Source organism: Prionailurus bengalensis, chromosome C1, assembly GCF_016509475.1.
Source record: "Prionailurus bengalensis isolate Pbe53 chromosome C1, Fcat_Pben_1.1_paternal_pri, whole genome shotgun sequence".
Taxonomy (NCBI): Eukaryota; Metazoa; Chordata; class Mammalia; order Carnivora; family Felidae; genus Prionailurus; species Prionailurus bengalensis.
Window position 1 is genome coordinate 96,412,581 of NC_057345.1, and position 286,427 is coordinate 96,699,007.

At 43.0% G+C, this 286,427-nt stretch overlaps 9 protein-coding genes across 18 annotated transcripts; 4 read left to right on the forward strand and 5 right to left on the reverse strand.

Annotated features, from left to right (window-relative positions):
* The first annotated feature begins 16,259 nt into the window (after positions 1-16,259).
* WNT2B (Wnt family member 2B) lies at positions 16,260-33,400 on the forward strand. The gene is made up of 5 exons (XM_043575861.1): positions 16,260-17,681; positions 23,407-23,627; positions 24,673-24,950; positions 25,613-25,877; positions 29,088-33,400. Exons 1-5 carry the CDS (start codon positions 17,494-17,496, stop codon positions 29,315-29,317), a joined length of 1,182 nt encoding a protein of 393 aa, XP_043431796.1. The 5' UTR covers positions 16,260-17,493; the 3' UTR covers positions 29,318-33,400.
* Positions 26,082-108,203, reverse strand: ST7L (suppression of tumorigenicity 7 like). 3 transcript variants are annotated; one of them, XM_043575858.1, is made up of 15 exons: positions 107,568-107,804; positions 105,311-105,393; positions 101,312-101,474; positions 99,203-99,257; positions 95,740-95,855; positions 89,693-89,771; positions 80,327-80,481; positions 78,726-78,823; positions 78,341-78,455; positions 75,629-75,701; positions 74,321-74,423; positions 58,530-58,680; positions 54,331-54,423; positions 48,508-48,647; positions 26,082-26,986 (listed from the first exon to the last, which is right to left on the reverse strand). In XM_043575858.1, exons 1-15 carry the CDS (start codon positions 107,773-107,775, stop codon positions 26,924-26,926), a joined length of 1,695 nt encoding a protein of 564 aa, XP_043431793.1. In that variant the 5' UTR covers positions 107,776-107,804; the 3' UTR covers positions 26,082-26,923. The 3 variants fall into 3 exon arrangements, with proteins under 3 accessions (XP_043431793.1, XP_043431792.1, XP_043431791.1); XM_043575857.1 differs by lacking the exons at positions 26,082-26,986; positions 107,568-107,804 and adding an exon at positions 108,089-108,203 and having other exon boundaries at positions 48,347-48,647; XM_043575856.1 differs by lacking the exon at positions 26,082-26,986 and having other exon boundaries at positions 48,347-48,647.
* A 230-nt stretch (positions 108,204-108,433) lies between these two features.
* Positions 108,434-158,166, forward strand: CAPZA1 (capping actin protein of muscle Z-line subunit alpha 1). 2 transcript variants are annotated; one of them, XM_043575862.1, is made up of 10 exons: positions 108,434-108,531; positions 131,211-131,274; positions 133,785-133,836; positions 137,343-137,406; positions 143,043-143,249; positions 145,888-145,967; positions 146,585-146,663; positions 153,773-153,844; positions 156,087-156,149; positions 156,540-158,166. In XM_043575862.1, exons 1-10 carry the CDS (start codon positions 108,493-108,495, stop codon positions 156,678-156,680), a joined length of 861 nt encoding a protein of 286 aa, XP_043431797.1. In that variant the 5' UTR covers positions 108,434-108,492; the 3' UTR covers positions 156,681-158,166. The 2 variants fall into 2 exon arrangements, with proteins under 2 accessions (XP_043431797.1, XP_043431798.1); XM_043575863.1 differs by lacking the exon at positions 108,434-108,531 and adding an exon at positions 109,015-109,249.
* A 3,918-nt stretch (positions 158,167-162,084) lies between these two features.
* MOV10 (Mov10 RISC complex RNA helicase) lies at positions 162,085-186,346 on the forward strand. 3 transcript variants are annotated; one of them, XM_043575852.1, is made up of 21 exons: positions 162,085-162,138; positions 162,241-162,464; positions 175,938-176,141; positions 176,416-176,651; positions 176,821-177,079; positions 178,688-178,822; positions 179,488-179,656; positions 180,350-180,504; positions 180,752-180,928; positions 181,042-181,189; positions 181,605-181,763; positions 182,022-182,125; positions 182,290-182,387; positions 182,482-182,698; positions 183,527-183,644; positions 183,842-184,033; positions 184,275-184,349; positions 185,239-185,364; positions 185,446-185,534; positions 185,811-185,932; positions 186,007-186,346. In XM_043575852.1, exons 2-21 carry the CDS (start codon positions 162,328-162,330, stop codon positions 186,096-186,098), a joined length of 3,012 nt encoding a protein of 1,003 aa, XP_043431787.1. In that variant the 5' UTR covers positions 162,085-162,138; positions 162,241-162,327; the 3' UTR covers positions 186,099-186,346. The 3 variants fall into 3 exon arrangements, with proteins under 3 accessions (XP_043431787.1, XP_043431790.1, XP_043431789.1); XM_043575855.1 differs by lacking the exon at positions 162,085-162,138 and adding an exon at positions 174,012-174,152 and having other exon boundaries at positions 162,352-162,464; positions 175,308-176,141; XM_043575854.1 differs by lacking the exons at positions 162,085-162,138; positions 162,241-162,464 and adding an exon at positions 173,212-174,152 and having other exon boundaries at positions 175,308-176,141.
* Positions 186,347-186,763: 417 nt separating this feature from the next.
* RHOC (ras homolog family member C) lies at positions 186,764-192,810 on the reverse strand. 4 transcript variants are annotated; one of them, XM_043575864.1, is made up of 5 exons: positions 192,707-192,810; positions 189,300-189,463; positions 188,646-188,766; positions 188,180-188,310; positions 186,764-187,420 (listed from the first exon to the last, which is right to left on the reverse strand). In XM_043575864.1, exons 2-5 carry the CDS (start codon positions 189,453-189,455, stop codon positions 187,247-187,249), a joined length of 582 nt encoding a protein of 193 aa, XP_043431799.1. In that variant the 5' UTR covers positions 189,456-189,463; positions 192,707-192,810; the 3' UTR covers positions 186,764-187,246. The 4 variants fall into 4 exon arrangements, with proteins under 4 accessions (XP_043431799.1, XP_043431803.1, XP_043431801.1 ...); XM_043575868.1 differs by lacking the exon at positions 192,707-192,810 and adding an exon at positions 192,088-192,182; XM_043575866.1 differs by lacking the exon at positions 192,707-192,810 and adding an exon at positions 190,740-190,791.
* Positions 192,811-195,312: 2,502 nt separating this feature from the next.
* PPM1J (protein phosphatase, Mg2+/Mn2+ dependent 1J) lies at positions 195,313-200,656 on the reverse strand. Of its 2 annotated transcripts, XM_043575860.1 has the most exons (11): positions 200,281-200,656; positions 198,827-198,941; positions 198,184-198,294; positions 198,007-198,084; positions 197,609-197,721; positions 197,239-197,323; positions 196,572-196,690; positions 196,304-196,367; positions 196,044-196,151; positions 195,776-195,927; positions 195,313-195,631 (listed from the first exon to the last, which is right to left on the reverse strand). In XM_043575860.1, exons 1-11 carry the CDS (start codon positions 200,604-200,606, stop codon positions 195,484-195,486), a joined length of 1,419 nt encoding a protein of 472 aa, XP_043431795.1. In that variant the 5' UTR covers positions 200,607-200,656; the 3' UTR covers positions 195,313-195,483. The 2 variants fall into 2 exon arrangements, with proteins under 2 accessions (XP_043431795.1, XP_043431794.1); XM_043575859.1 differs by having other exon boundaries at positions 198,007-198,294.
* A 3,822-nt stretch (positions 200,657-204,478) lies between these two features.
* LOC122480949 lies at positions 204,479-207,778 on the reverse strand. Its single transcript, XM_043575869.1, has 2 exons — positions 206,388-207,778; positions 204,479-205,326 (listed from the first exon to the last, which is right to left on the reverse strand). Exons 1-2 carry the CDS (start codon positions 206,716-206,718, stop codon positions 204,833-204,835), a joined length of 825 nt encoding a protein of 274 aa, XP_043431804.1. The 5' UTR covers positions 206,719-207,778; the 3' UTR covers positions 204,479-204,832.
* TAFA3 (TAFA chemokine like family member 3) lies at positions 205,047-214,350 on the forward strand. Its single transcript, XM_043575870.1, is given in 8 exon segments — positions 205,047-205,148; positions 206,396-206,453; positions 207,774-207,889; positions 208,574-208,723; positions 209,534-209,589; positions 209,592-209,731; positions 210,837-210,856; positions 210,859-214,350. Coding segments are annotated over 6 exon segments (639 nt in total). The 5' UTR covers positions 205,047-205,148; positions 206,396-206,453; position 207,774; the 3' UTR covers positions 211,017-214,350.
* Positions 214,351-270,165: 55,815 nt separating this feature from the next.
* On the reverse strand, positions 270,166-279,138 carry LOC122480951 (monocarboxylate transporter 1-like). The gene is made up of 4 exons (XM_043575871.1): positions 278,899-279,138; positions 277,710-277,853; positions 273,931-274,797; positions 270,166-270,893 (listed from the first exon to the last, which is right to left on the reverse strand). The coding sequence occupies exons 1-4, from the start codon at positions 279,113-279,115 to the stop codon at positions 270,688-270,690; spliced, it is 1,434 nt and encodes a 477-aa protein (XP_043431806.1). The 5' UTR covers positions 279,116-279,138; the 3' UTR covers positions 270,166-270,687.
* Positions 279,139-286,427: the final 7,289 nt, after the last annotated feature.

Genomic DNA, 286,427 nt, shown 5'->3' on the forward strand with positions numbered 1-286,427 from the left:
CTGCCTTACACACAAAGGGTATTCAAAAACTGTCTGTAGAGTAAGTGTAAATAGTAGTTAAAATGTCAGACAGCAAATTATATAAGTGATAAATCAATGAGCCAAATAACCAATGTGACAGAATTTCAGAAGAGGCCAAAACATTTTGAGCAGATCAAGAAAGGCTACATGGAGGGGCACCTGGGTGGCTCAGTCGGTTAGGTGTTCAACTTCAGCTCAGGTCATGGTCTCACGGTTTGTGAGTTTGAGCCCCGTGTCGCAGGCTCTGTGCTGACAGCTCAGAGCCCGGAGCCTGCTTCAGATTCTGTGCCTCCCTCTCTCTGACCCTCCCCTGCTTGTACTCTGTCTCTCTGTCTCTCTGTCTCTCTCTCTGTCTCTGTCTCTCTCAAAAACAAATAAGCATTTTAAAAAATCTTCAAAAAAAAAGATAAAGGAAATGCTACATGGAGCAGGGCCTTGAAAGATGAATACAATTCTGCTAACTAGGTAAACACAGGAAGAGTATTCCAGGCTAAGGGAAAAGTGTAAGCAAGGGTGAAGAGTTAGGAAGATATAGGAAGATATTTAAGTTAGACTCCTAACTCACATAGCATACCAAAAATAAATTCCATATTATTAGAGATTTAAGTGAAAGAACATAAGAGTATTGGGAAAAAAATTAGGAGATTAGTTTCATAATTATAGGAGTAGACAATACCTTCCTGTGTAAGATAGTAACCTTGAAGTCACAACATAGTTTTATGACAAGTCACCATGAACAAAATTGAGATGAAAAAAAGAAAAGAGTAGGGGAGAAATTTGTAACATATATGACAAAGATTTGTATTCCATAACATGTAAAGAAACTTTTATAAATCAATATGAAAAGAAACTCAAGACTTCTGGTTTCTGGTCTGGCATGTAAGAAGCTTGGAAGCTGTCGCTTGGTCCTAACAAGTAAAAAGTTGAACATATGGAAAAATCCACAAATCTTAAATCCATCAGAAAAGTGAGGTCACAGGGCAGACCAGTGCCCATGAAATTGGAGAGGCAGGTGAATACAGATAATCAGATAATACAGATAATACAGATAATCAGACCTCCACAGGAAACAGTGCCAGGGAAACCTAAATAGGTAAGCTTAGACTGTAATTGACAAATTGCTAGAGGTTGTCAGTATGACAAGTCTGAGACTTAAAAACTCCAGGAGAATCCAGTGATAGGGGAACCCTCCCCCACCCCCCACACTGTTGTGAGTTTTACCTTCAGGAGCTTGACCTGATTCTCAGAGTGAATATTAGAGAAAGATTCCCTCCAGTTTCCAGCAGGGAGAATGAGAAAGTAATCACTTTGAAATACACCAGAGCGTTTTGTTCTTAAGGAAGCCTTCCCTAAGGAGAAACTATTTTACCAGAGCCTAAACTGCTGGTGTTTTCAGACCCTAACCAAACTGGGGAAAAGAAACTGAGGAAATGAAAAATTCTAGCCCACTCTACTTTTCCATGTGGAAGAAGGGAAATACCCCATTCCAACCCACTCTATCCATTCTTTCCCACCTAAGCAGAGGAAGAAAACTATGAGAAACACTTGTAAAGTTCACAGTCTAGAGGAAAAGGCTCATTAAAAGACTGCAACCTGATCAGAGGACTCTCAAATGTTTCTCCATATCCCACAACTCACCACAACCTTACTGAAGGCTTATTTACAGAAGTTCCTTTTACCTCATGTCCAGCTATTAAGAAAAAAATTACAACATAATAAAAGGGTAAGAAATACATTTTGAAGAGACAGAGATTCAAAGATTCATCCAAAACAGACTCAGGCATGGCAGAGATGTTGGCAGGGAATTTAAAACAACTAGGATTAATATGCCATGGGCTGAGGGGCACCTGAGTTCGTGAAGCGTCCAACTCTTGACTCCGGCTCAGGTCATGATCTCACAGTTCTGAGATGGAGCTCCACATCTGGCTCCGTGCTAGGCATGGAGCCTGCTTAACATTCTCTTTCTCTCCCCTCTGGCCCTCTTCCACCCTCAAAAAATATACTAAAGGCTCTAATGGATAAACAGTAGGCAATAATAGATGGGCAATGTAATTACCTAGGTATGTAATCTTCCAACTGCATAAAATCAACCAACCATACAGAAAACATCTTGAGAGAAGTCAGAGGAAGAAACCACCTTACCGATTGAGGAGCAAAGATAAAAATTACATCTGACTTTTTTTCAGAAACTATTCAAGCAAGAAGAGAACACAGTGAAATATTTAAAATGTTGAAAGTAAAAAAACCCACCAACATAAAATTCTCTACCCTGTGAAATTATCCTTCAAAAATGAAGGAGAAATGAAGACTGTCTCACATAAACAAAAATTGAGAGAATTTGTTGCCAGTATACTTGCCTTGTAAAAGAAGTTCTTCTTAAGCCACCTGGGTGGCTCAGTTGGTTAAGCGTCCAACTTTGGCTCAGGTCATGATCTCATGATTCGTGGATTCAAGCCCCACATCGGGCTCTGTGCTGACAGCTCAGAGCCCACTTCAGATCCTCTGTCCACCCTCTTTCTGGCCCTCCCTGCTCTCTCTCTCTCTAAAAAATAAAATAAACTTTTAAAACTTTAAAAATAAATAAAAGAAGTTCTAAAAGAACTTCTTCAGAAAAGGGAAATGATATGAGTCAGAAACTCAGATCTACATAAAGAAGAGTATCAGAAAAGAAAATAGGTGAAAGTCAAAAATTTTTATTTTTCTTATACTTAATTGATCTAACAAAAGTTTGTTCAAAATAATAGCATTAATGTATTTGAGTATGTCTGCTTAAATACATACATATGCTTATGTACGCTTAAATATAAGTGAAATGAATGACACAATGATGCAAAGGACAGGAGGGAAGAATGAGGATGATTGTGTTATTAAAAGATACTCATATTACCTGTGCAGCCAAATTGTGTTATTTGCAAGTGGACCTGGATTAGTTATAAGTGTATATTGCAAACTCTAGGGTAACCATAAAAAAAAGTATAATTGTTATGCTAAGAAAGGACAGAGAATGGAATCATATAAAATGTTCAATTAAAACCACAAAAAGGTAAGGGGTGCCTGGGTGGCTCAGTCAGTTAAGCGTCCAACTCTTGATTTCAGCTCAGGTCGTGATCTAATGTTTCGTGAGCTTGAACCCCACATCAGGCTCCACAGTGACAGCACGAGCCTCTCTGGGATTCTCTCTCTCCCTCTCTCTCTGCCCCTCCTCTGCTCTCTCTGTATCTCAAAATAAATAAACTTAAAAAAAATATTTTTAAATAAATAAAAATAAAACCACAAAAGGCATAAAAAGAGCAGAAGACAAAAATAAGAACAAAGAACAAGGCAACAAATAGAATACAGAAACAAATATCCAATTATATCAATAGTCACTTTAAATGTCAGTGGTCTAAATATACCAATTAAAAGACAAAGATTGCCAGAGTGGATAAAAAAAGAAGACCATCTGTATGTTGTCTACATGAAATCCATTTTAATTATAAAGACACAGATGAAAAGTAAATGGATAAAGGGGGTACCTGGGTGGCTCAGTCAGTTAAGCATCCGCCCTTGGCCCAGGTCATGATCTCACGGTTCATGGGTTCCCGCATCAGGCTATGTGCTGACAGCTTGGAGCCTGGAGCCTGCTTCGGATTCTGTGTGTGTGTCTCTCTCTCTGCCCCTCATCTGCTCGTGCTCTGTCTCTCTCTATCCTAAAAACAAATAAACATTAAAAAAAAAAAGTAAATGGATAAAGAAAGCTATATCACGCTGACACTAATTTTAAAAACCAGAAGTTGCTACATTGATTTCAAACAGAGCAGACATCAAAGTAAGAAAAATTACCAGGGATAAAGAGAGGTATTACATAATAATAAAGGGGCCAACTTTCCAAGAAGACTTAGAAATCCTTAATATGTGTGTGCCTAACAACACAGCATCAAACACAGCATCAAACTACATCAGAAAAAATTGATAGAACTGCAAAGAAAAATAGATTTCAAATCACAGTTGGACATTTCAACACCAGACTATCAGAAATAGACAGATACAGCAAGCAGAAAATCAGTACGGACATAGTTTAATTCAACAGCAATATCAATCAATTGGTTATAATTTACATCTATTGACCACTTCATCTAACAACAGCAGAATGTACATTCTTCTCAAGTTCACATGGAACATTCACCAAGATAGACTACATTCTTGGGCCATAAAACACACATCAAAAAAAATTTTTAGGGGCGCCTGGGTGGCTCAGTCGGTTAAGCGGCCGACTTCGGCTCAGGTCATGATCTCGCGGTCCGTGAGTTCGAGCCCTGCGTCGGGCTCTGTGCCGACTGCTCAGAGCCTGGAGCCTGTTTCCGATTCTGTGTCTCCCTCTCTCTCTGACCCTCCCCCGTTCATTCTCTGTCTCTCTCTGTCTCAAAAATAAATAAACGTTAAAAAAAAAAAATTTTTTTTTTTTAAATAAAAATAAATAAATAAATAAATAATTTTTAGGGGCACCTGGGTGGCTCAGTCGGTTAAGAATCCAACTCTTGATCTTGGCTCAGGTCATGATCTTACGGTTCGTGAAATCGAACTGCACATGGGCTCTACACTGACAGTGTAGAGCCTGCTTGGGATTCTCTCTCTCCTCTCTCTCTCTGCCCCTCACCAATCCCTCTCTTTCTCTCAAAATAAATAAATAAACTTTAAAAAAATTTATTTATTTTTGAGAGAGAGAGAGAGAGACAGAGCGTGGGCAAAGAAGGGGCAGAGAGAGAGTGAGACACAGAATCTGAAGCAGGCTCCAGGCTCTGCACTGTCAGCACAGAGCCCAACATGGGGCTTGAACTCATGACTGCAAGATTGTGACATGAGCTAGGTTGGACACTTAACCAACTGAGCCACCCAGGTGCCCAAAATAAATTTTTTTAATATAAATCATGCCCGAAGCAGTTTTTTTTTCTAGATATGTCTCCTGAGGCAAGGGAAACAAAATCAAAAATAAACTATTTGGACTACATCAAAATAAAAAGCTGCATAGTAAAGGAAACAATCAACAAAACTAAAAGGCAACCTACTTAATGGGAGAAGATATTTGCAAATGATATATCCAATAAAGGCTTAGTATCCAAAATACATAAAGAACTTATAAAACTCAGTTCCTAAAAAATGAATGATCCAATTAAAAATGGACAGAAGATATAAATAGACATTTCTCCAAATAAGACATCCAGATGGCCGATAGACATATAAAAAGATGTTCATCATCACTTATCATCAGGGAAATGTAAGTTGAAGCCAAAATATCATCTCACACCTGTTAGAATGGCTCTTATCAAAAAGACAAGAGATAGCAAGTGTTGGCAAGGACTCGGAGAAATAGGAACCCTCGTGCACTGTTGGTGGGAATGCAAACAGGTGCAACCACTGTAGAAAACAGTGGCGGTTCCTCAAAAAGTTAAAAATAGGACTACTCTATGACCCAGCAATCACACTACAGGGTATTTACCCAAAGAATACAAAAACACTAATTCAAAGAGATACCTGCACCCCTATGTTTATAAGCAATTTTATTTACAATGGCCAAGATACGGAAGCAGCCCAAATGTCCAGTGATTGATGAATGGATAAAGAAGATGTGGTATATATACAATGGAATATTATTCAGCCATAAAAAGGAATGAAATCTTGCCATTTGCAATGATGTGGAAAGAACTAGAGAGTATAAGGCTAGCCAAATCTGTCAGTCAGAGAAAGACAAATACCATATGATTTCAATCATATGTAGAATTTAGGAAACAAAACAAATTAACATAGGGAAAGAAAGAAAGAAAGAAAGAAAGAAAGAAAGAAAGAAAGAAAGAAAGAAAGATAAAAGAGGCAAACCAAGAAACAGACTCTTAACTATACAGAACAAACTATGGTTACTGGCAGGGACATGGTGGGGGATGTGTTAAATAGATAATGGATATTAAGGAGGGCACTAGTGATGAGCACTGGGTGTTGTATGTAAGTGATGAATCACTAAATGCTACACCTGAAACTAATATTATACTGTATATTAACAGACTGGAATTTAAATAAAAACTTGAAAAAAATTTTAAAAATAAACCCAAGTGTAGATGCAAAACAAAAACGAAAACAAAAACAAACAACAGAAAAAGCACAACCCTATGCCCACAAATCGGATAGCCTGGATGAAATGGACCAACTCCTTAAAAGATACAATCTGCCAAATTTTACATTCAAAAAATAGATGTTCTGAATGGCCTATATCTATTAAAGAAATTTAGTCAATGATTAATAACCATCCAACATAGTAAATACCAGGCTCTGATGGGTTCACTGGTGAATTATACCAAACACTTCAGGACAAAATTATATCAGCTCTCTATAATCTCTTCCAGAAGAAAGAAACAGAGGGAATACTTCCTAAATCATTCTATGAGGCCAGTATTACCCTAATACCAAAACCAGAGAAAGACAGTACAAGAAAACTACAGACCATTATCTATCACGAACATGGATGCAAAAAACCGTAATGAAACTTTATCAAATCAACAATGTAGAAAAAGAATTACACACCATGACCAAGTGGGATTTATCCCAAGTATGTAAGGTTGGTTTAACATTGATAAATCAATGAGTATAATATATCACATCAACAAGCTAAAGAAGAAAGATCACATGATCATATTGATAGATGCAGAAAAAACACTTGTCAAAATCTAATACCCATTCATGATAAACAAGACTCTCAGAAAATGAAGACTTCACCAAGACATATTACATAAAATGGTCAAAAACCAAAGACAATGAAAAACTTTTAAAAGAAGCAAGAAAAAAAACAACTTGACTCATACAAGTGTACCCCAATAAGGCTATCAGTGGATTTCTCAGCAGAAATCTTGCAGACTAAAAAAGAGTGGGATGATATGTTCAAAGTACTAAAAGAAAAAAAAAAACTGCCAACCAAGAGTACTCTACCCAGCAAAGCTGTCCTTCAGAAATGAAGGAGATAAGACTTTCCTAGACAAACAAAATCCGGGGGAATTTATCACCTCTAGACTTGCCTTATAAGAAATGATAATAGAAGCTTTTAAGCTGAAATGAAAGAATGCTAATTAGTAACATGAAAACCATTGAAGTGTAAAACTCCCTGGCAGGGGCACCTGGGTGGCTCAGTCAGTTAAGTGTCTGACTCTTGATTTGTGCTCACATCATGATCTCATGGGTTCATGAGTTTGAGCCCTGCTTTGAACACAGAGCCTGCTTAAGATTCTCTGTCTCCCTCTATCTCTGCCCCTACCCCACATATGTGCGTGCACTCTCTCTCTCTCTCTCTCTCTCTCTCAAAATAAATAAATAGACATTAAAAAACCCTCACTGGTAAAAGTAAGTACAGAGTCAAGTTCACAATACTCTATTGTCTATTTAATGGTGGTATGTAAAGCAATTAACTCTTGTATAAAGGTTAAAAGGCATATTATTAATAGCTGTAGCTAAAATAATTTTTTAATGGATACATGTAAATTGTGACATCAAAAACATAAAATGAGGGGCACCTGGGTGGCTCAGTCAGTTGGGCGTCTGACTTTGGCTCAGGTCATGATCTCTTAGTTCATGAGTTTGAGCCCCATGTCTGTGCTGACAGCTCAGAGCCTGGAGCCTGCTTCAGATTCTTTGCCTCCCTCTCTTATGCCCCTCCCCCAATCGCATTCTCTATCTCTCTCTGTCTCTCTCTCTCTGTCTCAAAAATAAATAACTATTAGAAGAAAAAAGCATAAAATAAGGGGGCTATGAAAGGGTAGAATTTTTCTCTGTGATCAAAGTTATCAGTTTAAAATAGACTGTTAAAACTATAAGATGTTTCATGTAATCCCAGTAATAATGAAGCAAAACCTACAGCAGATACATAGAAGATCAAGATACAGAAAACAAAGCATACCAGTATAACTATAATATCACAGAGGAAGACATCAAGAGAGGATAAAATAAAGGAATGACAAATAGCCAGAAAACAATGAACAAGAAGTCAATAATAAGCCCTTACCTATCAATAATTACTTCAAGTGTAGGGGCGCCTGGGTGGCTCAGCTGGTTAAGCATCTGACTTCGGCTCAGGTCATGATCTCATAGTCTATGAGTTCGAGCCCCACATCAGGCCCTGTGCTGGCAGCTCAGAGCCTGGAGCCTGCTTCAGATTCTGTCTCCCTCTCTCTCTGCCCCTCCCCTGCTCACTCGGTGTCTGTCTGTCTCTCTCAAAAATAAATATACATTAAAAAAAATTTTTAAATTACTTTAAATGTAAATGGACAAATACTCAAATCAAAAGACAGAGTGGCTGAATGGATTTTTAAAAAACAAAAAAGACCCAACTATATGCTGCCTTCAAAAGATTTCAGCTTTAAATCTTTATATTGGCAGCAAGTAAAGGGATAGAATAAGATATTTTTGCAACTGGAAACCAAGAGAGAGTAAAGGTGGTTATACTTTTATCAGACAAGATAGACATTAAGTAAAAAACTAACAAGGCACAAAGAAGGTCATTATATAATGATAAAGGGATCGACTCATCAAGAGGCTATAACAACTATAAATATATATGCACCCAACATCAAAGTGCATAAGTATATTAAACAAATATCAACAGATCTGAAAGCAGAAATAGACAGCAATGCAAGAATGGAAGGTGATTTCAATGCTCCACTTATGTTAGTGGATATATCATCCAGACAAAAAATTGATAAGGAAATATAAGACTTGAAGTACGGTTTAGACCAAATGGATCTAACAGACATATATATAACATTCCATCCAACAGCAGCAGAACGCTCATTCCTCTCAAGTGCACGTAGAACATTCTCCAAGATAAATCATGTGTCAGGTCACAAAACAAGTCTTAACAAACTTAAAGTTGAAATCTTAACAAGGAACTTTGATCACAGTGGTATAGCACAAGAAGAAAACTGAAAAAGTCACAGATATGTCGAAATTAAATAATATGCTCCTGATCAGTCAATGGATCAAAGAAGAAATCAACAGGGAAATCAAAAAATATTAAGAGACAAAAGAACATTGAAACACAATATACCAATATGGGATGCAGCAAAAGCAGTTCTGAGAGGAAAGTTTGTCACAATAAATGCCTACATTAAGAAAAAAAGAAAGACCTGAAATAAACAACCTGACTTGACACCTGAAGAAATCAGAGGAAGAAGAGGGAGAAGAAGGAGGATGAGGACGAGGAGGAGGGGGAGGGAGGGGAGGAGGAGAAGAAGAGGAAAAGAACTAAGCCTCAGGTTAGCAGAAATAAATGAAAGAGAGATTACAAACACAATAGAAAAGGTCAGCAAAACTAAAAGTTTTTCTTTAAGATAAACAAAGTTGACAAATCTTTAGCTAGACTAATGGAAAAAGGAGAAAAGATTCAAACAAATAAAACTAGAAACAAAAGAGGAGACATTACAGGGGATACCATAGAAACACAAAGGATCAGAAGGGACAACTGTGAACAATTATATACCAAGAAATTGGATAACCTATAAATAATGGATAAATGCTTAGAGACATACAATCTACCAAGACTGAATCATGAAGAAACAGGAAATATGAATAGATCTATAACTAATAAGGAAGTTGAATCAGGAATCAAAAATCTCCCAACAAAGAAAAGTCCAGGACCAGATGGCTTTACTGGTGAATTGAACGAAACATTTAAAGAACTAAGGCCTTCTCAACTCTTCCAAAAAACTGATGAGGAAGAAACACTTCCAAATTCATTTTACAAGGTTATGATTACCCTGATACTAAAGCCAGACAAGGACACTGCATGGAAATTACAGGCCAATATTCCTGATGAACATAAATGCAAAAATCATCAACAAAATATCAGCAATCTGCATTCAAACAGCACAATACAAGGATCATATCTCATGGTCAAGTGGGATGTATCCCTTTGTGGCAAGAATGGTTCAACAGGTGTGAATCAGTGTGAATCTCATGATTACACTGGGATTAAGGGGAGGGAAATCACAGAGGAGTAGTGTCATTCTCATCCCATCATATCCAGGGTACATATTATCAACAGGACTTTTCGCTGTTGATGTTGACTGTGATCACCCAACTGAGGTTTGTCAGCTTTCTGCACTGTGAAGTTACTCCCCACCACCCCTGCCCTTTTCTGTTCTGTACTCTTGGAGGGAGGTCACAACCTGGAGCCCACACTGGAGGAGTAGCTACATAGATTATTTGGAATTCTTCTGCATGCGGTATTTGTCTCTCCTCCCCTTGTATTTATTTATTCATTTATTTATATCAGTAGGGATCCGTGCATGTTTATTTATACTTTAGGTTATAATCCAAAACGATTTTGTTGCTCCAATTGTCCAGCTTTGGCCACTGGGAGCACTCTCTGATGGCTCCTGTGTTCCTTGTCATTTTTCACAGGGATGGCTATAACCTCCATAAATAAAAGGTCTGTGGGGTCCTTAATAATTTTTGAACGTAAAAGGGATCTGAGAACAAAGTTTGAGAACTGGAGCTCTAAAGGACCCTCCACTTGACCCCAACACCACGTGTGGGCGTGGCTCTGCAGGAGCAGAGGCCACACTCGCGCACCCACGGGGACACCGACTTCCCCGTGCCACGCACTCCGTCCAAAGGTTTTCTCCCAGTCTGCAAACGCACGAGCGCCCACTCTGACAAAGCTCATCCTGCCGTGCCTTTCTAGAAAAGGCCACTGCGGGGCGCGCGGCCCACAGTGAGTCACGCACCAGCAAGTCGGGAAGGGACAGGCATGTTGGCGGACTCAGCGCTTTCCTCCGCAGAGCCGGGGCCCTGGCCCGGCCGGCCCATCGGTCTCACTCCCCTCCAGGCTCAGCCGGTTTGCCCTCCCGGGCCACCTAAGGCGTGCAGGTGTGACGGCCGCGGACAAGAGCGCTCCTGCGGCAGTGGCGGGGCGCGTGAGAAGAAGCCGCCGGGTTCCTCGTCCTCCCAAGGGCTCCCCAGTGCCCTCCACCTGCCGGTCCCTGCTGAAAGCGGCCGGACAGCTCCCGGGCCGGCCCCGCTTCTGCCCTTATCCTCTGGGGCCCGGCTGGCTGGGCCCGGCCGACCCTTTCTCCAGCGAGCGCCAGGCAGACAGAGATAACCGGCTGCAGCTGGAGACCCGGCTAATTGATACAATAAGTTCTGTAATTGCCTCGAAAATAAGGTAATGATTTGGCAGAGGGAATGCTTTGATCTTATCAGCCAAGAAAGACCTCTCCAAATGAAACTTCAGAGGGACTGGAGGCCTCCAACTCCGAGTGTGAAACCCAGGGACCGTCTACTCCCCACCCCCAACCCGCCCTTGCCCCTATGTCCCCTGTGCCCTGCCTTACACTCCAGGCTTTCCAGGCTTTTCAAGAAGGGATGGAAGAAGCAGACTTTTCCTAGACTAAAATATAACATTCGCACATATGCCAGGGGTTATGTATGGAGAAGGAAGGGGTGGCTTCCAGCCCTTGGGATGCTGTAAAAAGGATTGGGTGGGTGGGGCAGACTGGGATTATGAGAACCCTGATTTGGCTCAAGCCTGATGAGGTTTCTTATAGAGTGAGGGCTGCTGATTTTGAGGTTTTCAGGCAGGAGGGGGTACCCAGAGGGAGAAGAACCTTAGTCTTGCTTTCTCCAAGAATCTGCACACACACACACACACACACACACACACACACACACACACACACCCTTGCTCTGCACTGTGGGTGTCCCTGTCTGGCAGGGGCCCCAGCACAAAGAGGATTAGAGAGATGAGCTAATCTGGTTTGTGTGCCAGACATGGCCCCAGAAAGGGCCCTTGTCTACCCTGATGTTTGAGGGGGTGAAGGAGTGAGGAGTCCTCCTCCTTTTGGGGCCTGCTGGCTGACAGTATCAAAGACTCCTTCCCACTGGGGGTCCAAAGGATGCTGGAGTCCTAACTTCAGGGTCAAATCTAGGGAGCAAAGAAGCAGAGGCCTTGGAGAACAGGATGGGCTGTCCTACAAGAAACAAGAGAGAAAGAGAGAGACAGAAATTGGCCCCCATGGAGGGAACTAGATGTCCACCCCACTTGTCTTGCCAGTGAGGAAACTGAGGCCAGGAGTGCAAAAGTGACCTTCGGAATCATGGAAATCAAGAAAGCTCAGGAAAAGCGTCTCAGGGCTCCTTGTGCAAGCAGCAGGCTCGGAATCACGCATGGCTGGGTTGAGGGAAAACGGTTTTTCTGATTTCTTTCAGTCCACTGTGCTTTGCACCGTGTTGCAGGGCCTATGGAGGAAGGTGTGAGAAAGAGACGAACAGAGACAAAGAGAAACAAAGGTACACACAGAAAAATACAGAGGGGGACACAGACACACAGAGGGAGTCAGAAAAGACATGGAGAGTGAAAGACAAGAGAGAGACATAAAGAGAAAGAGATTCATAAAGAGAAAGATGGAGAGAAGTTCAGACAGAGGGCAAAAGGCCAGCAGACACAGACACACAGAAAAGACAAACGAAGACAGAGAGACAAACATAGAAAGACAGGAATGGACACAGCATGATAGAAATAGGAGCCAGACGGAGACAGACCTAGAGAGACACAGAGAGGACATGGGGAGAGAAAGAAGCAGAGCAAAGTGAGGAAGGCAGAGTGGGAGGGAGGAAGATAGTGGGCTCTGCAGATTTGTGTCCGCTGGAAGCAAACCTCGCTTCCAGATCATTCTAGGACCCAGAACAGGTGGTGGGGAGAGAAAGAGAGCTCAGTGTTATTTGATACAGGCAGATTGGGAGAGGGTGGCTGGGGGCAAAGTGGGAACCATTCTCCCTTGGGGTTAGGCTGGTCAGTGACCACCCAGAATCCCAGCAGCACACCCACTGGCCTCACACAGAACCTGGGCCACCAGCCCAGGATGGCTGTGAGCCCGCCTACCGCCTGGCTCCAGTCTGATTACAGCCAAAACACTAAAAGGCTCCAGACCCCCTTGCCCCGCCCCCATGGTCCCGCCTCCCCAAGCCTCTGCCCTTCCTTCCCCTTCTCCCCTAGCTCACTGTTTCTCCCAGTCCCCTTGGGAGAGGAATCTACTCTCCTGTTTGGCCACTGGCTGGGAGGAAGAGGGTCCCTGTCTCTGGCCTGCCCCACCGAGCCCCCTTCACTGGTTTGGGCTGGATGCTCCTTCCCTCCAAAGCCCTCTTGGCCTGGCCTCTTTGAGACACGTTCCATGCCTCGCCTGGGAGCTCATAAATACCAAGGAGAGGCCAGTCAGGCGGTGTGCAAAGTGTAGATTCCCCCACTCCACCCCCCTTAAAAGCCCCTGTGTTCTTCCCAAGCTCCCTCCTCTTCCCTAGACACCTGCATGGGGTGGCTGGGGAGGGAGAGACAAGGTGGGGGCACGGAGGCCTGTGTGAACCTGGCCCCATTTCAAATAAGACTTGCCTCGGTCTGCAAAGAAAGCTCAGGAAAAGCGTCTCAGGGCTCCTTGTGCAAGCAGCAGGCTCAGGAATTCCTTGACTCCCATCCAAACCTCCCCCCAGCCCCTTCTTGGCCTTTCTCTCTGCTCATTACCATCCACATCACCTCCCACCCACCAGGAAAGAGAGAAGGTCATCACCAAAGGGGTCCAGGGAAGGGGGAATCTCCTCCTCGGGGGGTCAACCAGGGTAGAGTAAGAGCTGTTTACCCACACCACCCGAACTCCCCTTAGCTCATCTCCACTCCCATCCAAGGGCCAGTAAAAACTCAAAATCATTCAGCCTCACGCAGCTGAGAAGAGAGTGAAGGAAGTCCCCATGGAGGAGCAGAGCATGAGGTTAGATATCAAGGGTGAGGGGGGAGACCCTTCTCCTTTGGGCAGCCACTTTTGAGAAGGCAGGGGGCTACGGTGCCACCTGGAGGAAGAAGGGTGACTGGCTCTGCTGGTTGCCCCAGGGAATCCAGGATTCTCGGGGAGCCGGGATTCTTCCCCAAGGCCTCTGTTGACACTGCCCACTAAATCTGCGGTATGCAGCCTCGAACAGCAAAGCCTAGTGAACCACTTCTCGGGTGGCTTTATTGTATTTGCAAGAAAACACCTTGGAATAAGACCCTTTGTCTCCTTCTGTGTCATTTAGGATGCTCTGGCCAGTGCTGGGCATACAGCAGGTGTTCAATAAGTGCCAACCTGACTCTATGCAGTGCCCTCCAGACGAGAACTTGACTCCCAAATTAGTGACTCCTCCCCTGCCTCCCATTAGGGTGGAGTGAGGGTAGGGGTGGGAGGGAGGAGCAGGTCAGGCACTAGCCTGAGCCTCTGGCCTTGACCCTCGGCCTGGAAGCCCCACAACAGGCCCTCGCGTGAGGAGCTGAGCTCTCCAGTAGCGTCTAGGACCTTGAGACTGAAAGTTTATTTTGAGATATGAAGTCCAAAGTGGCAGATCCCAGAAAACCTCTTCTCTGGCTCCGTATTTGTTCTCTAGTTAAGTGGTTGAGTGCAGCTCTTGCAGGCAGCTGGCTCCTGCAGCCTGGGGTTCCTCCTGGGGAGCCAGGGGGCTCGGAGGGGAGGGGAGGAAGACGAGGAAGGAGCAGAGCCTCATCTTGGGTTGTCCACTCTACAGCAAAGGTATCCTGTAAGCACTGGGGAGAAGTCTTGTCCCCTTATCCGCTGCCCTCCCTCTTCGAGCTGCTGATATTTCTGGGGGCCTCCTTAGCTCAGCAACATGCTTTAATAGTTGAGCATCTATGTTGTGCCAAGACACGGTCCCACTTGACTGTGAAGACAGCTGAAGCCAAAGAAGGGGCCTCAGAAGTGAGTCTGGGGCCCAAGTGGGTGAGTCTGCACGGTTAGGGCTGATGTGATCATCTCCAGCCCACCCCACAACCTCGGGCCCATATGTAGAAACAAACACAGGGCCAGAGTCACACCCAGGCCTAAGCACACAGGGGAGTCTGGGAGAGGCTGCCCCAGCTTGCAGACCTTATAGACTGCTGCCCAGCATCAGGGTGGGGCTGGGCTGGGAGGAGGTGAAAGAGTGGTCCAAGGAGAGGGGCCCGGCCAGGAAGGAGCCTGGGCCCACTCCTTTCTCACCTGTCCCTCTCAGGGAAGCTCGACAGAGAGTCTGCTTTTTGAGAGTCTTTTTGATGAAACACAAGGGCTGCTGGATACTTTCAGACTCAGGGAAAGGAGAGAAGGGGAGGGAAGGGTCAGCTGGTTGGTAGGGAGGGATGTGGCTGCATGCTGGCCCTGCTTGGTCTCGGCAGTCAACCCTCTCCCACTCCTATGCAACTCCAGTCCAGCCCCCAATTTCAACCCTTATGCCCCACCCCATAGGACTTGGGCCACCCTGGCTACCTAGCTGAACTCCTCTCCTTCCCCCAGCTCCTTGCTGCCGCCATGCCACCCTTTGCACACCAGCGCATACCCACCATAGTGTCTCTGTGTTGGCTGTACCCTCTGCTGCGAATGCTCTCCACCAAAAATCTGCCCGGCTTGTTCCCTGGCCTCCTCAAGTCTTTGCTTGAATGTTGCCTTAGTGAGCCTACCTTCATCATCCTAGTTACAACTCTGTCCTTCCCACTGCTCTTACTCCTTTCTAACATACTATATGTTTTACTTATGATGTATACTGTGTATTGTCCATGTTATCCCCGTAGAAGGTAAACTCCATGAGGGCAGAAAGTGTTTTGTTTTGCCTTGTTCACTAGCAGACTGTTCTAGCACAGTCTGGCACTGGTAAGGAGTAGATAAATATTTGTTGAATTAATGAAGGCACTTTGGCCCCTGCCACAGAAAGTAAGGTAGAGAGGTAGGGAGAGGGGATAAAGGTCCTTCTGAGCCCTTCCCCCCCCCCCCCCATATCTGCCCCTGGGATGTCTGCAGCTGCGCGGTGTCCACTCACACTCAGGCGGCTCTAACACCCCACCCCCATCGCCACCCCACCGGCAGGCCCCCAACCAAGAACTGACAGTGAGTTTGGGGTTGAGGAGGATGGGCAGTTTCCAGAGCATTGTTTACACCAGGGCTTTACAGTTTAGATAAATCATGGGGAGAGGCATAAAGACACTTGGGAATGAGGGGTTAGACAGGAGAAACTGAGGCTGGAGAAGAGGTCAGGCCACTTCCCAACTCTCCAAGTTGGAAGGCCGGGGCCACTCTGATCCCAAAGGTTCTACCAGCCTGCCTGGTAAGTGCGGGGAGAGAAGAGGGGTGTCACCGTCAGCAGTCAGCCCCTCCCCACCCCTTCCTGATTTACCACGCCCCGGGGCGGTGTGCAGGGGTGGGATGGGTGACGGAGGGGGTGAGGGAGCAGCAGGGAGGAGGAAAGGCGAGGGAGAGAAATGGCTCCGGGTCTTCCACTCTCAGCAGGACCCCCACCCTGGCCTCTGGTTCGGGAAAGCCGCCCAGCTGTTTCTGATTCTTTCCTGCTTGCAGCCCCGCCCGAGGGGGTGGGGGACCGCAGCACTGGGGTAGCCGGGAGAGACTAAGTTCTGCTCAGCCGGGGCGGTAAAGGGCGGGGAGTCCTTGTCCGGTCCGCAGGTGTGTCCCCTCTGCTTCTACCATCGATTCCCGGTCCACAGGCCAGAGGGGAGCATCGGGGCCGAAAGGCGGGCGTGAACCAGGTCTAAACATTGTTTGCGTGCAGGGGGTGCGGTGGGCAGTGGGTCGGAGGAACGAGGAGCAACAAGCCCTAGATGAGAGAAGCCCCTACCTGAAGCCGACTGCCCAAAGAGCCCCAGTTGGCAACGTTGAACGGGAGTTAAGATCCTCCCGCAACTCCCCGTGACAGAGGTTCTACCCATTTCACAGAAGCGCAAGAACCGAGAGAGGACCGAGGAAATGAGTGCATGCTCAGTGGCTCAGCTCCGGTGTCACTGTAGGTTAGAGAACAGAGGGGAAGTGTCTGCGGTCTCCTCACTCTGCGCTCCTGGCCATCACCCACAGAAGTTAAGGGTTGCCAATTGAAGGGCGCTAGGACCCGGTGGCGCTGCGTCGGCCAGGATTGGGCGCTACGGGTTCTGAAGGGCTCCCCCGCACCCCGTCGCGGCCCGCCGAAGCAGGTGAGGGCGCGGCGCGGTGCTCCGCGGAGAGCCGAGGGGCGGAGGGGGCCGCCACACCTAGGGCGCTGCGAAGCGCCCGGGGCTGGCGCGGGCGGAGCCGCCCAGAGGGCCGCGCGTGTCCCCGGCCTCGGCCCCGCCCCGCGCCGTCCAATGAGAGCCCGCGGCCGAGGGGCTGTCCGCACACACTCTGCCCGCAGCCCTACTCCGCGCCACCGACCCCCTGACACCGCGCCCAGCGCCGGGTTAGCGCGTCCCAGACCCGGGGCTCCGCGCGCCGCCGTCGGCTTCCGGAACCCGTTCCCTGAGCCCCTCTCCGGGACCCTGCGCCCCGGCTCCCGGACTCCAGGTGCTCCTGGGTGCCCCGCCGCCGGGCCCTATGGCCCCCCAAGGGGGTGAGGTAGGAGCAGCCTGAGTACCCCGAGCCGGTGCCCCGTCCACGCCCCTCCGGGTCGCGCGGCGGGAGTCATCGGGGAGCTATGCTGAAGCCGGGTGGTGCGGAGGAAGCCGCACAGCTCCTCCCTCGGCGCGCCCGCGCCCCTGTCCCCGCGCTCCCGCCAGGACCCGCGGCCCCCGACGGCTCTCGGGCTTCGGCCCGCCTCGGTCTTGCCTGCCTGCTGTTGCTGCTGCTGCTGACGCTGCCGGCCCGCGTAGACACGTCCTGGTGGTGAGCATGGCTCTCGGGGTGGGGAGGGTGAGGCGCGGGGTCAGAGGCCGAAGGCGCCCAGAAGAATTACGCAGCTCCTGGCACCGGCTGCACAGGAGACCAGGCTTTTGCTTCGACGGAGTTAGAGACGATCCGAGCCGGACTGTCACTTAAGTCTCGGAGTAGGGGTGGGGGTGGATAGGTGTGCTGCTCACCCAGTGAGGTGGGCCCTGGGTGTTTGGAGCAAGGACGCCTGGTGGTCGAGGCTTTCCAGATTCCCTTGTGCTGTGCCCCATTTCAGCTCTGACTTAGGGAGAATGCTACCTTCCAAGTTTTTCTCAGGGTGGATTCAAGAAACCAATCGTCCATCTGGGGCCTTCAGTGGCCCTCCAAAAGAGCCCCCTGATCGCCTAACGTCGACCTCCCCCCCACCGCCCCCCCCCCCCCGACCCCGAGGTGGAGAAAAGGGCATTTGGCGAGGGCGGACGAGGCTGTCGCTAGTCTACCCCACCGGGTAGGCAGTAAGACTTTGGTGTTCACGCTATAGCACCCAGCGCAAGGTTTAGAAATGGAATCAAAGCAAAAATACTCCATTAACTCTCACAATTAAAACAATTTTGCATAATTGCATAATTTAGGCGTTTGTCTTCAACTTCAGCTTTGAAGATGTCACTTCGAACCCTGACATCCCTCTCTTCTTCCTTTTTCTTCCCAGATGACCCTGTGTCTCCCATCTCTTTCCCGTCCAAGAACTAGAGGCTTCTGGAGGCGCAAAGCATTGAGACCCTCCCCTCAGGTTTCTTGCAGGCCTTAGACTCCAGACACCTCACAAGAGGGCAGATGAGGCAAAAGGCATTAAAAACCCACTGAATATCTGCTCTTTTCTGAATCCCCCCCTGCACCACCCCCAAGCCCTCCATGGCATTCATCCTTTTCTCTCAGGAGAAAGCTGCTCTCCCTCCTCCCCCACCCTCTGGGGGGCAAAGGGGGGAACTGAACTGAGAAAAGACAGTCTTCTCATCTTTCCTCTTCACTGCCCCCCCCCATCAAACTGGCTTCAGACTGCACTCTTGCCCCTCCCTACCCAAGCAGTGCCCCCTTCCTTTCCTTACTTTGCTCCTTCCTCCCTCCCCCTTCCCACCACACAGAGTGGTCTCTCCTCCCCTTGCACCCTGTGGCTTTTCTCCTCTAGACTTGGAATCTTGGCTAGGAAGGGTGAGGGGTAGCTGGCTGAGGGGCCAGCAAGCTTGGGCTGCAGATTCCTATCATTTCAAGATGCATTGCTCTCCATCCCCAATCCCCCCCCCCCCCCCCCCATTTTCCTGTTTCAGAAAAATCTCTCTTTTGGATCTTTTTAATCTCTGCAGTGTTGGGGAAGGCAAGGGGGGGTGGTTTGTTCTGGATGGGGGAGAAGGGAGGCCCGTATCTCACATCTGGCTTGAAACATTCTTTTAGAAAGGGAAAGAGAAGAGGGGACAGAGGAGAAAAGCCTTTCAAAGTTCAGAGGGAGATCAAAGTCATCAGGGACTCAGTTTGGCTGGGGACTTGTGTGTTCAGTGGCCGGATGGAGAGACGATGAAGTGACCACAGTGCATCTTTACCCACCCCAGATAGCAATTTACTTTTAGGGACTCTTGGTTGCTTCTTACCAGTTTGGGAGGTAGTTTTGGGGACCACTTGGTGTTTAGGTGAGGAAGTGTCACTCTGATAATTGCAGCATCCTGGTAGTGCTTCCTAAAGACCCAACTAGGGTGTTTTCTGGTCCCCAATTTGTCCCTTGGCTACTCCCTCTTCTTTTCCTTTCTCCCTTCTACTGCTCTCACCCCCATGTGGTTCACATTTTGGAAAAACTCTGGGTAGAAGAGCCAGAGAGGGGGCATGCCAGTGATACAGTGATAGGGAGGGACTTGGCAGTCGCTGTGAAAGGCGGCAGTGGAGCCAGGATGGGGAGTGGGTGCAGAGGTTAGTTCAATCTCCTTGCCTCACACCTGTCACAGCTGTAGGCCCCAGATGCCTGCCTCAGTGGTCATCACTTCTGAGGTACCGTGGAAAGCTGCTTTCTAAAGGCAGGTCAAGCCCCCAAGGTATCTCTCTTTCCTTTAGGGAAAAAACCCAGCAAGATTGATACTCTGTCCAAACCCTGGAAGAGATGCCTGTTGACCCTGTGTGTGTCCGTGTTCCACTCTGGAGCAGAAGGTCATCACTATCACCAGCTAACAGTCTGATCGTCCCCCCAGCCCTTCCCTTACTCTCCAGTCACTCCTTCCCTCTCCCCACTTCTAACTGGAGGAGGAAACAGATGGTCTCTTCTTAATCTGTGACAAACAGAGCAAGAAATAGGGGGCTCCTCGCATGTGCTTCCCTGTTCCATTTTGCATTCTGCAGGGGGCTGGATGTAGGGAATCCCGTGAGCAGGACATCGTGCATAGATTCACGAAGGGAGAGGAACAGAGTTGATATCATAATAAGAGCATTATTGTCACCACCACCAACTGCCATTCAATGAATCTTTACTAAGCTTTGGACACTATAACTAAGTACTTTATGAGCATCATCTTCTTCAATGCCCAAAGTAATCTGGTGAGGTAGATACTATTATTTTCTCCATTTCACACATGAAGAAAGTGAGGGCTGGGAGGGGAGTGGTATGAAACTTGCCCAAGTTCACACCAATTTTGGAGCTAGATTGCTCTATTCCTGGTTAAGCATTGTATGCCTGTCTTGTTCTCGGAGTGAAAATGAGCTTGGACTTTGGAGTCAGATATCCTTGGTTCGCCCTGGCTCTCCTCTGCCTAGTCCTGATGGACAGAGTGGGTATTACCACTTAATCTCCCTGAACCTCAGTCTCTTCATCTGTAAGATGGAGACCTGTCTCATAGGATTTTTGTTTAGAAAAATGTTTCGTGAACTGTAGAGTACCATATAAATGATGTTGTATTAAGAGATTCAGGGAAGGTAAATAGTTTTATTCCTGTATTCCTGTGTTCAAAGCCCTGTGTGGGCTGGGCTGAATTGTGTACACTTGGGACTGCAAGGGGGGAAATGAAAAGAGCATCCCTGGCCTCATTAAAAAGACACAAATATAAACATCTGCAAATAGGCTGGCAATGTCAGCAGGAGTAAAGCTGTAATTGAAATGAAGTTTATGGCTGGCTAGGGGGAAAAGAGAGTTGGCGGTAAATCAGAGCGGTTAGGTGTTTATTCAACAAACAGTTATTAAGTATCTACTATGTGGCAGACACTGTTCTAGGTTCTGGGGGTAACCAAGTGAACAAAACAGACAAAAATCTCTGCCTTCATGCAACAGGGTGTCTGAATCACCTCGTGATGTTGGTGAAAATGCAGAATCTGATTCAGTACGCCTGGGGTGGGGCCCAAGGCTCTGCATTTCTAACAGATCCCTAGATGATGCCCATATGGCTGTTCTGGGGACCACACTTTGAGGAGCAAAGGGCTAGAGTAAGGTATGGGTCACTTTGTCAAAGGAAGGGACGTGAATTGGTCAAAAGCAGGTGAAGGGAGCATTCTGGGGCAGGAGGCTGGAAAGGAAAGGAAAACTTCCGAAAGGGAAAACAGAGCTGGAGTCAGGGGCATCTCTCCCCCTCTTACCAGCCAATGAGATGCAAGGTGCCTTAAACATCTCTGTGCCCTAACAGCTGAGCTCAGTGCTTGGCACATGTAGGCATTTTGCAGGCGTGTGTTGAATTGAGAGGGGGCTAAGGCTCAGTTGTATTGGAGCCCGCCTCCCCCACCAACTACAAGGGGCTGACCACTAGCCAGCAGGCAAGTGCCCTGCTCTTCAGAATCACACCAGTTGGGGCACTTAGTGCAGCTACTTAATGGGGTCTGGGTGGTAGTAGAGGAACGTAATTATCTTCCTGTCTTAGGTACTAAATGTTCCCACGCTCAGTGAGGATGTAACAAGAAGGACCAATGTGGGCTGCAGCAGAATGGATTTAAGTCATACCACAGGAAGGACTTATTGCCAGAGTTTGGCCTGCCTCACTCCAGACTGTCTCATGAGGGCTGGATTACTGGTCTCCCATTCCCATCCAACCCCCCTCTTTCCAAGCCCCAGTAAAAAAAACAAACACCCATTGCTTAGAGTAGTACTTGGGCCGAACTGGGGAAGCAAAACGGTGGTGAGACAGGGACGAGCTCCAACTGCAATGGTCTTGATTCTCCAAACAAAGCACCGCGGCAGTGGGTGTAACTCCAGGCTGTGCGTCAGGCGGCCTTTTCCGGCCTGGCCCAGCCCGGGGTGTTTATTTTGTTTGTTCCTGGAAGCTATTGCCCTGATGGACGGTGCTGCTGGGGACGCTGATTCCATGGGATTTGTCAGTGGTGGGCCAGCCCTCTCACCCCTCCCCCGGGGACAGATGGGCCCCATCAGCCCCGCTGAGCTCCAAAAGAGGCAAGCATCAGCCCTCCTTGAGTCTGTCTGACTTGGTGTCACCAGCGGTGATCTAGTTTGTGGGTGAGGGCCAGGCACAAGGATGTGGGCAGGGCACGGTGAGGGGACATAGAGCCCAGGGCGGTCCAGCTTTTCCTCTCTCCCCACTGGCTGCCTTCTGTCCCCTCACCCACTTCTAGGCCCATTTTGGGATCTCTCCCAAACCACAGGCTCATTCACAGCCCAAACCAAATCTTTTCAGCCCGTAGCAGCAACTGCCCCCTTTGACCCCCACCTGTTCAGAGAAAGAGAGAGAGGTATCCATTTGATGTGTTAGGATAGGAGAACAGAGAACTCCCAGAGGGCCAAGGAAGGTGCTAGGTGTTGGAGAGACAGCAAGGGAGTGCAAAGTGGATGAATGGGTCAGATCTCATTTAGTGACCTCATGGAGAGAAGAAGCTAAGAATGTTCGAGTGAAGAGAAAATAGTGAGAAATTTGAGAGTGACTCTAGCAACCCACCTAACTTTTAGTAGCCCACCCCAAATGATCTTCTTAAAATTGTTTGAATTGGGCAGAGTGGGGACTGGAATATGGGGAGTGTCACCCCCCTCGCTTTATCTTGGCTTTGGCTTCCCACTGCTAACAGCCCTCTGCCCAAGCAGGTTCATCCAGGACATCATGCCTCCAAGACTCATTTGTTAAGAAAGGCTGTGGAGCCCGGAAATGAAGGGTATAGGGAGGAGATTTGGGGGTGGGGTCTTCCTCCCCAAGACCTCAGGTTTGGGAGTGAGGAATTTTAGCTACATGGGTCTGACTAGAGCTGTAAACATGACTCAAAATTGCCCACTGAGTCTCTTCCCACTGGTCCCTCCCTGTCTCCATCCTTCCTCCCCCAAACTATGTCTTCATGGACCAGCTACGAAGGACGTGCCTCTTACATGTGGGTGTAAGAGTGTTGTCTCAGACTCTTGTTTTGTTAGTTTATTTTTCTCTGAGGCTCTTAATGTTTATTAAATAAACAGGGAATGGGTTTGTGTGACATGCCCAGGGCTTCTACGTATGTGACACATGCCTGGCCCGTGTTCTGGGAGTGTGTGTCACTTGGACCTTTGGCTGGGGAGCGGGTGATGGTGAGAGACCACTCAATTACTCTCTGCAACTGTGTAACCATTTCTCCAGGCTTGTGGGGAAAGCTGTACCCGTTGGCCTCAGGGAATGTGGGTTGGAGGAGGGGAAGGAACCTCTTCAAATTCTGAATGCCAAATCTCTCCCCTCCCCCTCCCTCTCCTTCTCCCCCTCCTGAGGCAGGAAAAGGGCCAGGATGCTCTGACAGGGCCATCTCCACCTTGCAGGTACATCGGGGCACTGGGGGCCCGAGTGATCTGTGACAATATCCCTGGTCTGGTGAGCCGGCAGCGGCAGTTGTGCCAGCGTTACCCAGACATCATGCGCTCGGTGGGCGAGGGTGCCCGAGAATGGATCCGAGAGTGTCAGCACCAGTTCCGCCACCACCGCTGGAACTGCACCACGCTGGACCGGGACCACACTGTCTTTGGCCGTGTCATGCTCAGAAGTAGGGAGCTCTTCCACCCTGCTCCAACTACTTCCCTGTCTGTGCCTGGGGTGGCAAGTGGGTAGGGTAGGCATGATCCTCCTCCCCTCTCGGACACACTGCCTCATAATCAGATAGACGGTTGAGGGCAGTGCCCAGGATACAGTTGGGAACAGACCCTCAGTACCTGAGATATGTAGTCAGGGACCCCTCTAAATGCCAGTGTTGCTGGGATGATACACAAAGGTACAGTGTCCCCTGCTACCTCCATGTCTTGTCTTCCCTCCCCCTTTCCTCCCCAACCCCAGTGTGAGGGTTTCCACGCACTGTAAGGCTGAGGACTAGAACGGCTGCTCTGTACTCACTGCCACCATCACTACCCTCACCCCAACACTCCCAACATCACAGTAATGGCAGCAAGGGATAAACAGAAAGGTGATATGTAAATATTTGGAGAGTTGGTGGCTTGGCCCCAGCTCAGCAAAAAAGCTAAGCAGAAGTGAGACAATAAACTAGGAGAAAGGGAAGGAGATGGGAATCGGGAGGTGTCTGGGGGACAGGGGTGATGAGTCATCAATCCCTGAGAGCAGGGTAAGAAGGAAGCAGGCCCTGGAAAGTAGCAGGTCTCCCCAAACAGGCTAACCCCTGGGCTGGGGTCTCTATTGTAGGGGAACTGTCCAGCAGAGTAGGTCTGAAAAGGCCTGGAATGTGGACTGAGGCAGGCTTAGCTGAGCTAGGATTGGCACTCGGTGGGAGGGGATGACTCACTGTGAAACTTTTCAATGGATGGATCCAGGGAGTTTGGAAGGAAGCAAGAGTACAGGTCAGCCCAAGAGGTCAGATGTACAAAGAAGCGGATAGAGAGTACTGAGGGCCGAGGGGAAGAGGTCAGATACTCTGGGGAATGCTTTTGGAAGGGAAGGCCACCTTGAAAAAAGCAGGTGCAGGAGTTGCTCTGGGAAAGACAAGAAGAGAGGAGGTTTCAGAGTGGGGGGTTGTGTGGGCAGAAGACAGGGACAGACATAGGCCTCTTTGCAGAAATGTACTTCTACCTTTCTCTCTCCAGGCAGCCGGGAGGCAGCATTTGTATATGCCATCTCGTCTGCAGGGGTGGTCCATGCTATCACTCGTGCCTGCAGCCAGGGAGAACTGAGTGTGTGCAGCTGTGACCCCTACACCCGTGGCCGACACCATGACCAACGTGGGGATTTTGACTGGGGTGGCTGCAGTGACAACATCCATTATGGTGTTCGCTTTGCCAAGGCCTTTGTGGATGCCAAGGAAAAGAGGCTTAAGGATGCCCGGGCCCTCATGAACTTACATAACAACCGCTGTGGTCGCACGGTCAGTACTCATGTCTGTGCATGTACGTCCATATCTGCTGGGGGTGACCAGTACGTGTGATCACGGAGTGAATGTGAAGGTGGAAGTGCTGAAGGCTCCTGGATCACTTCCAGCGGCCCCAACCCCCACGGGATAGGAGTAGTGAATGCAAGGGAGCTTGGGAATGCCTAGATTCAACCAGGCGCATAAAGTGTCTTCACAGATGTGGACAGTAGGGAAAGGTAGAGAAAAGAAGGGAAGTTAACTTTTTAAGAAGGGGAAGGACCACTTCCATAAAGACTGAGGAGGATAAGAACTTGCTCTGGGCAGTTCACTGGTTTCTGAGCACTGCCAATGTGCCTAGTACTGTGCCGGGAAATGACATGCTAGAGAAGCAGAAGGCACGGCACCTTAAACTCTAAGAACATGTAAAAGTAGGGCATGTGATGGCAAACTGTAATCATGAACAGGATCCTGTGGCTCTGTGTTTGAACACACTATCGTGGGAAGAAAGCACTGGTGGTCTAGGGAGGATTCATGGAGGAAGAGGTTCTTGAATGGGTGGGTTCTGATGGGGAGAGAACCCACTGTCCAGCCTAGGCCAGATGTCAGAGCACTCATGATTGTAGCCCTAAGGATGACTGAAAAGTGCCCTGACCGGCTGCCTCTCCCTCACCTCCCAGGCTGTGCGGCGGTTTCTGAAGCTCGAGTGTAAGTGCCATGGCGTTAGTGGCTCCTGTACTCTGCGCACCTGCTGGCGTGCACTCTCAGACTTCCGCCGCACAGGTGATTACCTGCGGCGGCGCTACGATGGGGCTGTGCAGGTGACAGCAACCCAGGATGGCGCCAACTTCACAGCAGCCCGCCAAGGTTATCGCCGTGCCACCCGGACTGACCTTGTCTACTTTGACAACTCCCCAGACTACTGTGTCTTAGACAAGGCTGCAGGTGAGTAAGGAAAGCAGGTAAGGACAAGGAGCCCCAGTTCTTGGTGCAGGCACCCCTGGTCAATCATAGTCTGCTCAGCCACAGGAGTTAGGGAAGTGGTACTTTGCGAGGCATCAGTCTCCTCTCGACATGAACGTCTTATAATAAGATTGATAATGAATGCCTCAAGCCACCAGTCCCAGTGCTACCCAAGCAGAGGAGAGGTCATTTCTCACTCTTTTATATCCCCAGCATCTGGGGTACAGTAGGTATTATTCAGGGATTATTTAAATGAGTCACCCGTTTTCAATACCAAGCAATGTATGGGCTGTACACAAGCATGAGGTGGAGGAACCCCACGTCTCTGTTTATGATCTGGCTAAAGAAATAAGATGTAATCAATCGGTGGACATATGCAATTGCAGAAGACACAAAGCTGGAGAAACCAAGAATTCCAATAAGAAAAGCTTATTGGAAAATGTGGAATTTAAGCAATTTCTCGAGGTGTAGGGATCACCTGGACAACCTGGAGAGAAGAGAAGGGCAATAAGCAGAGTGGTAGGTGGGAAAGTACATGATTATTCTAGGAACCGAGAGGTATGATGAATCTGAGTGAAGGTTTGGGATGAGGAGACTAGAGGTAGAAAGAAAGGTGAGGATCAGACCATGAGTGGCCTTGAAAGACTATATCCAGTGTGCTGCCACTGAAGATTCTACAGTGGAGTTGGGGAAGCAAGGAAAGAGATCTCAGTAGGGCTAACCACTAGCAGAAAGCAGCAAATTGTTTTTCAATCTGGTCCAGATATTTGTGGTGGAATTCTTGGGGATGCTGGGAAGTGATATGTTATTGCCCCCAAAGAGTAGAAGTCACCATCTTGGCTTGGCTCATATTTCAGGTTCAGACAGGTTAGACTAGGAACAACCTTTAGTGCAAAAGAACTGCTCTTCCTCAGGTTACTATCATGGGCTTGCAGGCTCTTCTCTGCAGACTCAGCACTCAGGACTTGGGTGAGATAGAGCCAGGAACCACAGCTGTCTTTGGTTCTGTTTGTTTTCAGCCATCACTGTCATTCCTGGAGAGTCAAGTGGCTCGGAGCAAATCTGGGCATAGAAACAGGGTGGGGCTCCACCTAAGTAACACAGAAAGTAGTTTGTGCCCTTTGGAGGGTGCTAGGAGAAAAGGAGTTAAAAGAGCCCTTTCTGATTCTCTCAGTGATTTCCTGCCACTAGGTATGTTTTCTTCCCACGTGGTATAATTCAGAGGACTACTCTCTGAATGTCTTGAAATAATTCCATAGCAGCCGCGGTATAAGCCTATGCTGTTATACCTAAAATGCACCTTTGGGGAAGGATCTTTGGAGTCAGAAGGAAGGGTGAGTCAGATGTGTTGGTTTTTCTTGGAGGCATAAAATTAAGTCTCATAAAACCCAAAGTGGGGCCTGGAATTCAAAGGGTGTAAGTCATCTCAGAATCAAGTATGGAGCCACAAATTTCCACCAAAGCAGTCCTGTCCGGTGGAGCTCTCTGTGATGACAGAACTGTTCTACATCTGTGTTTTCCAATAGATAGCCACTTAGCCACATGGGATTACTGAGCATTTGAAATATAGGTATTGTGCCTGAGAAATTAAGTTTTAAATTTTAGTTAATTTATAACTAAATGACCACGTGTGGCTGGTGGCTATAACCTGGACAGCTCAGCTCTAGAGTATAGAAGAGGCTTTTGGTGCACAAAAGGACTTAAGATCCAGCCCTTGGAGTTAGAGGAGAGTAACACAGATAGTAGAACTAGTTAGCCCACACTCTGGAAGAGTGGCCTCTAACAATTTTGGATTGTGTACTCTTTCATTAAAAAATTATTTGAGCATGTACCTCTAATATATGGATATTTACTTTAAAAAGATACCTATGTTCCACTGTATTGATATGTACTTTATAAAACATACAAAGTAGGGATTTTAAATTTATGAGATAAAAAACAAATGTAGAAGTTCTAAGATCTAGCATTTTCTTTTTTTTTTAAATTTTTTTTTTAATGTTTATTTTTGAGAGAGAGAGAGAGAGGCAGAACGTGAATGGGGGAAGGGCAGAGAAAGAGGGAGACACAGAATCTGAAGCAGGCCCCAGGCTCTGAGCTGTCAGCACAGAGCCCCAATGCAGGGCTCGAACCCACTAACCATGAGATCATGACGTGAGCTGAAGTCAGTCTCTTAACCGACTGAACCATCCAGGTGCCCCTAGCATTTTCTTTCCATATCGCAGTAGGGTGTACAGACTACTGCAAGAGAATCAGTCAATCTGTTCCCCTTCCTCAACCTCCAGGTCAGTCCCTGTCCCATCTCTGGAGAAGGGTTAGAATAGACAGATACTTTCTAGGGCCCATCCCATCCCAAATTCTGTGTTTTTATATCTGTCGGCAGGATCTCTCTTGCTAAAGTTGGTCAGAATGAAGTCCTAAGCACTCTCTGTGCAGGGGGATAATATCATTCCTACCCTTCAAGAGTTCCTACTGTAAAGGGTAAGGCAAGGGATATTCTGTAGCAATTCCACAGGGATATGCCTCTGGGCAGTCACACTAACCAGTTCACCTCCTCATCTGAACAATCCACTGAGTTACATGCTATTATTATGCCTATTTTCATATGAGAAGATTAAAGCCTAGAGAGATTAACTACCTTGTGAAATCACATAGCTAAGATGTGGCAGGCCTGGAACTGAAACTTGAACAATATGACAATAAGGCCCATGCTTTTAATGGCCATCCTATATTACTTCCCTGTATGGTACAACTTAAAATGTAAACTAAGGACCAAAATACTAACAAATGGTAGCTGGATCAGAGTTGTGGCATGACTTCTTGGAAAAGATAAATTATAGGCTAAGTTGTTTTTTTGTTTTTTTTAACTGTTTAGTATGGAAAACTTCTAACACAGAGAGCCCTTACCCAGCTTTAACAGCTAGGAGCATTTTAAGGCTAGGTTTTGAAGGAGACGCAGAGATGTGTATTGGCAGGGACGGCATAGTAGGTGAAGTCAATGGTCTTTGGGGAGCCTTTATGGTGGGAAGAAGCCAGAGTGGTGCAAAGGGAAGTAAGGAGATGGTCATTTTGGCCAGTTGGGCATATTTTCAGGAAAAGGGATTCTTTATGGTTTCCTCATGAGGATGTGGGTAAGGGAACCCAGAGCAGCTGAAGTAAGAGGTAACTTGGTTCTCATTCTCTTCCCCAACCCAGGTTCCCTAGGCACTGCGGGCCGTGTCTGTAGCAAGACATCCAAAGGGACGGATGGTTGCGAAATCATGTGCTGTGGCCGAGGGTACGACACAACTCGAGTCACCCGTGTCACCCAGTGTGAGTGCAAATTCCACTGGTGCTGTGCAGTGCGGTGCAAGGAGTGCAGAAACACTGTGGACGTCCACACTTGCAAGGCCCCCAAGAAGGCAGAGTGGCTGGACCAGACCTGAATGTAGAAATACCTCACTCATCCCTCTACTTCAAAACTCCTGGCTCAAAAGCACAAGATCTTTGCATGCACGCCTTCCTCTACCCTCAGCTCTGGGCTGCTACAGTTTCTATTTAAGGACTTGGAAAGCAATCCAGAAGGACTCTGGTGTCCTGACTGGTTCCTTAGCCCTGGGAAGGAGTTGACAGGGGATGTAAGAAACTGAACAGCTCCCTGACTGCCCCCTCTGGAGGTCAGAAGGGAGAGGGGAAGAGGTGGGGGTCTTCAGAGTGATATAAGTTGCACTAAAGCACATGGTCAAGGCTCATTTTTCCTTTCCTTTGCACTGGCTTCCTGACATTTCTTGTGTGTGCAAGAGGAAGGGTACCTGGAGAGAGCTTCTTTGTGTTCCTACCTGACTAAGGGTAGATGGGACAGAGATGGAACCACATCTCTTCCCTGGGTCAGTTTGAGCAGACTGCCTGGTACCCCAAAAGAAACTCTCAGGCTACAACCTTCTTCCATTATCCCAGAGCCTGGGATTCCTAGGTAAGAGTTAGCCGTAGTGGACAAGGTTCCATTCACATGCTCATAGGTTTATAAACTGCTGTATTTTGTAGGGGAAAAAATTATATAACTATACAAACATACATTCTCTTCCAACCTCCCTCTTCTTTTCAACCTATATCAGATAGCACTGCCCCTTGCTCACTTGCTGCCTGTTCAAACCAAGTGGCATGTAGTGGTTCTTATGCCTAATAGATCACTAGAATACCCTGGAACACTCCTGAGAAAGAATAATTTAGTAAGCCTGCCTAGGCCTTTGGGGTTTTATTTTATTTTTTTAAAGTTTCTATGCATTCTTCTGGAGGTCAACTAGTTTTGGGAAACACTTAGTAAAAGATATGTGACTCATGGAGGGTAGGAAAGGGTAGCAGGCCTGATCTCAAGGGCCCCACATGAGGCATCAGGGTATACTAGTCAGGTAGGGATCTCTGGCTTTGGCAATTTTTAGGAGAGAATCCTAGTCTTTTGAAGTTGGGCATGGAAGCCAGTGGCTACAGAGGAAAAGAGAGCTGGGGCTTTGGGGCCAAAGTGGTAAACAACATAAAAAACAGCCTTTCCCCATTTATTGAACAAATTTTTATTTAGTGGCTCTCTAAGTTCTGGGGATTATTACTGTTCACTCCATGTTTGGCTTAAACAGGGGAGTTCCTTCTATGCTACTACCTGCTGCCTAACTAAGCTTGCAGTAGTGGAGTCTCCAGAGATAGCAGGCTTTGTAAGCTACAAGCTAGGATATGGAGTCCCAAAAACTGTGATGTCCTATTTTTATGTGACTTAGACCATGGCTATCTTTTGATAATTTAAGAGAGCAGAGTGGTATAGAAATTTGCAGTTATGACACACCTGTGTTGAAATCACAGTTGTGCCATTTACAGTTTTTGATATTTGAACAAGATACCCAAATTCTACAAGCCTCTATCATCTCGTCTGTAAAATGAGGTTATAAACCTATCTCAGATACTGAGTTTTAATTGTGCCCCCCAATTCCAGCCAACAGACACTCTTACCAAAGTTCCTAACTGGTCTAGCCCATCATGACTTCTCTTGAAACCTTCCGTTTACAATTGCAAAGTATTGACAGCAGGCTGTTGATTAAAGGGCCTACACAAGGAATTCTGAACATAGGCGCCCACCCCCTCTCCAAGTTCCTCTCCAACATCCCTTGGGGTCCTCACGTGTTTGTAGAACAGCTTCACTCTGCACAGGCAGCAGAGGATAGGGGAGCCAGAGCTCTGGGCCATGGGGGCAGATTTATTTGGATGATAGGACTAATATTTGTGTAACCTGCTGAGACCTGTGTGGGAGAGTTTAGGGTGGTTTTTCTTTTGGTGAGGGGTTTGCTCCGGTTTCACATCCATTAACACAAAACATGAGCTAGTCAGGGCCCTTGTGGTCTGCGGTGAGGGGATTCCTGTGGAGAAATGGGACTGAGTGAGTCAGGCCAGGGGAATGTCTTCCTTGCAGAGTGGAGTCAACTGGATAACTGATGAGCCAATGGTGGGATTAGGGAGGGGGAAATGGGAGGGAAAGAGAAGAGCTTCTGACATCTTGAGCTGGGATTAGGAGGAGGAAAGCCTTAGCATAGTGGGAAGGTAAGGGGGTCAAAGTCAGTCTGAATCAAGAATACAGCTGAAGGAATTTACATCAGGGTGTTTGGGTAGAGCCTCAGGTCCCAGTCAGCCCCTGCTCTCACAAGAATGCCCAGGTAACCACATAAATGACAGCTAGGCCTTCCTGGGACTTCAACCCAAATTCAATCTGCCTGTGCTGTCACCTATTCCTTTTCAGTTCTTACCCTATGAAGGAAGTTGAGCCTCTTCTGGCATCTCGTACTGCTCTGGGCTTCCCCTGGGCTCCAAATTCTAGTTCATAAAGACCCAAGTTTTGTAATTTACTATAAATGGTTAAGAGAAAAGCAAGCTGTCCAGAGAGTGAAAAGTTTGAATAGTGGGGTGGATAGCGAAAGAAAAGAGGTCCATGTGAGCCCCACTACAGAGGCAACGTGGTCCCAAGAAGGGATGGATGATGGCCAAGCAATTAATTTTTCCTCGTATTTCTTAGCTTGCCTCTGCATTGTGACTGGCTTTAGACAACTGGCGTCTATTCTGCAATAAAACAAACAGAAACTAATTTATTTGGAACAAGCAGCAAAAGGAGAACTTTATTTGGTGCAGTCAGGGCTCCATTTAGTCCTGCTGCCACCCACTCACAGCGTCTAACCCCTCTCCAGACCCTCCTCTAGTCAGGAGAGTTCTGTGCCTCCAGCAGCCGTCTCTTAGCCCCTCTCTGACACTCCTTCCTGTCAGTCCTCATTTCTTCTAACTTTTAACATTTAGGTAGAATGCGTTGCAGAAAGTGCTATTTGGGTACAAAGTTAACTTCAAATACACAATATCTATCCTTTAAAGATCTTAGACTGTTTTAGAGAAGGCAGGTGACTGAAGTACCTCAGCTGCACAGCCCGTGGCCAGTTTTTCTCATGTAGAAGTAAGAATGCCAGCCTTAATCTAGTCCTGCAGATAAGAGCCAACTGCTATTATTGCTAGCCTTGAATAGTAGTGCTCGCCCTTATGCTTTCTTAGAATGATGCTGGAAAATGAAATCAGGGACTTCAGATTATTTTTAAAAAAATTAAACACTGCCTGGCCCTGAACGTCTGTTTGCAAAAAGTCTTGTAGGTCTGACTCATGACCACTTACGGCCTCATTTCTTTTCCTCCCTGTTGTAGAGGGTAATCTCTTCTCCTTTTTCTCACCTCCCTTAGCAAGAACACCAACCACTAAGTCTTCTGCCAAATTCTCAGACCCACTCAGGACACTGGTTTCTACACAGTTTAATATATGAGAGTTAATCGGGATTTTTTTTCCCCCTCAGCCTGAGGTTTTTAAACACCCTCAGTGGTCACAGGGCAGAAACCCAAGGGAGGACGCCAGGGAGAGTATGTTTCTCATCCCTGGGAGGTCGTCAGCCTAGCTCCTGCAGCCAAATTACAGCACCAGAGAATAATGTGATGCATTCCTGGGCAGGTCGGTGGGACCCTGGGCGCCTGGGCCTTGTGGAGAGAGGTGCCAGACACAGAGCTCTCCGTAAGCAATCCTGCAGAGCCGCCCCCTGGGTGCAGAAATGAAATACGGGAGAGCTTCACATTACACGGAGACCTGTAGCTCACACCTGGTTATTGATGGCCTTGGTGGAAGCCTCTGCCCCCTCCCTCCACTTGGGAACTGCCTGCTACTACGGGGGTTGGGCACCTTTGAAGCAATGTTGGAAAACAAGAAAGAGATGCTTCCTTTCCACTCCTTGCTCTCCCTGCGAGCCTGCGCACAGCCATGAGGATACGCGTGCGTGCACGCGTGATATGTGTTTGCGTGGACACGCACGCAAGCTTCTCTCAGGCTGCAGCAGAGTTCTAGTCGTCCCTGGTCCCTAACAATAAAACAAACAACTGGATTTCAATCACATCCTTCAAAATTCCTGCCATTATCAGGGGTTCAGCCGTAACCAACTAACATTAAACATGCCCATTCTCAATATGCAAGCAGCTGTGTGGTTTGGTGACTGGTATTCCCCCACGAGGTGGCAGGGAAAGGATGCAGAGAGTGCATGGAGAGGGGAGATACTACCACCCAAGCCCAATGGCTAAGACCATGCTGGAGATAGTGCAATTTGTGCCCTGTGTGCTACGGATATGGCACACAGCCTCCAGGACTGCAAGCCTGCGGCCCACGACCTGTCGTTCTTAATTTCTATTAAGTTAGAAAACAGGATAGCTTTGGGTTCCAGGGATAATCTCCACAAGAGAGAGGCACTGGAGAGGAGCAAGCAGTGACTTTACTAAGGTAAATATGTCACAGTTGCTACAGTGAACTGAGCTTTCCCAGAAGCTGCTCTTCTCGTTGGGTGACTGGCAGGTTTCAGGTAATAGTCAGTGGGGTATCAGTAAATGCCTTCCCCTGACCCCAAAGGTCAAAGGGATTGAAGAGAGGGGGAGTTTACAAGTACATTTTTCCACTTCCCATTCATGTTTTAAATTATCCCTGAGCATCTTAGTGGCTCTTCCACTTACTTAAGACGTATCAGTCATCCTGGCATAGAGACAGCAAGGAAAGCATTCTCCCCTTGGCCCCCTGACTCTGAACTACCCTTTGCTCACTTCCATTCTGCCTATGAGTCTATGCATGGAGCAGCTGGACATGGAAGTTCTCTTTCTTTGACCAAAAGGAGCTGAAATCTGGTGACTTTACTTCACTACTACCAGCCCCTCTAAGCAGGCCTGAGCAAACAGAAACGTTAAGCTGAGTGAAGAAAATGGGAAGACCGTTTAATCCACAGCTGTCCTTTTTGACAACTCAAGGTAGGGCTTCCCTGAGAATAATTATGATGTCATAAGAAGCTTTTTCAGGTACAAAATGCTTTAACGCAGACTAATTTTCACACCAATTTTCCCTGTGAGGCAGGAGACACTCTCACTGCACAGGTGCTATTCAGAAAGGCTCAGTGATTTGTCCCAGGTCATGTGATACTGAGTGGTTCAGACAGAACTCAAATCCAGGGCTTCTCACTTCAAACCCTGTGTGCTCTCCTCAAAGACTGACAATACACAAGGCTGCAGAGGCCAGAGTCCCAGCCCCTTTAGGACAGAAATTGATACAAAATATTCTAGGAGAGTATATCTGAGCAGAATTTTCAAAAGGAAAAGCCTAGGCCTTCCCTAACTACATCAGCACATCCCCTTTTGGTCATTTCTGCCGCTATTTCCACCACCACAAAATGATCACTATGCCAAGTAGTCCACCTTCAATCAACTCTGCCTCCTAGAGCTTTCTATGCCTTTTTTTCTTCATCAGATTAACACTTTTAACATTTGCTTTAATTTTATCTATTTCTTTTAAAGTGATGCTAAGTGCACGGAATACAAGTAATCCTGAGAATCCATGAGAAGAAATTATTAAGGCTTTGGGCTTCTAATGTATGTATTAGAATTTCCTTTGAGATTTCACTCTGTTTTTAAATGGCTGTCAACCCCTGGGCTAGGAAAGTAAGAACAGGGAATGAGAGTGCTAAAAAAAAAAAAATGTCTTACCCCAGGCCAGATGCCTACTCATGGCCTGGTAAAAGTCCTGGGACCTCCAGCTGAGACAGGTAATTTATCTACACCAAGGCAAGGAGAATCCACCCTGCAGAGAAACCCCTACAAGATGAGGCAGACAACAGATTTTTACTTGATCAAAAACTTTTGCTCCTTTCAACCCCTCCTCCCACCCTCATTCAAAATCTGGACTTCTGTGTGGGTCCAAGACAGTGAGACAAAGCAGCTCTAAGAGAGGATGTGTGCAAGGGGAACCCTTCCCTGTTCAACCGTGGAATGCATTCCTTCAGAAACAGCATAAGCCTGCACATACCCTACCTATCCCACTCCCGCACCCCAACTGTGAAGGCAGAAGGGAAAACTGCAGGAACACAGTGTTCATCCATCATAGACCCGGGCCCCCACTTGAATTAGGGGAAGGACACCTCATGAAAAAGCCTACCTATAGTCAGGATCTGTCCCAGAGCAAACCTTACTTTTTGGTCCATCGATCTTGGCTCTCACTGCTCTCCCTGCTCCCTACCCCCACTGCCTCCGCATGTGGGCTCAGAAGTCATCATCTAAAGAATTCCACTGCTCACCTCCTGCATAGCAGCACAGCCCCATGAGGCCGCACACCAGATGGAGGGGATAAAAGTACGAGGTCATGGCTTCTAGCAAGAGGCTTTTTCTTAAACTAACCCTGACTTCTGGAAAAGAGGCAGAGCAGGAGAGTGTCGGGTGAGCTGCTGACGACAGCAGCTTCATGGGTCTTATGTAAAAAGGAAGGAAAAATCATTCATTAAAAATTTCCCTACTCCCATCCTCAGACCTATTTCTGATCCCACATCTACTTCGTGAAGGCGTCTGAGTAGAATGCAGAGACGTTGAAACCAAAGGGTTAGATCCTTCCTATTTGTAGGGACCTATTCAGCAGGCTGCCACACACATGCTGAGGTGGAGGCCAAGTCCTGAATGTGTCCTGTTTCTCCAGGAATTTAGCTCTGATGTCAAGGGAAAAGGTATGGAAGGTGGACTAGAACTCAGGGAAAACTGAGCAGGCTGTTAGCAGGCCTTCAAAATGTTTGTGTGTATTAAACAAAGACAAGAGGACAGAGGAAAATTGTCATTCCTAGTATCATCATGCTCGTTGGGTGACAATGTACACAAGAAACAATCACAAAGGGAAACCAGTCTGAGGAATGGGCCGAGAAACAGAAGTCTCCGAATAAAGCAATCAGGTGGAAGAGATTACTCAGACTTTCTCCAGGACTCACTTTTGAGTTGGAGTCTTAAAAGATAAGGTATGGACTGGTGGAGGGCAGTCAGAGAATGCGTTCTAAAGCAAAGGCCTTGGTATGTGCTGAAACTTAGAAGCAAGAATGTGCAAGCAATATATAAGGAATTTCAAGCAAGTACATATTATATACACTGGGGACTACAGAGAAATCAGAACGCTGAGATAAGGGCTTAAATAATGTGAGCTAGCGGCATATGCCTAGACTGTCAGATGGTGCAGAGCCCCTTAGGGCCACACAGCATCTTGCTCTAGGTCAGTAAACACGGGGGTACCTATGGGAAAGCACAAGGATGAGGCCGTTTGTTACACATACAGGGACGAAAAGAGAGCTCCACTGTAAAGCCTCACAAATGCTAAGTGTTAACTACAACTCACTACCATTTGAGATTCTAGGCTAAATAAGAGACATGAAGTATTCTATCCAGAACTGTGATGCATTCATGTAGGCTTCCAAGCCCAGAATCTGACATAAATCAAGCCAAATGCTTAAGAAATTAAAATTTAAAAAAGAAATAATATGAAATTAAAAATATGTGTTTCTTTCCCTCATTCCCAACCTTAGAGCTTGACTGGCCCCTATGTCCCGTTTGACATACTGGACTTTTTGTGGCTAGCGGATTCATCACCTCCAAGGCCACAGCGAATAGGAGGAGAGCGAAGAAAGAACTTTAGGAACTACAAAACCAGCTAACTGATAAGTGAGAAGATAGTTCTTGTGTGCTACAAGCTGCCAGATAAAGAGGCTGCCAGACAAGAGACAAATTCCAATTTCCTGACTTTCAGTTAGGTCTCTGGCTTCTTGCATTTGTGAAGGTAAAAACAGAGCTATTTACCAAGCTCCTGTCATACTTCCTAACTGAGCTTTCTCAACTTCTGGGGACAAAAATCACAAGGGCAACCTGTCCTTCCACAGCATTTTCCTTGTGTTTTTTTTTCAGAAAAAGAATAAGCTGACCCTTGAACAACACTGGTTTGAATTGCATGGGTGCAGTTATATGCAGATTTTTAAAATAAATACAGTCCAGTACTGTAAATGTATTTTTTTCTACCTTATGATTTTCTTAATTATAAGAATACAGAATATATATACAATATATGTGTTAACTGTTACTTTTTAATATATATATATTTTAAATGTTTATTTATTTTTGAGAGAGAGAGCACAAGAGGGGGAGGGGCAGAGAGAGAGGGGGGACAGAGGAGCCAAAGTGGGCTCCGTGCTGACAGCAGAGAGTCTGATATGGGGCTCAAACTCACGAACCGTGAGATCACAACCTGAGCCAAAGTCGGATCCTCAACCAACTGAGCCACCCAAGCCACCCCCATTTATGTTATTGATGTGGGTTCTGGTAAACAGTAAGTTTTTGGAGAATCAAAAGATGGATTTTCGACTGCACAGCAGGTCAGTGCCCATAACTCCTGTGTTGTTCAAGGGTCAGCTGCATTAGAATACACACGCACATGTATGTACACATACACATACACATACACATACACTGAATAAGCCCACAGGTGAGCAGTATCCTATGTTTTTGCTTTACTTAACTGGCACAATTTGGTGCTGGGAGGCAGCCACTTAACAGTGACGGCATTTTTTGGTATCATCTTAGTTTTTTCCTCCTACCCTAGGCAATTTATAAAAAGTGATTTCTGAAACCCTTCACGACAGAAAAAAGCTCAAGGGTTTCATTCAACTGTGACACCACTATGAGTTCATTAAGAAGTGTGTTTCAGGTTGCACTATAATTTCCCTATGTAACATAAACCCACGGATTCTGCCATAAGCTGATTGCTCATGCTGCTTATTTTATTTACATTTCTGAATGGAAGGGATTTCAGTACTCATAAAATATCTAACTGACTTATTATTTTTCATCTGCTCTCTCAGGGCAGCTATTATAAAATAGACATAGAGATAGAAGTCTTAACTTGTACGACCAGTTAAGCAACCAAAGAAAAAGTTATTGCTCAAAAGCAATTAAAAAAATAATAATTCAAGGCACTTGGGTGGCTCAGTCAGTTAAGAGTCCAACTTCAGCTCAGGTCATGATCTCATGGTCTGTGAGTTTGAGCCCTGTTTCGGGCTCTGTGCTGACAGCTCGGAGCCTGGAGCCTCCTTTGGATTCTGTATCTCCCTCTCTCTCTGCCCCTCCCCACTCCCACTCTGTCTCTCTTTCTCTCTCAAAAATAAAAATAAACGTTAAAAAAAATAATTCAACAGGGAGCTTGACACCAAACAAAAGATACGGTTACTCTCAATGCCATCTGAAAGATCAAAGTTAAAAAATTTTTTTAAGTAACTGTATTCATTATCTTTGTCCAAGTCCTAAGGGAATTGGTGGCGGTAGGAACTCAGGGGGCCTGGAGTCGACTTAACTCTTTCTCTAGAGACCTAGCATTAGCAGACACGGTCTAGGATAAACGAGAACACAGGTGAATGGATGAGAGTGGGCTCCTTACAACCCAGAAATATGAATGTGACTCCTTATTAGCATGTTACAAATCAGACTTCTGAACTGGAAGATCCTGTCATGCATCTAACTCACTATCCAGAGATACATTTTCTGTTAACCTACCCAAACACTAATAATTTCTACTTATTCCATCAGATAGAGCAAGCTCAGATGGACTCTTAGAGAACAGTCACCAGTAAATTCTGAAGCCTGATCTGCAGTCTTCTGCCTCTAAGTCATTGTTCAAATCATCCCACTTCCTTTCTTCTGCTGTCACACTGAGTTAAATCAGTATATTCTTTGACCCCTAGTACAACCTTAGGCCTACTCTTCCACTCCATATGCTTCCATCATATTATCATATTTATTGATTACACGCCTAATTAGTATAAGCTCCCCAAGGCACAGCTCCCCTGTGCCTATTCTGAAATATGTATTCCAAGGTCATCCCTAATGACCTAGCCAGCACATATATTTGATTGAGCCCAAAGAAGATTGGAAATATTTTTTAGTTACTTGGAAAATCTTGGTGGCTCTCCTTATAAAAAGATAGAATTGTCAGGATGCAGAATTGATTGGCAAAATTCAGCTTGGGGAATTCTGGAACCTTATTTCAGTGCCTACCCCAATAACCTTTTATGATTTTTTAAAATTAACATGTGCCTATGTTCAGAATCAGTCACTGCAGGATGCAGCTTTAACATTAACGGTAGGCTCTGGGAAATTTGGAGTGGCTCTTTCCCATCTTTCCCACATGGCCACAGACCCAACTAATTTTAGTCCTAACTCTTGTTCTCCCATTCTGCTTCACAATGACATCATACTGTTTCATATTCTAAACCAGAATGGCCTTTAACCCTTATCAGTCTGTCATTATTAGCAATGAGAGGTTATAAAAGAGGACGATGGAAGTGTAAGTGTGAGAGAGGCCTCTGTCTTATGCTACTGTGGCGACTACTATGTGACTCTTGAGGCAAGACCTTTCTTATTTCAATTTTGAATTGTGGAGCACTTCACTTTTTGATGAAGTTTAAACTATTCAGATAGACATAATGAGTACCACAGTTTATAAAGACATGAACTTCATCAGTTAGGTGTAAAGATGAAAGTCCTATGTGTCTCCTGTTTGAAAGAGAATAAAATAGAGACTCCCTTATCTGCCTTGTTTGACTGAAAGGACCCCTGACTAAACAAAGCCTAGATCTAAAGGGAAAACTCCTCTCTGAGTCTCAAATGACTTTTTAGGTCACTACATCTTATGTGAGGCACGTGAAAATAATTCCTCAGCTACTTCCAGTCAGATGAATAAACATGCAAGGGTGAGCTAATCTATCGCCGTGGCAGCAGCCTCTGTCTTACACGAATGCATCCCTTGCCGGTCTCAAACCCCCTACGGTTAGACTACAAGTTACTTGTGAACAAGTTGTGTTTTATATTTCATAAAGGTACCTGATAACACATTTGTTCACTGAATGAAGGAAGAAACAAGTTCATTAGTAGTAACATCTTAAAATAATGAAGTTGAATATGGAAAACTTGGGAGTACAGTACAGAATAATCACTACCATACTATAGCATGTTATAGGACAACAGTTAGCATGTTTTTAAATGCTGAGGCTCTTTAAAAACTAAACTTTGAAAACAAACTAAGATGAGCCCTATTGGAGTCCTTCCAGTCAATAAGCCAATACTGAAAGAAGAATCTTCTCAGAGTATCCAGGACTCTGAACTGCATGTTCTTAGTACAGCTGTTGTTGCTGTTGTTGTTAAAGGCGGTCTTAACAATAGCTAAAATACAGCAAGAGCAAATTAATAAGAAAAGTCTACACAGCTAGGACTTAGCTGAGTTACAATCCCTAGGCTCCCATAAAGGGCTAAATCCAAAGGGATCAGAGTCAAGTAAATAAAAAATCCAGCTGAATTTTATCAGAGGGCAAAGTTTCAACTCTGAGTACCTCAGCAACCAAAGATGAATTATGCATAAGATTAGTAAAGTGCCTTCATCTACACCCCAGCCAGAGAACATTTTTCTATCTCATTGTGACTGAAGGAAAAACAGCAATGTCTTTGCTTGCCAAGAATAGTCGTCGCTATAGTCTAGATAAGAGTCTAACAAACACTAAGGGATTAAAATTTAATTGTAAAGCTCCTGCTACCTGGGCATAAAAGCTTGAACTCTGGCTTCAGAAAGAAACTGGGACTCTGGCGTATTGAACACATGAAAACAAGAGCTGGCGTGTTCCTACCAAAGGGTGTGAGAATATGCTCCCTTTTAAATTCTTCCCCAAACTGCTTCTCTCTCTGTATATCCTATTGGTGATATACAAGTACTCAATAAGAATATAGCCTTTTCGACACTTTGAATAACACATATACATTTCATTTTCAGAATGCCTGAAATTACAGGATGAGATTGAGAGGGTAATTATGTGGTCTGAACTCTCTGAATATCAGTTCTCTTAATTTTGTTGAGCATCACCTAAAGCCAAAATAATTTCTTTTCTTGAGGCTGGCTTCAATCTAATGCCACTATAGAACTAAGGCAGATAATTTTATTTTTTCCTCTAATTTGGAAAGAGCACCATTAACACCCAATCTTGTATTGAGGCCTTATCAGCATTAAAGAACACACCCAAGTTCCCTATTTATTTTTATATGTTTTTTTTAATCTTTATTTATTCTTGAGAGAGAGAGAGACATACAGACAGAGTGCAAGCAGGGGAGAAACAGAGACAGAGGGAGGCACAGAATCCGAGGCAGGCTCCAGGCTCTGAGCTGTCTGCACATAGTTTCTGAGCCATAGTTTCATGCTTAACCAACTGAGCCACCCAGACACCTCCCAAGTTCCCTACCTATTGATAACAGCTCCTAGAAGTACCTTTACTATCTAAAATCCCCATGTTAGCCAAAAAATACCCACAAGTTAAATTTTAGACCAAAAGTTTATTCTGCTCAGTTAAACTTCCCTCCCTAATTCTTCACAAACTTACCCTTTGATTTTGAAAGAAGAGTGATATTGAAACATAGCGTATACATTTGCACTTTGTATTAAAACTTTTTTTTTTACCATTTCAGAGAGTCAAATTCCCTCTGAATCATTACAAACCAGCATCTACTGTTTCTTTAGTATTACTGCACATTTCCAAAAGTTAGAAAGACTTAAGTTCTTTATACAGTTGTCTGAGTATGTGATGTAAATAACCAAACAGTGTTCTTCTTTCTTAAGTGACTTACTAGCAAGAAAAGGAATGAAATGAAAATGAACCAGTTTGAAGACAGAAAAGCAAATGGGCATTCTTTATTTTAAAGCATCAGAGTTCATCAAATAAACTAATACTGTGAAGAGTGAAGAGTTCCCCAGGCAGTTTGTATATTTATATTTTTATTTTTGCAGGAAGCATTTTTGCAACCTAAGTGTCCTTTCTATTTTCTGAAAATCAGTATCAGCCTTTTCATTTAAAACTCTGTTTCATTATATGCTAATTTGGATGTAAATTTTAAAAAATAAAAAATAAAATTTAAAAAAATGCTGCAATAAAAAAAAAAACCTCCAAATTCATCTCCTATAGTAAGACTTCTCTAGCAAAACCACGTTACTATCACCATTCTATCATTCTATATCCCGTTACCATTACTATATTTAGTTTGAAATTTATTCTTTTGTATTTGCTTTGGTGTGAGTCGTGAACTGACATATTATTGAAACCAAGCATATATATCATGACTAAAGGGCTATCTACTGTATGATTTCAAGCAAATTGCTTAACTTGAATGACTCGAACTTCCCCATCTGTAAAGCTGGAAAACCACAGTCTGTCTTGCAATGGCTCAGGTAAGAATAAGTGAGAATATATGTACACACTATTGAGAGAAGAGATAATAACTAACAGAAATCTAAATTACTCCTGGTTTAAAATCATAATATATTAAGTAGTAGTACAAATTTATTTCCTTTGAGTATTAGTAATTTGATTGGTGGGAGAAGGAGCAAAGTTCGACTCAAGAAACAAGCCAATAAAAACTATTCCCCAAGATTATAATTTTATTCTGCATTCCCATTATTCTCTCCATTTAGAGGACTATGCTGGGTCTGCAAAAAACAAAGATGTTTTCTGAAAGAAAAATCAGTAGGTTTCCTAACATGAATTTTAATATCACTCATGTAATGGGTTTGGAGTGAGCAATTTACATCAATATCTAAGCGCAGCTCTTCCAAAAACTGTTATGCAGTCCACTTTGCCCCAAGTGCTAATGATTAAGCAATCAATAGATCAGCAGCAGTTAGTGACAGGATGTTCTAAACTTTGGCATTGAGATGTTCACTTTGAGGGGGAAAGGATGATTAAATATACTGCCAATAAATTCAGGGTGAGCTTTTGTGAACTTCATACTTGACAGGCACATGTTAATTGGGAAAGAGAGTGCTTTCCATAAACTTCAAAACTGAATTAAACCCTGGAGAAGGAATACAGACATGCATTAAAAAGTACATTGCCAGGGCACCTGGGTAGCTCAGTTGGTTGGGCATCCAACTTTGGCTCAGGTAATGATCTTGCGGTTTGTGAGTTCAAGCCCCGCGTTGGGCTCTGTGATGACAGCTCAGAGCCTGGAGCCTGCTTCAGATTCTGTGTCTCCCTCTCTGTCCCTCCCCCACTCACGCTCTGTCTCTCTCTCTCTCAAAAATAAATAAGCATTTAAAAAAAAAAGTACATTAACTTTTATTCTTTTTTTTCCTGCCTTTGAAAAGAAGAATTTAGTACTCAGAAAATATGGATAAAGAAGAACATCAGCAATTTCACAAACTTCTCAGTCTGGTTCTTTTTGAAGGGGAACAATGAGAATGAAGCATGAGAAATGCCCTTAGTGGAAGTAGAGAACATCTTTTCTCTTGCTAGAAATACCCCTATTTATTAAGAAAATCATAATTGGAACATGCTAGATTGCCCAAATAAAGACTTCAGTGGCACTAGCAAAGAAACAAAAATATAAACATTTAACATTTTTTGACCTGTCACACAATGGGCTCCTTTATTATCAGTATAATCTCTGGGAAATACCTCAGATATATTACTGTAGAAATAGCATGGTTACAGAACAATATTTTATGCGAATATAAGCTTGGTTACAATTCAAAAATGTTTTAAAAGCTATGTCAGTTCTTAGGAACCAAAGAAGTCTCAAAGCTTTGAAAAATAATCCATTTTCAAACAAAGTAAAGAGACTTATTTTCCTTGTCGGCTGAATTTCTGAATGTGACCCTATTTAAGAAAGAGGGATGTAACTATCATAGGTTTTCATTATGAATGAAGTCAGATGGAGAATATAAAAAATTACTTTCACCTATGAACAGATTTCATGTCCCTTGTTATGACAATGGAAAATTAGGAACCTTTAAAAATAATATATTTTTTTCTACCAGTATGTTTCTCAATATAAAGTTATAATTATCTACCAACTTCCCTAGTTACGAGGATGATCTTTGCCCTGGAAAAAATCATGAGAATAGTGTACAAACCTCAAAAGTTTTGATCACTTTTCAGTAAAACACACTTGGCCATTTATTTCTGCTTATTATTCTTAAAAATGTAATTTGGGGAGAAAAATATTAATTATTTTTGGGAAGGGGCTGAAGAAATCCCAGTGAGACATTCTGTAGAAAGGTCTTTTGTTAGTATAGCATCTGACCTTCTATATCTTTGGAAATCATGCAACTTGGCTAATGTAGTCCTTAAAGAATTAATCAAGCAGATTGTTAGGCCCTAGTTACAGTGGAGCCAGCCAATTATGAGTTGCTCAGAAATTCATCACTGGCATGTCCAACCACATTTTCCCACATAAAGATTAGTAAAAATATGTGGAAACAGGGCCCATTCCCACCTCAGCACAGCTACAATATGTGTTCAGTGAAACAGATTTCAACAGAGGTTTGCTTTAGTGAAACAAACAATTTATTTGGGAATCTTTTTTATTCCTGTCTTTACCCACTAACACCTTTTTCTGCCAAGTTGCAAAGGCTATCCTATTTAGTTAAAACCCAACTAAGGATTTTTATATTCAAACACACTTCTGAATTCAAAGTACTAAAGTCACATGCCACAAGCCTGAATTCATCAGCAAGTTAGTGAAATCCCCAAAGACCATCTTTAGTCTTCACTGCTGTGATAACGCCCTCCCAAGGCTTACTAAGAAGAAAGCTTTTCTTGCAAGAGAGAAATGAAAGGGGCCAGAGTAGATGAAGATTGGTTCTCTAAGGAGAGGGCAGTGCTGCTCTTAAATAAAGAAGCTCCTTTCAGATAAGCAGAATCAGATTCCAGTTCATTTGGTTTGCTGGCTACCCTTACTTTGAACTCTCATATTTAACCCAGCAGGCTTCAAAGCAGGTGAGAAAATGACCTACCACTTAAAAGCAATTTTTCCTTTTTCAGGAATTCTGGCCTTGGAGAATATCGGCTCTGATATCAGCACATTCCACATCTCCAGGGACTTATGCATTTTTTTTATTATTATTGCTCTATGTCGAATGTCAGGCTTGGTTTTCATCTCAGCCAGGAAAAAAAAAACAAGAAAAAAGTCCTAACTTGCTGACACTGAAGTCTTATTCCATATAGCTTTATACCATGCAAAACAAAAAACAAAAAACAAAAAACAAAACAACAACAACCAGGCACTAAAACCACTAACCATTCTAGTTCATTCCCTTCCATTTATCTCAATCTGATGTACAGTGGGGTTATTAAAAATCATTAATCCGTAGTGCCTTGCTTCACAAAAAAAGCAATTTTTGTAACAAATGTATTTTAACAAATTCAAAGTAAATTACTCTAGCATGTGAGCTAAAACAAAAATATATATTAGATGAGGAGGGGACCATGACAACAATGGAAGAAATTTAGGAAATTTTCTTAAATTGTTTTGCCTTCCTAAATAGATTGAGTTCCACTATATTTGGCTATCAAATATATGACTTAATTGAAAACCCTAACATAGGCAGTTTGCAATTTACCAATAGTTTCTGTTCTACGAGGCAGTTTGCCAGCTCCTAGAATCTGAAACATTTCTCCCCTTTTGGTGGTACAAATACACATAGTGTACCAGCAGTATGGTACTGACAGTCTTGTTTAAATGACACGTAACCACCATTTATACTACAATTTCTGTGGGAAACACATTTTGAATGTACTATTGGGACATGGCTCCTGCAGCGTGAAGGGGGTAGTATTCTTCACTACAGCTGCACTTTGGTGATAATGATGACCATGACGGGTGACAACAACAGTAACACTCCCCTAGTTTCTACTATGGACAGACGTGAGTCTAAACACCTGACATATTTTAAACTCATTTAACCCTCACAAAAACCCATGAGGTAGTACCACTCTCATTTCACGATGAGGGGGAGAAATGGTTAAGTAACTTATCTGAAGTTGCACAGACAGTAAATGTCAGGGCTGGAACTCAAAGCAAAGCAGTTTGGCTCCAGAACCTATACTCATCACCATTCTGCAATGCTGCCCCTTCTCTACCTCAAAAAAGTGGCACTATCCAGGCAATCTACGTTCCTCCTATGGGGGTAGAGGAGAGCAGGGCTTCTTAGATTTTAAATGTGCATATAGGATCACCTGGGGGTCATGTTAAAAAGCAGATTCAGGAGGTGTGGAGTGGTGCCTGAGGCTATGTCTTTCTAACAAGCTCCTGGGTGATGGTGATGTTCCTACCACATAGACCATGCTGGGTGATGGTGACGTTCCTACTCTATAGACCACACTATATTAAGAGGTGAAGAAGTAGAATTTGAGCCTCCAGCTCCGTTGCGGGCTGGTTGGCTGTTAGGCATTTATACGTTGTGTTCATAAGATGGGGATGGCCCTTATGTAATAATTTTCCATAAAGTCTTCAATGAAACCTGACTTTGATACTGCAGCATACCAAATATTGATGTCCAGGTACTTTCAGTAAATAGTTAGCTTTTAGGAACTTAAAATGTGCATGTAAAGGCCAGAGGATAAAATGTGGCTATAAAAATTTGCTGTGAGGCACATTTTTCACTATATACCACCAACCATACAAATATCAAAAGATAGTAAATAAATGCCTGTTTATTGTTCACTAACTAGAATCACAGTAAATTAATAACTTTTGGTCTAAAAAAAAGTGTCCACTTTAAAATATATAATTATTCATTCTCAGACTCCTCTAGAAGAGTGCTAAGGAGCTTGTGCTATGTAATCTTAAAGGCTCTTCCGGTGCCATCAGCAATGTCTCAGGTAAAGACAGACACTATATACTAACATGAATGGACAGAACAGATAGTGAGTACACTCCGCATTATTTTTAGCTGGAAGTATACTACTAACAATTGCTACGTATCGATTCCAGATTCTAGATCTTGCTCCTCACTCAATTTTATCTTTTCCCCACTGCCCTGAGAGAAACCCAAGGAGTTTTCCACTGCTCGCCTGTGATCTCAAATACACAGCTGCATATATTTTTCCAGTTGTTAAATGGACAGGATTCCTTTTCTAGTCAACTTTTTCCATGCCAGATTACACAGTAAGGTCATTTCAGTTTGAGATGCACTCACTCCCTAGGCAGCACCACTGCGAGTAACAGTTATGGTATGATCACTACACTTCCCTTTTACACTAAAAGGAAATAGTCCGTTTCCAACCCAAATATCTATACTCCCTGAACAACAGTGGGAAGTCATTCCCCTTGAAGACTGACCCAGAATCAAGTGCAGTCACAGACTCCTAGGCCTACAGCCAGTGGCAAGTTAACACATTATACAGTTGACCTTCAGGGAAAAAGGGAAACCAGTGCTTTTACTACTGGTGCCAAAAGAAAACCAACTGATCTTTAAGGCACAAAATAAACTGTTCTTAAGGCAGAAAAAGAAATTGTGAGGAAACAGAGAGTCAAAATGGAGGCATATAGAGAAAAATATAGAAATTACATTACCGAGTAAGGGCCAGTGTTTCTACAGTTCTCAATGCTTTTTGATCTGGGACTAGAATGAATTAGCATTTTCCTTTTGGGTTTGAACTATTATTACCTGGTAAAAATGCCAAGATGTACAAGAAAGACACATTTTTTTAAAGGCTCGGAGACTTAAAGGGACTTATCTTTGGTAATTTTACTTTAAGCCAGTGACACTAATTACTAACTTTATGTAGAAGAGTAAATAATCATGGGATACTCTCTCTAATATCAAGTACTTTCTGGACCTGGGTCAGGAAATGGGGAAGTAGTTCAAAATTGAAGGACAAAAAAGACACTAAAGGTCTATACATGGTTTTACACCCAAGATTGGGGAAAGTCAATAAGAACATGAAGATACAACAGGGAGAAGCTTTGAGTAAAGAAGCGTATTCTGTACTCAGGGCAAATGTCGCATCTGTACCATCTTACCTACTTATTCTCCATCAGCAAACCTTACAACCGATGATTTCATTTAAATGGAAAAATCAAAATTTGTTTACAAAATAGGGAATTTTTTTAAATGCCAAAAAGAAAGCATTTAAAAGAGTTGGATTATTCCTCAGCTAGTAACAAGTGCTGTGTTTACCACCAAAAGTGATCTACAAAGACCAACTGTATAATGTTACACCATTGTAGTCTTTAAATTTTTAAGCAACAAAAATATAGCTCAAGTCACCAAGAAACTTATGTTTGACATATTTATGGCAGCAACTTTACAAATCAGTTCCTGTAATTTACTATAACAAACATCTTCCACTGACCAACTGGCTTAGCACAAACAGATCAGAGATGGTTTCTTGTGTGTTTTACAAATACTCTACACAAGTCCTTGAGATCATACTTACAGCTTTAGCAAAAACACCCATGATTTCAGGAAACTGGTGTGTGAGAAGAGCTATCATTGCTGTAGAAGAACACAGTCCTGCTGTGAAATGGATGAAAAAAGGAAGCTCCTTCTTTGGGTAAACAGAAACATGATGAAAGGCTGCAAGGGAGAAAAGGTTGAAATGGATTTTATTTAAGAATACAGTGTAAGCCAGTTTTAATATTTTCAAACAAAGTTTATTTTTTAAAACTAAAAAGGAAAATCTTTTTTTTTTTTTTAAAAAAAGAACAAGGCATCTCGGGATAGCAAGATAGAAGAGAGTTATTCATTATTTATTCCAGCATCAACAGCCTATCTACGGAGCCAGATGACTGTGCTGGGGACTAAGAATAGGATGGCATCGTGGGAAAGAACATTAATTGTAAAGTCATGCTGAGGTGCTTTTGAAAAAGAGCTTTGTCACTTATTAGCTGTGTGATCTTGAATAAGTTGCTAAACCCTCTCATAGTTGCTATGGAGTTGTTATGATGAACACTGTAAGTCCTTACTAAATGTGAGTTGTTATAATTCTTGTTCTTTAGGAGCTCAGAGACAAGTACAGAATCGAGAGACAGATGTGTGGTTGCAGATTTCCCAGAACCACAATTTTACCCAGTTATTAATAAATGTTCTATCTGTAGCATTTCATAGAGCACTGTAAAACCTGAACTAGAACACCAAAGCCCTAGGATTCTGATCATAAACCAAGTACCCTGTCTTCTTTTACCACATTCACACATTAAATCAGGGATTATTTTTCTAAAGACTGGATATTCCATTACTAACAGTATTCAAGCATTTATATCTTATTTGAAATTTGATTGAAAATACCTGCATACCAATGCTGATGAGCGTATTACCATGCTTGGCACATAGTAGGTGCTCAATAAACGTCTGTTAAACTGAGAGCTATTCTGGGACTTCATTAGTCCAGTAAGTTGACTGCTCAGGGCTGGACACAAACCCAGGAATTCCTGATGTAATATCCTACATAAGTAAGGGATGACTAATTCAGTGCTGAATCAAGGTCAGCTATAAATTTCACTTTTTTAAACACAATGATTCACAGAGAAGATTACACCTAAGTTTCCTTTGGTAGCCATATTTTTTATGTCTTATACTATACTCTGAAAGAATATGCCAAAAACCAAACTCATTAAAAATCCAGAAAATTTCCAGAGGCTTGAATCACTTTTAAAGTAGAAACACACCAAATCTGAACTTTTTAAAAACGTTAGAAACATTAGAAGCTACGGACAACATTGAACTTTCAGCACCCAAAAAACCAGCAGTCCCTTTTGCCCTGTCCCTCAGCCATGAGAAGACAACTTCTTCCAGCAAACCAAGAGAGGCAAACCATCGTACTTGCAAAGACAGGGAACACTTAAATATACCAATGGTCACTAATACTCTTATTATGTGACAGATGGCAACATTAATAAAGTTAATCAAACTGTATGGCATTTTATGGCTCACAAAGTGCTTTAATTTACATTAGTTTGATTTTTTCCCAATTTCCCTAAGAGATAGATATTATTTCCACTTTATAAGGCAGAAAACTATATAGCTTTAGTAAGATAATCTCCTAAAATATGAAATTTTTATACTATAGGAGAGACTTAAGTTTTTCTTTTTGGATTGCTTTCTGTAGATTCACTTGTCAGTCAATGTTTGGCTAATACATCAATATAATGGATGACTAGTACAGAAACACTCCCTTGGAAGTAAAGTTCAAATTTCATCACTGGCTTGTAGAGAAAAATTTATCAGGAGGCATAAAAGACAACTAAATAGCTATGTGAACTAAGGGAATAGTTCAAGTCTGAGCTTATGAGGTTCATAAGCAAATTCCAGAATGTTGTAAGTCATATCAAGGTTGAAGGAGAATTGAAAACAAAAAAACATTAAGCACTCCTGGGTATTAGAACTCCACATTATTAAAAATTTGTTCATTCTACCACAGTCAGACACAGACAAATATTCTCAGAACAAACAATATAATCAAACAAAGACCCCAGCATATCCCTCTTCTCCTACCTCCTGGAATTTGCAAATGTCTAAGTACCCTAGAAATAATAAAGGCCTGCCAAAAAGCAAACTCTCTGTTCTTATAAGCTGGGACTCTGGCAATACGTGCGAAAAACCCTGACTTTATTCATATTACTATGTAAAATTGGCCTTATATCAGGCAACCTTTATAATTTTGGGGAGGGGTATTTTAGGCTAAATGTATTAACCTAATATAATATACTCTTGCATATTGATGTTCCATAATCAAAGATTTATTCTTTTGCCTTATTTCTGTTAAAATGGAAAACAACAAGAGCAACTACTACCAGCACCATCCTAGGAAAGAAAATAAAATTTCTCTCACTAATGACATTCTGACTGCTGAAGTCAATGGATTCTTCTCAGTAATCACCTTCCTTGGTATCAGATACTCCTCCTCACTTGGATTTTTTCCCCTCTTTTTAGTTCCTAGCCTATCTAGTTCTGGTTCTTGTCCTGTCCCTGACCACTACTTCACTGAATCTTCCAGACTCCTTATCAGCCACCCATTCCTTCAACATTTTTGTGCTCCCATGGTTCTGCTCTTAGCTTACTTCTCACTCTACAGTTTCCCTTAGTGATCTCATTCATAGCTAGGAAATGATGACTACCAAGTTGGTTTGGTGAGGTAGAGAGATGTCAAGAGAAAGAGGTATCAGAACCCCTGGCAATTTTGTTTACACAACCTGACCCTGTCCCTAGCCCACAGCTAAATGAACCAGGAATGGACACATGGATTCTGATCCTGTCAGCATCTGATTCTGTCTCCCAGAAGTTTTACAAGCAGGATTGAGTTATTATTCATACTGTACTATTTGCCTGAACTGATGACATGTAAACTAGAGCGATGTAGGGGCATCAAGTTTGGCTACATGAGTGTCTAAGAAGGGAAAGCCAAACTACAACGAGAAAGATATAAAAATGAAGCAGACACACTGAGAGAAGCAGAAAGGAGAGCTCATACAAAAAGGAGATGGCACTGGGGAAGGAAAAAAAAGAAAAGCGAGAATAGGAGAGCCTGAAAAAAGCAGCCTGAGATAAAGATATACAGATAACTGACTCCTGGAAATCTTTATATCCTTCTAGTTTCTGGTTCTAGTCCCTTCTGAGGTCCAACTGTAATTGCTGCCTTGGGATTCTTTGATATAATCCAGTCTTCTAACAAATTCCCTTTAAGTTTAAAACAGCTCTGTATTACTTTTATCTAAAGAATACTTACAACATTTACTATTTATATAATATATATATATATTTACTATATGTATATTTCTTATAAACATATCTTAGAACCATATATTATTTAGAAATATAAAAATATGTATATATATAATGGGTGTGTGAAACAGATTATGTAATAAGATATTTAAGCATGCATACACATATGCACACACACGTGTGTGTGGGTATGGGTGAAAGGTTACACATACAACATATTCAAAGCCTGAATTTATTTACTTTCCCGACTCCTGTTCCCAAACTTGCTCCTTGTGCTGTATGTTGGATTTACCATTCTTCAAGTCATTCAAGTCAGATTTAGGAATCATCCCTGACCTTAGAGAGATAGGCACTCCCCATTCCAGCTTCCTTAAAATCTATTCCATACACACAGCACTTAACACATTGTTTATCAGTCTTTGTATTAACTCGTAAGCAGTTCAGGAGTTTGGAGTAGGATAAAGAGGAAAAGGTGCTAATATTTAATATTTTTGTTGAGTGCTTACAATATACTTAGCATGTTTATAAGAATGCATTAACAAATTTGACTAATTAAAATATTTACACAATTTTCACGATGAACATTATAGAAATACCCAAAGAGATGATAAAGAGAATCCTGGCCTTCAAGTTTACAATCTAGAAGGGGGAGGTTAAGAAGTTCACAAAATACTTTGAGAGTTCAAAGAAAAGATAGGTAAATTATCTCAGAGGACGGAAGAAAATAAAAGACCCTGGGAGAAAAATATCAGCATACTCAACTTCCATAATCTCTCCTAAATTTTCATCTATTTGTTTGAACTTTTCAGTTCCCTAAATTTGGCGTTTGCAAAACTGCAACTTTCCTCGTTAGACTTGAGCTCTAACAGCCCCAGATCTGTAAAAACTATGGCACAGGTTTATATCACATAAGGAAACATGGTGCTAGTGTTTACACCCTTCAGCATGCTTATTTATTGGTTAAATCATAAAAAGAAAAGTTAAACAGAAATTTACCAGTTCACAGAAAAAAAGTGCAACTCGGACAAATGAATATAGACCATTCTTTTGAGAAGTTTGGCTTCCTGAAAGCAGGGACTCAGTGGGACTTTCAGCAATCATAACCGTACATATTTCTGGTTCTCTTCCTAAGTCTATGACTGCTCTTCTTAAAACTGCAAAGTGTAGTCTCTCCAATTTCATTCTTTGTAAAGACTGTTTTGACAATTCTGAGTCTTTTACCTTCCCATATAAATTTTGGGATCAGCTTGTCAATTTCTGCAAAAATCTCTCCTGGAATTTTGATAGGGATTGTATTGGATCTATAGATCAATTTGGAGAGAACTGTCATATAAATAATATCGAGTCTTCCAATCAATAAACATGGAACGCCTCTCCATTTACTTAGATTTGTCTGTAATTTCTCTCAGCAAATTATGTAGGTTTTTTTTTAGTATACAAGCTTTGCACTTCTTTCATCAAATTATTCCTAAATTGTTTCTTCTTTTTGATGCCACTATGATTAGAAACGTTTTCTAAATTTCATTTCTGGATTGCTTATTCACTGCCAGTATTTAAATATGCAACTGAGTTTTATATTCTGATATCATATCCTGCAACTTTGCTGAACTTATTAGTTCTAATAGTACTTTTATGAATTTCTTAGGATTTCCTACATAGACGATGATGTCATCTATGAATAAAGGTTGTTTTTCTTCTTCCTTTCCAATATGAATGCCTTTTATTTATTTTTCTTGCTTGATTGCACTGACTAGGACCCCTAGTACAATGCTGAAGAGAAGTGGGAGGGGCAGACATCCTTGCCTTATTCCTAACTTAGGGAGAAAGCATTCAGTCTTTCACCACTTAAGTATGATGTCAGTTGTGGGGTTTTTGTAGATGCTCTTTATCAGGTTGAGGAAATTCTCTTTTATTCCTAATTTTTTCAAAATTTTTATCATGAATGGGCGTTGGATTTTTATCAGACCACTTTCTCTGTATCCACTGTCATTTATTCTAATAACATGATGCATTGCCTTTTCAAATGTTAAACCACTTGCATTTGTGAGGTAAATCCCACTTGGTCATGGAGTATAATCCTTTTTATATGTGGCTGGATTCAGTTTGCTAATATTTGTTGAACATGTTTGTATCTGTATTCATGAGGGATATTGTTCTATAGTTTTCTTTTCTTGTAATGTCTTTGGTTTTGGTATCAGGGTCATACTGGTCTCGCAGAATAAGCTGAGCAGTGTTCCCTCCTCCTTTATTTTCTGAAAAGAGTTTGTGAATGAATGGTATTATTTCTTCTTTAAATGCTTATTAGTTGACTGTTCTTTTAAATATCTTCAATTTTTGTGTTCTTTATCACATCTAACACAGAATTTTACCCCCAAAATGCATGGGAATGAACTGAATTTTGCAACTACATCTAAGTAATGGCTAAAATAGTATTTTAAACAGTATCCTGAATTTCAACCAAAGGCACTTTTAACATGAGAAAATACTAAACAATCTCACAACTACTTTTAAGTTTAGGAAAACTAGAATATTTACTTACTAGGTAATAGCTCTCTATCAGCAGTCTCTGTGCAGCTGGGATAAGGGTAAAATAGATGGCCTTTCTCTAAAGGGTATGGAATCATTCTAAAAGCTGAGGAAAAAAAATATATAGTTTGACATTTAATTCAGACTCACTTTCATCCCATACTACAAATCAAAGCTACTGTGGAGACATATTTTTACAAAATTTTCATACAGCATTTATTAATTCCTTTAGAGATATCTTTTAGATGAAAGACACAAAGGAAGCAAAAGAAGGAATAAGGGGAAGAATAAGATGTATTCAGAGCATGAAGGGAGTAGTGGATAACAAGGTTGCTGAGTCCTTCTTGCCTCTGTCTCCTCACTACAAACACAACAGACTTAACTCTGTGGGTATAACTTCCTTTTCTTCCAGGAACCTTCATAAAATTGCAACATGTATCACTGTTGTTACCATGACTGTTGGCAACCCAGAAAGAGTTCCCAATGGGTACTAACTTCATGTGTTAGATGTCACCAAAGTTTTCTACAAGCAGAATTTAATTTAGTTCTGAGGTCACCAAAGTATGGCCCTTTGGCCAGATCTGGACCACTATTTATGTTTGCAAATAAAATTTTGTTAGAATACAGATGTTAAAACTGCTTGTTCATTTATATATTATGTTAGGCTGCTTTCATGCTACAAGAGTTGGGTAGCTGTAACAGAGACTATGGCTCACAAAGACTAAAGATTTACCATCTGCCTTTTTACAGAAAAAAATTTACCTATCCCTGATCTAGATTATCACCAACTCTTGAAGACTTCTTAAAGGGGGAATCTTTGTTTACCTACTTAACTAGCTAAGTATTCATCAAAACTGTGATTAAGTTTTGTTTTTCCTTTAGTGCTTAGCTCTATAAACTTTTGTCAAGGGGTGCATAGGTGGCTCAGCTGGTTAAGTGTCCGACTCTTAATTTCAGCTGTGGTCACGATCTCACAGTTCGTGAGATACCAGGATCAAACCCGGTATCGGACTCTGTGCTGACAGCATGGAGCCTGCTTGGCATTCTCTCTCCCTCTCTCGCTGCCCCTCCCCTGCTCACACTCTGTCTCTCTCTCTCAAAATAAATAAATAAACATTTAAAAAAACTTTTGTCAAAATATGAATTTTGTTCTCCACAATAAAAAGTGGGGATTTGTCCAAAGTCACAAAGCAAATCAGTGGTAACACTAGAAAAATCATTCATAAAGAAGACTATTTATGAAATTCAGTGTAAGTCACATCCTTATTGAAAACCTCTTATGTGCCAGGCAGACCATTAGGCACTGAAGACACATACAGGATCAATGAGATAGAGTACCAGGCTTTGAGGAGCTTCTAGACTACTAGAGAGACAGCAAAAAGAAGCCTAATGACACAAAGTCATTCTGCTCCTCAGTTTTATTAGTCCCAATTTCATTAATCTGCATATTGTCAGAGGTAAGCATAGTGTCTGACTCTTAGCAAGTAGTTAATGCATAGATTCCCAAATTCTCTTTGTCTCAAGGATACATGGTGCCCTTCATGTCTCAGTAATTTTTTATGATGCCCCTAGGCTGAAAGAAATATAACAATTCCACTTAAGTAGTGGATCCAAACAACTTTAAAGGTTTGTGTGCTAACAACTTAGCAGTGAATTTAAAAAAAAAAAAAAAAAAAAAACTTAAAGGAAAAAATAATTATTTCATTTTTTAAAAATATTTTAATTTTTTAAAGTAATCTCTACCCCCATGTGGGGCTTGAAACTACAATCCCAAGATCAAGAGTCACATGCTCTACTCACTGGGCCAGCCAGGTGCCCCCAATTATTTCATTTTTAAACAACCATCTTTTCTTACTAGTGGGATGTATGTACCTGTTGGGCGCTGCATATCTTTTCAAACCTTGGAGTCAGATTGGACACTGCCATCGTCATTTCCTGTTCCACACTGATTTGTGTGTGTGTGTGTGTGTGTGTGTGTGTGTGTGTGGTACTTCTTTTAATCACAGCAGCTAATAAAAAACCGAGCTTTGCAAAGCTTTGACAACATCAAAAGAAAGAGACAATGGAGAGCCACCTAATGGTGAAACCTTGAACTACATGGAACTAACAATGATACCTGACACATATTGAATATTACTGTTGTTTCCACTGAAATTTTTAAATATGCCATGGCACTCTTATGAATTTGCTGCAATGCCCCAAGGTGCCTCAGTGCAAAGTTTGGGAACTGAGGGGGATCAACCAACTCCAGTTAATGAGTATTGAATTTATTTTTGAATTTTTAATGGTAGCAGAAATGCACTTTCCAAGACAATTATTATAAAAATTCAACTGATGAAACATTTTGATCAAGCTTTTTCATTTTCTAAATGATTTTAAGAAGTTACAAATAAGAGATCTGGTAGTTAATTGAAAAACAACCTAGTTCTCCAAAGAAGATATACAAATGGCCAATTAGCACATTAAAAAAAGTTCAACAGCACTAATTATAAGGAAAATACAAATCAAAACCACAATGATATACCACTTCACACCCATCAGTGTGGCTATTAAAAAAAAAAAGGCAAGTGTTGACAAGGATATAGGGAAAGTGAAAACCTGTGCATTGCTGGTGGAATGTAAATGGGTGCAGATGCCATAGAAAATAGTATGACAGTTCCTCAAAACATTGAACATAGAATTATATAATCTACCAGTTCCACTTCTAGGTATATACCCAAAAAAACTGAAAGTAGGAACTTAAACAGATATTCGTATACCCATGTTCATAGCAGCATTATTCATAATAGCCAAAAGGTGGAAACAACCCAAATATCCACTGACAGATGACTATATAAACAAAGTATGGTGTATATACACAATGGAAGATTACTCAGCCCTAAGAAGTAATGATTTTTTGACACATGCTACAACATTATACTCAGTGAGGTAAGCCTGATTTAATGAGACAAAGATTGTACAATTTCACTACAGAAGATACCTAGACTAGTCAAACTTATAGAGACAGAAAGCAGAATAGTTACCAAGGGCTGGAGAGGAAGGAAGAATGGGGAGTCATTATCTAATGGGTATAGAATTTCAGTCTGGGATGATGAAAATGCTCTGGGAATAGAAGATGGTAATGGTTGCACAACAATGTGAATGTATATAATGTCACTGAACTATACATTTTAAAATGGCTAAAATGGGGGCACCTGGCTGGTTCAGTGGGTGGAGCATGTGATTCTTGATTTCGGGGTTGTATGTTTGAGCCCCATGCTGGGTGTAGAGATTAATTAAGAAAAATCTTGCGGGGGGGCGCCTGGGTGGCTCAGTCGGTTGAGCGTCCGACTTCAGCTCAGGTCATGATCTCACAGTCCATGAGTTCGAGCCCTGCATCAGGCTCTGTGCTGACAGCCTGGAACCTGCTTCGGATTCTGTGTCTCCCTCTCTCTGACCCTACCCCGTTCGTGCTCTGTCTCTGTCTCAAAAATAAATAAACATTAAAAAAAAAAAAAAAAAAGAACAAAATCTTGGGGCATCTGGGTGGCTCAGTCGGTTAAGCATCTGACTCTTGATTTTGGTTCAGGTCATGATCTCACGGTTTGTGAATTCGAGCCCCACGTCAGGCTCTGCACTGACAGTGAGGAGCCTGCTTGGAATTCTCTCTCCTCTCTCTGTCCCTATCCCACTCACTCTCTCTCTCTCAAAATAAATAAATGAGCTTAAAAATAAAATAAAATCTTTAAAAATTTTTTTAAATTAAAAAAATAAAATGGTTAAAACAGTAACTTCTATGTTATGTGTACTTTACCACAATGAAAAGAATAGATTGAAAAAAAAGAATAGATTTGATATTAGTTGTGAGGAAAATAGTTCCATGACTTATACATCTGAAAATAAAAGTCTAACTTAAAAAATATTAGAACAATAACTCAACCACATTAAAAAGCTTATAAACCAAGGGATGTAAGTTTTCATTTTCTTTCCTTACAAATATGTAATTTAAGTGAACATATGACAGAATACCATAACGGCTTCTCATTCTGCTTTTCCTAAATATGGCATCGGTATAAGTACATTATGCATTTCTCCTACAAATAAACCAAATAAACACCTCTGAGTTCACTTTGAAACCAATCCTTACAGAAACTCAGAAATCTCATTTAAAAGGGCTGCCTGTGGATGCAATGAATAGTTGAGAGATTAGTGGGACATTTGGAGAATACTTACTGCCTTCCCACGTACACTGTAACAGATTCAGAGCACCTTCTATTCTCTTCCAATGCTGAAGATGGAAGAAAGCATAGGCAATTGCTTCACTATCACCTCGTTTCAGAATGTGTTCTGGAGGTAAAATTAGACTCTTCATCTCTAGTAAATACTAGAAAAATGACACACAGAGAAACACACCACAGAAAAGAGAAAAATTAAATTATGTTACATTCAAACAAAAAATGTAGACTCAAATTTTATAAAGTCCATTTGATTAAAAAAAACACACACACATTAAGCTAGTTGAGATGACAAGAGGGTCATACTGATAGTATGTGTATAAAAAATGCTTGTATATGCAAATTCCAAAAATCAGAATATCCCTAAAGGCAGAAATAAGGAGATAAATGGCTTATGTATGACCTTGCTAAATACAAAATAGAAACTCAAGCTGAGGAAATAATGTGAAAGCAAATATCTATTTTTCCAAAAGAAAATTAAGTATAAAAATGATAAAATACAATTTTGGAAACATTTTGTGGTGACATTGAATTCTTTTTTCTCTTATTCCCATTTTACAAGTGAGGAACTTAATTGTGAATAAGTTCAATTAAATTAATATTTACTGAGTGCAAGTACTATATCTATTAGGAAACACTATATTCTCTGGAACTTCCTAATGTAATGAGAAAGACAGATTTTTTTAAGTTAATAATTATAACAAGACTATGCTTTATTAGAGATATAAACAGTGTATACAGGAATTTGGATTGAAGGTATTCATGTTTTTTAGTTTTTCTTTAACAGCTTTATTGAGACATAATTTACATACTTTACACTTCACCCATTTAAAGTGTACAACTCAATGGTTTTTAGTATATTCACAGATATATATAACCATTACCACAATTTTAGAACATTTTCATCACTTCAAAAAGAATCCACATCCTCTTATTACCCTCTAATCAAGCAACCATTAATCTGCTTTGAATCTCTATACATTTGCCTGTTCTGGTTATTTCATACAAAAAGAATTGCATAATATATGGTCTATTGTAATTGGTTTATTTCACTTAGTATAATGTTTTCATGGTACATCCATGTCGTATCATATACCAGTACCTCATTCCTTTTTGCAGCTGAATAATATTCCATTATATGGATATACCACACTTGTTTATCATTCATTATTTGATGGACATTTGGTTGTTTTCACCTTTTGGCTATTATGAATAATGCTGCAGTAAACATTCACATACAAGGTTTTATGTGAACAGAAGTTTTCACCTCTCTTGGGTATATACCTAGCAGTGAAAGTGCTGGATCATACGATAACTCTATGTTTAGGAGGTATTGGTTATGATTTAGGTGGTGAAAATAAACCACTTGATGGCATTTGGGATTTGAGCTTATAGATAAAGACGGGTAAAATATGGATGAACAGATTGGGCAGTGGGGTGGGAAAACACAGGGGTTGGAGTACAGGCCAACCTGAACAAGGCCAAGAAAGTACAGTGCAAGACACATTTAAGGAATTAGTGGATGTGCCTATTAAAGAAGTTATGACCTATCAGTTCTTATTCACACATGAAAATTAAATGCTACCTTAAATTGTTAAAGAAAATACTTGCCTTAATATTGCAATCCACAACAAAAGCAGTATAATCAAATGTACTAATTACATAAAGGTGCAAACTTAACCATCTGTTTATCATCTTTACTATTAAAGTGGTCAACTTAAAACAAAACCTTCAAAAATATTTAGTTAGCTAAATACTTCCTCCAAAGACTAAGACCAGAGTATACTTCCCCTACTAAAACAGTTCGAAACAACCTCTTTGGTTCTATATAATTTGATAGCAAATTATGTGTCATAATGTCTAAACCACATTATTTTCTGTTATAAAAAGAGAAACACTCCTGAGATGTGTCATAAATGATACATTCTCACACTTGGGCTGTTATACAAACTAAGGAGATGAACAACACAAAGAGCTGAATTTGTGAAACATGTTTCAAAACTGCTACAAGCAGGAAGAAACAAAAAGGTGTAGTGACTTCAAAATTTAAGCCTTAGGCTATTAATCAACCTATATGTATACATTGTATCAATATATCTAAAATAATTTTTTTTTGTTTATGAAATGTGCCTTTCCAATACTAAGTTTAATGCCCATCTTTAATTACTCTTACTCCTATACCTCAATAAAGCTGGGGGGAAAAAAAGCTCCTCTTAATCTTGATGTCTCTGGCTCTCTCCTAAAAGTATAAGAATGCAGTCTGCTCATCAATTTATTTTAGCAGATGTCACAAGCTATGAGATTATTTACTAATCCAGTTTGGGGACTTAACATTTCCCATTCAGTTTCTTAAAGGAATGCAGCAGAGGTTGTGTCTTGGTCAAGCAAAGCCCATTTGCTGCCTGGTTGGGTTCTCTCCCCTTAGTGCCTTGGGCCTATATTCAGGAGGGTAATATTCTTTCTAATCCCCTCTAATCCTTGCCCATTTTTTTAAAACACAGTAAAAGATCACTCGCACCAGGCGGCTGTGGGAAAATGGACTCAAATAGCTGACCTCTGACATGACTCCTTATGTTCTTAGCAAGTGCGCTAAGAGCTTCTTCAGTAGGAAGCAAAAAAAATGCAACAATCACAGTGGAATCTCCATCATAAAAAGAGTATCTCATTTTCAGAAGAAAACTGTTTTAATAAATAAACCAAGCCCTTTCTATTAAAACTCTGCTTCATTTCACAGGTAGAGGAGATAAAATATCCCAAATTATTTTCAATGAGTTTTAGAACCCTGAAGTTTTAAAGCTTTACACTAAACCCTATCTTGGTAGTCACATAGCAAGTGGTAAGCAAAAGATATTCAGTTAACAATTATCCAGGAGATATCAATTTAAAACGTTAAGAAAATACTTGAACAGCAACTGTATATCTGTATTTTCACTGTTTAATAATCTAAGTGACAATTCTGATAGTAATCAAACACATATGGCACATATATTAGGAAATGATACTTAAGTTTATATTTTAAAATCTTTGCTATTTAATCATGAAAAAAAATCTCTTTTGCTATCTTATTTTTCATTATCATGTCTTACCTACCACCAAAGGTCCTTTCCAATTTGACTTTAAGGCAGAGCAATTTTTATTTTTTCAGTTTCTAATAAACTACTGAATTAAAACTGCACCCTCAAAATATAAGGGAAAATTTTCAGTTTAAGGAAATATATATTTAAAATATGTTAAAGGATTATTACTTATTTTATATCCTTCACAAACTGCTACTCAGGAATTCCTGCCCCCCAGTATAAGCTGTAAGTTACTACACAATGGAAATTATATCTTTCGTATTCTACTATAGCACCTAGCACACTACACTAATCAAAGTAGGCATTTAAACACTAACTGACTGACTTGATCTCATATATATAGTTAAAATGTCTTCAAACTCATACTTATATTTCAGTTTTTACTTAAAGATATTGTTTAACTCTCTAGGCAAACTAAAAACAAAACAAAACAAACTTCTACCTAGACTTTACTTTTCCATGAATAAAAATAGGAGAGGTTGAAAACTGAAGAGTGGTTGGTTTGGTTTGGTGTTGGTCTTTTTTTATGCTTCTGAAAGTACATGCTTAGTGTTCTAAAGTTCAAACATTGCAGAGTTACATAGGAGAAATAATATATTAATAAATTGGAGGATAAAAGAGTAAAGAAAAAAGGTAATCCAAGTTATATTTGTCTGGATTTCTTTAAGCATAACATCCTTAAAAACAGGATCAAACTTTTATATAACTCACTTTTTACTTCACAATACATCTTTACATCTCATCCTGTCTCTAACAGATCTCATTATTTTTAATTGTTGTATAGTATTCCATTAAAAACTGAGTTATTTTATAAGTTAAGAAATAAGGTCATGCTGAAATTGTACTACCATTCTTAAAAGGTCAAAAATAATAACATTAAGCAAAGCTTATAAAAATATTAAGTAAAATGGCTTTAAAATTCCAAAAAATGATGGGATCTAAAATTTCACTTTCTTTAACTTAGACAGGTCTTTATAGCAATGTAGGTCTAAAACACAGACATGTCTACTTACCAAACATTTACTGCATGTCCGTTATGTTCTAAGCAGCATTTCAGACATAAAATGGTAAGTAAAACAAGAATTCTGCTTTTTAAAAAGCTCATAGGGAACTAAGGAAGAGACATACAAATAGACCAAAAAACAAGCAAAACAAAACCCAAGACATGATTAAAGCATTGAAGGAACAGAGAAAAGAGAGTCATTATCTCTGCTTAGGAAAAATGATAAAAGATACTTCTATACAGGAGGCAACAGATGAGCAGAATCCTGAAGAATGAGTAGAAAGTTGCCATGTAGAGGAGAGACTGAGCATATATACAAAGGTAGGGAGACATGATGAGACATGACCAATCTCAGGAATAACAAGATAAGGAGCAAAGCAGAAGTAGCAAGGAGTAATGTTGGAGACAGATATCCGGCCCAGACTGGGAAAGGCTTCTGTATATGCAATACTAAGGGATTGGTCCTTATCTGAGAGATGATAGGGAATAAGAAGGGCTCTTCAAGCAGAGCAAGTTTTGCTATTTAGGTAGATAACTATGGCAATGGCCAGAGTGGAGATGGGTTTATAGCAGGGAAACCAGTAAGAAGTATGTTTTAATCATCCAAGTAAAAGATGGAAAGTATTTGAAATAATTTCTATATCTTTATGTGTATGTTTAGAAATGCATAGAAAGGGCACCTGCGTGGCTCAGTTGGTTGAACATCTAACGTGGGCTCAGGTCATGATCTCATGGTTCCTGAGTTCAAGCCCTGCATCGGGCTGAGTTCGAGCACTGCATCGGGCTTGCACACGGTCAGTGTAGAGCCCACCTCAGATTCTCTGTTCCCCCCTCTCTTTCTGTCCCTCCCCTACTTGCACTCTCTCTCAAAAATAAAGAAATGAATATAATATGTCTGGCCATCACAGAACCAAACAGAAACAGTGGTTGCGTGAGAGAAGTAGAATTGGGAGAGAAAGAACAGGACTTTTTATTCTATAAACTGCTAAAGGGTCTGATTTCTTTTTAAAAAAGCACTCGTTACTTTTATAACAACAATGATAATGTTTTAAAGAACAGGTAGTGAAGACAAACACTGGTCAGTGACAAAGGGAATGGAGTAGGTGACTAGATCTGAAAGACATTTCAAAGGTTATAATATGAGTTAGTAATTTGGAAAGGGCAGAAGATTAATGATGAGAAGATGATAATGAAGCCATAAACCAAATTATAATAATAAGTTAGGACAGGCAAGTTGGAGAAGAAACTTATAAATAAAAATTTAAAAATTCAGTTTGAGACATATTGAAGAGGCTGAGGTACCAACCAGATATCCAGGTAAAAATTTCCACAACCAGATAGAAACACAAGTTTATAGACAAGGAAGGAAGCCAGATTTATAAGATACAGGTTTGGAAATTATCAGCAAATAAAATATAATAAAAGACATAAACCAAGGCCAGTACCCACTACACTATGCTGCAGGACCTTCCATATTACCTCCGAGTCACCTTACTGTTCTATCTGGAACAAATCAGAAATTGTAGGAACAATTTGTATTCAACTATTGACAATATACTCAGATGACTATTCAAGTCTCTTGCTTTTTCCTAAAAATAAAAAATTAAAGCTACTTTGGAAAATAGCTTATAAATAGCTATAAATAGTTAAAAAAAAGACATAATAATGTATGTTTTTTTTAATCTAAAACCATACCTATGCTTACACTCAAATTCACTTTAACTTTGAATTGCTTTGATCTTTATAATTTATCTTTAGATTACTTCGTTTCTATTACTTTGTAAATCTTACAACAGCTTTTGACCAAAAGCAATATAATTCTGACCTGAAGTAATGATAATGCTTTATAATCTTCTTCTTAAAAGCAGAGGTTAAAGAAAAATCTCTCTGAAGGCATCTGAAATTAAGGTACTTTGCTCTTGATCAGTCATGCACATCAAGAACCAATTTATCTCTGCAATTAGTTTTCTCAGTGCACATTCTATGAGATTGGACAGGCAGGCTGAATGCAAAGAGTCCACATTGATGTGTATTGGGGGAAGACTAAAGACAGTTCCCAGATAGAAAGTAAACAGAACAGCTGTATGAATAAACTGAAAGAAAATATAACACTCCTAGCAGTCTCAGGAGCAAAGGGAAAGTGATATTCTATTGCAAGGAGAGGGAAGGGAGACTAGAGAGGGCATTTGCCACAGGAAAACTTCTTTCCACATCATCCTACAGAGCAGTACCTCAAGAGAGAAGTGTTTTCTAGATCAACTCTTCCACCTAGACCACACCATAACATAACAGAAAGGCAAAGCCTTCACTGTGCCCTAACTTTGGGTCATGGACTTCAACACCACTTCCCCATTTCTCCCTTTACTACCGCTATGCCACTCAGTCTCGATCAAGTGCCTGTTTCCCTCTCATCTTTTGTATATGCTGCTATAATATAGGTAATCTGACCAATGAAATGTAAGCTTGAGGGGCGCCTGGGTGGCTCAGTTGGCTGAGCGTCCAACTCTTGATTTCAGCTCAGGTCCTGATCCCAGCTTCATGGGATTGAGCCCCACATCGCACTTCACCCTGAGCATGGAGCCTGCTTGAGATTCTCTCTCCTTCTCTCTCTCTCTCACTCCCTCCCTCCCTCTGTCCCTCTCCCTGTTCATGCTCTATCAAATTAAAAAGAAGAAGCAGGAGGAGAAGGAAGAGGAGGAGAAGAAAGAGGAGGAGGAGAAGAAGAAAAAAGAAAAAAGAAATGTGAGCTTGCTGCTCAAGAGCTGGTATCTTCTATTAGTGGATGGGACTCAGAACATCCTACATGCTTCAATTTCTGATCAACCAAAATGAATTTTACCTTTTCTGTATCAATTTATTTTTAAAATTCCCCTTGCACTTAAAGAAGCCTCCAGGCATGGTCTGGTTTCTTGAAAACACAAAACAGCTTTTGTTATAAAATAAGAACTAATAACTTTTCAAAGCTACAGATAACATATTCTGAAACATGTACTCAAATTGTTATTGTTTTGTTTTTAAATGTTCTCTTCCCCCAAGAGCTTCTACTACAAGACGCAAATTATCTTCAGGGTATTAACTAATTCAAATTAGTTAACTGCTGTCTCAATATCTTCACTTTTACCTCATCTCAACAAAAGAATCCCCAAATCTGACACATGCTAAGGCCATGAGCACTAAAGTAATACTCCTAAGAAAAAGAGTTCATAGAGGAACAGCTTAAACAGGAAGCAAAAATAGTAATGGAGGTGTAATAAAGCAATAATCACCATGATCAGTACTGTTGCCTGACACTCAGACATTGTGTTAAGTGCTTCATATATATCAACGCATTTAATCAGAAGGCATGATACTTTGACAGTGCTTTCCATGCTGAGTCAGATTCTTTTACCTTTACTGATGTACCATAAAATGCACGTATCTTAAGCATGCAATTTGATGAGTTTTGACAAATGTAGACAAGTCACACACCAATGAAGACACAGAACATTTCCATTACCCCAGAAAGTTCTCCTTTCCAGTTAATTCCCTACCTTTACTACCTGAAGCAACAACTGTTCTAATATCTACCAGCCCAGATCATATTTCGACACCACATAAGTGGAATCATTCAGTATGTACTCTTTTGTACACATTATATTCTTGAGTTTATCCATAGTTTACTTGTATCAGTTCTTTCTTTTTGTTGCTGAAAAGTATCCCAGTGAATAAATATATCACAATTTATCCATTTACTTGTTAATGCACATCTGGGTTGTTTCCAGTTTGGGGCTATCATGAATAATCAGAAGGTATGAAACATGTTCCATCCTTAAAAAAAGAAAAAAAAGCCTGACATTTTCTTTTTTCTTTTTTTTAATGTTTATTTATTTTTTGAGAGAGAGAGAGAGACACAGAGTGCAAGGTAGGGAGGAAAAGAGAGAGGGAGACACAGAAACCGAAGCAGACTCCAGGCTCTAAGCTGTTAGCACAGAGCCCGACACAGGGCTTGAACTCACAGACCATGAGATCATAACCCGAGCTGAAGTCAGACACTTCATTGACTGAGCCACCGGAGTGCCCTTGACAATTTCTATAATAGCTGAAAGATACACAATCTTTTTCTTGTTTGGTAACTAAAAAAAATTTTGAACCAAAACCATAGCTAAGTAATAAAGAACAAGTCAAAACCATGAAAACACATTGTTTTAATTTTTTGCTATTACTATCATAGTTACTGTACACAGAAATTCATTCAGTAGATTAAAAAAATCTGTACAATCAATATTAATGAGATATCTAAAGCAAATGCATAGCCTGAAGAGATTTATGTGATCTCTTTCTACTGCGTTTCTAATAGTTTCCAGCTTTAACAAACTGCACAGTCCGAGACCTATAGTCATTTCTGTTGTAGTTCTGTGGAAAGTTGCCCAAAAATCTTTCCTGCTAAAACAGCTTCATCCTATGTCATCTTACTGGTAAAAGTCATATAACATTTGGCAAATTTGCATAACAAATTTTTAAGAATAAAAGATTAATTAATTAATTAATTAACTTAGTTACTTACAGGTCATTGTTCATTAGGGTAAATAAGTTATTACAACCCACAGCTTAAGTTTGAGGAAGAAAAATTAAAAAAAATTTTTTTTAAATGTTTATTTATTTTTTTGAGACAGAGAGAGACAGAGCATGAACGGGGGAGGGTCAGAGAGAGGGAGACACAGAATCTGAAACAGGCTCCAGGCTCTGAGCTGTCAGCACAGAGCCCGACACGGGGCTCGAACTCACGGACCACGAGATGATGACCGAGCCGAAGTCTGAGGCTTAACCGACCGAGCCACCCAGGTGCCCCGAGGAAGAAAATTTCTAAAGCCTTTATTTTTTCTTGGCTTCAGGCTGAGAGGCAGGGATAGAGAGCATAAGTGGGGGTGGAAGAAAATCTGAATCTGTACATACTTCGTAACTTGTAAATCCCTCACAAAAACAGCCTTAAATACCAGAGCTCTTCTAGTTCATATAATACTAATGTTATTTAAGTGGGATATTATCCAAGTTGTTGGTCCTTAAAATTTCTCTAAAAAAAATAATAATTATCCTGTTTGAAAATATCCAGGTTAAAGTGTATATCCACAAACAGTAATGTAAGGTTATAGCACCACTCTACTTAGGTGGATTTTTTTTAAGTTTATTTATTTTTTAAAAATTTTTAACGTGGGGGCGCCTGGGTGGCGCAGTCGGTTAAGCGTCCGACTTCAGCCAGGTCACGATCTCGCGGTCCGTGAGTTCGAGCCCCGCGTCGGGCTCTGGGCTGATGGCTCAGAGCCTGGAGCCTGTTTCCGATTCTGTGTCTCCCTCTCTCTCTGCCCCTCCCCCGTTCATGCTCTGTCTCTCTCTGTCCCAAAAATAAATAAAAACGTTGAAAAAAAAAATTAAAAAAAAAAAATTTTTAACGTGTATTCATTTTTGAGAGATGGAGGGAGACAGAGTGTGAGTGGGGGAAGGGCAGAGAGAGAGGGAGACACAGAATCCGAAGCAGGCTCCAGGCTCTGAGCTGCCAGCACAGAGCCCAGTGTGGGGCTTGAACTCACGAACCATGAGATCATGACCTGAGCTGAAGTCGGGCACCTAACGGACTGAGCCACCCAGGCGCCCCATTTATTTATTTATTTTGAGAGAGACAGGACAGTGTGAGCAGGGGAGGGGTATGAGAGAGAGAGAGAGAGAGAGAGAGAGAGAGAGAGAGAATCTCAAGGAGGTTCCACAATGTCAGCACACAGCCTGATGCGGGGCTCGAACTCCTGAACCGTGAGATAGTTGGATATTTTGATAGAGTTGGCTTTGACATTTAGTTGAGGGGACATGTGTAAATTTCTACCTACAGATAAAAATGACTTAATGTTAAAGTATAGGGGCATCTGGGTGGCTCAGTCGGTTAAGCAGCTGACTTCAGCTCGGGTCAAGATCTTGTCATTCATAAGTTCAAGCCCCACGTCGGGGTCTGTGCTGACAGCTCAGAGCCTGGAGCCTGCTTCAGGTTCTGTGTCTCCCTCTCTATCCCTTCCCCACTTGCACTCTGTTTCTCTCTTTCTCTCTCTCAAAAATAAATAAACATTGAAAAAAATTTTTTTAAAGGTTAAAGTATATACACAATATATACTAGTTGAATATGGTTATATTTAAGTTATACATTGTAGTTTTATTGAGACACAAAATTCATCATTGTAAGTATACAGTTCAAAGATTTTCAGTAACTTTGTATGGTTGTGCAATCATCACCACCAAAAGTTTCCTCATGTCTGTGTGCAGTCAATCCATACTTCTACTTCAGCTCCAGGGAAACACTGATCTGCTTTTCTGTCTACAGTCTTCCCTGCTTGAGAAATTTCATATTAATGAAATCATATATGTTGTCTTTTGTGTCTGGTTTCTTTCACTTAGCATGAAGCACTTGAGGTCCATCTATGTTGTTATATGTACTTATAGTTTGCTCCTTTTTAGTACTAAGAAGTGTTCCATTACATGGAGATACTACAATTTACTTGTTCATTTACTTGTGTTTGACTGTTTCATGTTTTTGGCTATTGTGCATAATACTACGATTAACACTTGCACACAAGTCTTTGTGTAGACCTAGGTTTTCCTTTCTCTTGGGTAGATACCTAGGAATGAAATGGATGGGTCATATGGCAAGTGTATGTTTAACTGCAAAATTGTTTCCAAAGTAGCTATACTATTTTATATACCTAGCAGGAATGTACACAGTTTCTCCATATTCTTGCCAACAGTTGATTTTGTTGGTCTTTGTGAGTATAGCCATTTGAGTGGGTATAAAGTAGTACCATATTGTGCTTTTAATTTGCATTTCCCCAATGACCCATGATGCTATCTTCTGATGTGATTATTAGCTATACATATATCTTCTTTGGTGAAGTGACTCTTCAATCCTTTACCCATTTTTTTCCCCTTTACTCATGTTTTAAATAAGTTTTTTGTCCTCTTATTGAGTTGTAAGAGTTCTTTCTGAGTTCTGGATACAGAACTTCAACAGTATATGACTTGCAAATGTTTTCCCCCAGTCTTTGGCTTTCCATTTTCTTAATGATGTCTTTTGAAGAGCAAATGTTTTAAGAAGTCCAATTTATCAATTTTTTCTTTTATGGAGCATGATTTTGAAGAAATCTTTGCCTAACCTAAGGTCACAAAGCTCGAAGTTTTATAATTTTACCTCTTATATTTAGATCTATGATCCATATTGAGTTCCTTTTTATATTTGGTATGAAGGAAGGGTCTGGGTCCTTTTTTTTCTCCATATTGATTGTTCCAGCACCATAGAAAATACTATCCTTTCCCACTGAATTGCTTGGGAACTCTCGTTGAAAATCAACTGATCATTATGTGAGTTTGTTTCAGGATTCTCTATTGTCTTCTATTGACCTACATTTCAATATTTATGCCAATATTATACTATTTTAATTACTGTAGCTTTAAAAATGTCTTAAAATTGGGGCACCTGGGTTGGGGGTCCAACTTCAGCTCAGGTCATGATCTTACAATTCACGAGTTCAAGCCCTGCCTCTGGCTCTATGCTGACAGCTCAGAGCCTGGAGCCTGCTTCCGATTCTGTGTCTCCCTCTCTCTCTGCCCCTCCCCTGCTCGTGCTCTGTCTCTCTCTCAGAAATAAATAAACATTAAAAAAATTTTTTTGAATGTCTTTTTTTTTTTTTTAATTTTTTTTTTTCAACGTTTATTTATTTTTGGGACAGAGAGAGACAGAGCATGAACGGGGGAGGGGCAGAGAGAGAGGGAGACACAGAATCGGAAACAGGCTCCAGGCTCTGAGCTGGCAGCACAGAGCCCGACACGGGGCTCGAACTCCCGGACCGCGAGATCGTGACCTGGCTGAAGTCGGACGCTTAACTGACTGCGCCACCCAGGCGCCCCTGAATGTCTTAAAATTGGATAAATTTGGGTGAATTCCAACTTTGTTCTCCTTTCTCAAAATTGTTTTGGCTATTTTAGGTCTTTTGAATTTTCATATCAATTTTAGGATGAGTTTGTGAATTTCTACAAACAAGCCTGATAAGATTTTAATAGGAATTAGATTGAATCCATAGATCAATTTGGAGACAACTGTGGTCTTAACAATACTGAGTCTTCTAATCCACAAACATGGAACATATCTCCATTTATTTAGGTCTTCTTTAATTTCTTGTGTGTGTGTTCAAGATAAAAAAAAAAAAAGTATCCTCTAAAAGCATTATAGATTATCTAGAGCAGATTCAATCTGGATATATTATCTATCCAACAATTTAATTTAATTAGGGCAATGCCTAGGATTTCTACTACCCTCCCTTGTACCCAAGTGCCTCCATCAGTAGTTTTGAAGACCAATGCACAATGCACATCATCAGAATTGTTACTGCTGAGAATACACTTTGTATGAGAGGATTTGTGAAACAGAAACCAAGTCCACAACTACAGGGTATACATGGTCCATATTTTGTTATTCTTAGTGAGAATTAAATAAAAATTTTAGACATCTTAGTGATGTATTTAATTTGAATAGTTCGGTTAATAACAATTGCTTATCTTCTCACACAGGAAGATTTCCATCCCATCCTGGATAATAATGATACAAATCACTTCTGAAACGTTGACTGTGTGTCAGGCCTTCTTCTAAGCTCTTGAAGGATATGAACTCATCTAATCTCAATTAATAACTCTGAGGGATAAGAAATATTATTCCCATTTTACACATGAGGTCACTCAAGAGAAGCTAAGTAACTTGTCCAAGGTTATACAGCTAGGAAGTAGTGGAGCCAGAATTCAAACGTAGGCAGTTTAGTTGCAGAATCCATGCTCTTAACCACTCTGCAACATGAGAGAACAGAGCATTTCATTTGGAGTTATTTTCAGACCTCTGCTTCCAGTAATGGAACACTGGGTAATTCAAATCAACCCTCTCAGACAACTAGAAAAGCTGAACAAAATATTTTAAAAAATCCAATCAAATGCATCAGAGAATTCACAAAGGGTAAGGAATTAGCAGCCCACAGTCTAAAGAAGGCAAAAATTGGAGAAGTAAACCACATTTGGGGCTTCTTTTACCATAGAGACGTTTGCCAATTTTGGACAAGATGGCAAAGAGGCTGTTCAAACTTTCTGCCCGTTTTATAAGGCTAAAGGAACAAAAGTCAGGAGTTCAAGGTATGTCAAGAGTGAAGGCCCTGGTAAAACGCTCAGGGTTGGATTGGCATCCAGAACGGCTGCATCCTAGGAATAGGGGTGAACCAGATACAAACCCAAACTTTCATGGGCTACAGCCCAGTTTCTAGTCATCTAGGTAGACCAGAAAATATCAATCCCTGAAACTGAATTAAGGTGATTCTGTCCTGCTAATTGCTTCTCCTAGGCATCTAAGAGCAAATAAAATCCTCTCCGAAGGAAGATATTGTTATCTGAGGTTTCAAGTTATTTCTGCAATTTTTTCAGGTAAAATATCAGATACATAGTCAAAGAAAATCAGGCATCAGAGAAGACAAGAAGAACATAATGTAGCAGAAAAAAAAAAAAAACACATTATAGAAACAGACACAGAAGTTCCAGATATGGGGATTATCAGAAAAAGACTTTAAGATAACTACTTTAAACTATTTTCACAGAGATAAAAGACTATACTTTAAATTTTGGCAGAGAATTAGAAACTATAAATAGCAAAGGAGATGTGAAAAATAAACAGAAATTCAAGAACTGACAAATGTTTCAAAGGAGTGAAATCATACAGAGTATATTCTCTGGACATAATGCAATCATGCTAGAAATCATTGATAAAAAGATAATCTTCGCATGTTTGGAAATTAAGAAATAGCCAATTGGACTAAATGTATCTCTAAATCAAAGAGGAAATCAAGATGGAAATTAGAAAATATGTTGAATTAAATTATACACAAAATATTACTATAGTATGCAGTTAAAATTGTACTTAGAGGTTTATAGACTTGAACAAATATATTAGAAGGAAGAAAGACTGAAACTAATGAGTTAACTTAAGTACCTATATAAAGATACAGGAAATAAAAAATAATAAAATAGAGCCAAAGTAAGTTGAAGAAAGGCCATAAAGAGCAGAAATGAATGAACCAGAAAATAAACAGTAGAGCAGATTGTCAAAGCCAGAGCTTGGTTCTTTGCAGAGACTAATAAAATTCATAGATCGCTGGGGAATATGGTCAAGAAAAAAAAATGGTAGCCAGTGTTAGGAACTAAATAGTAGATATCACAACTGATCCTGCAAACATTAACAAGATAATAAAAGGATTTTATGAAATCTTTATGCCAATAAATTCTAATGAAATAAATTCCTAGAAAAATACAACTTAACAAAAACCAACACAAGAAGAATGAGGAAATTTGAATAGTTATGAAATACAGAAACTAAATTTATAATTCACCTATTAAAGAAATGAAATTTGTAATGAAAATCCTTCCCACAAAGGAAACTCCAGAATCAGATGGCTCTATCAACAAATTCTCTCGATTATTTAAGACAGAAATAATTCTAATTTTACACAAACTATTCCAGAGAATTTAAAAACACAGAGACCACTCCTAACTTATTTTATAAAGCCAACAATGAAAAGTACAGGCCAAAAACATAAGAAAAGAAGAAAGTGAACATAATTAAGGTCACAACAGTGGTTACCTTTAAGCAGGAGGGAAGGAAGCATAGTTTCTGGGGGATGGCAAGGTGGTTCTTGACCTCAATGGTAGTTTTCACTCATTTGCTTTATAATAAATCATTAAGATCCACATTTCTGCTTTTTACACTTTGATATATATGTAATACAATTAAAAATAAAATTTAAATTTATGGGACCAGTGTCACTTAATAAGAGAATGGTATGAATATTTGTTGACTGTCATTCTTAAATTTCAGTAATTTTCTTAACTCTATACTTACTCTAAGAGACTTACAACTTCAATTTCTTGGAGATTATCTTTTAGAGATTAATCTCTTTAATGTTTACTTGCTTCCAAATTCCATTAACGTACATTATACTGGAATCAACAGTTATAATTACATTTGGTAACAGATGCATATATTCTTGAATATTCTATAGTTCCTAACATGGAGCATTGCTTTTAAAACCCCAAATTTAATCTCGAGTGATAAGACACAAAGATTAACCAATAATCTGTATGTCTGCAAGGTGTATAATATAAAGACAAACGAGATGGGTATAGTTTCATCTGGGACTAAATAAACATCAACTCAGCAGTTTTTCTGGGAACTTCCACATCTGTTTCCTAACATTGATTATTTTAATCTATTTGTCTTCAGTCTTTGTCTATCCCTAGTTCAAAAACCCAGGCATCTGTCTAGAAGTAAAAAGCTTTTACAGTAACAGGAAATTTGATTTAATGATCTGAAAAATGAATGATCTTTTATTAAGACCATGCCATTTTATTTCTTCTCTATAACTAAAGTAAAAGGAACAGCTAGGTGAATACATTTCAAATTTTATTTTGAAAGCAATTACAAAGCCTAGAGTGAACTCCTGCTCCTATTCACCTTGCTAAATGCCTTTTAACATCCCCCTTATAGTGACTATCAAAATATAACAGACTAAAACAATTCTGACTCAAATTATGGAGACCCAAATTTGGTCTACATACTTTCATGAATTTGATAAACTTAAATAAAAGTAGTAGTTTCATCATAAAATTTCTCACTTTTGGAACATGAGGATTAAATTCCACAGCTCTATGAATTGCTTCCACAGCATTAATTTCTGCCATGCTTAGCCCTCTTCTGGAGGCTGTTTCAGGACAGAATCTATAAGAAAACCACAAAATGAACAAATGAATGTAAAAATCCATGATTTTGATCATAATCTAACTTCCTGAATCAGGGGTTTCTGGTGATGGCCAAAGACAAAGCCAAATAACTAGTAAACGTGAAAGTAAAGCCTTTATTTAGTTTAACATATAAAGAAAAGCAGCATAAGCAATGGAAATCCTCAAATTTAGGTAAGGAAAGCCTTCGAAGTCCATTGAAGGCACACTCTGGGAAAGGCAGTAGATATAAAATGCTACACAGGGACATCCAGAGAGTCTCATGAAATGGAAGTACATTGTTATTAAATTTTCACTGAGAGGAAAGAGTAATATTCCATTCTAATTTATATCAAGGCATAGTAATCTAAGGTGAAAAAAATGGTTGCCATTTGGTTGGTTTCTGAAAATTTTATCTGTGGAATAAAGAGAAATTCATTAAGGGCAGCCCAAAGGATAAAGATAAACAGAATAACTTGAAATTATAATCTCAGAACAGATAGTATGAAACTATTTCCCCACCACACACCTTATCAGTACCATTATAGCTACTCTCTGTACTTTCTAGCATTGCTTTAAGCATTTAACACACACAATCCTCACACACCCATGCTTTATTCTCACTTTACAGAGAGGAAGAGACTCAAACTGATTAACATGCCCAAAGTTCCACAGCTGGTATGCAGTAGACTTTGAATTGGAATCCAGGATTAGTATAGCTCTAAAAACCTTGCTTTTTCCACTACACTAGTAAGAAGCCTCACAAGATCAAGGGTTATTCAAAAGGAAGTAGAGAGGAAAAAGCATTGTTTAAAGTCGGTGGTGAATCTGTTTCCGATTCTGTGTCTCCCTCTCTCTCTGCCCCTCCCTCGTTCATGCTCTGTCTCTCTCTGTCCCAAAAATAAATAAAAACGCTGAAAAAAAAAATTTATAAAGTCGGTGGTGAAAAACATAACACAGTTTCCCCTGCTATCTGTGAGTGTTTCTATCAAACCTTTCCTTAAGCTGGAATGGCATAAAGTGAAGAAGCAATTAACTTTTCATGAAAGTGAGAATCCTGTTTGGATTTCTTTCGGTTAGTGAACACATATATTAATGCAGGTCTCTTGCAAAAGCGAGGTGGCATAAAGTAAACTTTCAGACAGCAGGAGAAACCCATGTTGAGTTTAGCAGTCTTTCTAAATTACTGTAGTTTTCATTACTTACTTATCTGAAACAGTCCTTGTCTTCAATAGTGCTGCTGTGTAACAGATTGCTGCTGACTTTGGAAGGCTTATATCTGTAATTGTAATTTTCAACTCAGGTAAGAATTACAAAACATATCTTAAGACATTTTTAATAAGAATAATTCATGATACAAAATCAACAGATGCAACACAGTAGTAGAAGCATGTGGACATGTAGTTAGACACGCAGACCTGAGTTTTAATCCTGATTCTAGTATTTACTAGCTATGCATCCTTGAACTAGTAGCAACTTCTTTAACCTTTAACCTTAGTTTTCTCTTCTCAGAATAGAGAAGTAATACTTTTCTGGCAGAGAGTAAATTAAATTATGTCTGTGAAAGCCCTCATACAATGGTGAAAAGCACTCAACAAATGTTTATGCTATGCTTACATAGGAGTATTCAGGGAAAAACATTTAGTTATAGCTGGAAATACTGAAAATTCCACCTTTCACAGAGAAAAACTAAGATTAAAAAAATAGAAATACTTAATAGTAGTTAAATCCAGGTAATACAACAGATGATTTTAATTCTTTCTCCTTACAATATTTCTGTATTTTCTACATTTTCTTAAATGACTTTTTAAAAAAATTAAAAAAATTAATCAGGAATTATAATATAATTAGTTATATAAATCCTTTCTTAAAGAATGCACACGGGCGCCTGGGTGGCGCAGTCGGTTAAGCGTCCGACTTCAGCCAGGTCACGATCTCACGGTCCGGGAGTTCGAGCCCCGCGTCGGGCTCTGGGCTGATGGCTCAGAGCCTGGAGCCTGTTTCCGATTCTGTGTCTCCCTCTCTCTCTGCCCCTCCCCCGTTCATGCTCTGTCTCTCTCTGTCCCAAAAATAAATAAACGTTGAAAAAAAAATTTTTTTTATAAAAAAAAAAAAAAGAATGCACACAATAATGTTATCAGGGAAGTAGGACTTGAGGACCTTGAGTTTTATTTTATTTTATTTTAATTTGTTTTAAATTTTTTTAGCGTTTTTTTGTTTTTGTTTTTTTTATTTTTGAGAGAGAGAGACAGAGCATGAACGGGGGAGGGGCAGAGAGAGAGGTAGACACAGAATCCGAAGCAGGCTCCAGGCTCTGAGCCATCAGCCCAGAGCGCAACGCGGGGCTCGAACTCACAGACCGCGAGATTGTGACCTGAGCTGAAGTCAGACGCTTAACCGACTGAGCCACCCAGGCGCCCCGAGGACCTTGAGTTTTAGATTCCAGAATTATACCAGCAAATAGAGAACTAAAGAAATAAATCTGTAGAGTGCCTGGGTAGCTCAGTTGGTTGAGCGTCCAGCTTTGGCTCAGGTCATGATCTCATGGCTTGTGAATTCAAGCCCTGCATCAGGCTTGACAGCTCAGAGCCTAGAGCCTGCTTCCAATTCTGTTGCCTCAATCTCTGCCTCTCCCCGGCTTGCACTCTCCCTCTCTCAAAAATTAATAAACATTAAAAAAAGAAAGAAAGAAAGAAATTTGCTTTTAACTTCTACAAGATTCTAGAACAGTAAAAACTCCAGAATCATAAAATCAACTGAAAACACAGAAGCATATCTAAGTTGTTAGTTTTATTTTGAATGAATCAGGTCCTATCTGATTTTTAGTATTTGGTTCCTAAGCTTGGTCATGTAAATATCATAAGCAGGCCATGTACCCAATAAATTACATATGGAAAGAATTTCTCACAAATTTCTTCATGAGCCTACACTATTGTGAAGCACTTCCTAAGAATTCCAGATGTTTCAAAGAAATAAATTTCTCTTTCCAAGGGTAACACATTTCAAACTTTCCAAGTCATGGGGATTCCCAAACTAATGGATAGGAACTTATAACAGAACAAGGATGAATAAGTGACTTGTACATGCTCTGTTACAGTAAAAGATATGACCAGAAACATTATGCTATGCTTCTTAAAAATTCTCCCAACTCCATTTGTGGTGAACTGTCACTGTTTAGTATAATAATAAATAGCCAATACATACTGACTTTTTAGTATTGGAAGACTAGTAAACAAAGAAATGGAACACCTGGATTTAAGTGCAGGCTTACCACTTACTGGCTGGGAGACCTTACCCAATTACTTACCTTCTTCAACTCTACAGTTTCCTTGTTTCACGAACAAAAGCAAAAAAAAAAACAAAACTTGTCCTACCACTTCACAAGAGTATTATACAGATATGAAATAAATTACACTTTGTAATCAAAAAGCATTTTAAAAATGTTATTCTGAATTACTCATGCAACTTGTTAACGGTCTCTGATAGTCCAAAACAAATAAGGCACCATCCTATGTCTATGGCACCCCATACTTTTCCAATTATCTCACCTAACACACTATGCTTCAATACAACTACTATTCATTTGTCTGTATGTTCCTTTGCTAAACTGTAAATCCTACAAGGACTAAGTCCATGTCTTCTCATTCACCACTGTATTCCAAGTGCCTCACTCCTATTGGGTGCTGAATAAACAAATGAATAAATCTTTACAGAAGAAAAGTTCCTCCCTGCAGGCTTTTGCTCCCAAAAGTCCTGATAAAGAAAGTACTTAATATAACTGTATCCATGGATTCTAAATACTGACTGTTTAGAATAGGAAGAGAAAATCAAAGAAATACCAGAACAGAATCATATTTATGATTACATAATTGAAAAAATATTTTAACCATGCTATCAACTAAGTCAATTATCACTCACCATCATATTTTGCTAGGACTGCCTGAACATCTGCATAGGCCTGTAATTCTAAAAGTGATTCTAGGAGATTCTCATGGATGTTCAACATGGTAAGAGGAGGAAATTCTTTCATCAGCTGTACATTAAAAGGAAAAAAAAGATTAAAATTATAGCAAAGCAACTCAACAGAGCTGAATCTGATTCATTAAAGTAGAAATTCTTTAGTGTCTTAACAAAACTGTGAAGACTCAACCCTTAAGAAATGTACGTATATTAAATAAATATCTTGTTATAAAGACTACCATTTAAAAAATAATGATTTTGCATTAAAATAACTGGCAACTTAAACCACATTTTCAGTTTTTCAAGGAAAAATTATAAATATCCAATCATCAAATTTACTTACATCTCTCATTATTTTTACTGCTTCTCTTATTCTTCCTAATTTTCTTGCACACATTGCTAATCTTCTTTTAATATATACCAGTACATTCGTATCTCTTCCTATTAAAAAAAAAAAATGACACAGCTATCACTTTGTATTATGACCTACTATTTCATTAACATATTATCCATTAATTTTATTGGCTTACCCTGGAAGCTTCAATTAAAATTAAATTGTTTCCAAATGGAATGATTATTGAATTTGGGTGATGAACATTGAATGAGAGTTCATTATGCTATTTTTGTGTATGTGTGAAGTTTTTTATGGTAAAAGCTTAAAATCTTTCTATATATACAGAATTACTTTTGCCTCTAACAGTAAGTAATCTGAGTACATTATAAATTAATTTGTGTATACTCGACAAGTATATTTTAATATTAACATAGAAGAAATATATACATTAAATAGAAAAAATAAATCTAACCTATTGAGTTTCTGCGTAAACAACCTATTATTTTAACATTCTCTATTGTTTTAACTGATAAAATATGTTCAAAACAAAATTTCCATGGCTAGAGTGAACTTTTGCTCAACAGCTAGTAACTAACAAACTATAAAACTATTTCTAGAAAGAGCTAACAAATATTTCTGTAAGTACCTCATAATCATATTTGAGATTATACAAAGACAAATGGCATGGCTTTTTCACAGATGTAGTTTCATTAGTTCCAGACTGCAAAATTATATATTCCCACAGTTGTATGCCATAACAACATACATTAACGAAACATACTGTACACATCAATATTTAGTTTGGAGAGAAAACATTATCCAAATTTTGATTTCCACAAACAAAAGATTTAGAACTTAACTGCTAGCAGATAATACATTATGTAAACATATTTCAATTTATTGCCCATAATCTGCCAAAATCATTAAACTAAAATGCTCTGGCCACAAAAAATAGCAGGAAGCAACAGCACTACAGATTCTAACATCTTTGGTGGAAGTATCTCAATCACAGCTGAGAGAGTATCCCTAAGAGTGGAAAGAATTTCAGTTGCTTTGGCCCATATGCTCTCAAACACATCATAGAGAAAAGTCAAAGAAAGAATCAATGCCAAGTGTAAGGCTGAATTTTTATACCAAAGGGCTGACTCCCTGGCACTCTGTGGAGATACATACAGTCTGAAGAGCAAACCAAATGATGTACTTTCACCATTGCTTGGGGTAAGGGTGAGGATAAAGGTAATACCTGCTTATCGTTACTAGAATGGTCTCCTGAATCTTGAATATTTTTGAGCTGTATTTCTCCAATGACCAACCCAGTTTTCACATGAAATAAATTACTGTTAAGTCTAAGAGCAGCACATCTCTCAATAACCAGAGCACATCTGTTCCCTTCTGTAAGCATTCTCTAGCTAATGCATATTTGTCTTGCTGGCTTGTAGACATTATGAATACATTAGCTATCTCTTCTGAAAAGAAGCTAACCTCGAAATAGTAAGGATTTTTTTGTGTGTGTTTTTGTTTTTGTTTTTTTACTTATTGTTGTTTGTGTCTTAAACATAAATGAGCCAATTTCAGGAGCTAAAAGGTAAAATCAGTTCAGATTTGCTTACTCAGTTGAGCTTCGTGCTGAGGACTTTGGTGCTGGCACTGCTGTGACCGCCTGTAAATTGTCTCTCCTGCCTTGAGTGCCTGTTTAAATAACCTTTCAGCATCCACAATAGTTGTTGCTTCTTCCTCAGCCAGTAGAACATATGCAGTGGCACAGCTATGAAGAAAGCAAGTAAGGCAATTTTAAGTAAAATGGTTAAGGCAAGTATTTTCTCTTGGATATGTCCCTTTGTTCTGCATCACATTTCCCTACCTTTACCTAGACTTTCCATCTCTTGGAGGAAAAAAAAAAACTTCACTCAGTACTTTATAATTTATTAGGGGTATATTGGTATATTTTTTGTGTGTTTCCTCAATTTTTCTCCTTTCCTACCTTTCTCCTCTTTATTTTCTATTTTACTTCTATATCCATTCTCTGTTTGTCCCATATTTTTCTTTTGGGAAAGGGGTAAGAAAGTAAGATATATAAAGAATTATGTAGAAAGCAGTTCAAGGGACTATGCATTCTAGTGGTCATGCCTACTCTTAGCCACTCTATACTGTTAATATCGATCTAATGAGGGCAGGTATGGAAGATGGTGAAGATTGAGAAGAAAGTCCCACAGCCAACTAGGCACTTTTAACATATGACTTAGAAACCGATCATTCCAGAAATAGCCCTTTTTCCCAACCCTGAGCCTTCCTTCTGCATGCTACCCCATCCTCTCTTAGACTTAACCACAATCATGTTGTGGCAAAACTCCCTTGGTCTGAATTCTAGTCTTTCCTCCTGCACTGTTGCTCATACTTGTCACACCCACACTCACTCTAAGTTTCTTCACCCTACTGAAACACAAAGATTTCTCTTTGTATCAATTAAGTCAAAAGCTGGCTAATAAAGAGAAATTAACCTGTTTGGGGGCAAAAAAAGAGAAAAAGTTTCCTTTCCATTTCCAGAAACAGCAAGTACATCTCTCCTGGACACAATATGCTAGTTATCTAAGCCTGCACTGTCAAGTACTGTAGTCATTACCACATGTAGTTACTGACCACTTGAAGTGTGCCTAATCTGAACTGAGATGGGAGGTCAGTGCAAACTGCACAATTGCTTTTGAAGACTTGGAAGAATATAAAATACTTTAAAAGTTTAAAAAATATATTGATTATACGTTAAAATAATATTTTAATATTTTGAATACAGCTTAAGAAGATATATTATTTAGGTTAATTTCACTTATTTCTTTTTACTTTTTAAATCTGGCTACCAGAAAATTTAAAGTTACTTATATGGATCATGTTATGTTTCTATTGAACAGTATTTAGGAAGAGAAGAGAAATTGTTGGTAAAACTACAAGACCAGGCATAAAACAAAAATGATGGCAAGGTAACTATCAAACAACTGGGGACAAGAAGGATCTTTTGAACGTATCAAATGGAAATTGGACTATTTCAGCATCCTTCGAATACTACACTAAATTGACTATATGATAATTTCACTCATCAACAGACATTTTGCTATTACATTATATTAGATTTCTCTGAAGCATTAGATATATTGCTGCTTTAAACGCTAGGCTCCCAAACTGCCATTCTAAACATAATTCAAATGCTTTTAAATAACAAAATAAAAGCACTTTTAAAAGATCTAGATAGGTATAAATTGATGGAGTAGAATCAAAATATGAATATAATTTTAAATTATAGCATAGCTATATGATAAAAAGAAGTTCTTTCCTCTCAGAGCTTTCTTGTATTTGTTCAAAAATATTTTTAATGGACATTTTAATACAGAAATTAATTTTATGAATATTGAAATAATTATTAGGAGTGTTGCTTTTTTTTTAATTAATGTAAAATTCACATCACAAAGTTAGCCATTTTAAAGTATGTCATCCACAGACTTTTAATATATTTACAAGATTCATTCATGTAGCATGTGGCTGTATTTCACTCCTTTTTATGACTGAATAATATTCCATTGTATAGAATATACACGTATATTCTATACATTGTATAGAATATACACTCCTTTTTATGACTGAATAATATTCCATTGTATAGAATAGAACACCACGTTCTGTTTATCCATTCATCATCACCTGATGGCCATCTGGGTTGGTTCCAGTTTGAGGCTATTATACTGCTGGGAACATCTGTTTAAAAGTTTCTGTTTGAACACCTGCTTTCAGTACTCTTCAGCATATGCCTAGCTGTGGAACTGCTGGGCATATGATGGTTCTAGTTTTATCTTTTTGACAAACTACCAAACTGTTTTCAACAGTGGCTATACCATTTTACATTCCTACCTGCAATGTATGAGGGTTCTGATTTCTCCACATTTTTGCAAACATTTGGTATTTTCTGGAGGTTTTTGTTATACCCATCTTGTGAAGGGACATCTCATTGTTGCTTTCATTTTAATTTCCCTAGTGATGAATGATATCAACCACCTTTACATGTGCTTATTGGTCATTTATATATCTTCTTTGAAGAAATGTCTATTCAAATCCTTTGTTCATTTTTAATTGGGTTATCTTTTTGTTATTGAGTTGTTAACAGCTCTTGATATGTTCTGGATGCTAGACTCATCAAATATGGCTTGCAAACATTTTCTCTCATTCTGTGGGTTGTCTTTTCACTTTCTTGATAGTATCCTTCAATGCACAAAAGCTTTTAATTTTGATGAAGTCTAATTTACCTAATTTTTTTTTTTTGTTCTTGTTGCTTGTGTTTTTGGTGTCATATCTAAGAAACCATTGCCAAATCCAGTCTTGAAAATTTGCCCCTGTCTTCTTCTAGGAGTTTATAGTTTTAGCTCATAAATTTAGGTTTTTGATTAATTTTTAATTGTTTACGATGTGATGTAAGGGTTGCTTTTTTACGTAGTTATCCATTTGCCCAGTATCACTTAATGAAAAGACTATTCTTTCCCCCACGCAATGGTCTTGGCAACCTTGTCAGGGGCACTGGGTGACTCAACTGGTTAAGTGTCAGACTCTTGATTTTGGCTCAGGTCATGATCTCATGGTTTGTGAGAGTGAGCCCCACATTGGGCTCTAGGCTGACAGCATGGAGCCTGCTTGGGATTCTCTCTCTCCCTTCTCTCTGCCCTTCCCTGCTCACTCTCTCTCTTTCTCTCTCAAAATAAATAAATAAACATTTTTAAAAAATGGTCCTGGCACAAAAATCAATTGGCCATAAATGCATGGGTTTATTTCTGGACTCACAATTTGATTCCATCAACCTAGATGTCTATCTTTATTTAATTACTGCAGCTTCATAGTAAGTTTTGAAATCAGGAAGTGAGTTCTCCAACTTTATTCTTTTTCAAGATTGTTTTGGCTCTTTGAGGGCTCTTACAATTCCATGTGAATTTTAGGATCGGCTGGTCCATTTCATAATCATGGCTACTGAAATCCTGACAGGAATTGTACTGAATTTGAAGATCAGCTTGAGGAGTGCTGCTATCTTAACAATATTAAGTATTCCAACTCATGAACATGGGATGTCTTTCCATGTCTTCTTTAACTTTTTCAAAAATACTTCATCATTTTTAGTGTACAAATCTTGCACTCCTTGGTTAAATTTAATCCCGAAATATTTTACCATTTTTGATGCTATTATAAATGGAATTGTTTTTCAAATTTCTTTTACAGACTATCTACTATCAGTGTATAGATATATGACAGACATTAAGAAGGACTTGTTTCTGCCATTTCTTATTTGTTTTCTTTATGTCCTATAGACAATAACTTTGTTGAACTCTTTTGTTAGCTCTACCAGTTTTTTTGTGTGTGGATTCTTTGGGATTTCTACACATAAGATCATGTAATCTGTGAATAAAGTTTTACTTTTTCCTTTATGATTTGGAAGCCATTTCTCCCCCATTCTTACCAAATTGCACCGGCTAGCCCTTCCAGTCCAATGTTAAATAGAAGTGGCAGAAAGTGGCAGTTCCTTCCATTCCTGTCCTTTTTTTTTTTTTTTAGTGTTTTTACCATAAAATTGTGTTGGATTTTGTCAAATACCTTTTCTGCATCAATAGAGATGACCATGTGGTTCTCATTCTTTTTTCTATTAATGTGGTATCTTACACTGACTGATTTTCATATTTTTTTAAAAGTTTATTTATTTTGAGAGAAAGAGAGAGGGAGAGCAGGGGAGGGGCAGAGAGAGAGGGAGAGAGAATCTCCAACAGGCTGCACACCATCAGCATGGAGACCGACATGGGCTCAAACTCAGGAACTGTGAGATCACAACCTGAACTGAAATCAAGAGTTGGATGCTTAACTAATTGAACCACCCAGGTGCCCCCATATTTTTTTAAGTTTTATTTACTTAAGTAATCGCTACACCCCACATGGGGCTCAAACGCATCATGAGATCAAGAGTCACGTGCACTTCTGACTGAGCCAGCCAGGAGCTCCTGATCTTCATATTTTAAACCACCCTTGCCTTCTTGGGATAAATCCCATTTGTTCATGGTATATAATTTTTCTGACATGCTGCTGGATTTTCTGTGCTAGTATTTTGGTGAGGATTTCTGCATCTGTATTCATAATGGACATTAACCTATAGTTTCTGTTTCTTGTGATGTCTTTGTTCGATTTTGGTATGAGGGCAATACTGGCTACACAGAATGAGTTAGGAAGAGTTACTTCCCTTCTATTTCTTTGAAGAGTTTAAGAACTGGTGTTATTTCTTCTTCAAGTGCTTGGTAGCATTTGCCAGTGAAGGGATCTAGTCCTGGTTGCCTTTGTTTGGAAGTTTTTAAATTATTGATTCCATCTCTTCGCTTGTTACAGGTCTATTCAGATTTTCCATTTCATCTTGGGTCAGTCTTGGTACTGTGTTGCTAGAAATGTGTCCATTTATCTAATTTGTATGCATATAATTGTTCACTGAATTCTCTTATGTTTTTCATTTCTATAAGGTCAGTAGTAAATGTTCTCAGTTTCATTCTTAGTTTTAGTAATCTGAGTCTTATCTCTTTTTTAGTCTAGCTAAAAAGTTTGTCAATTTTGTTGATCTTTTAAAAAACCAACCTCTGGCTTCATTCTTTTTTTCTACTCTGTTTTGTTTATCTCACTCTAATCTTTGTTACTGACTTCTGTTTGTTGTTTAGTTAGCTCTTCATTTTCTCATTTCTTTTTTTCATTTTTTTAATTTTTATTTATTTTTAAAATTTACACCCAAGTTAGTTAGCATACAGTGCAACAATGATTTCAGGAGTAGATTCCTTAATGCCCCTTACCCATTTAGCCCATCCCCCATCCCATTTAAAAAAATTTTTTTAATGTTTATTTAATTTTCAGAGAGACAGAGGAGTGGGGAAGGGGCAGAGAGAGAGGGAGACACAGAATCCAAAGCAGGTTCCAGGCTCTAAGCTTTCAGCACAGGGGCCAACACAGGGCTTGAACCCATGAACTGTGAGATCATGCCCTGAGCCGAAGTCAGTTGCTGAACCAACTGAGCCACCTAGGCGCCCCCATCTTCTCATTTGTTAAGGAAGGTATAAAGTTTAAGTTATTGATTTGAGATCTTTTTTAGCTATTAATTTTTCTCTGAGCACTGCTTTCTCTGTGTCTCGTAAGTTTTGGTATGTTGTGCTTTCATTTTCACTCATCACAAAGTATTTTCCGATTTTTTCCTTGTGATTTATTCTTTGACTCATTGGTTAAAACTTGTGTAACTTCCACATATTCCAATATTGTGGAATTTCCAGATTTCCTTGTTATTGATTTCTAATTTTATTAGAAAATATGGTTGCAGTGAATAGTTTATATAATTTCAATGTTTTGAAATTTATTGAGAATTGTTTATATCATAATATGTGATGCATCTTGGAGAATGTTCCATGTACACTTGAGATGAACATGTATTCCACTGTTGTTGGGTAGAGCACTATACAGATGTCTGTTAGGTCTAATTAGTTTATAGTGTTCTTCAAGTCTTTCATTTCATTGTGTATCTTTTGTCTAATTATTCTATCCACTATTGAAATTGCATGTTGAAGTTTCCAACTATTATTGTTGAACTGTCTATCACCTTCCTTCAATTCTGTCAGTTTTTGCTTCATATATTTTGGGGCTTTGTTATTAGATGCATGTAAGTTTAAAATTGTTGTGTATTCTTAATAAACTGAACCTCTTTTATCATTAGATAATGTAATTGTCTCATAAAAATTTTGTCTTGGGGCATCTCAGTTGGTTAATTGTCCGACTTTGGCTCAGGTCACTCCTGGTTCATGAGTTCAAGCCCCACATCGGGTTCTCCATGTAAGCACAGAGCCTGCTTTGGATCCTCTGGCCTCCTCCCTCTCTGCCCATCCCCTCCACTCTCAAAAATAACATTAAAAAATGTAAAAAAATATTTTTTGTCTTAAACTCTATTTTGTCTGATATTGGTTTAGCCATTGCAGCTCTCTTTTGGTTACTATTTGCATGAAAATCTTTTTCCATAATTTTACTTTCTACTTCTCTGTGTCTGTCTAAAATGAGTCTCTTATAGACAGCATATGATTTAACTATTTTTTAAATCCATTCTGCCAAAAAATGCCTTTCACTGGAGAGTTTCATCTATTACATTTAAGTAGTTAATGGAAAGGAAGGACTTGTTTCTACTATTTTCCTATTTGTTTTCTATATGTCCTTTTTTGTCCTTATTTCCTGAAGTAATTGTGTTAGGTATTTTCTAGCATACCATTTTGATTTCCTTGTCACTTCTTTTACTATGTTTTTTAGTTACTTTTAGGTGATTAACAATTAACAATTATATTTAACTTCTTAATTTACAGCAATCTAGTTTCAATTAATACTAACCTAGTTTCTATAGTATACAAAATTTTGCTCCTTCCCCCCCACCTTATGCTGTTATTGTCACAAATTACATTTTTATATACTGTACGTCCATTAACATAAATTTATAATTATTTACATTGTTGTCTTTTAAGTCGTATTGAAAAAAAAAAAAGAATTGCAAACCCAAAATATATTAACTTTTATATTTGCCTATGAAATTATTTTTACTGGTGTTCTTTGTTGCTTTGTGTAGAGTCAAGACTGTCTAATGTCCTTTAAGTTCAGCCTGAAAAACTCCTTTTAGCATTTTGCATAATTATAGGTCTACCAGCAATGAACTCTCAGTTTCTGTTCATCTGGGAATGTCTTAATTTCCCCTTCATTTTTGAAGGACAGGTTTGTTGTATATAGAGTCTGTAGTTAACAGTTTTCTTTCTTTCAGAATTTTGACTTTGTCATCCCACTGCCTTCTGGCTTCTATGGTTTCTGATGAGAAATCAGCTGTTAATCTTATTGAGGCTCCCTCATACATGATGAGTCACTTCTTTTTTGCTGCTTTCAGTAATCTCCCCTTGTCTATGGTCTCAATGTGAATGTCTCTGATTATATCTTACTTGGGGTTCACTGAGTTTCTTGGTCTTTGTTTCTAGATTTATTTCTACTTTTGTCCCTAGATTTCTTTCTAGATTTCGGTATCTTTATTGATATTCTCTAATGGTGAAACATTCTTCTCATGATTTCCTTTTGTTCTTTGTACATGGCTTTCTCTACCTCTTTGAGCATATTTAAAATATTTGATTTAAAGTTTTTATCTAGAAAGTCCAAAGTCTGGGCTTCCTCAAGAACAGTCTCCATTCCTTTCCTTTCTTTTCTTTGTATGGGATATATTTTGTTTCTTTCTATGTCTGGTAATTTTTCTGTTGAAAACTACAAATTTTGAATATCATACTCTAGCAACCCTAGAAATCAGATTTCCCCCTCCTCCCCGTGGCTTGCTGTTGTTGCCTGTTGCAGTTGTTTACTTGCTTAGTGACTTTTCTGAATTTTATGAAGTTTGTATTCTTTATCATATATGACCAGTGAAGCCTCTGCTCTGTTGCCTTATTTATCAGCCAGTGATGCGATAGAGACTGCCTTAAATACCTGGAACCAAAAACAAAACAAGAAAACCAAGTCTTTGCAGATTGGTTCTGTGTGTTGGGGCACACCTTCAACATTCAGTCAGGCATACAATTCTGCCTTAGCCTTTACTTTCTGTTTGTGCAGAACCTGAAATTTAGACAGAGCTTAGGGCCTTCTTAAGTCTTTTCTGAGCATATGCCCAACCTTAGGTATATGTGGGACGTTTGAGATTCCCAGGCATATGTGAGAGCTTGTGAAAGCCTTTATTTCCTAAAGTATCTAATTCCCCAACCTTTCCTCACAAGCTTTCTGATTTGTCTATTGTTTGCTCCAGCTGTTATCCCTTGCCCCCAGGGCAGCAGGAACTAATGCATTTGCCTTTAAACGTTTTCAACAAATGCCCCCCAGTGTAGCTGTGTGAATGCTGGGAGAGTTCAGAATTAACCCAAATAAAGACAAGCCTTTTAAGTTGGTCCTTCAGGGAACACCAGACAGGTCAAAATAAACAACCACAATTTTTTAAGAATAAAATCCATTCCACTTCCTCTGGTAGTTGGAACCTATACCCAAAATGAAGACTTTTTGTCTTCAAGGCTGCCCCACTGAGCTACGGAGTGGGGGATGGGGTCAGTGTAAGTTAAAACACCACAATGCTCTCTTATAGAAATTCGGCTGTTTTTTTTAATTGATTATGCATTCTCTAGGATGTTATAAACTTTTGATTAGTTTCTAGGGTTTCAATAAAGCTGATTCACTGCTTTTGGAGTTCCCCACACTGTGATTTTGCTCCACCTTGGAAAGGTCTTCTTAACAAGGATAATATATCTTGTTGCAGGATACAGGGGACAATGTTAAATTCACGTTATTCAGGAAGCATTTCTTGATTAACCCTGACTAGGGCTGTATTTTTATTCCTGGCATTTATTCAGTATCAGATTAACACTTACTGATCTGCCCCACTTAAATATTATGATTTTACATTTTGCCTTTTCAAAATGTAGAGTTGATACGAAGAGCTATAAAAAATAAATGTTCTTAACATGAAAAAAAGTTAGAGCTACATATCATTTATTTTGAATCCTCTTCTCATGCCTCTAATCCCATTAGCAACTAAAGTTCTCAGGACTGAATGAATGCTTTAAATGAATGACTTAAACGAAAAACAAAATTAATACAGGTGGCATAAGTATTTTAGTACTCTTTAACTATCAAGTATGATAACCAATTAGTTCAGCATTCTCCATTTAAAAAGTATTTCTAGGATAATTTCTATTCAAGAGCATACATAAGCTTGTAATTTAGGAAGCAAAGTACAGATGTGAACACTGCAAAATTTCTCTCTAGTATGCAAAATAAGGGGACTGGTAATGACTCCAAGTGTTTTAGGAACAGACAAAAGATAACATAAAATCATTTGCCTGGGTTTCCTTCAAAACAAACTTACTTTCCATATATTTCAAACTTACTCATTGTTTAATTCTAAAGCTTGATAGGCTGCTTTGATTCGAGCTGGAGGATTTCTTTCCCTCCATGCCTTCTGCATAACTGTAGGAAAAATATTTCAAAAAGTAGATGAGATGGTAAACATAAATAATCTTACTCAAAACATATGAAGAATGAGCTATGAAAGTAAACAAAACTTTAAATAACATGTTCTTAAACATAAGAAACAAGAAATTGGGGTGTTAGTTCACATTAATCTTATGAGAAATTCGCATTAATTTGGAAGCTTCACATACAATAAAAATATATTCTTTCTCTGATTTAAGTAACAACATATAAAGTGTTTAATCCATTTGATTGCATCATTATTATACATGAACATTTCTATTTCTAAATGCATATTGAGTCTGAGTGACATCAAATTATAATCAATATGAAATATTCTACTTTTTAAATCACTTTGCAAAGAGTCTATGGAACTGTTAAAATATACAAAACACTTAAAAAAAGGCTTTGTCTAACCAATGATTCAATGCAGGAACAATGTTTGAATTTGCATTTTGTATAAAAAGGTGGAAAAAGTAATTAATTTAGAATATTGTCCATTTGTGGAAAATGTCAGTCTCTACCAAGATTCAACAAAGCCTAAATGAAGATCTTTCTAGAATAACAATATTAGTTTTGCTACCAATTACTGTACCAAAATGAAAATTTCATAGTAATAAATACCAAATAAGAGTTCATGCCAAAAAAATAAGTTTCTTAAAAATTAAATAAACAAATAAACAAAGTATATTCATGAAACTATCTGGCCTATTTCAAGTTTGATAAGAAAAATAGAGAATCTATGAATGTTGCTTTTGGAACAAAACCTACAACTGTCCAGAAAGAATAATGTGGAAAATGTTTGAGTTTTCCTTTGGAAACAAAATATTAGTCTTGGCTTAGAAAAGAAGACAATATATTCTACTTGTGTAACAAAAATACATTTCTCATATCAAATATGTCACCATCTGGCTGACAGCTAATGTTTCCTGAACTTGACAAATTGATGCAAGTCAGCACCCATCTGATAATAACCAGGTAAAGAATAGCATTTTGTTGGGGGGCCTGGGTGGCTCAGTCGGTTGAGTGACCGACTTTGTCTCAGGTCATGATCTCATGGTCCGTTGAGTTCAAGACCCATGTCGGACTCTGTGCTGTCAGTTCAGAGCCTGGAGCCTGGAGCCTGCATAGGATTCTGTGTCTCCCTCTCTCTCTGCCCCTCCCCCACTCATGCTCTGTCTCTCTCTGTCTCAGAAATAAATAAACATTAAGAAAAAAAATTAAAAAAAAAAGAGAATAGCATTTTGTTGAAACATTAAAATATTACATGAAAATAAAGACTAATATTAGACTTGCCAGTTTTAATGATGGGGCTTTTTTCTTTAAGTTACATGATATTTACAAGTCAAATTTTGATGTTGAATCTTTATTAACATTTTAAATGGTTATTTGATATTCTAGTATACTGGATTTAAGCAATTCTTTTGATTATGAAGTTACACCCAATTTTTTTTGTTAATTATACAAATGTTATAATAACCATCTTTCAACATCTACTTTTGCATACCTGACCAAATATTTCCTTTCTAGAAGTGGAATGGTTGGTTAAATGGTTGGATATACACTCCGAAACTCTTCTCAATAAGATTGTATTAAATTACATTCTTTCAGGCAGTGGATGAGAGAGAGAGAGAGAGAGAGAGAGAGAGAGAGAGAGAGAGAGAGACAGTTTCCCTGCTTAGCAACACTGAGTAGTAACAATTTTGCTAATTTAATAGGTGGAAACTATCTCATCTTCATTTGCATTTCTTTGCGGGGGGAGGGGCAGAGAGACAGGGGGCCAGCAGATCTTAAGTGGGCTCTGGGGCCGACAGCAGGAAGCACAACCCGGGGCTCAAACTCATGAACTGTGAGATCAGGACCTGAGCTGAAGTTGCTTACCCGAATGAGCCACCCAGGTGCCCCCGCATTTCTTTTATTTCTAGTAAGGTCATATGATCCACCTGTAAGCATTTGTTCTTATTCTTATGTTTTCAACTGCTCTATCCAGCCTTTCAAGATTAATCCTCACAACCAATGCAGTTCCAAGCTAAAAGGGAAAGGGGAAATAAAGCATAAGAAGAAAAATGTGTATTTCTTTCTTTAAAAAAGGCTTAGGAGTAATTTAAAGGAAAATATTGATTTAGTATTCAACTGTCCTCTTTAAGAGATCTTGACATGCTCAAAAAAATAACACAAGCAATTAGCAATTCAATCAATTTAATCTATTTTTTTAAGTTAAATAACATTCCAGTATACTATCAAGCAGAAAAGAGAAGAGCCAATCTCAAGATCAGGAGTCATAAATGTAGATGCCTACAAAGACCAGGCAGAAAAAAAAATATGTAAACTAAAAGGTCTAACTGATTATTGCCAAGTGGACATGCAGGTCCAGTTTTGCCATATTTTCCAACTTGTAACAAGTGTACACCTGGGTTTTAATATCAAATCTCCTGATTGTTAAGTGTTGAAAATACCATGAAAACAAATTATTCAAAAAACACTGCTAGCCAGGGGCACCTGACTGGCTCAGTCAGTGCATGATCTCAGGATTGTGAGTTTAAGCCTATACTGGGTGTAGAGATCACTTAAAAATAAAATCTTTTAAAAAACCAAAACAGTGCTGACTGGCCCTGAGAATATATTTGTTTTCTGCCTTAAGTAAACAAGTCAATGGGAAGAGAACAGAATCTACTAACTTAGTAACTGATGACAATAGTCAAGAGAAATTTGTCACATCACATATGTACATGTTTTTTTAATGTAAAACTACAGATATAAATCATTACCTTTATGTGAGTGTCTGAAAAGATCAGTATGGATCAATTCACAGATAAAAGTCTGTCCTTGAGCTCAGCATTTAGCTGGGAGTATGCATACCTCTAGAAGTACATGAAGCTTTGCAAGGACCAAAATAGGATGCATGGTTTTAAGAGAATCAATTTATAAAGTCTCAACTTTATATGACTCTTTTCTAGAACTGATCTACTTGAAGAATGTTTCTCTGAGTGGTCTGTACATCATGCTGGTTTTCCTTTCCTACCCAACATCTGCTTCCCCACTCCCCAAAAGATATATTTATTCTGTTCTCCTTTACAAAAGAAAGGCTTTTTTCACCCATCCTGAATTTTTCTAAGGTGCATTCTCTAGAGTATAAACATCTGCAAGTGCCAAAAAGGACAATTCAAAGCTTGGGTTTAGGGGCAGCCATTTTTTGTCAGGGGATTCCTTCTACTTAACAATGAAGTTAGGCATTAGAAATAAGTGTACCCCTGGGGCACCTGGGTGGCTCAGTCAGTTAAGCATCCCACTTCAGCTCAGGTCGTGATCTCACCATTCGTGAGCTTGAGCCCCGCATCAGGCTCTGTGCTGACAGTGCAGGGCCTGGAGCCTGCCTCAGATTCTGTGTCTCCCTCTCTCTCTGCCCCTCCTCTGCTCACACTCAGTCCCTCTCCCCCTCAAAAATAACTAAACATTAAAACAATTAAAAAAAAAAAAGAACTAAGTGTAGTCTGGCCCCTGGATGCTCTGAATTCAAGTATATTGTAGTGGGGAGAGAGTGAAAACAATTTTTATCAATTCCATTTATCAGCACTGCTCTCCCCTTACTATCAAAGAATGCGCTGCTCCTAAGGGGAGGTCTCCTCACAGCAAGCAAAGGGGGCACTAGTAAAGGATACTAAAGGCACTGGAATCTTATTTTGGCCAAGTGATAGGCTCTAGGCAAAGCTCCAAGACTTATCTATCTTTCTATCTTAGAATCTAAATTCAGAAGAGAGATGGCTGTCATAGGGATGCATGTTAGCATGTTTATTTGACCTGAAAAATGAAGTCAGACTTCTCTGTCAGAAAGTCAGTCTGGTTTGGTTGATAGAATTGATAATGAGAACTCACCCAGCCAATTAGGTTATATGGAGGACATTTTCCAAAGTTAAAAAAGCCAAATATGTAGCTCTAAGGATTTGACAAAAAATATAATTAAAGTACATGATATCATTTAGAACTTATGATCAAAGGAAATTTAAATTTTAAGAAACTTATGCAAATAATTTTTATGGTGGAAAAGCATGTGTGATAAATAAAAGATTCTCAAGTATATAATAATTATAATAAAATTATATTAGAGGTGTAAAATGGATGAGTTCAAGAAGAAAACAGACTTTATAAAATTTTCTACTGCTAAAGAGTATTAATTCATGTCTTTTTCAATGGATAATGGTGGGTATCAAGTCATTAGATTACTTGAGATATATCCAAATATAGGGTAATCTAGTTTTATTTTTAACTGTCTGTAACATGTCAAAAATTATATTCTTTACAATTATTTAATCTTATGATATCAAGTTAAAAATGTGTGAAAGGATACATAGTTTCTCAAAATTCCTTTAGGAGGTATGTGAGCAAAACTGTCCTAAGAGCACAGCTTTAGTGGATAGCCATGGCTGCTCTTTGCAAAGCCCACCAATGTCTATAATTCTGCTTGTGAGAAGGAGGTGAAGCCTTCATTTCTTGAAGTCTTTAAAGTTAACATAAAATACTAGTTTCCATTTCTGTTATTCCCCAAATATGACACTTTTGCCATTAATGTAAACACTAAGCATATAAACATAAAGCAATTTCTTTTTCTTCTATTTGCAATTAAACCACTTTATGTAACCATTCCAAAGATGCTTGGCTTTCCTGCTATTATCTACCCTTAGTATATTTAACCCAGCAGATATAGATCACAAAGAATTCACTTTAATGCTGGAAAACTGGCTATTTTTCAGACCCTTGTTGTTGTTGATTTTCATCTGCCTATCACTGTGGTGAATAGAAGCAGCACTAGTATAGTGGTTAAGAGTCAGACTTGCATTTGAAACCCAACTTTATCATTTATTAGTTAGGTTACTTAGAGCATGTTACTTGATTCCCTTTGCCTCCATTCCTTTATTTCCGAGGCTGATAAAAGTACCTAACTCATAAAATGATTGGGAAGATTAAGTCAGAACATTTATACAAATTGCTTAGAACAGTGCTTGGTGCATAATAAGTGCTATACGAGTGTTAGCTATTACTAGTGAAATTGCTTAAGACGTCTGTGACACCAAGGTCATTCATTCATATTTTCATCAAAGAATAAATATTAATATTTACAGTATGCCAGGCAATGTGCTAGACAATAAGGATTCAAAGATAATGAGAATACAGTCCTGCTTTCCAAAGTTTCATACCCTATTAGGGAAGATAACAAAACATTGAAGCAACATGATAAAATTAACAAGTAAATGTTTGTGGTTGAATAAATTAACTAGAATTGTTCCAGTGAGGCATGGACTATAGAACTACAGAGAATAAAGTGTTTAACTTTGGAGTTGCCAGAGAAGGGTTCTTCTAGAATGTGACTTTTAACTGGATCTTGAAGGATAAAAGCAGGAAGCATAAAAGTAGGAGGATAGATAAGAAGGGAGAGAGCATTTGAAGTAAAAGAATAGTTGTGATAAAGGTCCCTGTCTTTAACCATGCATTTAAGAATCTCAATACTGTCTTCTATAGAGAAGACTGAGACACCTAAATATAGACATTTCTATGATCTTCCACTACTTTATATGCACCCTTAACTAATGACTAGGGTAAAATATACTCCATTCTAATCCACATGCCATGCCCCAGTGTTTGCACTTTGTCTTACTCTTCCTTTATGTATATAATTTCACGTGTTAATTTCCCATGAGCAGTTGCTGTATTTGATCTGAAACGTTTTTTAGGTAACAAAAGAAGCGATTTCATATTTTTATAAAATATTTTAAATTCTTTGTAAGAATGGTAGGTAGTGTAACAAGTTAATGTACACTCATAATTCGTTTCAATTTAATCTGGGTCTCTTATCAATGATGCAAACAACCCCAAGCCAAATAAATTTGTATATTCTAATAAGTAACTCTAAAGAGCTTTTAAAACAATTTTCATTACCACTGTTTACCCCATGAACAGATATGACACATACCTGTGTCTGAAGGACGTAAAAAGTCCGTGTCACAGGTGAAAAAGGTCTGATGGTCCTGAGCTGACAAATTCATGTCATAGTAGGTAAGTGGCTCTTTACCAGTCACCCAAGTGTATCTTTACCAAAATACAAGAAAATATGTAAATTGAACATGAGAGAGCCTCTATCTGCTACAACAAACACTATTTAAAATGCAAAAATATATTGCTACAAATTCTATTTCAGAATGTTTCAAAAGTTTATTATAATCAGAAAAATAAGAGAAAACTTATACAAACTACTTCGAATATGATAATAAAACATCAAAAACCAAGAGGGAGCAATCAAAAAGAATGAAATCTTGCCATCTGCAACTACATGGATGGAACTAGAGGGTATTATGCTAAGTGAAATTAGTCAGTCAGAGAAAGACAAATATCATATGACTTCACTCATACGAGGACTTTAAGATACAGAACAGATGAACACAAGAGAAGGGAAGCAAAAATAATATAAAAACAGAGAGGGGGACAAAAACAGAAGAGACTCATAAATATGGAGAACAAACAGGGTTACAGGAGGGGCTATGGGAGCGGGGATGGGGTAAATGGGTAAGGGGAATTAAGGAATCTACTCCTGAAATCATTGTTGCACTATATGCTAATTTGGATGTGGATTAAAAACAAAACAAACAAAAAAAAACCGGAAAAGGCTAGACTATTAGTGCTTCTAAATTAGATTTGAAGGGATAAAACAATTTGACTTAAGATACATACCTTACTAAATATACTTAAATTTTCAGTGAATTAGAATTATTAAAAGTAAAACTACAAAGAAACTAGAAGAAAACATAGGTGGATTTTTACAAGATTATCAGAACAGCAAAGGACTTGAAAAGGATAAAATAGAAACTTTTTCCAGATTTTACTAAATTAGAAATTTAAACTTTCCTATCCCCCTGAAACCCACAATAATTAATAGCAAGTTACCAAACTGGCTAATAAATATATTTTTTAAGGGTCCAATCTCATTAGTAATGAATTGTGAATTAAATTTACGAATTTTTATTTTTCACCTGTTAAAATAAATTGGAAAATACACATTGTCAAGGATGAGATGGAACATGGACTCACACATATTCTGCTGGTATAAATATAAATTGTCATATACATTTCTCTTTCCAAAAATGAATTAGGTAATATCTATTAAGAGTCTTAAAAATATTCATATCTAGCTAGGAAATGGGTATATGGAATTCTATCATACCATTCTTTACTTTTTTGATTTTTGAAAATCTCCATAATTAAAAAAAGAAAATACTAAAGAAGAGACAGGAAGACAAAGTTCATACCCTTTGATTCGGGAACCCCAGTACTACAAATCAACTCTAAGGAAGTAATCATAGGTGTTTAATTATCATAGGTTAAATATTTATATATACAGATATCCTTCTAATGTAAATGTTGATAGTGAAACATAATCTGTGACCCAGATAGGGAGCAGTAGGTAAGGTATGGTACCTCCATGTAACAGAATAGAATAAAATCATGTTTTTGAAGAAATTCCTGTATAAAAAGGTTCTGTGAGAAATTCATGTGTTAGAAAAAAAGGATGTAAAATTATATACACATTGTGATGTTCAAGTTTTGTTTCTATACATGCATATAGAAGAGAGACTGGATGGAAATACTAATTGCATTTATCATTTAGTGATAGGAAAAGGTGATTTTTACTTTCTTTTTTATGCATCTCTTTATTTTCCAATTTTCTACAGTGAATATGCATACATTTTAAAATGTAAAAAAAAAGCAGTTTAAAAGTACATTATAAGTGTTATTTATGTGTAGATGATCAAAGATTTTAAGTAATTTAATAGTATAAATTACATTGCTATTTAAAGTTTTTAGCTATTTTTTGAGAAATTATCATAAAGGAAAAAGAAAAAGTAGATCCCTGTTCACTTAGCAAAGTTGTTTTTGTTTGTTTGTTTGTTTGTTTGTTTTTCAGAGAGTGCACGTGCCCAAGCAAGGAAATGGCAAAGGGAGAGAGAAAAAGAATCTCAAGCAGGCTCTGCAACCAGCACAAAGTCCAATGCAGGGCTCGATCTCACCATCATGAGATCATGACCTGAGCTGAAATCAAGAGTCAGACACTTTAACTGACTGAGTCACCCAGGCACCCCAGCAAAGTTTTGCTACTTATTGTAAAATCATAAAAAAATATTTATTAATGATCTACATTATTCCCAAAATGATTTAAAGCAGTTAAAATATAATGTACAATATTAATAGCCCTAATTAGAAGCACATAAAAAAGACTCAGTAAAAGCAAAAATTGGGCCATACAGTGGAGCCTGGAATGAAGCTAACTGAAATACATACCAGACTTTTGTACCTTTGCTAACGGTTGGCTACAATAGGACTTTAAGCTTTCTAAATCCACACAGTGATCATCAATACAGTTTAGACTTTAAGAGAAACTAATCATTCAAAAAGAAGCACAATGGGGCACCTGGGTGGCTCAGTCAGTTAAGCATCCAACTCTTGATTTTGGCTCAGGTCATGATCTCACAGTTTGTAGGATCAAGCCCCACATTGGGCTCTACACTGATGGTGCAGAGCCTGTTTGGGATTCTCTATCTGCCCCTCCTCTGCTCATGCTCTCTTCCTCTCAAAATAAATAAATACACTTAAAAAAAAAAAAAAAAGCAGCAGCATGGAGTGCTTGGGTGGCTCAGTCAGTTGAGCACCTGACTCTTGATTTTGGCTCAGGTTATAGTCTCATGGTTCGTGGGTTCAAGCCCTGCATCATGCTCTGCGCTGATAGTATGGAGCCTGCTTGGGATTCTCTGTCTCCCTCTCTCTCCGCCCTTCCCCTGCTCGTGCTCTCTCTCTCAAATAAATAAACAAACACTAAAAAAAAAAAAAAAAAAAAGGAAGCATAAGTGTTCCTGATACTAAGATAAGAAATTTCTTGGGGTGCCTGCTGGCTCAGTTGGACGAGCATGCAATTCCTGATCTCAGGGTCACGAGTTCGAGCCCCATGTTAGGTGTAAAAATTACTTAAATTAATAAAAAAAAGTCTTTAGGGGCACCTGGGTGGCTCAGTCGGTTAGGTGTCTAACTCTTGATTTCGGCTCAGGTCATGATCTCATGGTTGGTGAGATCCAGCCTTGTGTTGGGCTCTGTGCTGACAGTGCAGAGCCTGCTTGGGAGTCTGAGTCTCTCTCTCTCTCTCTCTCTCTCTCTCTCTCTCTCTCTGCCCCTCCCCTGCTCACATTCTCTCTCAAAATAAAGAAATAAACTAAAAAAATGTAAATACAGTGAAGATGCTGCCAACTAAACCTTGGGCTCATCATTTTACCTTTTTATGTATCAATGTCTCCAACTAGAAGAGCTGTGATATATTTATAAAACAAATGTTTCCATAATACTTTTTAGTCTAAAACTAATGCCATAATTCTACTGAAAGCAAAATGTAATACCTCCTATATTCTGCTCCTCTGAAAAGATTTAGAGGGTTCCTCCATACTTTGCATTCTAAAAAACAAAGGGAAAGAAAAGGGAAGTTAGGTTAATCAAATGCAGTTAAATCTTACTTTCACCAACATTAATTGTATAGTCACTGTATGCTATGCACAGTGCTAGCTAGTTAGCACAGAGATGAACACGGCCTGGATCACCCCTGCTGTCATGCAGCATACGTGACATAGTTCATAGTTCATAGTTCATTCATGACATTAGTTCATAATTCAATTATGGCATTTACCATATTACAATGTGATTATCCATTTGGTTTTCAGTTTTTTTTTTCATTTTAAAATATGAACTCTGGGGTGCCTGGTTGACTCAGTCGGTTAAGCATCCGACTTCGGCTCAGGTCATGATCTCACAGTCCATGAGTTCGAGCCCCACGTCAGGCTCTGTGCTGACAGCTCAGAGCCTGGAGGCTGCTTCAGAGTCTGTGTCTCATTCTCTCTCTGCCCCTCCCCTGCTCATACTCTGTCTCTCTCTGTCTCAAAAATAAATAAAAACATTTAAAAAAAATAAAGAAAAAAAATAAAATAAAATATGAACTCTTACAACTTTATTCATTTTTGTATTTTTGGAGCCTAGTGCAACATTTGGAACTAACTTGTTTAAATGAATTGAATGTCACATGAGAGTCCAGTCATGTAAACTACCATCTAAACTGTGTGATAAGTGCTATAGTAGAGATACATTTTGTTCTAAGAGAAGAAAAAAAGAAAGTAATTAAATTTTTCTAATAAATTAAAAAAGGCTTTAGAAAGGAGGTGACATTTGAACTGACACTGAATCATGGTAAAAGATGAGTAGAAGGCTGCTGGATGAAGAACGTTCTAAGAAGAGGAAATATCATAAAGCCACACAGGCTAGAGTGCAAGGTAGGGAGTGTCTTCACTCTCCATATGTAAAGATATACTCAATCCTACAACAGGGAGTAAGACTATATATTATTGTTCTAATTATTTATATACTAGACTTAGCTTCTTGAGGACAGATCTATGTCATATTCATCTCAATATATCTCATTCTTAGGAGTTCTGTAATTATTTTATGAAAGAGGAAAAAAGGGGTCAACACCCACCCACCCACTATATGAATTTTACTGATACCAAATTAAAGGAACAATAATCCAAAAAATATTATTTCTATCTGGCCCTCAAATTTTTACTTTCATAATTGTATATCATTAATGATATTTACTTTGTATTACTGTTTACATATAAAAGAACAGCCTACAATTAAAGTATGACAATGGGGTATCCATATGTGAATAACTGAGATTTTGATGTCTTTTTTTTTTTTTTTTTTTAACGTCTATTTATTTTTGACACAGAGAGAGACAGAACATGAATGGGGGAGGGTCAGAGAGAGAGGGAGACACAGAATTGAAACACACTCCATCCAGGCTCTGAGCTGTCAGCACAGAGCCCGACGCAGGGCTCGAACTCACGGACATGAGGTCATGACCTGAGCCGAAGTCGGACGCTTAACCGACAGAGCCATCCAGGCGCCCCTGATGTCTTTATAAATATATTAAGAAGAAAAAGTATTTTTCTAACTTTGCTATGTTGGTAGAGATGGCTAATTGTTCTTGCCTTTATGTAATAAAATCTCCTAATTATTAGTTGAGCATATGTACACTGAGAAAACGTTTAACAATTTCTCACTTGCCTTATATAGCTACTTGTGGCCAGCCATTTGGCAAAGGTCTGACCAGTAGGAAGTAAGTTGAAATAGTATGTAACACTCTGAAGAGTATCCTTGGCTGCTGTGGGGTTGAATAGGGGGAAAAGGTGGCCTACTGGCCTAGTTTCCTTTCTGCTGATTGGAATGTGGATATGATGGTAGAAACCAGAGCAACAGTCTTGGACCACAAGGAAAAACTTCATTTGGAGATGGCAGGCTAACAAGATGGGAGACTGAGTATCTGATCATTGCTCTCCGTATCAGCCACAGATGACCTATATTTTCATGAAAGATAAATTTCTCTCTGTTTTGAGTTTTCTGTCTCCCGTAGACAAACACAATCTTAACCATACGGTTCTGAAAACATATTAAATAGTTACCTGACAAATTCTGTCTGCTGGTTTCACTTTCTCTGTTGCTAGAAGGAGAACCTGGCTCTGAAATACTGCTCTCCGTTCCTCCCATCAGAGGTCGCAAATGGCTCACAGATACTTGCTCAATAAAAGACGTGCCATGCTTATGGAAGTACCACCATTCAAACATCTATAACAAACAAAAAATCCTTAAAGTAGAACTGATCACCAGAAATATGAGCTCAAATTAAAAATTCTTTCAAGATGTTCCTATTTAATTCAGCACACTAAATGCACTCTCCCTCCAAAAAATAAGCCAAACACAAGATTCTCCAATAATATGTCAGGTAAAAGTACAACTTTGTCATGAAATTTAGACAAGCTTAGGCAAAACTATAAGAAATATATCTATAAATGAAACATTAAAAAATAAGAAACAAGGGCTCAGTTGGCAGAGCATGTGACTCTTGGTCTCCAGGTCATGAGTTTAAGACCATGTTGGCTACAGACATTACTTAACACACACACACACACACACACACACATACACACACACACACAAACAAGAAGCATTTAATCTGTAAGTAATCTAATTCTGATATGTCACATTGTCATTTTATTCTATCTGTAGCATAATGAAAAGAAAAACAATTTTGAAACAATTAGCATGGTGGATTAAGCATTGGACTAAGGTTAGAGAGACCACATTGGACTCCCAGTCAACCTGTGTGCTTTGGGCAAGTCACTTAACCTCTAGCCCCTCAGAACCTCAATATCCTATCTATTAAATATGGTTAACAAGAATTTTAAGTGCCTTTTGAACAATGAAGTACTACTCAGTATTTGGCAGTATAATTAATGTAGGTTGAGGTTGATTCTCCTGTTGAACCATTTAAAAATCAGGATATTCACTTCTTTCTGTTTTCATGGTTTATCACTGTTATAAAAAGAGTAATCAAGAGGTGTCTGGGTGGCTCAGTCAGTTAAGCGTCCGACTCTTGGTCACGGCTCAGGTCATAATCTCACGGTTTGTGAGTTCAAGCCCGCATTGGGCTCCGTTGCTGACAGCGTGGAGCCTGCTTGGGATTCTCTGTCTCCCTCTCTCTCTGCTCCTCCTCCACTGCGCTGTCTCTGTCTCTCTCAAAATAAATAAATAAACTTAAAAAAAAAAAAAAGTAATCAAAAGAAGCTCTCTGTGGGGAGGGGTGCCTGGCTGACTCAGTCAGTAGAGCACGTAGTTCCTCATCTCAGGGTTGTGAGTTCAAGCCCCACGTTGGGCTAGAGATTACTTAAAAAAAAAAAAAAAAGCTCTCTGTGCTGAATTAACAGAATGTTTCATATTTGGACACTCTAGCATTCACAACTACCTTTGCCTGGTTCTTCTGGGTTTCAGCTTAAATGACAGGTCCTCAGGGAACTTTCCCTGATTCCACAGAACAGAAAGCAGTATTATATGCACTCTTACTGGGTTTTGTGTTTTACTTTAAGAGTAATCTTTACACTTGTAAGAATTTGTTAAACAACCGGCTTCATTGCTATTCTTCAAGTTCCCAAGCACATGACCTCCTACCCCCTCAGGTGGAAGTAATACAAACAGCATAGCTAGCTTCCTCATTTCAGTGGCTAAGAGAAATTATAAACCTAATAATCTTTGCTGATAAAAACTCATCAATAGGGGCGCCTGGGTGGCTCAGTCGGTTGAGCGGCCGACTTCGGCTCAGGTCATGATCTCACGGTCTGTGAGTTCAAGCCCCACGTCGGGCTCTGTGCTGACAGCTCGGAGCCTGGAGCCTGTTTCGGATTTTGCGTCTCCCTCTCTCTGACCCTCCCCTGTTCATGCTCTGTCTCTCTCTGTCTCAAAAATAAATAAACGTTAAAAAAACTTAAAAAAAAAAACAACTCATCAATATTATAAGGGTAATGACAAAGTTTAACCTTGAAAATGTTACTTGAATTTCCTATTTTTTTTAAGTATATTGTTATAACCACTCTATTTTACTATTAGTTACTGTTGTTAATCTCTTACTGCACCTAATTCATTTATTTAAAATTTTTTATTTGAGCACTGTTGATATACAATGTTATATTAGTTTCAGGTATACAACTTAGTGATTCGACTTCTCTATACTATGCTATGCTCACAAGTGTACATCTGTCACCATACAATGCTATTATGGTATGAATTTCTTAATTTTTGTATATTTAAAACTCTTAAAAATAACAAATTTTAAGAACTACTATATATATAATATACATGTTATGTGTTTCATGCTTATATGATATATATGTAAGTTTCCCCCCTCTTATACATGAGGAAATTAAGACTTAGAGAATTTATGTGACTTGTCCAAAGTTATTAGCTAGTAAGTGGCAGAGCCGAGACTTAAAACTACATCTTCTAGTTCCAAGACTAATGCTTTTCCCACTCATCAGTTATTTAAAGACCATTCATTTCCTTTATTTAGACTTTTATATGCTACTGACTAAATATGTTAAAACATGCTTAACAATGAGTCAGCTTTATAATCAGTAAATTTTAACTACTTTACCTATATTAACATATAGTTTTCATCCTTAAATTCCTCAGTAATTTTTTTAAGTCAAGATACAAAAATCCCTTTCTTGGCCAGCATTTCACTTAAACAAAATGGCCAAGTATCAGTTCCTATTAAAACAAAACAGAAAACACTCCAATACACATGCCATTATTTGTACTATAATAGAAGAGCACCATCTAGAGATGAGAAAAAAGCATAGAAAAATTCATTGGTTATGCATGCCATACTTCCTAAGATTTTAATCTGTAGCAGTGTTTTTCCAAAGTTTATTCTAGGAAACACTAGTTCCCAGGGATGTTTAATAGAGATTATACACACAGATCTTAATTTCTTAATTGAAAATGATAGCTCAGTCAAATAAAACAAGGGAAAGCTGAATTAAAATTAAATAGGTTTCTTTATCATGACACTTTTCTGAATAATAATGGTCAAAATTCATTAAGTGCTTACTGTGAGCTAGATACCATGTTATTGCAAGCTTTTACACACTTTATCTTATTTAGTCTTCATGATCCTATGAAGTTGATATTATCATTCCCAGTTATTAGATGAGGAAATTAAAGCTTAGAAAAGTTAATTAACTTGCTCAAAGTCACACAACTAAAGAGATCGTTATGAAAACTAATATAATATTGTATGTCAGCTGTTTACTCCAATTAAAAGCTCCTGGGGTTCCTGGGTGGCTAGGTTGGTTAAGTGTCAAACCTCTTGATCTGAGCTCAGGTCACGATCTCAGGGTTTGTGAGATTGAGCCTGCCATCCAGCTCCATGCTGAGTGTGGAACCTACTTAGGATTCTCTCTCTCTCTCTCTCTCTCTCTCTCTCTCTCTCTGCCCCTCCCCCCCCTCAAAAAAAAATCTCCTCTCACAGTTAAAAAATAAAAAAAGTGATGGTTAGCTTGGCTCTAATACTCTGCCCTTAAACACTCCAGAGAAGATAATTGACAACCTATAGGCTGAATTCAAGACACACATTTTTAGTCTGCCCAACATTGCCAAGATTAAAATATTGGGAGATACACTTGTTGCATCCAGATGCTTTTGAAATCATATGAAAAATTGGAAGATCTCTTAATGGTGGTCTACAAACCTATATGGCAGCAACTAGCTTTATCCCCTTTAGAAGGGGCATGCATTGTCCAAATTACCCAGTCCTAAAATAAATAAGAATTTAATTTTTACACTCTGCCCATTTCATTCATTTTTGTTACTAAACTGAGCCCTGCAAGGATTTAGTTGGCAACCCACCTCTAACCACTGCCCCTTACAGTATACAATACTGTTTCATATGCAAATGAATACCATGAATACTGCCAATCTCTAAAAGTGGAGAGGAAGATGCAGTGTTTTATCAAATGCTGAACACATGTTGAGAATCCTGATCTATAAGTATTTACAATTATTGTAACCATATAGAGATTTGATCTTTAGATAAATACCAAAACATGAAGGAAATGGAAACTACTTACAAATATTAGTCCTGATATCAAAGAAGATGTTCCTGTAAGTGCCACATAGAATTTGGGCGTCAGTGAATTTAAAAATACTGTCACTGCCAAAAGGAAAACAAAATACCAAAGTTTAAAAAAATGTAAATTCAAAGTATTCAAGTTACAAATAGGCAGGTGTCTTTATGAGTGGAGGAATATAAATAGTATTAATATCTAGTATCAGATTCATCTGAGAAAGTTGTAGTTTTTAAAAAGCTACTTTAAATTCCCATTCTATCGTAACTTAAAAATCATTCTATTGGGTGCCTAGGTGGCTCAGTTCATTAAGCATCACTATTGATTTCGGTTCAAATCCCGATCCCACAGTTCAGTTTGTGAGATAAAGCCCAGAGTCTGCAGTACAGAGCCTGCTTGGGATTCTCTCTTTCTCTCTCTCCCTGCCCTTCCCCTACTTGTGTGTGTGCACACGCACGCACACACACACTCTCTCTCTTTCAAAATAAACATTAAAAAAATGCCTTAGGACATGTAAGGGTAGTGTAAAAAAAATTTTTTTTTACATTTATTTATTTTTGAGAGGCAGAGACAGAAAGAGAGCACGCACAAGTGGGGATAGGGCAGAGAGAGAGGGAGACACAGAACCCGAAGCAGGCTCCAGGCTCTGAGCTGTCAGTACAGAGCTCAACATGGGGCTCGAACCCAAAACCCTGAGATCATGACCTGAGCTGAAGTCGGATGCTTAACCGACTGAGCCACCCAGGCACCTCTGTAAGGGTAGCATTTTAAACTGATGATTTGTTAAATAAGCAAATCAAAATGAGATAATTTAGTTTACTTTTGAGAATAAAATTAAGAACTTATAAATCATAACTTCGACAAGTTTTACAAATCTTTAAGGATTAACTAAACACTCTGTTACAAATGAGGTTTAAAACCACTCCCTAATTATTTTGGTGAGATACAAACCAGTGTTTCAAATTAGAGGGAAGGAAACAGCATGTAGATGTGTTTGGTATGTCAACTAGAGAGGCAAAATAAACCCAAAAGAATAACAGCAAACTGAGAGCTCCTTGCACCTGACTCACTGAAAGATTGGGCCAGACTCTTCACTTCAAATAACTGTCTCATAAATACTTTGGGTTTCAGAAATAAATAAAAATCTATCATAGTTAACTACTCTCACCTACGTGGTGTATCTCGTTAATATGTAGAAAAATAATTTTTCTACGTTGATGAAGTCAAATTCAATCAGCTCTTTCAAACAGTCTAGGAAGGCCAATTTTTTTTGTTTTAGTATGTTAGTTATATCTGACTGAACTTACATAAAACCTAAGTTCGGAAAAGTCCAAAATATTTCAGAACATTATCTCACAGTATTTCATGTCATCTGGTGAAATAGAAAAGGGGACATTTGCCTTGCTACAGAAAATAAACCACAAGTGCTGCTAGTCACAGTCATCACACAACAGAAATACTTTCATCTTGCTCATAGTTTGAGTGAAAATATTGTAATGACATGGTAAGAGGGCCTGGCTCCCATCCACTTTGTCCTGGCTACAGGTAAAGGACAGTATTTGCAGAATCCACGGGGATCATCACTTCTTCCATGTCTGTATCTTCAGCTCAGACTACATAGCAAGCTCTCTACAAATGTTTAAAGCAAGAACTAAGAACCGACTACTGTTTGTGGCTCCCTTTCCCTTTACTTCCTGGACTATTCTATTACTCAAGCCTAAAGCACAGAACAGACAAAAATACCACGAAAAGTATTTCTTGACAGAACTATCTTAAAACATGGTAATGGTCGGCTAAGATCATGGCATCTTCCCCCTTTTAGGCCTTTGAATACAGAGCGCTCATCTTTGTTGTCTAGGTGTGGGAACGCTCAGCTAATCGGCGAGACTCAAAGGAATGATTTTCAAGGGATCCTACCAATGGTGGGGTGTATATAAATTCTGCAGCCAATCTGGAGACGCTCTCATCTGTTTCACTACCTGAAGCTTACAGCTTGTCAGGTGGCTTTTCATCGGTAAACGAAGACAGAAGAGAAAGGGCGGGTCTTAAGAGCTCAAGGGAGGAGCCCGTATCTGCAGCCCAGGTTTGACAATCAGCTGGGGAGTTGCGGCCCAAGAGAAAAAGAACCCACTACGTCGCGCACCACCGTCTCAATCTCCGAAGCCCTCCAGTGACTGCAGAGAATCTCTGCCCTTGGTCCCTTGTCTCCGGCCCCTCTCCTGGTTCCCCCGCCCAACCCAGGGAGGTCTGGGCCTCTCACCCGCTGCCAAATTCTCACACAGCCTCAGCGGGACCCTCAGAACGTAAAGCAGTCCCAGCCCCGCCACGAACCACAGCGAGGCCCCAGTCCCAGCCAGCCCAGCCCGCAGCCGCTCCCTCCAGCCCAGGGATAGGCTTTGGCCGGGAGCAGGTGCGGGAGGAGATGCCGCAGCAGTCGCTGCTTCACCTAAGCCGTCACAGTCCGCCATCTTGCTGCACCCGCAGGCTTTGGGAGCTGGGAGGGGAGAAGGGCAGGAAACCGGGAGGCGGGAATCCTGGGATAGTGGCGGACCTGAAGTTGGCCTCTGTGAAGGCTGTCTCAGGGAACGCGGACCAAGAAAATTTGGAAGGTGGAGGAGCATCCCAGGGCTGCCTCTTCCTTCGAAGGGCGGGAAGGGGTGGTTAGCGGCACCTTTTCTGGAGGAACTGGACTGAAATGTGACCTCGGAGTGAAATGTTTTTGCTTCCATACGAGTGAGGGTCACCTTTCACCCTATTCTTGGGTTTGGAAAAGCCACTGACCGTTCCAGGGCCCGAGCAGCACTTAGCCCTTTGGACTCGGCTGCCACGGAGATCACTGGTACCGGGAAAACCTACAGTAGCAATTGCTATTTGGTCGGATGGAGCTTGGGCGTCAGGAATAGTCGAATCACGCTCCCGTCGTCTCATAGATGAATGGGAAAATGAATGTAACTCCGTGAGAAAGTTATTAGACTTAAAATCATTTAAAGCAAAGCCTTAAGGCAGCCGGAGACTTCTGGAGTACCCGCGCTCGGAGCCACCACCCTCGCCCGTAACTGACATGGCGCCCTCTCGGTCGGCGTTTCCGGGCGGGTCCTTCCGACGGCCCCCGCGGTGATTCCATCATTCGGCTTCCTTCCCGGCTTGCCTCGCGCCCGGGCCGGGCTGGGCCAGAGCAGCCCAAGATGGCCGACTTCGAGGATCGGGTGTCGGATGAGGAGAAGGTAAGGGGTCCGCCTCTCTCTCTTGCCTCCTCCCGCGACAGGGAACAGGGGCCCGACCTGGCTGTGGTGGGAACCCCGGCAGTGTCCCCAGGAAAAAGAAGCTTCTTGGCCGGTGCTGGCATACGCTCTGCAGTTGGGACGCTTTGCTCTTGAGGGGCTTTCCTCTGCCTCACGGTGGCCCCAGTTCCCCATTCCTTAACTCTCTTTTTCTCCTGCGGGGCCTGAGGCACAGCCCAGTGACCTTCCTGCAAGAGACGAGATTTTGCCTTATTGAATCATGACTGTGGACTCTTTTCTGTAATTAAGAGAGGGGGCGATGGTGATGTCTGGACGTGTCAGGAAGCAGTTATTTTACCGCCTTTAGCTGTCGGGGCTCTCCCCATCCCCCCATTTTTAGATATGATTGAGGCTAGTTTAGGGCGAGTCACTTCCTGGTCAGAGTGGCCTCTTAACTTCCCTTTTGCTCCTCCTTCCTCAGGAAGTGATTTTGCTGTCACGACTCTTCGACAGGGAGAGGTCCCCATGTGTTGTCCGTCCCTCCACTCTTTTCTCGCTTACGATCGGCTGAACTAATTCTCAGTAATATTTGTGTAAGCCTCAGGACATTTGCTTCAGAATTTGAACACCACTCTTCTCTGTAGACAGTCCCTTGATTGATCGTGTGCATGTATGTAAGCCCGCGATGACTCCATCCCTTGCGCCTTACATCCTATTAACGGTAATTTTTGAAAAATAGTTTTCTGTTTCTTAACAAATCGAGAATAGCCAGAGGATTTTTTTTTTTAACTCTGTAAAGGTTTAATATAGCACATAAACTTCATGTTAACACATTCAAGTTTGGACAAAGCATCGTGCCTTCTTCGATGCTCCACTGTGTGGTCTTTGATTATAATTAAATTTATCAGCGTGTTAAGTGCTTATTTACTTCTTAAAAAGTATTTGAAACATAAGAGCATATTCTGCATTAGGTAGAATAACTTTTTGTTGACAACTGCACACATTTCTTAACACTTTTCAGGCTTTTCAGTAAATACTTGATTTAAGGGTCTGTAGAAATTAGAATGATTTCACTAGGTGACTTGTTATAGGACAAGAATTATGTCTTTTGTTTCCCACATTGGCTGTTACAAAATGTGCACTCTTGCATGCTCTGTAAATATATCTGGGCTCTTTATTTTTTTAATAAGATGGGGATGACAGAGGGGTGACTGTTTATAATCCAGGAGTACTCCGTACAGAATAATTTGATATGTCATACCTACGTATAGCTTGTCATTTTGAAATACTGGAGAATGTGGTAAACGTTCACAAGCCATTGAACAATACTTTAGCATTAAATTTTCTCGTTCTTGAAAATTCTCGTGTAAAACTTAGAGAAGAAAAGAGCATCTTACATATGAATTAACGCTGAAGAGAAGTCCATGATAAAATGTCTTGGCTAAGGTAAATAGTTACGATTCGGATGAAATTATAGTAAAAATCGGGAATAACGAAACATTGTTAGCCCAACTGATGGCTCACTTATTTTAAGGAAAAATATTGTTACAGCAAAATTTCACTAAAAACTTAAATAACAATAAACTTCAAAGTTTATGGTGTCCAAACAATACTACATTTACCAGTATTGTGGGTTTTTGTCTTTGAGGCTAAGTTAGAATGCCCTTTTAATTAAACTTGGGAAAATATACATGTATTTTAAAGCGCAAATTGAGATGTCTTTGGATGTTGACAATGGTTAATCAATAGTCTTAATTTTGTAACAGTAAATTTGTGAAGTGTCCTCTTATCTCCCAGCATACTTCTTTTGTTGCATAATATTAATTAATAATGAAACAGCAAGCAAATCAAAATTAGTACTGTAAATCTGCCCCAAAATGCTGATGAATTTCATATTTCATCAACGGTTTTTAGATTAGCCACATTTCTTTATTATTGTGAACAACTAAGAATAGCTGATACTAAGAAGTCTCATATAATCCATATGATTTGAGATTACTGAAATTTTGTTAGGTTCTTATTCCCAGACAGAACTTGATCTGTATTTCTCTGTTGTGAATCTCTAAGTAAAAAGAAAGGGCCTTGATATCTAGGATTACTTCAGTTTTCCTTTAGCTTCGTACCTACACCGAGCCCTTTTCCTCCAGGCTTCTAATTCCTTTTAACTGAATTCAGGAATTGAAGTATTTTTCCAACAAGACTTGTTGCTATGAATATCTTAGCATTCATAAACAGTAAGTAACCCTTAAGTGAGATCTTGTCCTATAAAATTTTCACAACCAAGGCACTATTACAAATTTTTAAAATCAAGATATTTTCAGCCATAATTTGTATAGATTCTTCCTTGAAGGAACTCTAAAGTTTCCATTTTTTCCTCTTTTTAACTAAGATCTCAGCTGCGTTTTATTTGAGTTTTTTTTTCAGGCGTATATATCATCACATGGAATATATTTTAATATCACTTTTTATCTTTGTTGCATTTCCTGAAAGCAGTGAACCCAGAGATGAATTTGGTGTTGATAGTCTCTGATTTCCTTGCAAGTATTTCTATAAAAGCTAGTAAGATCAGCCATTCTCATAAGTAACTGCTTAGGTTTTTATCACTTTACAAAGAGGAAGTTGGGTTTTTTAACTTCTACATTGTTACCTGAAATGGTCATGATGAGCTGCCTAAATAAAACAGGAAGCTGAAAGTGTAATAACTTGCAGAAATAAATGCTTTTAGTTTTGTCCTCGAGTTCAGTTTCTGAGAATGAGCTACACTCTTCTAGTCACTGACTCTTCAGTTCCAAATGCTTAACAGGACCAAAGTGACAAGATACCATAATTAGGAAATTTGAAATGTGAGAAGAATTACTTGTTTGGGCTCATTGCACTGACTGTTTCCTTTATTTCATGATTCAGCATTTAAAAAAAATAATTGCAGAGAGAATTTTAAGGCTGAAAAAAGTGCAATTAGCATATTTTCCCCTTCAGCTTAACTATTAGAATATTTGTGAACAACCTCAAAAATGCCATAAGAGAGAAACGAATGCTTAAAGCTTAGACAACTATGTCATCTTTGAGGCACTTTTTGGAACAGGTTTATCAAAATTGTTGAGGAAAGATGTGAAAAATGGTAATTTGAGGGCTCAGAACTTATGAAAAATACACCTTTAAAAAAAATAATTAATTAATTAATTTTGAGGAGGTGGGGTGGAGAGAGAGGAGCCCAATGCAGGGCTGGAACTCATGAACCGTGAGATCCTGACCTGAGCTGAAATCAGGAGTCCAGCGCTCAACCAACTGAGCTACCTAGCTGCTGCATGAAAAATATACTTCTAAACTGTATTTTTTTGATTATGTATTACATCCTTAATTTACTAGATGAGTTATTACCCTTACAGGATAAACTCTAGAGCTTATTTGCTATAGGTATTTTCTAAAAGTCATTAATTAGTATTAATACTGTTGTTCTTTTATGTTCTCTTTTTTTCAGTTAGCTTTGCTGAGTAGTATTTATAGAATCTGTCACAAAATCCTTGGACAGGAGCATAAAGCCTAATAAACAGGTGCAAACTCAGATGCCCAATCTTTGGTGTAGGTTTATAATTTCTTCCAGAGTATCTAGCTCTTTTATTAGGACCAGCCTTAATACTAAGCAAAGTAGCATAATTTGTCAAAAAATCAGGCCCCAGGTTTGTCTGATTCAGAAGCCGTGCTTTTTTCACTTTACTGTTTTTCCCATTTAACCATGAGTGAAAAAAACAAAATAGAGGTATCCATTTAATGAATTATAGCTGAAATATTGTGATGTAATGGGAAAGAATGATTCTAAATGTTAGGAGATTTGGCCTCTCTTTGTTGAGCTTATAGCCACCAGTGTGATTCTAGAAACATCACTTATCTCTGTGGGCCTCAGTTTTCTTGTAAAATAGGTAAGGAGAAATGGGTCAAGGTAACCCAACAAAGTTTAATGAACTTCTACAAACTGTAATAAAAAAAAAAATCTTTGTTTTAAAAATTGAGACATTAAAATGTTTCAGGAGTTTCTGTCATTGTCTGCTTTTGCACATTTGCCCTGATAACAGAACTGTGAATTCTTCTGTAACTGAAAGCGTATCTTTTTATGCTAGTATCTAGCATAGGACCAGGTACATAGTGTAGGGACAACCTTTTGATACAAAGGAGACCAACCAATCACACCTTTCTTCATTCTCATATTTCCCCAGCTCATGGTCCCTCATCCCACCTCCCAATTATTTCTGGTAATCTCTAGGTATTTCTTGAGTTCAGGAACGTGTCCACACTCTGGGTTTTTCTTTGGGCATTCATTGTGTCTAAGTATCTGCTGCCATTACTGATGATCTGCCATGCCACTGCTGGGAACATTAGATCCCTCTGGAGCCGTTTTAGTAGTAAATCCCATAAGCTACAAAGCATTATGCATACCAAAATGACTATGAACATATACATCTAGCCTTGCAGAACCCCTAATAGAAGTATTTCCTTCATCTGCTTTAAGTTCTCTCCTTTAGAGCTCAGAAAAACACACGCTATAAGGTTAGGTATCATTTGTGCTTTTCTCCTCAGGTGCATGAGTTTCTCTCATTTTCTTGCATGTCAAAAAAAGAAAAAAACTTATGTGGATCGGCTCCTGAAAATAAAAACCCTGGGTAGGAAAAATCAGTCAGGATACTGAAGACAATTTAACTACTTGGGGATTTCTGAACTAGGTGATGATTTTAATATGCACTTAACTGTTATTTTCCCTTTTCCCTTTATCAGAACCTCCTGCAGATCCTTTGCATTTCAGTTCATCTCATCATTGTTCCCTTGTAGTCACACAGGCTCAGAACATTAGCATCATTTTTTTTCCTTCTTAGCCTCTTCTCTCGTGTTCAATTAGTATTCCAGTTCTGTAAATTCTTCCTGTCATTAGATTCTGTTCCTCCATTTCCATTAGTATTTTTGAGAAAAATTATTTTTTGGTGTATAGGAACTATAATCAGATTACATGCTTAAAATTAAAATGTAGGACAAAGCATGAGTAAAACGTCCCACCACCCCTGTTTTCCAGCCACCTAGTTCCTGAGAGGCAGCTAGTATTCTTTTGTATATTTTCTATTCTATGCGTATACAAATATACTTCTTACTTAACATTACATCCAGTCAGTCCACATTCCTTCTGTTAATCTTCATTTAGGACCTTTTCTGATGCTTGAATTATTTCTAACAACATTCTTAATTGTTCTCTTTGCCTCTTTTTTCTCTCTACATTTTTCATTGATTTACCACAGTTCTTCACACTATTAAGTTTTGAAGTATGTGTAAAATTTGTTATTGCTATAACTGTACTTACATATTGTTAAGCAGTGTCTATGAGATGAAATATTCATTTGAATGGATCATATGATGTAGTGTAGGTCAATTATAACATAAGCAAGAAGACTGCATAATGCCAGATTTCAAAGAAAGGTGGTAGGTTCATTGGAACATATGAGAACTTTGTCTTGTGAATTCTTTGTTTTGCATCTAAGTAACATTTAAGTGCTTATTATGTGTTAAGTATTTCATGTATTAACGTGTATTTGTCTCAAAACATTCCAACAGGATAGGTATTTGTATTATCCACATTTTACAGTTGACTAAACTGAGGCACATTTGACATTTAAAAAAACTATGAACCAGTGTTCACAATTAGTCGAGCAGATTCGGTGTTGATAATCTGCTTCCAGACCTGTGGTCTTACCCACTTTAATCCCTTTGAATAGACAGTAGGTAGTAAATTAAGGTAGCAAATAATTCTACTGAAATGACACAGCCCTAAACAGCAATCAAGTTTAATGGTATAGTGACATGGATAGTTCTACAGATACTAAAATACTGATGTTCTTTGGTTGTGACTACATTGTAATTACTGCTAAATTAGCTGGGTGCTCTTTTGAGTTTCTTCAAGTGTGCTACCAGTAGTATTTGAAATGTCTTATAAACTCAGAGTGTTAAGACACTTGATTTTAGAAGTTTAATGATCATAATAGTCCTCATGACAAGGTGAAGAGCATCATCCTCTTAAGAATGTTATCATATAGCAGTACCTTGGAACATTATTGCCTACAGTAGAGTTGCTGGTGTGCTGCTTTCTTTTTCTTTCTTTTTTTTTTTTTTAATGTTTATTTTTGAGAGGGAGAGAGAGAGAGAGAGACAGCATGTGAGTGGGGGAAGGGCAGAGAGAGAGACACACACACACAGAATCCGAAGCAGACTCCAGGCTTTGAGCTGTCAGCACAGAGCCCAACACAGGGCTCAAACCCATGAACCATGAGATCATGGCCAGAGCTGAAATCAGATGCTTAACCAACTGAGCCACCAAGGTGCCCCTGGTGTGCTGCTTTCAAAAGCAGATTTCTAGGTTCTATCCTAGACCAATTGAATCAGAATCTGGGAGGATCACTGCTCAGGATCTTTTTTTTCCCCCTAAATGTTTATTTTTGAGAGAGAAGCACAGAGCACGAGTGGGGGAGGGGCAGAGAGCAAGGGAGACACAGAATCAGAAGCAGGCTCCAGGCTCCAGGCTGTCAGCACAGAGCCCAACATGGGGCTCGAACTCAGGAAGGGTGAGATCAGACCTGAGCTGAAGTCAGACGCTTAACTGACTGAGCCACCCAGGTGCCCCAGGAATCTATTTTTAAATAAGTTTCCCAGTAATTCCACTGCAACTCCGGAACCACTATCCAAATCTTAGTCTTCTGCCTTTTAGCTCAGAAACTTGATTCATCAGGATATTAAAACTAAATCTCTCAGGAACAAACTTATATTAAATGATTATATTCATCAGCCTATGATGAAACTAATGTATAAAAGTAGCAGAACAACTAATTTAACAAATATAGAAAGGGGACGCCTGGGTGGCTCAGTTAGTTAAGTGTCTGACTTCTGCTCAGGTCATGATCTCACTGCTCATGAGTTTGAGCCCCACGTCGGGCTCTGTGCTGACAGCTCAGAGTCTGGAGCCTGCTTCGAATTCTGTGTCTACCTCTCTGCCCCTTGCCCACTCAGGCTCTGTCTTTCTCAAAAAATAAATAAACATTAAAAAAATAAATATAGAAAGGACTAGAAACTTTCTTTCAGGTAGGTCAGGGACATGGGAGATCAAATTATAGTTCTTTCACACTTGAAGTGTGGAGTTGGAACGAGGGAAGTTAACGATACAGGTTAACATTTTAACTATATAGGTGAACATTTTAATGGCATTTTCCTCCTTAATAGGGACATATACCCAACACAAGACCATGTAGGGTCTTTGGGCAGAGCACCCTCTAACTTTTAACAGCAGCAGACATTGTTTTTACATAGCTGGAAGGAAACCCTTAAGTATCAAAAATTTGCGTATTACATACAACTTCTCCTGCAGTCTTTCCCCTCTTAATGACATACTTATTCTTTAGTTGTTCAGACCAAAAAGTTTAGTGTCATCTTTGACTCCTGTTTCTTTCACAATACATATAGTCTAGTAGCAAATCTTGTAAGCTCTACCTTTGAACTATACCCAGAAAAAGACGGTTTCTCACCACCCCCTTATTCCAACCACTCTGGAAGAAGCCACTGTGATTTCTCCTAGGTTATTGCAGTAGTCTTCTCTTTGGTGTCCCTGCTGGTACTCTTGCCTCCTCCTCCCTGCCCAGCAGGCTCTCTGCAGTGCAGCACCCAGAATACACTGGTTGGAGAATGTAAGTTGGAACATGTCACTTCTTTGCTCAGAATCCTCCATTGGCTTCCCATCTTCTTCAGAATAAAAGTTCTTACTCTGACGACAAGTCCCTCTGTCTTTACCGCTTTCCTGTCTCACCTCATCTCCTTCCTATTCTCCCCTGCTCCTCTCTGTTCTAGCCACACATTCTCACCTAAATGGTCTTTGTGTTTGCTCTGTTGTCTGGAGTTCTCTTCCTTCTTCCCTTAATTCCTCCAGCTATTTCATCAAAAGTCATTTTCTCAGTGAAGTCTTCTCTGGTTACCCTATATATTGTCAAATCCTAACATTTCATTATCCCCTTAAGTTCCTTTATTTTTTTATTTTTTAGCATTTGTCACTGGCTATTTAATGTAGTTTATTTAATGTTATCTCTATCTGTTATTTAATGTTGTCTCTCTACCCATTAGAATGTAAGCTCCACAAGAACCATACACTGGTGCATCACCATTGCCTAAAACAGTGCCTGACACGTAGTACACTATCAGATATTTGTTGAATGAGTGAATAAATCTCACTTTAATAGCATCTGACTTGATTTCATAGCTAACTCTTTTTTTTTTTTTTTCAACGTTTTTTATTTATTTTTGGGACAGAGAGAGACAGAGCATGAACGGGGGAGGGGCAGAGAGAGCGGGAGACACAGAATCGGAAACAGGCTCCAGGCTCTGAGCCATCAGCCCAGAGCCCGACGCGGGGCTGGAACTCACGGACCGCGAGATCGTGACCTGGCTGAAGTCGGACGCTTAACCGACTGTGCCACCCAGGCGCCCCGATTTCATAGCTAACTCTTAGAGGACAGACTGATTTCCAGGTTTTGTGAGGCCGTATTAAGGATTCCAGTACTTCCATATTACTAACAGTCTAATTTTATTAATGGAGCTTCCCACTCAGAAAGCTTCAGCACTTCTCCATTACCTACAGATACAACCAGACTTGATATTAGCATAACTACTGCCATCTGACTCATCTTATTCTACCCTTTTCTTTTATTATCTCCAAATAAATCCTCTGTTTCTACCAAACTGGTCTGCCTGCAAAAGACTGTTTCCCCCCCCCCACCTCTTTTCATTTTACTATTCCCTCATTTGTAACACCCACCTCCCCCCCCCCCCCCACCGCCTCCTAATCTAAAGCACTCTGTAGAGCTCAGTTTAGATCTCACCTGCCCCTTCCTTAAAGTGTCTTTCCCCAACCCAGCCCACATCTATCCCATCCTTCCTCTTAAGTAAGTTGTTTTGTTTTGAGTGAATGGACAAATTGGTAAACACAAAGATCTGAACTTTAAAGAAAACATGTTATTCAAAATTCAGTAACATGTAGGCATTTGCTTAGGGAAAGAAAGTTAAGTATCTGCTATGTATTAAGTCCATCTCATGTTACCTCACTGGATCCTTAAAACAGTCTGATATGAGCAGGTATTATATCCACAAATGAAGAAACTAAGACCCAAGCAATGAAATATTAAAGCTGGCTTGTAAAACCAGGTCTGACTTCAAAAGTTTTTGAAGATAAAATTGGTAAAAAGACATACCTTTGAATTAGAATGCCATAACATGCCAGATATGCAGTGGATCTTGAAGGCTGAAGCTTCCTGTTTCCCAGTACTTTTGTTTCCATGTGGCATAGGTTCTCACCACCAAACTCTACCCTTTTGGACTTCAGTCATTGCTCTCAAGCATCTGAATCTCAAAGTGTATGGTGTGAATTTTTCCCGAATTTCTTAAATTGGTCTTTTTGTTTCCAAAATGATGCCCATTGTATATCTGGCACTTGGAACCCTTTACCTGTCTGCCCAGTAACCTAGAATAAGGGATGAGAATGTGTGTGTTTTAACACATTTAAGCTTCTAAACAACAAGTTGCTTATGTGATCTTTTTCACACATTTTTATCTTTTTTTCTGACTCATTAGAACATTATATCTCAGACTTTTCTACTTCCTCAGTTCTTGATCTAGACATTTTGATCCTATAATTAAAATGAATAGGGCCTTTTGGGGCACCTGGGTTACTCAGTCGGTTGAGCATCTGACTTGATTTCAAGCTCAGGTCATGATCCCAGGGTCATGGAATCGAGCCCTCATCGGCCTTGCACTGAATGTGGAGACTGCTTGAGGTTCGTTCTCTCTCTCTCTGTCTCTCTCTCTCTCTCCCTCTCTCTCCCTCCCTCTCCCTCCCTCCCTCCCTCCCTCTGCTCCTCTCCCCAGCTTGCATTCCCTCTCTCTCTTTCAAATAAAAAAAAAAGAAAACAAAAAACAAGTATTGTCTTTTACCTCCTTCCATATGAATATCAGTGCAATTTTGGATTTAAGGTAATTCAACTTTTTAAATCTTCACTGAGAATGAGTCAGTACTTAAAATTTTTTCCTGTTCAGTAGTTAATGTCTTAAGGCTTGCCACTGACTTTGAACTTCTAAATGAACACTAAGGTGTATACTTGGAAATCTTTTTACCAGCATTCTGATGTTTTATATTAGAAGAGTCCAGAATAAGAACTAATGGATGATTTCCTTGTAACTTGGTGCATAGAGGGAATGGTTGGGAAAGATTAACTATAAAATAGATAAGAGCTGTTTTTTGGTTCTTGTCTGTTGTAAATTTTATGCTTAAGTTTGTCATTTTTATATACCATTATACTAGGTGACATAAAATATAATGATGACCCTGTTAAAGAAAAAATTCTTCTGATACTTGTTAAAATGACTTGGGGTGTCTGAGTGGCTCAGTTGGTTGAGTGTCCAACTTTGGCTCAAGTCATGATCTCGCAGTTTGTGAGTTTGAGCCCCACATCGGGCTCTATGCTGACAGCTCAGAGCCTGGAGCCTGCTTCGGATTCTGTGTTTCCCTCTCTCTCTGCTCCTCCCCTGCTCAAACTCTGTCTCCCTCTCTCTGAAAAATAAATAAACATTAAAAAAATAATAAGACGATTTTATTCAATAGTTTTGTGTTAGGGGAGAGAGCTAGAGCTCAGCTCCAGATGAAGCAAAGACAACTGGGGATCTATAGCCAGCAAGCAGAATGAGGGGGTCAGTGGATGGAAAATTACTAAGAGGACACATAAGGGTGGAGGGATTCTTACTTAACTGATTTAACAGGATCCTTACTAAAGACAGATTGAGGACTTCTGCATCAAAGGTGGGGGATAAGGAACTTGATCAGATACCTAAAGTGGGGGTATTCTCACTAAAATGACAACAGGTTCTTGCTAGGATTGGGTTAGACAGGACATAGGATGGAGCCAAGATCAAGGCCTAGCTGAGAAGAGAGGGCTCAGAGGAGCCTGACTAAAGTTTGGTTAAGGAGAGACTTTGACATTAAATGTATGTTATGTAATTACTTTAATAAGTTTTCGAGCAATTATTCCTTAGAGTTGATAAAATTTTTAAAACGTAATTGCTGGAAGCTCCTTTCTATTTGCATGGGATGCTGCCCAATTCATGAATCATTTAATAAAGCTAATTAGATCTTCCATGAGAATGAATGTGAGTGAATGAAATTGCTGTACTTAAAAAAGCAAACTTGCCTGCTTTTCCCACCTATTGTCTATATCTGACAAAATTTGTAATTGGTTACTAATAGAGAAAACAGTTTCTAAGAGCTACTTTAAAATAACTTTTAAAAGAGTAAACAAAGCAAAATATTCGGAAGTGCCATCTTTTGTTTTATATAATATTGATCCTAATTTAAAACATATCTTTATGCTTTTAAGCCTTAGCTATTACTGAAAATGATAGAATATAAACTGTATAGAGCTAAGTTTTTAAGTACATCCTGAGTCTGTCTCTAGGTCAAAAACTGGGAAACTGGGAAAACAATAGTTTATTTGGAATTTTAAAAAGCTGCTGGGGTGCCTGGATGGATCAGTTGGTTAAGCGCCTCAGGTCCTGATCTCACTGCTGTCAGCACTGCAGAGAGCCCTCTTCAGATCCTCTGTCCCCCTTTCTCTCTGCTCCTCCTCCACTCGTTCTCTCTCCCTCCCTCTCTCTCTCCCTTAAAAGTAAATAAACATTTAAAAAGTAAATAAATAAAAAAGCAGCTAACAATAAGTTTTAGTTAATGAAACCAATATTCCATTTGGTCCTAGACATCACTAAGAATATATTTTTCTTTTAGAATTGCAGCCCCAAATTAAATTCTCACTAGCCTCTGAGAACCCTCAGCCAGGAGGGATTTTGTTTATTTGATAAGGGCACTGCAGCTGAAATTCCAGGGCTTTGATACTATTATATATGCATGTCAACAGCTTGGAACTTGTACCTATTAAATTATTGCCCCAGATAGTTTATTGTTGATACACTGAAAGCTTTAGAACCAGATGAAAAAATGAACCACACTGAGGCAAGATGTATTTTTAAAAAAAATTCTTCGTTTTTCAAATAACATACTAGGGGGAGGGAAGAAAGAGTAGGCAGAGAACAGTAAATTGTTAGGGCGGTGAAAATACTCTCTATGATACTATTAATGGTGGATACATATTGTACATATGTCCAAATCCATCAAATGTACAACACAAAGACTGAACCGTAATGTAAACCATGAGCTTTGGATGATAATGATGTGTCATTGTAAGTTCATAAAATGAACAAGGAACCACTCTGGTGGGGGTGTTAGTGGAGGAAGTATGCATGTTGGAGGGCACGGACCCTGTAGGAAATTTCTGTGCCTTCTCAGTTTTGCTGTGAACTTAAAACTGCTCTTAAAAAAAAAAAGTAAAGTCTTAAAAAAATAACAATATCTAAGTGTCTTCAAACAGCAAAAAACCTGTTAGGAAACAGTATTGAATTCCATGCAAATAGAACTTACTGTCTTAACAGGGTAAGAATAAGGTAAATCTCTTTAGGAAGAAAAATGTAGCTATTTATCCTTGAATACTTCTGTAATGACGCAGGATAAAAGTAAGGAAAATAAACATATAAAAGTGCAATTGGTTACTATGTTTTTTTTAAGTATAGCCTAGTTGAAAACATAGGTAAACTTTGGAAGATATGTTTAAAAAGGGAAGTGAAGCAGTGATATTTTGGAGAACTTTTGGTCAGCACAAAAGTTGCCACTATTTATAGTTCACAATAAAGACTGTAATGATGGGGAATATAAGGTTACTAAGACCCAAAGAATTTCTAGAAAAGGGAAATTATTTTCTTAATAATATGAGGGGGTTGTTTAGTTTAATAATTTAAAGCAGCAGTTGTCTTGCTAGGACCAGCTAACAGTAGCTGACATTTATTGCACCTATTTTATTTTATTTATGTATTTATTTTTAAGATTTTATTTTCAAGTAATATTTACACTCAGCATGAGGCTCAAACCCACAACCCTGAGATCAAGAGTCACATGCTCTACCAATGGAGTCAGCCAGGCACCCCTATATTTTAAATATACTGCTAAATGTAATCTTCACAGCAATTTAATCTTCACAACAATTCTAAGAAGTAGATACTGCCCCACTTTAGGCTGAGGATATGATTTAAAGACCTTAAGTGATTAAAATTCAAATCCAGATCTGTCCCAACTCCAGAGCCTATATCTTTCCATTTTGCCATAGTATCTCATAATCTGAAAAACACTTCCATAGTGTCATTTTATGTAGAAGGGGTTTTGTAAACCTTTAACTAATTGCCAGCTATGTGCCATTTACTTTGCTAGACCCTGTATAATAAGGAAAAGGAAAGCAAGGCAGTTTGCCCAAAGAAAACTAGTTTTTAGGGACAAAATGGTATCTATAGAACAAATTATCAATAGCAGTTATATTTTAGGTGCTATAATAAATGGTCAAACAAAGTATGGTAAAGTAAGGTTTAATGTGGTAAAGGATTCTTGCAATTACAAGTACTGGGAATACTTTTTGGAAAGAAACAGAAGAACCCAACCTTAAAAGACAGGCAGAGTTTAGACAGGTAAAGATAAGGAGAGAGGCAAAACTTTCAAGGACAATGTAAGTCCAGCCCAGAAGCAAAGTCTTTAATACAGGCAGTAGTCTAATGAGGGAGGTAAAGATTTCGGTAGACACCAGGGAGACAAGCTGGCGGAGATTTGGCTCCTGAAGTATACAAAGTTTGGGCAGTATAAACTGACCTGGGCCTTGCTGATAAGTAGAATGTGGCTATTATCTAGCCCAGAATTTCTTCCCTGCTTGTTTAGAGTTATCCACTGACATTCAGAGCTGCAGTTGTTAAATACTCAACTTGAATCCTGTTGTATGTGATTGTCAAGAAAATCATTTAAAAAGGTAGTTATGAAGAGATGTAATGTTGAAATATGTGGCATCTGTTATTAAAAGATTATTTAATAAATAAAAACCTAAGTTTTATAAATTTTCCAAGTGTCTTTTAATACATTTTCTAAAGTTTCTTACTAAAGTACAGTATATCAAAATTAACAAAATTAAGCAGCTTCTAGGGAACAATAAGGTATATTACTTTCTCAGTTTGATGTTTAAACTTTCAGTACAGGTATTACTAATAATGAAATTTTGAGTCTTTCAAGGATTAGGTATTTTTTTTATTTCCCTCTTTAAGAGGTGAGAAGATACAGAGAAGGGGAAGAAATTGAAATCTAGGAAAATTATCTTTAACTGATGCTTATAAGGTCCTAAGTTCCACCTTTTTAGGTCAGAAACATAATACAGTTGGTTCCATGAAATTAACATTATTGGAATATTTAAATCTATGAAGGATTGGAATTGTGTATAAGGCCTGAGTTATTCTCCCTTTAAAATATACATGGAGTTATACCCTTCAGATACTATCTGATGAATGTTATGTGCAGTGAAACTATTACTTTATGGAATAGGGATGCTTTTTAAAAGTCTTTTTTGTTGTTGTTTTTAAAGCAGCAATTAAGTTTTTGTTCAACCAAAACCTCCATGTCAGTGATTCTCAGTTACACTGGAGATGGCATGCCTCTCCTCTATGGGACATACTTGCTTTCAACTTTGTTTCCCCACCCCATTCTAAAGAATGACTAAATCACTGTTTTTAAAAATGTCATCCCTCATTTGTATTGCAGCAAAAATATTTTTGCTGTCACTACTTAGCCATTTCTCTCTCCCCTTTTACTTCTGCCACCAATTCTTACCTCTACCAAATTTCATCTTGTTTTTACCCAGTTTTGAAGCTAGATGAGAAAATACTGACTTTTAACATTACTATTTATCATTGTTTTTATTCCTTCCAACTTTGTTTCAACTGTAGCTTTCATAAGCAAGGTTTTGACTCAATTCCTGGATAAAAGAAAACAAAATTCTAAAAGGACTAAGCTAAATCTATGTGACACCACACTAAAGATAATCCTCCTGAATTTAAATACCTGTTACTAATGCACAGAATAGTTGATTGAATAGTTCTAAGGCCCACCTCTGTATAAGTGTGTGACGTTTGACAAAGCACTTTCTCTGAATCTATTCCTTTTTTAGTGGGGATACCTATTAAGCTGTTTCAAGATCAGAAGAGAAACAGGTTATGAAAAAGTTTTGTAGACAATAAAATAGTCGTCATTCATTTACATTGCTAGCATGTGCCAGGTCTCAGTTCTGGGTGTATAGCAGTGAACAAACGTCCTATGCCAGGGTTTGGCCAATCTGGTCTACAGCATGTTTGTATATAGCCTACAAGCTAATGTTTTTTGAATGGTTGGGGGAAAAAATCAGAAGACGACTATTTCGTGACATGTGAAAATTACATGAAATACAAATTAGAGAATCCAAAATAATGTTTTAATTAACTTAGTGGGGCTAATACTTTTACAACATATATCAAATCACGTTGTACACTTTAATATCTTATGAGTTTATTTACCAATAATACCTTAATGGTAAAAAAAAAAAAAATAAGGGGTGCCTGGTGCCTCAGTCAGTTGAGCATCTGACTCTTGATTTCAGCTCGGGTCATGATCTCAGGTTCATGAGATCAAGCCCCACATTGGGCTCTGCACTGATAGCACGGAGTCTGCTTGAGATTCTTTCTCTCCTTCTTTCTCTGCCTCCCCCCCCCCCTCTGTCTCTCTCTCTCTCTCTCTCTCAAATAAGCATTCAAAATAAATAAACAATTAAAATCTTATTAGAACACAATTGTGCTAATTTGTTTTCATTTGGGACCGAGACCATGTGGCCCATATAGCCCTAAAATGTTCACTGTCTGGCCTTTTGTATTAGCAATTTGCTCACCCAAGCTCTATGCTCTTGGACTTCTTTTGGAGTGTTGAGCAGGAAACATAAATATCATTCAGTGGTGATAAGTTCCTTGAAGAAAAAGCGAGTAAATGGGCTAGAATTGTGAAGGATGCAGACCGTATCATGGCTAATTTGTAGATAGGAGTCAGGAAGTCAGAAAGTGACATCAGGAACTTGAATGAAGAGAGATGCTCTGATAGAAAGCATTTCTGGCAAAAAGGAACAAGAAATGCAATAGCCCTGAGGCAAGAATTTAGCCGTGAAGTCTAGCAGCTAGGCAGTAGGAGATGAGGGTGAGGGAACCAAATTTTGAAGGACCTTGGAGTCCATGGAGTAGACTTTAGATTTTTATAGAGAATGTGTAAATGTAGCATTAAGATTTCAACTACTGTCTCAAGGAATTTTTATGGTATTGTTATAGTGACAAATCAACTTATCACTTCAAAATCTGTTGTCAAAGATTGCCAAATATTTAATACTGAGTGGTCCACTTTTTTAGTAGCTCTCAGAAAATAACATGGAGATTGTTGACAATGACCACGTTTTGGGATCTACCTTTGGCATCTAATGATGACTACATTCTTTTTAATCACTCATTTAGAATTTCACCCTTGCTGTTGCATATATATGTCTTCACCTCTTACCAGCTTTCATTTAAAAACTGGGGGATGTTTTCGTTTCTTTACTTGGACATTTCTCCTGTTCTTGATATTCTTAGATTTGCAGGTATCACTCATTTGTTTTTTCCAGCACTTTAATTAGAATTCTTCTGCACTTAAGCCTGAATTCAAATATTGCTTACTTTTTATTTCTCCCTCTCTGACTTATGTGTACTTTGTGTGTTTTTTTTCCCTCTTTAGGAAGTGGAAGCAGTCTTTTAGTTTAGTTCATTTTTTTTCCTATATAATCCCTTCATTTAACCCATTAACTATCCCATACATTCCAGCATAAGGCACTATGCAGCTAGGAGGTAAATAAGGCTAAGCTTCTGGTCAAGAAGCATATGCAAAGTGTAACTTTAAAAAGCTTCCTTGGGGTGCCCGGGTGGTTCAGTCAGTTAAACGTCCAAATCTTGATTTTAGCTCAGGTCATGATCTCACGGTTTGTGAGATAGAGCCCTGCATTGGGCTCTGTACTGACAGTGCAGAGCTTGCTTGATGTTCTGTCTCTCTCTCAGCCCCATCCTCACTTGCTCTCTATATCTCTCTCAATATAAATAAAAATAAAAATAAACTTTTAAAAGTCTTCCTTGTTGCCTTTTACCAACCTCCCTTTTTACTCTGTCCTTTAGCTTCTTGACCTGTAGTTTCCTTGATCCATCGCTTGCAGTTTTGATGTCACTCCATAGCCTTTATGTTGTTAATGTCCTTTTTTATCTTTAACAAAATTAATTTATTAGATGGTAGATCTTGTCATGATCCTCTTTTAAATTTTTTAAAAATTTAAAAATTATCTTTAACATACAAGTAATAAAGTAGTGGGTGAAGTAGAATAAAGGGGATTAAGAGGTACTAACTCCCAGAAAAAAAATTACAAGTAATTTATATTCCTTATACAACTTTTTGAACATAGAGATAAGCCAAAAAAGGAAAGAAAAACAACTTTTTAATAACCACCACCAGAAGAAGTCCTAATTAAAATTAGTAGCTATACATATATGTAAGTGTATTTACTTTTAATAAAACAGGAATATATCATTGTGTGAACTTTTGCACTCAATGGCATATGATAAAACATCAACCTGTATCAACAGAGCACTTCTCAGACGTTTTTGTTTTCAGGACCCCTTTATACTCTTAGGAGTCAACTTTTTATGTAGTTTATAGCTATTATACTAGATATTAAAACTTAAGAGTACTTAAAGTATTAATTCATTTAAAAACATATTTAAAAACATTTATATGTTAACAAATAATTGGAATTTTGTTTCTTGTTGTTTTGTAGTTTATTTATTTTGGGATAGAGAGAGAGCACGAGTGAGCCAGGGAAGGGACAGAGAGAGAGGAAGAGAGAATCCCAAGCAGGCTCCAGGCTGTCAGCCCGGTGCAGGGCTCAATCTCACGAACTCTGAGATCATGACCTGAGCCAAAATCAAGTGTCTTCGGACTCTTAACTGACTGAGCCACCCAGGCACCCTGGTATTTTGTTTTGAGGAAAAAAAGAAAAAAAAAAACCCAAACTTTATTTTCTAAAACAAAAGAATTAGTGGGAAAAGTAGCACTGTTTTACATTCTGCAAATCTTTTAAATATCTACATTCAATTTGTTGTGTTATAATGTCTTAGTTTGTGCATACTGTTTCCTCTGACTGGATGCGCTCCTTGGTATTTACTCATTCTTCAATCCAACTCAAACATCACTGTATCTAAAGGCCACCCCACCACTCCTTATATACATATATAAAGTTGACTGCATCTTCCTTGTGCCACACTGTGGCCTTTAATACTTGCTTGCTATATTACTATCTGTGTGTCAGGTCCTTGAAGACAGTGACAGAATCTTACTCAGTGTTTAATCTTTATTTACTCTTCGTATGTGCTCAGTAAATGTTTGCTGAGTGAATGAACTATTACTTTTTTTTTTCCAATATATGAAATTTATTGTCAAATTGGTTAACTATTACTTTTTTAATATGCATTGTCAGTTCATTGATTATCCAAATACTTGTTTTAATTATGCCAGATCCATCAGATTGTATGACTTTTAAAACTTCAGGGATAACTTCAGGAATACTAGTATCTTGAATTTTCATTTTGGTAGCCTTTACTATTGCATATTCAAACATTATGTTATATATGTAGTATGTAAAATATATAGCTTTATTCTTTTTAGGGAATATGCTTTTTGGGTTGTATATGAATATATTTTTGAACTACACACACTTAAATTTGTTTGACTAAGGGGACTTTCACAATGATGTAAGGATTATGGGAGATGCACATTGACAAGTGGGATAGATCATAGCCCCTCAGCAGATTTGAATAGACTAAGAAATAGGTTTACTATCAAAGTAGGTTTACTAATTTCTTAAATAAATGATTGACAGCAACAGTTGATGAGGAAAGAAATATGATTAACTGCACATGCCAAGGCAAATATAAATATACCGAGTTGTAAATCTATATGGAAACTGTTAAGTCCTGTGTAGTGTAATTTTCATGAGTTGAGCAGCATTTCTTACTTCCTAATTATTTTCTTTTTATTGTTGTTGCTTGTTAATATAAGAGTTTTATGGTGTATTCCTCTTAGTCTCCAGCAGCTTTTATTCCAGAAAAGTAATGTATTATCTATAATTCTCCTGTCATGACAGGGTTCTCAAGCTTTATGTACATAAGAATATTCTAAGGTGTTTGTGTTATGGATTCCTCATCTCTGCTTCCAGGTAATCCACATACAGGTTTTGTATTCTAAGGTTAAAAAATCCGGTAGAGCTTTACAACTCAAAGAAATTTTGCAGAACTTCTCATCTCTTTTAGGAGTTGGCTTATAATGAGGAAACTCAGGACCAAAACAGGCTAGTCATGCTTCTAGAATTACAAACCTAGTTAGTTTGTGGACCAGTAGAGCCAGTAATTAGAATCCAGGTTTTCCAATCTACCTTGCTCCATCAATCAGTAGGCCTTTCTTGACTGAAGATGTAAAATTTGTCCACGGAGCAGCTTTTCTTTTATTCTTTTTAGAATGAGTGAAGTCATATATAAGATATTCTGTATAAACCTGAAGTTGCAAAGTATTTTTTGTCTTTCTAATTCTCTTCTCAGTGCCCAGTTGTATTTTCAAAGGACTCTTGAAAGTCTTTTTTCGGGGCGCCTGGGTGGCGCAGTCGGTTAAGCGTCCGACTTCAGCCAGGTCACGATCTCGCGGTCTGTGAGTTCGAGCCCCGCGTCAGGCTCTGGGCTGATGGCTCGGAGCCTGGAGCCTGTTTCCGATTCTGTGTCTCCCTCTCTCTCTGCCCCTCCCCCGTTCATGCTCTGTCTCTCTCTGTCCCAAAAATAAAAAAATTTTAAAAAAAAGTCTTTTTTCTGCTTAAGAATGGTTTGGCTTTGATGATAGCCTTGATTTGAGTGGGTCAACAAGAACTTAACATTGTTTGAAGGAAATGAAGAGGTTAATGGAGGATGCCTACTTGGAAAGCAGGGCTCAGTTTATTGGTAGATCTACTGTGTTCCTCTTTGCCCCTCATCAGTGAGTTGAATCATCTTCATACTCATTATCACATCAAATATTAGGGAATTTGCAACATTCTTTCTGTCATAGTGTGTTAGAATTATACTGTGAGGGGCGCCTGGGTGGCTCAGTCAGTTAAATGTTCAACTCTTGATTTTGGTTCAGGTCATGGTCTCACAGGTTTGTGAGAACGAGCCCCATGTCCAGCTCTGCACTGACAGCACAGAGCCTGCTTGAGATTCTCTCTCTCCCTCTCTCTCCACACCTCCCCTGCTCACACTCTCTCTCAAAATAAATAAACTTTATAAAAAAAAAGAATTGTACTGTGAGACTGTCAGAGGTCAGTCCTATTATCATTGCTAGCATCATAATTATATATGTATATTGCCAAATGATACTCGAAATTATTTTTTCTTTTACATAGATTTTTACATTCTTTGTATTTCACATCTTGATAAAAGCGAAGAGATTAAATTATATGGCAGACTGAGCACATGGTTTCACCTCATCTTTTATGCCAAACCTTAGTAGAATGAAAAAAGTAGGGAAAACAGATTGAGAAGAGAACTGAATTAGTAACAGGGGTGCTTGGGTGGCTCAGGCAGTTGAGTATCTGACTCCATGGTTTTGACTCGGGTCATGATTGCATGGTATGTGTGATCAAGCCCCATGTCAGGCTCTGCACTGACAGCACAGAGCCTGCTTGGGATTTTCTCTCTCCTTGCCCCTCCCCCCGCTCTATTTTTTCTCTCTCTCTCAAATAAGCTTTTTTTTTTTTAAGTGAGAGTGCCATTGTTGGACCAAAGTTTTGTAGCAATTCTTTTGATAGAAAGAAAGCAGAATGGTAAATACACGAGGGAAAAAAAAGTAAGATCAGAAGATAACTGTTGTGGAAGTAGGAGCCACTTGGAGGAGCTCAACTTAAGGAGCAAGAAGGAAAGGACTCAGAACAGTCTTGGAGTAGATTAATTGCGGAATTGTTCTGTAAGCTAACTGTACCATTGGCTCCTCTTTTCTCTTCCATTGGGGCTGAACTGCAGATAGAAATGCATTTGTCTTCAGAATATAGCATTGAGAATGAGCACTAAGAGCAGAGAGGCAGGGCGATGCCCCAGGTAGCCTCTGGCCCTTACGAGGGTTACTCAGAAATTAATCGGCTCATATCCACTTCACAGCAGCAAGTCTCCTCTCTCCCTCCCCTACAATCACTAGAGACAAACTGCTGGTAAACACAACAGGCAAGCTAAATTAAATTCAAAGAGGAATACCAAATATTTGTGGAAAACTGGTACTATGAAAGAAAAGCATCAAACTCAACAAACAAGTAGCTCTAAATTCTTAGGGAACAGTCAATAGAGCAATACTTTAAAGTAAGTAAGTATAGTCTCAAGGAGACTCAATAATTCTTACACACACACAAATAAAAGTCTTGGAAATGAAAAATAGGTTTTAAAATAACTATCTGAATAGCAAAATAGACATGAATGAAGAGCATTTTAAGTGAATTGAAAAATGGAGCTCTGAGGGCTTCTCCCCAAATAAACTACCAAATGACAAAAAGAAGATAAAAATACAGGAGAAAAAGGGATATGCAAGTTAGATCTAAGACTTCAATGTCTGCCTATAAAAGGAGATCCAGAAAAGTAGAATGGCAGTAGGGGGCAGGAGAGGGAGTTAGAAGGAAGAACAGAAGAAGTACTGTCTATAGCATTCTTTAGAACCTTTAGTACAGTGTTTAATAATAGGTGATAGCAGTCATCTTTGTCTTGTTTTTAAAATTAGGGACACTGCTTGCAATGTTGCATCATTATTAAGTATGCTGTAGAATTTTGGTAGATAATCCTTTATCAAGTTAAAGAAGTTTATTCCTACCAAAAATTAGTAGTTTTGTTGTTTTATGATATTTGAATGTTGAATTTTATCTTTTTTTTCCAGCATGAGTTAAGAGAATCACAAGGGTTTGCTCCTTTAATTTGTAAATTACACTGATTTATTAATACTGAACCACCTTTGCATTGGGATAAACGCTGTAAACACATATTGGTATCCTACCAGTTCACTACTCTTTCATTTAGTTTTGCTTAAATGTTCATAAGTGATTAGGATCATAACTTTCTCTATTTGTGCCTGTAGTATATTTTGACCAAAAATTGATTATTCAACTTTTTTTTTTTTAATTTTTTTTAATGTTTATTTATTTTTGAGACAGAGAGAGACAGAGCGTGAACGGGGGAGGGGCAGAGAGAGAGGTAGACACAGAATCCGAAGCAGGCTCCAGGCTCTGAGCCATCAGCCCAGAGCCCTACGCGGGGCTCGAACTCACGGACCGCGAGATCGTGACCTGAGCTGAAGTCGGACGCTAAATTGACTGAGCCACCCAGGCGTCCCTCAACTTTTTAAAGAAGAATTAAAACTTAAAGCCGCATGTAGATCTCAAAATCAGGACAAACCTCTATTGATGATGAAAGCTTTGGGATAGTTTGTGAAAAAAATCTGAAGTCTCCTAAATAGTAAAGGTTTGAATAGGAAGTTTTATCTCCATGAATGTGATGAAAATTTTGTAATCTGTTAATTGCTTCTTCCTTTATATGTTACTCTTCTCTTATTTCTTTCTCTTTAGGTACGCATAGCTGCTAAATTCATCACTCATGCACCCCCAGGGGAATTTAATGAAGTGTTCAATGGTGAGTAAACATTAGTATTTTAAGCCCTCCATAATTATGTATAAGTATTTATTGAGTGTTTCTTATCTCTTCTAATCCTTACAGCACATTATAGCTATAGCTTAAGGAAATCAAGATTAAAAGAGGTTAAAATAATTTATTCAATGTCATCTAGCAAGTAAGTGTCAGAACAAGGATTCAAACCCAGGTCTGAGTTAAAAGCATACTCTTAACCCATAAATTAGGATACCTATCTTATGTGAGAAAAGATTTAAAGTAGCTTAATATGAATATGGAAGCAATATTTAATTATTTTCATAGTTTTGTATCACTATAAATCATAGCTTCAGCTTCTTCTGTGCTTTCACTCAACACATGCTTGTAGTATATACAGGACACTTTCTAAAGCCATTGGGGCTGAACTAACTACATCTGGGAAGCTTATTACATACACAGATTCCAGCCTTACCATCCTGAAGTTCTCCCAGGTGATTCTGAGTCACAGCCAGTTTGGGAACCGCTATTCCAATACATTTATAAATTTCTATTCACTGGCTTAACATATAGAATGAAAAATGTAGATGAGGCATCTTGAGCTTTATGATAAAATCAATCATTATAATCCCATTTTAAGTTGTTAAATTCATCTTTAAGTCCTTCGTGTATCTTGGTTCATTTTAGCAAGCATTTATTTTGAAATTCGAGTTTTACATTAGAGGGCTATGTACTTGAGAGGAGCTATGTGATACTCATCTGCAGTTGGCCCAGAGCCCCACACATCATAGAACAATCACTAATCTCCAGTGATAAAAATAATTAATGATGCAGAGAAAGAATAACCAGGAGAACATATAATAATTTAAGGAGTAAATAATACAATAGAAATAAATCAGAACATGTATCCTTATAGACTTGTTTGTGGATTTTGAGCACTAACAGCAAGAGAAACAAATAAACAAATGCAGCCTTATTTTCCTAGTCTTTTTTGTGTTTTGACCAAATGTAAATTTTCAACAACTGAGCTTTTAGGAAATTTTCCTTTGACCTGAACTTTATCAAGCTGATTAGCTCAAATAAATTCTTTTTTTTTTTTTTAATTTTTTTTTTTTTTTAATGTTTGTTTATTTTTGAGACAGAGAGTGAGACAGAGCATGAGCTGGGGAGGGCCAGAGAGACGGAGACACAGTATTGGAAGCAAGCTCCAGGCTCTGGGCTGTCAGCACAGAGCCCGACGTGGGGCTCAAACCATGAACCATGAGAACATGACCTGAGCCGAAGTCGGACGCCTAACCGACTGAGCCACCCAGGCACCCCAGCTCAGATAAATTCTTAACAAAATTAATCGCCTTTGTAGTTAGAAGTCCCTGTTTGATTTCTGACAACTGAATGAACTTTACAGGAATATCATGAGAATAATTGATATGAAAGAATTAGATTAACAATTGGCAAGCTACTGTGGCATGAGGACTAGTTTTTATTGGCATGCTACACATTGGCCTCTGCCAGCCTCTTTCAGACGCTCTAAGAGTCAATGGCCTTTGGCTTATAATTAAATTAGTCTTTCCTCTTGGAGTTAATGAACGCTTAGTAGTTTCTTCTATAACAAGGACCCTCCTCTTATAAAAGAAGAATGACTATGGGGTGCCTGGGTAGTTCAGTGGGTTAAGGGTCCAACTCTTGATTTCGGCTCAGGTCATGATCTCACGGTTTGTGGGTTTGAGCCCCCCACTGGACTCTGTGCTGACAGTGCAGAACCTGCTTGGGATTCTGTCTCCCTCTCTGCCCCTGCTCTGCTCACTCTCTATCTCTCTCTTTCAAAATAAATAAGTAAACATTAAAAAATAATAATTAAAATTTAAAAAATAAGCATGACTAGACTCTTGACATACAGCTTTTTAAAAGCATGTAGGCCCCACGTTCAGTCCTTCGTGGAAAAATATGTTTGGCAGTTTCACTGCCACTGGCTGAATTTTGCCCAGCTTTCTTGGTCTGATGTTATAGAAAAGCCTCCAGTTCTTAATCTTATTTTAAAGGATTCTTTAGATACGAAATTAACAGTTCTAATTGTAACTTTCTTTAAACCATGCTTTTTATTTGCTATGAAATTCCTTGAGAAGTTGTTTGATTATTGTACCGCAAGTAATTACATGAAAATCTATGAACGTGAGCATCTGTTCATTTGCATATAGGATATCTGAAGATCAACTTTGCAAAGCCTGACTTGTTAAACATTTCTGAAGCTTATCCTTTACTGAACATTTGAATTTTAACATCTTTTAAAGGTGTGGTTTTTTAAAATGTTTATTTTGAGAGGGGTGAGAAAGTGTGCGCACAAGCAGTGGAGGGGTAGAGAGAGGGAGACAGAATCCCAAGCATGTTGCACATGCTGTCAGGGCAGAGCCCAGTGCAAGACTTGACCCCACAAACTGTGAGATCATGACCTGAGCCGAAATCTAGAGTCAGATGCTTAACTGACTGAGCCATCCAGGCGCTCTATTCTTAACGTCTTTTAACATTTTTTTCCTCTTCAGATGTCCGGCTACTACTTAACAATGACAATCTCCTCAGGGAAGGGGCAGCACAGTAAGTATCTTTCAAAATCCACTTACATATATTTTTTTCACTTCTATATTATTTTAATTTTGGATGAACTATATTGATAGTAAATTTGTGCCCTGGAAACTAAGTCTAAAATACTTCAATATAAAGCAGTTGGTTTTAGCAGTTTTAGTTGTTTTTTTTTTTTTTCCCTTGGAGAAAACATGTTCCCCCCCAATGTTGTTTTTTCCCTTAAAGCTTATTATATACAACCTTATTTTTTATTTTTTATTTTTCCAGATTCCCCCTGTAAAAGCAGAGTTTAATACGAGTGGTTAGGGTTTCTTCTATACTCCTTTTAGTTCACGTTGAATTTTTTTAAATTGCTAGCTATAGAAAGATAAGGCTCCTATTGAGGGGTGTTTCTTAAACTGCCACAAAATAGTAGATATTCATAAAAGTGCCCTAGTAGAATTAACCATAGAATAATAGCATCGTTGTTCAACCCAGTCATGGATTCCTTATCCCCACCACGCTAATTAATCTTTCTAAAATACCATTTTCCTTTTATCCTTGTCCTCAAAAACATGAGAGTGATGTGTGTTTTGTTTTCTTCAAATCTAAATACTGTCAGCTTTCAAGGCCCTCTGTTATCTGGCTTTATCACTACTCTCCTTTACATACAAAATTCTATTTCAATCACTGTCTGTCTAACTGACCCAGAGTTCCTTTGTAAAGAGGAAACCAGAAAAGGATAATGACTGGGTAAAGATAGGGTAGAGAGGATGGAACAAGGATTTTGACATAGAGCAACAAATAATTGTCATAAAGGCATTTGGTATGGTATACAGTTGGTTTAGATTTTAGCTATAGAAAACTTTTAAGAGTTGCTGCCTGAGAAGCAATCATCTTCTTCTGCCCTTCTTCTGCCCTGCTGTTTTGGATCTCATTCTGGGACCAAATTCTACAAACCCTATAATTGTCATCATGATTGATATTCTCATTATACATTGATTTAGGCACACACTGAAGATACATTCTAATGCTGGTTTCTCTTAGTTGCATAAAATGCCATAGAAAAAGGCATTCATGATTTGCTAATTCAACCCCTGTCTATCCTCTGCCCTGTCATTGAAAGAATTTCATCTATATTTTGTCAACAGATGATTATCCAGTCTGAACGCTCCTAATAATAAGGAATTCACCATCTAACAAGGCAGGTTCTTCAACTTGCCTGACATGTATTGGTCTTAGTTTTATCCTTGAGAGCTACTCAAAATAAATGTAGTCAGTACTTCATTTGATAAGGTACTGCTGAAGAGGAGATGGGGAGTGGAATGCCAAGATCCAAGAGTGACTGCATCCTAAGCCTGTTGTCACGTTTTTAATTAGGAGTAACAGTAGAATTTGGTATTTAATAGTTCAGATGCTTTAATTGCACTGACAATAAAGCTTTGTTTTTATAAATATTCTGGTTCTTATAGACTGTAGCTTTTCAGAGAACATTCTTCCTAAAGGACAGCTGTCTTATGCCCAAATATTTGCTTTTCTATAGGGATAAAAAATTCTGTTTTTCTTCCTGTAATAAGATGCTTCAGTCCCTTGGCTGCAGATCTCATAGTAAGGGCTCAGTGAATGTTGTTTCAGTAATCATCATTATTGCCCTCTATATAAAATGAAGGAGGACTGAACAACCGAGAATTTAACCCTATTTCCTGGATTTTCACCTATGCTTCTTGACCACTGTAACCATTCTCTGTTAATTCCCAGTACTTCCAGACTAAGTAGGGAGATGTAGGCCATGTTAAAGAGAGGATTTTATTTCTGAAAGAGAGGGGAAATTATTAGTATTATGAGCAGAGAATGACTCGATGAGATTATATTTTAGAATAATTACTGGCTACCATGCAGGGGGGCAAATATTGAAGTAAGAGGAGTAGTTAGAAGGCTTATTGCAGTAGTTCAGAGATAAATGGCGGTGGTTTGGACTAGTGTAAGGGTGGTGGGAAGGAGTCAGATTCTGAATATGTATTCAAGGTAGAAACCATATGATTTACTGATGGATTGGATGTGAAATGTGGGAGAAAGAAGAATCAAGAAGGATCTTAAGTTTTCGGTCCACACTGCTGGTAGAATGAAAATACCATTTTCTTGAGATGGGATTAAATATTAACCATCTTTGGTATTTGTGTTTGTAATCTGTAATCTTAGGACGTATCATAGAATGGAATACTTACTACTCTCTACTCCTTAAGCTTTTCTAAAAAAAAAAAATCAATAATAATAATAATATTTAATCCACTTTGCATGAACATTTAATTTATCTTCCTATCTGAAGAACCACCATGTTTAAGACTCATTTTGCTAATGGGGATGTATAATGATTTATAACACCATAGAAATGATTTATCTAAAAACATAATAACCTAAAATGAAAAGACTGAGGATTAGCTTTAAATGTCTGTTACTTTGGTTTCTTTTGAAGAAAAGTTTGATACTTTGCTTAAAAACAGTGTCTAGCAGGCGTTTTAGCAGGTTAAACTTGGGCAGAAGAGGTGTTTAACTCTTCCCTTGGCCAGTGGGTGAGAATACTGATATTTTGTGTGTTACGTGTTTCTTAGACTGCAGTTTACCTCAGGCTTCTTTCCCTTTACCTTTTTGCTTACTTAGATGTACTAGGGAGCCATTGAAAATGCAGTTTTACAAATCTAGCACTGGACAAGTAAATGGTAGTTAATAGGCATGTACTTTGATTATTCATATCTCCTTTTTAAAATAATCTCTTCTGGGGTGCCTGGGTGGATCATTCAGTTGGGCGGCCAACTTCGGCTCAGGTCATGATCTCGTGGTCTGTGAGTTTGAGCCCCACATCGGGCTCTGTGCTGACAGCTCAGAGCCTAGAGACTGTTTTGGATTCTGTGTCTCCCTCTCTCTCTGACCCTAACCAGCTGATGCTCTATCTGTCTGTCTCTCTGTCTCTCTCTCAAAAATAAAATAAACATTAAAAAAAATAATAATCTCTTCTGCCTTAAGCTCTCCTCTGAGACTTGACTCACGCTCCGCTCTTGCCTCACCCTCTCCCCATGTCAAATGCCTTCCAGTACATTTAATTATGATCTCTCCTGCCTGCCCTGCCTCAGAAAGTCCAGAATAAAGAAGGCAGCATTGCTAAAATAGTGCATCAACTGAAGGGTTTTTTGTTTTTTCTTTAAACTACTGAAAGCCTCTATCTAAAAGTTGGTAATTCACAAAAATCAGATTACTTAAAACTTGGGAATTGTCTAAGGGGAATTCTGTTGGAGTTTAGAAGTGGAGACGAAAAGGTAATTTCAGAGTTTAGGGCACATCTGAGATCACTGTGAAGAGTTCCTTCAGAAAGTGGGAAGTCATTAGGATAACACTAGTTGCCTGGAGAGAGAAAGAGAAGAGCACTGGGGAGTGTTTTCACATTCTCTTTCACTATTATGTGAATTACCTTTGGTGTTTCTTTATGTATAATTCTCTCCCCCCCCAACCCCCCCCCCCTTTTTTTTCCACTTGTTAAAATACAGTGCATTTGCCCAGTATAACATGGATCAGTTCACGCCTGTGAAGATAGAAGGATATGAAGATCAGGTAATGACTGTTCTTTTTAGTAGGCTGTGCCTGGGTGGTAGTAGAAATCCTATAAACCAAAGCAAATGTCTGAAGATAAGATGCTGAATAAATTCATGCCGTAGTTATCAGAGCTTTTGTAAATGTTCTATATAAGAAAATTCTTCCCCTCTCTGATAATACCAGGAGTTTCTTTGACAGAAAAAAAGAGCTGCCCCTAACAAGAATAGTGAAAGTAAAAGAATTGAGTTTTATACAGATTTTATAGCTGTATGTAATTCTCCTTGGTAAGAATAATAGGAGACATTATATTTGATATTCTATAGAAAAACAGACATTTCTATTCAAATAGAGGAACAAAGCAAACATTTCCATTATTGTCATAGTTATAAACATTGTCTGGCAGGACTTTGCAAATTCATTAATTGCACTTCAAAGGCAGTATGTCACTAAATACCAAATCCTTGTTAAAAAAAGTCTGAGGGGCACCTGGGTGGTTCAGTTGGTTGAGTATCCAACTCTTGATTTTGGCTCAGGTCATGATCTCATGGTCGTGATATCAAGCCCCATGTAGTGTGGAGCCTGCTTGGGATTCTCTCTCCTTTCCTCTCTGTCCCTCCCCCACTCTCAATGTCTGCACTCTCTCTCTGTCTCTCAAAATAAACTTAAAGAAAAAAGTCTGAATCTTCTTTGAACCCACAAATCCGTAAGATTTATCCTAGGAAAATAAGTATATAAATGTATTAAAAAGATTATAGCAAGGTTTATGACAGTGAAACAAGGTTTATAATAGTGAAAAATTGGGAACAATCTAAATGCCCAACCAACATTAAATTAATTATCTATAGACCAAAATACTATGACTACATTGAAAAGTGATGTAAAAACTGATCTGGGATATACTCCCTTTGGTAACACATATGCTAAAGTATTGATCTAGAAAGATTTTTGTGATATATTAAGCTAAAACATAAAAGAACATATGTAGAATTGTGCTAGTTTATTTTTCAAATAGATATTTAAATGAGCTGTATTAGAATTAATGCATTTTAAATTCTTTAAAAGATGCACCATTTGGGGCGCCTGGGTGGCGCAGTCGGTTAAGCGTCCGACTTCAGCCAGGTCACGATCTCGCGGTCCGTGAGTTCGAGCCCCGCGTCGGGCTCTGGGCTGATGGCTCAGAGCCTGGAGCCAGTTTCCGATACTGTGTCTCCCTCTCTCTCTGCCCCTCCCCCGTTCATGCTCTGTCTCTCTCTGTCCCAAAAATAAATAAACGTTGAAAAAAGAAATTTAAAAAAAAAAAAAAAAAAAAGATGCACCATTTTATGTACCACTAAGAAAAAACACTGCCAGTTTTAATTGGCAAAGTCCTAAGATGCCATCAAGTATAAGATGTATCCCATTTTATGAAATGTTAAGTGATGGGGGGAACATGTGCATCTTTTTTTTTTTTTAATGTTTGTTTATTTTTGAGAGAGAGAGAGTACCTAAGGGACAGAGAGAGAGGGGACAGAGGATCGGAAGAGGGCTCTGTGCTGACAGCAGAGAGCCTGATGTGGGGTTTGAATTCACGAACTGTGAGATCATGACCTAAGCCTAAGTCAGATGCTTAACTGACTGAGCCACCCAGGTGCCCCTGGAGGGACATACACATCTTAGGAGTCAAAGGTATAAAGTATATAGATGTGCATAGGAAAGGAAATGTATGAAAATATACACCAAAATGTTAACTCTGTCTTGGAATTACAGGATTTTTGGAATTTGTTTTGCTTGTTTTGATGTTTTTGTTTTGGTTTATATTTTTGATTAATTTTCTTAATGAAAATAGATTAATTACAAGTATAAACAATAAACAATACTGGAGAAAATGATAAATATTGCTTGCAATTGATATTGTATAATTTAATGTAATATAGACAAGTTATTGAAATAAGATCTGTGTCCAGATACATGTTATAAGACCATTCCCATACACCAGTAGTAGCCAGCTTAAAAATGTAGTCAAAAGGAGATGGCATTCTTAGCCATAACAACAGCAACAAAAAGCTATTACCTGGACATTAAAATAAGGAAAGATACATGAGTTATTAAAGAAGATGCCATAGGGGAGCCTGGCTGGCTCAGTTGGTAGAGCATGCGACTCTTGATCTCAGGGTTAGAAGTGTGAGACCCACATTGGGTGTAGAGATTACTTAAAAATAAAATGTTTTGAAAAATAAATAAAGTAGATGCCATAAAACATCACACACACAAAGGAAAAAAATTAAAAAGACAAAACCAAAGTAGATGCCACCCCTGCATATAATAAAAATCAACTACAGTGGGTTAACTACGTAGAGATTTTTGTCATGTAAGAAATCCGGAGGTAATATTTAGAGCTGTTATGAGCTGTTACATGGTAGCTCCATGATGTCATCAGAGACCCACGTTGCTTCCAGCTCTCTCTTCTGCCTTCCAGGTATTGTTTTCATTATCATGCTCTTAAGAGAGCCGCTCTATTTCAGGGCACTAAATCCATAGTTGTAGGAAGGAAGAAGGAGGAAGTTGGAAAAGGTGCTGGCCATTCCAGAAGCAACTTTCACTGATAAGTTATTGCCAGAACTCCTATCACTTTGTCATTCCTAGTGGGGAAGTATCATTTTTGTATTTGTATACACAGTCTTTTTGGAAACTTTTGGGGTTCTGTTAGTAAGGGAAAAGGAAAGAATGGATATTGGATTGGAAACTAGCAGGAGTCTGCTATACAGTTCATACACACACACACACACACACACACACTTTAATCTGGGAAGTAAATGGGAAATTAGATTTAAATACAGGGTTTCTGAATAAGAAATATAAATAATATGGAAAGCTTGTTTGAATAAGAAATATAAATGAGGGGCACTTGGGTGGCTCAGTTGGCTAGGCATCCGACTTCAGCTCAGGTCATGATCTCACAGTCTGTGGGTTCAAGCCCCACTTCAGGCTCCGTACTGACAGTTCAGAACCCAGAGCCTGCTTCTGTGTCTCCCCCTCTCTCTGCCCCTCCCCACCTTACTCTCTGTCTCTGTCTCTGAAAAATGAATAAACTGTAAAAAAAAAAAAAAAAAAAAAAAAAGGAAATATAAATGGTATGGAAATTTTGTTTTTCAAATAGATTTCATACAATTCCTATGAAAAATAGACCATACAGGATTATTCTGATCAGGAACAACAATGAAAAAAGACCAATGCTAGCAAACAAAGACACAAGGCAAGAATCAGAAAGCCCTTAAACTAAGTATCATAAAACAGAAAGGAAAAGGAAGAAATTGATAAAATTTATGAGATTACTCTAACTTTGATTTCCAGTGCCAACTATACACTTAGATTAATTCCAGGTGGAGATTAAAGGTTAAATATTTTTTAAAACATAAAAATTTAGTAGGAAATGGAAAGAGAATCATAACTTTTAAGTAATGATGAAACATTAGAAAAGTTTATAAAAGAAAGTGACCTTTATATAATGGGCTTAAAATAAGATTTTAAAAGAAGAAAATATGTGCCTCAAGCATAGTTAAGAGGTTATTCAAATACCTAAGGATGATGCCAAGAGTTCAGTGAATAAATGAGCAACAGAAATGAACCATTTGCACCCAACTGGTTCAGTTGCACCCAACTGAAATACAAAGCAAACTTGGAAAAGTGTTACATCGCCCAGAAATAGTAATTAAGGTAGTGCAGATTAAAATTTTAATGTGAACATATTTACTTTTTAATTACAAAAGTTGCAGGATTGTGATGAGAAAGCTTTATGAGAGTAAGACTAAGGAAATAATCAAGCTTTTAAAGGGTAGTCTGATGATAAGGACACGAATCTCAAAACTAGGAATTCTTTCCAAAGAATTATTTTTAAGCAGAAGACTTTTTGTGGGAGAATTTATAGTGGCTTTCGATAGTGGAAATGGTAAGTAACTTAAACCTGCTTCAATTCAGGAGTGATTAAATATATTATGGTATGTCAATATTGTGAAATTATATGTAATTATTAAAAATGGTAAATGTGTCAAAAGACAAATGGCAAATTAGGGAAAAAATTTGAAACTCAACACATGCAGAGTTTTATCTGCCTAATTAATAAAAAGAGTTCAACTAGAAAAAAACCAAATACCCAATAGAAAAGTGGGCAAAAGATAAGAATAGACTGTTCACAGAAGGGGAAATACAGTAAATGACTTTTTAAAAGGTGAAAAGAAATTGCAGTTAAAATTTCTACTGATAGTGTGTTTGTAACTTGGTACCACACCCTATCTCTCATATAGGGCAGTTTGTCAGTCTCTAACAAAATTATGAATACGTTTATGCTTTGATCCAGTTCCCCTTTCAGAGAATTTACCTCACATGAGTACATGGCACATGTACATAATTGATACATAATGAACATACAAGGACATTTATTGCAATATTGTTCATAATAGTAAGAGATTGAAAACAACCCAACTATCCATTAATAGAGGACTGGTTGAATAAATTTTTGTATAGCCATACAATGGAGCAGTATACAATTGTAAACCAAAAAACAAGGAAGTTCTCTGAGTATTCCTATGGAAAGATTTTCTAGGTATATTAAATTTAAAAAGTAAAAAGTGAAACACAGTATAGTATGCTAGTTTTGTGTAAACTAAAAGGGTGGGTGGGTGCCTGGGTGGCTTAGTTGAGTGTACGCGACTCTTGATCTCAGCTCAGGTCTTGATCTCAGGGTCGTGAATCTGTTGGGTCTGTGCTGGGGGTGAAGCCTACTTAAACAAACAAATAAATAGAATAAGTAATACATTCACATGGTTCAAAAATGGAAAAAATATATATATATAGTGAGATCTTTTTCTCATCTTTATCTCATATCCACCAAATTCCTAACAAATAAATGTCCCTTTCCTCATAAGGCAACTGATTTTTATTAATTTAGAGCAAGGGTCAGCAAGCTATGCATCGCAGGTACCACTTATTTTTGTAAATAAAGTTTTATTGAACACAGCCCTGCTTGTTTGTTTTTTGTATTGTCTATGGCTGCTTTCCTGCTAACATCAGAGTTGAGTAGGCACAACTGATTCTATGTCCAGAAAAGCTGAAAATATTTACTATCTGGCCCTTTACAGAAAAAATTTGCCAATCCCTGATATATTCTTCCAGGGTTTCTATTTTACAAATATTACCTATTTTAAATGCTAAGTATAATGACTAGAAAAGGTTTATGAAATATGTGAAAAAAATGATATTAAAATGTATAGAGAAGTTACTGTTGCAGCTATGTATAAAGTATATACATTGGCAAAACATTAGACAGAAACCAAGAAATGAAGGATAGGTTGGAGAAATGTGGTTTTAGAGCTGATTTAACCCTAAACATAATATTTTTAATAAGAGTAAAAATGTGACTTAAGGGGTAGCTGGCTGGCTCAGTTGGTAGAGCATGCTGCTCTTAACCTTAGAGTCATGAATTCAAGCCCCACCTTGGGGGTGGAGTTTACTTAAAAAGTTAAATTTTTAAAAAATGTGACTTGATTGAAAAATCAGTATGAAAGAGAAATCTGAGTAAATGGAAAGTTAACTGTCTTCAGAACTTTTATTTGTTTTGTTAAATTTGATAAGAACTTTTTTTTACAGAGTTACTCATATTTATAATTATTCTTTGGAAGGTCTTAATTACAGAACATGGTGACCTGGGTAATAGCAGATTTTTAGATCCAAGAAACAAAATTTCCTTTAAGTTTGACCATCTACGGAAAGAAGCAAGTGACCCCCAGCCAGAGGACGTAGATGGAGGTCTGAAGTCTTGGAGAGAATCCTGTGACAGTGCTTTAAGGGCCTATGTGAAAGATCATTATTCCAACGGCTTCTGTACTGTTAAGTATCTGCCTACTTCATTATTAGAGATGTTTTATTTTCTACATTTACCTTATCCTTTGTGGGCTTTGGCTAGCCAAAAATCACTTCTTCTTAGAGTCTCCTCTGCATTTTATTCTCCTCTGCATTTTTGAAGGGGTATAAATGGACAATTTTATATGGAAAATTCTTTAACATCTTTAGTTTAGACATAAGTAAATAAATTTAGATTGTCAAGACAGCTATTGCCACATTCATGACTTTTTAGTATAGGCCTTTTTACAGAAAGCTACTTACATAGTTTAGATGCTTTCACTGGATCGTCAAAACTATTTGAATTTTTTTTAATCAAGAGTAATTTGACTTTTTTTTTTTTTTTTACTAATGTTAAAATTTGGCTCTATCATGATTTTTCCTTTGTAAGGTTGTGAATACGATTAAGAAAAATGTCTGTTAGAATATTTTCAATATTTAACGATGATGAGTTAAGTGGCGATAATAGAATATTGGGTAAGAGCCCTTATTTTGAAGCCATACTAACTGGTTTGATCCTAGTCTTGCCACTTAATTAGTTCTGTGACTTTGTTAACATGTCTGCCTCAATTCTTTTCACCTATAAAATGGAAATAATAGTTCTTACCTCATAGGATGTTGTGAGGATTGAATGAAGTAATTACTCATATAAAATGCCTGGAAAATGTCTGGCACAAAGGAAGTTCTGCATAAGTGTTGAATATCATTATTATTACATGTTTTTTTATTTTTTAAATGATGGAGAAAACCCATTATGGTGGATAATTACAGTTGATATTACAAAGGAAGACATGGCATACTCTTTTAGAAATTGGCTTTGCAATCCTAAATATACTTTCAACTTCTCATTTGTTACGTATTTAAAGTTTGACACTACTCATTCTTATTTTGGAGAGCCTCCACACCAAGTAACCTCACGTGCCATTTTCTCACTGTCTCTGCCAACAAATGAGCTACAGAAAGCCATCAAATTGTTCTGACAGTGTCTGTTGTACCCCAAATGTCTTACATCCTCAGAGCTGTCCTGCTTGGTGGTAATTCTTGATTTCATCTCAATATTTCCCATAATGTTTTCAATATAGTGTGTTCCAATTCATTCCCATTGTCCTTAGGCATCTGTCTGATTCCCCGCATATTAGTAAGACTGACATGAAATCTTTCTCTGCTTTCCATACTCAGCAGTGTTCCCTCTCTTCCACTGTACTTGAATCTTAGAAAGGGGGATCTTTATTCTTGATCTTATACTATCCTATCTGATACATATCTCTTTAAATATTTTTATTTCTCTTCTTAAGGAGAACAAACGTTTCCTCAGTCATAATTTCCATCAGTTACTTTTCTTCTTCTCTTTCTACCTTGCTCTTCCTCCCTCTTCTTCACTTCCTTTCTTCCCTCATCTCTCTCTACTATGTAACCAAACCTGGGAGCATTCTGCTCCTACTAGTGTCATTTCCTCATTATGTATCTCTTCTTAACCCTGTGAATTTTGGCTTCAGTCTTTAGTCTATAGAAACTGTTCTTTGAGTTTACTAATGGTTCCTGAATTGCCTCAGTATCTTTTTCTTCGTCCTTGACTTCTTTATGGCATTTCACACTGAGACCATCCAACTACTTACCTTTTGCTTAGACTGCTCTGTCAGCACCCTCTACTCATTCTCAGTTTGTCTCTATTTCTTTTCTTCTCCCCTACCTTTGTAAATGTAGGCATTCCCCACTGCTCTATTTCTCTTTCTTGAAAACTCAAACATGTGGAAATATTTTGTGGACTATAAAGTTCTTCTATTTATTTTTTTTCCTTTTCCTTGGGATTGCATTTCTGTTCACCTCTCCTACATTAAGGAACAGTTGGGGCTTCTGACTACTAGCTGCACATCTCTATCTGAATTTCCCAATTTGTTAATGATACTACTGTCTATCTGGTCATCCCAGTATGCAAGCACTTTGGCTCTTTCCCCTTTTCTGTCCTTCACCTGCAGTGTATTGTTAGACTTGATTATGCTTTTGCACCCTGATACCCACTGATACTACCCTGACTTATTGCCTAGATTAATGCTCTGGCCTCCTAACCAACTTTAGCTTTTCCTCTACTTTAGCCTGTATACCAGTATTAATTATTCTCCCCAAACAATAGTGCCTGGTATGTTGTTTTGGTGTCTGTCCTGTAGAATAATGTCCATACTTCTTACCTTCTATCTATTACTGTGGGATTTATATCTTCTATCCTGTATTGTCACCCACTTCAGTTAGTCCACTTCACACGTACTGTCTAACCTGAAAGCACTAATTGCCATTCACTGAACAAGCCCCCAGTTTCCTATCTGAAGAGTTTACTCATCTTTCCTCTCAGTCTCTGCCTATGAGAATCTCACCTGTCTTGTAAGGCCCAGTCCAACTGTCACCTCCCTTGTACCCCAAATCAGGAGCAGTACTGCCTTCTGCAGTCATTGTACCAGTGTCTCCTGTGGAACTAAACATGTTCTGCTCTGTGTTTGTATCCCATGAAGTCTTGTGAGTTACCTGATTCTTTGTCTCCTCCGAGGATTTAGCATGCTGTTTTTGTACAGTATTTGGCATTTAGGTTAAATGTGTTTTCAGAGGCTAACTTTTTTTTTTGTTTAACAATAGGTTTATGCTAAAACTATAGATGGGCAACAGACCATTATTGCGTGTATTGAAAGCCACCAGTTTCAGCCTAAAAACTTCTGGTAAGAAAGTAGATGTTCTCTTCTATTTGTGTCTTAACTTCTGTTGGGAAGAAAACAAACCAGTAGTTGAAACTTGGTTTTTAATCTAACTAGTTTAGAATAAGTTATTTGACTGAGAGGCTTCAGTTCCCCATCTGCAAAATGAGAGGTTTAGACGTGAACATTTAGATTCCTTTCAATGCCAAGATTTTATAATCTTGTCTTTTTAAAAAATGCTCTTCTATTGAGTGAGAATAAGTGATTGGTTAAGAAAGTACCCAGTGGAAAATCTGAGTTTTACTTGGGTTTAGTTAATAATACTTGAGTTAATTGCAAAACTCAGCAGCCCATCTAGCTGTTTGTGGAAGAGCCTACCATGAATAGTATAAGCATGGTTTTCTGTTCCATGATTGAAAAATGAAAGTCAGAATAACTTTAAAAAACTTACGTTTAGACACTTGGATACAAACTTGTATTTGAGTAGACAGAGCCTTGGATTTGTCAAACTAGAAATGATTTGTTTCTTTTTGGTTTTGGTTTTGTTTTTTTTTCTCTTTCCCAAATTCTGTCCCTCAGCAGCAAATCACCTCTTTGTTGTGCTTATTGCTAACTCTTCAGCCTTGTGTGTGTTTTAATAGGAATGGTCGTTGGAGATCAGAGTGGAAGTTCACCATCACACCACCTACAGCCCAGGTGGTTGGAGTACTTAAGATTCAGGTGAGATCCCCATGTGTTAATAGGACATGTTAAAATGTCACATCTTCAAAACAAACATGCAAGTTGGTATTTGTTCTGGTATTCGAAATAAGGAACAACTATGTGTAGATGCAACCTGATGGTAGTAAATAGAAATAGAAGCCTCCTTCATGGGGAAATGGTTAAGCAGAGCTATTCTGGGTTGATAAAGGATAGTCATATGGCATGTACTGCTTGCTTATTATTTTTCTCTTTCAAAGATAACAAGATTTTTCCAGGAATTATCAAATAGTAGTTCTAGGAAAGAAGAAAATAAATGATTATTAAGAAGTGACTAAATAGCAGCTGCTGTGACTTACTTAGGGTCTCTCGTATATGTTAGCCCATGTAAGTGTGTATGTGCGTGTACATATAAAACATAATTCTTAACTTTGAAGACAGCTACATGAATGGGATTGTTTTGTTTTTTTACAGTAATGACAGAAGGTTGTATTATCAAGTAAATAAAACAGGAACTAGAGCGAATGACCAAGTGTCATCGTGAATGGAATATAAGTAACCAAGCAGAGTAGATTTCTAGTGCTGGTGTCAGAACAGATAGGCAGGTGAATAAGGAGCTTGTGGATGCCTGTCTCAATCGGAGTCTTCTGATATCCTAGCAGAGGTTTGAAATTCAAATTCAGGGTGATTGAATTCTTAAGCCCAGCCAACTCTCAGGTAGGATTAAACAGTTACTGATACCTGAGATCAGTACCTAATCATACTTCTATTATATTGTGTTAAGTCTTACTTTCAAAGCAATTAGCAAGAGCTGCCTTTCTTAATGATATAATTTAATTAAAATATATATGGTACATGTCATCTGTACCCGCTCTTTTCAGGATAGCTTCCTGCTACAAGTAACAGTAACTTGTTTCCTGGGAGCTCTTCCTAGCCACAGGAGCATGCCCAACTCAGATGAGGCAAGCTGAAAATGTTAAGTTCACAGCTCTGGAGCAGCCCTTAGTGCCATACAAGAGTTGGTAGATAAATATGCCAGTTTCCTCACCCATCAGGTGGGACAACTCTGAAGTATGTTCTCCTTAGTCTTCCAGAGTCCAGGACCCACAGCTGTCTGTGGGTCATTAATGGTCATCTCTGGGTTCATTAATGTACCCATAACACTTTCCTCCCTTCTGTGTCTTACTACCTCAGCCCTTACTAGCCTTTCTTGAGATTACCTCCCAAGTAAACCACCTCCTCTTAAATCTTAATCATGGGGTCTGCTTCTGGGGGAGCCCAAGCTAAGACCACATATATTGCTCTATTTCTGTTTAATCATATATATGAGTAGCCTAATGCTTTAGATCTCCTGTAACTATGGCATCAGCATTAACTTGGTGGCTTACTATAAATTTATGTAGGTAACTTGATTTTTCTTCCAGAAGGAGATAATTACTTGTGTTTCAGCTTTGCCAATGCAAACCTAAATTAAGAGTACATATCATAAAGGGTAATAGTTTCTGATAAGGCTTAAAACAAGGGCCACTACCCGGACCTCATGTATACCTTTTAACCAGATTGTCTGATCACACCTTGGAGAAGGGCTGGCTTCTTCTACAGATCTTTTAAAATCAGAATGAGAATTACTTGGAAGAGTAACTACAATATGTAGACCTTTGGTTATTCTGTAGGCAAAAGGGTAGTTCTGGGAAGTCAACAGTTTCTGAGGATTTATGTTGATGATAGTCATGTTGAAATTTTTATTAGCAGCTGAGACCTAGAAAGGTTTTTGTTGCTTTTGGCAACTTTGAAGCTGGGGAGATCCTGGCCAAGGCAAGGATGTCCGATCTCATTGTCCTCCCAGCCCTTTGACTCCTCTCCCAGGCACCCCAGTAAAATGGTTTGTTCCCTTGCCTGCCCCCTCCCCACCACAAAAAGAGTTTTTGTTTTAAAACAGAGTTTGGGGCACCTGGCTGGCCCAGTCAAGTGGAGCACACAACTCTTGATCCTGGGGTTGTAATTGAAGCCCTGCATTAGGTATAGAGATTTATTTAAAAATAAAATCTTAAAAAATTTTTTTAATTAAAAAAGATAAACAGAGCTTACGTTTATCATTTATGTATTAGATAACGAAATCAATATTTTTAAAATTTTCAATTGAGTTTATAAACAGCAAGACTTAGTGGTATTCCTATTCATGTCCTAGTTCTTAAGAAACATGATACGGGGCGCCTTGGTGGCTCAGTGGTTAAGCCTCCGACTCTTGATTTCAGCTCAGGTCACTGTCTGATGGTTTGCGATTTCGAGCCCCAAGTTGGGTTCTATGTAGGCGTCATGGAGCCTGCTTGAGATTCTCTCCTTCCCTCTCTCTTTCTGCCCCTCCTCTGCTCGCGTGCTCTCTCTTTCAAAATAAATAAACATTTTAAAGATTTTTCAAAAAAAACTATGATAGAAATTCAAACCAGTTGCATAGTCTTTATTCTTGGACAAAAAAGATGTGCCCTGCATAATTCCTTCCTTCAAATGGGTTCTGAGATGCCTGTCTCAAATATATAAGTCCTTGTTTCTTTTCTGGACAGAGCTTTGTTTTGTTTAAAAAAAATTTTTTTTAATGTTTATTTATTTCTGAGAGAGCATAAGCAGGGGAGAGGCAGACAGAGAGGGAGACACAGAATCTGAAGCAGGCTCCAGGCTCTGAGCTGTCAGCACAGAGCCTGATGCGAGGCTCAAACTCACAAACCATGAGATCATGACCTGAGCCAAAGTTGGATGCTTAACTGACTGAGCCACCCAGGTGCCTCCCCATAGAGCTCTGTTTTTTAAATATCCCCCATCTTGTTCGTATTCACTGCTCTTCCTAGTGTTCTTTTCAGCCTCTGGACTTTTCAGTTTCTTAGTTTAAAATGATAAAATAGTGTTTGGGTGTGACCCACTTGTGTTTTGAACATCCTTGTCCAGGTATTGTGGGCAGGCCAGAACTAAAGACCCTGAGGGGGTCCCACAGGACCAAGAGAGTTCTTGGCTTCACATAGGACAGAAATCAAACTCTAGCCAGGAGAAAGTGAGAGCAGAGTTTATTGAATGACATAAGTGATACAGTATAGCAGATGGAATGTCTGGGAGACTCAGAAAAGGAAAAGTGAGTCTGCCTATCACTTGGGGTTAGGGATTTATATTGGAAAGGGATCATGTTCCAGGGTACATGTTCCATCAGGAATCCAGGGTAGGGTCCAATCAAAGGTGAGTGCCAGGTGAACAATAGGTGTTAGTCCATAAGTCACCGAAGGTAAGAGTGTATTGATGCCAGTGTTGACCAGAGTTTATTCAAAGGTAATGTTCTGGAACATGCTTGGGATCTGGTTCTTCTTAGATGTTAGCAGCTGTTTGGGGGCCTAGGATGAAACTTAGAGAATGATTAACTGTCTTGTTTCCCCCTTGGAGTGGGAACAAAGCTTCTTTGGTTTACTCAGATGCAAAATACAGAATATGAGTGAGTGGAACTTAAAGAAACAGCAGAAATGGAGCCTTCAGGAATGGAATCCCTTCAGTTTCCCTATCTCACTTGTCTATTGGAACTTTAACCTTTATATGTCATTATTAGCCAGGTCTTTTTTTCCTCAGAACTTTGCTGTTGTGATTCTTGTGTGTAGGTATTATAGGCATTTATCAACTCCCTGCTTCTCCAGTGTATTCTTAAATTGTCTTTTTCTCTTCAACTTCCTTTAGAAAGCCAAAAGATGAAATTTAAGGGTTTGGAGAGGGTATGGAAAGTCTGTGGTTTCTCTTGCCCATCTGGACAGAGCCAGCTATTTTTGTTCCCTTAAACAAGTTTCTATAGTCGACTCATGTTGCCCAGGGAAGTCTTTTTGTTGCTAATAGGATCATGGTTTCTGCCTCGATGAAGGCTTGGCTGTTTTAATCCCCCTCTAATGATATTTTAGAAGAGTTAAGTCCCTAATGAGACACTTTATTTCTCCCTGGATGAGGGAATTTCTAATTTTTTGACAAAACTTAACAGTGGGAGGTATTAGGCATGTTAGATATGGTTTTAGTTCTGGAATTCGACCTAATTCATATTCTAGCTCCTTTTTTTACTAGATATGTGAACATGGATAAGTTATTAAACTGCCTCAATGGGAATGCAAGCTGGTGCAGCCACTCTGAAAAACAGTATGGAGGTTCCTCAAAAAACTAAAAATAAAACTACCCTACCATGCAGCAATTGCACTACTAGGCATTTATCCAGGGGATACAGGTGTGCTGTTTCGAAGGGACACATGCCACCCCCGTGTTTATAGCAGCACTATCAACAATAGCCAAAGTATGGAAAGAGCCCAAATGTCCCATCGATGGATGAATGGATAAAGATGTGGTGTATATATATACAATGGAGTATTACTCGGCAATCAAAATGAATGAAATCTTGCCATTTGCAACTGCGTGGATGGGACTGGAGGGTATTATGCTAAGTGAAATTAGTCAGAGAAAGACAAAAATCATATGACTTCACTCATATGAAGACTTTAAGAGACAAAACAGATGAACATAAGGGAAGGGAAACAAAAATAATAAAAAAACAGGGAGGGGAACAAAGCAGAAGAGACTCATAAATATGGAGAACAAACTGAGGGTTGCTGGAGGGGTTGTGGGGGTGGGGATGGACTAAATGGGTAAGGGGCACTAAGGAATCTACTCCTGAAATCATTGTTGCACTATATGCTAACTAATTTGGATGTAAATTTAAAAAAATAAAAAATAAAACAAGTTAAAAAAATGAATTAAAAAAAAATAAAGACATTCTTTCAGATTGAAAAAATATATATATTAGGAAAGAAGGAAACAGTTAAAAGTTTTACTTTTAGAGATACTCTAGGTGCTACTGGATTTCATCTTTCAGACTTGCTTTCCTTTATGGATCTATTAGTTATTCAGTAAATCCCATCAGTCTATGTAATATTTTAATTGTATAAAATTCCTTTGTGACTTTAAAAAAAAAAATCTTCTTCTAAAAATAATAATAATCGGGGCGCCTGGGTGGCTCAGTCGGTTAAGCAGCCGACTTCGGCTCAGGTCATGATCTCACGGTCCATGAGTTCGAGCCCCGCGTCGGGCTGTGTGCTGACAGCTCAGAGCCTGGAGCCTGTTTCAGGTTCTGTCTCCCTCTCTCTGACCCTCCCCCATTCATGCTCTGTCTCTCTCTGTCTCAAAAATAAACGTTAAAAAAAAAAAGTTTTTTAAAATAATAATAATCTATTTTTTTCTTTCCAGTCTGCTATGTTCTGAATGCTTGTGTTTCCCTACAATTCATTATGTTGAAACTATAACCCCTACAGATGATGATAATAGTAGGTGGGATCTTTGGGAGGTGCTCAAGTCATGAGGGTGGAAACCTCATCAGTAGGAATGGTGCCTTATAAAAGAAGTTCCAGAAAGATCCCTAGCCCCTTCCATCATGTAAAGATACAGAGAAAAGAAGCCTGCAATGAACCACCTGATCATGCTGGCACTTTGATATCAGACTTTCCATCCCCAGAACTATGAGTAATAAGTTTCTGGTATGTATAAAAAAAAAAAAAAAAAACTGCCTCAAGCTTCAGTTTTCTCATCTGTAAAATAGGAATAACAATGGTCCCTATTTCAGAGTTTTTGTAAAGATTGAATAAGATAACGTAAGTAATAACTAAAACATTTTGCATAGTGTTTAACATGAAGTAAGGACTCAATAAATAATAGTCATAGTAGTGCAGGGTATATAGTTCCTTTCTTCTTTACTTCTGCTTTATCTCTAAAAACATTCCTTTTTATCCACATTATCTCCTGTTATGGGTGCCTGGCTGGCTCAGTAGGTAGCGCATGCGACTCTTGATCTTGGGGACTCTTGAACATGGGTTCAAGTCCCATGTTGGGTGTAGAGATTACTTTAAAAAATAAATAAAATCTTTAAAAACAAAAACAAAGCAAAACAAAAATAGCTCCTGGTAGCCTGGACTAGATGAAGGAAACAGGCAGTACCTGGACTACTGTTCTAGCATTATGCCCCCAGTGTCGGCTCCCTCCGCTTTATTTTCTTCATAGCACAAATGGTAATCTTTTTAAAACATTTCCTTTTCCCTGAGTCCCAGTCACCTTTAAATAGGATAAAGTCTGGACTCTTAACATGGTTTATAAGGCAGTTTGCTTCACAGTCTATCTCCAGCTGGCTTCATAGCACTGTCTCTTGCCACATTCCCCTCCACACTTAACTCATTTGCAGTGAGTTCTTTGTTCTTTCCTAAACCATTCTCTTGTACTTCTCTTATCCCCTTGCTAGATGCCCTTCTCTACTTGTCCATTTAGGTGACAACTCCTGTTTTCAAAACCTTGTTCAAATGCACTTAACAAAAGGAAACCCTCATCCTATTTTATATGACCAGTTTGTAGCCTTGTTAAGGTGACTGGAGCTATCTTGTAAGTTGCCAAAACTTCCTGAGTCTTAACATGTCTTTGCTTAGTCTGTCTCTTATGTATCCCTCCTTCTTGCTAATTGGTCTCATAATTGTAGCACCCCACTTTACCTTATATCCTCAGAACTGCTTTTGTCTTGCTTTTTTGTAAGCTAATTTACTAGTAGGATATTTGTTTTTTCAATTTGTCTTTAACTGTCAAGTAAGTTTTTCCTGCACTTGGTCAGATCTGCTTACCAGTATTGATGATTATATATATGGAGAGATGTGTAAGGAATTAGGATCCATTAAAATTCCTTGGTTTTCACAGAGAAAAACTAATGTCCAGTGATTTTATTTGAATTCTTTTAATCTTTTAATACTGCTAAGAGTGGAATCTTATTTAAGATCTTTGTATTTATAATACTTAGCACAATGCCTGGAATGCAATAAGCACAAAATAAATATTTGTTGAACTTAATAATCAGTTTCCCCTGCTTAAAAAAAAAAAGTGAGAATTCTTAAAATTTAGTGTTCTGTGAATTTTAAGCACCATTGTAAGTTACAGTTGATCATACTAATATTTTTTTCGGTGTTGGTAAAGATTGGTGATGACGTAAAAAAAAAAAAAAAAGATTGGGACTGGCTTAAGGCATGGATATGTACCTTAGCAGTGGGTTTTTATATGAACTACACATAAACTTGCTCAACCATTGTCTCACACAGGTTCACTATTATGAAGATGGCAATGTTCAGTTGGTTAGTCATAAAGATGTACAGGATTCAGTAACTGTTTCGGTGAGTGTGGAGTATTTAATATGTCTCACTTGTGTCTTTTCTTTAAAAATTTGATTTTGATCCTGAGATACCTGGGTGGCTCAGTTGGTTATGTGTCTGACTTCAGCTCAGGTCATGATCTCATGGTTCCTGAGTTCAAGCCCCATATCTGGTTCTGTGCTGAGAGCTCAGAGCCTGTAGCCTACTTCAGATTCTGTGTCTCCCTCTCTCTCTGCTCTCCCCCACTTATGCTCCCTCTCTCAAAAATAAACAAACATTAAAAAAAAATTTTTTTTTAAACAGCACAATAAAAAAAAAAAATTTATTTTGATCCTGAGTACTGATTCTGCCACTAGAAATTCAGTTTGTTTTCAGTGCTTTGATTTTGGCAGCTTATAAAAGCATGTAATCAACCAGCTATATTAGTTCACAGTCTTTGACTAAATGTAATAGAGTAAATAATTACATAATATAAAACGCAGTGTAACATAACATGATATAATGCCAAATAGTGATAATGGCTTTATTCAAACATCTTTCACTTTCTCTGTTTCTCAATTGTGAGATTTACTCAAGGACAGCAATATCTTCAGTCAGTAAATACTGTGAGGAAGGAAAGTTTGCCAACAAATCTTATAGGGCTACATTTATATCACTAGAGAAGCCAAACATTTTTAGGAATATTCAACTAAAACGTGTTGTTCTGGAGTGCCTGGTTGGCTCAGTCAGTTAAGCATCCGACTTTGGCTCAGGCCATGATCTCCAGGTTCGTGAGTTCGAGCCCCACGTCAGGCTCTGTGGTGACAGCTCCAGCAGTCTGGAGCCTGCTTCGGATTTTGTATCTCCCTATCTCTCTGCCCCTTCCCCCCACCTCTTTTGTTCTCTCTCTCTCAAAATTATAAACATTAAAAAAATAGATATTATATTATATATTTGTCTATATTTATATATACACACACACACACATATATATATAATTTGTTCAGATAATAATACTATATGTATATATATATAGTGTTCTATACCTGGAAAGAAGGGACATAATTTTTTTGCATTCTCAGTGCTCCTTTTTATTCCTAGAAATTATTGAGCACCTTCAAATAGCTTTTGTTTGAGGTGCCTGGCTGGCTTAGTATGGCATGCGATGCCTGATCTTGGGGTTGTGAGTTCAAGCCCCACATTGGGTGTGGACCTTCTAATAAAAAAAAAAATCATAAAAACAAACAAACTAGCTAGCTTTGTTTATGTATGTTGTATCTACATTTACTTTATTAGAAATTAAAACTGAGAAATGTTAAATATATTTGTTAATTTAAAATAACAGTAACAAACCCATTACTTGTTGGCCTAAATAGCATTTTCATGAAAAAAGAACTATATTTTCCAAACCAAAAAAAAAAATTAGTGCAAAGAATGGCATTCACTTACAGTTTTACAAATTGTATAGTGTCTGACTTAATAAAAGACCACTGGATTCCCATATGTGCCCACACATTCCATTAGCCGTCAGAGTGATGAAGCCATCACACATCTTGTAGCTTCTGTGGACCTGCATTATGCACACTTGAGAGTGTGAGTGGGAAAGCAAATGACTTGTCTTAGCATTGCTGTGAAAACAAGATAGTTTTTACCATTTGAAAGAGTCTGGGAACTGCTGCCCTAGGCAGTAAATCTTAGCTTTTACCTATATTTTTGTTGTACCTAATGATGAAAGGAAGAGAGAGAATGAGAAATGAACCACAGTGAAAAGGATACGTTTAGTTAATATGGTACCTGAATCATGTAAAGCAAAATGTATTGGTTGATTTAACATCACAAGTGGCAGATAGAGGAGTATATGAGTTTAACATATATGGCTGATATTGGTGAGGGCATTGTTTATATCATCTTAAACCAGAGATATTTTCAAGGCATAAACATTTCAAGATGTCGTGATGATGTCTTTGGGGCATACTGTGGTAGATTGAAAAGAGCGTGGGGTCTTTTGGCAGAAGACTTGGATTCAGATCCCATCTTTCAAGAAGTGTGTAATTTTGGTCTAGTCACTTATGAGGATTCTGTTTTCTCATCTGGAAAATGGAGGTAATGATAACAGATCAACCTCACAGGGCTGTTGGGAGAATCAAAGAAGGTGATGTGCATGGGAACACTTGATAAACTGTAAGTTGTTATACAAATGTTAGTCAAGATGATCTTTTCAGTATGTTTTTATTTATTGTTTATACTTTTTTAAAAATTCCTATTTCCCCTTTTCCTCTGTTAGAATGAAGTCCAAACTGCCAAGGAGTTTATTAAAATCATAGAGCATGCAGAAAATGAATATCAGGTAAGAAGATTTGGAACTAATTTCTCTAGATCTCTAGAACATTATTATTTTGCCGTTAACACATTTTGTTAGAACTTTTCTTTGTCCTTTCAACATAAATATATGTGTTGTTCAGTGTAACTAAGTGTGGAAGCTGCAGACCTTGCAACTTGGCATTGTGCTTACTGTCACGGTTTTGACACTGGAAGGGATTATAGCTCTAGTTTTAGAAATAATATAAGTGGGCTTCTTAACTTACTTCAGAGATGGGAGAGGAGCTTACTAGGAATATTATTATATCCTGTTGTCCTTCTTAGAAGACTCAAACATGTCCTTTGACTACAGAGTTACTTTCCTAATCACAACTATCCATTTCTGTTCAAGCAACTTATCTTCAATTATCTGTTGCAGACAGCAATTAGTGAAAACTATCAAACAATGTCAGACACCACATTCAAGGCCTTGCGCCGGCAGCTTCCGGTTACCCGCACCAAAATCGACTGGAACAAGATACTCAGCTACAAGATTGGCAAAGAAATGCAAAATGCTTAAAGGCTGAATGTAGGATTCTTCAGTATGTGGAAAGAAAGGATTCAACATGCGGTCATATGATAAATAAGTGATTTATAAACAAGAGTGATATTTTGCTAGGGCTTTCAAAGTTAACAGGTTTTCTAGCCTCATGGAATACTGTTGAACCTATAGCATCATCTTGATTCTTTTGTGTTCTCTGCCTTGTAATTTTCTGTTTTCACTATCTCTACTTGTAAATTTTTTTTTTTTTTTTTAATTCTGCCACATTTAATGATGGAGAGAGATCTATCCTGGAGTCATTTTACTGTTTAGAAAATTTTCCTAGCCATGAAGCCCTGTTATTGATACAGACAGGTAATATGCCCAGTACTTTTCTACCCCCTATCCTTCAACGCACTTCTGGTACTTTAGTGGTTTTTACTGATCCACCAACAGGTAAAGAGGCTATGCTACAAACTAGCTGAATGGAAGACACATTCATCCTTCTCCCTCTGACTGCTTTGATTATCATTTATAACATCTCATAACTGTAGTGTTCAAAAGTTTGGATTGGGCTTTTCAGGTCCTTTTGTGGGGGCAAAGGAAGTTTTCTGGAAATTCCATTATAGCCAGCTTCTCTGGGGAAGTTGTTTTTAAATCCAAAGACTTGAACCACATTCCCTGCACATGAACGTGTTTGCTTTTTTTCTCTTCCCTCATTGTCTCCTTCCCATCTAGTACCGTTATAGTTATAGACATCTGCATTTTTAGAAGAGTTTTACCCATTTATTATTATTTTTTATTATTCAAGAACTGCTGACGTACTAGGGATGTAGTAGAGTATAAAACTTGAAAAATGCAGATGTTGAAGGAATAATAGTATCTTGTGCTTTAATACTTTGTGGCAGGATTATACTATAAGCAGATGATTCAAACAACTATGTAAATCACAAACACAAACAAAAATGAACCAAAGTGAAAAGGATACGTTCCAAGCAGTATCTTTCTATTGTAACCTGTTATTTAAGGGAATACTAGTGATTTGTTCTAAATAGGATGTAAAACTTGTTCCAAATTACTTTTCCTCAGTCCTGCCTGCCAAGAACTTAAATGTAACTGTGATTCAGCAACCCTTTCCAGGTATATTGGCAGGTATATGTATGATCTCAGAATACACAGGTGACATAGATATGATATGACAGCTGGTAATGGTGGATTCATTTACATTGTTTACACTTCTATGACCAGGCCTTAAGGGAAGGTCAGTTTTTAAAAAACCAAGTAGTGTCTTCCTACCTATCCAAATACATGTCAAAAAAGAAGGGTGTTTGTGCTTCAGCTTTGTTTTTGCTCAGTAATACAGTCAAGCAAGTTTGTTTCCAAGTGACCAGTTGAACTGTGTAAGCATTTTTGTTTATTTCAAATAAAATATATTTGTATTATGTGTCATTCATACTATCCATTCATACCACACTATCCTCTGTATCAGGTAGTCCAATAGAAATATACCTGTTTTGTTCTTAAATTGTCTGAGTCTTTCCTTTTCGATCCATGTCTTCAGTTTTTGTTCTCAAGTAAGAGAACTGTGCTTGGTCTTAATTGATGAGGATGTTCAGGGTTTCTGAACTATTACAGATTCAGTGATTATCCAAAAACTTGGAAAGAACAGCGCCTTTTTTTTTTTTCTTTTTTTTTTTAGTTTGAGCAATGTCCCTGTGGATAACATTGCTCCTCACTCAGAGGCTGAGGGTGGTTCAAAGATTTTGCTTTGGTTTTCCATTTCTAGTTATCTTCTCTGTCTGACATTGAGAAAGCAAGGCCCAAGTATGGTTCTAGTCACTAGACAAGAAGTAGAAATGAAAGAATCCCTGTACCTTGAACTTGGGTGGTATTTCACATTGACTTAACTCTAAATGCAGCTTTACTTCCTTGCAAATTGGACTTAGCTACAGACATGAGGGAAAGGCTTTTATCCTGGTTCCTAAGAACCAGAGGAGTTTCAGTGGTTCACACTCCATCTAAGGCCAGTTAAAGTCCCACCTTTTGAGGGAATATTTGTTGTACTATACTCTGTACTTGTAGCACAAACAGATTCCAACATTCTTGCCTTTGCCTTTAACTTGTTAACTGTCAGCCTGCCCCTAGCCTATCCCATCCACTTCCCTAGCCCATATAGACTTTTGTAAAAACTTACTAATCTTTTGGCTATCTAAAGCCCTTGGTTAGTTGTATAATCGGGAGGAAGTCAGCCCTCCTTGCCAAGTCCTGCAGAGACCTTACTTCCTTAACCTCCTTCAGGATATTTGCTTGAATTGTGTCTTATTTTGTCACATGCTGCTGAAATCTGCCTGTGGTATCCTAGGGTAAAGGTTTCTCAGCCAGATGGAAAGGAGTTTTCTGGGAGGCCTCACTCCTATATTTGGATTTGAAATTACACTGCTGAAAACTATTGGTTTCATTTGAGCCTGGGTAGGTGTGCTGCTGTTAGCTGCCTTGTTCCAGTGCCTGTTCTCTTCTGTAATGTAGAACTTTGATGCTGGACTCATCTGTGTCCATGAGATACTTGGCAAACCTTGGCACATTTTCTCCAGACTCACAAAAGACTGATACATTACTGAATGTCAATTTATAAATGTATAATCTCATATAGAATGAAGCTACCTACTGCTTGGGAAATCAAAGAAAGAAAAGAGGGTTGGTAAATACAGAACAAAACTGGATGGTCCTATAAGTTAAGCTAACAAAAATTTTCCCTTGAACAGAGAATGTATAAAAAGACACGGTAGATCTTAGCCCACCGAGAGCAGTAACCAATATCATACCCTGTCAAATCCAATACATTGAAAAGCACTGTTACACATATGAATATACTGTTGATTCTCATTATTCACAGTAGTTCATTGCCAGCAAACACTGAGTTGGCAAATAGGAAATACTGCTTCTCAGGGAATACAGGGTTAGGTGCTTGGGAACTAATGGCCACATTTTTGTCAACAGGTCAATACATGATCTTATTTTATACGTTTGTTTCTATTTAAATCACCTCATTTAACATACTGTTTATTCATTAACCTTGAACTCCCAGCCAACAGCACTATAACTCCTGTTTATCTAATAGGAATATTCTCTATAAAGCACATCACAGCATTGTGCTTAGGAACACCAGATAGAACTTCAGCACTACACAGGTGTGGGGGCCATTTTAAGCAGTGAAGTCACCACCAACAACAAAAAATGTGACCATAATATGAACCACGAAAAGGATGCTTGTTTATAATATGAGCTGAAACAAGAAGGCAGAACATGACCTTGCTCGTTGCAGCTGGGAACATACACATTGGGCAACTCGGTTTTTTTTTTTTTTTGCTGCTCTGCACAGTTCGATGAATGACTACAAAGGTACCGCAAGTATTGATTTGGGGGTTAGAAGTAAATTTAAGGGAGTAGGTGAATTTGCAAATACACAATCTGCAAATAATGAGGATCAGCTGTACCTGCCACAGCCTCTGACCAATTTCAGCATTCAGTTTAAGGGCTATTTCTAGTTGTATTCAGGACTATGGTCTACATGAACTTAGCATTCAGATGCTTAATTGTGAAGCCCAAGTAACTATGGAGTAATGAGAAGTAATGAAGAAAATACAGAGCTTTTAATATGCTTCTCCAAAGTTACCTTGGGAGGCTATAGGTTTATTCTAGTAACGTCATTGGCCAAAGTTAACTTTCAGATTGCCTTCAGTGATATTTGGACCCGAACTAAAATCAGCCACTTTAAAGTCAGATTCTTTACAAGTGCAGATGGTTTTAGAGAAAGTTTCAAGGAAGTGAGACCGGGAAGGAAGACCATTCTAGACATCTAGACAGCTATATGTGGTAACAATTACAACTCCATGTGAAATGTATTTTTCTAGATGAAACTGGTTTAGAGAGGTTCCATTGTAACCAAGGCCACATAACATATTTTTACTCAGGTTGGTACTATACTACAGCTGTTTGCATGTTTTGATAACATCTAGGAGATTGGCCTAAGGTTTGGGGGGTGGTGTGTGGGGAGGGGCGGTGGTGTTAGAAATCCAGGAATAATGGGGACTTAGATTTACTCATCAGCATGGAACCAAACATCAGTGTGGGTGTGGTGGATGGGAGGTTTTTGAAATGGTAAGTTAACATGGTGATTTTAAGAGGTTCACTCTTGGCTACCGTCAGACCTCACCAGGTAATTGTGGAGGAAAAAGGTGGAGAAATCAGCAATTTTACTAGCGTTTCCCTCTACTTTGCACAATTTCTAAGACATAAATTCTTAAGCAATTTCCCCTGCCCAGTTTTTCCTCTTCCTCTTGGCTTTGGTTCCCACCAACTTTGCATTTCCTGTTGCTAAAATCTGTTATTCCTGGCGATAGTTGGTTATTGGCCTGGGGGCAGGTACAAGAGTAGCCCAGCTGGAGCATGACCTGGGTTCTGGACTTTCCTCACACTAGGTTATGTTGAATGCGTGGCCTCCTACAGGGAATTACTTTGCAGAACAACACTACCTTTAATATTTTTGTAACTGGTATATTTTTTTAAAGAATTTTTTTACATAACTTTTTATGTTCTTTGCCCCATTCTAGTTGGTGTGTTTTTGTTATTAGGGAGCACAAATAGATGCAGAGGCTTGTTTTATGTTTGTTGTGGGAGCCCACCCCCTTTAGTTTGTCTTAATTGTCTTCTGAAGCACGCTAGTCTATTACTTCTCTTCCTGGTACTGATGCTGTAGCTATTAACCATTTATTGCGCAAGAAACCAGTCTCTTGCTCTCAGGCTGATATTTTGATGAGTGGGGCAACCCTTGCTTATATACGAGTAACAATTAAAGAGCAATACAGACTGGAATGCAATTAAGTGCCCAAATATGTGTGGCTCAAGGGCAGGGATCACCAGCCTTTCCCCTAAAACGAAACCTGTGTGGCTGAGAAAAGTAATGACTGTTCCGTGCTGGCGGAGCCCCTTGTCCCTCCCTCCCACACGTACACACCTTTATCTCAGAGACACTTGGTTCTTCCCCACCACCCCCCACCCCCCCGAACTTCTTTGGCTCTTATGCCTTCCTCCCTGCGTCTGAAAGCTCGAGGAGGGAGAATGGGGGAGGGGGGCGTGCCGCTCGCTTCCGTACTGATTTCTGTCCCTAGCAGTCTGGGGGAGGTGCTGGATGAGCTGCCCCAGTCCAGCTGCAGCCAACCCAGGTCCCAGTCCCTGCCCTTTGCTCTCCTGCTTTTCAATAAGTCCCGAGGCTCTGGGGGGGAGGGTGGGCGTGGGAGTAGCCCTAGCTGAGGCTCGGAAGTCTCCCTGGGCTGCTCAGGGGGCCCCAGGCGGTAGCCACGTTCAGATTCTGGCTCGAAGCCAGGGGAGGGAGCTTGGGGTAAGGGGAGGGCCCTGAGGGAGGGGTCAGACTCCTTAGGAAAGAGTTAATGGGAGGAGGGGGAGGGGATTGGACGGAGAGACCGAAGGGAAGACTCAGGTAGGAAAAGAACCGAGGAGGGAAGCCTGGTGGGAAGAAGGGAGCCTGCAAGATCAGAGGGTCAGAGTTAGGGGGCTTCCCCCTGCTGCACCCTCATCCTAGGGCCGCCAACTTACATCCGCGGCGGCGACTTTCAGTTTCATTTCCACGGACCCTCCTGCCTGGGCCGCAGCCGCAGCCGCCGCCGCGATGCCCAGTAAGTTCAGCTGCCGGCAGCTCCGGGAGACGGGCCAGTGCTTCGAGAGTTTCCTGGTCGTTCGGGGACTGGACATGGAGACAGATCGCGAGCGGCTGCGGACCGTTTATAACTGGGATTTCAAGATCAGGTACGGGCCGGCCCAGTCCCCGGCCCAGATTCGCGGGCCCAGCTCGCCGCCACGACCCCTCGCCGCGGGGCCACCCTTCCCGCCCCGGGGCGCGGAGGGACGCAGCTCCCCCAGTGGCGCAAGCCGGTCCCGGGGCGGCGCAGACCTCCCCTCCCGCGCCGTGCCCACGCCCCGCCAGCGCCGCCCGGAGCCCGCCCGCTCTGCCCGGCCGGGCCCCTGCGCCCAGTCCCGGCGCAGAACCGCCCGCGCAGCCCGCGCCCCCCGCGGCCCGGGCCCTGGCGGGGAGCGGGGTCCCGCGCCCACGCGCCGCCCGCGGGGGCGGGGGAGGGGGGGCGCTCAGCCTGGGGGAGGGGAGCGCGAGAGGGGGCCCAGGCATCGCGGGACCGCGGGAGGGAGCTGCTTGCGGCCGGCGGCCGGCCCTGGCGCGGGCTCTGCGGGGACCCCCGCCCCGCCGCCGAGGGGCTGCTTGCCGAGGGGGTCCGCTATCCCGGGGAGCCGAGGAGACCCAGTGTGGGAGGGAGAATCTCCGGCAGCTCGGCAAAGAAGAAAAGGGCTCAAACTATATACGCACCAAACCTCCATTAGCACCTGTGGCTTCTCCATGGAGACCCAGGGCCAGCCTCCTGGAGGCCTTTCTCACCCTGTGGCTGCAGGCTGTTTGGGCCCCCCTGTTGCTATCGAAGTGAAAACCAGACGCTTCGTTCTGGCAGACCACAGAATTGTGCTTCAGAAACACCTATCAACAGGCTGCAGCCTTGGGCCGGAACACAGTTTAACAGGGATAAATGTGAAGACTTACACAAATACATGCGGGGTGGTGGGGATTTCGGCTTCCTAACACACCTCCTGAAAAAGGCTGTGGGTTTCAACAGACCAAAAGGCCGGTATGGCTCCCAAAAGAGTCCAAGAAGTGTTAGACTGTGTTAAGAGAAGTGTGGTTTGGGGGGGGGGGGGACGAAATGGTGACTCCCCAGATCACATCTGGGTTGTTTGTTTAAATCAATAATGAAATGTCCCATTTTAAGAGGGACATGAACAGGCTCCAGCAACATCTGAGGAAGGGTCAGCGGTTAGGACCTGTTTTATGCCCTCACCCCGTGCTGGGCTTTGGGGAATGGAAAGATGAACAGTACAAGATGCCAGGGAAGAGAGGCTTTGATAGGCATGCAGTATGCATCATACAGAATACTAGCATAGATGGTAAAATAACGCGCGGAGTATAATAGAACTAGGAAACATGTCAAAGAGAAGTAAGCAAAGATCAGGTACTATTGAGAGGCATTATCAACAAGCCACATCCTGCTTTCACCTGTGTTCCCCAACACAAGTACAGGTGCCTCTGAACACAAGCCAGCTACTTTGGGCTCTGAAGGAATGTATTTGGATGCTTGTTAGACCGGTAGGAAAGACTTTATGGAAGAACTATTGCAGTAGAGTTACTGTAGTAGGGGAGAGAGTGCTCTGCTCCCAACACGGCAAAGACAGCTGGGAATTGGTAGTTGTCAGCCGAGTGAGGGGGTCAGTGGATGGAAAACTACTAAAGACATATTAAGAGGTGGGGGGCAAGGTAGAGGCCTAATTGAGAATAGGGTTCAGAGGAGCCCCACTGAAGTTTGGTCAAGGAGAGGGTCTCTGTCAGCTCTCAACGAAAGCTACACAGTATGTTCCAGTACTGGGGAAGATGTTCTGTCAGACTGCATACAGAAAACCACATATAAAGCACATTATGGGTGAATTTAAGGGATTTCAAAAGTAATTTTTACTATGTGCACTTGTTTTTTTATGCAAATAAGATACCGTTCCTCTGGAATTATTAGGGAATTTGGTGTTTTCTTATGCAAATAAGAACACTCCTGTAGTTAGTAGGGAATTCAATGGAGAAGGACACTGACCTTGGCCTTGAAGGATTGACAGTGAGGAGGGGGAGGGAAACAGCTTATGTGCTGATTCGTATTCTATCACGAAACTCAGTCAAAGACTGAGGGGGTCCTGGCTGGCTCATTCAGCGGAGGATGGCGCTCTTGATCTCAGGGTCGTGAGTTCGAGCCCCACATTGGGGGTAGAGATTACTTAAAAAAAAAAGACAAAAACAAAAAACCTGAGAAATGTTTGCCTTGAAAAGAGAAACATTGGAGAGAACAAGGCAGTAATCCTTGAATATTTTGAAGTCTGTCGTGGTGGAGAGGATTATGCTTCCCTGTCACTTCAGAAGGCTGGGCTAGCTTCATTCAACATGTTCCCCTCACCCTCTCCATACCAGGTGGAGATTTCTATTACAATTATAGAGAACTTTCTTACACATCCTTTAAACCCAGACAGGAATGCTGTGACATCAGCCCTCATCTTCCCAGTGGGAATTCATGGCTTCTTCCTCTGGGCTCTCAGAGCTCATTGTTCACAGCCAGGTTATAGCCCCATTGCACTGCCTTGCGTTGGAGCTAGTGTGCGACCAGCTTCCCTGATCTGAAGGCGGGGATAGGCTTTTCCTCACGTTTGCACCTTCCTCAGTCCCCAGCATAGAGCCAGGGATGTAACAGATGCTCTGTAAGTGGTGGTGGAATGGAATTGAATTAGTAAGTACAGTTGATCTACAAGAGAATGGGCCACCAGAGAGCTATTGCAAGTCACACACACGCACGCGCACACACACACACAGACACACAGAGACACACACACACACACACACACACACACGGAATTCTAGGGAGCCTTCCTACACTGGGAGGGGTGCATCCCTTCCTGCTAGGGTATTTCAGGATGTTGCATCCTCTACTGCTAACTTTGGCCTTTTTCCATCATTCGTTATTTTTTTTTAGAGTTTTTTTTTTTTTCAACGTTTATTTATTTTTGGGACAGACAGAGACAGAGCATGAACGGGCAAGGGGCAGAGAGAGAGGGAGACACAGAATCCGAAGCAGGCTCCAGGCTCTGAGCCATCAGCCCAGAGCCCGACGCGGGGCTCGAACTCACGGACCGCGAGATCGTGACCTGGCTGAAGTCGGATGCTTAACCGACTGCGCCACCCAGGCGCCCCTCCCATCATTCGTTATTTAGCAAAACATACTTAACGAGGCTCTGCTTGTGCCTGTGCCTCAGTTCCTGCCTGTAATCACAGTCTAGTGGGGGTGGCAGATGTGTAGACAAACATGTAATACAGTACCTTAGGGGCTGGGAGAGTGTTTGGATAGCTGGAATTCAAATCCTGGTTGGCCATTCACGAGTTTGCATTTTTTTTTTAATGTTTATTTTTGAGAGAGAGAGACACAGAGTGTGAGTGGGAGAGGGGCAGAGAGAGAGAGAGAGAGAGAGAGAGGGAGAAACAGGGCTCCATACTCTGAACTCTCAGCACAGAGCCTGACGCGGGGCTCGAACCCACAGACAGTGAGATCACGGGCTGAGCTGATGTCAGACGCTTAACTGACTGAGCCACCCAGGCACCCGGAGTTGCATTGAATTTTGAGCAACTATCTAAATTTTCCTGTAACGCATGTAAAAGAATGCCTTTCTCTCAGGGCTGTGTGTGAGGCCAGAATGAGCTATCACAGGTAAAGCCCTTACCATGTGTAGCATGTTGCATGGGCTTTGGAAGTGGTAGCTGTCATTAGTACAGTGATGGTTAGAAGGAACGACTGATGTCAGGAAAAGTTTCAAGAGAAGACTGCTCTTGCCTTAGGCAGGAGACTCATTCTTTTCTTCAACAAATTTTGGCCGAATGCCTCCTGTGAGCAAAGCAAAACAGTGTGAGTCGCTGTGGATGCAGAAGGAGCCTAAGGAAGGAGGTGGCAATGAAACATAATTATTTAATTACTTTTGTGATAAGTGCTTAGAACAAAAGGTCCGGTACTCTGAGAGTATGTAACTTGGACACCCAACCTCGGAATCAGAGGTTTCTGGGAGAAAGTCATGTTTAAACAGAATCTTGAAAGATAAACGGGAGTTCACAGATGTTAAGGGGCAAGGGGACAGCATTCCAGACTCAGAGGGAGTAGCACCCTAAGGGCTTAGGGTGAACTCAGTGGCCCTGACGGGAGGCCAGAGGGAGGCAGGGACTAGATGGGGCAGGACCTTGCCAGCTGCAGAGAGTCTTTTGTTTGTTTGTTTACTTTTTAATCTTAACAGAAATAGGAAAGCACAGATCGTTTCCAAGTAGGAGACTGATGGATTAGGGGTTTTGGAAAGATGGTTCTGTCTCTGGCATGGAGAAAGGCTGTGTGTTTAGACTTCTATCCGCAGTAAAGAATACATTTTAGTTGGGAGCCTGGGACACAGCTTTCATGGAACAATGCATACCCTAGAAACCGTATATAGCCTCACTCCCTGCCCTCTGATGTTTTTATTCTGTTCCACTCCAATTTTCTAAAAATCCTGGTCTTGACCCACTAATGAGAGTTGCAACCCACAGTTTGTAAAACACAGAACTAGATGTCCCTTTAAGATGGCTGCCAAATTTGATAGTATGTTCTGAAATACCATTCTTCTAGCCATGAGACTTTCCTGCACTGCATCTAAAAAGATTAGTTATTGTTCACTGAACAAATAGCAGGGGCCAAGGTCAGGGCGTTACAGACCAAAGATGTCCACAGTGGCAGGAAAGTCTAGAGAGGAGTGACAGTGATACAGTGGGAAGGAGGGACGTACACTTAAGGAGGGATTGACGTCAGAACCTGTGCCTCAGTTTCTTCTCTAAAATGGGATGATGATAGTTGCTACGTTGTTGTGAGGATTAAATGAGATAATGCTTACGGGTACTTCAAACAGCACACAGGAAGTGCTCAGTAAACTTTTCCTGTTGTTGATGGTGTTAATTAACTGTGTTTGCATTATCCCAGTTATACAGAAGATCCGTGTGTGCCTTGTTAAAAGGTTAGACTTCATCTTGTAGACTGTGGAGTCATAAAGGGGGGCCGTGATCCGACTTGTGTTTGGTAATAACTCCTGCTGGTTTAGGGGAAGAAACACAAATGACTAATAAACAGAAGGAAAGATCCTTGACTGTGTTAGTGATGAGGGGAATGCTATTTAAGCAAGATATCATTTTTTGGTTTATCAGATTGTCAGTAATCGAAAAGATTGAAGATTTCTGATGTCAGGGTCTGGAAAAAGGGTATTCTCAAATTTTTAGTGATTAACATTAAGTTTGTACAACCTGTGTAGAGGACAATTTGGGGCACCTGGGTGGCTCAGTCGGTTAAGCATCGGGCTTTTGATTTCGGCTCAGGTCACGATCTCATCGTTGTGAGATCAAGCCCCGCATTGGACTTTGCACTGACAGCTGCTTGGGATTCTCTCTCTCCCTCTCTCTCTGCCCCTCCACCTGCCCTCTCGCTCCCGCCCCTGCCACTCGCGTGTGCGCGCACTTTCTCTCTCTCTCAAAACAAATAAATAAACTTAAAAAAAAAACAGAGGACAATTTGGCAGAACTTGCCAAAGTTGTGAAGAGTCATTCTGTTTGACCCAGAAGTTTATTTGAAGGCATTTGTCCCATAAGTCACCGACTAGTACAAGAATTTTTCTGCGTGGGTGGTTATTGTATGTAACCTTTGAAAAAGCCAAGCATTATAGGCACCGAACTATCGCTGGACAAACAGTTAAACACGCCCCCTGCATTCCTACTATGCTATCCTTTGCAGCCATCCAAAAGAGGGAGGTGACTTGGTAAAATGTCCAGGAAGGAAGTCCATGGTGGTGAAGAGGTCTGTTGCAGGAGAGTATGTGCAGCAAACAAAACACTTGAGTGCTTAAAAAGTTTTCGTATGTATAGAAAAAAGTCGGGAAAAATACACATCAAGCAGTTAAGCTGATAGGAGGGAGTGAGGGCCCTTAATGTTCTATGTTGGATATTTGTGTTTGAAAGTTTTTTTATGCTTTGGATGACCACCCTTTCACTTATCTCTGTATGCACCCATACTTCCATCCCACCTATGTCAGTTGGCCCCCATGGGATCGTTACACTATATCCTTGTTTATTGTGGGTCCCTCTCCATATCAGCATCCCAACTCCGTTCCACATTCTGCCCCACACTCAGGACACTCAGCTATCAACTGGGGTGTTTTTTGGGTTGTTTTATTTTAAAAGGATCATGTTATATGCGTTTTCAACATCCTGCTTTCTTACTCAACAAAACATCACGGAAGTCATTCCCGATCATGGCGTTCCCAACATTTTATTATGACAGACTTCAAACACAAAAGTTGAAATAATTGTACAGTGAATACCCATATACCCTCACCTAGATTTTTTTTTTTTTTAGAGAGAGAGTGTGAGCAGGGGAGAGGGACAGAGGGGGTGAGAGAGAATCTTAAGCAGGCTCTGTGCTCAGCGCATAGCCAGACACAGGGCTCAATCCCATAACCCTAGGATCATGACTTGAGCCGAAATGAAGAGTCAGAGTCTCAACTGACTGAGCCACCCAGGCACCCCCTAGATTTCTTAGTTAGTATTTTGTACATCTGCCCATTGGTCCATCTTAGTGTTTTCGATGCATTTCGAAGTAAGTTACAGACTTCAGTGCAACTTACACCAAACACGTCTACATGATTATTACTAACTGTAGGTGTTCAAAAATTAAGTGTAACTTCTAGATAGAAGTGGACACATTGGGGGCACCTGAGTGGGTCAGTTGGTTAAGCGTCTGACTTTGGCTCAGGTCATGACCTCATGACTCGTGAGTTCTCTGACAGCTCAGAGCCTGGATCCTGCTTCAGATTCTGTGTCTCCCTCTCTCTCTGCCCCTGCTCTGTGCTCTCTCTCTCTCTCTCTCTCTCTCTCTCTCTCTCTCTCTCAAAAATAAATAACCATTAAAAAAATTTTTTTTAAGTAGACACATTTTAACTCTACCTTTCCATGCACTGTGTGTAGTCCCTATCGAGACACAGAACATGACATCACCCCCAAATTTCCTCCATCTTTCCTAGTTCGTCCTCACCCTTACCCCACCCAGAGGTACCCACCACTCTGATGTTTTTTGAGACTGTGCCTGTCTGGAACTTCATTTAAGGGAATCAGGAGGTATGCACTCTTCTGAACGCCATGTTTCACTCAGCATGTTTTGTTTAAGTAAACTGTACCCGAAATGTGGCACACGAACTCACAACCCCGAGATAGTCTACTGCTCTACCAACTGAGCCAGCCAGACGCCCTTCAGCATAATGTTTTTGAGATTCATCCATGTCTTGTGTATGGCAGCTTTTTATCACTGAGTGATATTTTTTTTTTTTTACATTTATTTATTTTTGAGAGACCGAGCACAAGTGGGGGAGAGGCAGGGAGAGAATGAGACACAGAATCCAAAGCAGGCTCCGGGCTCCGAGCTGTCAGCACAGAGCCCAACGCGGGGCTCAAACCCACAAACCGTGAGATCGTAACCCAAGCTGAAGTCGGATGCCTAACCGACTGAGCCACCCAGGCGCCCCTGAGTAGTATTCTTCATCTGAATACAAATCAGTTTGTTTATCCATTCTCCTGTTCGTGGTTGTTGTTTTCAGTTTGGGGCTATTTCTTTTTTTTTTAATTTTGTATTTAAGTAACCTCTGCCCCCAACACAGGGCACAAACTCACGACCCCGAGATCAAGAAGAGTCACATGCTCTTTCAACCGAGCCAGCCAGGCGCCCCTGTTTGGGGCTATTTTGAATAAAATCATTGGGAACATCCTTGTACCTTTGGCTTGGGGATATACCTAGAAGGAGCATTGCTGGGTCACAGGGTAAATATACGTTTATTGTTATTTTTAAATCTTAGGCAAGTTGCTTAACTTCCTTTTTTGGTGGTTGGCAGCAAAGTCTTCTGGACTGGTCCTCTGTTGTGACCTTGTCTGGGGTTAGGCTGCTCCGCCTTCCCTAGTTCCTGTCTGTTTCCTGAGCCCGTTTCTCACCTTTCCAGCAATTTATTGGTAACTAGCTTTTATCACTTAAATCAGCCATAATTTATTCTTTTTGCTTACAACTAACAACTCCAAATATACACAGCCATCTGACTTCAGCTTAGATCATGATCTCACAGTTCGTGGGGCCACGCTGAAGGTGCGGAGCCTGCTTGAGGTTCTCTCCCTCTCTCTCTCTCTCTCTCTCTTCCTTCCTCTGCCCCTCTCCCACTCTTGTGCTCTCAAAAGTAAACAAACACTAGTGAATGAATGGATGATTAAATGAATAAATAAAAGTGGTGTGACCAGGTCTTCATGCATTTTACTTCCTTGCCACTATCTACCTTCCTTTATATATGTTTATTTCTATGTGTATTTATTACATGTATATATATGTATATTTATATATTATTACATGTGTCTCCAAGTTTGGACAGTATGTATAAAATATGTAAACGTTTATATAAATTATATATATATTAGACCTATAATAATATATATCATTGTATAATTATACATGTCCACGTGTGGACCGTGTATGCAACCTGACATGTAACCTTACAGGCCCCTGCACAGCAGTGCTGTGTGCCAGCCAGCGGTTTAGTGCAATGTCCCCTCCTTCATTTTTTAATAAAAGAATAGTCTGGAATTATTTGATATTTCTTTCACTCATTCTCCCAGCAAGTATTTTTTAATAAATACCAGTGCTAGGTCTATACTAGATATTATATAGTTCCTTTTTTTTTTTTTTTTAAGTTTATTTATTTATTTTGAGAGAGCCAGAGACAGCGTGAGCAGGGGAGGGGCAGAGAGAGAAGCCCAAGCAGCGCACAGCCCGATGTTGGGCTCAAACTCATGAAACTGCAAGACTGTGACCTGAGCTGAAACTGAGAGTCAGATGCTTAACCGACCCAGCCACCCAGGCGCCCCTATACTTGCATTTTTTTTTTAATTTTTTTTTTCAACGTTTATTTATTTTTGGGACAGAGAGAGACAGAGCATGAACGGGGGAGGGGCAGAGAGAGAGGGAGACACAGAATCGGAAACAGCCTCCAGGCTCTGAGCCATCAGCCCAGAGCCCGACGCGGGGCTCGAACCCACAGACCGCGAGATCGTGACCTGGCTGAAGTCGGACGCTTAACCGACTGCGCCACCCAGGCGCCCCTATACTTGCATTTTTAAATTAAGTTTAATCTTTTTAAATGTTTGTTTATTTTGAGAGAGCAAGCAAGCGAGTGTGCGAGTGGAGGGAGTGGCACAGAGAAACGAGAGAAAATCGCAAGCAGGCTTCCCACTGTCAGCACAGAGCCCGATGCAGGGCTTGAACTCAAACCTTGAGATCATGACCTGAGCCAAAATCAAGAGTCGCGTGCTTAACCACCTGAGCCAGCCAGGTGCCCCTATAGTTGCATTTTTTTTTAGTGCATTTTTTTTGCACACATAATATTCTTTCCATTTGAAATCAGAATATTGCAGCATATGTTTAGTTTTTTGCAAAACAGACCTTTTTCTGAAGTGATCGTACCAGTTCATACTTCAGCTGACAATGCATGAGTGTTCTGGTCTGTCCTTATCCTTGTCAACACCTGGTGTTGTCAGCCTTTTAAATTGTAGCCGTCTATGTGGGTGTGGTGCGTTCTTTTTCATTGCTGCCTAGTATTTTCCATGCTGTGGGTGTTGACAATGTGTTAACGTCTCCCTATTGATGGGCATGTTTTTGTTTCCAGCTCTCGGCCCCTGTGAATATCTCTGCAGTAAGCATCCTTGCACATGTCTTTAAACACAGGTACTTTCCTTTCCATGGGATACATTCCCAGAACTGCAGTTGCTGAGTTAAATACCTGTGTTTCAGAGATGTTAGGAGTTTTCACCAGATTGTTTTTCCAAAAGGTGGTCATATGTCACCTTTCCAGGAGCACTGTGTGAGAGTCCCCTTCTCCACATACACACAACAGCGATCCATGTTATGGCTGTTTTCCACTGTTGCCAGTCTGATCAAAATAAAACAGTCCTTCGTTTGACTTTAATCTGCAATTTCTCTGCTTTTAGAACATCTTTTCATCTGGTCATTTCGATGTGTTCTGTAAGGTGACTATTCAGGTTTTCTACTGAAGTCTTGATCTTTTTTCCTAGAAATCTAGGTGACTTAGACGCATAATATAAGAACTAGGACTTTTTTCCAACAGCTACGTACTAAGTCTCTGATTGGAAAAAAATTGTTTTCATTATGGCTGTCACCTTAGACCAGGGAGAGGTGAGTTTGGGTAGTGGTAATAGTCACGGGGCATAATGTGAGAAAACACTTAGGTGGTAGTACCCGTGGCAGAAGTTGCAAAACTTGCAGAGTTGAGTTCCTTCTGCCAATGTGCCCAGGCAGAAGTTTCCAAAACTAGATTTCACGTGAAAATTTTGATCTGGCCTTCTTTTAAAGGTCAGACGCTGGCCATCTTGGGCCTCTGTCCCCTGCTGGCCACATCTGTCTGGAGATGGAGATTAGCAGTTACCCCCTCTGGACAGGGCATGCATTCTTGGGTTTGTTCGGCTCTCTTAGAGCCCTGTTTCCTCCCCAGCACTACCCTGAGAGCCGGCTGCATTTCAAGGCATCTCCACTGTTGTCTTCCTTTTTTTTTTTTTTTTTAATTTTTTTTTAATTAAAAAAAAATTTTTTTTTTAATTTTTTTTTTTTTCAATTTTTAAGAGAGAGAGAGAGTGAGCAGGGGAGGGACAGAGAGAGAGAGAGAGGGACACACGGAATCTGAAGCAGGCTTCAGGCCCTGAGCTGTCAGCACAGAGCCCGACGAGGGGCTCGAACTCATCTTGACCTGAGCCAGAGTCGGACGCTTTAACGACTGAGCCACCCAGGTGCCCCTCCACTGTTGTCTTCTTAAGTGGAGTTATGAGGGACGTGGGTCCTTAACACTGATGGCTCAAAAATGGTACTATACAGGTGCTCGGGTATCAAAGATGGCGGGGGAGCCTGGCTTCTGTTGGCATTTGAGTCTGTGCTCGATCTGTGGAACCTACGGAGCAAGGGGCCCTGGTGGATGACAGTAGTGACTCCTCCTGATTTCGGTCCCTTTATGACTGGACCTCCTGGCAGTGTTTGAGCCTGATGCCTGGTTTTGAGATTTCCTTCTGATTCTCCTCCCTCTCTCGGGGCTTCCTTCTCTGTTTTGTCTTCCTCCCTGGGTTGTCCTGGTCTCAGCTCTTCTCAGACTAGTCACACTCCCTAGGGAGATTCCAGACACTTCCATGGTTATAACTACCACCTGAGGACTCCAGAATATCAGGCTAGACTCAGGCTTGACTTTGGCCTGAGTTCTCAGTTTCCAACTCATGGAGCCAGCTGCCTCTGGACCACAGGAATCTCGAACTGAACATACCAAATACAAATGTCATGATCCTCCCTCCAGCCTCCTCCTCCTCCTCCTCCTCCTGCCTTTACCTCCTATCTCAGAAATGGTTCTGGAAGCCAAGCCTTTGATCTGAGTTTTGTCCTGGACTCCTCCCTCTTCCCAGCTTCCATTCCCCCTCCTGTCCGCCACCAGATTCTGCTAATTTTACATCCTAAGTATTATCAGATCTGGCCCCCTCTTCCGTCCTTTCCACCACCTCATTCAGGCCCTTGTCATCTTTTCATTGGACTGTTACAATGGCCTTTTTCTAACTGGTGTCCCTGCCTACAGTCTTGCCTCCAGCAAATCCATCCTCCAATCCTGATGCCAGAGTCATCTGAAATGCAAATATGATCTTGCCACTCCCCTGCTTAAAACCCACCAGCCTCGGGGCTTCTGTAACCACAGTGTAGCCTCTGCTGTGGGCTGAAAGTAAGTTGTTACTACTCCTACTACCACTGCTACTGTTAGTCCTACTATTACTACTAATACGAATACTAATAATAGTAGGTGGCATTTACTGAGCATTTTCGGTTATGTTCTCAAATGATTTATTACCTTTTTAAAACAAATCAGAGCTGATTCACAGTCTTCTGAATAGTATCACTCGCATTTGCTTGGGGTGAGGAGGGCGAGGGGCAGAGTGACAGGCAGGGGGCACCAGGGAATTGTCCAGACCATAAATGATCTCGTTACACGCCAGTGAGTGACCGTGCTGATCCAGCCTTAATAGTTAAATAGGGATTACCATGGTTCTTATGAGCTAGGATTTGCTTTCATTCCCTACGACGCATCGAGGGAGGGTGGTCAGCCGTCCAGATCTGGAGTATGTCACGTGTGGGGGTGTCCCCGGCTCCTGGGTGCCAGTAGAGGAAGACCGCTAGCCTTCAGGGTCAAGTCTGGGCTTCCTGGCCTGGCATGCAACACTGCGTGACCTGGTGCCTGTCCATCTCTGCTGCCTCCCATCACCCCTGTCCCACACTTCACTGTAGCACAACCAGACTGTGTGTGATACTAATCATAGCACACCTTACGGAGATCTCCTTATGTGCCAAGCACTGGGCTAAGTGGACACTGCAGTGCCCGTCTCCATGTAACCCTCATAACAACCCCCCCCCCCCACCGAGGTAAGTTTTCATTGCCCCCGTTTTGTAGGGGAGGAAAGTGAGGCTCCGAGAAGTGGAGACCCAGCTGGTGGCCGAGTGGGAGGTTGCCCTGCACCCCCAGCTCTTGTCCTTGCACGCCCCTCCACCTTGGCTTACCCTTTGGCTCCCTGTTGTGCCTGGTAGACACCGTTCACTCTCCAGGACTCCGTTCTGACAGCTGTCCTGGGACAGCCTGGCTCGGTGCCCCTCCTTGGCCCCAGGCTGCCCTGGAAACCTCCTTGGCCGCACCTCCGGCAGGACGCCAGGATTGACGCGTTCAGTCTGTGCCGGGCTCTTACCTCAGTGAACCCCCAGCTTCTAGCGCAGTGTGTGGCACATAACAGGTCTCTGTAAGTGTTGAGTTGACTAAACTGAATTCCAGGCACTGGACTTTGAGGTTATTGACCTTCTGACCAGTTTTCCCTGTCTTCACCTTCTCTAGGCACAAAACCAAGCTATTTGATCTCTGGAGAAGGATCCTTTCCCTTCCTGCTTGGGTTCCATCCACCTGCACCCTTTGACTTCGGGTGGAAACTGCTGTCTGATCAGCCACCTTGCCCACACACCCTGGACACCTGTGCTCTCTCTGACCCCTCTCTCCTTCCTCACCATCAGGCAGGACCCCAGATCCACCCCCTCTGAATCAACTTATTTGGCTTCCCCTTAACCTTAGCTCTTTCTGCCACGTCATTTGTATCTCTTTTTCTGTCCCAAATAGTTTCCCCCCCAAAAAAATCTTCGTTTCTTTCTCTCTTTTCCCTTAGTCCTCCAAATCACTAGCCCATGACTGGGCTGTTCTCCTCCGAAACACACAGTCCACAACTTGCTGTTTAAAACAGTCGTATTTTGTCTTGGGAAGTCCTATTGAATTCCCTTAAAACATTAACAATTCCTGTGACCCCACCCACCCACCCACCCACCCAGCCTGAGTCTCTGTCCCTGGGTCCTGTCCTGTTGCGCAGCAGGGCTGGTGTGTCCCACATAGAGCGACCCACAGACACCCTGCCCTCCTGCCTTCCCCGTTGAGCTGCCCTGCCTTCCCTCACTTCCCAGTCTCCTCTGCTTCCGGCAGCTTTGGGACCCCTGCCCCTGGCTTCTCCTCCATGCTGTATGGAATGAAGATTGCAAATCTGGCCTACGTCACCAAGACTCGGGTCAGGTTCTTCAGACTCGACCGCTGGGCCGACGTGTGGTTCCCAGAAAAAAGGAGAGTGAAGGTGGGGTCAGACATCAGCAAACACCACAAGTCACTGCTAGCCAAGATCTTTTACGACAGGTGTGTGTCTGTATGTGTGCATGCACGTGCATGTGAAAGAGGGTGCAAGGACACAGGGGTCAGGGTGTCGGGGAAGCCATCTGGCTGAGAGAAGAGGGGGTTGCCTCTGGTTGGGGTAAGGCCCCCTCCTTCAAGGAGTGGGGGAAGGGGTAGGGAAGGAGCTAGTTGGTCTGGGGAGAGGCGGTGGGGTTCCTGAGCTCCGCTGGCACTTCGCCAGCCTCCCCTGTCTAGGCCCTTCCTGTCCCAGCCCCCCCTTGACTCCCACTCTCCCCAGGGCTGAGTATCTTCACGGGAAACATGGGGTGGACGTGGAAGTCCAGGGGCCCCATGAAGCCCGAGACGGGCAGCTCCTTATCCGCCTGGATTTGAACCGCAAGGAGGTGCTGACCCTGAGGCTTCGGAATGGAGGAACCCAGCCTGTCACCCTCACTCATCTCTTCCCACTCTGCCGGACCCCCCAGTTTGCCTTCTACAATGGAGACCAGGAGCTGCCCTGCCCACTGGGCCCTGGTGAGCGGGTTTCCACGGGAAAGAGCCTTTAGTGGACGGGGGCTTGCCCTGGTAAGGGTTGCTGTGTCAGGGCTCCTGCCCCGGGGTGTGGCTGCTGGGGAAGTGTGCAGGCAGGGTGCTGGTGGGAAGGTCCCTCCCTGTCCTCTCTCACTCATCCGTCCTCCTGCAGGCGAGTGCTACGAGCTCCAGGTCCACTGCAAGACCAGCTTTGTGGGCTACTTCCCGGCCACGGTGCTCTGGGAGCTGCTGGGACCTGGGGAGCCAGGTTCGGAAGGAGCTGGCACTTTCTACATTGCCCGCTTCTTGGCTGCTGTTGCCCACAGTCCCCTGGCTGCACAGCTGAAGCCCACGACTCCCTTCAAGCGGACCCGGATCACTGGGAACCCTGTAGTGACCAGCCGGATAGAGGAAGGAGAGAGACCTGACCGGTAACTCCTTTCCTCTCCAACCCGGTCCAGTTTGGGGTGCCCCGCATGAGGGTGGGAGCCTTGGGGAAGAGCACAGAGCCAGAACCAGGGCCCCCTTTCCTAACTGAGTTCGTTACTCCTCTGGGCCTCAGAGATTTTTTTTCTGTTCGGGAAGGAAGTTGCAGGTGAGCCTGAAAAAATGTTAAACATTTTTGATTGTATGATAGATTGTCAGGCAGCCTGTGTAGACCTCTCTCTCTGTCTTTTTTACAGCTTTTTTTGAGATAATTCACATACCGTACTATTCAGGTTCTCAGTATATTCACAGATATGGGCAACCACCACCACGATCTGGTTAGAACACTTCATTACCCAAAAAGGAGCCCATACCCTTTTGCTCCTCATTCCCTCCCAGCCTTTTTTTTTTTAATGTTTGTTTGTATTTGAGGGACAGAGAGAGGGAGAGTGAATGCGTGAGCAGGGGAGGAGCAGAGAGACAGAGACAGAATCTGAAACAGGCTCCAGGCTCTGAGCTGTCAGCACAGAGCCGGACACAGAGCTCAAACTCACAGGCAGTGAGTTCATGACCTGGGCCAAAGTTGGACACTCAACCGACTGAGCCACCCAGGTGCCCCCTAGCCTTTTTTTTTTTTTTTTTAAAGTTTATTTATTTTGAAAGAGAGAATAAGAGTGTGTGCAAGCAGAGGAGGGGCAGAGAGAAAGGGAGAGAGAAAATCCCAAGCAGGCTCCATGCTGTCAGCACAAAGCCCAACTCGGGGCCCCATCTCACAAACCGTGAGATCGTGACCTGAGCCGAAATCAAGTCGGATGCTTAACCTACTGAGCCACCTGGACATCCCTCCCTCCCAGCCTTAAGCACCACTCTGCTTTCTGTCTCTATAGATTTCCCTATTCAGATATTTCATATGAAGAGAATTTTTTTAATGTTTATTTATTTTTGAGAGAGAGGGTGCGAGCAGGGGAGGGGCAGAGAGAGGACAGAGGATCCAAAGCAGGCTTTGCACTGATAGCAGAGAGCCTGATGTGGGACTCGATCCCACGAACTGTGAGATCATGACCTGAGCCGAAGTCCGACACTTAACCGACTGAGCCACCCAGGCGCCCCTCATATGAATAGAATCTTATATTCTGTGTGGCATGGCTAGGTGTTTATGAAATACTGAGCTAGAAAAGCGAATGATAGGCAATTGTGCTCTTTTTGTTAAAACTGTATGTATGTAATACAAATTGACAGAAACATGGAAGTTTAGCTATCAAAAAGTTATTGGTTATCCCCGGATGGGGAGAATGTTATGTATTTACCCACTTATTTTTCTCTAATGAGCATGTATTTTTTTATATCCATATTATTTACACATATGGGTGTTACATATGTGACTTTTGGAAGTTTCCATGAACAGTACTTTCCAGAAATGAGAATGGTCCAGCCTTGAGGTGAGCATCCTCATGGGGTAGTGAGTTCTGCCTCCTTGTACAAAATCTGCCGACCCCCTTCAGCAATAGTTTGTGGAAGGGCTTCGGGCATCTCCCAGGGAGGAGCCTTCTCCACCTCTCTGAAGGGGAGGGATCTCTGAGTTTGTGACCACTCTTCTTCCCTGGCTCCTGCAGCGCTAAGGGCTATGACCTGGAGCTGAGCATGGCGTTGGGGACATACTACCCACCCCCTCGCCTCCGGCAGCTGCTCCCCATCCTTCTTCAGGGGACAAGTATCTTCACTGCCCCAAAGGAGATTGCTGAGATCAAGTAAGAGACACCCTTCTGCCCCACCTCATGCTGCTTTCTGTGTCTCTCCACCCCCCTCCCCCGCCCCATCCCTCTGTCCTCAGCCTGCCATGCCCCCTCCCTTCGTTCCCGTACAGAGAACGCACCTCGTGCTGCGCACCGTTCAAGGTGAATTCTTCACATGAGGGCCTTGCTCATTGCAGTAGGGAGAAATGAGCATTTATCTTATAGTTTCATGTAGTGACGAGTGCTGTGAAGAACTCTACCAAAGCTAAACTTTCGGGGAAGGGGAAGGGGAAGGGTTGTGCTGTCTTGCAGAGGGCAGTTAGTGCTGCCCTCTTTGAGAAGGTGACGTTTGAGCAGACAATGACACATGAATGAGGTGAGGGTGTAAGCATAGGAGTTATCTTAGGGGGGAGAACGTTCCAGGCCCCAGAATCCATGGTATAAATGCCACGTCAGATCTGAGGTGGGGGCAGGGGCGTCGGAAGGAGGGAGAGCCAGGATTCCATTCTCTGAGGCCTCTGACCCCCCACCCACTTCTCTGCCCTTCTGGTCCTCACTGATTCCTGGTGCTTTCATAGTCCCAGAGCCGCGGATGGGAGAGGGTGGATGCTCCTGGGTGCGGGGGTTGCCTGACCCGTCCTGTCCCTGTCCCCTCCTGCCTGCCCAACCATCACTGCCAGGGCCCAGCTCGAGACAGCCCTGCAGTGGAGAAATTACGAGGTGAAGCTCCGGCTGCTGCTGCACCTGGAGGAGCTGCAGATGGAGCGTGACATCCGGCACTACGACTTGGAGTCGGTGCCCATGACCTGGGACCCCGTAGACCAGAACCCCAGACTGCTCACGCTGGAGGTCAGGGCTCGGATCCTGCATGGGGAGGGTGGGCTCGAGTCAGCCAGCCTGAGAGTAGAATGCTGTTCCTGCCCCCAGGGGGCTCAGTAGGAGCAGAGAGCCCAAAACAGGTGTCAGAGCAGGCTGATGGGGAGGACCTGGGTTTTAGTCTAGACGTTGCTACCACTAGTTGTGTGGCCTTGGGCAAGGCCCTGGCTCTCTCTGGGCCTTTGTTGCTTTATCTGAAAAGCACAGAGCTGGCCTAGATCCCTTTCCAGATGTCAGATGCTGAGTGTTGTACCCACAAGCCCAGAGTTCCTGCACGCAAGTGCTGAGGAGGGCAGCTGGTGAGAGAGAAAGGGGTGGGGGGCAATCAAGGAACGATTCCTGCAGGAACTGAGTTTTGAACAAGGATTCAAGGGCAGAGCGGGAACTGAGCTGGCCAAGAGGGCATACGGATGGGCTGAGAATTGTGTCCTGGAGAGTTTCCAGGACTGCTGGGCTCAGCTATCTCTGTGCAGCTCGGGCAGACTGTCTCCTTGCTCATCCCAACTTTTGCCCTGTCAGGCGGGAGAGGAAAGAAGCAAAGCTCCCTGGGTCTTGGGATAGAAGGACAATGTTCAATCCTTGTCCCTCACAGGTGGTCTGGAGACCTGGGGGTCCTCCAGTAGCCATCCCTGGGGACAGAAGCTTACTTGTGTCCACCCCCCGTAGGTTCCCGGAGTGACTGAGAGCCGCCCCTCAGTGCTACGGGGTGACCACCTGTTTGCACTTTTGTCCTCTGAGACACATCAGGAGGACCCCGTCACCTACAAGGGCTTTGTACACAAGGTGGAATTGGACCGTGTCAAGCTGAGCTTTTCCATGAGGTGGGTGTTGGGGGAACCATGAGCTGCTAGAAGGGTCTACAAATGTTTCTTAGGCCAGAGGAGCTGATTTGTTTCTCCCTGAGACCAGTGGGACCCCAGGGATTGAGCAGGAAGCTTTTCTTCAGGGGGACCCTGAGATGCCTCAGTAGCTTCTCCTGGAGGGATTGCATGGCTGTCTTGAAAAGAGAGTGGAGCCAGAGTAGATGCCCTCTTACTGGAGCTTTTCCTTCCTCCTCCCTTCCTAAAGCCTCCTGAGCCGCTTTGTGGATGGGCTGACCTTCAAGGTGAACTTCACCTTCAACCGCCAGCCCCTGCGGGTGCAACACCGTGCCCTGGAGCTGACAGGGCGCTGGCTGCTGTGGCCCATGCTCTTTCCTGTGGCCTCCCGTGGGGTCCCGCTACTGCCCTCAGATGTGAAGCTCAAGTGAGACTGGGCATAGGTGTAAGGGGGGCCACTTGGGGTGTGGGGTGTGGGCGCTGGAGTCAGGGAGGCCTCCGGGACACCGGGTGACGTCATGTTTCTGGTTCGTCTGCCAGGCTGTATGACCGCAGTCTGGAGTCAAACCCTGAGCAGCTGCAGGCCATGAAGAACATCGTTATGGGCACCACCCGTCCAGCCCCCTACATTATCTTTGGGCCTCCAGGCACTGGCAAGACTGTCACCCTGGTGGAAGCCATTAAGCAGGTGGGGCCTGAGCATAGACCTGGGGCCGGTGCTGACTCCCCCAGGGACCAAGCAGTGCCCAGATTCTGGGTGCCTCCAGCTTCCTGATCGTCCCTGGGCTGGCGTCAATGGTCTGTGTGGCATTCGAACATCGTTGTGCAGGGTGGGGTCCCGCGTGACTCTTGGAGTCACCAATCATGTTTCAGCCACCGTAGACTCTGAATGTTTACTGTGCCAGTTTTCCAGCAGTGAAGTGCTTACTTGGACTAGCAGAGGGTTGGGGGTGTCAAAAGTCGCCTTTTGTGTCCCTGCTTCCCTCAGGTCCGGGAGACAAATGCCACCCTGTGCCAACCTGAGTCACAACCGAGTCTCTCCCCCATCCCTCCCCCTGGAGCCAGAGAAGCTGCTTCCCACACTGTGCTTGTCCCCACCCCAGGTGGTGAAGCACTTGCCCAAAGCCCACATCCTGGCCTGCGCTCCGTCCAACTCAGGAGCTGACCTTCTCTGCCAGCGGCTCCGGGTCCACCTGCCCAGCTCCATCTACCGCCTCCTGGCCCCCAGCAGGGACATTCGCATGGTGCCCGAGGACATCAAGGTACCTGGAGAAGTGTGGAGAGCCAGGGGAGGGCAGGTGCTGGGCTGCTCGGGGTAGATGCTCAGGGCCAGGAAACTAGACCTGGATTCGGATACTCGCTGCGTGAGCTTGGATGGGTCAGAACCCCTGTTTGGTCGTCTGTTTGCCTGTGTGGGAAGTGAGAGAGGGAAAGAAAACTGCCTGGGGGGCCCAGAGCCAGAGTGAGGGTGAGGATGGACAGAGCCAGCTGATTTCCTCCTCTCTCTTCACACCCCACAGCCCTGCTGCAACTGGGATGCGAAGAAAGGGGATTATGTGTTTCCCGCCAAGAAGAAGCTGCAGGAGTATCGTGTCTTAATTACCACCCTCATCACGGCCAGCAGGTGGGAAGTGTGTGTCTCTTAATCATGTGTATAAGTAAGGAAGTAGCGGGCTGGAGAGATGGGGAAGAGTGGTGCCTGGCAGTGGGGTGAGGGGCCAGTGTGGGCTTTCAGGTTTGCTAGTTGGGTGCCCAGATATGACCCCTGCTTGGCCTGACGCCTCCCAGGTTGGTCTCAGCTCAGTTTCCCATCGATCACTTCACACACATCTTCATCGATGAGGCCGGCCACTCCATGGAGCCCGAGAGTCTGGTGGCCATAGCAGGTGAGGGGTTCAGGGTGGGCTGCGTGCGTGCCACCCTGCATGGGGTTGGGGGGTCCCACCGCTCACCTTTCTCCCACGGCACCCTGCCTCTCAGGGCTGATGGAAGTCAAGGAAACAGACAATCCAGGAGGGCAGCTGGTGCTGGCAGGAGACCCTAGGCAGCTGGGGCCCGTGCTGCGCTCCCCGCTGACCCAGAAGCATGGCCTGGGGTACTCCCTGCTGGAGCGGCTGCTGACCTACAATGCCCTGTACAAGAAGGGCTCCAATGGCTATAACCCCCAGTTCATAACCAAGCTGCTGCGCAACTACAGGTACTCCCGCACCTTCACCTCGCCTGCAATCTGTGCCTTCACCCACTCTGTGCAGCCCCCGCTGGAGGCTCCATCCTGCAGTCCTGTTGCTCAGAGGCTGTGTGATGCAGGAAGACTATGATCTGGAAGGTCGGTGATCTCCATTCCAGCCCCATCACCGCTACTCATTGGCTCTGACTTTGCAACTGACTTCGCTCTTGAGCATTTTGCTTATCTGTGTATCGGGGGATTGTCCATGGTTCCCAGACACTGGGATGTGTCTGGTGTGGGTCCCAGATGAAGGGTCGAGGCAGTCCAAGGAGAAATGAGAAAAATAGAGACGATACAGTTTTTCAAAAAGCTAATTGTTACTCAAACCAAAAAGTATACTTGCTTTACTCAATGAATTCATGTACCTAATGATGAATTCCTAAGTTCTTAGGAGTTCCTTAGATAAGTCCACTGGGAGTTCAATCTATTATTACTTCTGTTTTTAGATTTAACACATTATCTCATCAAATAATGGCAGTAGTAGGTGATGGTTTTTGTACCATCCTTCCTTGGCAAAATTGAAACTTGAGAACCTCCCCATTTCTTGCGTATTTGTTTTTGTGTTTTTTTTTTTCCTTTTAAATCTGCCTGGCCTACGGACCACATGCGCTCAGGAAGCACATTTGGTGCAGTGAACAGTGCCTAGCAGCACGCTGCAGATCAAGGAGTCCACCGTCCACTTGGGCGGGTGGCAAGAGGATGTGTGGACCCAGAGCAGGTGGATCGCGGGACCCCAAGGGCAGGGCAGAAGTAACCTGGCCCCTGGTCTTGCTCTTCCTTCCTCCTCTTGCCTCCCAGGTCTCACCCCACCATACTGGACATTCCCAACCGACTCTATTATGATGGGGAATTGCAGGCCTGTGCCGACGTCGTGGACCGAGAGCGCTTCTGCCGATGGGAGGGTCTGCCTCGACAGGTGAGGCTGAACCCGGCAGGGTCAGGCTGCCACCCCTGTACCCCACCTTCCCTCCTACCGAAGGTGCAAGGTAGTAGGAGCCTCTGAGTGGAAGCCACGGGCTTTCACCTTGGCCTGGGATCCCGCATTCCCTGGGTGGGTTTGGGGTGGGAGGGAAGGGAGGCCTGGCTGAAGGTTTCCCCCGACCCCGTATCCAGGGCTTTCCCATCATCTTTCACGGCGTAATGGGCAAGGACGAGCGTGAGGGTAACAGCCCATCATTCTTCAACCCTGAAGAGGCTGCCACAGTGACCTCCTACCTGAAGCTGCTCCTGGCCCCCTCCTCGAAGAAGGGCAAAGCCCGCCTGAGCCCCCGAAGCGTGGGCGTCATCTCTCCCTACCGGAAGCAGGTCAGGCCCTCAGTTCCTCTCGAGGGTGGGACACCCCCCCCACCACCACCGAAGGTACCCCCTTCATAGCCAGACCATTAGGTGGAGGTTCTAGAAGCTCAGGTCTCTGCTAGCCCTGTCAGACGAGCTCAGAGGTCAGCTGTCCCTCCCTCTCTGCCCCCCAGCTCCCCGGTCTCCTGCCTGGCTCCCTCTTACACTGGGGTGATGGCATGAGAGAAAGGCACCTGTCCTCATCTTCCAGGTGGAAAAAATCCGTTATTGCATCACCAAACTTGACAAGGAGCTTCGGGGACTGGATGACATCAAAGACTTAAAGGTGACACCACCGTTTCACATTTGCTCCCTGCCTTCGGTGCCCCTGCACTTCCCCTGCTTCCAGAGAGCTCCTCAGGCACTCCAGCCTGTGTTACTGCCCCGCCCTGCCTTCGCTGCCTAAGACCCAGTGGGGCTCCCCCCAGGCCTCACTCCTGCAGATCCTGGCTTGTCTATCTGGGGCGGGACCAGGAAACACCACACCGGATTCTTGATGGTTTTGATCAGGCTGGTTTGAGGCCTGTGCCCTACGGATAAAGTCCAAACTCCCTGCCTGCCTGACCTGTCATGTGATAGTGTCACAGCTCACCATTCCCACCCTCTGAGTCAGTCAGTGCTTTGACTCAGGTGGTGGTTCTCAACACTGGCTGCAGATAAGAATCACCTGGAAAGCTTCTAGCACCACCGGTGCCAGAGCCCCACCCGGCCAGTGAACACAGCTATCTGGGGGCAGAGCCAGGGCATCGGTATTTTTTATGGCTCCTCAGGTGATCTAACGTGCAGCCGCGGTTGAAAACCAGTGCTCTAAGATTTAAAGGCTTCTCCCTTGGAGATTCCAATTTAGGAAGTCTGGGTTGTATATCTTTAACAAGTGTTTAGTGACTGTCTTTAGGGAAGTTTGAGAACCACTGCTCGGAGTTCCTGTGTCCTTGCAAGCGCGTTTTCTTTGCTTAGAAGAATTTTAGCCCGCACCCCTTTAACTGGATCCACCCTTAAGCTTCCAGGGCATCCTCCCGTTCTCTCCTATCAGGACGCTCACTCCCTCCCCTGTGACAAATGCCCGGTGCTGGCATCGGCCTTGCCTTGGAGCTCGTTGGATCGGGAGCTCCATAAGGCAGGGTGTGTGTCTGCTTCCCGAGCCCCCGCTGCAGGCCCTGTGTCTTGCCCTCCAGGTGGGCTCCGTAGAAGAGTTCCAAGGCCAAGAGCGCAGCGTCATTCTCATCTCCACCGTGCGGAGCAGCCAGAGCTTTGTGCAGCTGGATCTGGACTTCAACCTGGGTTTCCTTAAGAACCCCAAGGTTTGAGACCTGGCGGGTGAAAGGAATGCTTCCTTCCTTAAGGCCCTTCCCTCCCGTGACCCTACCACTCCTTCCTTTCAGAGGTTCAACGTGGCTGTGACCCGGGCCAAGGCTTTGCTCATCGTGGTGGGCAACCCGCTGCTCCTGGGCCATGACCCTGACTGGAAAGTGTGAGCATTCCTACCCCATGATCCCTCTTGGTGGCCACAACCCCCATCCTGGGGCAGGTGTAGCTCTATTGAGCACCTTCTTGTGGCTCAATTAATTCACAGGTCTGTTCTTCCTCACAATTCCCCACTTAAATTACCCGACAGAGGATAAGCAACTCGCCCAAAGGCACAGGCCCATATGGTAGGACCAAGGCTTAGCCTCGAGCCTCTGCTGGCACTCCTCAGCCAGGCCTGTGCAGCTGTGTGTGTGTGTGTGAATGTCCCTGTACCCTACAGATTCCTGGAGTTCTGTAAAGAAAACGGGGGGTATACCGGGTGCCCCTTCCCTGCCAAACTGGATCTGCAGCAGGGACAGAACTTACTCCAAGGTCTGAGCAAGCTCAGGCCCTCTACCTCAGGTATGGCTGGGCCAGGCAGGGGACAGCGCTAGGGGATGAGGTAAGGAAGACAGGCTCACCTCTTTTCTTTCTAGGGCCCCAAAGTCACGACTACCTCCCCCAGGAACGGGAGGGAGAAGACGGCCTGTCCCTGCAGGTAGAGCCAGAGTGGAGGAATGAGCTCTGAAGACACAGCAGACAGCCTTCGCACACCAGCCAAGCCTTAACCGCCCACCTGACCCTGAACCAGAACCCAGCTTGAACCAGAGCCCAGCTGAGCTGCCCCTCCAGAAGGACAGGAAGGCTGGGGGAGAGAGTTTACAACCCAAGCCATTCACCCCCTCCCCTGCTGGGGAGAATGACACATCAAGCTGCTAACAATTGGGGGAAGGGGGAGGAAGAAAAACTGAAAACAAAATATTGTTCTATGCAAAAGCCTCCTTGTCTCCTCAGCCTGGCCCCTTCTGGCCTTGCCGCCTTCCCAAGCTCTCCAAAGCGACCCCAGAGGGGTGGGTGGGACCATCACACCCTGCCCAGGGCCCTACTCCTCCCAGCCAAAGAGGAACGCAGCCCCCCAGGTCCAGGGGAGGAAACCCAGTGGGAGGCCACAAGGAAGCCACCCACAGGCTTCTAAGTTTAGCCCCTGCTCCAGACCACTCCCCTCACCCGCCTCCGAGGCCCAGAGCCAGGCATGACCTCATCCTTTGCTCCAAGACTCCGCCCTGCCTGCCCGGGAGTCCTGCCTTTGCAGACCAGGGGCCAGCCTGGCAAGCAACTTGGGAGAGATGGGACTCTCGGCTCACAGCCAAGGCAGGGACCAGGAGAGAAAGACAGGAAGCCGCCACACACATGTTGGAGCCTGTGGCCTTTATTCGTGTCCCCCCACCAAGAAGAGCCAGAGTCTAGGCCCCAGTCCAAAGCAGAACCGTCAGGGGCCCGGGGCTCTGGGTTACACCCTCCAAGTCCCCTACCCCAGACACTCCCGTGAGCCAGAAGTATATAAAGTGCTGGTGTGTGATGATCTTATGGGGAAGGCTGAAGGGATCAAGAGCCCCACCCCTAGACCAAGGCAGCAGGAGGAGAAACTCTGCTCTTGGAAGGGCAGGGAATTGCCCTAGGTTCCAGAGTATAGGGAAGGAGGGCCAGGCCACCACCACCACCACCACCACCACGGGGTTGCTGGAGGGGGGCTGGCAAAATTCAGATGCAGTCCTGGGCTGGAAGGAACTGAAAAGGGAGCCTTCAGCAAGGAGCCCTAAGAAGATGGGGCCAGGAGGTGGGCAGCTCTGCAACCCTATGAAGGGAAGGGGGGGAACAGGGGAGGCCTTATGGGTCTCAGAGAATGGGACAACCCCTCCGGCGCTTATTCTTGCGAACCTGGAGGCCAGCCCGAGTGGCCATCTCAAATACCTCCCTCACCCCCTCCTTGGTCTTGGCTGAGCACTCGAGATAGCCAAAGGCACTGATCCGGTTTGCCATGTCCCGGCCCTCTTCAGATCGCACAGGCTCCTGGGAAGACAGAAGTCGAGAGGTTAAAGGAAGCTGGTGGCTAAGTGCACCTCTCCCCACTTTAGCCATGAGTGTAGTGACTAGGACAAATGCATCTTCCAGCCCTGGGCAGTTTCTGGGCCAGGACCCAAGACTCTTAATGTTTACATCAGATGTCTCCATCAGCCCTATATCCCATGGCACACCCGTCTCTGGCCTGAGCATCCAGCACCTCCTAACCAGTCTCCCGCCCGTTCTTGCTTTTTTCCAATAAGTGCCCTACGGCTGCCAAAATTTTTCTAACGCACAGACGTGACCATATCTGCCCCCCGGTTGAAAGTTTTGCCATAACTATCCTTGTAAGAGAGTCCATATTCTTTATCCTGGCCTCTGGCTAGCTAGAGAGCCACCTACCAGGTAAGCCAGCTCCCTCACTCTGGGCCTTCCGGCCATGCGGGCCCACCGGCATTGGAGTCAGCCCACACCTCAAGCAAAAGATCTATTGTAAGAAGCTGCCTCTGAAGACAGGCATGTTCCTCTTCTTAATAGCCCCAACCCCCAAAGAATGGAAGCAAATAAAACGCCAAGTGACCCTGGACAAGTCACTGCATTCTCTGACAATTTCATCAGGTATGGTAGCGGAGAGCAAGAGCCCTTCTGGTTCTTCCTCGCCAGGGAGTAGGAGGTGGGCCTCCACTGCCTCACTGGGAAGTCCACTGGAGAGAAGACCCTAAGGAGGTCGTCTGTCCCGGGGGCTCCAGGCCTGGCAGCCCCACCCACCTGCTTCATCTTGGCCAGCTCTCTCCTTGTATGCTCATCTTGCCTCAGGTCCTTCTTGTTCCCCACTAGGATGATGGGCACGTTGGGGCAGAAGTGCTTCACCTCCGGGGTCCACTTCTCAGGAATGTTTTCTGCACAGACATGTCCCGACAGGTGTTGGTGCCTCCACTTAGGCTAGAAAGCTCCCCCCAGGGTCCCCTTCTTTCCCCCCAGCAGTGTTAGAGGCTCTTCAGCACAACAGTCCCTTTCACAGCTCAAAGCCCCTCTGCCCCCACAGTACACCCTTGGAGCCCTCCCCAGGGCCAGAGTCACCACAGTGCAGGAGGCTGACAGGGCCCTGTCCCAAGCCCCCCCGGCCTCGGCCTCTGAAGGTGGCTGACAGGAGCTGAGGCGAGAGCTACCTCTGGTTGGCTGACTCCAAGGGGTTCTCAGTGCCTTTTCTCCGACGCCCTCACCCCCACCTCACCCAGGCTGTCGGGGCTGTCGATGGAGAAGCACATGAGGATGACGTCAGTGTCCGGGTAGGAGAGAGGCCGCAGGCGATCGTAGTCTTCCTGCCCGGCCGTGTCCCACAGAGCCAGCTCCACCTGATGCATAGGCCCAGTGAGTAGCTGGCCTGAGGGCCCCAGTTACACCCCTCCCCTGCCACCCAGAGGTCCTCTTCTGAAACCACTGGTCCTTGTGGCTCACTCAACATTTATTGAGCACTTGCTACATGCCAGGGACAGCGCTAATCACCATCACACAATGTAAATAAGGTGAGGTCTTAGGAATCCTGAGACATGGGTGCTTGATCTCTGTAGTTTATGAGCTCCCTCGTGAGCACCGCTATCTGATTTAAGTGACAAAAACCTTTGAAGGAGGCCTGACCACTATCCCCACTTTGCCGTCAAAGGAGCTTAAGCTCAGAGGCAAAAGGACTGGGCCTGGGTTATAGAGCCAGGGTGTAGAGAAGAAGGAGGTGTATCTAGATTTCCTAAAACTAAAGTTTCACTTAAACTTGTACTGGCTCCAGCAGGGAGAGTGGAGCAGGGACATGGGTGGTGAGGCAGGACATCCAAGGTCCAAAGGGAGGGGGCGGGGTTCCCAGGGGGAGACGGGGAAGGTTCTTGGCCTTCACCTGCTTGCCGTCCACCTCTATGTCTGCGATGTAGTTCTCAAAGACAGTGGGGACGTAGACCTCTGGGAACTGGTCCTTGCTGAAGACGATGAGGAGGCAGGTCTTCCCACAGGCCCCATCTCCGACAATCACCAGCTTCTTTCTGATTGCAGCCATGGCTGGGGCTGGCAGGGAAGAGGCAGTGAGAATGTAGGGAAAAGCCAATATATCCAAAAACACTTCTCTGGGGCCCCCCAAGACCTGGAAACCAAGGCTTCCAGCAGAGAGGGAAGGGAGGGATAGGGGCTTGCCCAGGCACGTTCTTGCCAAGAACCAATCGTTCAGTCAACTGAGCTTGAAATTCCTAATCTGAGGGTCAGGGACAGGTCTCCCTAGACGGATTAGAATACAGAAGTGGGAGGTGGAAGAATCAGGGAGCCAGAAAACAGGAGTTCTGATCTAATCCACCAACTGTAGGACCCTAGACACTTAAGAGGGGGGATCAGGGACGTGTCTGGAAGGGCCAGCTTTTATCTGCTATACATATCAGGGCTTCAAGTCAGACTTTGTTACCAGGATTCTGATACTTCTAAAGTTTAATAATCGCTAGGGTCCAATCAAGAACACATTGTCCCTCACTCAGGACAAGTCCTGCCTGCCCAGTCACAAATGAGGCATCCTCTCCAAGACCACAGGCTAGTAGAACCAGCTACGAGGTGGCAGGTGGATAAGGGAAACTATGCTGAGCATTTCCACAAAAATCATCTCCTTCAGTTCCCAGAAGCCTGCAAGATCGATGGTGTGCTTCCCATTTTGCCAAACTAGGAAACAGGCTCTGTGAGGTTATAATGTGTGTTCAGAGCTGTGGCAGGGATGGCACTCAAAGCAGGGCTGTGTGACTCGAGACTCTTAGAGCCTTTTCTACGTATCACTCCAGAGATGGGAAAGAGAGCAGAGAGAAGGAAACCCAGAGGGCAGTGGCAGCGGCCAACCGGCTTCCCTGGCCCACCCCATCCCAGTCCCTAAAGCCAGCCCCGAGTCACACAAAGAAGGCTCAGTCCCGGCAGTGCCCACAGCCCACATTCGGGCAGTCTGCCTTCCTCCCCCCTTCCTTCTGGGCCTGGCAGCCAACACTGGGTCACTCAGCCCCAGGCAGGGGACAATGACCACACTGTAGGGAGCCACACATCCACCACAGCAGAGTGACTGAGAATAATCCACTAGGGAATCACCTCCACCCACCCCGCGGACCAGCCCCTTCCTCTCCTCTGTCCAGCTCACCCCAAGGCCCTGCCCACCCCTCCCTGTGACTCAGGGCGAGGAGTCAGCTTCCCGAGGTTTCCATATGTCCCCGGCCCCTAACACACAAGAGCAAGCATCTGCACAGTTCATCACACCTACCCAGCCTCCCTGCCCCTGAGCTGAGCCTCACTTCCTCCCTCCCTGGGGAGAGGAGCTGACCTCCAGCCGGCTGAGGTTCCCAGGCCTCCAGCCTCGGAGGAAGAGGGGGCGGGCTCTGAGAGCTGAGAGGCGGTCGAGGCTGTAGGGAAGGGGGAGGGGGCTAGAGCCTGAGCTGGGAGGAGCTCCCAAAAAAAGAGCTGAACAAGGACCAGTCCCAGCACCAGCCAGGCAAGGAGTAGTTAAGAGAGAAGGGGATGGTAACCTGATCTCTGCCCCAGACCTGGCTTTTTCTCTCAGTCCCACATCCTGTCAAACTGGGCTGAACTCTTGTACTCCCCACATACCACCACCTCACAGCCTGGCTTTGGTCTGCCTTTTAGGAAAGCGAATTCTCCAAGCCCAAAGCTAGTTCTCTTCAACAGTAGGATCCTGGGTGGCCTCCCGCTCCTACACACACACACACACACACACACACACACACACACGTACAAAACTGGGATGAGAGGAAGTGGATATGAGTCAGAGAGAATTTATAGGAGTTCAGAGGATACAGCCACACACTCCCCACCACAAAAGGGGCTCTCTCTCTGATACCCCAAGACAGGCAAGAAGGCATTCACCCTGCCAGCCGATCTCCTCCAAAACTGGAAACCACCTTCAAAAAGGGGGTTCCCCGGAAATTCTGCCCAGGTGATCAACTCCCCCCACCCACTCCCACTGGTTCCATTGGTCCAGCTGGGTGAAAAACAAAAAAACAAAAAACAGGCTGGGGTAGCCCCGCCTGGGATGGGCAGTGTTGATGAAAGACAGTCACCACCAGGGTGAGTACCAGTTGTTTAGGTGTGAGGATGCCACTACCTGCCTGCAGCAGGACAGTTTAGATGACACCCCGTGGTGGGAGCCACAGGCCAGAACTCAGGGGCAAGGGCATGCATTAAGTACTCTGAAGCCCCCAGCTCAATTGGAAGACTTTCCCTTCAGGCTCTCAGTTGGGCAAGAAGGGCAGCTGGCCTAGGCCAAGCCAGGACACCAGGCCCAAGGCCAGCATGGCAAGGACAACAGCTCCCTATTAGAGGCAGCCCCAGAAGAACTGCCCCACTGACCCTAAGATGGGCAACCAAACACCACACAGAGGCTGGAATGGAGCCTGAAGCTCCTGGAGCCTTCCCTGAGACCAGACATCCCGCCCTCTCCTCAATCATTCTCTAGACTTCCAGATGAACCAGAGGTAGGCTGTACAAAGCGGATCAGCCCTAAGGTCTAGGAAAGGAATCAGATACCACCTCAACTTTAAAACCAGAAGTGAGAACAGGACGCAGCCTTGCATCCTCCCAGCCCAAAGCCCCAGGATAATCCTGGGTTGGGGAGTGTAAGGGAGGGGTCTGGAAGGGAGGAGATTCTTACTTACACAAAAAGGACCTGGATGCTTCCCAATCTCCCCTACCTCCCGCCCCAGGCACACTCCAGGAAGCTTCTGGGGAGGTGTCCAGACCTCTCCGAGCAGTGGCAGCCCCCACTGGCCACACCACGCCCCTATTCCCGCCATTCCACCGGCCTGGCCTGGGGGAATTCCCACCTCCACCCGGATTTGTGCCCGGACCCACACCCCACCCCAGGTCCACATCGGGCCGCCCAGCTTGGGAGCTACAGCGTCTGGAATTGGGCTCCCTCGCGGAGACCCAAGTTGCCTCCTGGCTTCTCGCCCGGCGGGGCAGGTTCCGGGAAGCCGGGAGGGGAAAGGCAGGGACCCAGGCTCGGACACAGGAGCCGAGAGGCCCTGCGGGGCAGTTCCCGGAGCAGGGGGGGTGGGGAGGAGCCCTCGCTGCAGCCCAGGGAGGGGCCGAGAGGGCCCGACCCCCGCACAGCCCAGACGCCGCGTCCCGAGGGAAGGAGGGCGGCCCGCGCTCTGTCCAAAGCCCCCTCCCCGGCCGGCGCCCGGAGCTCCGGCCCAGAGGAGGAGAGCGAAAGTGCTCTCCCGGGGTCGAGTTCCTGGGACGCCCCGCCACCCTAGCCCCCGGCCCGGGTACCTTCCGCTCCGCTGCCTCCAGCTGCGCGGCCAATGCGGGAGGCTGAGACTGACCCGGGGGGCCCCGCCCCGCCCTCCTTCAGCGCAGCGGCGGGGAGGGGCGGACCCGGCTGGAGGAGGGACCGGCCGGGGGCGGCCCTTGGCTCCGCCCGCCCACCGCCCAGCCGGGGGCCACAGCTGCTGGCCCCCGCCGCTGGCCGGGGGTCGAGGGTTGGGATGCCGGGCGGGTTGGGGAGTGGGCGGCGGGTGGGCCCCCTCGAGGACTCAGTCTCTGCTCCGCCTTCCAGCTCCCAGGGGTGGACCGGCGTCGGGAAAGTTGCGAGGCACTCGGGGTGGGGTCGGAAAGGGCCGCTGCTGCCCTCCCGTGGCCAACCGGCCACCGGCGCCTACACGCCCCGGGACCTCGCGGGAGGGGGGCTGCGGAAGACGCCCGCCCTCCTCTCGTAAAATCCTGCGGAGTAAGTACCGCTCAACATCACGCCCCAACCTTGAGGACCTTTCACATCCTTTGAGACCCAGGTCACCTTTCCACTTCACAATGCCCGTCCTTCCCCCAGCCTGGAGTTTCCATGAGTCCAATTACTGTGGACCCCTCAAAGGGCGCTCCTTGAAACCTTTTCTGATCCCCAGCTGGGAAGTCAGCTTCCATCCCCATTGGATTATTTCGGTGCCGCTAGGGACACTGCCCCGGTCCATTATGTCGCCTTGGGTATTTACCTGCACGGGTATCTCTTTTCCTGTTGAAGTGGCTGAGAAGGTTGGAAGGTGAGGAAGCCTACCAATATTTCATTAGCTTGTGACCTATACGCTATATAGCTCGGCCCTTTTAATACTCATCATGGATCTTTGGGTTAAGTATACCCATCTCCGTTTGCCTGTAAGGATATTGAGGCTCAGAGAAGTGGCTTGTCCAAATTTTTGCTATTAGTATGTACCTGAGAATTCAGACAGGCCTGTGTGGCTCCAGAGTTGGTGCTCTCTCCCTGCTGTCCTTTATGCTCTCCCCACCCCCCATCCCTCACCACTGCCTAGCACACTGCCTGGCACACAACAGGTTTTCAAGACATAATCGCTGAATGAATGAATGTCAGCAGTCACGCAGATTTTAAAGATCTGAAGTGCAACCCACACATTTGATAAATGAGTAAACTGAGGTCCAGAGAAGTTTGGTCCCCAGACCTCTTAACTGGCTCAGTAAACATGCTGCGTGTGAGTGGAGACCTATGTGCTCAGTTCAAATTGATTTCTGTCTTCAAAGAACTTATAGTCTAAATTTGGAATACAAACAACTTAAAGATAGCAAGTTATTGAGCCCTTATTACATGCACCTGGGTCTACATACACACGTGGACTACTTTAGTCTTACAACAATTCTAGAAGGTAGCACTGCTATCTCTGTTTTGCTGAGAAGCAAACTGAGGCTCAGAGAGGTTGCAGAGCTCGTGGTAGGTCTGGCACCAGAACCCAAACAGCTGGACTCTAGAGCCTCTGCCCTTAACTGCTACTCCATACCCACTACTTTTTTTTTTTTTTGATGTATATTTATTTATTTTGAGAGAGAGAAAGAGTGGGGAAGGAGCAGAGAGAGAGAGAGAGAAAGAGAATCCCAAGCAGGGTCCTCACTGTCAGCACAGAGCCCCACGTGGGGCTCGATCTCATGAACCATGAGATCATGACCTGAGCCAAAATCAAGAGTAGGTCGCTTAACCAACTGAGCCACCCAGGCACCCCATACCCACTCCTAGTGTAGACAGTTACATTACAGCCGGCAGTGGCTGTAGTGGGGGCATGCATGGGCTGTGGGATACCTAGCCCCAAAGGACAGGTGAAGTGTTCCAGATAAGGTGATGTGTAGACGTTAAATGAGTTGGAGCCACAACAGGCCCAAAGAATTATGGAACCCCCAAGAGGGTGGGGGCGGGGCTGAAAGATGGTGCTGGAGAAGGAAGCAGTGGCTAGGTTATGAATGTCCTTGTATGCCATACTCAAGAGTTGAGTGTTGATTTTGGTCTAGGTGCACTAGGAAGCCACCGAAATGTTCTCTCAAGGGAATAGCCAATCAGATTCACACTGTGGAAAGGTCACATTGGGGCATACAGGGGCGTGGAGTTAGGAGGCTAATGTAGTAGTAACAGTAGGGGTGGGGACAAATACGAAATATATTTTGTAACATATAATCAACAGTATGTAGTGATTGATTCACTTGCTGAGTAAAGACAGACGCCAAAGGTGACCAACTCCAAGATTTCTAACTTGAGCCGATGAGCTGGTGCCCACTGGCATGGTGAACCAGAAGGCACGCGTTTGTAGGGAAATGGTGGATTCTGACATACGTTGAGTTGAAGTGCCTGTGGGATGTCGAGGAGATGTTCAGGAGACAAGCTATGTGAACATCAAGTTCAGGAAAGACCTGGGCTGGAAATACTGACTTGGAAAATGCCAGCAGGTGGATGAAGCCGTGGACATGGATGAGAGCATGTGGAGTGGGAAGAGCAGAGGGTGGAAGAAGGAGCCTGGGAGCACTACATATTTAGGACGGCTTTGGGGGTTCTTTCCACCACCTGAAAGGGCCTTTCAGTTTCTAATCAAAGTAAATAAAGACACACGTTTTATCCATGTGGTTTATTTGCCATTAGCTATAATTCTGGATCTAACTGACACCCCTTCTTCAGTTAAGTTGGCACTAAAGAAGGTCAGGGAGACAACTTCTGATTTGGGTTGGCAGAGGGTAAGCATGGAGAGGCTAGGATGGTGGGGGCAGGGTCAGGGCTGAGCCCCTCAGGAGTAACTGCCTGGCCCTCCCAGGGGGATGACGAAGACCGAGATGTCATCCCCGGAACCCAGCTTGTTGTTGGGGAGACGCCAGCCACGGTCCCGGGGGGTGCCCCGGGCCCCCAGGACCAGAGCTTGGGCCAGAGCCGTGTACCTGCCAGGAGCACACGTGCACATTCATGTACCAACATGTAAATGGGAAGATCGATACACAGGCCCTCATGTGGGTCCCCAAGCATTGCTTCCCTTTGCCCCTACCTTCCCCACTGTCATCCCCCCACTGCCCTACAACTCCTACCTGCTGGGGTCATTGGGCTCATAGGCCGACAGCACCCTGTCCACAGTGGCAGCTACCTCACAGTCACTGGTGACATCCCACAGCCCATCTGTTCCCAGGACTAGCACATCATCCGGGCAGTGTTCATACTGTGTCAGGTCATACACTCGTACCTGGTGGGAGAAGAGAGTGAAGAAGGAGCTTGGGGACAAAAGGACCCTGGTAAGAAGCCAGCCTGAGGCCCCCAGAGGAGGGAAGGAATGGTTGAGGTAGCCCCCATTCGGCTCACCTCAGGGAAGCAGGAGAGGAAGGGCTTGATGGGCAGAGTGGAGCTGCAGACCTTGAGGTTGTGGTCTCCCAAGCCCCGGGTCACCCCAATGGTGGCCATCACTCGAGCCTAAAGGGAATGAGTGTGGGTGCTGCCACAGCACTCTCCCAGGCTCCAAAGCTGTGGGCCCTCCCACCCCTACCCTCAGGTAGAACCTCCACCTCCCTAGGCAAGTTGTGGTGGGTCCTCCTGCCCTCTCCCACCTCTACCGTGGAGTTTACCTTTTTGCCCTCCCCACAGACCAGAGGAAACCTGAGATCCTCCAGCTCGATCTTTTTGTAGGCCCTGGGGAGGGGGGAGTACAGGAGGCATCACCCAGGCATCAAAGCCCCCCCTCCCCTAGGAGCCATGCCCCTCACACAAACCCCTAAGAAGGACCACATCCCCCCAACCCCCAGCCTGGCCCAGCCTCCAGCTTCCACCTTGCTGCTGGTGAGGGACTGGTTGTGTTGCCATGGGAACGTGCCCCAGCTCTGAGGGAAGTGTTACCAGCCGGTCATGTTCTGGTCCCGGTACAGCATCCTCTGCCCCAGCTCCTTGGGCTGAATTCTGCGGGGGAACTCAAGGTGGGTGAATTCACCACCTAGCAGCTCTGGTTTCAGGAAGCCCTGAGGTTGGGAGTGGCCGGACAAGAGCAGAGGCCAGGGAGCATTAGGCTTACAGCACACCCTGGTGTATAGATGTTAATTACAGTAGGGCCTTAAATGGAGTTTACCATGTACCACGCGCTGTTCTAATACTAATGTATAGGAGCATATTTTAACCCTCACAACAACCCTTAAGGCAGGAACTAGTGTTGCAAGGGAACCGTCTGATGATCAGTTAGCAAAGTACTCGAACTGGGATTCAAACCCAGGCAGTCCAGCTCCAGAGTTAGGACTTTAAAGCACTAAGCCACACTGCCTCTCATGGGCCTTTGCTATTTCCTTTCCCCACTTCTGACTCCACTTCCTTCCTCAGCTGGGGCCACAGTGGGAGCACTGGAGTAACCCACGTTCCTTCCTCCTACATGTTCCACCAGGTCAGCCGTAGTCTGCAGAATAGCCTTCCCAGTGAGCAGGTGAGGAGCTGTCTGTGCAGTAGGGATGGGGACATAGGCTACAGAGAGCCACAGAGTCCACAAAGAATGGGAGTAGAGCGTTTAGTTCCTACTTACAAGCAGCTGAAGACGCTGGCGCTCAGTCTCCGGGGTGAACTCCCGGGACATTGGAATGATTTCACCATTCCGGACAATGATGGCTCTGCCCAGAGAAAGAAAAGGTTTGGGCTTGGCTCTCCTCAGCCCCCTTGTGGAGAATTCCAGAAAGACCAGGCTTTCCCCATAATGACCCTTAGGGTTCCTCACCCAGACCCCCATCTTTCCTCCCCTTGTGGCTATTTCCGGTCCTTCCTTATGTCTGTAACTGCTCCTGACCCCATCCCTCCCTCCAGTTTTTGATTTTTAAAACCCACCACCTCACTGTCTTCTATGCCCCCATCCCAGAGAGTGGGACCCCCTGTAGGCATTTTCAACCCCCCCACCATACCTGCTGTCACCTGCATTGGCCACATACACCTTGCCTAGCAAGTAGACTACAACCAGTGCACAGCAGCCCCCCTCCACTTGGTGGCCGTGCCGCTCCCGGGCCATCTGCTCATCCTGCCACGTGAAGGAGGGTCAAAGGGGTGAATGAAGAAGAGGTTCCAGGCACACAACCACCGCCCCATCTGCAGAAATAAACTGGCCCAGCCAAGCCACACTGGAGGGGAGGAGGGAAGACATGGGTATAGCTAACTACTCCTTCCCTCCCTACTGAACCAAGCTCTGCTCAGGCCCTCAAAGGTGTTGTGGGTTCTCAGGGTCACCCACTTAGGCCACTTGATCCCCATCCAGAGTTGACCAGAGTGACTGCCTAGCAGGATCTTGCCAGGACCACCCACTCACCATAAACTGGAAGGCATTCTCAATCGCCCCCACTACCAGGCTCTCATGGGTCACTTCCTTCTGCGAAGACCAGCAGGACTGAGGACCAACCAAGTGAGAAGGATCAGAGGAACCTGCGGCCCCTGGGGTAGACGGGAGGCAGAGGGGAGGTGGCGAGGGGTCCTGGAGTATCTCTACCAGGTCTTTTAGCTGCTCCCGGATGTGGCAATGAAGGAGCCTGGAGGCCATTTCGGCAGCTCCGCCCCCTGCATGCCCATCAAACAGGCCCCAGTAGTAGAAGCACAGTCCCTGGTGGAGGAAAAGTTGGAGGTGAGGGAGAGGGAGAGGGAGAGGGAGAGAGAGAGAGAGAGAGAGAGTGTGTGTGTGTGTGTGGTATGTGTGTGTGTGTGTGTGTGTGTGTGTGGCTTGTATTATGTAAGACTCTGGGGCATCCATATAAACATCCGAGAGGAGGTCAGAGTTTGGCATTAAAGGCAAATTAAATTTGTTCACTCATTTACCAAGGGCCTATTATGTGTCAGAAAGAAAAGCATCAAAAAAGCCAAACTCCAAGGATAAAATATGCAAAAATAAATATTGGTAATTAATTAATTACCATCCATAAATACAGTAGTACCTATATTCTAAGTGGAAAACTGAACATTTATACTGACATTCTAACTGTTCAAATGCCACATAAAGGTTCTGTGTCAGAGGTAGAAAGCTAGTGAGTTAGGAGTTAGGTCTTCCACATGTCTCGGATTTAAAACCAGATGCCTAGAATCCCCCGGAAGAGATGTGACCAGGTTTCTGGAGTCTAGGGGCTAGGGTGGGGGCTTACCTGGCCTCGGCTAGGCTCCCTAGGTACCCCTGAAACACTCCTCCGACCTTCCACATACACCACTTCACAGCAAGCCTGGTCCTCATTGTGCCGGCTTTTGCCAGCATTGATGACCCTGCCAGGCCAGAGTGACCACATCAGGTTGGACACCAGACCAGGTCCTGGAATAACCCCCACCTTAGACACACACACCCTCTCTAGCCTGCTGGCCAAACTGAGAAAGGTCACAGCCACCTGGGATCCAGGCCAGAAAGAGGAGGGGAAGGGAGGCAGGGCAAGGCACGAGGAGTACTGTCTGGGTGTCAGGCCCCACCACCTCACAGAAAAGCCAGCAGCAGCACCTGCCTGCCTCAGTTCCCCCATCCCCTGCAAAGGGGGCACCCCTGTGGGCTGCTGGGGAAAGGGTTGGACAGGGGCGGCAGGAGGTCTTACTATCCTGCTTGCCAAGACCCTACATCCCGCCCTGAAGCCTAGTCAACTTTTCTAGTGCCTGGTCCACAGCACCCACCCTCATGGGCACACCCACCTTTATCTTAAAATCTTCCAGTGAAAGTTTCTGCTGCTTTGGCAGTGAGGCAGTGCTCCAGCCCAGATAGGGAAAGAGGAATTGAAATAGGGTAGGGGTGGAAGCCCACCTGGACTGCGCAGAAGCCACATAAGCCACCAACTCTTCTCAGATAGAAAGCTAAAGGAGCTGGCGGTGGGGCCACGGGTCTACCAGCCACCACCCTCAGCGACCTCAGCGCCCCCGTCTCCCTCAAAGCTCTGCTTTCCCAGTAGATGCATTAAAAATACACCCGGCCTGGGAGCAAGCCGGCTGCTCCCGCCACTCCGACCGGGGGTCCGCGACTTTGTCTGGCCAGCGCAATGCCCCCCCGCCAAGGGGCGTTCAAAGGGGACCCTCCTGCTTCCCGGGCGGCCCCCTCCCCCGCCCCTGGGGAAGCCGGAGGCCGCCTGGTGTCGCGGGCTATTTCTGGGTGTGGAGGGGGAGGGGAACGGTAAGAGGGACAGGGAACTGGGGCGCCGGGGTCGGGAAGCCCGGGAGCGAATCTTTCTGGCTGCCATCTCCTCTATGAAAAGCGCCCCCAGCCTCCTTGAAGCCCCGCCTCTCCTAGCCATTAAACTGCCGGGCCCCAACAGAGAACTGGCCAACTCATCCTTCACGGGGCCCTCCGCTCTCCGGGCTCTGGAAGGGAACAAGGTCCTGAGGCGGCGCGGGTGAGGGAAGTCAACGAGCTGGAAGATCCTGAGGAAGACTGCACCGACTTGAGAAGCGGCTGGGAGGGGGTGCAGCCCGAAGCCCAGAGGATAGCAAAGGTCCTGGGCGAAGGGAGCTCCCAGCGCCGAGCGCCGTCAGGGGCACGCATCCCAGCGCCGGGGATGCCCAGCTGGGGAAGGGTCTAAGTAAGGGCTGGGGGTCCCATCCTGGCTAGGGTGTTCCCGGGGACGCTCACTCGGCGTAGCCCGTGCTCCAGGGCAGGCGACGGCCGGTGTCCGGGGGGCTTTGCACAGCCCGGCCAGCGTGGTCGTCAGCGCGTCGCAGCCCCCCTGGGCTCAGCTGCAGAAAGGTCGGTCGGGAGAAGCTCGCTCGAGCCTCTACTGTCTTCGCGGGCGCCGAGCTCCCGCTCCCAGCCCTCGCCGGAGGGCTCCTGGGCGCTTCTGGAGGGACGGCAGGCTGCGCGGAGGGCGCGTTGGACAGGTCTGGGGACTTGGGGCGCGGAGGCGGGGCGCCCCCGGAGCTCACCAGGTGCGCCACGGCCGAGCGCACCCGGTTTAGCATGCTGCCTCCCTGCCCCGCCCTCGGCGTGGCCCCGCCCCGAGTCAGGCCCCGCCCCCCTAGGGCGCGCGGTGGGCGGTGCTCGCTCCTGCGGGCTCTCCACGGCCATTGGCTCCGCGAGGGCAGGGCGGGTCCCGGGAAAACTTCCTCCTGCTCTGGGCCGCCCCCGCACCTCCCAGCTGGTTCGCGGCTTCTTCCCGCCTAGTTCCGGCTACGCTCCGCCTCAGTTCCTTTGGGGAAGAAGGGTCTGCTGTTGTGGGAAGGGGACGGAAGGAAGGACACCCTCCAGATTAGACATCAGCTAGAACTTCCCCATTGTGACGGGGTGGGTGGTGTCTCCTCGCCTTCCGTTCCTAGCAGCTAGCCCGGAGGATAATGGAGCTGATGACCTCAGAGCGAAACCAACAGCTTCGGCGACCGCTGGGTGTGAGGCACCTGGTGTGACAACACCTCTGGCTGAGGCTGCTGGAGTGAGAGTGAAGGCGAGCCAGCTGGTGCGGGGTGTGCTGTGGGGGTGTGAACGAGGCGGGCTGGAGTCGACCATCCTGAATTAGGGAGCTGGGAGTAACTTCCTGGGCTCCTGAGAGGGCCCTGCTCCCCATGACCTCTAGATCTGGGAGAGCGGTTACCACTCCGACTTCACTTTCTTTCTCAGGATCCAATTCCCTGTTCCCCCCCTTCCCCCAGCCCCATTTAGACCTCCCCTGATCACATCAGGGCTAGAGGAATATTTAGTGAGGATAACGACAGTAACTGCTATTTATGGCGGACTTTCTATATAGTAGGCCCGCTACAAAGCACTTTCTATATAGTAGGCCATCTATACTGCACAGTAACACTTCAAGGTAGATTTTATTACGTTCTTTTTACCGATGACGCACCTGTCATTTTACAGAACTTGCCTCAAGAGGTCACACAGTCAGTGAGAGACTCACACCCGTGCCAGTCCCCAGACGCCCAAACTCGATTCCGTCTGATGAACCAAGCTAATTTGTCGGGATGGTGGAGGAAGGGTTGAGGAGGTGAATGGCAAAGAGTGGGGCTTCTTCCTCTTCCACCTTCAACTCAAGACAGAGGCCGAACCTGCAGGCCGAACAAGTTCTGTACGTACCGCCAGGGGGAGACAGAGGCCAGGCTAAGCACCTATCTGAAAGGAAAAGGTGGCACTAACTTGATGTTCAAAGAGCCCTGTTCCCAAACCTGGTTTCAGGGAATTAATCAGTAGACCTCCAGAGAACCTCCTACCCCATGCACTGTCCAAATGAGGACAAGGCCCTTGTGGCCCTAATGCAAGACAGAAGTAGCCCTCAGGAATCACTGGCACCAAGTCTGTGGTTGGGATGCCATCTCTGTGCTCTGTGGGTGGAATGCTTCCTGAACGTAAGTCTCTCTTTTCCTGAGCTGAAGTGTGCCCCCAGAAGGGGTGGCTTTCCTGGCAGCTTCCAAATAAAAATCTCATAATGATCATTCAGGTCTTTATATTTGCTGTAATTATACCTGCACTCTGGGCAGAGAGCCAGAAAAATAGAAGTCACAAAGAAAAGAAAAATCAGACCCAAAGGCACATAGAGTGGCAAACGCAAAGGGGGGGGGGGGTAAACAGCATGGTGCTGCTATGGGTATTTCCCTCCTGTTTGAGAAAAACAGGAACCAGCTGTCAGATAAATGGCATAAACAACAGCACAAGCAAAGACTGATGGAAAAATATAACATCCTGTCTATTTTTATTATTCAGTGTTTCTGGGGCAGTTTGCTTACCACTTCTCTGTGTCACCCTGCTCCCTAATCCCTGCTCTTCACAGCACCCGTCATGGTGTGGCTGCAAATAGGCCACAGAGCCAGGACAGAGAGACCCCTAGCTCTAGCACCAGATGGTCATCAGGGATGTCAGCAGCACTCTTGGGCTCCAGAGCAGCACCCCCACCCCCCGACTAAATCCTAAGGCTCTCCTGTCTCTGAACATCTTACCTCTGATCCCTGGCATCATCACACCTCCTCCCTCCTCAGACTGCCCCAGAACCTGGTAAGAAGGTCATCACTTCTACTCATCCCTGAGGCAGCAGAAAGTGAGTGGGAAAAGTGGGTGGGGTAGGAAGGCAGACTTGGGAGATATTTTTCTCTGCTGAGAGCTGAGACTGCTCAGTGCCTGGCCCTGCCAGGAATGTGTGTGGCCCTAGCCAGTGAGGGCAACTGGGCATCCTCAAGACAGGCCCCTTTTATCCTAGGCCATGTGCAGTGGCTCAGAGTTCAGAACTAGGCTTTTCCCCTCTTACCTCTCCCCACCCCATTACTCCAATCCCAAAGCTCTCTTAAAGTAGAAGAGTGTTCCTCCTGTTAAGAAAAAAATTCACAGACCACTTCCTTCTTCCATTTGTCTAAGGCTTTCACATCCAAAATCTTACCCTGTAAAGAATTAGAAATTGCATTTATATTGTAGCTTATATAATGAACATACCGGCTCAAGTTTGGCTCTCAAGTTGGGGTTCACAGCCATCAACCATAGAGACCAATTATCAGCCCTCCTGCCTGCTCAGCCTCTACCTCATACCTCAGCTAGTCCTTCCTGCCCCTGACCACACCATTCCTCCTGCTCTGGGCTGCCCACCCCACCCCAGGTACCGCCCCGCTGGCTTGCGGCCTCTTCCCACCTGGTTCCAGCTCCACTCTGCCTCAGTTTCTTTGGGGAAGAAGGGTCTGCTGTTGTGGGAAGGGGACAGAGGGAAGGACACCCTCTAGATTAGACATCAGCTAGAACTTTCCCATTGTGACGGGGTGGGTGGAGCAAAGATCATTTGCTCTTCCCACCTGGATTTTAACATTTTCATAGTGGAGGGCTAACATACTAATCTAGAACTGCATTGTCTAATAGAATTTGGTGCAATGCTGGGGATGTTCTGTATCTTTTCAGTACAGTAGTCCGTAGTTTCATGTAGCTGTTGAGCACTTGAAATGTGGTGAGTGCAAATAAAGTGTTTAGGGGCACCTGGGTAGCTCAGTCTGTTAAGCCTCTGATTCTTTTAATTTTTTTTTTTTAACGTTTATTTATTTTTGAGACAGAGAGAGACAGAGCATGAACGGGGGAGGGTCAGAGAGAGAGGGAGACACAGAATCTGAAACAGGCTCCAGGCTCTGAGCAGTCAGCACAGAGCCCGACGCGGGGCTCGAACTCACATACTGCAAGATCGTGACCTGAACCGAAGTCAGACGCTTAACCGACTGAGCCACCCAGGCGCCCCTCTGATTCTTGATTTCTGCTCAGGTCAAGATCTCATGGTTTGTAAGTTCTAACCTGCACAGAGCGCTGGGCTTACAGTGCAGGGTCCACTTGGGATTCTCTCTCCCTCTCTCTCTGCCCCTCCCCCACTAATGCGCAGGTACCCATTCACACGCACTCTCTCTCTCTCTCTCTCTCTCTCAAAATAAATAAATTTTAAAAAAGAAACAATATTTAGATTTTATTTAGTTTATATGTAAATTTAAATTAAAATTTTTTTGATGTTTATTTTTGAGAGAGAGACAGAGTGAGAGTGGGGGAGGAGCAGAGAGAGAGGGAGACACAGGATGGAGGCAGGCTCCGGCTCTGAACTGTCAGCACAGAGCCCCATGCAGGCTGGAACTCACAAACGGTAAGGTCATGACCTGAGCGGAAGTCCCATGCTTAACCACCTGAGCCACCCAAGTGCCCCAACTTATATGTAAATTTATTTTTCTTTAGTTTTTCAAGTTTATTTATTTTGAGAGAGAGAGAGAGAGTGAGAGAGAGAGAGAGAGAGCATGAGCAGGGAAAGGGCAGACAGAACCAGAGGGGGAGAATCCCAAGCAGTCTTCAGGCTGTCAGCACAGAGCCAGATGCAGGGCTTGAACTCAGCTGTGAGATCGTGACCTAAGCGGAAATCAAGAGTTGGAGGCTTAACCGACTGAGCCACCCAGGCACTCCCATATGTAAATTTCAGTAACCACTTGTGGTTAGTGGCCATCATTCTGGATAGTGCACTTCTAGAATCTTCAAGACTCAACCCCCCTGGAGATCTTGGCAATCCCTCCTTATACTCAGCCCCCACCCCCACCCCAGAAGCCACAAGACGGAGAGTTTTCGGGGACCTCTCTGGCTTACCCGGCCTGCACCGGGGAGATGATCACCCGGACTGCTGCGGCGGGGGCCGGCCGGGCCCTCCTCGCTCTTCTTCCGTCGGCCGCCAGGGGCCGCTGCGCCCGCCTGTGCCCGCCCGCTAGCCCGCCGGGAGCTGTCCGAGAGGAGGCGGTGGCGCCCGCAGAGGGGCTGGCGGAGCGGGGGTGGCCCCCGGTGACCGGGAGGCGGCGGCAGCTGCGCGCGCCCTGGGCTGCAGGCGGGAGCCTCGGAAGGACCCCGCCTGAGCCTTGCGGAGCGGCGCCGGGCACGACCGTGATGCCAGTTTGGCCGGAGCCCCGTCGCCTGCCGGACGCCGCAACTTGGTGAGGGACACAGGGCTCCAGACTCGACACGCACACAAGCCGGCTGCTCCGGCGCGAAGTCCGCCTTTTGGAGTCTTGGTGCCGGACTCAGAGGCAAGTGGGCACCGCCGTGGGGCAGATAGATCCGGAGGGTGGGGGCTCAGAATTTGGAGCAGTGGGCGAGCGCTGGAGGAGGCCGGGAGAAGGCAGTGCAAGCTTAAAGGCTCTTGTCCACATCCTCGACTCCACGCTGGTATGCGGGCTGCTAACTCAGCCTCCCCATAGCCTGCATCTTGGGTTTGGGAAAAACAGCCTGGCAAACTGAGGCAGGAGAGTGGAAGCCCATGAAAATCTCAGAAGCTTCCCTTCCCCGCCCCCTCCACCGTATCTCTGAAGGAGGGAATAGAATTCCAGAGAGCTCAGCCCAAATGCACGCTGCCCATCTTTTGGGTCTTGGGGCTCATGGGAGAGTTGGCTTGGAGGGTGTGGCAGCTCAGAGAGAAAAGGGATGAGAACTGCCTGAGAGAAGACAAAGCTGGATTTGTAATGATGGGAATGAAGGTTCCTGAGGGCGACGGGGAGAGGAGATACCTACTCAGAAAAGAGATAAACCTTCTGGGAAGCTCTTGCCCGCGGAGCACACTCCTGGGGTATTGGCACCACTTCCTCCATCCATCCCCATAGTCCTTTCTGGGCCCCACCTTCCCACCTGCCTCCGCTCCACCTCCCCTCAGAGGCTGAGGGATGAGAGGCCATAGGGAGAAATGGAGAAGCTGTTGAGCTGGGGCCCCTGAGGCTAGAGACTGAGAGGAACCCCATTCTAGCCCTCTGGAAGGGAAATGGGGGTGAGGGTGACAGAGCTGAGCCAGCTCTGTGTGAGTCCAGGACAGGGGTGCAGTGAGGGTCGGGGGTAGAGACAAAAGGATTCAAGACCTTGGGGTCTTTTCCAGGTGTCTCTTGGAGCAGAATTCTGTCAGAGCCTGCTCAGGAATCCTTCACTGGCCTTCAGCTCCCCCCACCCCCCACCCCAAGGCCAGAGCAGAGATAACTTTGATTCCTAGACCCGTCCCTACCATCCACCCCACTTTACCCTACCCCCATCCCCCCGCCATGGGGCAGAGGAACCCTTAGGCTGCTCAGGCTAGCTGCCCTACCTGTTCCCACAGTCTGCAAGGATCCCTGCGAATTCCTAAGGCAGAGGAGAGACTCTGTGTCCTGCCCTGCACCTTGGGGAAGCATCAGAATTGGCCTCTACTTCAGTGCCACCCCTTGTCCTTACCCGGGCCCTCCCTCACCCCCTACAGGACCATGGGCTCCTTCTAACCCTTGCAGGCCCCAAAGAGTCTTTCTTACTTGTCCAGGTAGAGTGAGTCTGAGGCCAGTGGATGAACAGACAGAAGCTGAAAGATCCCCAAAAAGGTGAGTGAGGAGACAGTTGACATGGGAGAGAGTTGAAGTGGGGATGGGGGTCGGGGGAGGGGGATGGTACAGAAATCAAGCACTCTGTCCAAAGTTCTGGCATTTGGCTTGGCCTCTGGTGTTCCCAGGATGGTGCTGACACCTGAGGGACCCCAATAATGTCCCAAGGGGCCAGCAGTGCAGCAGAGAGGATGGTCCAGGCTCCTTCTATGCCTGGGCAGCTCCCTGCTGCTCTATGCCTCTGCTTCCTTGGGATCCCCTCCATTTCCGGTTCCTCCTCTGGGATAGATGGGAGGCAGGACCCATCAAGGATGGGGGAAGAGGAGAATCAAAGTGGTGCAGGAGGAATAGGGCAGGCTTCTGCGCTCTGGGCCTCTGCCTCCCAACATGCTGCCTGGCCTTGGACAGTCATTTGACTTCTATTAACTATTAGCCCTAGTTTCATTTCATTTCATTTCTTTTTTTTTTTAATTTGAATCTGTTTAAATTGAATTGCTACCACATTCCCACAGTTCAAAACCCGAAAAAATAAAAAAGCAATAGATAGGTCTCCCTTCTACCTCCATTTCTCAGCCAACCAGTTCCCCTTTTTGGTGCCAATCAATGTTACTATGTTTCGTTGGTACATTTTTCAGGGCTAGCTTATGCATATTTAAGCAACATATATAATCTTTCCCTTTTATGCATTTAATACACACCATCCTGCACTTTGCTTTTTTCCCCTTAATGGTGGATTATCGTTAGAGATCATTGCATGGCTCAGTACCTAAAGCATTTCCTCAGTCTATTTTATAGCTGCCTGGATGTAACTGCATTTGTACAGATGCTCCACAATGTATTTAGCCCATGCTTTATTGATGGCTGTTAAGGTTGCGTCCAGCCTTTCGAGTATCAGTTTGCTCATCTGTCAAATAGGTACAAATAATCCTACTTTGTAGGACAGTTGTGAAGGCTGCAAAAGCATGTATGTGAAGTTCTTGGGTCAAGGGCTCAAAAACTGGGAGTCAGCAGTATGGTTCCTTCTGTGTCACAGCCCTCCAAGGGACCACATCTGGCTCATCCTTCAACACCCTCTTAAATGTTATCTCCCCCACAAAGCTGTCCGTGCTTTTCCCAGCAGGACAGTCTCCCTGCTCCCTTTCCCTACTGTAGAGCTCACCACTTTGTATGGTTTGTGCCAGGCCGGGAGTTGCCTGGGGACAAGGTGTGCATGTCCTGCCCACCTCTGTGCTTCCCAGAGCGCGTGGCATGGAGGTGCTGGGGCTGGACTGCGGGGAGCTCCTGCCCAGAGTTGAGCAGGGTGTGTGCTTCGCTCCACAGGATGCGTGAGAGGACCTCTCAGAACTGGAGCACGGGCCCCTGGCTGCTGGCACTTTACCTGGCCTGGCTGTGGACCCTCCTCGCCTCAGCTTCCTTGCAGCCGCCAACTCCCACAGGTCTGGGGTCGGTGGCAGAGCCTGGGACAGGGTTTCTCAGGATGCCTGGAGAGCTGGACACCACCCCACCCTATTCCACACAGGCAGATCTCCGAGGCTGAGGGTGCAGATTCTAGGGGCTCTGACTCCTTCTCTGGTTTTTGCCCAGGAATATCCACCCCCCCCCCTCTGCTATCCCAGCCCAGAGAAGGTGTGGGCAAACCCCTTGCTCACCTTTCCTTCCAGGCCAGAAGGTGTTCTGCAGGGAGAGAGGCCCTGGGGTGGAGGCTTAAGTCTTGCCTCCTGGCCTAATTCTGTGGTTTTCCTTCTGGGATGGCTAAAGCCTGTGTAAGCGGATGATCCTCTCCACGATCCTCTCCACGCATTGTAAGCCCCCGGGGCCCTTGCCCTCAACCGGACAAAACCAGAGGAAGTGGGGGCTGGTGGGGAATCCTACCTCTCTTCCACCCAAGGGCCAGGCTCCGCCAAAGAGGGCTGAGTGTGGCCTGACTGGGGAAGAAGGAAGGATAGGAACACTGAAGCAGCAGGAGGATTTCCTGTGTTTCCTCCTCCCCTGCAGTTGGAAATCTCTTGAACACCCCTCCCCTCGGCGGGGAGGAGGGCCTGGAGGATGTGCAGGGCAGGTGGGAGGGGAGCAGGGTTGCAGGCCTGGGCTGGGCGCCTCATCTTGTCTGGCCACTTCAGTCCTTGTGAAGCAGGGCACCTGTGAGGTGATTGCCGCTCATCGCTGCTGCAACCGGAACCGCATCGAGGAGCGCTCCCAGACTGTCAAATGCTCTTGCTTTCCCGGCCAGGTGGCCGGCACCACTCGGGCAAAGCCCTCCTGCGTGGACGGTGAGTGAGAGGCCGGGACCCCGAGGGGAGGGCCCGATCACAGAGATAAGGAGGTCTGTCTAGGCCACACCATCTGCTCGGGATATGGTTTCATACCATCCCAGGGCTTTGGCAATCAGTCTCAAATGCTGGGTACCTCTGAGGGGAGGAGGGCAGACGGAACATCCCCACTTCATCCCTCCCTCTCATCCACATTCGCTGCCAGGCGCTACGCAGACGCATTCTGTCACACGAATCTTCTCACATATCCTGCCAGACTCACACTTAACTCCCCCAGACCTTGACCTCTCCTCCTGCGCCTCCGAGGTCTCTTACACACACACACACACACACACACACACACACACACACCCCTGCCCATTCTCCTGTGGCCCTGACCTTCCCCTCACATGGACACAGATGTTTCACTCACCCTTCCCCCCCATGACTGCACCCATGCTTGTAGGCTCACACTCACGTGACCATGTTGTAAACGTGCCCACTTGTGCTCACATGCACGCCTGCTTTGCACTCCTGGTCTGTGGAGCCCTTTCACACTTGCTCACATACACCAAGTGGGTATGTTGAAGACCGTGCCTCTCTGCTAATGCCATGGTGACTCAACTGAAGGGTACCTTGGAGAACTTCCCCTGCCTTCACCCCGTGCTGTCTTGGCGACACGTAGGGGTCAGTGGGATTGACTTTGATACGGTTGTGTGCCCCAGCCTCAGCCTGAGTACTGCCTTTCTGAGCAGCCCGGAGTAGGGGAAAGACAGGGGAAGGCAGGGCTCACAGCCAGCGATGTGCAAACTTGCACTTCATTCCGCACAGACTCCCCACCCTTGACTGCACGCTGTACTCCAGGGCAGCTTAGAGCTGCCCTCACTGCCTCCTGCTCCCACAGCCTCCATCGTCCTGCAGAAGTGGTGGTGTCAGATGGAGCCCTGCCTGCCGGGGGAGGAGTGTAAAGTGCTCCCGGACCTGTCGGGATGGAGCTGCAGCAGCGGACACAAAGTCAAAACCACCAAGGTATCCAGCGATGGCCACTTCACCCCACCCTACACTTCCCCTTTCACGTGGGCTGGAACCGGGGGCACGGGAGCCTGGGAGTCTAGGCTGTCGGCATCCCAAGGGGAGATCCGTGAAACATATGGGCACATCCCTGGTCAGTCCCCTGGACTATCTCGACTCCAGGGACTGGAGTTAGGGCCTCTGGATTTGAAATCTTATGTGTCCTGGGCAAATCCCTAATGCTCCATATGCCTTCGTTTCTTCTTCTTCCCAGGGTGAGTCTGACTCCCAGAAAATGTCAGGTCCTTAAGAGTGAAGTAGAGAATTAGGAAATTGTTCAGATAATTCTGAGGGGAATCTCTGCCCACCCACCCCTGCTGCAGACCCACCCCACCCCCGGGATTAACTCCCTGCAGCTCACACCTGTCCTCCTCTCATCTTACTGCAACAGCACCCAAGAGGATTATTACTTTCATGGTTTGCTGCCTGCCCCGCAGAACAAGGGGTAATTAAAATTTTATCAAACTCATTAGCAATTCCATGTATGTCATAACTAATCAGTTGCATGGCTCTGTCATCAGCATTTGTGCAGATCAGTGACACTTGGGGCAAGCCAGAAGCCTGCCTTCTGCCTTCCCTTCCCACCACCACACACAGCAGACAAGCAGACATGTAAACAGAGAGGAGAAGGTGGCCTTCAGGGTTCTGAAGAGAGCAACATATTCGTAGGACACAGAACAGGAGGAGTTACGGCAAGAAAAAGTGTCACTAGATGTAAAGCAGAGCATCCTGTCTGCAAGCAGGCAAGGGAGACGCCATCCTGAGTAGTCAAGACCGGAAGACGGCGAGACCCGCCAGAGAGCTCGTGACATTTGTCACTGTTTTATAGGTTTGGGTTTATAGCCTATAGATTGCGGTGTTTGCAGTTTGGTTAGCTACTCCGAAGCAAGCAGTGGTGAGGGGTGCTTGATTTATGTTTGTGTGGGCCACGCCAGCCATGCTCTCCCAGCCTGCACTGCTTTAGGGAGAAGGGATCAACAGCAACGACCTTTATATGACCTACATCTCCTGGGGAGTCTTGGGCATTCCCTTCTCTAACCTTCCCCCATCACCTGCTCTCTAGGTCACAAGATAGCTCCTGGGGTCACGGCCTGGACAAGACAGCTTGACTGAGCCCTGGACTGAAGAGTGGTATCGTTATCAGCCAGCAAAAATGGAGATTCACTTACCTGGACACACGCCCTGTGCCAAGTGCAAGATCACTTTTTCCAGGGACATTTCAACTGAGTTGCTCAGCCGATAAGGACGGATCTCCGGCCACATACCTAGTGTTGTGCTGGGTTCTCCTGGGGGACCCAGAAGAAGGTCAAGATACCGTCCCTGCCCTTGAGGGATGTCCAGTCAAATTGGAGAGTTGTTGAAAGACAATTGAGCTAATTCAGGTTAAAACACTGTGTGCGGCTTCAGGGTCACATGCTGTGGGCCTGTTGGGGGTGCGAGGGTGAGACTCCCACGGCCCTTCAGCCACCTCCTCGCCACAAGGCATGAAGACAAGAGGTCACATCCACCCCCCTCCACTTCCCTCCCTCACATGGGTCTGAACACCCAGCAAGCTGCCAACATGCCGAGGGGAAACCCCCTCCCCTTGATGAGAGACCAGCTGTGTCTCATTTGCATGGGACCGGGTTGACTTGGGGAAGGAAAGCTGAGATGAAGCCAGTCAACTTTCCAGCAAAGCTTCTGCAGAGGTGTGGCCTGGTTTGGGCTATTCATTGGGTATGGGATGGACAGGACCTTAAAATTACCACCATCCAAGCACCTCAGGTTTTTGTTTGTTTGCTTATTTCAACAGATGAGGAAGCTGAGTCCCTGAGACTAAGATGAGTTGGTCAAGATCTCCCAGTTTGGGCTCCCAAATCTCTCAGACCTTTCACTTAGCCCGGATGTGGGATTCCAACCTGGGCCTTCCATGTTTGCAGGAACAGGAGGCTGCAAAGGACTGGCAGGAGAGCAGCACCATTTTTCTTGGGAGATGCCAGAACAGGTCCTTGTTATTTGAAGTAATCCAGAATACCTAGATGCTAGGTGGGACCACCGGATCTCCACTCTGCCTTCAGCCTCCAAAATTACTAACAGCCCCCATGACAGCTCAGGGGTCACTTGGCCCAGTTACACCTGAGACACTCTGAGCTGGCAGCCCTATTGTCTAGGCTGACGCATCCCTCCCCGAATGCTTAGGCTTGTATGTAACTCCCAGAGGCTCTGGCTTCAGGAGAGACTCTGGGTGGAGTCCAGAGATGGTCACAGTCCTCTCCCTTCAAAGGCCCTGCTGGGCAGTAGAGGAGCCCTTGCAGGGCTGGATGGAGCCTCTGTCCAGGATTGAGGTTTGTCAGAGTCAGAATGACACGCAGGCTTCAGAGACTCAGAGATACGGGCTAGTTGGATATCTCATCAGTAAAAGAATTACAGGCTCAGTGACTGTGAAGATGAGCTGGGATCAGCTGGGATCACCAGGATCACAGGGCGTGTGTGGAAGGGAGTGGAGCTCGAGGGGAGGGGTGTCAGCAGAGACCAGTGTTGAATTCTCCCCCCCAGAGGATGGGTTGAGGCTGAATCTCAGCCTCTCCCTGCTTCTTTCCCTTCTTCCCCAAGCAGCCAAACCAAGACTGTTCACCCTACTCGAGGGTTTATCTTCCTGTTTGTATTTAGTTCTGCTTTTGGTAATGGAGTGGGAAATGATGCCAGCTTCTCACTAGATTGTAAATATCAGAAGTCTGCCAACTTTGAATCTCTGCACCTAGTGGTGTCAGGGAGTGGGGTAAGTGAAGGAATAGGTCAGAGGTTGTCATCACTTCCTTCAAGACCAGGGAATGGATTAAGGGACTGGCAAGTCTTCTGGAAAGGGCCAGATAGCAATTATTTTAGGCTTTGCAGGCCACTGGAAGTCTCTGACAAATTTTTCTTTGCTGCTGTTTTTTTGTTTTGTTTTGTCTTTTTAAAAAGCCTTTAAAAAATGTAAAAACCATTCTTAGCTCAAAAAGCTGTCCAAAACCAGACCCCAGGCCATTTTTGGAAGGTTGCCTGTCCGATGAACCTTTGAAGGCAGGCCATCTCTGCAGCTTGGGATTGCCTGCCAGCCTCCTGGCCGGACTTGCCTGCAGTGGGAACCTGAGCATGAGGGCTGGGTTGGGTTTTGTTTTTCTTCTAATGTTCCTTGAGAGATTGGTGAGTGAATTATTTAGGCTACAAATGAGGCAGCTTTAGCAGAGTCAGACAATAAGAGCCTGCTCTCCTGGAGGCCAGGAGGGCTTCTCCACTCCCTCCCCATCCCTTGAGACTGTGTCCAGGAGGCAGAGGGAGGGCACCAGCCCCCTGCCCATCTGCTGCATCCACAAACGACTGGACTATGAGCCAAGAGAATGGGGGTGATTTTGTGCTAAATTCCCCCACTGCTCCCACCTCAACTGCCAACTTCCACCTGCTCCCGCCTCACCCAAGGTCCTGGTTCCCTGACCCTCCCTGATGTCCCTCATCTCTGCTTACAGAAAAAGCCTCTTTCCTTTGGCATATGCTGGAATTTGCCTCCATTTCCTCAAGACCTGTTCATATATTTATTTGGTGGGCTTTGAGGGGTGTCCCTTACACAGCCAGGAGAGCTCCACACAACACAAGAGGGTCTGGTGGAGAAAAGAAAGCCTCCCACCTCCAACAGTAGCTCCCTAGGGTCATGTTTCCAACTAAGTCAATATTAGTGCACGTTTTGTAGCAACTTCAAAGGCAGTTTAGGAATGCAAACTAATTTTCCTGGAGCATAGGGGTCCTGGAGTCATTTGTCGGCGGGCTGGACTCTCCAGATTCTCTCACATTATCTGGTATCCTCACCTCCTCAGCTGTGAGGCCTTAGGAAGGTTGCCGACTACCAGAGATCATGTGGCTAATTTCTGTGACCCCCTGGCAGTCTCATTAAGGTCTGAGAGTGACATCATAATTAATGGTCCCAGACAGTTGCCTCAGGTTGAGGCTGAAGCTTCCTAAAATCATACGCTTAGAGCTAGAAGGAATTTTAGAGATCAATTAGGCAACTTTTCCCTTTGACAGATTTGGAAAGGGAGGCTCAGAGAGGTTAGGTGATTGGCTCAAAGTCACACAGTATGTCCTACCCAGTGATCCCGACAAGTGTTCTTTACATGCCTCTGTACTCCAGTACAGATGAGGAACCTGAAAAGAAGCCAGGATTGTAGCAAGGATGGATGTGAAGGGGTCTTATTCTAAAGTCTCCAAACCCTGTGAGTGCAAGGGGACAGAATGAAGAATGGGAAGCCTTTAGAGAAATATACACAGAAAGAGAGAAGTAAAGACAAAAAGGAGGGACTGGGATAACTCATTCAGATGAACATCAAAATATCAAGGCACAGCACGTAATAGAAGAAAACTGATGCCACACCCAAAATAGTTGATTTTTGTCCTTTTTGGAGGACATAGTGTGAAGGCCTTATCAACCTTTGGAATACCTGTGAAGCCAGTCTTGATGGCTTCTGGCTTCTTTAGATTCTAGAGTGGGAGACTGCAAACTAAGGCCCGTGGGCTGAATTTGGCCCACTGACTCCTTTTGCAAATAAAATTTCATTGGAACATCACTGCTCTCACTTGTTTGTTTTGTCTATGACTACTTTCCTGCTAGGACAGCAGAACTGAGACACTGCAAAGAGACCATATGTCCCAGAAGGCCTAAAATATTTACTGTCGGACCCTTTATAGAAAACTTTTGCCAATCCCAGCCCTAGTGTTTTAATTGAATCTTTCTCAGTACGTGCCTGCAATCTGGAAAATGACAACTCTGGGTTGTGTATTTCTGGGTTTGGGATTTTTTGGAGGCTGTGCTTGTGTCTCCTTTAACCCTTTCTGGTGCCACTTGTGAGACCTAACAATGGAAGAAATGAAGTCACAAAGGCTAACAGGCCAAGAGAAAGACTTTGAAATAGAAGAATGCTTCCTTAGCATGTTATCACACCCCAGGTCAGTCAGCTCAGTTTATATTTTCCAAATTCATGTAGCTTCTGCTTTTAAACTTAAGGAAAGTAACTGCATGTGCTGTGTATATACATATGCTGCTGGTGTTTCTGTGCATTTGTGGATTGGAGTATCTCCATGCCCACAAACAAGGCTGCTACTCAAAAATATATAAAAACTAGATTAGCACAGAGACTGACTAATGAAGACAGATGCCAGCCTGCATGTCAGACCAGGGCATGCTGGCTACACATGGCTCAGCACACGACTGTATGTTCCCACTCCACCTTCTGTGGCTGAGATGTGACTTCAGAACAGGAGAAAGCTCATTTCTCTCTTCCCCCAGTGTGAGCAGCTAAGCTGGTTCCTGACTTCCTTGGGCTTGCGATTCGTCCCTGAGTGTGGGTTGTGGATCTGGGTGTGTGCACGGGTACAGGAGCTAATGGACTCAGGTGGCTCTAGACATTGTATTTGTAATAGACACGTAGACTGGGCATAAGGAGGACCAGGCAACTACCTCTTAAGCCTTACGTGAGGCTACAAACTCCTTTTTAGACTGGTTTAGGGGGAGAGGATTCCAGCCATTTAGAAGTCTGGATCGATCCACGTGTTTGGCAATCCATCATCGCCTCTATTAGTGAATGTCTACCATGTGTTAAGCATCATTCTAGGCTCTTTATGTAGGTAACAGTATGTTAAATGGGACTTTCCCCATCTCAAAATGTGGACAGAGGCTCCAAAGTTCGGAAAAGAAAGCTAGGTATCAACTATTCTTAACTACCCCCACATTCTAAATCAAGATGGTAGAGTATTTCTACAGATTTGTAAAAGGGGTGATCAATAGTCCATTACCCACCTCCAGAATATATAAGAGAGGGCTAAGAGTTCAAGTAGAGAGGCAGGTGGTAGTGATGATCTATCTGGAGAGGATTGCCACTTCCTCCCTTCCCCAGCCAAGGGGAAGATTTAGCTGTTGATCCTTACTATACCCTACTTAGAGGGATTGCAGAAAAGAACTCAAAAGAGCTTTACTTAAATCAATTGGACAGCGGGGGACAGAGGGACTCAGGCCTGAAAATGATCTAAAGGTCAGTGGCTATGGTCGGCTTGCAGTCCTAGACAGTAAGCCCAGAGAACTCTCTTGGGAGCAAGCTGCACACCCAGAGCTCAGCAGACCACAGATGTTTGTATGTTTTCCGAGGGCCTATGCGGACTGCCCAAGAGGGCTGCCTGGAAGGGCGAGGTAACCCCAGCTAGGGAAAGGCCGCCACAAATCCTAGGGCTGAGAGGGAGTCATAGGTGGCCAGTGAGAGGAGGTAGTGCCCCTGTCAAGAGGCCTGTAAGTGGGACATACGCAGCAACAGGGCATATTCCAGAAAACCCGAGACAATGTTCCAGAAGACAATGTCCAAATCCTGAGATGGAAAAGAGACTTAGAGAAACTCACAGACATGAAACAACTTGCTCAACATCAGGCAGCTAACACATGGCATGTGGCGGTTTTGTACTGTGGTGGTTTGGGTAGGTTGAAACAATATTTCCCAGAATTCTCTTCCCTGCATAGTTCCAGATTAGAGTTGCTGAAGTTGGAAGGCAGAGAAGTGCAGCAATAGCAATCACTCTCTGAAGGCTGTCATGATTACAGGTGCCAGCAGGTTCCAGGCTGTACTCATTTTCCCTCATTCCACATCAAGCTTTTCTCAGCAAATCTAGCCCTTCTGACCCACAGCAACCCCGAGCCAACCCCCAGATGGAGAAGAAACAGTGTCCCACATAAACTTCTCCACCAGCTCTTTAGATCCTGCTCTAACAGTTGGATACGCCTGATTTGAGAAGGTTGATTAGTGACTTTTCTCTGATCTTCCAACTTTTCCATTCATATGCTTATTTCCCTAGTTTCTCCAAAAATGTTTAAAGCTTTGTTCCTCTACTAAATCTCTTATTACACAATTACTGTTACTATTTCTCCCTTCCTGACGGAGCTCTGACTAACACCATTAGTATCATTATCAAATTGATAGCAAATGCCTTATAGGTAGTAGAAATAGTTCCAGAGAATAGAACCTTAAGGATGGGAATCTTGAGTTATTATGATTAGATTTAAAGGCATTAATGACCCTATTGCTCATGGTAAAGGAGACACCGGTAGACCATGGCAGGTGGTGGCAAGACAGGTACATTAGTTACCACCTGAACTCAGCTAGAACCAGATACCTACAGTAGGCAGGGCTCTGGGTGACCAAGTAGTTGCTACCACTGAACAATGTAATGGAAATAAAGAGTACAATAAGGTTAGTTGGTTGCTTCTGAGTGCACTCAAGAACTTGGAGAAAGGAAACTATAAGCAAAGGGCTATAAGTTCCCAACTCAAGACATACGTAAGGGAGCAGGATTGTTCTGTGATTGCCGTAAAATAAACCTTTATTTCCTGTAGCTGCAGGATTGAGATTTCTGAAAACCAAACTCAAAGTAGCCAGGTGGCAGTCTCTACATAGCCAGGTGGCATATGTTAGTCCCTATGTTAATAGGATCATTTTTTGTCTCCCCTGGGGGAGACATCTTTCTCTTGGAAACTAATACCTCTAAATCAGCAGTGCCCTAAGTTTTAGGAATGAGAAGTAGCATTTTGCTAGTGAATCGTTAGGGATAAGAATGAGAAGAACCACTTCTATTTCCACTCCATATTGGTTCACTAACACATACAATGAGGCTATTATGGTGGGAAATGTCAAGCAGAAGCTTCTAGAATGGCCTGTACCTACCAAAATGGTAAGTGGTATCATTCCCGGAGAGACTGCAGACATGAGTGTCACCAGCAGGACTTGAAGGATGTGGTAGTGGCGATTATCCTCTCTCAGCTTGCCTGTTTACTCTGTGTAGAATACAAATAAATGGGTTTTGGAGAATAACAGTGCATGATCATAAACTTAATCAGGCTGACTCAAGTGTCATCTTCTGTTCCAGACATGGTTTCTCTACTGGAGCAAAGACATCCCTTGCATCTGTTATTCAGGTATTGATCTGGAAAATGTCTTTTCTTTGCACCTGTTCATAAAGATCACCAGAAACAGTTTACTTTCAATTGGCAAGGCCAGCAATACACTTTCATCTCTTTCCTCAGGGCTCTGTCAACCACACGGATACCATGATGTTGGATGGACCTGTTGAGTAGGAAGGAGTAAGTGCTCTAGACGCTTTGGTAAGACACATGCATGCCAGATGGTGTAAAATAAATCCTACAGAGATTAGGGAGCTTGCCACTCTGGTAAATTTTCAAGGATCCTGGCGATTGGAGGCCTATCAAAGTATTCTTGCCTATCAAAATATTCTTGTGGTAAAAGACAAGCCACTGCCCCTGGTATCTCCTCCCAGGAAGGAAGAGGTACAATGCTTCATAGACCTCTTTTGGATTTTGAAAATAACATATTCTTCATTTGGGTATGCTGCTCTGACTAATTTGTCAGAAAAGTCAAAAGTCTGCCAGTTTTGAGTAGGATCCAGAACAAGGGAAGGCTCTGCAAAAACTACATGCTGCTGTGCAAACTTATCTGCCCCTTGGGCAATACTAACTGTCACATCCAATGGTGCTTAAAATGTCTGGCACTGTATGGAGCCACAGACACTGTAGAGAGCCTTTGGCAGCCTCTGAAGACGAGTCAGAGTAAACTCTTAGGATAATGGATCAAACTATGCCATTCTCTTCAGATAACTATTTTCCTTTTGAAGGATAGCTTCCAGCATTTATTGGACCCTACTAGAGATTAAAGGTTTGTGAATCACCATGTTACCTATGACCTGAGCCGCCCATCATAAACAGGGTGTTTTGGCCACAAAGCCATAAAAATGGGCATTCACAGCAGTATTCCATTATCAGTGGGAGTGGTATGTATACACGATTGGACTTGAGCAAGTTCTAAAGGCAAAAAAGGAAGTTGCGTGAACATGTGCCTCAGATTCCCATGGCTCCGATTCCTACTAATCCACCTCCTTGGGTGCCTGTGTCGCTCAGTGGGTTGAGCATCTGACTTCGGTTCGCGTTTTGTGAGTTCAAGCCCTGCATCAGGCTCACTGCTGACAGCACAGAGCCTGCTTCAGATCCTCTGTCCCCCTCTCTGTCTCTCCCCTGCTCACACACTCTCTCTCTCAAAAATGAATACATATTTTACAAAAATAAACCGCCTCCTCTTTCTCACCCCATACCTACGGTCTCACAAGAAGTTCTCTATGACCAGTTAACTGAGAAACAAAAAAAAAGTCTGACCCGCTTCACTGATGGTTCCTCATGCTATGAGTTGCTTCTGCATGATTGGAATGATTCCAGGTACTACCTGAAGGCAGAAAGCTGCAGCATTACTACCCCACTCAGAGGGGACACTAAAGTCTTCCCAGTGTGCAGAACTTACAGCAGTACGCATAGGTGCTCATTTTGCCTGAAAAGAGAGATGGTCAGAGGTACAGATAGATGCTAAAGAAAGGGGATGTGTGTGCTGGGGGCTAAAGGTTTGGCTTTTAGGTTCAGAGTATTGGAGGGAATGTATTTGGGAAATTGGTGATAAGGATAAGGGGGAAGAGGTATGTGCTTGAACTATTCTAAACTGATATAAATCAGTTTATATGATTTGTATATACGATTTATATGATATGGGCTCCTATGCATCAAGTCTGATATGGTTACTGAGCGCTCAACCTGCCAACAGCAGAGACCAGCACTGAACCCTCGATGTTGGCACCATTTTCCAGGGTGAGGAGCCAGCCACTTGGTGCTAGGTTGATTATCTTGGAACACTTCCATAATGGAAGGAGTAGTGCTTCTTCTCACAAGTAGATACCTACTCTGGACATGGATTTTTCTTCCCTGTTCACATGCTTCTGCCAAAAGCACCATCTACAGTCTTATAGAATATTTTATTTATTGTCCTGGTGTTCCACTAAGTAGAGCTTCTGACCAAGGAGCTCATTTAACAGCAGATGAAGTATGGTATGGGCTCATGATCATAGAATTCACGGGTCTTACCATGTGCATGATCACCTTAAAGTAAACGGCCTGAAGGAATGGTAGAACAATCTTTTGGACCCTCTATGTCAACACAAGTTGAGTGCCAACACTGGGCAGGGCAATGTTCTCCAGAATGCTGTATATGCCCCCAGTCAATGACCAATATATAGTGCAGGTTTCTCCCTTCAGTAACTGTCTCACTGGCTGAGAGTTCAGGACCAGGAAAAAGTGCATGCTAAAGTGAGAATTGATGTACAGACATTTTTGATGTGCACTGTCATCTCATCCTCGCCACAGTTCCATAAGGTCAGGTATATTCTGATTTTACAGACAAGAAATCTAAAACTCAGAGAGGTTGAATAATTTGCCAAAGATCACACAGGAAAAAATAAAGCAGAATAGGATTTGAACCCAGGTCTGCTTAGCTCTAAAGGTCATATTCTTGCAGCACACATGGACTCTGTTCTGGGCATCTCCTCCAGGACTGAGCTACCCAGAGCCCAAATGCTTTACAATTAATGCTTAGAAAAGATGAGAGAGGCTGAGGGATGAACTGGGTAATAAATGTCATGATAGAGGTGTGTCCTCTGTGCTACAGTAGAAACTGTTTAGAAAAGAAACTAAATCCAGCATGGGGAAGGCATCCTGGGAACCCCATCTTTACAGGTGAGTGGGAATCAGCCAGGTAAAAGTGTGTGTGTGTGTGTGTGTGTGTGTGTGTGTGTGTGTGTGTGTAAAGGAAAGGGAGAACACAGGCCAAGGGGAAAGCATTTGCAAAGGAGGAAGTCTTGAGACAAGTTCAAGTAAGTAGCTAGCTGTGACTGGAATACAAGGAGTAAGGGGCGATGGTGAGAGACAAGGCTGAGAATTGATCGAGGCTGGGCTGAGAAAGAAGCTGGATGCTGTACAGTCTGAATTCTACCTCAAGACAATGAAGAAACTTGCAAGGGCCTGCGGGCCAGCGCAGAGGCAGGTTGCCACATTAGAGACAGGGCTGTCAGGCTAGATGACGGGGTGACTATACAGACAGGGAAACCAGTTAGCAGCTTTGGTAATACTCCATAAAAGAAGTAATGAGGACTTGAGCCAAAAGCAGGGGTTGCCTGGGGGTGCAGAGAGAGGAGGGAGGGAGATGGGGCATATTTTCAAACTGTGATTATCTCTCCATTCCCTAATGGATGCTTGCCTTGGTCTCTCCCACAGTCAGAGGTGTGAGTGCCTGCACCCACCCCATGCACAAGACCGGTGACTTGCCTCTGCACTGCTTGAAAAACCTGAAAGCCCAACACAGTGCCCTCCCCAGGGCCTGTAACCCCTCCACTGGAGTCCCTTTCTGGGCAGTACTCATACAAAAGCAAATATTTACTAAGCGTGCATCGGTACTTTTGGTTACTCATGTTTTAAGGGGCCACCATTCAAAAGTTGGCTAATTGCAAGGAAAGGCTAGAAGAGGAGTTTGGAGATGAACTGTGGAGATTGCAGGGAACCAGATACCTGGGAATTGTGGGCAAAGAGGAGAGGCCACACTGTCTAGGAGGGACAGGCTAGGGTGGGCCCTTTGGCTTGCCACAGGTTTGGAACGTTGACTTCCCTTTCACTCTGGCACACGGTTATGTTTCTCTGTAATTTCTATGCACATGGACTCCCAGACCCAGCATGGTCTGTTCCAGCCAGGGTCTGAGTTGAGCCCCGGAAGGCATGTGATGGAGCATGTGCTCTGATATATTTTGACGAGGGTTGGGAGGTGGACACACAGAGGTGCTGGTAGCTGATTAAGTGAGGGCTGTTGGGGCCCCTCAGAGCTCCTCGTGATGGAGCTATGTGGGTGGCCCGTGGGGATGGGAGCGCTGAATTTTCCTCCTTGTGTTACAGGAGAGTGGGAGAGATGCTGGTCCTCATCTCACAGAATTGAAGAATGAATCTCACGGACAACAGAGAGTGAGCAAAGCGATAGAGTTTATTGAGGGAAAGTATAAAGCTCTCTAGGGGGAGAGGAGTCCCGACTGGGTAGCCACTGAGGAATTTTGTCTCTGACTGTTTTGGGACCTTATCAGAAAGTTTGTGAGACTCCATGCATGGCCCTAAACCCAGGCAGGTCTGGAATATGTTTATCCTTTTTTTCCCTTCCAAACCTCACTGCTTCTTCAGCCTCCCACTTGCAGGTGCATTCTGCCTCCCCGAGGGTCCCTTATCTCTCCCTGCCTAATGTTAACCCTCTCCCTACTCACTTGGGAGTGATACCTGGCACAATCTTCAAGGCCTTGCCTCCTTCCCAGTGAGAGCTGGGAAGCCAGCCACCAGCCGACGAGATGTGCAAACGCTGTTTGCTTTCAACTGTTGATTTTTAAACATTAAGCTGCTAGTAAGCCTACTGAACATCAACAATCTTTACAGGAAAATCTTTGAAGGGGTGCCTGGGTGGCTCAGTGGTTAAGCTTCTGCCTTCAGCTCAGGTCATGATCTCACGGTTTGGGAGTTCAGAGTCCAGAGTGAAGCTCTGTGCTGACAGCTCAGAGCCTGGAGTCTGCTTTGGATTCTGTGTCTCCCTCTCCCTCTCCCTCTATCCCTCCCCTGCGTGTGCTCTCTCACTCTTGAAAATAAATAAACATTAAAAAATTAAATTAAAAAAAAAGAAAATCTTTTACGTTTACATGGAAACGGTTGCAATTGTAGACATTAGTCAATTAGAAGATATCTGAGAGGGAGAAGGAGCGGGAGGTGAAGTGGGGGGGTCGTGGTGTAGGTGTGTGTGTGTGTGTGTGTGTGTGTGTGTGTGTGTGTTGGGTTGGGCCCAGGAGAACGAGGATGTGTGCTGGGTTGGGGGAGGGAGGCTGGTCTGGTCGATGAGCGGTGCGGGCCGGGAGTAGGGATGGGGGTGGTGACAGGAGGGTCTAGGCGGTCGCGGGAGCCCATGAGCGCGCAGATTTGGGCTGTGTCCCTAAGACGCACCTCAGTGGGCGATGAGTGGGGCGCAGTGTGCCTGAAAGCTCCTGGCGATTCCGAGCCGGCGGGGTTGCGTCCCGAGGGAGTCCTGATTAGCGGGCCTCCAACGAGCCAGAGGGAGGCACCTCCTCGGTGTGGTGCTCCCAGGAGGGAGGCTTGTCCTTTCCAGCTCCGCCCTTTTTAGGCGGCTCTCCTGCCTGCCTCAGGGCCAGGGGCCTGCAGTGGACGGCATCCTCGCGCCCGCCCCGCCGAATCGGGTTCACCCAGGTCTCAGGACGCCACGGTGCCATTCCGTGGCCTCTGGGACGCGAGGGCGGGGTCCTTGACCAGGAGGGGACAGGCGCTCCGAGTCCCGCTTCGCCCATCCGGCCTCCCCGCGGTGGCCTGAGCAAGTGGGCGGAGGCGCGCTTCGCTGAGGTCAGGCCTTGCTGGGTTTGCACGCACGACACCCCCTGGCGGTTGGCTTGATCCGACACCCACACTGAGCGAGGAGGCGACACGAAAGGTCCCCACCCACCGCCTCCTTCAGCTGGCCTTTGTGACCGAACTTGTGTCGCCTCCCCCCGCTTGGAGGCCCAGGGGTCCACCAGAGCTGCTGGCGGGTTAACTCTTGGATTGTTCTCGAGGGCGGGCCCTGTGGCACTCGGAAAAAGTCTCCAGGCAGATGGGGCGACTGGGTGGCTCATTCGCTAAAGCATCCGACTTGGACTCAGGTCATGACCTGACTGTTTGTGAGTTCGAGCCCCGTGTCTGGCTCTGTGCTGAGAGCTCAGAGCCTGGAGCCTGCTTCCGATCCTGTGTCTCCCTCTCTCTCTGCCCCTCCCCCACTCTCACTTTGTCTCACTCTCTCAAAAATAAATAAATGTAAAAAAAAATTAAACATAAAAATAAAAAAGAAATTAAAAAAGAAAAAGCCTCCAGGCAGAATAGTCCAGGGCAAATGGAGGAGTACAAAAGGTGCAGGCTGTTCAAACTGAAGCCCAATGAATGTCGTGCTTTCTTATTTTTAAAAATCTAAGTTATCGAGGGATAGTTTATATGCAATAAAATGCACCCATTTCAAACGGACATTTCAGTGAGGTTTGACACATTTGTACACCACCACCGCGATCAAGATACAAAACATTTCCTTTTTTTAATAATATAATTCATTGTCAAATTGGCTAACATACAATGTGTACAGTGTGCTCTTGGTTTGGGGGATAGATTCCCATGATTCATTGCTTACATACAACACCCAGTGCTCCTCCCAACAAGTGCCCTCCTCAATGCCCCTATCACCCATTTTCCCTTCTCATCAACCCATCAACCCTCAGTTTGTTCTCTGTATTTAAGAGTCTCTTATGGTTTGCCTCTCACTCTGTTTGAAACTATTTTTTCCTCTTCCTTCTCCCATGGTCTTCTGTTAAGTTTCTCAAGTTCCACATATGAGTGAAAACATATGGTATCTGTCCTTCTCTGACGGACTTTATTTCACTCAGCATAATATCCTCCAGTTCCATCCACGTTGCTGCAAATGGCAAGATTTCATTCTTTCTCACTACCAAGTAGTATTCCATTGGATGTATAAACCACATCTTCTTTATCCATTCATCAGTTGATGGACACTTGGGCTCTTTCCAGAATTTGGCTATTGTTGAAAGTGCTGCTATAAACATTGGGGTACTTGTGCCCTTTGAATCAGCACCCCTGTATCCTTTGGATAAATTCCTAACAGTGTTATTGCTGGGTCGTAGGGTAGTTCTGTTTTTAATTTATTGAGGAATCTCCACACAGTTTTCCAGAGCAGATGCACCAGTTTGCATTCCCACCAACAGTGCAAGAGGGTTCCCATTTCTCCACATCCTCACCAACATCTGTTGTTTCCTGAGTTGTTAATTTTAGCCACTCTAACTGGTGTGAGGTGGTATTTCAGTGTGGTTTTGATTTGTATATCCCTGATGATGAGTGATGTTGAGCATCTTTTCATGTGTCTGTTGGCCATCTGGATGTCTTCTTTGGAAAAGTGTCTATTCATGTCTTCTGCCCATTTCTTCACTGGCTTATTTGTTTTTTGGGTGTGGAGTTTGGTGAGTGTTTTCTAGATTTTGGATTCTAGCCCTTTGTCCAATATGTCATTTGCAAATATCTTTTCCCATTCTGTTGATTGCCTTTTAGTTTTGTTGATTGTCTCCTTTGCAGTGCAGAAGCATTTTATGTTGATGAGATCCCAATAGTTCATTTTTGCTTTTAATTCCCTTGCCTTTGGAGACGTGTCGAGCAAGAAATTACTGCAGCTGAGGTCAAAGAGGTTGTTGCTTGTTTCCTCCTCTAGGGTTTTGATGGTTTCCTGTCTCACATTTAGGTCTTTCATCCATTTTGAGTTTATTGTTTTTTGTATAAGGTAAGAAAGTGGTCCAGTGTCATTCTTCTGCATGTTGCTGTCCAGTTCTCCCAGCACCATTTGCTAAAGACACTGTCTTTTTCCATTGGATACTCTTTCCTGCTTTGTCAAAGATTAGTTGGCCTTACATTTGTGGGTCCAATACTAAGTTCTCTATTGTATTCCATTGGTTTATGTGTCTGTTTTTGTGCCAATAATATACTGTCTTGATGATTACAGCCTTGTAGTAGAGGCTAAAGTCTGGGATTGATGATGTAAGTCTATGGAGAGCAACTGACATAAAATAAGTATTTATTGTTCTTGTCTTCTGGGATGGGAGAAGGTAGGCTTGGGGATGTGGGCTGAAGGAAAGTTGTCCCAACAAAGAATAAACACCACATTTAGCTTCCTGTTCTGCAATATTTCCTCCTGTCCCTGGATCAGGGAAAACTAAATGGCTCTGAAATAAATACACAGATGAAGGGCCTAAGAATGGGTTTCCTTTGAGGAGAAATTAGTCTCTGGCAAATATTTCATTGTATGTCAATCTGATTCCACATCAGCGTCCTCCCCCTTCCCCCAGCCCTCTTGCATTCCAGAGTGGCTCCTCTGAGACAAACCCCCTCTTTCTCCTACCCCCCACCCCCACCATCAGGCCAGTGTCCATGGTTGGTGCTGCCCTCCCTCATACACTGGCCCAATATCTACCACACATGCTCCTGTGTAGCCTCTGGGTCATTATATATGTGCTTGGAGGTGGGGACTTGTCCCCTGGCAGACCATGAGGACTCTGGGAGGAAGAACAGCTTCTTCTTCCCTCTCCAAGCTCACTTATGCAGATGGGAGCACTCTTGGGAGCACTATAATCATCTCCATTATTTCCCAGCTCATCAGTCCACTCCCTGTTCTGGGCTTCTCTGTGCTGGTCCTTCCTGCGGTTGTGGAGTGTGTGTGTGTGTGTGTGTGTGTGTGTGTGTGTGTGTGTGTGAGAGAGAGAGAGAGAGAGAGAGAGAGAGAGAGAGAGAGATGGACAGACAGACAAGGGAGGGAGAACCATTATGGCAATCTGACCCAGGCAGAGGAGAGGGGAGAATAGGACAGGAGAGAAAGTGAGACCCAGTAGGAACATGTAGAAACCATCAAAACTGAAGCAGGTAAACAGGAGGGCTCAGCCTCCAAAATATCACTGTGTCACCATAGGTAACAGAGGACCCACAAGGCTCTAGGGCCCCTGCTCACTCCCAGGCTGCACCCAACCCTGGGCTCAGAGGAGGGCACTTGATGCAAGCAACCTCTCAAGCTAATGAGAAGCCCTACCCCAGGCTTTCTGCTCTCCACCCACATGGGCTTCACCAATGTGGGGTGGGGACCAGAGGTGGGAGTGGGGGTGGGAGAGTAGGTTTGGACGCCACTGATGACATTTGCCAGATACTTGAATTCAATGAACATTGTACTTTGCTGATTAAAAATTTAATCCTTGTCTTAAGATCAGAAAACATCAGAGAATGTCAAACAGTGGGTGCAGAAAATTTGACAGAAATTGGGGGTGGGGGTAGTGAAGCAAGCCAGCTGCTTTAGTTGAGAGGGGAAGGTATGTCAGACTGCTGGGTGTGGGGTCAGCAGAGGGTAGAGGTAAGTGGGGAGGGCACCCTGCCTGGGTGGGTTGCTCTTCCCAGGTGTGGGGAGCTAGAAAGAGCTTGGACTTCAGAGTGAGGCTGACCCAGGCTAGCCTCTGGTGGTGTGACCCTGGGAACAAGGAACCTACCTAATACAGTATGATTACAACACAGCTAACAGTTCTTTCTACAAAAGTGCAGGGCTGGAATGGATCTAGGCCCTTTTCTAGAAGTCTGACCCAAAAGAAAGGAGAGGAGTGAAAAGAGGGGAGGGAAGGGAAGGGAAGGGAAAGGGAGGGGAGGGGAGGGAAGAGGGGAGGGGAGGGGAGGGGAGGGGAGGGGAGAGAGAAATCTCCACTTCTCTTTTTTGTCCCCTTCTTTTATTACCTCCTCCTCCCCCTTTCTGACCCCATCTCCCAGGCCTGATTCCTGATTCAGAAGGAGGGTGAAGACAAGTCGAAGTGGAGGGGGCAGGACACCAAAGCAGAGAGGAAAAGAGGAAAGATAGATTTGGCAGATGGGATGGGAGGGAGGTTAGTGAATGCTATGGCCACAACCACCTCTCTCCTGTCTCTTATTTTCATCCCTCCCAGCAGATTCCTTGGCTCTTAGAGTCAAGTGGTATCCACCATGGCCTGTGGGGAAGAATAGAATAAACCAAATAATAACAATGGCAACACTTAAAGAGTGACTGGTCAGGCACTGTCCTGAGCAGTTACAGTAACTAATCCACCACCCTAACCCTGAGAGGTACGACTATTATCCCCACTGCCCAGGAGAGGGCACTGTGGCACAGAGAGGTTCAGGGACTTGACCAAGGACATCTGAGGAGAAGCAGAGGTTTGGGACCAGGCTGACTCCAATTCTTGTCAAAGCAGCCCTCAAAATTTCAGGGAGGGAAAGCTGTGGTTTGATGGATGGGGAAGGGATGGGGAAGAGGATGGGGGAGAGGAAGTTCAGGTGGAAAGAATTCTGGGAGATCACCTCGTTGAACAGCTGGATATTCTGGCCAGAAGCAGCAGGGGAGGAAGAGGGAATTGGCCAATCTTTATTGGTCTGAGGGTCTGCTCCCTGTGTGTGTGTGTGTGTGTGTGTGTGCGCGTGATGTGAACACTGTGAATCCATCCCATGTCATTCTCCCTTCTCTCATGTCAATCTGCTAGGCAAAGTATGTAGACCTCCTCGCCTGCTTATGATGGCCCAGTGTTATTCTCGAGTTATTTGTGAAATTCATAACTTCTCAACTCAAGTGCAGGCTGTAGCTGTGCCCTCGTGCACTTGGCCTCTCAGAGCTGTGAGAAAGCCAACATATCATCTAATTCACCCCTGTTTTGAAGCCCAGAGACCACAACTAGCGGGAGATAGCAGTAAGTCTCAGAACAGGCCACGGCTTGCCCGTTTCAATGTTTTTCTCTCCAAGACCACTCACATTCTACCCTCCAGGAATGTTTTATGCCAAGACCACAGTGTCCTGATGGCCTGAACTTTAGAGTAAGTATTGAAATCAGAGTTACTTTCTCAATTTAGTGCTTCTTTTTAAAGTTGTTTTGACAATTCCAGGTCCTTTAGCTTTCCACATGAATTTTGTAGCTCAGCTTGTCAATTTCTACCCCCCAAAAAGCCTGCTGGGATTTTGACTGGGACAGTTTTTGATCTATAGATTAATTTGGGCACAAAGGGCGGAAGGTAGGAATGAGAACCTGACTAGTTGCTCTTGTAGCACTTATCACAGGGTGTGGAAGTTGTCTGTTGACTTGTTTTTCTCTCCCAACAGGCTGTGAATCTGATAAGACCAGGGGCTGGGCTTCATTTATCATTTATTGTTCGCTGTTGCAGCCCCAACACCAAACACTGTGCCTGGCATGTAACAATTGATCAGTACGTATTTGTTACAGGAACAATTATTTCTTTGATCATTTATTTGTTTTTTTCCACAACAAAAAAAGAATTTTTGTTTGCTTTTATTCTACATTATCTTCCTTATAAACAGTCTAGTCCTCTAAGTGCTTGTTGAATCACTAAGACATTTTGAGGCATATGCCCAAGGTTCTGTCTTTTTGACTCCTCTGTGTGTAACATTGATGGAGGCCTTTCCATTTTTTCCATCCTGGGATTTATAGAGAGGCAGCTGTGTTAATAACATGTCCAGGTGTTAATAATATGTTGGATGTGCTTCTCCTTTCTCTATCTTCCAGTTATAAACTTCATTTTAGTAGAAAATGAATCAAATATCATGTCTGCAGGGCACCTTGGTGGCTCAGTAGGTTAAGCGTCCAACTTTGGCTCAGGTCATGATCTCACAGCTCATGAGTTCAATCCCCGCTTCAGGCTCTGTGCTGACAGTTCGGAGTCTGGAGCCTGCTTCAGATTCTGTGTCTCGCTCTCTCTCTGCCCCTCCCCCACTCACACTCTGTCTCTCTCTCTTAACTAAAAATAAATAAACATTTTAAAAATCTCATTAAAAAATATATAATAATTATAATTACTATATATTATATCTAATAATTGTAATTATTATAGTAATTGCAATTATATATTATATACTAATAATTATGATATAAAATATTATATTATTATAATATGGTATATTATATATTGTATATTATATGATATATTATATAATACATTCTAAAACATATTATATTACAATTACATATTAACACATTAGTATAATATATAATTATATAAAATATATTAATTATTTTATATATATATATATATATAATGTCTGCTTCTTAACCTCTCAAACATGAATTTCTCTAAGCATGGAGTTGGAAGAAACAACCTTTATTTAGACAAATTTATTTATTTACTTATTTACTATTTTTTAAATTTTTATTTATTTTTGAGAGAGAGACAGAGCATGAGCGAGAGAGGGGCAGAGAGAGAGGGAGAGGGAGACAAAGAATCGGAAGCAGGCTCCAGGCTCTGAGCTGTCAGTACAGAGCCCAACGTGGGGCTCGAACTCACCACCGTGAGTTCATGACCTGAGCTGAAGTCAGATGCTTAACCAACGGAGCCAGGCAGGCACCCCTAGTTAGACAAATTTAATGTAGTTGCTGCTAACTGGTGGAAGCCACGCCTCCTCTGTGGTCTTGACGGTCCCTGCTCTGGGGATGCTGTAGGAAATGCCCCTGGGCTGGACAAGGAGCTGAAGCAGGTGGCTCAGCTCTGCGTTTCTCTTTGGATGTTTCCTCTGCCCTTTGGCTGAAACCAATTTCTGGTGATGAATGAAGTGAATGGTTTACGTTTATTTTTTGATCAACACTCCATTCCGGCCAAAGTAAAGGGAGGAAGGAGAGGGAAGAAAAACACTGATGAAGCACACTTAAGTACCAAGCTCCCTTTCCGCCTAAAGTCACGCTGCCGAACAGAAGAAAACAGTTTCTTCCCTTGGAGACCCATCAGGTTGGGTGTTCTATACTCTAGTGGCAGCGGGGCCTAGCTTCAGGCAGGGAGGCAGCATGGCACCAGGGGACCACCAGCCTGATTTGGGACCAGAATCTGGTTCTACCGTTTACCCGCTCTGTGGCTTCAGGAAGGTGCCTTCACATTTCTGAGCCAGTTCCCTCCTCCATGAAAAGGTAGTTAATAACTCCTACTGTATAGAATCAGTGTAGCGATTAGAGAAAAATCTCTGTAAAGTCTTCCTGCGCGGTAGAAAGAGCCACTGCTGTCACGCGCCTCCGCGTTGCGGGCTGAGAGTGCCCACGGCGCCTGTGCCAGCAGATGGAGCGGACACGTGACGTGCGTGAGCACGGGTGAGGGCGCCGCACAGAGGGCGGTGAGTGTGTGGGATGCGCTTGCGTGTCAGGGGAGCCCTGGCAGCCGTGTGGCTGAGATCTCTCTGTAGCGGAAGAAGTCGGAGCTGCCCTACTTTCTGTAGAGGTCTGTAGGCCAGCGTGGGAGGAAACTGCTAGGGGACTCGTCTGGGGTCGTCTGGGGGTTTGGGGAGTGCAGCACCCCTTTCCTTGCAGAAGAGGAAGGTCCTGTCTCAGTATTCTGGGAATCACTTCCATGCCTTCATCAGTCCCTGGTGTCTTGTTAAGACACTTCAAAGGAGGAACTTCACACCAGAAACTCACTTGCCATTCACATGTGTTAACATTGAAGATGTAACCGTAAAGAACACATCTGTGAATGCTGATTAGCTGAGAGAGAGAGCAGAAGAGACAGACAGACCCAGAACTGTAGAAGGCCAGAAAAATGCTGCAGGTACAGCAGGGGGAAGGGAGTTACTGCTCAGTTCTAGAAAACAACCTCAAGGGTACTTACTTATGGCTCACGGAGATGAAAGAGATTCCGTATTAACAGCAGAAGGATCTGATCCCAAGGAGGAGTCAGGAGGATGAGAAATGGAGCTTGTGTGGGAATCTCCCTTTTCAAAGAGGCAGATGGAGTGGGCCCCGCTGCCCCTTGCACAAGTGGGACAGAGACCACCCAGAAAGGAGTGCGTTTGACACTGGGATGTGGGGTGTGACCTGAGGGCCCCTGTCCAGGGTCTCATACCAGGCTCTCTTCCCTGCACCCACTAGCTCCCAGCCACTTACATCTGAACCCCCACTTTAATAGGAAGTACATTAAAAATGGATATTTAGCACCAGGTACATTTTTAAACATGATCTTATTTAATTCTAACAATATCCATATGAAGCAGATACTCAGGAAATATTATCTCCACTTGATAGATAAGGAAATTGAACATCACAAGGTCACGTCTGTCCCTTGACAGTAGAACAGGCTGTTTCTATCCTTTGAGTTTGTTGCTATCAAATTGTTTCAATCTTCACTCTCCCCTCTCATTACCATGAAAATGCTTATTAAAAGGCATTTTAAAAAATACTAGAGGGGTGCCTGGTGGCTCAGTCGGTTAAGTGGCCGACTTCGGCTCAGGTCATGATCTCGCAGTCCGTGAATTCGAGCCCCACGTCAGGCTCTGTGCTGATAGCTTAGAGCCTGGAGCCTGTTTCAGATTCTGTGTCTCCCTCTCTCTGACCCTCCCCCATTCATGCTCTGTCTCTCTCTGTCTCAAAAATAAATAAACATTTAAAAAAATTAAAAAAAAAATACTAGAGGGGTTCCTGGGGTGGCGTAGTCAGTTAAGAGTCTGCCTCTTGATCTCGTCAGAGTTAGAGCCCTGCATCAGGCTTTGCACTGATGATATGGACCCTGCTTGGGATTCTGTCTCTCCTTCTTTCTGCCCCTCCCCTGCTTGTTCTCTCTCTCACCCTCTCTTTCTCTCTCAAAATAAATAAATAAACTTAAAAAAAATTCTTTTTAAATACTAGAAGTTACAAAGAAGAAAGAGGAATGTAAAAATAATTTGTAACTTGTAGTGATCTCTATTTCTTTATGGCTTTGATGATTATTCTAGCTCATGAAATGCTTTGTTAGGAATACTTTCAACTGCAAGAAACAGACAACTTGACTACCAACACAAAGATAAGCTGTGTTTTAAAAAAACAAAGATTAATTATTTTTGTATATCACAAAGTCTGGAGGTAGACAGTTGCCACTGTTAATTTAGTTGTTCAGCCAGTGCATCAACATCCTCAAAATGCCCTTAGTCTTTACCTCATGCTTACAAAATGGCTGCTGCAGCTCCGAAACTCACAGCCAAGTTTGAAGCAGTAAGAAGAGAAGGGAAGGCGCTAGCATCAACTGTTCCTTTATTAGAAAAGGAAAAAGCTTTCCCAGAGGCTCCTGGCAGACTTCTGTTTACAACTTATGGGCCAGGCCTGGTTCACACGCCCACCTCTGTGCACCACAGACTGTGCTTTCCCACAACCACGGAAACGGGAACAGGTAGAAGAAAAGTGGGTGCTATAAACATACAGGAAAATGGATGCTAGGGAGGCAAGAATGAGAAATGTCCATTACATTTTGTATCAGTTAACTTTTCTTGCATAACAAATCACCCCCAAACTTAGTGGCTGAAAACAAGCATCTGTGATTCCTTGCAGTTCTGTGGATCATTTCAGCAGTCTGTTCTGGATCTATTTAGACAACTTCTTAGGCCCCTTTCAACTCTCAAAAGTGAAGCAATAATACTTCTATTGACCAGGTGCCTACTATTTCTTAGTGACATTAGCCTACGTACATATTTCCTCACACTTTCCTCCTTTCCCTGCTATCTGTTAGCAGACTTTAAATGATCTGTATCCTGGGGCGCCTGGGTGGTTCCATCCGTTAAGTGTCAGACTCTTGGTTTTGGCTCAGGTCATGATCTCACGGATTGGGAGTTCGAGCCCCGCCTCAGGCTCTGCACTGACAGTGCTCAGCCTGCTTGGGATTCTCTCTCTCTCTCTCTCTCTCTCTCTCTCTCTCTCTCTCTCTCTCTCAAAATAAATAAATAAATTTAAAAACTCTTAAAAAATGATTTGTATCCAATTGAGGTATATTCTATTCAGATGTAAGTAGTAATTTTTGAGTTTCAGTGCTGGGTGCTCCACATACATGGTTTTGTAAAATCCTCACCACAACCCTGTTAGATATTATATCCATTTACCGGTGAGTAAACTGAGGCTCTGAGAGGTCAAGTGACTTGTTCCAGGTCTCTCAGCTAGTAATTCTGAACTGAAGGCCTCCTTATTCTGAGTATAGCTCTCCTCTTGCTGAACCACATCTGTCTACTAGCTTCCTCAGAACAAACTGTACCCAACCCCATAAAGTCAGATCCCTGCAGAAGTTACTGGATACTTTCCTTTCACCCCTAGAAAAGCAAATGAAGTAACAGCTACTTTTGGACTAAAAGCCCCAAATCCCCTCAAGGAACAACCCTCTGTCTCCACTGTGGTTATTCAGGAAGACTCACATGCTTCTGGGGCTTTTTTTTTTTTTTTTTTTTCCAGCGAGATTCTCTAACAGACCTTAGCCAACCTACTTTACTGAAGCAAACAAGTCTGTCAGGTGGCTGGGACACAGGCTGCTCAGGTTTTTGACAACCCTTGGCGGGGGTGACCCCCTTATCTTGGCAGGCTTCCTGGACTTCCTGCCATCCACAGCCCCAACAACTGAGTAGGATGTAGGCTGCTAGGAAGGGATTAGAAAGACCCATGGGACTTGGAGGTTTAAACACCCCCATCCTCCTTCTGGTGCCCAGGTGAGGGATGTCTAGGAATGGGAGTAAGGGCAACATTTTCCCAACTTCCCTTTGGCGGAAAGACAGATCTCCAAATAAAGCTTTTCTTCCCGTTGCTGTGCAAGTTCAATTAGAACTTCTTTTAAGTATGATTGGCTAGGAAGGTGGCAACTCTGTGGTTTAAAAAAAATCTACACCTGCCTGTGTCTATTCACAACTGTGCTGGATGATATACCAGAATAACTGCCCAGTAAAATGCAAGATGAGGCGCAGGTGTTTGGAGCACACTTTTTTTCTCATGGTGTAATTGTTGCATGTACAGTAAGTTAACACCTGACACATTATGATGATATTATCTTTCTAGACAGCATTTATTGTCAGAGTGGGTTACCTTGTGTTTAACTTCAATATCAAAATAAAGAATTTGAGGGGCGCCTGGGTGGCGCAGTCAGTTGGACGTCTAACTCTTGATTTCACGCTCAGGTCACAATCTCATGGTTCATGGGTTCGAGCCCCACGTCAGGCTCCACGCTGGGAACGTGGGGACTGCTTGGGATTCTCTCTCTCTCTTCTCTCTCTGCCCCTCCCCTGCTTGTGCTCTCTCTCTTTCAAAATAAATAAACTTTATAAAATCATTATATAAAGAAAAGAAACATTTTGATTCTGTTTGAGGGGAAATCCCCACTATTCTTTGAAGCTTCTGGAATTAAGAGAGTTAAAGAGGATCCTAAGATTACAAGGTTTAAAAACTGCTAAAGGGGCATCTGGGTGGCAGTGTTGGTTGAGTGTTTGACTCTTAATTTCAGCTCAGGTCCTGATCCCAGAGCGGGCTCTGCACTGAGCATGGAAACTGCTTAGGATACTCTCTCTCTCCCTCTGCCCCTCTCCCCTGCTCTCTCTCTCTCTAAAATAAATTAAAAAAAATTTTTTTGATGTTTATTTATTTTTGAGAGAGAGAGACAGAGAGACAGAGTGCCAGTGGGGGAAGGGCAGACAGAGAGGGAGACAGAATCCGAAGCAGGCTCCGGGCTCTGAGCTGTCAGCAGAAGGCTCCTGATGTGGGGCTCGAACTCAAAAATGGGGAGATCATGACTTGAGCCCAAGTCAGATGTTCAACTGACTGAGCCACCCAGGCTCCCCTCTAAAATAAATTTTTTAAAGGGGCGCCTGGGTGGCGCAGTCGGTTAAGCGTCCGACTTCAGCCAGGTCACGATCTCGCGGTCCGTGAGTTCGAGCCCCGCGTCGGGCTCTGGGCTGATGGCTCAGAGCCTGGAGCCTGTTTCCGATTCTGTGTCTCCCTCTCTCTCTGCCCCTCCCCCGTTCATGCTCTGTCTCTCTCTGTCCCAAAAATAAATAAACGTTGAAAAAAAAATTTAAAATAAATTTTTTAAAAACACCGCTAAAATTTACAACTACTTATTTGTGTGAATGATTCTTGTTCTGTGTAACGAAAATAAAGTTGAGAAATAAACAGGTTACATGAGATTTCAACCGTTATCCAATATCTCAGTTTCAAAGCAACCTCTTACTACAGCATTGCCTTTAATAAGTTAATACCGTAAATCTTACCTTATAAAATTCATTTCTTCATAGAAAATGCCATTTAATCTGTTTTGTATTGGGGCTCTGCATGAAATTGAATTTTGAAAAGAGTTCCTCTGCTCTCCCATTATCTTGCTTCATCTCAGAACAGCCCCTGGGTAGTCAAGTTTTATTATTATTCTCATTTTATAAATAAAGAAGCAGAGGCTCAGAGAGGTTAACTGACTTTCCCAAGGGAAATAAACAAATGAACAAATAAGCAAGTTTTAGGCAGAGCTAGGACTTGAAACCAGTTCCACAAACTGCAAATTCAGACTTCTTTCCATTGTACCCCCACTGTACCACACTGCTCTCTCTACTGTTTCCTAAGCTCCTGGGAATGTGTATATCAAGGCTAGTGCTCACCAGAGGGCACTCAAGTCCAGGACAGACCGAAAATGATCAGTTTTGGGTGGAAAGTGGGAGGAAGCAGGAGCCCTGTGAATTCTCCCCAAGGGCCCAGCAGGCTGTTTAGGGAGAATTAGCTAGTTTTGTCCCCTGAACCCCGCAACCCCCGTGCTCCATCCAGGAGTCAATGGAGTGATCACCTAGGGATTTCCACCTGCCCAGAGCTCAGGCAAGCTCTGAGGGAAGGAGAGGAGCCTGATCACTCTAGAGCCATTCTGTATCTGTAGATGCTGCTCATTCCCACTTTGGCTAAGTGTATTTAGGCAGCTGGAGAAGTGCAGAAACATGAGCTTCTTTTCCAGGCTGAGGCATTAAAGCTTCCTTTGGTTTCAGAGGCTTGTACTGAGGCAGGAATATATATATAACTTTGGCCCTATAAGCTCTTTGAAATTTGCACACCGCTCATCTTCTAGAATGAGGCATTAGAAGAAGCATGGTGAGCCACGCTTATTCACACTGTCCAACTGTCACGGGCAGGGCCTCATTTATGGGGGTTCGCAACACCTGATGCTTCCTGTTCCAGACCTGAGGGTCCCCTGTGGCAGTTAGAGTGAAAGACATACCAGCAACCGCTCCCCCATGGCTCCCATTGGTGTTGTCCCAGGGCCACTCAGAGCTCTTGGGGCTTTGCCTCACTCTCCTCTTATACTGCATTCAAGTGAGCTTAATGCTACCTCTTTCCCAGGCGTGAAATGCACCTAGGAAGTCACACCTTCTCTCCAAATGTTTTGTCTGTGCAGGACTCTACTTCCTTCCCTTGGGATTATCATGGCTGAGCACTGCTTCCCCTCCGCGCCCCGGCTACATGTTTTGGAGGAGAGCTGCTGTGTTCTTAGAGAACCACACCCCCCAGCTAGGTCGGACTGTGCAGGGGCTGGCACTCCCCACGCGTCATATGTGGGACTTGGCTCTTGGTGGGTGAATAAGAAGATCATATTTACTGAGCACTGATATTAACTCACTTCATCTCTACCCTGAGCTTTCGAATCAGGCACTGTTATGGGGCGCCTGGGCAGCTCGGTCTGTTAAACGAATTAGGCACTGTCATTAGCCTAATTTGCAGATGAAGAAACAGGCAGAATTTAAGTCACTCGTTCAAGTTTACTCAGCTAGAAAAAGGATCAGAGTTAGGATTCAAACTCAGGTTGTCTGGCATCCTCTCCTCTCCCCTCCTTCTCACCTCCTCTTTCCCCTTCTCCTATCAAGTTTGAAACACGCAGGAAAGTAGGCAGAATAGTATAATAAAGTCCCAGACACCCATCATCTATCTGGATTTAACAGCTGTTAACATTTTGCCATATTTGCTTTGTTTATTTTTTTGAAAATCTCTGGTAAGGACTTAAAAAAAATAACATTGCCATAATACTATAATGACACTCAACTAAATAAACAGTAATTTCTTCATATTCTCTAATACTTGGTCCATGTTCACTTTTTTTTCTCACTATATCAGAAGCATCTTTTTACAGTTCTTTTTTTTAACATTTTTTTTGGTGAGAACATTTATTTATTCATTTATTTTTAATATAATTTATTGTCAAATTGGTTTCCATGCAGTTCTTTTATATAAATGAGAACCAAATTTACATATTGCTTTTGGTTGATACATCTCCTAAGTCTCTATTAATCTCGCCCCATCTTTTTCTAAAGCCATTCATTTGTGAAAGAAACACGGGTCATTTCTCACGTAGTATTTTTCACATTCTGGATTTGGCTGATTCTATTCTCCGTGTACAGTTGAATGTGTTACTACTCTACTATAATACATTTTTAAAAAAATGTTTATGTGGTTTTGAGGAAGCGATAGTGACCAAGCATGAGTAGGGGAGGGCAGAGAGAGAGGGAACACAGAATCTGAAGCAGGCTCCAGGCTCTGAGCTGTCAGCACAGAGCCCGATGCGGGGCTTGAACCCATGAACCGTGAGATCACCTGAGCTGAGGTCGGACGCTTAACCGAATGAGCCACCCACGCGCCCCTGTACCCTTCCTATTGATTGCATCACACCTCAGGGAACATGATGTTCGGTTGTCCCACTTTTATTGAAGTGAAGACTGATCAGTGGGTTCAAGTAATGTCAGCCTGATCCATTTGTGATAAATTTCCCAAGAAAATTCAGCTGGAACGAACCATTTCTCCAGATATCCCGTTCTTTTTGGTGGGAAATGGTATTTGGGAACACAAAAGGAACAGTAGGGATGTGGTTTTGGGGTGGTGGGGGTTCAGAGCTGACAGCCAAGAAAGAATTCTTGAGATATTTTTGGTGCAAAAAGGTGGTTTTATTAAAGCACAGGGACAGGACCCGTGGGCGGAAAGAGCTGTGCTGGGGCTGTGAAGATATTGACTGGTTTTACACTATGGAGTTGGAGGAGGTGAAGGCACAAGGGAAGCCTCCAGAAGGACTTTCATAAGCTAAAGGGGACTCCTAAGATACCTGAACCTTGCTACTGTCAAGCTAAGGTTGTTTTCCCTCTAGCCAGGCATTAACATTAGGACGGTAGGGGGTTCCTGCAGAAAAGTTCTACTCTGTGTTTGCCTCAAGTATTTACCAATGGGCTGCAGGTTACAAGGAAATTGAATGTTACCTGCCAATTCCTTCTTGCCTTCATTCCTCACATCACTATGGAGGGGAGGGTGATGTTGGTGCTCCAGGAAACTGAGTCCATAAGTTTCTGGCGATTGGGCTGGTGATAAGATTGCCTTTTTCTTGTAATTTACTAAGACATTTGTAAACTGATGGAGACCCATGTCCTATCAGTTAACCATGATCTCTATCAGTTAACCATGTTTTTTTTTCCCTTTCCTTTGTTCTTGGGCAGCCAGAAGTGCCTGAGGAATATCACACATATACCACCTGGGGTTAGCTTGTCCTTGGCCCCTCAGCTTGCCTTATGCTCCCTCATCACTAGGCAGTGCCCATTGCTACCAACTTGTCACTATTTCTAGGTCTTTCTGGTGAACAGAGCTGAGAAATACATATTTCTTAGAAACAAATATATAATTTTCCTTAAATATTACATCTAAAAATATTTAAACATATACATTTTTTCTTTTTCTAATAAAATATGTATCCTGAGCTCATACTATTATTTCCAATTCAAAACACATATGACAGAATTCGCACTTCTTGGTTTTTTGTTTTTTAATCTCATTCGGTTTGTATCTCTTGGCTCTTATTCTGACAATTTTTTACTTTAAAAGCATAATATATGACTCATTTGCTTTATCCCACTACACACACACACACACACACACACACACACACACACACACACAATTGTGTGGTAGACTGATTGCATTATTAATGGCTCAAATCTGCATCCATACTCTTTGCCATGTGTCTTTTTCAGTCTCTCTCTAAAGAAGCGGAGTCTGTTTTTCCCCTCCCGCCCACCCATGAATCTGGGCTGAACTTGGGTCTCTCTTTGGCCAATAGAATGAAGCAGAAGTGACCTGTGTTTGTTCCAAGTCCAGGCATTAAGGCTCCTTGGCTATTCTGTTTACTCACTGTGCCTTTACAAAGGCCCAGAACAGGCCCAGACAAGCCTGCCAGGGACGTGTGGTACAGAGCTGAGCCCCTGCCCCCTGCAGTTGTTTCAGCCAGGCTAACCTAGATCAGCCAACAGCTAGTCAATCTTTCATTATTTAGTTTTGAAAATGTAAGCAATTATATAAGTATATATGTATTCATATCCCCCTCTGTATTATTTTCCTAAGATTGCTGTAACAAATGGTACCACCGACTGGTGGCTTGAAACAACAGAAATGTATTCTTTCACAATTCCGGAGACCAGAAATCTGAAATCTAGGGCCATGCTCCCTCTGAGCGTTCTAGGGAAAAGAATCCTTCCTTGATTCTCTTTTACTTCTGGTGGCTGGCAGGGATCCTGGTGCTCCTTGGTTTGCAGCTGTATCACTCCAACCCCTGCCTCTGTCATCACATGGTCTTTGTCTGTGTCTCTGTGTATAAATTCCCCTCTTCTTAAAAAAAAATCTTTTAATGTTCATTTTTCAGAGAGAGAGAGAGAGAGAGAGAGAGAGAGAGAGAGAGAGAGAGACAGAGCATGAGCAGGAGAGGGGAGGGGCAGAAAGAGGGAGACACAGAATCCGAAGCAGGCTCCAGGCTCTGAGCTGTCAGCACAGAGCCTGTCAACACAGCCCCTGACGCAGGGCTCAAACTCGCGAACCATGAGATCATGACCTGAACTGAACTGGATGCTCAACCAACTGAGCCACCCAGGCATTCCTAAATTCCTTTCTTCTTATTAGGACACTAGTCGTTGGATTAGGGCCCACCCTTATCCAGTAGGACCTTCTCTTAAGTTGATTAGATCTGCAAAGACCTATTTCCAAACAAGGTCATATTCACAGGTGCCAGGGGTTATGACTTGATCAGATCTTTTTGGGGGGACACATTTCAACCCAGAATACAAAACTGCTCTTTGAACACAAAATCGTAGTATACTATTCACACTCTTCAGTACCTTGAAGATCCACATGAATCTGGCCTCCAGGGTCACCTTTGCAGCAGTTTAGAGGGAGCAAGGCAAGGAGGCCCACTAGAAGTAAACTGTAGGGGCACCTACGCAGCTCAGTCGGTTAAGCGTCCAACTCCGGCTCAGGTTATGATCTCACAGTTCGTGGGTTCAAGCCCCATGCCAGGCTCTGTGCTGACAGCTCAGAGCCTGGAGTCTGCTTCCGATTCTGTGTCTCCTTCTCTCTCTGCCCCTCCCCACTCACATTCTGTCTCTCTCTCAAAAACAAATAAACATTAAAAAAAATTAGGAGTAAATTGCAGTGGCTTATGTGAGAGATACAGACTGTCCGACATAAGTGAGTCCAACATTCACATAGACAACTTCGCCAACACTTGAAAGCCTCAATCATCCTCAGCTACCCAGTCTCTACCATGACCATTCCCAGGGCTCTTATCTTAGCGAACGCTACCCCTCTCCTCTGTTTGAAACAAAGCTCATGATCTCCCCGTCTCAGAGGTGCTGTATTCCTCCCATGTCCTCCATCTTGGTGAGTGGCACCACCATCTGTCAGTCAGTCAAGGCAGAAGCCTGATGTCGCCCTCCATGTTCACACATCCAGTAACTGTTGGAGATATTGATGTTATTAATGTTGGCATACCCGCCTCCCTCTTTGCCTTGCAAACCTCACTCACCTTTCAAGACTCATACTCCCACCATAAAATCTTCTCAGACATCCCCAAGGAGAATTGGCCATTACCTCTGTGTGTCCCTCTGTGCAGAGATTTATAACATTCCATTCACTTCTTAGTGAACCTGTCTCCCCTCCTAAACTAGAAGTCCCTTGATTACCAAGACTGTGTCTCATTGACCTTGTTTCCTAGCACTGAGTATACTGCCTAGTTCCTGGTCGGTGTGAGGTTAACTATTTGGCCAATGGATGAATGAATGAATAGGCTACTGAGCTTCTCTAGCCAAGGGCTTCGGCTCTCTGGACAAAGGGTACCTAAAGTCACTCTCCTGATCCTGATCCTGATCCTGGCCTGGAATCTTCCCCCTGCACCTGGGAACTTGCAGCTCTCACTTCTGAAAGAGAGGTTGCTAATCTCCTGCCATCCCTGCTCCCCTGTGCACCCCCCTCCACCGCCCCAACATCTGGTTCTGCCTGATGAGACGCTGGATTATCAATGACTCTCATTTAGCGTGTTCAATTTAAAGCCACCTCCACAGCTGTTTGTATTTTATCAGAGGGTTTGGCAACCTTTCTCCACAGCCCCCAGAGCCATGTGTGGAGGGGAGATGTCAATATGGGACATTCAGATCAGCAGCAACCTATCTGCAGGCTTGTTTTTATCCCCTTCTGTCTCTTATTTCCAGCAGGAAGGAAGCTGATGGGAGCCATGGAGGAAGCCAGGATGACAAAAGGCCTCTAAGGATGCATTGTTTCCTCTCAGACCAAATTGAGTGTGAGGTAGCATGAGTCAAGCTTTACTGGAGGGGCTGCAGGCAGTGGAAGGGATTTAATGGGAAAAACAAAGTCCCTCCTGGATTTAGGACTGGAGACTTCCAACCTGACTTGTCTACTCTTGCCGCCACTGCTGCACCATCAGGGACCACCCCTCTCATCCACCTCACGTCATCTCGGGCCTAGTAGGTCTTCTCTATTCCCTAATTCTGGTCAGCGCTGGGATGGCATAACGTTTGTCTGCAGAAAGGGGATGGCTTAGAATTGGGGAGGGACCTCAGCGTGGCTGCTGGCACCACCGTGATTTGGTTGTGACTTTGGACACCTCATCGCTGGCTTCTGGGCCCGTTTCCCAATTTATAAATTGGGAAGCGGAAGCTCAGCTGTTGTGGGGGTGAGGTGCCACTGTGGAAACTGCCTGTTTCCTTGTCTGAGCCTCCCACTCTGGGCTCCTCAGGGTGAAAGCATGTCTCCCCTGTTCTTCATTGTGTTCCCACGCCCTGGAAAAGTCTCTGTCCTGGGAGCTCAAAAAAAAAAAAAAAAATGCAGAATAAATCGTTGTAACAGTGTCTCCTGAGCTGTCAAAAGCCATTACACGGGATTATGTTTACTGCCCCTCAGTCTGAGTCATGGCCCCTCCCACCACGCTGCCTGCTTCAGACAAGAGGGGGGAAGGGACATAGGACCCTGTGCATGCCCTCTCCCACCACCATCTCCTTTCCCAGCAACAGGGGTGGGGTAAGTGCTGCCAGGCTCATTCTCCCATCTTTCAGATCTCTAAAGAACTTTATACTTTCACATTCATTACTGTATGCAACCTTATACCAAATATCAAAGGAAGCAGGGCAAGTGAGCAAGCCGACACCCAACACGATGAAGTGACCTGTTCAAGAATATACCAGGTAAGAGCAGCTTTGGGCCCCCTGCCTCCTTCCAGCTTCTCTGCCCTCTATATCTGTCCCTTACTGTCGTCCCCCCCCCCCCCACCGCTTTGTGGATGCTGTTCCCTTTGTTAACTGCTACCTGAAGACTAAACTCAGGTGGCAGCTCCTCCAGGGACCCTTCCCTGGCTTCCTAAACCTGAGCGAGAAGCCTCTCCATGCACTCCCCATACATCTTAAGTTTACTTCTCCCAGAGCACATGTCCAGGGGAGGTCTGTCCCTCTAGACTGGGGACTCCAGAGGGCAGCCTCATCTCTACATTTGTGAGCTTTAGAAATGTCTGCTGAATGAATGGATGGATGAACAACGCACAGAGTGGGTAAGTGGTTTGTCTGAGGTCACCTAGCTAGGATTACAAACTGAAAATATTTTTATTTAAAAAATTTTTTTAACTTTATTTATTTATTTTAAGAGAGAGACAGAGCACATGAGTGCATAATAGTGGGGGAGGAGCAGAGAGAAAGGGAGAAAGAGAGAATCCCAAGCAGACTCCACCCTGACAGTGCGGGGCTTGAACTCATGAACCGTGAGATTATGACCTGAGCAGAAATCAAGAGTCAGAAGCTTAACCGACTGAGCCACCCAAATGCCTCGAAAATGCAAATGTTTTTAAAAAGTTGAATAAATGCACAATGAACTCAGGTTTTTGCTAAGTATTTTCCAGTGTCTCGGGCCAAGTTGCCCCGACTTCCAGTGACATACTCTTTTCATTGCCTTCCCATGAGCGCCCATCACCCATCTCACGAAGTCCAGTAGTGGGATTTGCACCTCGTGGTGAGAGCAGGCCATTCTACCTGGAACCCATCTTGTAGACCCACCTGTGCCCCACTGGGGGCTCCAGAGAAGCCTGCCAACCACTGTTGTTACTGCTGCCACTGCAGGGCCAGAAGTTAGGGCACCATAAATTGAAGTGACTTGCCTTGATTTGGGTTCTTCTGAAACAAGACCTGGGGACATGCATGTGAGCACAAAAAGTATTTTGGGAGGTGATCCCATGAAACACTTGTAGGGGTGGGAAAGCAAGATAGGGAAAGGAAGGATGCCTATAAAGGGATGTTATTAAAGCCAGTCACCAGTGTGGGCCGCTGGAGCCCCCCCCCCCCCCACCCCGCCGAGGACCTTTAGGGGGTGCTATGGGACATGCTGTAGAGTCATCTCAGCTGAGGGCGAGGAAGCCAGATGCTCACGCCCTACCCTGTTACTGGCTGAGGGCTGCCCCTGGGGCCTTCAAATGTCTGGTAGTTCTGGTTTGCTGGGCACATAGATGTTCTAAGTGGTAACCTCAGATGTGTGGAGGTGAATGCCAAGGGCATGTGGCCGCGCAAGGGCAGAGACCGGCTATGAAAGAAAGGAAAAACCCACCTCTACAGCTGGGCTGTGGTGAGGTTAGAGGAGATAAAATTAGGTGACACCACTTGGTAAGGTGGAGAGGATGATGCCTGAGTCATGGCTAATGACAAGTCCCGCTCTCCTGACAAATTAAAGAGAGATTAAGACATTGAATGCCAAGGAGAAAGCTGGGACTCCAAGGGGAATGGCTTTAGATTTAGATCTTCATTACATTTCTGAGTTATGTAATAATGGAGCAAGACGTCCCCAGGCTGCACCCAACTATTGGTCCGTTCACACCCAATCCAAATCCGGGATGAAAATCATTTTCATCTTAGCTCCAACCCTTGGTTGGGTTATTACTCCCCAGCAGGCAGGAACTGCAAGGGAAGAGAGACAAAAGTGCTGAAATAATGAAGGGCTGTTTACCTGCCAGCAGGTGGGAGGGACAGGGCAGGATGTGGTTGGGGACAGATGAAATTCATCATTGAATGAATGGCATGTGTGATTTATAAGCTCTCACCCCTGAAGATCTAGAAATTTCAGAGGTAGGGTGGGGAAAGAATGAAGGAACAGACTAAGAAAGGGAGAGTTCTCTTTTTTCTGCATTTTCTCCAACACTGGCCAAGGCTGCTGGCAGTAAATTCAGCAAATGTATCTGATGCTAATCTTGTTGGAAGAATTTACTGTAATTTGGTTCACTGGGGACATAATCAGATTTATGCAAACTTTCACAATAGTCTGCACAGGCTCCATATATCTTGACAGATACAGTCTTTAAAATGCCTATACCAGATCCGATCTTAGGAGAGGAAAGGCAAGACCTGGGGCTAATGGAGACCTTGGTTTTAGGGCCCAGAGAGGTGCACAGGTATGCTTTCCTCCCTGGACCCCACTTGCAGGCCTTCCCTCCACCCCCTCCATGTGGCCTGGCTCCAACGCTGATGGGGTCCCTCTGGTGGATGGGACTGATAATGGCCCGGGGTTGGGAGGTCGGGATATCTTAACGATGACAGGGTGGTTATACCCCACTTCCCAAATCTAATTGCCCAATAATTCCTGATTCAATCAGCCAAAGGCATTGCCTTTTAAATTCTTTGTTTTGTTGTCCCAGTAGCAGCAAACTCGATTCTTACCAGTATTTTTCATAATTTTCAATTACTAATAGGATTATTTCTATTTATAGTTTAAAGCCATGGTAACACTTATTGTAGGCAGTTTTTTGTGCCTAGAAAACTCGCCATGAATTACAACTATAATGAGTGCAGTAAGCCTAATAAACATATGTTATTGTTCTCAGAAACAGGTATTTTTGTTTGTTTGTTTGTTTATAACAATGGGAACTGGATTGTTGGAGCAAATGGTGACAGACTGACAGCTGCCATCTGGGAGGCACATGCTCCTCATAGCATGAGACGTTCTGGAGGGCATCAATCCATATCGATTTCTGATGACACGAAACTACCAATCTCCTTTCCTCAACAAAACACAGACCCCAACTTCATTCAAACCCAAGGCCTAAACGAACCTGTTATTTTATCATAAAATGCAATTCCATGTGGCCCATCTTCAGGCTCTATGACTTCGGGAACGTGTGAGGTTAAGGATCCAAGAAGCCAAAGGGAGAAGTAGCCTCGGGGAATGATGCCGAGACTGGAAGTTGTACTGATCATCAGCCCAGGTGGGAAGAGCTGAGGCCAAAGTGGTTTCAGAGAAGTGGGAAGATGGAGATCTAAGAGTTGCCTCAAAGAGGAGAAGCGATCAAACTTGGGATCAGATTAGGTATGGGCTGGGGTGGGCGGGGCTAGGGGGTGGTTGGGGAGTGATGTGTACAAGATAGTAGAGTTGTGAGCCTGGGGACTGGAAAATGGAGGCATATGAGGAGAAATGGAGCTGTTGGGAAGAAGGGACTTTTAGACGGAGGAGATGATTAACTCAGTGTTGGGCGTGTTAAACAGAAGTGGCCTTGGGGCAGCTAACTGAAATGTCCTGCATTAATGCTAAAAAGCATAGGAATGAGCAATTAGGGCAGAAATGGAGACTTGAGAATTATTCATACAAGAAGCATTTATTGGTGCCCTGCTGCATGCTAGTTCAGGCAAGTGCCAGGCATAGAGGTGCCTGGGAGCAGAGTAGGAAAGGGCTCAGACCCTAGATCACACAGACCTGCATTCTGATTCCCACTCCACCACTTATGAGCCATGGGATGTTGGGCAAGTCGCTTCATGTCTTTAAGCCACAATTTTTCCATCTTAAGAAAGAAAGTGTTTGGCACACAATTATCAATCATAAAGGCAACTGTGGTGAGAATTGGCCAAGCTAATGCATACAAAGTGCATAGCATTGTGTCTGGGATACAGCAAATGCTAAAAACAAGTTACCGGTTATTCTCAGGAAAAACGTAGTTTTGACTTTTAGGACCTCCTAGTCTAATAGAAATGATGACAGCAAGAGAAGGTGTTAAGAGCTCAGCTGAGCTGGAGGGGAGAGAGAGATGAGCTGTCAGGTGTTGAGTAGTGGATGAAAGTAACCAGCCAGAAATGAGTTAAGCTTCTCACTGCTTAGTGTAATGGTATAAACCAGAGGCTCAAACCGAGGAAGCACCAACTCTCTTTGTTCCATTTTCCCCACAAGCTGAAGGTCAAATGGATCAACACAGATGAGGGGTGGTCTCACTCAACAAACAATTCAAGAGGCTTTGGCAGTTTTATGGACACAGGTTGGAGAGGGGAGTGAAAAGGAAGTGTTGGGGTGGAAAACTTTTGAGCACTGAGTCAGAGTAGGGAAAAGTGTCTTCCAGATTCCCCTCCCACCTTCTGGGCAGAAACCCGGCTCAGGGCCTCAGGTAAAGCGACGTAGGAATGAAGGCGCTGGGGGAGGAATGTGAATATGGGGGAGAACATGATGTCCAGGGCCCCTCCTCCCCCAAACCATGCCCTTGACTGCAGTTCCCCTTAGGGACTCAAATGCACTGACTGTAGCCAGGTCTGGCGTGGGGAGGACAGTTTCTCTGGGGAGCTGCTAGGTAAAGCCTTTGTGATTGCCTCAGGTCAGGCCTGAAAAGACACACAAGGTTTTTAACCAGGAGTCAGACTGCTCAGAAGGTACATGACAAAAGAATGGCAGACCAGCAACGTTTCTGTGGCCTACAAGGCGGGGCCCATGAATCTAAGGTTAGGAACAGAAGTGCTGGGCTGTGAATGAGTTAGCCTGGGCTCCTACATTGTAGGAGTTCAAATCAGCTTTGCCGAGGACAGTTTGGTAGTTCACCTACACCCTTCACTGACTGCCCCTGGTCCCTCTTCTTTTGGGGTCCCGGTTGGGGTTACAGAGAGGAAAATAAAACTGAAACAAGGTGACTGTGTTTTCCTTTGGACTCTTAGACCTGTCCCCCAGGCTGGTAGCAATCTGAGGGCCGTAGGCTGTGAAGGTAACATGTTCACTTTAGTGTGAACTCTGGGACTTCACTCTGGGGAGAAGACAACCCCCCTCTCCGGGAGTGGCAGAGGTTTCTCTGCTTCAGAAGAGAGTTGGCAAATAAATGAGTTTTCAAGTAATTTTCTCCCCTTTGCCCTTTAACCCCAGGAGATTAGGGAGATGGTGACTAACAGTACTTGTAAAAATTTGCATTTCAAAGTAATGTATGCAAAAAGAATACATTTTGGCACACACTTCATTAGCATTAAAACAAATTGGCTTTGGGTCCTTGCCATTTATATCTTTTTCCTCCTAACTCCAATGCCCCCAATGCATTTAAGGAAAAAGGAGAGAAGCACCTGGAGGGAGGTGTGGAAGTGAGAAGAGTGGAGCTGGGAGCTTTTGAGACAGGGTGTGTGTGTGTGTGTGTGTGTGTGTTGTATGTGGGTGAAAGAGAGAGAGAAAGAGAGAGAGAGTTTGTGTGTTGGGTACTGAAGGATTCACAGAGGGGCTAAGAGGAAAATCGCTCTCCGGGGATGGAAGTTGGGTGAGTGGACCTGTCACCAGCTGGACTCCCAAGACCTGACCTTCACTACCCACCTGCTTGTAGCCACCAACCTTTGTCCCACATTCTCCCTTAAGCTCCTCTTTCCAGCTCATCTCTGAACTCAGGCAAAAGACCCACGGGCATCACATTCCACGATGCAAACCGAAACTGCCCCTTGAGTATTATCGACTGCCCGGACAAAGAGCTACAGTGGCCCAGACCACCCAGACCAGTTTCAGCTTAACCCCCAACTCACGCCTGCGTGGATGGACTGCGGAGAGACCCAAGGAGTGACTAACAGTCACCTTTACCTCATTGTCTTAATAAAATTTCCATCCCAGGAGGAGCACAAGTCTCATTTACAGAACATACAATGTATGTCTAGGCATGTTTCCTTAAGGCGCCCACGTGACCTCGAGCTCCCCTCTACATTCAATAACAAGGCCCCCTTTCTTTAAAAAAATTTTTTTTAACGTTTATTCATTTTGGAGAGACAGAGAGACACAGAGCATGAGCAGGGGAGGGGCAGAAAGAAAGGGAGACACAGAATCCAAAGCAGGCTCTGAGCCATCAGCACAGAGCCCGATGTGGGGCTCGAACTCACAAACCGTGAGATCATGACCTCAGCCAGTCGGACACCCAACCTACTGAGCCACCCAGGTTCACCCACACACACACAATTTTAAATACAACTAAAATTTTTTACATTGATTTAGTATCTAAATATATTTCCTTTACAGTTTCTTAATTTCTTTAGCAGTAAATTAACATCAGTTTGACCAAAAAATAAGGGAAAGATAAGGGGAGGCTGGTCATTCTGCTGGGTGAAATTCCGTGATCTACCCCTAGAGGCTCAGCCTAGAGCCCACCCCTCCGGCCCTTCCAACAAGTTTAAAAGTGCCTAATTCTCTGGATTAAATTTTTTGTGTTTAAAATAGTTAGAATGATTTGTTTCTTGGGCAGACTCTGACTGGTGAGTTTGAGGGCATGGGCTAAGGGTAGCAGTGTCAGAGACTCAACGTGATAGAAACAGAAGTCCAGCAGCAGAACACAGAACTGCTCTTTGCTGTGAGTTCCTCTCTCATACCAACCAAATCCCTCTCTAATCAATTAAGCCCATTTACTTCCTTATTATCCTCTGTAGAAAACCAGAAGAACCAGACATTGGGCTCCACGTCAGACGCTGGGGAATTAATATCTGCTGGAGAAAGCTGTGGCACAGCCCCGCCTGGTTTTGGTCCAGGATATGATAGCAGGACTCTTACTCACATGGCGGTTTAAAGCTTTTCTGATGAGCCTTTCAGAAGTTATGACAGAAGCCTGAGTAGGGTTGGAAAGCACCCCTAGGCCACACCTTCTACTCATGCAAGATTTATGTCCCTAGGCAAAAGTACCTAAAAGACCAAAAGCCTCCTACCTTGCTCCTTAAAGTGAATTTTTCCTTGGCTGACACTCTGAAGCAAATGTATTAATACCCATGATGAGTGATGAGCCTTCAATAAATAATGCTGGTTGTTCTAATGTACCTGGCATGAAATATTCAGAGCTATTAATGCGTTTCAGTTTAAATAGTCACCGGGGCTTTCTTCCAAAACAGTGGCGAGCCTAGGTTCTATCGGGTTTGTTTTTGCACAAATCAGATGGAAAGTGCAGGCCGAAAGTTCCAGGAAAGGCATCAAGTATCCAGAAGGTAGGGAGCTATATGGTGCAAGATGTGATGGCGTAGTGGCCAGAGTCCTTGCTTGGGGGCCAGAACTCCTGTCCTTAGCCTGGCACTGGCTGTGCTGAAGGACTTGAGACTCACATGGTCATGGGAAGCCAGATGGGAGCATGTTAGGATGTCTTCTCTGGTCCTTCATTTTATTTTATTTATTTTTTTTTTTAATTTTTTTTAATGTTTTTATTTATTTTTGAGACAGAGAGAGACAGAGCATGAACGGGGGAGGGGCAGAGAGAGAGGGAGACACAGAATCGGAAACAGGCTCCAGGCTCCGAGCCATCAGCCCAGAGCCTGACGCGAGGCTCGAACTCAGGGACCGCGAGATCGTGACCTGGCTGAAGTCGGACGCTTAACCGACTGCGCCACCCAGGCGCCCCTCTGGTCCTTCATTTTAAATCAGGCATTAAAAAAATTTTTTTTACATTCATTTATTTTTTGAGAAACAGAGTGAGACAAAGCGGGAGTGGGAGAGGGGCAGATAGAGAAGGAGACACAGAATCTGAAGCAGGCTCCAGGTTCTGAGCAAGCAGTCAGCACAGAGCCTGATGCGGGGCTCGAACCCACAAACTGTGAGATCATGACCTGAGCCGAAGTCAGACGCTCAACCAACTGAGCCACCCAGGTGTCCGTCCCTAAATCAGGCATTTTAAATGCTTTCAGTCTTGGGACACCTGGCTGGCTCAGTCAGTAGAGCATGCAAGTCTTGATATTGGGGTCCTGAGTTCAAGTCCCATACTGGGTGTAGCACTTAACTAAAAATTAAATTAAATTAAATTAAATTAGAAAAAAAAATGCTTTCAGTCTTTTGAGGCCATACAGGGAAAATGGGAGAGTGGAGGAGTCTACATGACCATACAGACTGGGAGTGGGATTCAAATTACCAAGCACTAGGACCTCCTCAGGAAACCTTGAGTGGCAAGAGATCTGAGAAGGCTAACCTCAGAGAGCCTGTCCGTATGGAGACGGTTGATAGTCTAAATCCCTGGCACTGTGGTCCTGACTGGCAGATGGTGAGCACAGGAAGAATCTGAAGGATGAGCTGACGGAAGTGAGTCAGTCTGCACCTAGTAGGACAGCAAAACTTCCCACTCTCTTGTTAGGTTTCAGGACATTAAATTACGTTAAAGACTCGTTGGCATTGGGGGAGCCCTCCAGACAGACAACTGAATTGCCTAGGCTCCCCACCCCTTCTCAGATCTCGGAAGTCTCCCACCCGGTCCCAACCCAGGTGAAGTCCATTAAGAACCTACTCGGAAGGGATCTGGAAGGAAGGAGCAAGTCTTCCCCGCCCTTCTCTGCCCTGACCAGAGATGGATGTGGGGGTGGGGGGGAGGCTTCAGAGATGTCATTAACTCTCTGAGTCACGGCTGAAAGCCCAAATAGTTTCTCATCCTTACTCCTAGGGAAGGCTGACCTCCCTTACTCTACCCTCTCCTCCCGTCCTCCGCCAGCTTAGCTCCTTCGAGTGCTTTTTCTGTGGGTTTCTTACACTGCCAGTTCCTAGGCGTTCCATTCTCAGTGCTAATAGACCAATCTACTTCCCCCAATATGACGGCTCTCAGCTGCCGCCTGCTTCCGCTAATCTTTGCTGTACTCAGCTACCTCTTACCTCTCAGAGGCCACAGGGTAGGTCTGGGAGGAAGCCCTGTGCAGACTGGCCTTAGGCGACAGGCAAGGGCCCTAATGTGTGCCCTGGTTACTTAGGTCTTGTCTCTCACCCGCAAACCTCTTGCTGAGACAAGAACTTTGAAAAACACATTTCTGACGGGCTATTTAGCACCCTGCTAGATTCTGCCAACAGAGGACACTAGGAGTAGACTGGAAGGTGGAGGAAGGTGGGTATACTTTTCCTCTTTACTTCCTGTTCCTGTCAGCACCACCTGCCTGCCTCACACCGGCAAAGGCAGTTCGTTCCAGCTTCAGAAGTTGATTCCAATTTGCAATTTTTCCTCTTCTGCTCAGCTTTTTTCTTTTTTTAAGTAGGCTTCACCTCCAGTGTGAAAGCTCAGTGTGGGGCTTGAACTCACAACCCTGAGATCAGGACCTGAGCTGAGGTGGAGAGTCGGACCGCCTGAGCCACCCAGGTGCCCCTCTGCTCAGCTTCTAAATGTTGGATGCAGGGTCCAGTCCTGAAGGCCCATCACTTCTCTGTGTACACATTCGCCCTAAAGATTTCAGCCAGTTCATGGATTTATGTGTATTCGGTGACTCTCAAATCTCTATCTCTAGTACTGACCTTCCCCTAGATCCCAAATTTGAGATGTCTGTAATAGGGATCCTCAATTTAACATGGCCAAACATCATTTCTTATTTCCCCTCTTCAGACCAAGCTTTTCTTTGGGTCTTCTTCATCTCAGTAAATGCTACCACCGTCTGTCCAGCTGCTCAGCCCTAACACCCCCCTGTCATCTTAGATCCTTCTCCCCCCAACATACACTTCCTTCTTCCCTCCAAGCCATCTGCAAACCTAACCTGACCACTGTGCTCCCTCTTTGTGGCTTCGCCCTCGTTTCAGCAACCATCAGCTCAGAGGGAGCTTGGGGGAAAATTAGGAAAGTTTCTTCAGTAAGGCTTCTGGAGTCTTGGGTTACAGACTCTCAGAGCACAGTGACTTTTCTCCCTAAATGAAGGGACACTCGGGATAACAAATCTGTTGAGGGTGAACCCAGAACTACGAAATGAAGGAGGAGTGTGGGGACCCTCATAAGAAGTGGGATGGAAACAAAGTAAAAATGGGAAGTGGCCCATTTGATGACCTCAGCCTCTCTGCCTTGCAAGGACCACATGCTCCCCCTCATTACCAAGTGGGACTGTGCTGTGCTAGGCCACAGCCCATAATTGCCCGTAATGACTTCATGGGGCTCAGCCCAGGTAGGAGCCCAGACATATCAAGATAATGGCTTTTCTTCCCTTTTTGTTCTGACTGTGTTAGCTCCCGGCGTGGACTGAAAGGTGCTCATTAACACAAGTGCCTTTGATAATTGGGTTGGTCCTGGCTTCATTAAGCACTGATAAGCTTCCTGCTTCTGGGTCCAGATGAGAAAATGAGCCAAAAACTGGATTCTCCTTTAAATACTCTCTGGGATGCAGACAGGGAAGAGGGTGTGCTACCCTCTTGCTCTCCTGGGTTGAGCTAAGGGTAGGAGAGGCAGGAGGCAGGTCCCCACAGGGCAACAGGAAGGTGCCTTCCTCCCAAGCATGCCACCCACAAACTCAGCCTCGATTTTCTTACCTGTTATGTGGGGCTTAGAACAGAGAATGTGAGGGCTAGAAGTGACCTCAGGTATGTCAATGCCTATACCTTTATCCTACAGAGAAGATACAGCTATGGGGGCCCAGAGAGATGATGGAACTTACCTGAGGTCACACAGCTTAGCTGTGCCAAAGCCATGCTCAGAATCCAGGTCTCTTTTGGTTGCTCCAGCCTTGGTGATCCCTGATGTAGCTGCAGGATTGTCGCAAGTACTGGAAAGTAGAAGACAGAAAAGAGAATGGTGTGAAAAGTGAGACCCACCAGACATCCTGTCTGGGAGTGGGGGTTGGGGAGAGGGAGAACAGGTTTCTGATGTCGTGGGTCCCAGCCTCGTGCCCCTGTGAGCCTTCCTGAGTCTTCTACAGGCCCTGGGGAAGAGGGAGTGAGGCGAGAGAGCCTTTCAAAACTACCTTGAGAAACAAAGCCCCTCCAGCTGCACATCAGTGGCTTTGCCCTGCCTATTCCTCTGTCACCCCAGCATCACTGCTCCGGAGGCAAGGGCACTGCTGAGTCCAGCCAGGCACCAGCCTCAGTCTGCATCTGTAGGGCCCTCACTTCAATTGCCAACAATTAGATCCCAGAGAAACCAGCTCATTTTCATTCCCACCATGCAGAGGCCCTCATTAAAATTTAAACGCATGTTTCCTTTTTTGTTTTTAAAGTTTCCATGATAGGTAATTAACTTTTCCTTTCTGTGGGTAAGCAATTAATTAATGCTGTTAATGATCACGGAATTCAGAGCAATGTGATTTGCCTGGGAGTTTGTTTCTTTCATTTACTTCCATGTTCTAAATGCATGTTTGGGGGGGGGGAGGCAAGGGGAAGAAAGGAAAGATGCTGTAGTGAGTGTCCACTTTGTTAGGACTTTCATGAAATCCTTAGAGCATGAAACCCTTACAACAAGGAGGGCATAAATGGTTTTCCCTGGGTCAACAGAAGCAGCTGAGGGAGACTTCCTTAGGAGGGGCCAGAGAAATGCCACGTGTGTGTGTGTGTGTGTGTGTGTGTGTGCGCGCGCGCGCGTACGCGTGAGCGCACATGAGCACACACAGGTTTCCCCACACGGACAAGCAATTTCCGACTCCAGCTGGGCGTCTACAATTTGACTCACTTCTGTCACTATCTACCCAGAGATAGCATCAGATTCCACAGCGTAAGGGCTCAGTCTATTAAAAAGAAACAACAGGGGCGCCTGGGTGGCGCAGTCGGTTAAGCGTCCGACTTCAGCCAGGTCACGATCTCGCGGTCCGTGAGTTCGAGCAACAGGTCCAAAAATGGAGTCACTTTTGCTAAGCCCCACAAGCCTTAATGCCTAACCTAATTGCAGTTTCAGCCTCCCCCAGGAGTGGAATTTTAAGCCAATCAGTCTGGAATTTCCTGGTTAGTACTGGGGAGGTCATCTGTTCATAAGACCCCCTGCCTTCCCCAAAGGCCAAGTAACATTCCCCGAAGTAACCCACTTTGAACTTCCTTGGTATCCCCTCCTTCTGCCTAGAAAAGCCCTCCATTTTTGTACAGCTCTTCAGAGGTCCCTTCTACCTGTTAATGGGATGCTTCCCAATTCGTGAAGGGTTGAATAAAGCCAATTTGATCTTCAGATTTATTCAATTGATTGTTTTTTAACAAGTCCTACAAGACCTCCCCCTGCCCTTCAGGTACCAGTTGAAAGTCCAGGCTGTCACCTGTATTTCTGGCTGACTGGCTGTAAATCAGAGGTTGCTGCAACCTCCTCCTCATACTCCATTAATTTACTAGAGGGGCTCATAGAGCTCAGAGAAACCTCTTACTTACTAGATCACCAGTTTAGTGTCAAAGGCTAGAACTCAGGAACTGCCAGGTGGAGGGGCTGCGTGGGGTAAGCTAGGCGGAAAGGGGGTGGTGCTTCCATGCCCTCCCCAGGCATTGCACTCTGCTGGAATTTTCACCTGCTCCCCAACCCTGAAGCTCTCAGAACCCTGTTCCTTTGGATTTTTATGGAGGCCTCATTGCCTAGCCAGGACTGATTAAATTATCCCGTTGGCGATTGCCACCCCCCCCCCCCCCCGTGGCTTGGGGTAGACTCAAACTTTCAGTTCTGAATCACCTGCTGGCTCCTCGGCAAACAGCTCCCAGCCTTAGGTGGAGGCCAAAAGTCACCTCATTAACATAACCAAAGACCCTTTTGTTGTCCTTGCTTAGAAAATTCCAAGGCTTTTTAGGAGCTCTGTGCCAGAAACGGGAATAAAGAGCAATGTATGTTTGTTATGAAGAAACACAATGTTACAGGGCTGTAGCTTCTCTGGCTGAGTTGGGCTGGGGTCTGTGGGCTTCCGGGTTCCCCCATTGCCAGCCTCTGTGCCCCTTGGCCTCCCTCCAATCCCAGCCCCTGAGTCCGTCTTTCCACCACACACACCTCAGCACCAACAGAGCCGGTGTAGAAGTTGCAGGGCACAGGGTGAATTGTTACAATTGATGAGGTTTTGGAGTGGTGGGAGGGTTCGGAGCTGACCACCAAAAAAGAATTCTTGAAGACGTCTTTGGTGCAAAAAGGTGATTTGATTAAAGGAGGAGGACAGGACCAATGGGCAAAAAGAGCTGCCCTGGGGCTGTGAAGAATGACTAGATATACACTATGCAGTTGGGGAAGGTAAAGGCATAAGGGAGGCCTCAAGGATTTTCATATACTAAAGAGGATTCCTAAGATACCCAAGGCCTTGCTCTTGTCAAGCTAAGGTTGTTTTCCCTCTAGCCAGGCATTAACATTAGGACGGTAGGGGGTCCCTGGAGAAATGTTCTACTCTGTATTTGCCTTAAGTATTTGCCAATGGGCTGCAGGTTACAAGGAAATTGAATTTTACCTGCCATTTCCTTCTTGCCTTTGTTTCCCACATCACTATGGAGGGGAGGGTGATGTTAGGGGCTCTAGGAAACCGAGTCCATAGTTTTCTGGAGATTAGGCTATTGATAAGATTGCCTTTTTCTTGTAATTTACTAAGCACATTTGTAAACTGGTGGAGACCCATGTCCTGCAGCACTGTGATCTCTATCAGTTAACCATCTGTTTTCTCTCCTTTGTTCTTGGGCAGCCAGGAGAGCCTGAGGAATATCACATATATCCCACCTGGGGTGGTGTTGCTAGCTTGTGCGTGCCTTGCCTTGTGGCCCCTCATCACAATCACTTTGGAAAACAGTTTGACCTTATCTTGTGAAATGGAGGGTTTGCATATAGTGGGACCCAGTGCCCCTATGCTTAGGTATGCGTGTGCAAAACTTGTGCATGTGTACCAGGAGACCTGTTCCAAAGGGACTTAGCCTCACAGTCAAATGGCGAAGGAGTGGAAACAACCCAAATGTCCATCACAGGGGAATGGGTAAATAAAGAACATGGAGGTAACCCGGAATAAAAAGACAGGGAGCAGCTACCCTCTCCCGAGTGGGGGAACAGAGGGGGAAAAGAAGAGTGTCATAGAAGCTTGGAGCTTGGAGGAAGGAGGTGACCACCTACAGCCAATCATTTCTATAAAGATCAAAAAGGCAAAATAAAACAAACATATTGCTTAGACATATGTACCTTCGTGACAAACTTTTTCAAACGCAAAGAAGGATAAACACAACATTTAAGATGATTGCCTCTTACAACAGACAGGCAGGAGAGTAGATGAAAGGGAATGTGATGATGCCCTGGTTCTTCTGTGAGTGGTGGGGTTGACTATATGTTGTTTTACAACTAACATTTAAAAATTATGTTTTGTGGGCGCCTGGGTGGCTCAGTTGGTTCAGCGTCCAACTTTTGATTTTAGCTCAGATCATGATCTCACAGTTTGTGGGATCGAGCCCCACGTTGAGCTCCACATTGAGCCCCATGTAGGGTTCTGCCCTGTGAGTACAGAGCCTGCTTGGGATTCTCTCTCTCCTTTCTCTGCCTCTCCCCCTGCTCATGCATGTTATCTCTCTCTCTCTCTCTCTCTCTCTCTCTCTCAAAATGAATAAACATTTAAAAAAAAATTGGGGTGCCTGGGTGTCTCAGTCAGTTCAGCGTCCAACTTTGGCTCAGGTCATGATCTCACAGTGTGTGAGTTCGAGCCCTGCATCAGGCTCTGTGCTGACACCTTGGATCCTGGAGCCTGCTTCGGATCCTGTGTGTGTCTCTCGCTCTGCCCCTTCCCTGCTCACACTCTGTACGTCTCTCTCTCTCAAAAATAAATAAAAATTTTTAAAAAATTTGTTGAAAAAGTTTTTAATAAAAAATATATTTAGCTGGCCTCTAAAAAATACCCCAGTGATCACTGCCTCCTGGAATTCATATTTCCTTTCACATTGTCCCAGGATTGGCCTGTGAGATCAATAGAATATGGCAGACTTGCTGGTATGTCACTGCCAGGATTAGGTTCTAATGGACACTCTGTCTTCTATTTTGGTTTCTCTTGCTCTCTCTCTCTGGGAGCATTTGCCCTGTGGGAAACCACTAAATATGTTCCTAGCAGCCTTATAGGGAGGCCCCAGTGGCAAGAAAGGAAGGGCTCCTGAGCAGGAGAGACAGCTGACAGACAGCCACACCAAATGAGCTTGGAAGTAGGTCCACCCAGCTTTCAGATGACTGCAGTCATAGCCAACATCTCCATGACAATTGCGTGAGAGCCCCAGGCCAGAGCCACCCAGGTAAACTACTCCTGGATTCCTTCCCCTCAGTAAGGGGATCTGAGTGTTTGGGATTTTATTTACTTGTTTATGTTTATGATGTTTGAGAGAGAGAGAGAGAGCTAGTGGGGGAGGGCAAGAGAGAGGGGGACAGAGGATCCCAAGTGGGCTCGAGTGCTGACAGCAAAAAGCCGGATGTGGGGCTCGAACTCAGGAATCCTGAGTTCATGACCTAAGCCTAAGTGGGACCCTTAATGGACTGAGCCCCCCAGGCCCCGTGAGTGTTTGGCATTTTAAACTGCTACATTTTAGAGGTAATTGGTTATACGGGGTTAGATAACGAATACACACTATTTGATATGCATGAATCTTGAATTTCAAAATAGGAAAAGGTAAGAGACAGACAGACGGTCGCTTGGGCGCAGGCCCACGGGGGCAGTGAGCAAGCCCCCCCCCCCCACCCCCGCCCCGGGCACAGGACTCTGGGGGGGGGGGGGCGGGCGCGGCGCAGGAGCCGGAGGCCGCGGAGGAGCTGCAGCACCGCGCCTGCCCACAGGAGGGCGCCCCGCGCTGCCACATCCAGCTTGGGGTTCTGGACTGGAGGAAAGCCGGGTTCTGGGGGGAGAGGGGGATAAGTAGAGAGGGAAGGACCTGCTTGCCCCCCGACCGCCCCCCTCTCCGGGTTCTTCGTGTGGTCACCCTCGAAGAAGGTCAGTGTGAGGTCCCCCCTGGCAACTGGACTTACGGCCTGCCTTCAGGCCTGAGGAGGAAATTCCTGTGCATTTGTATCCGGGCTGCCAGCACGGAGGGAGGTTTGTGCTGTGAGTGACTGAGTGACTGAGTGACTGAGTGAGTGAGTGAGTGAGTGAGTGAGTGAGTGAGTGAGTGGCCAGTGCAGGGCTAAGCTGTTGGGGAGTCTCAGAACTGCACGCTGCGGAGGAGTGAGGGCCAGGGTGCCATTTAAATTGTCAGCAGTTTTTCCCATCTTCCTCTGCCCACTCACCTTCTGCCCCAGCTGTAGACCTTCAAAGGTCATCAGGAAAACATCTCTCCCATTGGTGTGACTGGGAGAAGTCTCCTTGGTTTCTCGTACACTGTAAATGCTTATTGTTAGGATGTCCTTGGAACCACAGTAGAGGGAAGGCCATCTTGCCCGCGCAACCCAATGAAAAGCCCCTAGCGGCACACCAGAAGGAACTGGAGGTCAACCAATCACCGAGCGACAGCACGACCTCACGCGAAAAAGGCCCACCCGGACCTAAACCCGGAACAGCTGCAGCTTAAAAACCCCACCCACCACACCTGGGGGCGACTTCCCTGACTCCTCTTTCTCTCCCTGAGTCACGGAACATCGGAACATCGCCTGAGACCTTAGTTCCCAAATAAAGCCTTTGACTGCTAAATTTTTTTAGCCTCTGACTCCTATCTTTACCCTGCCTTACGCCTGACCCTAACACTTATAAATACTGGAGACTTGAATTACATGCCGGCCTTAAGCTGATGGGAGGCAAAGGGCTTTCTATGAACTCTGTTTCTGTTCTGTGAACACCACCCCAGGCTGGGTTCCCAGACTTACAAGTGTCCCTGCTCCACCCGGTGCACCGCCTCACCCCCAGACTGGCCCAGGTGGGCCCCCTGTGCTCTCAGCTCCCTGTGACCCCAGGCTTTTCACACACACGGTTACACCGATCACTTTCCTTGATGATTCCAGTCTCTGCTGCCCCTGGAAGGCCATCGCATCTTCAGGGTCAGGCCCTGTCTTGTTTGCGGGTGTATCTCCTGGGGCCTAGCCCTGAGCTGCCACCTGGCAGCCACCCAGCAGCCATGTAGCCGTCACCACAGGAGCCTCACCAGAGCCGCCTCCAGCCAGCAAGTGCTGTGTGCCTGGAGTGGTGAGCGCTCTCCAGGCTTAAAGGTGCTTGACCCTCATGGGGCTGAGGGACCGGGTCCCACCTATTTCCTGTCCTTTGCAGGTAGAAAGCTAAATAAAGCTCCATTTCCCAGACTGCCTCCTTCCAGAGTGGTGGGTGCCTATCGTGAGCCAGCGCTGAGACCCTCACGTGGGACTTGAAGGTGGAAGGAGCCAGAGGCCGCCTTCCTGTGCCTTGGCCGCTCCCTTCTGACAGGCAGGCTCGTGCAGACGCGCATCCTTTCCTGCACTGGTGTCCAGGGTGCGGTCACCCCTGGTGGGGGAGGCCCTGCCTGCTCCCCGGATCACAGCCATGCCGGCGTGTCCCCTAACGCGGAGTGCCCGAGGCAAGCTCCGGACGCCCACCTGCCTTTGCTGCTCAGGCCAGGGGAGCAGATCCTCTCAAGCCTCAGCCTCCCCTCCTCTCCTCCCCCATCCAGCCACTCCAACCATCCCATGAGCACCCAACCCCCTGTATTAGTCACTTTCTGCTCAAAATACCTCAAGGGTTCCAATTTCCTGCCTGAAGTCTAGCTGATACAGCCATTCTTATTACCCTTGTTTTACAGATGAGGGAACTGAAGCACAGAGGTGTGAAGTGACCTTCCCAGAGCCCCACAGCCAGAGAGTGAGAGCCAGGGTCTGAAGCCAGGTGTCTCTGAGCCCAGGGCCACCACACCCCCTTGCCTGGGTGGAAATGCATTGAGGTGTGCCTGGAGGTGGCTGGGCAGGGTTGTAGGCCGGAGGGGGTTGGGCTCACTGCCTTGGAAGGTTCTGAGCAGGTCCTGAGAAGGCAGCATAAGTGGGGCCAGTTCCAGGGGACCCTCCCAGAGGTTGGGGCTGACTCATCTAGGATGTGTGGGGCAGGGAGGCTGCTGAGAGAGCCAGGCTGTGTGGGTACCACATCGGTCACCTCCCGTGGTTGGGGCAGATCAGCAGTGTTTGGAGAAACACTTCAGTGATGGGTGCAACATCAAAAGAGGCAGATGGTACAGTGGAGGTGCCACCGGGCCCGTGGGTAGGGGGCTAACGTGGGTGGCACCACCTTGGTGAACTTACAGTGGTTCGGTCTTGTCGGTATCCCAGGGTTGAATGGAGCCTAAAGCCTGACGGACGCTGATCATTTATACACCAGGTCTCCTAGAGGTGAATTCTTGCAGGAGAGTATCAACCATCTGGGCTGGAATGTCCTCACATACTGGGCATTCTCTCTTTCTTGTCTGAGAGAACTATGGGTGGGGGAGGTAAAGCAAGTGCTGTGGGATGGGGAGAAAAGTAAATCAAAGTTGTTGATTGATGCTTGCAATGCTTAAATGACTCTTCTTTGGCTGACTACATCTGAGCACCACCCGCCCCCAGGAGGTCCATCTCTTGAGTCTCCACTCATTTATATTCAACATATATTTATATTTATATATACTATGTATTTATATTCAACATATATTGGTGAGTACTATCAGATACCTCACCCTTTGACTGCATATGAGAGATAGAATCTTCAGATACTCAAAATCCCTGCCTCATGGAATTCACATTCCAGTGTAGAACACATTTTCCTGGATTTTCTTTGTTGACTAGTCCCCCTTTGAACCCATTTCTTTAGGTATGTAATATTATTTTCTTCTCAGTCACTTTAGATGTGCTACTTCAGCCTCTGTTTACCTTTTCTCTAATCAGGGCCTTAATTCCTGGGGAGTTGGGCTCAGGACATTTCCTCCACGCTCATTACTAACCCACATGCACCCTAAAGAGAGGGAAGGAGGGAATGGGGGAGTGGGGAGTTGGCCAGTGGAGTGGAACACAGATGCTTTGTTCACTTCTCCAAGGCAGCCCATAAACCCACAGGGATGTCCTCGGTTTTCTGCTCTCAGCAGACCTGAGCTTGTAAATACTCTGTCCTTGATTGCCTTTCAAGTTCCTGATGTTTGGCTCCTGGACTTTTAGGGTCCTCATATCCTGTGTTGTAAGCATTGATTTCCTTTTATTGCCCCCAATATATAGAAAGCCTATTCAACATTCTAGTCTCCTAGCCTAACCCAGGGCCTGATACACAGTCTGTTTATGCATGCTTTCTCCGATAAGATAATCTGTACAATTTCAGAAACGCCTGGGTGGTTAAGCCTCTGACTCTTGATTTCTGCTCAGGTCATGATCTCATCATTCATGAGATCCTGCTCAAAGCTCCGCGTGTAGGGCTCTCTGCTGACGATATGGAGCCTGCTTGGTATTCTTTCTCTCCCTCTCTCTCTGCCCCTCCCCTGCTTGCACTCTAAATAAATAAATAAATAAAACTTAAAAATAAAGATAATCTGTACAATTTCAAAGGCTGGTTGGTTCTATCAATGGTCTCTATATATCCCATCTTTGTTTTTCATTTTCTGGAAGCAATGCCATTTTTCTCTTTAAAAAAAAAATTTTTTTTTTTTTTTAACGTTTATTTATTTTTGAGACAGAGAGAGACAGAGCGTGAACAGGGGAGGGGGAGAGAGAGAGGGAGACACAGAATCTGAAACAGGCTCCAGGCTCTGAGCTGTCAGCACAGAGCCCGACGCGGGGCTCGAACTCACAGACCGTCAGGTCATGACCTGAGCCGAAGTCGGAGGCTTAACCAACCGAGCCACCCAGGCGCCCCCATTTTTCTCTTTATCTACCCATCCCAATCCAGCAATTCAGAGCCTCACTGTAATGTCACCTCTTCCAGGGAGCCTCTCCCAACTCCTCTAGGCATAAAGGATGTCTCACTTCAAAGTTCTGAAACAATGTTCATTGTCTCAGAAAGTTCACAATCTGGTATGTGTGATAACGGTGGTTCAGAAAAGCAAGTCGATATGATAAGTGCCATTTATGATAGAAGTGATGATAATGGTGAATATTTATTGAGTACTTACACTAGGTCAGGGACTGTGCTAAGGATTTTACTGCCATTAACCTTATTGAATCCCCACAGCAACCTTCTTAAATTTTTTTAAATGTTTATTTATTTTTGAAAGAGAGACAGAATGCGAGTGGGGGAGGGGCAGAGAGAGTGGGAGACACAGAATCCAAAACAGGCTCCAGGCTCTGAGCTGTGAGCACAGAGCCCAACGTGGGGCTCGACCTCAAGAGCTGTGAGATCATGACCTGATCTGTAGTCAGATGCTTAACCTACTGAGCCACCCAGGCACCCCTCCACAGCAACCTTCTAAGGGAGTTCTGTTGTTCCCATTTTACAGAGGTAGAAATTGAGGCTTACAGAAACTAAACAACTTGTCTAGAGACACAAAGCTGGGAAGAGCCTGAGCTGGAACTTAACATTAAGGTTCAATCTCTTTATAACTGTTGCACTCCAGCCCACGAGGAGACAGAAGAACCCAAAGGGGCTGTTGAAAAATGGTGGGGAGTGTATCAGTCAGGGTTGTGCAAAGAACAGAATCTCTAAGAATGATACGAAATAAGCAATGATATGAAATACGAATCAGACCTTATGTAATGGTGGGAATGGTGAAGAATTTTGTGGAAGGTGGTTGTCTGCACGGTGTGGGTCTGACTTGCGGCAGACCTGCAGGGGCAGGAGTTGGGAAGAAAAAGTGGAGATGTGGGGAAGAACCACCACCCACCCCACGGGACAAAGGAGAACCCATGTCTATCCCTTACAGCCTCCATTCTTGATGGGCCAGATGGCCAGCAGGGGAAGCTGGCGCCCTTTGGCATGGAGCTGCAAATGTAGCTGGCCCAGGACTTGTAGGAGATACGGTGGGAGCTGGTGACTGTGAGTCGCCATGCCTACAAGATCAGCCCCCAGTTATGCGGCAGTGTTGCAATAGGACCTCATTTTGGCAGTGTTACACAAAATTATCTAAAACTTAGACATAGGGCAAGGGATGATTATGTGTCCTTTCAAAGTCCTACTGGATGGAGCCTTGTCTAATGGACCCACCCACAGATTATTTAATTCTCTAGGTTCTAGAATCCAGGAGAATAAACCTTTGCTGTCTTTTTACTATTGTTTAGACCCCAGGCTCTGGCATGTGATGTGTCCACACGTGCATTTTGGCCTTGCAGAGATGCAAATGATCTCTTGGCCAGTAAAAAATGTAACTCTGTTGGGAGCTCAGCTGAGCTAGAAGACAGTAGAGCTGTCAGGTGTTAGAGTAGCCGATTAAAGCAACTAGCCATCAATTTAAGAGGTAAGCCTTTAACCACTGACTGCAATCAAGAGGCTAAACCCGAGGGACCGCCCACTCTCCCTGTTCCATTCTCCGGAGGGGTCAGTAAATCAGTGCAGACGTGAGGGGCCCCGTCACTGTTGAGGGAGTCCCAAACAAAAGGCTCCAGCAGTTTGGTGGGCTTTGGGGTTTGGGAAGGTTGAGAAGGAAGGGCTAGTTGTGGAAAGACCTGGGGACTGAGGAGTGGGGAAAAGTGTCTTCATGGTTCCCCCTCCTCCCCTCTAGGAATGCCTGGGCAGATGTGCCCAAGAGGAGGACCTCTGCCCAAGGCCTCAGATAAAGACCCAGGAATGAAGGCCCTGGGTGAGGAACCTAAATGTGTGGAAAAGCAACAGTTTTATTGTACCTAGAAGTTTTAACCTTATTCCAGCATTCTGGTTTTTAGTGAATGTATTTAGTTTCTTGAATTTTCCTTTGAACTCAATTTACCATTCTTCTAGTTTCTTCACGAATGAGTTCTCAGTCTGTATTTATATGACTGTCATGTTTTGACCCTTCAGTGGTTATTCTTTGACAGTGGCGGTGTTGAGGTTGGGGTGGAAGTGACAAGTGAGATCCAAGGCTGGGCATCCGTAGAAGGCTCAGAAAACTCCCCTCCCCCTTCTGTTCCCTATCCCCAACCCGCAGGCCCACATCTTCCTTGCTTATGCTTATCCTTAGCATCTGAGAAAGCAGATAACACTTGGAATTTATCCAGTTCTAGGATGGAGCAACAGGTATTACTAAATGTTTCTACAGCTGCAAATGTGAAAAGCATTCAGAATTACAGTCAGTAATCTTTTTTCTTAAAAAAAAAAGGAGGAAGGAAGGAAGGATAGAAGGAAGGAAGGATAGAAGGAAGGAAGGAAGGAAGGAAGGAAGGAAGGAAGGAAGGAAGGAAGAAGGAAGGGTGGGAGGGCACAGAGAACAAAACACAGCAACAAGAGAAACACCCCAGGGTGAACTCTCCTAATTATACACCCACAGATTGTTAGCACACTGAGTGGGGTAATCCCAGCCCACTTCCCCTCCTGGCTTCTTAATGGCTGCTGCCACTTCCTCCCGGGACACAGCTGGAGTTAAGCTCAGCAAATGCAAGCTCTTTTAATTCTTGAAACAGCAAAGAATATTAGCAAAAGAAATCTGCAAGTGAAGAAATCACATTATGAATTCCAATGCCAAGGAAAAGGATTATAAATCAGATTGTGAATTCTTTGGGGACCAGGAATTTTCTTATTCTTTTTGGTGCAGGACCCAAATGATTGGTTTGGCCATCATGCACCCTTCAGGACTACCCAAGGCTCAGCCCCTTCCATTCTTGCTTGTTTTCAGAGCTTCCATCCAGCACCGCCTTCGGCTCTAGCCTCTGAGCTGTAATGCTCTTGCTTTGCCCTCTTCTGATAGTAGATGAACTGCTAGGATGAAGGCTAGGGAGTCAGTGTTGTGATCTTTTTTTTTTTTCTACTTTTTATTTTGGAATTTTAGATTTACAGAAAAATTAGTACAGGATTCCTAGATACTCTTCACACAGCTTCCTCTGATGTTAACCTCTTTCATTATCTTAGTGTACTTGTCAAAACTTAGAAGTTAACATTGGACAGTCCTATTAACTAAACCAAAGACCCGCTTTTTCCATTAATGCCCTTTTTTAGTTCCAGGACCCAATCCAGGATATCAAGGTGTGCTTAGAGGGGTCATTGTTTCTTTTTTTTCTTAATGTTTATTTATTTTTGAGAGACAGAGAGACAGAGCACTAGCAGGGGAGGGGCAGAGAGAGAGGGAGACACAGAATCTGAAGCAGGCTCCAGGCTCTGAGGTGTCGTCACAGAACCTGACACGGGCTCAAACTCATGAACCTCAAGACCATGGTCTGAGCCAAAGTCCAACACTTGACTGACTGAGGAACCCAGGCACCCCGAGGGGTCACTGTTTCTAATTTACCTACTTCCCTGGGGTTTGGCATGGACTGGATGATAAACTGTATGAAAAGGGCTTTGTAGGAACAGAATAGAGAGCCCAGAAATAAACCCATGATCATATGGTCAATTAATCTTTGACAAAGGAGGCAAGAATATACAATGGGAAAAAGACCATCTCTTCAACAAATGGTGTTAGGAGAACTGGATAGCTCCATGCCAAAGAATGAAACTGTACTTTCTTATACCATACACAAGCGTAAACTCAAAATGGATTAAAGACCTAAATACAAGACCTGAAATCATAAAAATCCTAGAAGAAAGCACAGGCAGTAATTTCTCTGACATCTAGATATGTCTCCTGACGCAAGAGAAACAAAAACAAAAATAAACTATTGGGACTACATCAAAATAAAAAGCTGCACAGCAAAAGAAAGAGTCAACAAAACAAAAAGACAAACTTATCGAATGGGAGAAGATATTCGCAAATGATATTTATGATAATGGACTAGTATCCAAAATATATAAAAAACTTACACCACTCAACACCAAAAAAAAAAAAAGCCCAAATAATCCAATTTAAAAAGCAGAAGATATGAACAGATATTTCTCTGAAGAAGACATACAGGTGGCCAAAAGACACATAAAAAGATGTTCAACAACTGTAATCATCAGGCAAATGCCAATCAAAACCACAATGAGATGTCACCTCACATCTATCAGAATGGCTGTAATCGAAAACACAAGAAAGAAGTGTTAGCGAAGATTTGGAGAAAAGGGAACACTTGTGCACTGTTGGTGAGAATGCAAACTGGTTTAGCCACTATGGAAAACAGTATGGAGTTTCTTCACAAAATTAAAAATAGAATTACTGTATGAACCAATAATTCCACCACTGGGTATTTACTTAAAGAATATGAAAACACTAATTCAAAAAGATATATTCCAGACCCCTGCGTTTATTGTAGTATTATCTACAAAAGCCAAATTTGGAAGCAACCCAAGTGTCCATTGATAGATAAATGGATAAAGAACACAATGGAATATTACTTAGCCATAAAAAGAATGAAATCTTGCCATTTGCAATGACACATGGATCTAGAGAGTATAATGCTACGTGAGATAAGTCAGAGAAAGACTTCATTCATATTTGGAATTTAAGAAACAAAATCAATGAACGGGGGCACCTGGCTGGCTCAGTTGGTGGAGCATGTGACTCTTGATCTCAGTATTGTGAGCTCAAGCCCCATGTAGGGTGTAGAGATTACTAAAAATATAAATAAATAAACCTTAAATATATACATACACTTTTAGACTTTCTAGGTCCTCCCAAGATGGAGATAGCTGCCTTTCTTTTTCTTTTTTTTTTAAATTTTATTTATTTATTTTGAGAGAGAGAGAGAGAGAGAGAGAGAGAGAGAGAGAGAGAGAGGGAGAGAGAGCAAGCACAAGCTGGGGAGGGTCAGAGACAGAGGGAGAGAGGGAATCCCAAGCAGGCTCCATACCATCGGCACAGAGCCCCATGTGGGACTTGAACTCATGAACTGTGAGATCATGACCGGAGTCGAGATCAAGAGTCAGACACTTAACCGACTGAGCCACCCAGGCGCCCCAATAGCTGCCTTTCTATATCTGCTCCATCACAGCACTCCCTACACAGTCCTCCACACTATATGAGAAGTTATGGGTGCCAGAAACCAAATTTTGTTCACTGTTCTATCTCCTCTGCTCAGCAAAAAGCACATAGAAGAAACTCCAAAAAATGCTGGTTTTTAAGTTTTTATTATTTTAAAGTAGTTCCCATACCCAACATGGGACTTGAACTCACAACCCTGAGATCAAGAGTTATATGCTCAAATGACTGAGCCAGCCAGGAACCCCTCCAAAAAATGCTATTTTGATGAATGAGCTAATGAAGGCTGATCTTATATCAGTTGTTCTATTCTTTAAACTGCTGTTTTCCTCATGACTTAACTTTTCACTGTCTGTCTCCCCTACTAGAAAGGAAGAACTGTGAAAGAGAGTTATGCTTTACTCCCTAAAGAATCTTCAATGCTTACAACAGTGCTTAGAACCGGCCCAGGGTAAGTGTAAATAATACCTGTTGAATGAATGTATGTAAAGGTCGATGGTCAACTTCCTCCTTTGACCAATATTACCCTTTTTGTAACACTGTGTTTTTTCTGATGCTGATCTCAGTAAAATGATGTTCTAGAACAACTGTGACCCTGTGACATGTTAAGTGCTGATTGCTCAGGCTTCCTGAGATGAACATTCACTTGAAGATGAATGATGATCAGAAGGGAAACTACAGGAATACTGTCCCAAAGAGCACTATCTCCAGGAAGGCACTGACTTTCTACATGCCATAGCTTCTGTCCTGTACCAGCAAAATAGCCTCATGACTTGAGGCTATTTGTGTTTTGTGTTTTTAAGTTCAATGTCACATTTACCTCCCTTTCGCCAGAATCCAACCCTTAAGGAAGCAAAAAGCAATCAATCAATTAATCAACCAACCAATCAATATCTTATAGTAATCATTAGATTTATTTTTGTAGAAAATTCCTGTTATTAGTGAAAGGGTAACTATCACATTCACATGAAGGAAAATGAATATAGGAAAAGTCACCATCCTAATTCAAGTGTGGTTGGAATTTTGTGTGTATTCCTTTCCCCCTCTTTCCCGTAAAAGTACATTATATATACTGGTCTAACCAGTTTGTGTTGTGCTTTTTACATTTAACATTGTATCATGCTTACAACATAAGGATCTTTCCATCCTATTAGACTTCATAACCGTCTATTTAAATACATTACCACACATTTAAGGATTTTCAAATATAGTGCTCATTTCACTGTCAGATGTGTCAGGAAAAGTTTTCTGAAGAGTTTGAAAGACAAAAATTCAAGGCACTAAATTTTTTTTGACGTTTCAATTTTTTACTTAAATTCTAGTTAGTTAACATGTAGTGTAATATTAGTTTCAGGAGTAGAATTTAGTGATTCATCATTGACATATAACACCCAGTGCACATCACAACAAGTAAGGCACTTAAATAAGTGCCTTAAGATTCTGTTAAATGTCAGGATTAAAAAACAAGGCTTTGCTAAAAATATACAGATGACCGAGCACATGAATATATGGTCAATAATGGGGTGCCTGGGTGGCTCAGTTAGTTAAGTGTCTGGCTTCGGCTCAGGTCATGATCTCATGGTTCGTGGGTTTGAGCCCCACGTCAGGCTCTGTGCTGATGGCTTGGAGCCTGGAGCCTGCTTCGGATTCTGTGTCTCCTTTCTTTCTGCCCCTCCCCTGCTCGTGCTCTGTCTCTCTCTCAAAAATAAATAAACATTAAAAATATTAAAAAAAAGAAGAAGAAGAAAATATGGTCAACATCATCAGTTGTAGGAGAAATTAAAAGCAAAAAGCCTGACAATGCCAGGTGCTGACAAGGATGCAGAATAACTAGATCTCTCAAACTTTGCTAGTTGGATTACAAAATGGTTTGGCCAATTCAACAATAGTTTGAGTTTCTTAAAAGTTAAACATGAACTTGCTACATGACCCAGCAACCCCAATGCTGGGCATTTTCTCAAGAGAAATGAAAGCATATGTCTACACAGACCTCTGTGTGAATGCTTATAGAAACTTTAGTTATAATAGCCAAAAAGTGGAAAAAACTGAAGTCCATCAACTGGTGAACAGATATCCAAATTGTGGTACATTCACACCAAGAAATGTTACTCAGCAATAAAAAGCAGCAAACTATGTATAAATGCAATGAAATGGATGAGTCATAAAACGTTATGTTAGGTAAAGAAGCCAGACATAGAAGGTTACTCTGTTACAACACTTCTGACCTTCAATTTTTTCCACAATGACCATTTTTCCAACAACTCTCCAGACTAACCTAGGTCCTACAGTTTGATTCAATGCTGACACTAAGTACCTAGAGTTAGTGTCCAATTCCACAGGTTTAAAGGCTCAGTCCCACAAGGCTGTCCTTATTTCAGATTCCAGCCACAAGTCCCAGGTTGTTTACCTGTACCTCTGACCCACTAGCTGTAAGTTGGGAGTTCCCACAACTCTTTTCTCAGGTTTGGTAATTTGCTAGCATGGATCACAGAACTCAGGGAAACACTTTGCTTACGTTTATTGATATATTATAAAGGAGACGACTCAGGAACAGCCAAATGAAAGAGATGCATAGGACGCAATGGATGAGGTATGGTGGGGAGGCGTGGCGTGGAGCTTCCGTGTCTTGTCCGAGCATCCTACCCTCCGAACACCAGCCCGTCAATGTATTCACCAACCAGGGAGCTCTCTAAGCCTTGCAGTTTAGGAGTTTTTATGGAGGTTTCACTGTGTAGGCATGGTTGATTAAATCACTGGCTGTTAGTAATTGAACTTAACTTCCAGCCCCTCCCCTTTCCCCAGAGGTCGTGGGAGAGGGGCTGAAAGTCCCAACCCTCTGATCAAAGCCTTGGTCTTTTTGGAGACCAGTCCCTATCTTGAAGCTATCTAGGGGGTTCTAGACACCAGTTATCTAACTAGAATGCAGAAAACACTCATCACCCAGAAATCCAAGGGTTTTAGGAGCTCTGTACCAGAAACTAGGGACAAAGATGAAATATATATTTCTTATTATGCTCGCTACATACTATGTGATTTCATTTATTACCTTCTGGAAAAGGCAAAACTATAGGGGACAGAAATAAGACCAGTGGTTGCCAGGGGATGTAGGGAAGGGAAAGAATGGATGGCAGAGGGGCAAGAGGGAATTACTTTGGCTGTCTGAAATGTTCTATATTGGAGTGGTAGTTATTTATATAGGTGGAAGTTATTTATATAGATACCTTGTCAAAATTCATCAAACTTGAGTCTTATAAAAGAGATTAATTATTGTATGTAAAGTATATCTTAACAAAGATGACTTCAAATAAAAGCATTTTCATCTGTTATCTTCTGTAAATCCCCTGGCCCCAAAGGATGTGACATATACATTATGACTGCTGTGAGGGAATGAAACAAAAATTCCATCAGTGGGTACCTGGTATGACTTCCACACAAATGTCCACTGGCTGTGGTGAGCAGTGTCAATAGAACAAGATTCAGTAGAATTTTTCAGGTGTTTTTAGTCCAAAGCTTCTCTGGTTATCCATGGTTCAGACTGGATGTTTCTCCTCTTTGGGGCCTTATGTGCCTCTCTATCCTCTAGAGTCTGCTGCTTTAATAACTTCTTTTGGCTTCTCTTTACCTTCCTTTTTCTGCTGCTTCTCTGCTTTCTGTTCTTTCGCCACAAGCCGATAATTGATGCCCATGCCAATGAAGAGATAGATGCCTGCGATAATTAGGATCACACCACACGCCCAGTATGTGTATTTGTAGTCTCCATAGATGTCATTCAGACGACCTGAAGATATCCAAAACACAGTTATGTGGCAAAAGTGAACGAGTATGCCTTTCCCAAATGAAGCTGAAGGATCTACTCAGAAAGATGTCAACCAATCCTCAAAGAGCCCATAAATGACAAATTAGTCTAAAAAAAGAACTGCTAAAAATTATCTCATCTTTTATGATGTCACACTTGGGTTTTAGATGGCCTTGCATATTTTGTTATTTTTAGCAACTTGAAAATAACGAAATCTTTCCAAATTTGAGCCAGGAAAGACCTACAGATCATCTAGAATCAATTCTCTGGATTCAGAGTGGAAAAATTTGTTGCTCAGGAGAGGTTTAGGAGTCTTGCCCCAGGCCACAGAGCTAACTGCAGTCTCCTGGCCAATGCTCTTTCGCTGACATCAGCATTTCCCAAAGAGCGGTCCCTGTGAACACTTGGCCTGTGCTATACAATTAACAGCAACACCTTTCCACCATTCGAAGTGTTTAATCCTCACAACAGGCAGATTCTGTCATCATTCGCGCTGTATGATGTACAAACTGAAGTACAGAGAACTTAAGTAACTCGCCCAAGATCACAGAGCTCATAAGTGAAATAACATGGCTTTTAATCCAGGAAGTCTGACACTGAAGCTGCACCTGTAACCTCCTGAGTGTTCCCAAAGTCAAACTTAGGGAATGGCATAACATATTCTTTTCTGGTAAAGATCCACCATGTGCATATTAAGTAGGCTTTGCAAGGTCCTCTGGTAATCTATCAAACTTGGGGTTTCCAAAAATTTTTTGGCCATGAAATCCTTGTTATAGTAAAATTTATTAGCATCTCACCCAATTGGTTAATTAAGGAATAAACACCCAAGAAGACTTAATACAACCAATTCAAATATGATTCCATATGCTTTTCTAACTCAGGACATTGTTCATTCAGCAACATTTATCGGGCTGACACATACACTTGGCACCGGGCTGCTGGCCCTGAGGATAAGGGAGAGCAGAGGAGAGAACATCCACAGTTCAGTGGAGAAGAGAAATGTTAATCAAATAATTATACAAGCCGTGACAAGGAGTGTTTGAAAGCAGAAAATAGGGGGTTGGGAGCAGCAAGCAGGGTCAGGAAAGCTTCTCTTACAGTGTAAATGAAGCAGGGACCTAGAGGAGGATGGGACCCATCTAGGAGGAGGGGATGGGAGAAGGATGAGGCCAGAGCACAGCAAGTGCAAAGGCAGGTGGTAGGAAGCTGGGGTGTGAGAGGGGAAGGAGGAAGGGCGGGGCTGTTGGAGCAGAGAGAACAAAAGGTGAGTGACAGGAAATGAGGCTGGAGAGATTGGAAGCCAGGCTGGGGGGCGCCTTGTAGGCCACAAGGGAATTTGCTCTCCACCCCAAGAACAATGGGAAGCAACTAGAAAGATCTCATCAGCTGGAATATTGAGTTTGTATTTGCCTGCAGAGTAGAAAACAGATTGTAGGCTGGCTAGAGTGGATATGGGTAGACCAGTCTGGAGGCTGCTGGAGCAACCCAGATAGGGGACAGGAACTGTGGATGGGTTGGTGTTGTGACAGAAAAAGTGGGCCAACTAGAGAGAGATTTAGGAGCTTACAGATTTAGAAATTTATAGGACTTGGACTCTCATTGGATATAGGGAGGAATGAGGACTGGGAGTCTAGAAAAATCAGTAGTGGATTTTCTTTTATGAATCCTTCCTTACTTATAATGCATAATCTAAAAAGCATGAGTCATATTCAGAGGAAGTCCCAATTACTATTGCATTTTACATTAATAGTAATTTTAGGGGCGCCTGGGTGGCTCAGTTGGTTAAGCATCCAACTTCAGCTCAGGTCATGATCTCGCAGTTTGTGGGTTTGAGCCCCATGTTGGACTCTGTGTTGACAGCTCAGAGCCTGGAGCCTGCTTCGGATTCTGTGTCCCCTGGCCCACCCCCACATCTCCCCCCACTCACGTGCTGGCACGTGCGCTCTCTCGCTCTCTCTCTCTCTCTCTCAAAAATGAATAAACGTTAAAAAAAATTGTTTTAAATGGTAATTTTAAATTGTAAACAATTTGGTACTCTCAGAGAATAATCCATCAAGTTTTATGGTCACTTACTTGTTGTGTGAACTTGGGCAAGTTATTTCACTTTTAAAAGCCTCTGTTTCTTCGTTGATAAAGAGGGGACATTAACAGTCTTACCTTATAGACTTGTGAGCTATGACAGGGTATATGAAATTATCTAGACAGTCCCTGGTACACTGTGAGCTCTCACCTGGTAACTCTTATTATTATTTTAAATATTACTACTATGATAAATACCACAATTAAAATGAAATTACCAAAGTATTTTAAAGGTAGAGTGTATATTATATGTTTTTCTATAATACACATTAGTTTTATAATCAGAAAAGTTTATCTTTTTTAAAATTTTTTTTTTTCAACATTTATTTATTTTTGGGACAGAGAGAGACAGAGCATGAACGGGGGAGGGGCAGAGAGAGAGGGAGACACAGAATCAGAAACAGGCTCCAGGCTCCGAGACATCAGCCCAGAGCCTGACGCGGGGCTCGAACTCACGGACCGCGAGATCGTGACCTGGCTGAAGTCGGACGCTTAACCAACTGCGCCACCCAGGCGCCCCAGAAAAGTTTATCTTAATGAATGTTTAAGTTTGTAATTGTTTTCACTCTCCTTTCAGCTTGATGGTTCAATGTAATTCGATTCTGTAAGTATCTGAGGAATTATGCTGTTCCAAGCATTGTGCCAACACTGAGGCCACAGAGATGAGAAATATTGGGGCGCCTGGGTGGCTCAGTTGGTTAAGTGTCTGACTCTTGATCTCAGCTCAGGTATTGTTCTCAGGGTCGTGAGTTCAAGACCTTCCTTGGGCTGCACACTGGGCATGGAGCGTACTCATAAAAAAAGAAAAAGGAAAAAAAAAAGAGACATGCTTGCTCTCTGCCACCCAGAGGCTCACTAATCTTTGCTTTTTATCACCTTCCCAATTTTCGATGCCTGTTTTATGTTAAGAGGACCAAAGAGGTAATAAGGCATACTATACCTAAAAGTGGCGGCCCCAGGAGGACAGGACAGCATTCCACAATGGTCACCAATCCCACAGCGCTGGAGAACCTCTGGGGTCCAACAAGGTCCATCAGTGTTTCGAATAATACTGAGCTAAACCACCCAAATGCAAATCCAAGGAATCCCGCATAGACACAGAACCCAATGTAGCTGGAGGATAAAGGTGCTAGCAGATGACACACTCCATTTGCAATAATAGAAGCAGCAAAAAAGTACTGAATTCGAGGTCTTATCCACTTTGTGTTGGCTACAAGTCCCATAGAAGGTCTGGCTACAATATCGACAAAAGACAGAATGGAAAGAAGGAAGGCAGCCTTCTCACTAGAGTAATGTTTACTCTTGCCATAATTACTAAGAAAGACTAAAGGAGTAGCCAGCCCAAAAGCCATCACCACATTCCCAGAGAGGTATAGTAGAAAGCCTCTGTGGGTAAACAGGGATAAGTCTATAACTTTGTTAACTCTTTGAAAAACTGATTGTTTCTTGTCTTTGGGGTTTCTGCCATTAAAATCTGTACTTGCATTATTTGTCCCCTTTTCTACATCAGATCTTCCAGCATCCTGAAGGGATTCTTTAGACCTGTCTTTCCCTGCATTCGTTGGCGGGGGCCCTATTGGTCGCATCAGGGCACCAGCTACACAGCAGTTTAGTAGGAGGCCCCCAAGAATTAGGAAGCTTCCTCTCCAGCCAAAGATACCGAAGAAAGCCTGATTGAGGGGGGCCAGGGTAGAGAGGAACACAGGGCTGCCTGCCATGGCCAGTCCATTTGCCAATGGTCGCCTCTTGTAGAAATACTTGCCAATCATCGTCAGAGACGGATTCAAGTTGAAGGCAAGCCCAAGACCTGTGGAGGGGAGGAAAAGAATTACATACCAGAATAAATGTCAGAAACATATTTGTTATTGGTCAACTAGACAAAATGAATGGCAGGAGGTCAAAATCATCATTGTAAGAGAGGTGATTATAACTAGTAAGTAGATGATTAAGTGGGTTGCTATTGAATAAATACAGACATAAAGTCTCTTTATGCAGCAAATACTAGATTTATAATATAACATTAAAATAATTCTTCGATGTTAGCAACAATAAGAATAATATATGTAGACTCCTTAGTTTAATTTCATAATTTAGGGAATTGAAAACAAAAAGGAGAGAGGATAAATCTCATAAATTCAGGAAGTAAGACATAAGTGGAGGGGCTGAGGTCAGAAAAAGAAGAAAGAGGGAGGGATGGAAAGAGAGAGAAAACATTTTGGGACAGTAAAACACAACACTGTGAAGATGCTAATACACCTTAGTAAATCCATTAATGTAATGTAATTTCTATGAGAATGCTAATGTATTCAATTTTTCAGAAGAGGTAGAATGACTCTAAAATATACCCGGAGAACAAATGCATTAGAAGTATTCAAAAAGGGTAAATAATTGGTGGGACCAACACTAACAGATATATAAATATTTGCTACAGTTATAGCTACAGTAATTAGAACAGTGTGCACTTAGTCAAAAGGAAAAACTGATCAATGAAATTGGGCAAAAAGTCCAGAAACAGAACCAAAAGATACATTTAAATAAATAGGAAAGAGTAGGTTTTTCAACCAATGGAGCTGAGACAAGTATCCCAATAACCTACTAAGTGTTCTCCCATTCTTGCTTCCTTCCCAGGGAAACCAGACTAGAATGCCACCCATTCAGTTTCTCCACTGACTGCCATCCACAGCTCTTCACCCTGGATTAGGAAGCACCATGATTTGGCCCTTCCCTACCTCCCTACCCACATCTCAGTATATTCTCAGACATGCTGAGGGCATCTGTTCCTCTAGATTTTCACAAAATCTAGAGGAAGAACTCCTACTTATCGTTCACATCTCAACCCAAGATAACCCGTTGAGAGGCCTTCCCTTTAGGGGTCATTCAATCCTTCACCAAAATTCTCTGTTTTAAGTTTTTGCAAAGCACTTCTCACTAGCTAATATGTATTTATCTATTCATTTATTTGTTGGTCTGTTTATTGTCTGCTTCCCTCCACTACAAAGGAAGAACCTTGTCTGTCATGGTGACTCTATCCCCACAGAGCTTGGAAACAGTCCCTGACATATCAATAGGGATTCAATAAATATTTATTGAATGAATTAATAAATGAAGTAATGAACAGGCTGAATAGCCAAGTGAGAACAATTAAGTTCTGTTCGTTCCTTATGTTATTCACATGCTCTAGATGGATTAAAATATTTAAATGTTTAAAATGTTCATGAATGTAGTCAAAGTACAGATCCAAAAAGATGATACCTGTTATTGGCATTATCTCACATCCTGCAGGTCGGACTGTACATTATTATAACCTTTCTAAAACAATATCAAAAACCACATCAAAAACCTTTTCCCTGAGTAATTCTACTTCTAAAATTTGTCCTATGGAAATTATCATGTTCACAAAGATGTATAGAGAAGTACTATCATATAAATATGGTTTATTAATAGTGAAAAATATAAACAACCTAAAGGTCTTTCTATTCCAGAATGGTGAAATAAACTATGGTATATCCATCCAATGGAAAATAGTAGCTGCTACAGTATATTTACTGAAATGGGGGACTATATACATCATGCACTATTACGTAAAACCACCCGGTTACAAACATTATATATAATTTTATCCCCTTTATTTTCTAAGAAAAGTACATGTGTATGCATAAAAAATACGAGCATCAAAATATTAATGGTTTTCTCTGAATTGTAGAGTAATGGGTGATCTATATTCTTTATCCTTAGTAGTTTCATTTTCCAAATGTAGCTATTAAGAAAGGGGGAAGGGAGGTTTTCTCATGTGTGTCCTTAAGCCCTTGAAAATGTATATGGATTCTCAACCAGAAAATTCTTGCTTTGTATCTGACACTTTCTCTTACTCTAAATTGAGCCAACTTCTTCTTGGGTGGAAGGATAATGAGCAGGAATAGACGATAACCCCCATTTCAGCAACTTGTCACACCCTATCACCACTGTTTCTTAAGCTTGAAAAAAAAAGGAAGAAAAAAACTTTCAGTAAAATACAACCACCCAATGGCTCACTCAGTTAATCGTTTGACTCTTGATATAGGCTTAGGTCATGATCTCACAGTTGTGAGTTTGAGCCCCACAATGGGCTCTGCACTGATAGCAGATAGCTGATAGAGAAGACCCCACTTGGGATTCTCTCTCTCTCTCTCTCTCTCTCTCTGTCTCTCTCTCTGTCTCTGCTTCACACTCTGCTTATACTCTCTCTGTTTTAGCAGAGATAAAATAAATAATAAATAAAATAAATAAATCAACTTAAAAAAAAATAACCACCCAAAGTGCCAGAACTTTCTTCCTTTTAAAAAAAAAAATTTTTTTTTAATTTTTTTTCAACGTTTATTTATTTTTGGGACAGAGAGAGACAGAACATGAACGGGGGAGGGTCAGAGAGAGGGAGACACAGAATCCAAAACAGGCTTCAGGCTCTGAGCTGTCAGCACAGAGCCCGATGCGGGGCTCGAACCCATGGACCGCGAGATCATGACCTGAGCAGAAGTCGGACATCCAACCAACTGGCGCCCCCAGAACTTTCTTTAAAGACATGTTTTTCTGGTACTATGAAATTAACATATCTATAGCTCTTAAAAATGGTAACCCAATCATTTTTCTAAGAACTTTCATTTCTCAAAAGAATTGGCAGATGAATGCTACAAATAATCTGCATAAAAATTACTGCTTCAAAATACATCAGTAGCAACTCACCTCCAAAGAATCCAATGTACAAGTAAAGTTCCTGTACAGTGTTGGAGAAAGAAGCTGCAATCAAGCCACAGCCTGACAAGCAGCCACCAACAATCATGGTTGGACGACTGCCGTATTTATTCACCAGGATACTGCTGATAGGACCTGGGAGAGAGCGAGTAACTCAGTAACATAGAGGAGAAGCCCCCCACTCCCATCCACACCTGCACAAGGCACTACTGACACGAAAGGATGCCAAGACATAAGTACCCCACCCCACAAAATAAACAGATGAAACAGAAGACACTGGTAAGAAATAGTGCTTTCTATTTTATATCAGAGTTACAGGTTTGTGTAATGGGAAAAATCTAGCATTGATTGTACATCTATACACTTACAACATATTGGATGGATTTTAACTAAAGTATGGAAGACCTAACCTATCTCCTTTAAGGCAAAATAGGCTGCAAATAAGTATTTGTAGGATTCTTCATGTATCTAGGATATTACTGACATATATATATATGTAGCAAGTTTGCTCTGTTTTTAATTTTTTAGATGATCATCTGGAGCAAATGCACATGAACATGATGAGATGTATGAGCCTGATCAAACTTCTGACTTTAGAGCATATTTTCAAGTTAGCTAAAAGGTACTTTGTTTCTCAGAGAAAACAACAAAACCAAAACAGAACTACAAAACAAGAATGCCTACCATCACCACTTTTCTTCAACATTATACTGGAGGTCCGAGCCAGCGCAGTAAGAGAGGGGGGAAAAAGGTGTAAGGAAAGGAAGAAACCAAACTATCAGTATTTGCAAAAGATATGTTAGTCTATCTTAAAATTTTGAAAAAAAAAAAAAACACCTACCAATAAACTATTGGAAGTATTAAGAGTTTAGCAAGGATATATGATTAAAACATAAAACATCAGTTGACATTCCATACACCAGCAACCACACATAATCATTTTTAGTGAAAGTTATCCTTCATAATGATATCTGCTTTGCAATATAACTGAGCTAACAGCTCACAGTTGTATGTAGCCTTTATTGTTAAAGGGAATGAAAAATATGACTCAAATCGCATAGCCTCAAAAACTAACATTTCAAGTATCTTACACAGAAAGGCATCAAGAACAAAAAGTATTCAATATGGGGTTTTTGTCCGCCTTTTGAAAGCTGAAAGAACAGGCCTTCTGGGTACTTACCTCCAGCATACATGACAGCGAACATAATAGAAGAGATCCATGACACTTCGCTGGTGCTGGCATTAAATATTTCTTCAATTTCTTTGTAAAATACAGAAATAGATTTGCCAAATGCACAAGAGAAGCCAATGGAAATAAAAGCTCCAGTAACCACTGCCCAACCCCAGCCTCCATCTGGGGGGCTGGGTCGAACTGGACCTCCATTTGATGGTGACATTGTAAGTGAAGATGAATTCCAAAATGCAGTGCAAATCCAAATATCTAAAGGATATGAAATTAAAATAGTACATAACAAGTAGGTCAATAAAAATCACTTCCATAAAACCCCTTAAACTTATGTTATAAAATAAGTGAAAAGCTTTTCAATAGTACTTGTACTCTGTGAACACAGTAGAAAAAGTCCAAGAATTAGAGTATTGCCCCCAATTTTTATAGGCTTGAAGTTAAAAACTCATCACCACTTGAACTGTATGCCCAAGCCCTTTCAATCCTTTTCAATAAATGTTTTGCTTTTTCAAATTTATAAACATACCTGTTTTAATAATAGATTAGTAATTTTCCACATTACCAGAGATAACTAAATAACTCATCTGACTTATCTGCATGCAAAACTCACAAATACACACACTATAAAAGTTTCACAATGTAGTATTTCCTTTATAATTTCTCTCCTTTCTCAAAATATATTCTCCAACACTCACCTGGTTTTTATGTTCCTAGAATTTATAGGCTAACTTAAAAGTGTCAGGAAGGGGGCACCTGGGTGGCTCAGTCAGTTGAGCATCCGGCTTCGGGTCAGGTCATTTTCTCAAAGTTTGTGAGTTCGAGCTCCACATCGGATTCACTGCTGTTAGCCTGTCAGCACAGAGCCCACTTCAGATCCTCTGTCCCCCTCTCCCTGCCCTTCCCCTACTTGTGCTCTCCCCAAAATAAATAAATATTTAAAAAAATTTCAGGAAGGACATACTAGTATCCCATAAAACTCACTATATATGGCAACTTCCTTCCTTCCTTCCTCTCCCTCTCTTTCTTTCTTTTCTTTCTTTCTTTCCTTCCTTCTTTCTTTCCTTCCTTCCTTCTTTCTTTCTTTCTTTCTTTCTTTCTTTCTTTCTTTCTTTTTCTTTCTTTCTTTCTTTCTTTCTTTCTTTCTTTCTTTCTTTCTTTCTTTCTTTCTTTCTTTCTTCTTAGATTATGCAACATGCAAGCAGGTGAGAGGGGCAGAGGGGGAAAAAGAGAGGGAGAGAGAGAATCTGAAGCAGGATTCACTCTCAGTGTGGAGCTTGTTGTGGGGCTCGATCCCACAAACCTGGGATCATGACCTAAACCAAAACTGAGAGTCGGCCACTCAACTGACTGAGCCTCCCAGGCACCCCAGACATACAGCAATTCTTTAAAAAGTTCTTTCCACTTTGGGGCTATTATGAATAACGCTGCTATGAAATTTTGTGCACAGTCTTTTGTGTGGACAGGTTTTCAATTCTTTCAATTCATTTTTACTTAGTAAAAATGCTAGGTCATATGGTAATTCTGTTTAATATTTTGAGAAACTGCCAAATTCTTTTTTTTTTTTTTTTGCAAAATGGCTACACCATTTTACAATTCCACCAGCAATGTATGAAAGTTCCAATTTTTCTACATCATCACTAACATTGTTTATGTCTATGATTTCTAACTATCCTAATGTGTGTGAAGTGGTAACTCATCGTTATTTTGATTTTCATTTCTCTAGTAACTACTGATGCTGAGCATCTTTCATGTGCTTATTGGCCATCTGTATAACTTCTTTGGATATATGTCTTTGGAGAAGTGTCTTCTTTGGAGAAATGTCTATTCAAATTCTTTGACTAAGATCGTGATCTTAGCCGAAGTTGGATGCTTAACCAACTGAGCCACTCAGGTGCCCCCTGATTACTGTAGCTTTATACTAAGTTTTATTTATTTTAATTTTATTTTTTAAAGTTTATTTATTTACTTTGAGGGGGTGGGGCAGAGAGAGAGAGAGAGAAATAATCCCAAGCAGTTTCTGGGCTGTCAGTGCAGAGCCAGATGTGGGGCTTGATCCCAAGAAATCTGAGATCCTGACTTGAGTTGAAATCAAGAGTCAGACGCTCAACTGACTGAGCCACCCAGGTGCCTCACTAAGTTTTAAAATGAAGAAGCATAAGTCCTCCACTTTTGTTCTGTTCCAAGGTAGTTTTGATGACTCTGAGTTCTTGCATTTTTATATAAATTTTAGGATCAGTTGTCAATTTCTGCCAAAGGGGGTGGGGGGAAAGGCTGAGATGTTGAGAAGGACAATGTTGAATGTAGATTTGGGGAGTAATGCCATCTTAATAATATTAAGCCTTCTGGTCTTCTGATCTAGAACACAGGAAGTTTTTCCATTTATTTAAGACTTCTTTCAGCAATGTTTTGAAGATTTCCGTGTACATGTCTTGAACCTCCTTGTTTAAATTTATTCCTGAATATTTTACTATTTTTGATGGTATTGTAAATTGTTGATTGTTTTCTTACTTTTGCTTTTGGATTTTTCATTGGTGGTGTATTGTCATATAATTAGTTTTTGAATATGAATCTTGCATCTTACAAACTTAACTCATTCATTACTTCTAATAGATTTATGTGTTGATGTGCGTGGATTCTTTAAGATTTTCTGTATATAAGATCATGCCATCTCTGATAATTTTACATCTTCCTTTACAATGTGAATGCTTTGTTTTTTTCATTGCATCATTAGCCTGGATAAAACCTCCAGTAAATGTGAAATAGAAGTCATGCGAGTGGACATCCTTGTCTTATTTTTGACCTTAGAGGAAAAGATTTTATTAGCTCACCATGAAGTATGATGTTACCTATGTTTTTGGTTTTTTGTTTTGTTTTGTTTTGGTTTTTTTGTAGATTACCTTTATTAACCTTGGGAGTTTCATTCTATTTCTAATCGTTGAGTGTTTTTATCATGAAGGTGCATTGGATTATGTCAAATGCATTGTTTAAGTCCATTAAGAGGATCATGTGGTTTTGGTATTTATTTCATTAATATGGTTTGGCATATTGACTGATTTTTATATGTTGATCTGCATATGAATTCCCATGTTCATGAGCTAAATTCTGTTTGTCATGATATATAACCCATTTTATATGCTGTTGAATTCAGTTTAATCCTATTTGGTTGAGAATTTTTACTATATTAGTGAAGGATAGTGGTTTGTAGTTTTCTTTCCTTGTGGTATCTTTGGTTTTGGTATCAGGGTAATTCTGGCTTCAAAGAACAAGCTGGGAAATGTTCCCTTCTTTACTATTTTCTGGAAGAGCTTGTAAAGGATTGGTGTTAGTTCTTCTTTAAATGTTTCACAGAATTTACTGGTGAGGCCATCTGGGTTTCCAGTTTTCCTTGTGGGACTTTTTGATGACTACCTCAATCTCTTTAATTACAATAGGTCTATCCAGATTTACTTGAGTCACTTTGGTAGTTTTTTTTTTTTTTAACATTTATTTATTTTTGAAACAGAGAGAGTATGAATGGGGGAGGGTCAGAGAGCAAGGGAGACACAGAATCTGAAACAGGCTCCAGGCTCTGAGCTGTCAGCGCAGAGCCCGACGCAGGGCTCAAACTCACGGACGGTGAGATCATGACCTGAGCTGAAGTTGGACACTCAACCAACTGAGCCACCTAGGCACCCCTGGTAGTTTTTTTTCAAATATAAATTTGTTAATTTCATTTAGGTTTTATAATTTTTTTAGCATGTTTATAGTATTCCTTTACAATCCTTTTTTTATTTCTGTAATGATATACAAAGAGTTGAGTCAACCAGGAACAGTCCTCACAAGACTGCCCACACTTTTAACAGCAATTGTAAATTTGGTAGGGAAAACCGTGAAGTGTTTCCAAAAACTCTCTCAGGTTTGGTAATTTAATGGAAGCTCTCACAGAACTCACTAAAAACTATTATGTTTATAATTTCTTGCAGGGAAAGGACACAGGATAAAATTAATCATAGGAAAAGATGCACAGGGCAGAGTCTGGGAGAAGTCCAAATGCAGGTTTTTTGTTTGTTTGGTTTTTTTTTTATTTTACTTTTATTTATTTATTTTTCAATATATGAAATTTATTGTCAAATTGGTTTCCATACAACACCCAGTGCTCATCCCAAAAGGTGTCCTCCTCAATACCCATCGCCCACCCTCTCCTCCCTCCCTCCCCCCATTAACCCTCAGTTTGTTCTCAGTTTTTTGTTTTTTTTTTTAAAATTTTTTTTTCAACGTTTATTTATTTTTGGGACAGAGAGAGACAGAGCATGAACGGGGGAGGGGCAGAGAGAGAGGGAGACACAGAATCGGAAAAAGGCTCCAGGCTCTGAGCCATCAGCCCAAAGCCTGACGCGGGGCTCGAACTCACGGACCGCGAGATCGTGACCTGGCTGAAGTCGGATGCTCAACCGACTGCGCCACCCAGGCGCCCCTGTTCTCAGTTTTTAAGAGTCTCTTATGCTTTGGCTCTCTCCCACTCTAACCTCTTTTTTTTTTTTTTTTCCCTTCCCCTCCCCCATGGGTTTCTGTTAAGTTTCTCAGGATCCACATAAGAGTGAAAACATATGGTATCTGTCTTTCTCTGTATGGCTTATTTCACTTAGCATCACACTCTCCAGTTCCAACCACGTTGCTACAAAGGGCCATATTTCATTCTTCCTCATTGCCACGTAGTACTCCATCGTGTATATAAACCACAATTTCTTTATCCATTCGTCAGTTGATGGACATTTAGGCTCTTTCCATAATTTGGCTATTGTTGAGACTGCTGCTATAAACATTGGGGTACAAGTGCCCCTATGTATCAGTACTCCTGTATCCCTTGGGTAAATTCCTAGCAGTGCTACTGCTGGGTCATAGGGTAGGTCTATTTTTAAGTTTTTGAGGAACCTCCACACTGTTTTCCAGAGTGGCTGCATCAGTTTGCATTCCCACCAACAGTGCAAGAGGGTTCCCATTTCTCCACATCCTCTCCAGCATCTATAGTCTCCTGATTTGTTCATTTTGGCCACTCTGACTGGCGTGAGGTGATATCTGAGTGTGGTTTTGATTTGTATTTCCCTGATGAGGAGCGACGTTGAGCATCTTTTTATGTGCCTGTTGGCCATCTGGATGTCTTCTTTAGAGAAGTGTCTATTCATGTTTTCTGCCCATTTCTTCACTGGCTTATTTGTTTTTTGGGTGTGGAGTTTGGTGAGCTCTTTATAGATTTTGGATACTAGCCCTTTGTCCGATATGTCATTTGCAAATATCTTTTCCCATTCCGTTGGTTGCCTTTTAGTTTTGTTGATTGTTTCCTTTGCTGTGCAGAAGTTTTTTATCTTCATGAGGTCCCAGTAGTTCATTTTTGCTTTTAATTCCCTTGCTTTTGGGGATGTGTCAAGTAAAAAATTGCTACAGCTGAGGTCAGAGAGGTTTTTTCCTGCTTTGTCCTCTAGGGTTTTGATGGTTTCCTGTCTCACATTCAGGTCCTTTATCCATTTTGAGTTTATTTTTGTGAATGGTGTGAGAAAGTGGTCTAGTTTCAACCTTCTGCATGTTGCTGTCCAGTTCTCCCAGCACCATTTGTTAAAGAGACTGTCTTTTTTCCATTGGATATTCTTTCCTGCTTTGTCAAAGATTAGTTGGCCATACGTTTGTGGGTCTAGTTCTGGGGTTTCTATTCTATTCCATTGGTCTATGTGTCTGTTTTTGTGCCAATACCATGCTGTCTTGATGATTACAGCTTTGTAGTAGAGGCTAAAGTCTGGGATTGTGATGCCTCCAAATGCAGGGTTTTTGATCATCCTCTTCCCATGGTCATGGATAGCATTATGTCTTCTCAGACACAGTGTGTGACAATGCAGAGTATTACCAACCATGGAAGCTCACCTGAATTTTTAGTGTCCAGAATTTTCGATTGGGCTTGATCACATATTACTCACATGGATAACCCTTAGTCTCCAGCTTTTCCCATAGGGTAAGCTAATATCTTTAGTTTCCATTTCTTTTGAAGGTTGGAAATGATACAATATGGCCAAATGTTCCAGACAAAGAAAGACACTCCTATTAGGCAGGAAGTTTCAGAGGTCTAGAGATAATATCACAGTAGCCAAGGGCAAAGGCCAGATCTCTCTATGGGTGAGGTTAATTCTTCATTACATGGTGTACCCTCTTTCATTTTTGGTTGAGGCTTCTCTTTTTTTTCTTGGTTAGTTTAGCTAAAAGTTTGTCAATTTTCTTGATCTTTTGAAAGAACCATCTTTTGTTTTCATTGATTTTCTCCTGCTGTAATTTCTAGTTCATTTATTTATTTTCTAATCTTTATTATTTCCTTTATTCTGGTTGCTTTGCATTTAGTTTGTTTCTCAAGTATCTTAAGATAAAAGGTTGTTATTAGTTTGAGATATTTTTTCATTTTAAACATGGACATATTCAGCTGTTTTTCTCTAAGCACTATTTTAGCTATATCCCAGAAGTTTGGGTACTTTTGTTTGTATTTTTGTTTTCATTCATCTCAATGTGTTCCATAATTTCCTTTTATGATTTCTTCTTCATTAGTTATTTAGGAATGTGTGGATTTCCACATATTTGTCCATGTTCCCCAATTTTTTTTTCTATTGTTGAGTGTTCTAATTTCATTACATTGTGGTCAGAGAATACATTTGAGTTCTTTTACATTTATTGAGACATGACTGTGGCCTAATATATGCTCTGTCCTTGAAAAGGTTCCATGAATACTTGAGTGTATGTTCAGCTGTTGCTGTGTGAAGTGTTCTATGAATGTTTTTTGGTTTACTTGGTTTACGGTGTTGCTCAAGTCTTCAGTATGTTCCTTGACTTTCTATGTAGTTGTTCTATTGAAGCTCTATTGAATCTCCAACTATTATTCTCGAATTGTTTATTTTTCCCTTTAATTCCATCAATTTTTGCATCATGTATTTTGGAGGCTCTGTTGTTAGGTTTATATACATTTATAATTGTTAGGTCTTCCTGATGGATTGACCCTTTTATCATCATAAGATATCCTTCATTTTGTGTAGTAACAATTTTTGTCTTTTTTTTTTTTAATTTTTTTTTCAACGTTTATTTATTTTTGGGACAGAGAGAGACAGAGCATGAACGGGCGAGAGGCAGAGAGAGAGGGAAACACAGAATCGGAAACAGGCTCCAGGCTCTGAGCCATCAGCCCAGAGCCTGACGCGGGGCTCGAACTCACGGACCGCGAGATCGTGACCTGGCTGAAGTCGGACGCTTAACCGACTGCGCCACCCAGGCGCCCCAACAATTTTTGTCTTAAAGTCTATTTTGCCTGATTTTTAAAAATGTTTACTTATTTATTTTTGAGAAAGAGCAACAGTGGGGGAGGGACAGAGAGGGGGGGGGGTGGGAGGGAGAGAATCCCAAGCAGCCTCCACACTGTCAGCACAGATCCTGACATGGGGATCAAACTCACGAACTGTCAGATCACGACATGAGCCAAAATCAAGAGTCAGATGTTCAACTGGCTGAGTCACCCAGGT

What these genes read in the sequence shown, in the direction of transcription:
- MOV10 (XM_043575852.1), top strand. Translation starts at nt 162,328, where the DNA reads ATGCCCAGTAAGTTCAGCTGCCGGCAGCTCCGGGAGACGGGCCAGTGC. An exon ending in GAAGGAGAGAGACCTGACCG is followed by an intron (nt 177,080 to 178,687) that starts GTAACTCCTTTC and finishes TGGCTCCTGCAG; the next exon opens with CGCTAAGGGCTATGACCTGG. An exon ending in GCTCAGGCCCTCTACCTCAG is followed by an intron (nt 185,933 to 186,006) that starts GTATGGCTGGGC and finishes TTTTCTTTCTAG; the next exon opens with GGCCCCAAAGTCACGACTAC.
- LOC122480951 (XM_043575871.1), bottom strand. Translation starts at nt 279,115, where the DNA reads ATGTCACCATCAAATGGAGGTCCAGTTCGACCCAGCCCCCCAGATGGA. An exon ending in CGCTGTCATGTATGCTGGAG is followed by an intron (nt 277,854 to 278,898) that starts GTAAGTACCCAG and finishes GCTCTCTCCCAG; the next exon opens with GTCCTATCAGCAGTATCCTG. An exon ending in CCTGGGGCCGCCACTTTTAG is followed by an intron (nt 270,894 to 273,930) that starts GTATAGTATGCC and finishes GGATATCTTCAG; the next exon opens with GTCGTCTGAATGACATCTAT.
- CAPZA1 (XM_043575862.1), top strand. Translation starts at nt 108,493, where the DNA reads ATGGCCGACTTCGAGGATCGGGTGTCGGATGAGGAGAAG. An exon ending in GGGTGTCGGATGAGGAGAAG is followed by an intron (nt 108,532 to 131,210) that starts GTAAGGGGTCCG and finishes CTTTCTCTTTAG; the next exon opens with GTACGCATAGCTGCTAAATT. An exon ending in CTCAGGGAAGGGGCAGCACA is followed by an intron (nt 133,837 to 137,342) that starts GTAAGTATCTTT and finishes GTTAAAATACAG; the next exon opens with TGCATTTGCCCAGTATAACA.
- ST7L (XM_043575858.1), bottom strand. Translation starts at nt 107,775, where the DNA reads ATGGCGGACTGTGACGGCTTAGGTGAAGCAGCGACTGCTGCGGCATCT. An exon ending in AGAGGAGCAGAATATAGGAG is followed by an intron (nt 95,856 to 99,202) that starts GTATTACATTTT and finishes ATTTTGGTAAAG; the next exon opens with ATACACTTGGGTGACTGGTA. An exon ending in TCAGCACGAAGCTCAACTGA is followed by an intron (nt 78,824 to 80,326) that starts GTAAGCAAATCT and finishes TTTTTTTAATAG; the next exon opens with GAAGAGATACGAATGTACTG.
- RHOC (XM_043575864.1), bottom strand. Translation starts at nt 189,455, where the DNA reads ATGGCTGCAATCAGAAAGAAGCTGGTGATTGTCGGAGATGGGGCCTGT. An exon ending in TAGAGGTGGACGGCAAGCAG is followed by an intron (nt 188,767 to 189,299) that starts GTGAAGGCCAAG and finishes CCTATGCATCAG; the next exon opens with GTGGAGCTGGCTCTGTGGGA. An exon ending in AGCTGGCCAAGATGAAGCAG is followed by an intron (nt 187,421 to 188,179) that starts GTGGGTGGGGCT and finishes CTGTCTTCCCAG; the next exon opens with GAGCCTGTGCGATCTGAAGA.
- LOC122480949 (XM_043575869.1), bottom strand. Translation starts at nt 206,718, where the DNA reads ATGGAGGGGATCCCAAGGAAGCAGAGGCATAGAGCAGCAGGGAGCTGC. An exon ending in GACTCACTCTACCTGGACAA is followed by an intron (nt 205,327 to 206,387) that starts GTAAGAAAGACT and finishes CCCAAACCCAAG; the next exon opens with ATGCAGGCTATGGGGAGGCT.
- PPM1J (XM_043575859.1), bottom strand. Translation starts at nt 200,606, where the DNA reads ATGCTAAACCGGGTGCGCTCGGCCGTGGCGCACCTGGTGAGCTCCGGG. An exon ending in AGAATGCCTTCCAGTTTATG is followed by an intron (nt 197,722 to 198,006) that starts GTGAGTGGGTGG and finishes TTCACGTGGCAG; the next exon opens with GATGAGCAGATGGCCCGGGA. An exon ending in TCCTCTCCTGCTTCCCTGAG is followed by an intron (nt 195,928 to 196,043) that starts GTGAGCCGAATG and finishes TTCTCCCACCAG; the next exon opens with GTACGAGTGTATGACCTGAC.
- WNT2B (XM_043575861.1), top strand. Translation starts at nt 17,494, where the DNA reads ATGCTGAAGCCGGGTGGTGCGGAGGAAGCCGCACAGCTCCTCCCTCGG. An exon ending in CGCGTAGACACGTCCTGGTG is followed by an intron (nt 17,682 to 23,406) that starts GTGAGCATGGCT and finishes TCCACCTTGCAG; the next exon opens with GTACATCGGGGCACTGGGGG. An exon ending in ACAACCGCTGTGGTCGCACG is followed by an intron (nt 24,951 to 25,612) that starts GTCAGTACTCAT and finishes CTCACCTCCCAG; the next exon opens with GCTGTGCGGCGGTTTCTGAA.